The sequence below is a fragment of the Girardinichthys multiradiatus genome, chromosome 4, assembly GCF_021462225.1.
Source record: "Girardinichthys multiradiatus isolate DD_20200921_A chromosome 4, DD_fGirMul_XY1, whole genome shotgun sequence".
NCBI lineage: Eukaryota > Metazoa > Chordata > Actinopteri > Cyprinodontiformes > Goodeidae > Girardinichthys > Girardinichthys multiradiatus.
In genome coordinates, this window is record NC_061797.1 from 262,522 (window position 1) to 550,879 (window position 288,358).

The following is a 288,358-nucleotide window of genomic DNA, read 5'->3' on the forward strand; positions in this document are numbered from 1 at the left end:
GGTGTGTATGGAACCAACCAGCAGTTATGGCAAAAATGATAATATGACAAAGGGGTGTGGTGGTGAGTGGAAGTGGTGGTGTGGCTCAAACTGTAACTCAGTTATACTAAGTCATAAAACCTCCCCCAACTCTGCGCGGGCTGAGCACACAAAGAGTCATAAAACGTTTGGCGGCAAACTAATAAGCAGTGAGGTTGAAGACAAAGAAAATGGTGAATTTCACCATGAGGTTATTATAACAGTCCAGTTACACAGCGCACCTGCGCACAGGTGTTTGCACGGTAAAGACACACTTGCGAGACACGGCGGTCTCCAGAAGTACCAGCGAGTTTCAAAACAATGGCATGCACATACAATTCCGAGCACACATTAGACTCTAACTGCACTAAAAATCTGCTCTACCCTGCCCGGCTATTCCTAATAAAGAAATAAAATTAATAAAAGGATGTGTTTTACGTTGTTGAAGCCTTCTTTCTGAGCGGGGTTGAGAGAGAATGGGGTGGAAGTTGGAAGTTACTGTGCGTCCACAGTTAACTTCAGGAAAAGCGGTCAATCTTCGTCCTCTGGCCTCCTTGGCGAAAGGGAACATATGATCTGACCATCAAAGTCGACTAGGACAAAACACGGTGGCGATTCGTCTCCTTGAAACTCCGTGTTTTTTTTAAGTTACGTGTTAAGCTCATGTCTTCGATCGGCAAATTGAAATTTCTGGCCTTCTTATTCCAGAAACCTCAGTTATGAATTCTTTGTTGGCCAACGAGAGAGAATAAATGAGATCCACTCGGGACTCTTCTCCAGGTGATGCTTCAGATGTTGGGAACCGTGTCACTGTCACGGTCTCCAGCTGAAAAGCAAATGGTCAAAATGGGCGCCTTCCTATACAGCTTCCTGTGACGTTAGACTGCGGCGCCCCGTCATATCAGTCGCAATGTCCTGGATACAAAATGGCCGAAAACGCCAGGAGGCCTGGTGGCGTCCAGCAACGTGCAAATGGTCCAAATTCAGCAAACAAATGGTCCAACATTAATAAATATAACTGGTAAATGCATAGTAATATGCCATTGCATAGGGAGAGATTGTCATGGGTAAAAAGGATGTAATAATTTAAGGTAAAGGGTAAAAGGCAGCATACTGTTTGAGTTACAAATTATATTTTTGTTCTATATATTTCGTACACAGTAAAAAATGGGGTGTTAATATTTCAGTCAACCTATTTTAATCTAAATGGATTATTTACAATTTATAAAGAGGTTTGCTGTTTTTATAAGGATCTGTCTCTCAGAAAATACAGTTTATGAAGCGGTATGCTGTTTTGATAGGTGCCTGTCTCATATAAAACATAGTTTATGAAGGTGTTGATGAGGACCTGTCTCATATAAAATACAGTTTATAAAGAGGTATGCTGTTTTGATAAGGACTTGTCTATCAGGATCTGTCATTTTGGTTTCTGTGTTTGTTTACTTTTTCAGTTAGGTGTTTCTGTTCCTTTGGCTTAGTAGTTATGTTTATTTATTCCACCTGGTACTTCTTAGTTTTGTGACTGTTCTGTTTGTAATTCCGCCCCTTAGTTCTTGTGATTTGTTTTCCTTAATATTAGTTGTTCTCCCCAGCATTATTGTGTGAACGCCGTAAAGCATTCACAGGGCTAAATAAACACAGGGCTAAATGAACATATTGAATCGAGCAAGTTAATGTTACCCATCCTGCTAGTGTCAGCCCACATGCTAATGGTAGCATTTAAGCTAACATTACCATTTAGGTCAATTTTAACTGGTACCACTAAATTAACATTTGAATGGAGTAAGTTAATGTTACCCAGCATGCTAATGTTAGCCAACATGCTAATGCTGGCATTTAACCCAATGGTAGCATATCAGCTAAAATTCAGCTACCTTAAATTGATTCAGCTTTTTGATATCTCTTACGGTTTTTCTAAAATCACAATTAAGTTGTATGCAACTTTTCACAAGATTTCAATTTTACAATGTAATCCAATGACGTAATTCTCCAACTATCACAGTGCACACTAGCTTTCTCAGTTTTTGAAACTTGACTGAATTTTCACAAACAAATCACTTGTTCTCACAGATGTCACTCTACAGAAGTAATTTATGCATCAAAACATAGCTCTGCCTTTCTGCTTTCAGGCAATATAGGTGTCATTGCCATTAAAACACTCCCTGAGCACAGGCATGTCACACCTCCTGACCCATTGGAATCAATACAAAATCTAAGAAAAGGGAGGACTGCAAATTTCAATGAAAGGGGTCGTTTTCGAATTGCTCAATCTCCTAAATGGCAGTATTTAGAGACATGAGCCTTGTCAGTTTTTTGCTTCTATGGCTCCTCTCACTCAAAGTAAAGGAATTATTTTGATACCCTTTACCATTTTCCCGTGAGGTAGGTTAGTTTCAGAATAAAAAATCTGCCTTCACTTTGGTTAAAATGTTCAAAATGATCCACTTTTTTACAGGGTCGAACCTTCTACACAGATTTTTGAAGAAACTTAAAAAACGTCATGATTGTTCAGCAAAGCGTGCAGATTCATACAGTACATGAATCAAATCGATAGCCCTTATAGTTTCCAAGTTATTCAAAGCTGTTCGAGAGCATGTTCAGGCATTTTTGTCTTTTTCTCCATTTTTCCCTTTCTTTTCACCTAGTGTTGGGCCTTTAATAATATTTTGTCAACAAAAAAAGATTAACATTATCGTTCCCCTGTCCATTCTGATTAAAATGGTCAAAGAATGACATCGATAGCCCTTACGGTTTCCGAGATATTAGGAGTAGTTCAGGAGCATGCTACTCCATGTTTAAAAGGCCGGCCAGTTAGAGGATAGAGTGACGTCCTTCGTTAGAAAAACAGCAGGTGTTGAATTTCACTGACACTCGATGCTGATTGGCTAATACATTGCTGCCCTCTATCCTCTCCCCCCATACACACAGACACACATAACTATTTATATGGGAGTCGTTTGAGAGGAGATGCTGCAGCAGCTCACACTAACAATTACCAGGAACAAACTTCCATCAGAACCAAGTCCAAACTCTCCCAGAAGCTGCAACAAATCTCCATAAGAACCAGATCCAAACTCCATCAGAACTAGGAAGAAACCTCTATCAGAACCTGGTCCAAACTCCATCAGAACCTGGCAAAAAGCTCAATCAGTACCAGGAAAAAATCTCGATCAGAACCTTGTACAATTCTTCATCAGAACCAGGTACAAACCTGGACCATAACCAGGTACAAATCTGTATCAGAACCAGGTCCAAACTCCATCACAACCAGGAAGAAACCTCTATCAGAACCAGGTCCAAACTCCCTCAGAACCTGGCAAAAATCTCCATCAGAACCAGAAAACAAAATCTGTTTAAGAACCTTCTATCAGATCCAGATCCAAACACTTTCATAACCAGGAAGAAACATCCATCAGAACCTTGCATAAATCTTCATCAGAACCAGGAAGAAACCTTAATCAATACCAGGTCCCAACTCCACCAGAACCTGGGAAAAATCTCCATAAGAACCTTGAACAAATCAACACCAGAACCATGTACAAGCATCCATCAGAACCAGGTATAAATCTTCATCAGATCCAGGAGGAACCCTCTATCAGAGTCAGGAACACACCTCCATCAGAACCATGTCCAATCTCTTTTAGAACCAGAATGAAACCACTACTCTGTGACTTATGATGATAAGACCATCTTCATAGGTCCCAGTGGAGCAACAAAACAGCAACCATTTGATGTCAGGTGTTTAAACAGCTTCTACTGCTGTTCCACCACCTTAACCATGATTTAGCTCCATCATACATCAGAGATCTGATTGGTCCATATGTTCCTAACAGAGCACTTCGTTCTCAGACTGCAGGTTTACTGGTGGTTCCTAGAGTCTCTGGAAGTAGAATGGGAGGCAGATCCTTTAGTTATCAGGCTTCTCTCCTGTGGAACCAGCTCCAAGTTTTAGTCCGTGAGGCAGACACCCTGTCTACTTTTAAGGCTGGGCTTAAAACTTTCCTTTTTGATAAAGTTTATAGTTAGAGTGGCTTAGTTTATCATGAGCTATCTCTGTAGTTATGCTGCTATAGGCTTAGGCTGCTGGAGGACATAATGACCACTTTCACCCTCTTCGCTACATTCTCACACTACTTTCTAATTCTACAATATTTGCTGTTATTTCAGTTTTTTACTTCATGTTCTCTCTCTTTTCTCTTCCTAGAAGCTACACCTGGCCTGACTCTGTGTCTACCTGTGACACCTTTTTGGAGAGGGGCATCATCCGAGCTTCTGCTGGCAACAACTTAATGCTCACCTTCTACAGATGATCCACATAGCCCTGTCTTTTAGTGTTTAACCCTTTCTCTCTCCTAGACATGGCAATTGACTGAGCTTAACTGTAACAAACTCTATGTGCTCTCTTTCAGACTCTAACCTTGAAAACTGGCTCAGAGTTTATCTGTTCTTTCTTTCTAGATGAAACGACTAAAGGAGCTACATCCATTAACATTTACTTTTCCTTCCCATAGAAAGGACTCCTGGATCAGTGCTTCTTTGTTCTCGTTGTGTCTCTGCTCTGTTCCCTCTAACCCCCAGTTGGTCGTGACAGATGGCTGCTCACACTGAGCCTGATTCTGGTTCTGCTGGAGGTTTCTTCCTGTTAAAAGGTAGTTTTTCCTCTCCACTGTCACTACATGCATGCTCAGTATGAGGGATTGCTGTAAAGTCAACGCCAGTGACTGTCCACTGTCTCTACTTGCTCATCCAGGAGGAGTAAATACTACAAGTCCCTGACCGGATGCAATCTGCTGGGAATTGAATTGAATTCTGTTTTTTTGCGTTTTTTTTTTTTTGCTTGAATATAGTTATTGGTCACGCTATGTATATACAACGTAAAATGTTTTCCAGCTGGATGTACGATGCATTACGAAACGGTGCACCGGAACTTCCAGTACAGCCAGCCCGATCATGAAGAGAAGGCAGCAGCCATTAAGAAGTCTGCTCGGTGCCGGTCAAGAAGGAAGCGGGTAAGATTACTTGGATGATATTTCTGTCATAAAAACAATTTACGCGTCATTGCATAACAAGGTTTGATTACGTAGTTCCCACATCATCATACATCATGTACTCTATGGAGGCTCTCTCAATGTATTTCTAAAGAGAGCCATGTTAATTATTCTATTACAACTACTATTATTATTAATTATTATTACATTTTTATGTATTTGTAATGAACCTTTTCCATTTAACCTTTATTTATGCAGGTGATCTCAGTTTTTAAACTTGATAACAATAAAAGTAATTCAAGTTATTGTCCCAATTAAATAAGCTAATAAAGTATGAGCTAAAACATCTTTATAATTACATTATAACTTCTTAATAATTACAAAATGGCATTGGAACATTTATCTACCTATTTCATGGACTGCTCTGGCACATCCACAAACATAAATGTAATTTCCCTTTGGAATTAATAAAGTATTTTTGAATTGAATTGAATACATATATTTTATTGGAATTTTATGTGAAAGCCCAAAAGCAAGTAGAAAGACAATTATAGATGATTTAAAATTTTTTTACATAAACATGTGCTGCTACTTTTTACTTTTATTGTTACAACGGTCTTTTTTTATTTTTGTCTGCGTATTATGTGCATTCTAACCAAAGTGTGTCCAAAAAAAGTTAATTATGGCTTACAGTGACAAAGACTCGTTATTCTTTGATGCAAGGATAATGACTGCCTGTTCTGTTTTCAGCTGCTGGAGGCGAGGCAGAGTGTGTTTGAAACAGAGGAGCTTGCATTTTGGAAAGAGGTCACCATTGATCTCATGTAAGATGAGGAAGATGGCAGCTTCGAGGGGGCGTCTGGTTAGATTGTGCGGCCCCCAAGTTTCCGCAGCCAGGAGCTCAGTGACCTGTGTTTGAAGTTACAGAGGGGACTGGAGGCAGATCCAAAGTACAGTGTGACTCATCACAGGTGCCTGCATATTGCTGCAAGAACGCCACCTTCACATGGTCCAGAACTCGACAAGTTTTTTAACTCTTCTTTTTAATTTAAGGTTTAATTTGTTTCGTTTTTTAAATAAAAAAAGTGAGTAAAGCGTGTGCCTCATGTCCTTTTTTCAGGTATAGATCAGTGTGTATCTATATTACTTGACCCCTTGACACATGCAGGTGTCAAGGGGTCAGGAGACAAAATAATTTGTGAAAAAAATGAATGATGTTACTCTGTAAAAAAGCTAAAAAAAAAAAAAAAAAAGGCTTGCACAGCTCAGCCATTGTCAAGAGTTAGACACACTGATAAACTCAGAGAAGGTATGCAATGAAGTGACTTCCTTCTCTCAAAGGGGCTGCTCTCTGTACACAGCCTTTTATTGAAGAAAGAAGAAAAAACACTCATGTTACAGCATCGTGGGTATGATACAGTTTCTGCATAGCATCTACCTAAATGCAACTCTAAGACAAGATGACAGTTCTATTAATAGTTCATAAAACACTCAAGATAAATGTGAAAAAGTATTCAAACCACTTCTATCAAAGTTTTCCAAACTAAACAAATGAAAATGTATTTTAATGATAAATGATGAGGATAAAGACACTTCTCAAACTACGCAATGATAATTTATGTACAAATCTTCCAACAGCCATGTTGTGCTGTGTAAAAGTATGTTTTACACTTTGCAGATGTAATTTTATGTCATTGTGACCACAGTGGGTTAATTAAGAACCAAAAATGCTAAAAAAAAATTGATGATGATTGATGATTGATTGATGCTCAATAAAATTTCAACTGGTGAGAAAACAGTTTTTTAACAGTACAAGTAAAACTTGCATCTCAATAAAAATCCGGTCTTTACTGTATCACCAACAACTATAGATTAGCTCACCAAGTGCTGTCCAGGTATTTTGCAAGTTGAGGAGGTAATGTCATGTCAGTGCATGGTTCTAAAGTGTGTCCCAGGAAGGGTTGTCTTCAGACCGTCAAACTAATGCAAACACAAGTGTCCAAGGCCACTTCCAACGGTAGTCTGAAAAAACCATTCTCAATTAATTTTGAGATTATTCACACCTTACCAGGGCCTTTCTGTTATCTGACCTGGCTGAGAAATATTTGCTCCCTTAAAGCTGCTCTTATTGGTCTGAGAAGTGGCAGCTTTAAATGCCCTTCCTTCTTCTCTGCTGTCTCCAGCTTCAGTACTGTTCCCAAACACCAGCATAGAGCAAAAATAGATAAAACATGGCCTACTTTTCTCTGAATTTCAGATTTTGCACTGCAGCTTTGTAGAAAGAAAAAAAAAACACATCCACAAGCTAGCTATGGAAATTCCTGAATTAAAACCACTCAAAGTATTTACAGTTCAAAAGTAAACCTAAAGGTAAATGCGTTGAATTTAGTCCATCATGCTTTGTTCTGTTCAAGAGAAAGCCAGCTGTTGATTTACTTAAAGACAGGTGTGCTTCCTGCTAACACCAACAGCTTCATGTCCTTCTTGCATGGAGACGCTGTGTTTGTGTCTGTTGGTGCTTGTGTCAACAGTCCAAATGTAGGTGAGGGTGCTGATGTAACTGACAAACTAACTCTTCTTCAGTTGGTTCTTGGATCTGTTCTCTGAAAAAACAAACAAGCAGAGAGATGAATGATGATCTGTGCTATTGTATCTGGAGTGTATCAGGAATAGGATCACCAACAGGATGTCAGGGTTGACCTACTTGAACAGGAACTGGACAGAAGTTTCATATTGAATTCTCTCCACATCTGTAACAGAGCAGCTGTGACTGCGGTCCCACTTGTAGATGAAATTCTGTCAGATAAAACAGAATCAATAAATTTATATTTCTACAGATTCAGATTTAACATTAGTACTGCCCCACAAATAAGAATCAGTCATCTTTTCCCCTTTTGGAGACTATTCATGTATTTTAATCGGACAACGAACCTTATTTAACATCAGTATTTACACTCCACCATGTAAATAAAGATTTAGTCATAGAAGCTCATTTTGATCAGCAGTCCTTGGCAGCTTTATAATATAAAATAAAACTTAGCTGAGAAGTGTTGGGACCCCAGCCATGGGTTACAACATTAAAGGCCAGTACTTTTCTGGAACTTTCCAAATAAATTGCCTTAACCCTAGACTACTACTTCCTACTTCCAGGACAGCCAGGAACAGAAGGAGAGCGGACTTCCCTTGATGTCACTGTTGGAATAAAAATCCCGCGTTCCAACAAACAGACAACTTCCACACAGGTCCCCAGCGAAGCTGGAAGGAAAGACAGCGCACATGTCTCCTTGCTGGCATGTGCTCGCCCACTTTATGAGTCAGCTAAAGATCATTTACCCAGCCAGAAAGGTTGTTAGTTTCCAGTCTAGGAAGAAATATTTCCCTAAATATTATTTTACTAAACGTGATAACTAATTAAACACCATTAAGACCCATTTATCCAGAAAGGTTTGGTTCTTATTCAAAATATTTCCTTAAATATTATTTTAATATTTCCTTAATGTTTCTTTAAATGTTATTTTAATAAAGGCAGCTAATTAAACACCGTTGAGAATTAGACACCCAGAAGGTTGGTTTTATTCAGCAAATCATTCTTTAAAATGTTGTTTTTGTCAAAATAATGTTTTATCTGATCTTGCATTGTGAACGGTTGTTTAAAGGTTTATAAATTATTGCCTAAGTTAGTTCCAAGATTAACGTAACTTCATTTCCAGATTCTTGAAGATAATTCTTGGTGTTCAAGCATAAATAAGATTGCATGATAAAATTACATCACTCTTTGGTCATGATTTTAACCATCTTTAATCAACTTGTTTATATTGTACATAGTCCATTAGTCTTCCCTATTCTTTCATTCTGCTTGATAGTTTAGTTGGATTGTTTTAGCATAGTAAAGAGTTTGTTGATTGAAATATGTTTGACTTTGAGTTGACTTATTTTTGTTAATACATTCTTGTATTTTAAGAAATTGTGTGAATTCATTCCATATATGTGCAGAGTTTATGCTGTTCAATAATGTCAGAGCTTGGCTCATCCCTTTCAATTTTGTCCTAACACCACCGCCTTACTGGGCTGGTATTTACAGGACAACCCTTAACAGACCGAAAAAGTATTTAATAAAATATTAAAGTATTAATATGAAATAATATATTCATATTCATAATAACAACAGAAGCTATTTCTTAGCTCAAAGCTTAATCACTTTATATGATAACATTAATCTCTTTAACAGTTTCTATTTTAATAACAAAATTTTATAATTTGTTTTTTTTTGTAAAACTCCTTAGAATAACAACCCTCCATAAACAATATTTTAAAATTCTATGGTTTTATGACTTAAGATTTGATTTCTACTAGGTCTGAAAAGAGGTAAATACAAGCTCAGATAAATAAAACCCAACGTCCTATTATACAGACACAATTCTATTTAAAGTACATTACCCAAAAATTCAGACGTAGTGTATAAAAATGTATTTAAAAACTTTTCTTTCCTGCTTTTGTTTGAATGAAAAGGCTCAGTAGCAGCTGGCTGCTGGTGATCATATGCGCCACCTCTAAATAGCTTGAATCTTGAACCTTATTTATTTATTCTTTTTACAATGGATTGTCCAAGTGTGGGTTGTATTTATTATGGTTATATTAGTTATGTCACAAGTTATTTTATTCTCTTAAAAATAAGCAGTGACATCTGATGGTAAAACTCTGATGTTGCGGGTCCTATTTTTTCATTAATGATCAGTGACAGCTGACTTTAAGCCCATCACACAGTGCATCACTAATTTGTAGCTGTGGTTTATTTATTCTCATATATGTACAGTGCAATATGTTCAAAATATTGCCCGTTCAAGGAATGCCACTAATGCTGTAATTATTATTATGGTTATATTATTTAATATTTAATTAAATATTAATTCGGTCTGTTAAGTGTTAAGCTCTGGCATTACTGAAGAAACTTTACTATAATAGAATAATGCAACTAATATTACCTAGCAAAATGAAAGAATAAGGAAGATCAATGAAATACATACACTAGGAACAAGTATATGAAAAATGGTAAAAAATCATGAGCAAAAGAGTGATGCAACATTACCATTCAATGTTATTTATGTTTGAGAACCAAGGATGAGTCAATTGTGCTGAGGAAAAAGTGGCCTGTGGGCAACGAGTTGAGGAGTGAAGCTGTTCGGTCATCCATGTGTGGACGGCGGCTACTTCAGTGGCCACATTTGGCAGGGTAGCTCTTGCTATCTGGACGTGTACGCAGGAAGGCATGCAATGCTGCGGTCCCGTTGTCCTCTTTCAGGCTGGGGGAAACTGCTTCATGTCAAGACAACGTCTCTTGGGAGCTTCTGTAGCTTCTGTAGTCCTTAAAGAAAAGTCAAGCCATGCTTGTCCTATTATTTCCCTGTTATGAATGAATGCTGGGTACTCTAGCAGCAGATTATTACTTTATTACATGGCTGGGGTCCCAACAGTGTTAACACAATGCCAAGCAGGAAAAACATAAGCGATGATGTACACTTTCCGAAGTCCATCATGTTAGAGATAAAGATTGCTCCTTAGTAGAAAACCTTTAAGACAGATGCCAGTGTTCCAGGGAGGATACGTCCCAGTAAATTCATCCCAGGATCAAAGTGAGCAATGCACACAGAAATAAGAAAATAAATAAAAACGAAGAACTATATCTCAGACTCTACAGGCCTCAGATTACTTAGAAGGGTTGAAGGAAAAAGCCTCTTCGACACTAAAGAAACTATAGCAACACGGCCTAAGTTTGTACAGTTCACAATAAAAGTACAGGACCCTTGCATAACACCCTTTGGATTGATAAGACCAAATAGGAGAAGTCTGGTCATTATACAGAAAACCAGTTTTGAAGTAAACCAAACAAAGCATATCAGAAAATACAAGTCAAACCATGTGCCAAGCACACCAGGTATAGCCAAATTATTTTTAGCATCCTAAGCCTTTTTTTATTGAGACGCTGTAATGCCTCAAGTTTTTAGGCCCCTGTGGTGTTTTACTGCAGCTGCCTGGTAAACCGACCTCCAAGATGAGTGCCACAAACAAGTTCACCCACATCACAGAGGAGGTGAGCCACCAACACACAAAGTAAACCTTGGACCACCTGGGGAGACATAAAACATTATCTTCACCATTATCCTCATCAACCACATATCATTATCATCACCCTCACTGTAACCCTTCCAGTGAACAAAAACTGTGGTGTGTGTGTGTGAAAGGTTTCTTACTCTGATGTGTATCTGCTGTATGCTTCCATGAAGGCCTGCCAGTTGTTGACGATCATGACATCATAGAGCAAAATGATTGCGGCCTGAGCAGAAACAGTGTAGGGAGAATACTCTCACAACATGCTGACACCAGAAATCTTTAGGACAGAGACAAATTTAAAGCTAATATTGCTAAGACTTTAAAACAGCAACAACAATAAAAGCTATACTTTTTACTGAATACAGTAAAAATGTTAAAAGAAGGGTTAGATAGACAAATATTAAATCCATATAGGGGGCAAATCACAATGGCTAAACTTTGATTGTGTTGTTACTCACAGCAAAATCATCAAAGTTGTTCGGCCAGTAGCCGAGTTGTTCATATGTGCCACAAGCTGTGCTTAAGTTAGATGTGATGTTCTCCATGGTGAGCACACTGGGAGAGACACACAGTATCAGACATGTGTCAGTGAACAGTGTTGAACATTTCAGCTACCACAAGGAGAAAAGGCCTTCTAACAAAACAAGGGCCCAGATGGAGAAGGTTCTCTGGATGTTTATGAGACTGACAGTGCTACTGCTAAATATATTACTGGTTTCACACAGCACATATTGACACAAATATATTCTCAGCAGTTCAGTTATTCCCTACTTAACAGATTTGTTGGATATTAGAAATTATTTTTGGTTGTGCGCTCACTTGCCTCCTTCTACAGAACCTCCTAGCCCAGGTACTATTTGGTTTTCTCTCAGAAAAGGGCTGCGACTGAGCAGAACAGAGATGTCTTAGTGATCCTATCCTAATCTGCCCAGTGAAAATGGTTTGTGTTTTGTTTATTAGAGTCCCATTTCTAACTTCTGCGTGTGAAGCACCATCTGTTGCAATGTTCTAAAATTGTGAGGTTCATAGTCTTACTTTTAAAGAATGCAAAATGATTTTTACCATGGTTTAATCTGGGCACTTCATTAGACCTGGGCCACGTTTTATCAGCAGCTCCAGATCAAAATAAGAATATTATTTTTGTTAAATATGAACCCCAAATGTACACATTCGATCCCTGTTGTTTTAATTAATTATTTATATTATTTTTGTGTGCTTTATTTTCTAGACTTATGTTTTAGATTTATTCCGCCTTGCTGGACACACACAGATCTGCTCTCCATCAGAGACGTACATCCCCGACGTCCTGAACAGAGAGGAGTGGTCCTCAACATGGAGATGGAAGCTTCCATCCCGTGGTAATCTTAGACCTGCTGCAGTGGGTCAGTTCTCCGCACAGGAGAATGTGCAGTGCCAGCTGTGGTTCTCAATAAGCCCACAGGAGAATCCACAAAAATTAGGTGTGGATTCGCCTTCACTACCCAGTCATTGACTGACAGTCTCCTGACGTTGCGTTTTCAGTGCGACTCGGAGCATTTGGAACCACAAACAAGCAGGTCCTATAAATAGTGACAGTTCCACTTAACAGTTGCTAATTGAAAAAGCGAGTTAACCCATAGTGAACCGCTCTGAGTTGGTACTAATAGAAAACGTGCAACAGTGGGAAAAATGCATAAATACGGACTGTAAAGGGCAATTACAGAGGGATAATGAGAAAGGAGGGGTCTGGGCTAAAGCTCCCAATGTTTCAAGACACCAAAAATGCTGCTGGTTAAAACTATTTTATTGGTTTGAGAATTCCAGTGGTACAGAGGATCAGTTCTGCCTTCTGGGACACCCCTGCCCTATATTTGGGAAATTCAGGTGCACTGCTATTTTCTTTCTTCCCCTTTTCTTATCCTTTGTCGAAATTCCAACCAGCTACAATAACGTGCTTATTTCATGCATTCCGCATTTTGTACACAAGAATAACAATCTGAACCATGTTGCCTTGAATATAATTTATATAAATATACCTCACATATGACTGAATTTCCTCCTAAATGCTCCATAACATCTCATGTAAATTTGAATCAGTAAAAAGGGAAGCTATTTTATGGGCAGATCCTTCTTTGTGTAAAGTTTGAGAATTACAGGAAAGCACCATGTCTTTGTATACAATTTGCATTTCCTTTGCATTTTGTACAGTGTTATAAGCTGATTTTTGTCAACATACTGCTCTCTGTCAGATTTTCACATTATATAATAAGAAGTTCAGTTGTTGAGACACTGGGCTGGTTCTATATGAACTCTGCTTTATGAAACCAGATTCAGGATTAACTAAAAAGGAAATATCTTTCTTGTCTTTTCCTCGTGCAAAGATTAATTCTATAAACCTAAGTGTCAGTCAGTCAGTCATTTTCTACCGCTTATTCCATAGTGGGTCACGGGGGAGCTGGTGCCTATCTCCAGCAGTCTATGGGCGAGAGGCGGGGTACACCCTGGACAGGTCGCCAGTCCATCGCAGGGCTAAACCTAAGTGTGTCTGTGTGTATTTGTTTTTTATGGAAATTAATTTGATCTAAAGACATTGTTCTTGGATTATTCCAACATCCACAGAAGTGCTTCAGCACACTACAAGTTTATTGGCCATTATTTTTAAATTCTGTAGTTCATGTTTTCACTTCATTAGACTTCATACCTCATCCCTGTAGGTGGTTTAATGGCGCCCTCAAACAGCCAGATCCCAAACACAGCAAACACATAGTACACCACCTGCAAAGTCAGCATGATAACATGAACATGTTCCAATCAAGAGTATTTTAAAATAAATGAGACCAAGGAATATTCTTTCAACTGGGAAGAAACATGCAGCCATTGAATGCGTGAGAAAAGACCAAAATCTTTCAGATAAACAAAAACCCAGGCCACTCAAAGACAACACTTTGACTGTTTTATGTGTCTGTGTCTCACTGAGAGAAATAATAGGTCAGGTGGAGGAATAAAGGCAAAGATACTCACCACTAGGACCCCGGCAAACGCTCGAAGGTTTTTCACCAGATCTAACAGAGTACTAGCGACCAAAGCCATGAGCTGCAGAACAACCAGAAAAACATATGACAATGAGTTTTGGGATTTCAGACTGCAGGTCCAGTTACATGCTGTGTATTAGATCTAATAATGCTTTTATTACATCCCATTACTGCAGTGTTTTCACACAAACTCAGACAATGATAAAGCACCCATTAGCACATCCAGTTTTTAACCTACGTTTGGTAAAAATATTGAACCTATGCATATTTAATATTTTCTCCAGACTAAATGTTTTCTTGTACTCTCACATTCTGTAAGCTGTAATTTGGGAGCAGCACAGTGCCAACTTGACGATGTGAAACTGTCGGCATAAAGGTTTTAAGAAATCATATTTTTAGGCTTAGTTTGATCTGCTGTTGGATATTGTGTGGAGCACCTGGAATCATTTTGTTACTGAGTTGTAAACATTCAACAAAAACTTAGCAACTTAATAACAATAAAACCACAAAATTTTGACTAAAACACTATAAAATACTAGACAAAGACCAAATTTTTCTTAATATGTATATGTCCTGTGGGACTCCTGAGGCGGCTGACGGGTACCGTGAGGCCAAGCGGGCCGCGACCCGGGCTGTGGCAGAGGCAAAAACCCGGGCCTGGGAGGAGTTTGGTGAGGCGATGGAGAAGGACTACCAGTTGGCCTCGAAGCAACTCTGGCAAAGCATCTGGCGCCTCAGGAGGGGGAAGCAGTGCTTCGCCAACACTGCTTACAGTGGGCGTGGGGAGCTGCTGACCTCAACTGGGGACATTATCGGGTGGTGGAAGGAGTTCTTCAAAGATCTCCTCAATCCTGCCGTCACGCGTTCCCTGATGGAAGAAGAGGCTGGGGACGCGGGGTTGGACTCTTTCATCACCCAGGCTGAAGTCACCAGGGTGGTTAAAAAGCACCATGGTGGTAGGGCAGTGTGGTTTTCGTCCCGGCCCTGGAACACTGGACCAGCTGTATACCCTCTACAGGGTACTCGAGGGTTCATGGGAGTTTGCCCAACCGGTCCACATGCGTTTTGTGGACCTGGAGAAGGCATTCAACTGTGTTCCTCGTGGTGCCCTGTGGGGGGTGCTCCAGGAATACGGAGTCGGGGGCCCTTATTAGGGGCCATCCAGTCTCTGTACAAGCGGAGTTTGGTCTGCATTTCTTGCACTAAGTCGGACCTGTTCCCAGTGCAAGTTGGACTCTTTTGTCACCAGTCCTGTTCATAACTTTTATGGACAGAATTTCTAGGCACAACCAAGGGCCGGAGGGGGTCTGGTTTGGGGACCAGTGGATTTTGTCTCTTTTTTTTGCAGATGACGTGGTCCTGCTGGCCCCCTCCAGCCAAGACCTAAAGCATGCATCGGGGCGGTTCGCAGCCGAGTGTGAAGCTCCTCCAAGTCCGAGGCCATGGCTCTCAACCAGAAGAGGGTGGCTTGTCCTCTTCAGGTTGGAGGGGAGTTCCTGCCTCAAGTGGAGGAGTTTAAGTATCTTGGAGTCTTGTTCACGAGTGAGGGGAGAATGGAGCGGGAGATCGACAGACGGATCGGTGCGGCTGCCGCAGTAATGAGGACAGTGTGCTGGTCCGTTGTGGTGAAGATAGAGCTGAGCCCAATAGTGAAGCTTGGGCCCGAAGCTCTCGATTTACCACCTCCCAATTGGAATGTTGTAGGTTTAATTCCAGCTTCCTCTCCTGCCAATCTACCTACTTATAAGTGCATCGGTGTGGGAAAGTGCTTTGAGTGGCTGGTATGGCTAGAAAGGCACTATGTAAGATCAGTCCATTTACTCTTCAGTCAGCTGGTGTTTACCTTGATATCTGGGATGATGCGCAGGAAGCGGAACACAATTAGCATGTTGACCAAACGAACCATCTCCCACAAAGACATCACACCATGAAATGAAGGGTCCCTGTAGTCACACACAGAGATAAAAACAAAAGACAAAAATATTGAGACTTCAAAGGAAATCTTGAATGAATGTGAACATTGTTGGGCCATCGTCCATTCTGTGAGGTAAATGAACTGTTACAGCATCTCCCTGCATGCATTGCAGCTCTGAAGTCACCAGAGGTAAAAATTACAGCTGAAGCTAGCTGCTGTTCCAGTGTGGACCATCACTGGTCACACTTAAAGGGAGCAATCTCTGGAGAAGCAGAAGCTCGTGGGTGGGTTTATTTCCCTTCTCCACACTGGCCAATTCCATGACAGCTTGATAAAGCTGGAGATCTTGCTAGGATAAGAAGACCAGAAAATATAGAATTGTGATCGGAGGCCTGACTACAGAACTACCTAGGTCATATTAAAACCCACAGAGGTTTTTAACAAGATGAATTTCCTTCTTATGTTTTTTTTTCTTCAGTCGATTGCCAACGGTTTATCATATTTTTCCCCGTTTTCAGACAAAGGAGGTTAAATTCAGTTGTATTTATATAGCGCCAGTTCACAACACGTCGTCTCAAGAAACTTTACAAAGTCAATTTAATCAAATCAAGTTAAGTATAGACATTCCAACTGATCCTAAATATCAAACAGTGATATGGAACTTAACCCACTAAAGACTGTGGAGATGATGGTGGACCTTCGGAAAACACCACGCCCACACACACCCCTCACTATCCTCAACACTGTATCTACTGTGGACCTGTCATAATGCTGTTTTAGCCAGACCCTGGAGCAAGCAACAACTATGGATGCAAGAACCAATTTAAAATATTTGTTACACACAACAAAAATGCAGAGTGGTGAATACTGCCTGGTCAGGGAGCTTCAGGGAACTCTTCTGGTGAGAGAGACAGAAGTGTTAGTGAAGGGAGTGGTTTAGTTGGAATGTATGTACCTGACTTGGAATCTGTATGGAATCTGTATGATTCGATTGAATTGACTTTGTAAAGTGCTTTGAGATGACATGTGTTGTAAAGTGGCCTATATAAATGAAACTGATTTGAAATATATTATGCGCACGCACCCACCAGGCTCTGACTCTCCACTCGGATCTGCAGCTGCTCTAACATCACCCCTATTACTGTCTCCCCAATTGTAGCCTCGTTTAAGGTGCTCAGTGCAACTTTAGGGTAATAAACATGGCAGGCCAACGGCCCTGGACTTTTCTCTAGAATGAACATAGAAGAGAATGAGCAAAATTGGAGAGTAGTATGAGAATGTAGCAGACAGAGTAAAAGTGGTCATTATGTCCTCCAGCAGCCTAAGCCTATAGCAGCGTAACTACAAAGAAAGCTCAGGATAACCTAAGCCATTCTAACTAAAGGCTTTGTCAAAAAGGAAAGTTTTATGCCTAACCTTAATAGTAGACAGGCTGTCTGCCTCACTGACTAAAACTGGGAGCTGGTAAGTAAACCTGCAGTCTGAGAACGAAGTGCTCTGTTAGGAACATATGGAACAATCAGATCTCTGATGTATCAGAATCAGAATCAGAATCAGCTTTATTGCCAAGTTCGTGCATACAACAAGGAATTTGACTCTGGTACACTTTGCTCTTTTGTTCTGTTTTTGCATTACAGAATATACAAATTTACAATTTATAATGTACAATATACACAATATACACGTATGATGGAGCTAGATCATTAAGGGCTTTATATGTGCGAAGGACAATTTTAAATTCTATTCTGGATTTAACAGGGAGCCAATGAAGGGAAGCTAAAGTAGGAGAAATATGATCTCTCTTTTTAATTTTCATCAGAACTCTTGCTGCAGCATTTTGAATCAGCTGAAGGCTTTTAACTGCATTTTGTGGACATCCTGATAGTAAAGAATTACAATAGTCCAGCCTTGAAGTAACAAATGCATGGACTGTTTTTTCAGTGTCACTCTTAGTTAGGATATATATTGCCTAACTAGTCTACATGTGCTTTGTGGACTAGGAGAAGGTGTTCAACCGTGTCCCTCTGCAAATCTTGAGGGGGGTTCCCACCAGGCCCTTTGATATGGGCTGTTAGGTCCCTGTACGACCAGTGTCAGACCTCGGTCCGCATTGCCAGCAGTAAGTCCAACTCGTTTCCGGTGAGGGTTGGTCTCCACCAAGGTTGCCCTTTGTCACCAATTCTGTTCATAACTTTTATGGAAAGAATTTCTAGGCACAGCCAAGGTGTTGAGGGGATCCATTTTGGTGGCTGTAGGATTGCATCTCTGCTTTTTGCGGAAAATGTGGTTTTATTGGCTTCATCAGCTCGTGGTCTACAGCTCTCACTGGAGCAGTTCGCAGCCGAGTGTGAAGCGGCCAGGATGAGAATCAGTGGCTCCAAGTCCGAGGCCATGGTCTTGAGCCAGAAAAGGGTAGAGGGCCTTCTCCAAGTCGGTGGGGAGGTCCTGTCTCAAGTGGAGGAGTTCAAGTATCTTGGGGTCTTGCTCACGAATGAGGGAAAAATGGAGCGGGAGATCAACAGACGGATTGGTGCTGCGTCAGCAGTGATGCGGGCACTGTACCGGTCTGTCGTGGTAAAGAGAGAGCTGAGTCAAAAAGTTAAGCTCTCGATATGCCGTTCCCTCTACGTTCCTACCCTCATCTATGGTCATGAGTTTTGGGTCATGACCAAAAGAACGAGATCATGGATACAAGGGGCCAAAATGAGTTTCCTCCACAGGGTGTCTGGGTTCTCCGTTAGAGATAGGGTGAGACGCTCGGTCATCCGGGAGGGACGCAGAGTAGAGCCGCTGCTTCTACATGTCGAGAGGAGCCGGTTGAGATGGCTTGGGGATCTGGTTAGGATGCCTCCTGGACGCCTCCCTGGTGATGTGTTCCAGGCACGTCCCACCGGGAGGAAGCCCAGAGGACGACCCAGGACACGCTGGAGGGACTATGTTTCTCAACTGGCCGGGGAACGCCTTGGGATTCTCCCGGACGAGCTGGCCTAAGTGGCTGGGGAGAGGGAAGTCTGGGTCTCTCTGCTTGGGCTGCTACCCCGTGACCTGACCCCGGATAAGCGGAAGACAATGAATGGATGGATGGATTGATGGATGGATGGATGGATGGATGGATGGATGGAGGATGGATGGACGGAGGATGGATGGATGGAGGATGGATGGATGGATGGATGGATGGATCTTGATCAAACGAAAGGTTCTTAAGTGATGTTTTAAATACAGCTACCTTAAAGGCCTGTGGTACATATCCGTTTATCAAGGATAGATTAATCATAAGTAGGAACCCTCTAGGTGTGTAGAGTGCCATTTTCTCTCCAATTTTCTAACATTGTGCTTTAAAGTACGCAGCTCTGAATTAAACCAGTGAGACACCCTCGAAGAATAATTACCTTCTTTTTCAAGGGGGATACATTGTCTAATGCACCACACAATGAGGAAGTAACACTATGAACAAGAGAATCAATTTGTGAAGGGGAAGAAAGAAAATGCCCTCCACTGTGTTTTTCTGTGAGAATGAAGAAATTAAAAATGGAACAGATTCTTTAAAGGTTGTTTCAGCATTGTCTGATAATGATCTACTATAATGACAATTCATTTCAGGTGTGGAGTACTCGGTTACATTAAACTCAAAGATTATTAAAAAATGGTCAGACAGGCCAGGGTTATGAGGAAATATTGTTATTTCTTTACACTCAATGCCATATGTCAGCACAAGGTCCAGAGAATGAAGACAAAGGTGGATAGGTTTACTAATGTATTGAGCAAAGCCAATTGAGTCTAAGATAGCATTATAGGCTATATTTAGGCAATCATGTTCATTGTCATCATGCATTTTAAAATTCCCCACTATAATAACCTTATTTGTATTTAACACTAAATCAGATAAGAAGTCTGAGAACTGATCTAAAAATTGAAAATACGAGCCTGGTGGACGGTACAAAACAACAAATAGAAGTGGTTTTATTGCTTTGCAATTTGGATGAGGAAAACAAAGGATTAAATATTCAAGAGTTGTAGTTATTAATTGGTCTGGGACCAATCAATAAATCAGACTGAAAGATGGTCGCCACTTTTCCTCCTCGACCGGACTTTCTAGGAATGTGAAAATTTAAATAATTGGAAGGAGGTTACTCGTTTATAGTAACATAATTCTCCTGCTGCAGCCAGGTTTCTGTGAGACAGAATAAATCAATCTGATTGTCACAAATCAAGTCATTAACTAACAAAGTCTTTGAAAAGCGGTTTGCGGACGCTCTTTAAAGAAGGAAGCCCACTCACCTACACCTATTCCCACAGAAAAGCCGACATCAAATAAATTTGTAAATTTGTAATTCATAAATTCTTTTCATTTCATTAGATTTTTCTTTAGTCTGGGGAAGGTAAAGTGTAGGAAATTAAGGTGGTCTAGGATCACCACAGTTAATCCAATATGTTAACTTGCATGTGCATGGAAATTTTTATTGAACTGTTTTGATTGCTGCTCTAATACTGTTGGACTGTGAAGCGCAGCTGCACACAGCAAAGTTTGAATGTCATTGCGTTCACTGTGTTTTTGATCAACTGAGTTTTGAATCAGTTGGAGTTAGGATGAACTTTGAGGCAGACTGCGGCTGCGATCTGCGCCTCGTGCTGCAACTGCTAAACTATACCAGTGTCTCAGCATTTTACCTTCACCTTGTTCTTACACTGGTTCCCCTTTTGAGGTTTATGACCCTTTGTCTCAGATCAGTTCAGCAACAGCTGTACAAGTGGGCTCAGAACCAAACTGCTCTGTGTTGTATAGTATCTGAGTTGGCCTGGTTCTACCATTCTGTCAGTTGACGGCTGCTAGTCGAGACACATCACAGAACAAGAGAAAGCATCACCGTTGTTCATTAAAAACAGTACCATATTCTAAGTCAATCCAAAGCTTTGATCCGTTCCCACTCAGTCAATAAACTGCCGGTTTGATCTCCATCTATACTCAGTGCGAATACTTATTTTTGAATATTAATGTACCCCTTTTCTTCAGAATAGTGCATGCTTTAGTTAGGTGAAGAGTTTGTTGGACCTGAATAGTCTCTGTTAGATGGAACCACTTGTTTAAAAAAAATTCACATAATTAAAAAGACAGTGTTTGTGTTTGTTTTGTGTACGAGTTTATCTTTGTGTACGAGATTATCTGTCAACTTAGGTTAGTGTTCTACACTGTTCGGTAAACGGTTGATAACACTGACAATTAGCATGGTTTTGGTTAATAATATCAATTATTAATGCCAATTAACTAGTTATAATTATTAAGTACTGTTAGCCTTACAATCACGACCCCGATTTTTGGTTAGAACGTATTACATCCGAATTATGTTTTTTAATTATAATTTTGATAAATATTTATAGTCAATATTCATAAGTCCCACAACATTTAATCCAAATCAGTAAACCACAATTGAAAACTACCACAAATTAATGCAATCAAGGCACTTTCTGCCACAATGTTTACACACCATTTGCAATAACTGATTGGTACATTTGGAGACAAAAAGATCTCATAGTAGTTGCAGATTTGTACTGAATTACAAACAGATGCAGTCTTTTGTTAGGCAAGTTTGGGTAATTCTAATATAGGTTGTAAAACACATGCACACACGCACACACACACACACACACACACACACACACACACACACACAAAGGGTGTTACTTTGGGTCTAGCATTGTAGGTCTACCATTCATTTATTTATTGAATCATTTACTTTTGTGAGGGGAGTCAGGCTAATTTCCTGTATAAGAAATACATTGTAATGCGTTTACTTTCCTGTTTTCTTTGTATTTATTTTGCACCTTTCCTGTTTCACGTCAGTTTAACAATCAATTAAAGACTTAAATTTTCTCATCTATTTTCTGACACAGTAACAAATATTGTACATATTTAGAACACCTTCATATTTACAAGTGCTGCATCGTGGTGTTTCGGGGGACGTGGAACAAATGAATTGTATTTCAATTGGCAATGAGGCAAATGGATTCCACATATGAATATTTCCAGTTAAGAGCTCCGTAATGTAACATAATTAAATTATAAAGTACATGTACCACCAGGGGCATTTTTAGGGTCATTGGAGACTTTTGCTCAGGCCCTAAATAGTTTAATTGCCATAAGATTACGGCCCAGTTTATAAGTAATATATATATATATATAATGTGTGGTGTTGTAATTGTTGCTCTCATCTGTGGCCTCTTCGAGATCTCGCTCTCTCAGCAAAGTCCAAACTCAAACTAATTAAAACGTATCAATATTTTACTTTACTGTAGGCTGTCTGTATAAGGCAGAAATTAGAATCACTTGACAATGTAATATATCAATTGCTAAAGAACTGCCATGTATGAAACAATGATGAACCATTTTCTGATGCATAACTTTTCCTTTTCAGTTTCCGTCTTTTCTTTTGAACAAATAAGTTATTGTTCTCTGCTTTGTGTCATGGAGTGACATGTTGGATTTGTTGGTTTATTTTGTAATTTTGATTCTCCTTATGGCTCTTTGTTTATTTCTTAAGTTATTGTTTCTATGTTCTCCTCTAGTTTCTCTGTTTACTTTAGTTCATAGTAATTCGAATTAAACTAATAAAGGACATGGGTTTTTATTCAATGTAAAATATTGACAAACAAACAGAAAAGGTTTACAATCATTTTACTTGGTTTTATTTTTTTGCTAGAAGTTGAAGTGAAGTATAAAGAGAAACCGTTTATAAGTGATAAAAAAAAACACATTTTGTGATATTTCAATAAAACATTAATCTGAATTTCTGCTTGTTCCATCTGAAAAACGGCATTCTAGATGACCTTTTTAATGTGTTTAGTTACATTAGAATTAAATGCTTATATTTTGACTGACATAAAAAACCAGGTATTTTCACATCGTGATACAGATCCAGCTAGAAGCTCCCAGAATGGGATGCTAATGTTTTCTGTCATGACCAGGCCATTTAACTTCACCTGTAGCTCAGGTGAAAGTCCCTCTGCTCTGTCCTTATCATGACCCTGATGATTCTCTTTAGTGAATCTCCACCACAGATCTTGCTGGGCAAATAAGTGATTAGCTGTAGCTTACAATTAGCCCGTTATGAGCCAGCATTCAGGTTTTGCTGCTTACTTCAGCCTTGGTTTTACCGCTCTGCTTCCACGTGTTCTATCAGGCAACATGGGAAACATTTTCACTGTTATGCTGATGACACTCAGCTTTTTTTATCCATAAATCCTGATGAGCCCAACCAGTTAGATAGACTACAAGCATGTCTTAAAGACATAAAAACCTGGACGACTGTAAATGTTCTGCTTCTAAATTCAGACAAGACAGAGGTTTTCGTCTTTGGACCGGAGTCTTTGAAAAAGATACTGCTTAGTCAATCAATTAATGTTGACGGCATTAAACTGACCTCTGGTAATAAAGTAAAAAAACTTGGTGTTATTTTTGATCAGGATATGTCATTTAAATCACATATTAAACAAGTTTCTAGGATTTCCTTCTTTCACCTCCAGAATATTGCCCAAAATTAAAAATATCCTGTCTAACAAAATGCAGTTAAAAGCCTTCAGCTGATTCAAAATCCTGCAGCAAGAGAAGAGAGAAAATAGATATTTCTTTTATTTTAGCGTCCCTTCATTGGCTCTCAAACCCCCAGTCGGTTGTGGCAGATGGCTGCTCACACTGAGCCTGGTTCTGGTTCTGCTGGAGGTTTCTTCCTGTTAAAAGGGAGCTTTTCTTCTCCACTGTCGCTACATGCATGCTCAGTATGAGGGATTGCTGCAAAGTCAACGCCAGTGACTGTCCAGTGTCTCTACATGCTCATCCAGGAGGAGTGAATGCTACAATCTGCTGGGTTCCCTTGGATAAAAAACCTTTTTAACCAATTTGAATACTAAACTGAATCCAAGCGCACCGTTTGATAGTCAAAATTAATTGGAATGTATGAGCTTGACTTGGAATCTGTATGATTCGATTGAACTGACTTTGTAAAATGCCTTGAGACTATGTGTTGTGAATTGGCGCTATGTAAATAAAAGCGGATTGAATTGATTGTGCGCACATACCCACCAGGCTCCGAATCTCCACTTGGCTCTGCAGCTGCTCTAACATGACCCCTATTACCGTCTCCCCTGTTGTAGCCTCGTTCAAGGTGCTCAGTGCAACCTTTGGGTAATAAACGAGCTAGGCCGCTGGCCGTGGGCTTCTCCAGAATGGTCAAATTGCCAGTCCGTTGCTATCTTTGAGTGTAGTTGCAGCCGTGGTGTTGCGTGTGCGCATATAACTTCTTGTTTTCATTTTTTTGTCTTCTTTTTTTTGACTCATTGTCAGGTTAGGTGCAGTTGGCAGTGATTATATGGAATACAATAGAAACAAATCTGATTGTTTTTAGATTTAAAAAAATTGAAATTTAATGTCATTTTAGGGCTTAATGCATCTTTTTAACACTCTTCTAAAATATTATTTAATGAGATTCGGGCCTATTCAGAAAACACAAGCCCAGGTCTAATGATACCCCTGGGTACTTCTGTACCTGGGAGCTAGCCTTGACACATGCAACAGCATTCACAGTTTGTCTGCATGTACAGGTGTGTGTGAACGGCATTGAGTCAACAAATCGTCACCTAATTTAACAATACATATGTTTTCACCTCATTTAGATTTTTCCTCTTTTTACAAGAAGATGTCAACCATTAGTTGGAATTAGTTGCCTATCCAGATTTTTGGTGCTCTGTTCATGTTTTTAAAGTACAACCACTCAAACTACCGACTGCGTCAAAAGCAGTGTTGCCAGATCTTGCAAGAGAAACAAGCAACCAGCTCCATGAAACCAAGCCCAACGGGCAACCACCACACTGTGCAAAACAGAGGCCGTTTGTAAACAGTATAAATGTGTACAATTGTTGTGGCATTATACATAACAGCAAAATTATGCTAAACATGTTAACCATAAAAATGTTGAATAACTTAATTTCTTTAAATTACATACTTTTAAACTCTGATCAAAAGAAAAGTGCATTTTGCATACGTAACAACAAAATGACAGTAAACATAGTCAATAAAAAAGTTTCTTTAAACTCTGTTTAAAAGAGAAGCCACACATGATCATTGCTTTATTTTGGGGACACACACACAAACACATATTTCATTCACACAACAGACATTTCAACCTACCACTGGGAATGGGGAAAGTTGTAGGTGATGAATATAGCAATCTGTAGAACCTGAAAGAGATGATCCAAAAGCATGAGGTCAGTGGAGACTTTAAAGTGAGAAATCTATATTAAATGTTGCTGTGAATAAAAGAGAATCAAATGTAAAACACTGTACATGATCATGTAAAATCCATTTTAAATTCCACACGTCATAACTGTATAAGCTTTACTTTTCTGTCAGCAATTTAGCCTAAGGCCAGTGATACTCTCATGACCTCTGAGATCACTAACAGTCATATGAAAAATAACACACACATTTTGGTAAACATCTTAAGATTTTAGATCTTATTACGCAATGAAATACAGTCATGTGATCCTCACTAGGGTCATAGTCTGTTGGACTCTGGTTTTGAATACGGTCTTGGGTTTTAATTTTTTTGCCACCTTGTTTCAGTTTTATATTCACTGTGATTTTAGTGTGCTTTCAGATTTAACTTTACAATGCTATGGTAGCCATGACTGTCTTAGTGAAGGAGTCTGTGGCTGTAGAACAAGCCCAAGTCATTCAATGAATTTAATCGCACCAGTTCATATTTTAGGGAACAAGTCCTGCTCTATCCAGTTTCATAATGATGAATTCAATTCATTACATATTAATTTTATTGATTCCTAATCAGTCAAGTCCTATTACAACTAAGAGCTGTTCCATACTAACATGGGTATTTAGTACAATGGAGATTTTCTGCTGCCTTTGCATTACTGAATCACATCAGGTTTTGGGAAGAAAAACAGATTTTTAAAAATGTTTCCATAGTAGATTTTTAATACAACCCCGATTCCAACGAAATTGGTACATTGCGTAAAACGTAAATAAAAACAGAATGCAATGATTGCCAATCCTGTTCAACCTATATGCAACTGAATACAGTAAAAAAAACAGATGTTTAGTGTTCAATATGTTAAACTTTAGTGAGGTTTGTTTTTTTTGCAAATATTCACTCATTTTAAATGCTTGCAGCATGTTCCAAAAAGCTGGGACAGGGTCATGTTTACCTCTGTGTTACATCACTTTTCCTTTTAACAACACTCAATAAGTGTTTGGGAACCAAGGACACTAACTTTTAAAGCTTTATAGGTAAACCCTAACCCTTCTTTCCCATTCTTGCTTGAACAACTTCAGTTGCTCAACAGTCCGGGGTCTCTGTTGTCGTATTTTGCGCTTCATAATGCTCCACACATTTTAAATGAGAGACTGGTCTGTACTGCAGACAGGCCAGTCTAGTACCAGCTCTCTTTTACTACAAAGCCATGCTGTTGGAACACATGCAGAATGTGGCTTCGCATTGTCTTGCTGAAATAAGCAGGACATCCCTGAAGAAGACATTGCTTGGATGGCAGCATATGTTGCAACAAAACCTGTATGTACAGGGGTTGGACAATAAAACTGAAACACCTGTCATTTTAGTGTGGGAGGTTTCATGGCTAAATTGGACCAGCCTGGTAGCCAGTCTTCATTGATTGCACATTGCACCAGTAAGACCAGAGTGTGAAGGTTCAATTAGCAGGGTAAGAGCACAGTTTTGCTCAAAATATTGAAATGCACACAACATTATGGGTGACATACCAGAGTTCAAAAGAGGACAAATTGTTGGTGCACGTCTTGCTGGTGCATCTGTGACCAAGACAGCAAGTCTTTGTGATGTATCAAGAGCCACGGTATCCAGGGTCATGTCAGCATACCACCAAGTAGGACGAACCACATCCAATAGGATTAACTGTGGACGCAAGAGGAAGCTGTCTGAAAGCGATGTTCGGGTGCTAACCCGGATTGTATCCAAAAAACATAAAACCACGGCTGCCCAAATCACGGCAGAATTAATTGTGCACCTCAACTCTCCTGTTTCCACCAGAACTGTCCGTCGGGAGTTCCACAGGGTCAATATACACGGCCGGGCTGCTATAGCCAAACCTTTGGTCACTCATGCCAATGTATTGAACATGTATTGTTCTTTGATGAGTCCACCTTTACTGTTTTCCCCACATCCGGGAGAGTTACGGTGTGGAGAAACCCCAAAGAAGCGTACCACCCAGACTGTTGCATGCCCAGAGTGAAGCATGGGGGTGGATCAGTGATGGTTTGGGCTGCCATATCATGGCATTCCCTTGGCCCAATACTTGTGCTAGATGGTCGCGTCACTGCCAAGGACTACCGAACCATTCTAGAGGACCATGTGCATCCAATGGTTCAAACATTGTATCCTGAAGGCGGTGTCGTGTATCAGGATGACAATGCACCAATACACACAGCAAGACTGGTGAAAGATTAGTTTGATGAACATGAAAGTGAAGTTGAACATCTTCCATGGTCTGCACGGTCACCAGATCTAAATATTATTGAGCCACTTTGGGGTGTTTTGGAGGAGCGAGTCAGGAAATGTTTTCCTCCACCAGTATCACGTAGTGACCTGGCCACTATCCTGCAAGAAGGATGGCTTAAAATCCCTCTGACCACTGTGCAGGACTTGTATATGTCATTCCCAAGACGAATTGATGCTGTATTGGCCGCAAAAGGAGGCCCTACACCATATTAATAAATTACTGTGGTCTAAAACCAGGTGTTTCAATTTCATTGTCCAACCCCTGTACCTTTCAGAATTAACGGTGCCTTCACAGATTTGCACATTACCCATGTCATGGGCACTAACACAGTTAAAAACCTTCAGCTGATCCAAAATCCTGCTCCAAGAGTTTTGATGAAAATTAAAAAGAGACATCACATTCCCCTACTTTAGCTTCCATTCGTTGGCTCCCTGTTAAATCCAGAATATAATTTAAAATTCTCCTCCTCACATATAAAGCCCTTAATGATTTAGCTCCATCATACATCAGAGATCTGATTGGTCCATATGTTCCTAACAGAGCACTTCGTTCTCAGACTGCAGGTTTACTGGTGGTTCCTAGAGTCTCTAGAAGTAGAATGGGAGGCAGATCCTTTAGTTATCAGGTTCCTCTCCTCTGGAACCAGCTCCCAGTTTTAGTCCGTGAGGCAGACACCCTGTCTACTTTTAAGGCTAGGCTTAAAACTTTCCTTTTTGATAAAGCTTATAGTTAGAGTGGCTTAGGTTATCCTGAGCTATCTCTGTAGTTATGCTGCTATAGGCTTAGGCTGCTGGAGGACATAATGACCTCTTTCACCCTCTTTGCTACATTCTCACACTACTCTCCAATTTTGCATTATTTGCTGTTATTTCAGCTTTTAACTTTATGTTCTCTCTCTTTTCTCTTCCTAGAAGCTACACCTGGCCTGACTCTGTGTCTACCTGTGACACCATTCTGGAGAGGGGCATCATCCAAGCTTCTGCTGGCAACAACTTAATGCTCACCTTCTACCAATGATCCACATGGCCCTGTCTTTCAGTGTTTAACCCTTTCTCTCTCCTAGACATGGCAATTGACTGAGCTTCTACTGTGACTAACTCTATGTGCTCTCTTTCAGACTCTAACCTTGAAAACTGGCTCAGAGTTTATTTGTTCTTTCTTTCTAGGTGAAACGACTAAAGGAGCTACATCCATTAACATTTGCTTTTCCTTCCCATAGAAAGTACTCCTAGATCAGTGTTTCTTTGTTCTCTTTGTGTCTCTGCTCTGTTCCCTCTAACCCCCAGTTGGTCGTGACAGATGGCCGCTCACACTGAGCCTGGTTCTGGTTCTGCTGGAGGTTTCTTCCTGTTAAAAGGGGGTTTTTCCTCTCCACTGTCGCTACATGCATGCTCAGTATGAGGGATTGCTGCAAAGTCAACGCCAGTGACTGTCCACTGTCTCTACATGCTCATACAGGAGGAATGAATGCTGCAAGTCACTGACTGGATGCAATCTTCTGGGTTTCCTTAGATAGAAAAACGTTTTATTCAATTTGAATAAATAACTGAATCTGACTGCACTGTTCAATGGTTACGATTAATTGGAATGTATGTTCCTGACTGTTGTGAAGAGTCTTGAGACGACATGTGTTGTGAATTGGCGCTATATAAATAAACTGAATTGAACTGAATTGAATAGACTATTTGCTCATGCTGTTGTTCACCAAGTGCTGAACCTCGCCCTATCCTTGCTGGTGAACGACTGAGCCTTTCGGAGATGCTCCTTTTATACAAAATCATGACACTCACCTTTCCAATTAACCTGTTCACCTCATGCATGTTCCAAACAATTGTTTTTTGAGAATTCCACAACTTTTCCAGTCTTTTGTTGGCCCTGGCCAATCTTTTTGGAATGTGTTGCAAGTCTCAAATTGAATATTTGTGAATTTTAGCAGAAAAATAACAAAGTTTATCAGTTTCAAAATTAAATATCTTGTCTTTGTAGAGTATTAAATTGCACACAGGTTAAACAGGATTTGCAAGTTATTGTATTCTTTTTTTATTTACTCGTACTCGTCGTCTTCCGCTTATCCGGGACCGGGTCGCGGGGGCTGCAGACTCACCAGACGTCCCTCTCCCCAGACACCTCCTCCAGCTCCTCCAAGTGGAGCCCAAGGCGTTCCCAGGCCAGCCGAGAGACATAGTCCCTCCAGCGTTTCCTGGGCCGTCCCCTGGGCCTCCTCCCGGTGGGACGTGCCTGGAACACCTCCCGAGAAAGGGGTCCAGGAGGCATCCGGTATAGATGCCCGAGCCACCTCAACTGGCTCCTCTCGATGTGGAGGAGCAGCGGCTCTACTCCGAGCTCCTCCCGGATGGCCGAGCTCCTCGCCCTATATCTCTAAGGGAGTGCCCGGCCACCCTACGGAGGAAGCTCATTTCAGCCTCTTGTATCCAGGATCTCGTTCTTTCGGTCATGACCCAAAGTTCATGGCCATAGGTGAGGGTAGGAACGTAGACCGACCGGTAAATTGAGAGCTTTACTTTTCGGCTCAGCTCTCTCTTCACCACAACGGACCGGCACAATGCCCCCATTACTGAGGCAGCGACCGAGCCGTCTGTCGATCTCCCGCTCCATTTTTCCCCCACTTGTGAACAAGACCCCGAGATACTTAAACTCCTCCACTTGAGGCAGGAACTCCCCTCCAACCTGAAGAGGACAAGCCACCCTATTCCGGTCGAGTACCATGGCCTCGGACTTGGAGGAGCTGATCTTCATCCCAGCCGCTTCACACTCGGCTGCGAACCGCCACAGCGCATGCTGTAGGTCTTGGCTAGAGGGGGCCAGCAGGACCACGTCATCTGCAAAAAGAAGAGACGAAATCCACTGGTCCCTAAAACAGACCCCCTCCGGCCCTTGGCTGCGTCTAGAAATCCTGTCCATAAAAGTTATGAACAGGACCGGTGACAAAGGGCAGCCCTGCCGGAGTCCAACATGCACTGGGAACAGGTCCGACTTAGTGCTGGCAATGCGGACCAAACTCCTGCTCCGCTTATACAGAGACCGGATGTCCCCTAATAAAGGGCCCCCGATTCCATACTCCTGGAGCACCCCCCACAGGGCATCACGAGGGACACAGTCGAATGCCTTCTCCAGGTCCACAAAACACATGTGAATCGATTGGGCAAACTCCCATGAACCCTCGAACACCCTGCAGAGTGTTTAGAGCTGGTCCAGTGTTCCACGGCCGGGACGAAAACCACACTGCTCCTCCTGAAGCCGAGGATTTATTTATGTTTTAAATAATGTCCCAAGTTCATTGAAATTGGGGATTGTAACTGTTTTTGTGGTGCATACATGTGGACTGGACATGTGGCGATTAATTAAAGAGGGGCCCCACAACACACAATTTCACTTAACTTTCTGCACAAGAAACAGAACATTAATCCTTAGACTGGCACTGCTATAGCCAATGCTCAGGATTGTCTTCTTGGGAATTTTGATGTTGTTGTGCTGTCCTTATCAACACCTGCTGGTGTTTGACGGGCATTACAGTGATTTTGATCGGAATTCCATAAGCAAAAACACAGTAAAAAATATTCAAAGCAGTATGGATCAGGCCCAAAAATCCTTACCCCTCCACCACTGTGCTTGACAGGTGGTGTAAGGTGCAGGGACTGGTAGGTTATGCTTATTTTTACCAAACATGGCACCATATTTTTTAACAAGACATCTCTGGTTTTACCTCCTCTGTCATTTATCTGAAGGACACTGTTCAGAAGTCCCGTGGTTTACTTAGAAGCAACTTTGCAACCCAAAATCATGCTGTCATATACTATACGTGTACGGGAGTTGTTTTGTATCTAAATGTCTGCAGAACTAAGGGTTAGCATTTCTGTACCCGAGACCCCATTGTCACTTTCACCCCACACAACCAACTGGGCATTACTGGAATGACACTGTTACTTTTAATGAAGGTAAATAAAGGCATAAAATGCAATAGTACTTAGTTAGAAATGTGTCTAGTGTGTTGAGTAGTTTTTACCAGTAACATAATGGTGAGGAAGCCATCAAAGATGTTGCTCCTGTAGGACAGGTATCCCTTCCATCCAAAGGCAAATATCTTGACACTCATTTCAAAAAGGTAGAAGATGATGAAGCAGAGGTTGATAACCTGGCAGTGAATTAAAAGATGTCAGGCAAATAGGGTTTCCCAGCATATAGAAATTTCAGAGGGACATAGGTTAAAAAATATAATACATTAATATCACAGAACATCAGTACTGGGCTGAGAGGAAAATTAGAGATTCTGAATATGACAGGCAGAAAATTTACGTTAATTTGATGTTTAGCCCTTAAGGGTACCTTGACACAGTTTTGTATTTTTTTGTTGTTGATGCCCTAACATTAGGACAGGTTGTATTTTTGAGTGAATTTTCATTTTTTTAATGATTTTTGGTATTCAGATATTTCATATGCCTTTTGCACTAAATTGAGCAAAAACAGAGGCTGTCTTTCCCTCTCACTTGGCTTAAAAGCTGACGTGATGATTCTGTTCTTAAGCAGTTCTTCTCTAGGTGCATAACAGCTTGACTCTTAGGTGGTCTGCATGCTGTCAGTGTTTCTGGGACTGGCTGCTGCATGGGAGCGCTTAGAGAGGCTTGGTGATAATTGGCTTCTGCTATCCACCTTATAACTCTGAGGAGGAATGTCTCATTTCCTCTGTCCCGTGCACGCGCTCTCTTGTTATGTAGCATGCAAGGCTGCAGCATGCCGCTCAGGATGAGATATTATTTATTTTCAGCCCCGGTTCATGACCTGTGTTGGTTTTTTTTTCACTACCACTGAATGTAATACAGGTCCTTCTCAAAATATTAGCATATTGTGATAAAGTTCATTATTTTCCATAATGTCATGATGAAAATTTAACATTCATATATTTTAGATTCATTGCACACTAACTGAAATATTTCAGGTCTTTTATTGTCTTAATACGGATGATTTTGGCATACAGCTCATGAAAACCCAAAATTCCTATCTCACAGAATTAGCATATCATTAAAAGGGTCTCTAAACGAGCTATGAACCTAATCATCTGAATCAACGAGTTAACTCTAAACACCTGCAAAAGATTCCTGAGGCCTTTAAAACTCCCAGCCTGGTTCATCACTCAAAACCCCAATCATGGATAAGACTGCTGACCTAACTGCTGTCCAGAAGGCCACTATTGACACCCTCAAGCAAGAGGGTAAGACACAGAAAGAAATTTCTGAACGAATAGGCTGTTCCCAGAGTGCTGTATCAAGGCACCTCAGTGGGAAGTCTGTGGGAAGGAAAAAGTGTGGCAGAAAACGTTGCACAACGAGAAGAGTTGACCGGACCCTGAGGAAGATTGTGGAGAAGGGCCAATTCCAGATCTTGGGGGACCTGCGGAAGCAGTGGACTGAGTCTGGAGTAGAAACATCCAGAGCCACCATGCACAGGCGTGTGCAGGAAATGGGCTACAGGTTCCGCCTTCCCCAGGTCAAGCCACTTTTGAACCAGAAACAGCGGCAGAAGCGCCTGACCTGGGCTACAGAGAAGCAGCACTGGACTGTTGCTCAGTGGTCCAAAGTACTTTTTTCGGATGAAAGCAAATTCTGCATGTCATTCGGAAATCAAGATGCCAGAGTCTGGAGGAAGACTGGGGAGAAGGAAATGCCAGAAGTCCAGTGTCAAGTACCCACAGTCAGTGATGGTCTGGGGTGCCGTGTCAGCTGCTGGTGTTGGTCCACTGTGTTTTATCAAGGGCAGGGTCAATGCAGCTAGCTATCAGGAGATTTTGGAGCACTTCATGCTTCCATCTGCTGAAAAGCTTTATGGAGATGAAGATTTCATTTTTCAGCACGACCTGGCACCTGCTCACAGTGCCAAAACCACTGGTAAATGGTTTACTGACCATGGTATCACTGTGCTTAATTGGCCTGCCAACTCTTCTGACCTGAACCCCATAGAGAATCTGTGGGATATTGTGAAGAGAACGTTGAGAGACTCAAGACCCAACACTCTGGATGAGCCAAAGGCCGCTATCGAAGCATCCTGGGCCTCCATAAGACCTCAGCAGTGCCACAGGCTGATTGCCTCCATGCCACGCCGCAATGAAGCAATCATTTCTGCCAAAGGATTCCCGACCAAGTATTGAGTGCATAACTGTACATGATTATTTGAAGGTTGACGTTTTTTTTATTAAAAACACTTTTCTTTTATTGGTCGGATGAAATATGCTAATTTTGTGAGATAGGAATTTTGGGTTTTCATGAGCTGTATGCCACAATCATCCGTATTAAGACAATAAAACCCCTGAAATATTTCAGTTAGTGTGCAATGAATCTAAAATATATGAACGTTAAATTTTCATCATGACATTATGGAAAATAATGAACTTTATCACAATATGCTAATATTTTGAGAAGGACCTGTATAGCTTCCCTGGGGTTAGATGGTATTCTGCTGTGGTGCTTGAGGCACGCATGGGGTATTATGCAGCGTTATTACGCATGATCCAGCTGCTGATTTGTTTCCTTTTTATTTCTATGATCCTTCTGAGGAGTTTTTGACCTGCTCTGCTCATTGTTATACCGTTACAGTTTGTAACCTTCACCTTCATTGTTCACAGCAGCGGGTCTGTCATCTCAGCCTCTGCCCTGACCAGAGATTACTTCCTCTCTGTTGTTCAGTTGCACAGGGCGCAAGACTATATCCTGTTTCCTTCCTGCCTGCTCAGAAGCTTGTCTTCCCCGCTCCCTGCTTGCTTGCATTCTGTTACTCTTCGTTTACTCTTGCATTTCTTTTCTTTCATTGAAGGAGGATTTCATTCGTCTGCTGAATAGAGTTGGAGGTCTTAATATCAAGGTGTTCCTCAGCGGACCCTTTGCACCGATCCTTTGTGGAGATGAGTTTTTTTCGAGACTTCTGATGATTAATTCAATTCAATTCAGTTTTATTTATATAGCGCTAATTTACAACACATGTCATCTCAAGGTACTTCACAAAGGGTTTGGAATGGTGTGGAGTTGTTGGGGAGGTTAGATTAAACTACTGAGTGTTAGAATTTGATTAATAAATGGTTGAAAAAAGCATGTGCTACTATATCTGTGAACTTCATCAACAACACCTTTTCAAGCAAGATAGTTTCTGTTTGAACAAGCCTGGAGCCAGACGTCTCACATCTAATCTCTTCTATTCAATAAATAATCCACCAGCAGCCTCGACTAGCAGAGAACATGTAGAATCAACAACAATGATAATGCTGCCATCAACAGCTTCAGAAGAGACAGAGATAACCAGGCAGTTGACTGAGAGAGAGACTCAGTCAACCCCAAACCCTCTACCCAGACCGCACAGAACTCTGTCCTCTCTCCACTGAGCCCAGTATTTGCTTTACTGGATTTCATTAACAACATGAAGTTTTTAAGATTGGGACCCAAATGACTCTGGCAGCTTCTCCATTCAACACCCCCCATAGCCCAGACCCCGCTACTAAACCAACATCTTCCAAAAGCCACAGAGCTCCACCACCTCCTAATCTATCGCCTTCAAATCAGGACCTTCAAATCACTTCTCTGTGATACAGTCAGGGCCCCAGTGGTAACTCTAGGTAACTCTATCATAAATTATCATTTCCAGAAAGAACTTGAGCCCCTGATGGGAGATAGTTGTAAAATCTCTGTGCTTATACACAGGGGTGAAAGTAGTTTTAAATTTTTGCCGGTACTAAGGGGTGGAGCTAGAGGGGGGGCTGGGAGGCACTGGGGGTATATATATATATATATATATATATATATATATATATATATATATATATAATGTGTGGTGTTGTAATTGTTGCTCTCATCTGTGGCCTCTTCGAGATCTCGCTCTCTCAGCAAAGTCCAAACTCAAACTAATTAAAACGTATCAATATTTTACTTTACTGTAGGCTGTCTGTATAAGGCAGAAATTAGAATCACTTGACAATGTAATATATCAATTGTTAAAGAACTGCCATGTATGAAACAATGATGAACCATTTTCTGATGCATAACTTTTCCTTTTCAGTTTCCGTCTTTTCTTTTGAACAAATAAGTTATTGTTCTCTGCTTTGTGTCATGGAGTGACATTTTGGATTTGTTGGTTTATTTTGTAATTTTGATTCTCCTTATGGCTCTTTGTTTATTTCTTAAGTTATTGTTTCTATGTTCTCCTCTAGTTTCTCTGTTTACTTTAGTTCATAGTTATTCTAGTTCTTTATTTCCTCCTCTGATTTATTTCTCTTGCTTAGTTTGTGTTTTCTGTTTCAGTCCTTTCACCCATCCTCGGCCTTTGTATTTGTTTCACCTGTTCCCTGTTTCTTTGATTACCTGCCTTTTGTTCCCCTCTCTGTGCTCTGTGTATATTAGTTGTTCTGTTTGTTTAGTTCCTCGCTGGTTCCTTGTTTCTATGTCGGTGTTGTCTACGTTTCTATGTCTATGCTTCGTTTATGCTACGTGTACCATGACTATGTTTTGTTCATGCTTCGTTTTGCTACGTTTTGCCATACTACCTGGAGTGTGGAATAAATTATGATGCGGCTACCGAGCTCTTGTCTGCGCTTTGGTCCGACCCACAGTCCTTCCCCGACACTTTGTGTTCAAGTTTTGATTTCATTAAATTAAACATTTGACAGTTCAATTGTTTTCGTCATTTTATTTAAAAGTCTGTAGATGCTAAGTGATTTATTGTTCATCCTGTCCTAATGTAAGCGGAGGTTTTTTATGTCTGTGCACCACTTGTGTAAAATCTCCCAGTCCTTTAAATCGAACACACCTTGGCAACTGTTCTGTTTCGGATGTAAGTGCGCATGAGGTCTCGTGTATCGTATGTGAAATCTCTGCTCGTGTTTTCGAGCTGTACTGTGTTGCTATAATTCATCAAAATAACATGAAAAACAACCAGTTACTCTCCCTTTGCTTTTAACTGGGGTATTTAGCAGTGAGCAGACAGACATTAAACATAGCGGTGCTCGTTTTAAAGGTTGGCCGTTCACAAAAGCCTCGAGCTCCGAGGGGAGAGAAGCAAACCAAGAGCATTGAGACTCCAGCATAGCAGAACAGTTCAGACACTATTTGGAATGAGGGGGAAAAAGCTATATTTATAAACTGATTAAGTCTTGTTTTAGACTGCCAATTGGTAGCGGATCTGATCTTCTTTGTGTGCTTGTGAATTTTTGCAGCCGTAACTGGTTCTGGATGACGGCTTCATAGCAGACAGCCGTTCTTCCCTCTTCCAGTATTGGACAGTACCGGCTCACTTTCACCCCTGCTTATACGTGACAGAAAGAACAAAGCTAAAAGGATAAGAGACAGTAATAAACAATCAAACTTAAAAGCCATAAACTGTCAGGTACAACCAGACACAGAGTTAATATCAGCCACTAAGTCTTATAAACTGGCTTTATTGAACATTAGATCTCTGTCAGAAAAATTTATTTTTAATCAATGACTTCATTACTGATCATAATCTTGATGTTCTGTTTTTAACAGAAACATGATTACATGAATTTAATGAAGCTCCCATAGAGTCGACGCCTCCGAACTACAATTTTCTTTGTGAGAGCAAATAAACTTGCCTTGCCTAATGATAGCCAACCCGTTAAGCTTGTCGAGGTAGGAAAACTTTACTGGCCGTCCGTTAACTCTTACATTACTCCTCACCTCTCATTGACTCTTTTTATTTGGCACCCCAAAGGACAATCCTCAGTCAGAGATCAGTTGTACATTTCCACAAGTTTATTAAAACCGATCTGAATTCAGAGAGGAGACACACACTTACACGGGTACCTGGAAACGTCTGTGTGTTGTCTCCTTTGGAGGTGCGTCACAATATCTTTATATACACCTCGCTGCTATGCAGTACACATACACAATCATTCTGTCTGTGGATGTCTCCCAGCAACAATATAACTTGTTCCTCATGTCCAAATGAGTGCTTCTGGTTATTCTCTTCTAGCAAGCTTGTCCTCCCCTGGCTTTTTCACCCCCATCCGGTAATCCCTTGTCATTCACCAATTTATGACCTTGGACTTTCTATGCTTCGCTCCCTAAGCTTGACTCCCCTATATCTGCACACAGGTTACACACATAGATAGTTTATATTCTACAAGCCCTACAAAAATGTTAGCCCTACATGCCTGAAATAAGTCAAGCATAGCTCCACATTTATAAGATCTACATGCAAACTTTTGGTACCTGTGTAGTAAGACATAAAATAATTTTATTTTTAGTAGCACCACTATTGCAACTGTTGCTGTCAGGATCTGCCATTTTGGTTTTGTGTTTTACATTTTCCAGTCAGATCTTTCTCATGTGCTTTTGGTTTAGTAATTATGCTTATTTATTCCTTCTCTTATCCTGGTGTTTGGTTATATTCTGTCTGTACTTCTGCTCCTTTAGTTCTAGTGGTTCGTCCTTCCCTTGTCCTTAGTTTCCCTTTTGTTATGGTTTACTTAGTTGTTCTTCCCCAGCCTTGTTTTATAGTATAGTTCCCTCTCGGTTAGTTTTTATAGTATAGTTCTCTTCGTTAATCGCTCATGTTTTAGTTCCTGTCAGTCAGTTATATTTTGTTATTCAGTAATTCTGTTCATTTACGTAGTTCCTTCCACATCCTTAGATTTAGTTCCTTCTTGAGTTTCATGTTAGCTTATGTTTAGTTTTTTTTATCCCTGCTCCTCCCAGTTAGCTTCCCTTAGAATTGCCTCTAGTATAGTTTCTACTCTTGTCCCTGTGTTTCCCAGCTCCATTTCCATAGTAACCTAATTTCCTTCAGTTCCCTACACCTGGCCATCACACCTGTCATCACTCACTCTGATTAACCGCCTCTCTCCTTGCCATTGTTTCACCATTCACCTTCCCTGTATATTAGCTCACCGGTTTCATTTGTTCCCTGTCGCCTCGTCCTGTCAGATACCTGCTAATCACCTGACATGCTCATGCGTTGTTCCAAGAATCCCCGTCTATCTAGTTCCTGTTGTGCTCCTGTAAGTTCTGCACATCTTTTTTACTGCTTCCTGAACTACTGGCCGAGAATCCTGAACTGTTCAAACCTCCTAAATAAATATGGATCAAAACCTTACCTTATGGCTCCCGAGTATCTCCCTCCAAGCTGGTCCGACCCAAAAACACTCTCTGACAGTTACTAGATCTGATTTATTTGTGATTGAACAAAACAAAAATCAAACACATCACACACAGCTCAACCCGTCAGTGTACTGTGACCCCATATCATATAAGTATAGCCGCAGCCTTTTCAGCTCTGGACCTCACTGGTTCCCAAATGGCTGACGAAAAAAACCCTGTTTGGGAGCAGATTGTCCAATCTCAACATATTTCATACTCAGTGAGACCGGGCAGGGGGTCCACTCAGCAGGTGGGCATGGACTAGGGTGACCAGATGTTCCGATTTGTGAGCGACTGTGCTGCATTTTTGTCTTCTGCCCCGGTGTCCCTTACACAGGCACAATGTCCCGCATTTTACTGTGTCAAATTTTGATAAGTCAAAAAATTATTGAACAGGCACTTAAAGTCTGCGACTATAGTCAATTAAAACAGAACAATAAAAGGATTTTCTTGTATAGCCTACATCAGTAGACTATACAGAATATAATGGAAACTATGTGAAGGAAAAGAAAATGCAGCTAAATCAAAGACTGGGAAACAGTTTACAACTGGGTGAGGCCAGTGAACCGTGATTCCCTGACGGCTTTTTGTGAAGTTTTCCAAAGTTAATTTTCTACATTGTGAAGCGACAATGTAAATGTGAGCTGACAAAGCCACCTACTGATCTATGGACTTATTTTTACTCAAAGATGACTGCCAGACAGACAAGGTAACAGCAGCTGAGCTTACTAGTGTTAAACTTTAAAAGCTTGTAACGTTTTTTCTGATAAACTTAGAAAAACATTATAAAACTTTTCTAAACACTTTTTAAACAGTTTTGTTGAATGTAAAAATGCATGCATGCTTCCTGGTATGACTGTCTATGGGGCCATCCTGTCTTGGGGGACACCCTTTACCTGGACAGGGCAGTATTACACCGGGCATTTCCCAAGAAAGGTAATTTAGAAAGCTCTAAAAATGTGTGCTATGTTTTTTTTTTTTTTTGTTTGTTTTTTACCGTGTCCTGTCCGGCAGAGTATCGCTCAGAATTGTTGTCTGAGTGCCAAGAAATTGCCCAACAGATTTACTTTCACAAGCAGAACATCACAGCTAATGCTTTAAAGCTCTGCTTGATATTTATAAAAGAAACTTTATTATAAACTTCTTTGGGAATATTTCAATTGTTACGGACACGGAGACTGAAATGAGAAGGAAAAAAGAAGCTTGAAAAAGAGAGAGATGGGGCAAAAGGGAAAAAGGGGAGAAAAGAAGGAAAGAGTGGAGGAGAGAAAGAAGGATGAAGAGAATACAAGATTACACCCTGCTTGCTTATTCACCTGCAGCTGTTTTTTTTTTGTTTTCTTTAACAAAATAGCACACGGTATTTATGAATGTAAAATGTACTAATGAGATGTGCAGCCCAATATAGAACATCTGTGTCTGGGTCAACACCTGAAGCTTAACACCTGTGAGTATGAGTGTGGAAGCTCTAAAAATGTGTGCTATGTTTGACAACAAATGCATTCAGTCATGTCAGTCCAGCCTCCTTTCTACCAATATCCCCTTGATTATCTTTAATGCCTACTTTCCTTTTTTCTAAGGAATCCATCTGGGTAAATTCTAAATTGGACAATACCCTAATGAGACCAAGCCATCAGTCTTAGTCTCTTTCTTCCTTGCATTAAACCTGGGAATCCTAGAATGAAGCTCCATCTTCTGATCTGTCCTCTCTTATCATTAAACCAGTAAGATCGCATTGTTGTGGCATGGTGCTTGACAGTGAGTTTAAAGTCAATTTTAAGAAAACAGTCATCCTGTAAAGAAGAGGAACCAACATAAGAGGTTTGGATTTAAAATATCTACACCTCTAAGACGTAGTTGTCTCTTTCTGCAGTGGACTTTTCGGAGTTTAGCACCAGGATAGTCTGAAACAAAAAAATGTTGCATCACTGGTTTAGTTGCTTTGTTAGCATGTGCGTCGGTGTGTGTAAGGGTGTGTAGAACTTACGCATATGCACATGACATTGCCCAGTGCCACCAGGTTGCCTAGAACAGTAATGTAGTAGTGACTGAAGACCACCTGAAGTTTTTGTAGGGTTGCAGATGTGTACTGAGGTAAGGGAGGGTGCTGCAGCAAAAACACGCAAGATCCAAACACTCATGTTAACAAAACGTTCTGTTGGGACAAATCTTTATAATGAGAGCCTGTAGACCCAGTTCTACCTCTTTGATACAATCTTTATCCAGCTCATCAAAGATCCTTCTGAACTGCTGGTGATCCATGTAGTCCCGTTCTGTAAACTCCTGCACTGCCTGACATGTTTGATGTGTAGATGAGATCATTAGGAGGCAGATCAAAAAGAAAAGACATAGAACCTCATAAGGCAACATTCTTAGTCCAATACGTTGACATTTCTTCTGGTCAGTATGAGGCTTCTTGCATTAAATCTGAAACAAGACACTTCAAAAATATTTTGATTTAAATGAACTTTTTTATAAAATGAGTAAAGTTCTCTCAACAAAAGTCAATACACATGATTGTGCCAGACCATGTTCTCTATAGTAAATCCATGTTTCTGTCAGAATACAGTTCCTAAAGTGGCTTCAGAGGTCTGCTCCTGGTGTCAAGTGTTACATGTTCCATGTGCTTTATAAAGGCTGAAAGACAATACAGATTCAGAGATCCTAACACTGACCATGTCTTTAATTCTATGTGCATTAAGCTGTTCAGACCTGGACTAACGTGCTGCACAGTTCATTTGAAGACGAGTGCAAACATAGTCCATACTGAAGACACTTTCAGAGTAGGTCTGCATTCGAGGCCATGGTTCTTGACCAGAAAAGGGTGGCTTGTCCTCTTCAGGTTGGGGGGGAGTTCCTGCCTCAAGTGGACGAGTTCAAGTATCTCGGGGTCTTGTTCAGGAGTGAGAGAAGAATGGAGTGGGAGATCAACAGACGGATCGGTGCGGCTGACGCAGTAATGAGGACGCTGTGCCGGTCCGTTGTGGTGAAGAAAGAGCTGAGCCAAACAGCGAAGCTTTCGATTTACTGGTCGGTCTACATTCCTACCCTCACCTATGGCCATGAACTTTGGGTCATGACCGAAAGAACGAGATCCCGGAGACAAGCGGCTGAAATGAGCTTCTTCCGTAGGGTGGCTGGGCACTCCCTTACAGATAGGGTGAGGAACTCGGCCATCCGGGAGGGGCTCGGAGTAGAGCTGCTGCTCCTCCACATCGAGAGGAGCCAGTTGAGGTGGCTCGGGCATCTATACCGGATGCCTCCACCTCCTTCCTCGGGAGGTGTTCCAGGCACGTCTCACCGGGAGGAGGCCCAGGGGACGGCCCAGGACACGCTGGAGGGACTATGTCTCTCGGCTGGTCTGGGAAAGCCTTGGGCTCCCCCGGAGGAGCTGGTGGAGGTGTCTGGGGAGAGGGACGTCTGGGTGTCTTTACTGAGTCTGCTGCCCCTTCGACCCGGAAGACGACGAGTACGAGTACTTAGTTTTCAGATACATATGTCAGCAAGCCTGACTTCTACGTCACCGATCAGCCGTTATTAAATAATTATTCTATATACTACAATGCTATATTCTGTTGTCATATCGGCTCTTGCCTGGTGTATTTTAGCGCTCCTTGTCCATATGATTAGGCACAAAAATGTGTATTATATTTAGAAGATTTGGACAGTACAATTTGGCTGTTTATCTATTGAGCTGAGATTTATTTACTTCCCAAATACAGATGAGGCTGATTCGTCCCCAAACGTGGGGCAGCAGATCCTCAAACTGGGTCCTGGATAGACGGAAGTACCGCTGAAAGCAACCGTGATCCAGGCGCTTCTCCTGGAGTAGATGGTGGTGATACTCTCCGTAACATAACATATCAGCTGACCGAATTACATCTGTGTTTAATTTTCACCCATTTTGCAAAACCCAGCAGAAGTTTGAAAACGATATGCTGGAAGTCTGATGTTTTCTCCGAGGTTAGCCTGCCTCCACCACCTGGTTAGCTGCGGGCGATAAGGCTAACCAGGTGGACATCTTTGAACTCGTCAGAGCAGTTTTGCAATGAACTATCTTGATAAGCCGAGCATATACTTCAGCTATACACAGCTACATTCTTGCCCAAAAACATTGTAAAAATGTATTATGTTTCACAGAAAGTCTAATTTATGTAACTTTTTTCACTGCTTTTCTGTCTTCTCAACTATTGTTACTTCCGTTAAAATAATCCGCTTCATCCCGCAATGAATCATGTCATCGGCCTACAAATGCAGCCTGCGAAGGATGCAGCCCCTGAGTCTCCACAGTCCTCAACATGGCAGTGTTTGTATTTCCAGTGGGCGCATACCTACTGAGTCTGGAGCATGCAGCGCCCTCTGGATAACTTTGTATAGCTTCCTGCAACACCTCCCCCAACAATGTTTGTCAACAGAAGCTCCCAATGACTGCACTGTAATTGAAATCACTATTTTTCTATGTAAAGATAATTACAGCAATGCATCACAATATTTGTGTGTATTTAACAAACATCTTTCAACTGTCCAAACAACAACACCAAATGTAATGGTAACACACACACAAGAAAAACTAAGTAAAAACAAAAATTCAGAAATGTCAGCTGTTTAAGTTAGTTTTTTTTATTTCTGCATGTTATTTGTGTCTGCAAATTGCATCATGACTGCAACTTGGTCTGAAATTAACATGTTGAAACATTGTCATTCATGCTCTATTTAATTGATCTTTTTGTTTTTTAAAGGAACTTTTCAAGTGTTTTATGGGCCATTTTAAAATAAAAAGAAATCCAACCAGTCTTCCAGATTGCAGCAATAGATCACTCAATAGGTGGGACAATAAAACAGCAGTATGGGGGTTGGTGATGAATGTGGGTGTCTTATCAGATTGCAGGTATGAATAGAGCTATGGGCCAATAGTTTACAAATATTTCTCTTATTTTTTAATATTTGACTGGTCAGGTTTACTTGAACTTGTCTGCCTCACTGAAAATACATAATTTATTTCCAATATGATGCATCATAATATATATATTTTCAAAGTTGTCAAACTCACCCCATGAGAAATTGAAAGGTTACTGTAGACTTAAACTTCGGTGCCTCCGAAATAAGTTGTCCTGGCGTATTTTTTTTTGTTGGTGTCTTCTTGGTGGATGTTGTCTTCGCTGAAGTTTCTACTGTACGCCGGTTTGCTTCAACATGTCCGATGATTCTCTATCTATCCTGCCACTCCCTTTTTGCTGCAAAATAATCCTTCCATATGTTGTACATGAGCTCTGGAGAAAGTTTGTGGCTACAGGACTATGTCCCAAGTGAAGAATTCTCCTTTCTTCTCCCGTAGCATTTAAAGTCAGAGTTACAAATCTTCACCATGTCACTGTGTCTGTTTTCTTCAAATGTGATGGCAAAATCTTCTGATATCTTACGTTCTAGTTCCTCTGTCGCCAGTCCAAAGCTTTCTTCATCATCCTCGTCCTGGGTTAACGTCAGCTGGAAACTAGGAATGTTCTCCAAAGTTATGTAGTCACTATCATCAATTTATTCTGCTTCAACTTCCTTAGATTCAGAATCTGAAGAGAGTCCAGGATCGGCATCAGTCCTGAACTGATGAACATGGTGAACTGGTGAACATGTACTCCCACAGCAAAGCGCTGTAACAGAGCAGTTAGTTGTTGGGCCATGCGTTCAGCTTGGTCCATCTTTAAGAAACACATTCTTTCTCAAATAGCAGGTGCTTTAAGTAAAGTAAGAAGTATCTGTAGTGACTAACCTTCATTAAAGTCTGTAAAAGTTTCAAACTTTGTCTACACACAACAGAATAATTTCAGATAAACTTTTCAAAATACCATTGTAAGTCTTCATTATTGCTTAGCAACTAAACAGGAAGTGAATACAGCTTCCATCAGGAAAATCTGATTCCGGCCAGTACTCCGCCTGAGCAAAGGTAATGTCAAGGCTTGCTGATGGTACCGCCTAGTGGTGATGTGATGCACTGCTGCATAATTTGAAGACTTCTCACCCAAGCTGAACTAAGCCTGACTGAACAAAATAAAAAGGCTTGGTTATACTACCAAGTAGTTACGACATGCAAACTTGACTGGCAGGCTGGCTGGAGGCATTGAGGTGAGGTGGCGATGCAAGGTCGTGACACACAGAGCGGTGCTAACATGTGAGGGCCATTCAGTGCTGCTTACAGCTTCGATTGTAATTGATATCCTCATCACAATTCTCAGCAAGAACAATATCGCAACTTGTTTTCAATTATCCATATGTGCTTTGGAACTTGGAGCCATGATGGCCAGAAATCCGGTGGGACTGCCCGTGTCCAAAGGGTCTCTGATAAGATGGACATTCAGGACGTTCGAGCATCACAAAAAGGTGATGTCATTTATCCGTAACAAAGTCATATAAACAATTTCTGTTAAAAGCATATTACTTGTGAAGGTCAATATTATGTGTTTTCATGTTGAAGTAGGGGTTGAACTGCCATTTCTGTTTAAGAGTTTTCTCCTGGTTATGTTATATTAGGTAGGTAAGAATTTTGTATTTCTTTTGAGGTTCCTTTGGTAAGGTAAGGGGTATTCTTGAAGAATAGGCCTTGTTTTGTTTGTTATTTTGGCCTGAGTTCACCCTGAAGCTATGATACTCCTTTTAACCTTATGTAAACATTTTATAACTGTTTTGACAAGAGTCATTAGTATTGTGAGGGATATATGTGGAAGATGATGTTAATGTGAGAAAAAGGACTGTAAGGATGTGGTTTGGAAAAATACTGGTCAGTGTTTTCTATATGTCCAGGGATAAAACATCAGGAAGCTGCCATCCAAAGACTCTGGTGTTTCGGGGACCCCTCGTACGTTGGGTGTGAACTCAAAGACATATGGACAGCGCTTGGGGACCCTGAATCAGGACTAATGTGATGGCAGAACAATAAAGTTGCAAAAGACTGACCTAAGAGATGTGGAATTGCTCGGAGTACGGAGTCCACATGAGGACGCAGCAAAGGACTTAATGGATGTGTTGCTATGTTATTCTATGTCATCCTATGTTATAATTTCAATGTTCTAGGTAGTTAGATTTGCTGAAGGAATGTTCTGAATCATGTTAATCCATTTATACTTGCAAGTTGTGATATTCAGCTCTAGAGATTTGACATGACCAATGTTCTCCGTTACAAAGGTTTTGGTAATAGGAATGACAGAGTAGGACCTGATTGGCATTAATGGTCCTTTAAATAAGTGGTAACGACACTTATTAGATTCAAAAGAGAGATCTCTCGTTCAGATTGGCCGAGAATGGGATTTCTCTGAGGCCTCCAGACGTTTTTCCCCGCCTTTTAGGACGGGTGGGTTTTTCGGCTGGTGTGTCTTAAGCCGACCTGAAGGTCCCCTTCATCAATACGTAAGTTTGTGAGTTTGACAGACATGGATGTTTTCCATGGGTGAATTGATGAGATGTGTTCCTGAAGGAGACTTTTGGGAAGAGCTACAGAGTAGCCGAATTTGGGCTAATTAGTGAATAGGTTTAGTTTAGCATAGTCTAACACAGTTAAAATAATGTGCGCATAGGAGCTCTAAATAGGATCCTACTTAATTATTATGGAGTTAAATTTGTCTCAATATTATTCAATCAAACAAAAAACTCATCTCAATCAAAAAAAACCTTATCTCAATCAAAAAATATTAAGTTGTGATCAAAACTTTCAGAGTTGTAACAATTTTTTTTTTTAAATGGAATATTTTATTTTGGGGAGAAAAAAAAATTGTTTGATAAAACTTTTTTTGATTAAAATTACACATTTTTCTCACAAAGAGAAAAAAGTTATTTGCAAAACATAAACTTTTATTTGCGCATGTCAAAAATCTTTGGTTACGAGTCTCGCTTTTTTGGTTTTGACGCTCTCTGTTTTTGGTTGAACTCAACGAATTTTGAGTTTAGGAAACATGAACATCCTGGGCGGGGCCCAAAGACGAACGACGTAAGACGTTTCCCTTTTGGTTAGCGTTGACTAAAGCAGCAGACTCTGATCCCTTGCATCTCTGAACGTCTGCTCGAACTGCAGGGCTTGCAGCGTCGCTTCAGTGAGGAGACATCAACTGTACAGAAGAAAACTGCGGTCAAGTGAGCCGACAGTCAGAAATACGCGGTGACGTCAGCCGACACTAGCTCTCTCTTAAAGATTAGCGTCGCGCATACAAGGCGCATTACAGTAATGGAGCAGAAAGGATCCGATCCTGGCAACGGTTGAGAAAATAAGAGGAAAACAGAAAAGTAACCTACAGAACATTTATATTAATTACATTTTTACAACTTTCACATTCATGTTTTATGTAAAAGAATAAATATTTAATATTTTACTGTACAGTTTTGGAGAAATATCTTGTCAAAATACCTCAAAATGCTCAACCATTATATGCATTTGTCCCACCTTCAGGAATTTATTTCTCCAAAAACCATGAGAGGTGACAACACAATCTCTTCAGATTATATTAGAGGGTCATCTATATTATAACCAGAATTAGTATTTCATAATTTCACTGTAGGTTTCTGGAGAAATACACAACTACCCCAAGTGTAGTATAAAATAGAGTCCATGTCGGGCAGACGGCATCCCATAATCCTGTGTGTTGTCCTCACAACCCGTGATACTTCCTCTCCTGTGCAGTTCCCTCACCACACTGTCATGCTGAGACACAGAGTGCTTTCCACCGTGGCCCTGTAGATATCTGTAAGCAGCTGAGGAGATGAAGAAGAGCTGTTGTTGTACCTTCTTCAACAGGCGAGGGGCGTTTCCGGTCCAGGAGAGGTCAGAGGAGATCTGGATGCTCTTGAACTTTAACCTGTCCAGACCACTTCCCAGGATCTCATCGACCTCACCAAGAAGAAGCGTTTGTGGTACTTTGTTGGGGTAGTTGTGTATTTCTCCAAACCTTTACAGTAAAATTATGAAATACTAATTCTGGTTATAATATAGATAACCCTCTAATATAATCTGAAGAGATTGTGTTGTCACCTCTCATGGTTTTGGAGAAATAAATTCCTGAAGGTGGGACAAATGCATATAATGGTTGAGCATTTTGAGGTATTTTGACAAGATATTTCTCCAAAACTGTACGGTAAAATATTAAATATTTATTCTTTTACATAAAACATGAATGTGAAAGTTGTAAAAATGTAATTAATATAAATGTTCTGTAGGTTACTTTTCTGTTTTCCTCTTATTTTCTCAACCGTTGCCAGGATCGGATCCTTTCTGCTCCATTACCGTAATGCACCTTGGATGCCCGACGCTAATCTTTAAGAGAGAGCTGGTGTCGGCTGACGTCACCGCGTATTTCTGACTGTCGGCTCACTTGACCGCAGTTTTCTTCTGTACAGTTGATGTCTCCTCACTGAAGCGACGCTGCAAGCCCTGCAGTTCGAGCAGAAGTTCAGAGATGCGGGGGATCAGAGTCTGCTACTTTAGTCAGTGCTAACCAATAGGGAAACGTCTTACGTCGTTCGTCTTTGGGCCCCGCCCAGGATGTTCATGTTTCCTAAACTCAAAATTCGTTGAGTTCAACCAAAAACAGAGAGCGTCAAAACCAAAAAAGCGAGACTCGTAACCAAAGATTTTTGACATGCACAAATAAAAGTTTATGTTTTGCAAATAACTTTTTTTCTCTTTGTGAGAAAAATTTTGTCATTTTAATCAAAAAAAGTTTTATCAAACAATTCTTTTTTCTCCCCAAAATAAAATAATCCATAAAAATAAAAAAATCATTACAACTCTGAAAGTTTTGATCACAACTTAATATTTTTTGATTGAGATTAGTTTTTTTTGATTGAATATTATTTTTTTGATTGAGATTAGTTTTTTGTTTGATTGAATAATATTGAGACAAATTTAACTCCATAAATTAGTTGAACCCGAAATTTCAGACCTAAACAAGAACAATCATTTAGAGTTGCTTATTAATTTTGTACACAAAGTAATTTCACTACCTTTCATAATCGTTCACATTTTTCCTTTTATTCACTCATAAACATCACTTATACTCACAGGATATTTACAATATGAATATAAGATCTCAGCTGTTAATTAGATTGAAAACCTAATTAAAGGGGGGATATATGTGGAAGCGTAAAGCTCCGTTTAACTAGATCAAAAAAGTGTGATTATTGTCTTTACCATAATAAAATGAACTCTGTGATAAATTCACTCTGAGTGGAGACATGCAAGCTGTCTGTCTGGAAAAACAGATTATATTAGAGAAAGGTTCTTGGCGAGAGGAATAATTAATGGGCTTGTTATTGCAGGAAATCTTGTGATATGCTGGCCCGTGTCAGGTCAATTTGACCTGAGAGGTTGCATCCAGATAAGTGATGAAATTGTTAGTGTAAAACTGTCACATACGCCAATTTGATGTTTTCCAGATGTTTGGCTAAATATGTATTCCCGGAAAAAGTAGAGAAAAGCAATGTTGAAGGTGCCAAGAAGGTTTACGTAAATGAGTATGATGATGTCAATTGGTCAAGATGCAATACTATACACACCAATGCTTTGTATCTGTATAAAAACCGCCCCGTAAAGACTGAGGGGAGGGTGACTTCTGGAATTTTTGATGAAGATGATTCTGTGCGCTTTTTGAAGAATAAAGTCCCCTCTTGTGAGGATTGTTTCAAGGGAGAATATTTCTGAGTACTGTTTTAATTATTTTAGCTCAGTGATCAGACCGCCCGCTCCTAAACTTTCCTCACATTGGTCCACTGTTCTCCTGTCCCTGCATTTAACCTGGTCTATGTTCATTATTCTCTACTGGTTCCTCATGAAATGTCACGTCTCGAGCTCCTTGTGTTTCCCTGCATTGTGCTTAGCAGGTGTTGGACGACTTGTTTGCTGAATATTGGACCATTTGCACGTTGCTGGACACCACCAGGCCTTCCGACGTCATTGGCCATTTTGTATCCCAGTATAGTCTACTACTACAAATCCCAGCGGCCACCGTGGCTGATAGGACGGGGCGTCGCAGCTCTGATGCCACAGTCAACTATATAACAGAGTATGAGACGGCCCACCATTGCTTTCAGCTTGGGACCAAGACGCAGTTACCGGCATCTGAAGTAGCATTCTGGAGAAGAAGTCCCACGTGGATTTCATTCATTTCCCCCATTGGCCAATGTGAAAACTAAGCGAATTAAGCTTACAGGAATAAGAAGGCTTGTAAGTTTTCAACTTTACCGATCGAAGACGTGGGTTTAACACGTAACCAAAAAACCACGGAGTTTCAAGGAGACGCAATTTTTCCTCCTTGTTTTTTTGGTTCCAGTCGACTAGTGACGGTCCATCATATTTTTCACCTTTCTGCCAAGGAGGTCACAAAGGACGAAAAATGGACTGTTTTGCTGAGTATCGGCGGACGCGTGGAGCTCTTCCCCCCCTACTTCTCTCTCCTTCTGCTCAGAGGAGACAACATCAAGTAAAATCCATCCTTTTATTTTATTTATTTTATTTTATATTTATTTTTATTAGAAATAGCGTGCGCAGGATAGAGTAGGTTTTAGTGCGATTTAGAGTCACTACTTATAGTCTAATGTGTTCTGAATTGTATGTGCATGCAACCTTTATTTTTAAACTTCACTGCTGTTGAAATTCGGAGGCCGCCGAGTCTCGCAAGTTGTGTTTTTACTGTGCGAACAAGTTTATTACCCTTTGTCCTTTGGGTTTACAACTTTGCTTGGAGGAAGTTTATGACTGCCTGTGTCCCGCTGAGCTATACTTTGGGGAGTGGCCTCCTCGAGCTTCGCTCAGCGTTACATTATCACTTGTTTGCCATAACTGCTGGTTTGATTCCACTGCGGTTTGTTTTGTCTTGTTTAGTTAGATATTTTACCCTTGTTAGTAGAACTTTGCATGTTTGATTAGGTGAAGATTATTAAATCGGAAGACCGAATTGTATCAGGACTGTTGATTTAATAAATATTCACGTAGATAAAGAGAAGGCGTTTGTGTTTATTTTGTGCAAGAGTAATTTGTCAGTCAAAATAAGGTTAAAGTTCCCCACGTTTCGGCAGAAACGGTCGATTAAACAGTGACATCTAATAATAGTTACCAACTATTACCGAGAATTTAATAATTGTAATTATCAAAGGCTTTGAGCCACAATTAAAACACCAGAGGGAGGACATCTCTGGTTTCGATTCATAAATGAGGATTTTTGATTAAGAAATAAATTTTCTCAAATTATAATTTTTAATTATAGTTCTTGATAAATATTAATTAATCTATAATCATAATCCCAACACAGGGTATTTGTCTGTGATTCTCCAGTGACCTTGTAAGTGCTGAACTTCGAGCCTTTATTGAAGTAAATGTTACTTTACAATATGCCGTGTCCTAGTCCCTGTTTGCATTTTGGTCCAAAACCACCTCAGACTGTGAGAGAAGTGTGAAGTGAATTTATTTCATGTATGTATTTTCAGAGTTTGCTGTTCAGTAATGCTAGTGCTTGAACCAACTTTTCATCCATTGTCCTAATACCGCTGCCATATTGGGCTAGTACTCCAAGGACAAAACTGTCTAATTAAATATCAAAAAACATAGGCATCTTGATTGAACAACAGTTACATGTCATATATTTGATAAAAGGTAATGTAGTATTAGAATAATAATAGTAATAAATGTCTTAGAGTATGTGCATTTGGTATGTTTGATGGTGCTGACATAAAGTCTGAACTGTTGCTATAATAACAGCCTCCCTGTGGATCAATTAGAAATGTTGGTATGAAAATGAAACAGCTTTAGTATATAGCTGTAATATGTTTTTATGATTAACAATGTATTAGGGTTTATACATATCATACAATGCAAGTATACATGTGTGAAATAATGGTTATGTAACAATTAGGGTTAATGCTTCTATACAGGGAGTATCAGATATCTACAATGGAAATGGCTTGCACTTTACAATGTAGATATTTTTTTCTTTCCTTTTTGTTTGCCAAAGAGGGAAAAAAAATTCCAACATGGAAACAATCTAATGAAAAATACAATAGGATGGCAAAACAAAAACATACTTAAAAGGAAAAGGTTGGGGAAAAGAGGCAATTCATAATGTGTTACATGCTGAGCAATGTCATGCTCAAAGTGATGATCTCCTAATCAGGCTCTTTTATGTTGGATAAGTACTGCTCCCATTTCAAATTAAAGCTTTCAACTCTGTCCATGAAAAGGGCATGTCAAATCTTTATCATCTTTGTAATAATATAATAAGAATAATAATCATGAGAAACTCAAAGAACCCTTGTATTTTTTGACAGTTAAACAGCATCTGAATCAGGGTGCCTTCCTTGGTTTGGCATCTACAGCAGTCTTGAGTGCAGTTTTAATTTGACTCTATATACCTTAAATAAAAAAAAATAAAAAAATTAGACTTTATTGATCTCACAATGGAAAAATTCTCCTCTGCATTTTACCCATCCCTTAGGGAGCAGTGTGCTGCTTTGTGTGGCGCCCGGGGAAGAGAGAGGGTCTAATAGACTCTGTTCAGGGTCTTGTTTTGTAAGATCTTGCTCCACTCCTCTGTAAGTGAGACCTTGCGATCTCCTTCCCAGGTCAGTCTCAAACAAGTGTATGGTTGTAATCATGCCAGTGTGCAGAAAGTCCTTGCAGCAGAGGCAGCTAAACTGAACCTATTTTTAGTGAGTTCAATGATTCACAATCCGGTTTTCATGCCACGTTAAACCAACCTTTCCACAAAAAGCCATCAAGGCACTGTTACTGACTGGATGGGTGAGTTTTCATGTGTGTGTGTACTCATTTACAGTATTGTGCAAAAGTTTTAGGCAGGTGTGAAAAATGCTGTAAACAAAGAATGCTTTCAAAAATGGAAGTATTAATCATTTATTTTCATCAATCAACAAAATGCAGTGAATGAACAAATGAAAAATCTAAATCAAATCAATATTTGGTGTTTCCACCATTTGCCTTCAGAACAGCATCAGTTCTTCTAGGTACCCTTGCACGCAGTTTTTGAAGGAACTCGGCTGGTAGGTTGTTTCAAACATCTTGGGAAACTAACCACAGATCTCCTGCGGATGGAGGCTTTCCCACATCCTTCTGTCTCTCCATGTAATCCCAGACACACTCCATGATGTTGAGATCAGGCTCTTTGGGGCCAGACCATCACTTCCAGTAAGTCTTGTTCTTCTTTACTCTGAAGATAGTTCTTAATGACTTTAGCTTTATGTTTGAGTTCGTTCACTTAGCATAAACATAAACAGTCATCATTTATATTTCTGAAAGCATTCTTTCTTTACAGCATTTCTTCACAGCTGCCGAAACCTTTTGCACAGTGCAGGATGTTGCCGATAATTAGGACCTTTTCTGGTGTATTCACTTCTGATGACCAATGGGCCTTATCAAAGCCCTGGAGGTATGGTGTGAAAAAACCTTTGTTTAAGGTTAGTGTTATGAATATACTGGTAATGGTCAGCATTAGAAATAAATGGTTACTGAAATGACTAGAACTAAAATATAGTCCTGATATGGATATATATATACAAACTTGTGTGTGTGTGTGTTTGTGTAAAGGTGAACAGACAGAAGTTTGCTCTGACCACAGTGATGGCTGATTTATAGTAGCTCTTCATGTTGACTTCGGACATCACCTGAAGCACAGAGTCGACACTCACAAATTCCCTGACAAAGAAACACAAAAGGGTGTTGGTGAGAAAAAATATGTATTTTAATCTGTGGCAATGTACATTCATGAAAACATTGTGCGTGTCTTACTGTGCTTCTGCTTGGGCTCTGTCACAGCTAAGGACATGGAAAGCAGCTCGGATCCCTAGCCGTCTCCTAATGATGGAAGTCTGAACCGACATCTGGACAAAAACATAACAGTGTGTGCCATCATATTTAATTTGCAATACCAAGTTGTAAAAAGATGTAGTAGTTTATCTAAGACCTGTTTGTAAAAAAATGAAATACTTGTGAGCAAACTTTCTGTTTTTCAAATCTACCCTTTTAATCAAGATGACTTTTCTTCACAAATTTAATCCAAGATGACGCCGCTGATGGCTGCCTTGGAGCTTTGCTCTCTCATTTTCTGCATGTTTTTGTGGTGCTTTCTGCCACAATTCGGTCATCTCTTTCAGCAGAGAGGAACTTCTAAACATCAGACAGTCTTCTCTTGGCATTTTTCACCATCATTCTTTGACAAAAGGTTCACGGAGATCCTGGCCAGTGGAGCGATGACTCTCTATGGGCTATACCGTTGGAGACGGCAGAGAGGCAGGAGAGCCGGCATGCTCGTGAAGCTCCGACAGCCACGCCTCAAAATATGACTTCTCGCCATAAAACACAATTTATATAGCTCCTACAAGGAAAGTCACAGACAAATGAAACCTTCTGGGATTGATCTGCCTCTAGGCCTCAACAATATTCACTGATCAGATGCTGACAGCATCGAAGCCCCGCCCCCTGAGAACAGGAAGTAGCAAGTTTTCCTTTACAGAGTCAATGTTTGATGTTCTTCACCTAATCAATGTGAAACTGTCCCAAGTAACAGATAACATGATGCTCTTAGACAGTCGACAGTACTTACTGCTTTAGCTGGAGGGTGTGAATATGATTGCGTGGCGAATTCTGATGTCACGCCACGGCCATACGTTTGGCTCTAAATTACACATGCATGGTCCGATTCACTCCAAACTGAATATGCTTGATCTTTGTCATCCCCCAAACAGCTCTATTGGATTACATTTAAATTTGGATCAATAGCGCCCCCTAGGACACTTCAAGGGCTATATCTCCCTCACACATCATCGGATCCACTTGAAATGTAGTATACATGATCATGAGTTTATGATTGACATTTTGACACAGTCAATTGATGATGTCGTTTTAGCCCCACCCACAAACAAACAAGTGAGTGCAGCTTCCATCTGGAAGGTCAGATTTACTCGGAATTTTGAATGCTTTTTGCCAGACTGAAACTCTGCATGACCGAAGATTATATGATATGTTGCTCAAAGTGCCACCTACTGGCGACGTGTTGAAGTGACGCGGTGTCATCGTATGTAGGAGGCGATGCCAGGCTCCTGCGGTCGCTCAACAGCCCGAGTTGCGCTGAGGAGTGCGAGGGCTTTCAAAGCTGCTTGCAGGTTTCTAGTTCTTTTTGCTTTTGCTTGATATTTTGATGAAGCTCCATGTAATTAAGCACCTATAGGGTAATAATGAAACACTGCATTTACATTGCAAAATCCAGAAAAGTAGACACAGGCTTTTATTTTATTCGGTGTTGTGAAAACACAAAATAATTGATTTATTCTAGCACTGTTAAAGGCCACAGAAATCATAATTGCTCTGTGAATACAGTGATGAAGGAGGTACGTTTTTGGGGTTTGACCCACGAAAACACTATGCATATCACCCACAGAATGATCAGGCAGTGGAGTGAGAAAATGGGACTATAAAATTAAAATCAGCCAAGTGTTGTGAAGCCTCGGCCTATTGCTCTCACATGAGAATGAGACAAAAGAGCACAAGCAAACCTCACTCCTTTTGTAGTGCTGTTTTGCAGGCCTCCTAATTTGTCATGGTGATATTACCAAGATTATTGCCCTCCACATCTTCGTGGTAGATGGGATGTTGTCTTACTGTCCAAACCTTCCACAAAACTTCCACAAGAATAGAGTTCTTGTTTCTAAACATATTTATCAAGGTGGTTCCTCCAATAGCCCTGATGACTCTAACAGCTTCAATAACTCCCATAATGATGATGTCGGGTTCTGAGGTTTAGAGTGACCAAAAGCAGCTCGGCAGCTGCATGTTTAAAGTTCAAAAGGTTTTCCGAACGTAGCAAGAACGTAGCAAAAATCACTGCAGGTACAAAAACACAAGTCGAAACTCCAAAAACTTACAGTTGACTCTGCAGGAACATAGTAGTCAAAGCTTTAGACGAGGATAGGTGAACGAACCAAGGAACCAGCGAAGAACAAACAAAAACAGAGAGCTTATGAACAGAGGGAAGTGGAGTATAGACCAATGAGATACTGAGGCAGGTAATCAGATGAGAATTGAAATCAGGACCAGGCTATAGAGAACTGAGGGAATCTGGATGGTTGCTAAGGTGACTGAACTAGAATACAAAGGGAACATGAGGGAAGCTAGGCAATAACATAACCAAAGGAATCTGACTACAAAAACAAAACTATAAATAACAAAACTCAGGGAAACAGAACTAAGCAAAACTATAGATGAAGATAATAAACCAAAACAGACATAAGAACCTAGAATAATCATTAACTAAAGTAAACTGAGAAACTAGAGGGAATAGAAGAAACACCAAAACCTAATAATTAACAAAGGACCCATAAAGAAACCCTGACTGTAAATAAACTAAACCTAAACCACAGAAAGGGAACCAGGACGAGGAGGAACAGAGAAAATAAACTAGTAAACAAAGAGCCCAGGTGAGCAAATACCAAAACATAAATAAACACAGATATACTACATGGAAAACTAAACTAGAAACTACAAAGAAGACAAAGGAGCTAGAATAACAACGAATATAATAATAGTCATAAGAAAACCATAACAAGTAATAGAAAAGAAACAACTAAAGGAACTTAGACAAAACCCAAACTAAATGGAAGGTCGAAAACACAAGACCACAACAAAGACCAAAGATGTTGCTTCATGACAGATGATGATTTTTGAGGGTTTTAACACTGTTTAATCTCCATTTATTAAAATGATGATTTGATTTCCTTATTGTTTTATATATTATATTCATCATTTATTCATTTAATGTTTCCTGATTCTAATTATGCTTCTATAGATGAGTAATGGACACACACGGAATGTTAATGATTTGGGAATCATGTTTCTTTGTTTTATTTCTTATTCCATTTTTGTTTTTCATTTATTTCTGGTCATTCTTTTAAGATTTAGGTGACTGCTTTGACAGATGGTCGTGTGAGTATTTTCCTGCCTGATTATTGTTCCTGGACAAATGTGTATTCATTTTTATCAGAAAGGTTTTCCGCTTACACAGGGGATGATTACTATGTGATTTTTCTTTTATTATTGTATTATTCAACATCTTCATATGTGTTTCATTGTCACAATTGCTTGCCTGTTTTTTTTTAAATCAGTGTGGACTTTGAAAGTGCCTTTTGTGCCTTTGAGGTGACACTGTGTGGGATGACACAGGTTTAGGCTTCCCCTATGTTAATCATTCCTGTTGTGAAATACAAGCTAAAGGGTAACATTTGATGCAGAGGAGCGAAGATGTCTGGGTGAGAATTAATTAAATTAAGAACAGAACAGATTCGGCTTAGCTCAGTAGCACATGGCTGATGCTGGAAACTGTCTCCCTTATAAGGTTAAATTAATAAAGCTGATTGAGTGATGATCATCAATCTCCTTCTTTGGTAAATATAATTTTTTCCACAACAAAAGTCTCCCTGTTTCTGACTATTTGGAGCCAAGCCACCCATGATATCCTGGTGCTTCACTTCACACTATCAACATGCATCAGAATAAATATCATTTGTGTAACGCTAAGTGTAAATATTCCAGCATGGTTTCTGCAGACTATCAGAACAGAAATACTGATCAACAGATACATCAATACAGTCTGTAAGTGAGGCTCACCAGTAAATATCCCCTGAACTGGTTATAGATGATGGCAGTCAGTAAGTTCATCAGACAGTATGTTCCTGCCAGGAAGCAAAACAAATTCCTCCTTAAACATTGCACTGTTCAGCAACCACTATAGCTTCAAGCTGCTTGGCTGTCATGGTGACCGTCATAGCTTACCGATGACACTGAAGGTGATAAAGAAAATGGAGTAGCCTCTGTTGATGGAATAGGCGGGCATCATGACTGTGACAGAGAACATAAGTGTGAAAGCAGCAACAGTTACAGAACACGAGCATGGGTGGCTCAGTGTTTCACTGTACCATCAGGGTTGTTGGCTGTGGTAAGCAGCACTAGCAAAGAGGTCAGGGAAGTAGTCATGTCTCTGAAATGTAACTCCCACTCGCCATTCTTCTTTGGATCCTGGAACAGAGCAACACAGAGAGGATAGATGAACAGCTTGATTTATCAACCTTATGAAATTCTAATCTGTGGACTTGAAAGACTAAACAAGGTAAGGCAATGTTATGTATAAAGCATAAGGATTGTTAGTATTAATAATATAAATAAATACTGAAATACAATATGAAAATGTTGGTTTATCTTTTATCTAACATCCAGAGATGGTAAAATCAGCAGCTTTGAATTTGGTTTATTGTGTTAGAGGATGATAAAAACACAACCTGGACAATAATTTACATTTATACCACAATTTCCAACACAAATTACGCCATAATATAATCAGTCTCTGAAAGACCAAGTCCATCTATCTATTTTTTCCACAAGAATTAAAAGGCTCAGAAGCAACCAGACAATGCTAATCATCACTGGTGTGAGCACCTGAATGAAAGCAAAAGTTTTGAATGTTTGAAGTCTGGAGTATCCAGTTGTGTGTTAACATAACCAAGGAAGGAAGACAGCAGCAATGAGCTTAGAGAAGCCGTTGGTGCTAAAGGAAGTGCTGAATAGTTATACATTCATCAATTGATCAATATAAACAGGTCTAAATACTTTGAAAGAAGGATGAATGGATGAAAGACCACACATTTGATCCACCGGACCATGTGTGCACTTTTCTTTAAGAACCTGTTACTGCCAATCAATCTTGAAAGGGTAATAAGGTACAAAATTAAATCCGTTATTCTATTAGAGGTGGAAAACATTCTACCAGATCTACCAGTCTCTCAGAAGTGGATGTCCCAGCTAATTCACTCAAGAGCAATGTATTGAAAGCAACTTTATTTGTATAGTACCACTCATATACAAGTTAATTCAAAGTGTTTTATAGTAAAACAAAGGAACAGTGAAAAAACACATTAAAACACTAAATAAACTAATGGTCAAAGGTTTTAGAAGGCCTTTCTTATTTAATGTTATGTTTATTACAAGATGCCTTCAAGGACCACGCAATTGAGGCACGTCATGTCGCCAGGTACAGCAGAACTGGGGTCTCACCGTGGAGCCAGGCGCTCTTGTCAGACCCTAACCCTAACCCAAGCACGAATGAGAAACCTGAGGCCATCTCCCAGTGGGCCCATCACATGCAGGGGGAACCATGAGGATCGGGCAGCAGACGAAGGTTGAGACCTAGACGGGCCGATCTCCGAATGCTTAGGCTAGCTGTAGGGACGTGGAATGTCACCACACTGGGGGGGGAAGTAGCCTGAGCTTGTGCGGGATGTAGAGAGATATTGACTGGAAATAGTCATCTATGCATACAGTGGGCTCTGAGACCCAGCTCCTCAAGAGAGGCTGGACTCTCTTCTAGTCTGGAGTGGCCGGCAGAGAGAGGCGGCGAGCTGGGGTGGGTTTGCTTGTTGGCCCCCTGCTCAGCCGTTTCGTATTGGGGTTTATCCCAGTAGATGAGAGGGTTGTATCCCTGCTCCTTCGGGTTGGGGACAGGTCTCTGACTGTTGTTTCAGCCTACGGGCCAAGCGGTAGTGCAGAGTATCCGGCCTTCTTGGCGTCCCTGTCTGGGGGGCTGCATAGTGCCCCTCCCGGGGATTCCGTTATGCTGCTGGGGGAATTCAGCACCGGCACTGGAAATGACAGTGACACCTGGAGAGGCGTGATTGAGAAGAATGGCTTCCCCGATCTGAAGCCGAGTGGTGTTTCATTATTGGACTTCTGTGCTAGTCACGGATGGTCCTTAATGAACACCATGTCCTTCAAGCATAAGGGTGTTCATCAGTGCACTTAGCACCAGGACACCCTAGGCAGGTCGATGATCGATTTTGTTGTCGTGTCTTCAGACCTTCAGCCGCATGTTTTGGACACTCGGGTGAAGAGAGGGGCTGAGCTGTCCACTGATCACCACCTGGTGGTGAGTTGGATCCGCTGACAAAGGAGAAAGCCGGACAGACTTGGCAGGCCCAACAGCATAGTGAGGGTCAATTCAATTCAATTCAGTTTTATTTGTATAGCGCCAATTCACAACACATGTCGTCTCAAGGAACTTCACAACAGTCAGGTACATACATTCCAATTAATCCTAATCATTGAACAGTGCTGTCAGATTCAATTATTTATTCAAATTGGATAAAACGTTTTTCTATCTAAGGAAACCCAGCAGATTGCATCCAGTCAGTGACTTGCAGCATTCACTCCTCCTGGATGAGCATGTAGAGACGGTGGACAGTCACTGGCGTTGACTTTGCAGCAATCCCTCATACTGAGCATGCATGTAGTGACAGTGGAGAGGAAAAACTCCCTTTTAACAGGAAGAAACCTCCAGCAGAACCAGAACCAGGCTCAGTGTGAGCGGCCATCTGCCATGACCGACTGGAGGTTTGAGAGAACAGAGCAGAGACACAAAGAGAACAAAGAAGCACTGATCCAGGAGTACTTTCTATGGGAAGGAAAAGTAAATGTTAATGGATGTAGCTCCTTTAGTCGTTTCATCTAGAAAGAAAGAACAGATAAACTCTGAGCCAGTTTTCAAGGTTAGAGTCTGAAAGAGAGCACATATAATTAGTTACAGTAGAAGCTCAGTCAATTGCCATGTCTAGGAGAGAGAAAGGGTTAAACACTAAAAGACAGGGCCATGTGGATCATTGGTAGAAGGTGAGCATTAAGTAGTTGCCAGCAGAATCTTGGACGATGCCCCTCTCCAGAAAGGTGTCACAGGTAGACACAGAGTCAGGCCAGGTGTAGCTTCTAGGAAGAGAATAGAGAGAACATAAAGTTAAAAGCTGAAATAACAGCAAATAATGCAAAATTGGAGAGTAGTGTGAGAATGTAGCAAAGAGGGTGAAAGTGGTCTTATGTCCTCCAGCAGCCTAAGCCTCTAGCAGCATAACTACAGAGATAGTTTCAATTCAGATTATTTAATTAAACGGCTCTTATTTACAACAATGTCGTCTCAAGGAACCCCACATAGGGTCCCACTGATGGTCATTGTTATACTAAAAACCACAAGGATTGGGATACCTCTCTCTGTCAGACTGATTATATCCATTGGAAAAGAGAAGGGGTCATACATTGCTGTGTAAATGCTCACACATTTGATTAGCAACTATTTTCTCAAGAATTTTAGATAAGAACAGAAGATTGGATATAGGTCTGTAATTTTTCAAGTCATCTCAATCAATCAAAGGTTTCTTAAGTAAAGGTTTAATTACAGCTAACTTAAAAGCCTGTGGTTCTGATCTATTTACTAAAGATAGATTAATCATATCTAAAATGGGGCTGGTAATCAGAGGGAACACTTCCTTAAATAATTTGGTTGGGATTGGGTCTAACATACAAGTTGAAAGTTTAGATGAAGCTAATATTTCTGATAACTCAGGAAGCTCCACAGGATCAAAACAGTCCAAACACAGATCAGGTTCTGCAGTTATTTCCAATGTTGTCTCACTTGCTGAGGATGAAGTAATCATCTTAGGGAGTATGTCAAAGATTTTCTTTTTAATAGAATCAATTTTATTTAAGAAGAATCCCATGAAGTCATGACTGCTAAGAGCTAAGGGAATGGATGGCTCAACAGAGCTATGACTCTGTGTAAGTTTAGCAACTGTACTAAAGAGAAACCAAGGATTATTCTTGTTCTCTTTTATTAATGATGAGAAATAAGCTGTTCTAGCTTGCCCTCCACTGTGCTTTTCAGTGATAATGAGGAAACTAAAAGTGGAGCAGATTCTTTAAAGGTTGTTACAGCATTGTCTGATAATGATCTATTATATTGAAATTTTCTTTCAGGTGTGGAGTACTCGGTTCAATTAAACTCAAAGGTTATTAAGAAATGGTCAGACAGGAACATTCCCAACAAGGTCTGCTGGGAATGTCTGGTGGAGCCCTCTGCCAGGAATGTATTCAACTCCCACCTCCGGAAGAGCTTTGACCAGATTCTAGGGGAGGTCGGAGACATAGAGTCCGAGTGGACCATGTTCTCCACATCCATTGTCGATGCTGCCGCCCATAGCTGTGGCGGTAAGGTCTGCAGTGCCTGTCGAGGCGGCAATCCCCAAACCTGGTGCTGGACACTGGGAGTAAGGGATGCTGTCAAGCTGAAGAAGGGGTCCTATCAGATGTGGTTGGCTTGTGGGACTCCTGAGGTGGCTGACAGGTACTGTGAAGCCAAGCATGCCGTGGCCCGGGCTGTGGCAGAGACAAAAATGCGCGCCGGGGAGGAGTTCGGTGAGGCCATGGAGAAGGACCACCAATTGGCCCTGAAACGATTCTTGCAAACCGTCCAGCGCCTCAGGAGGGGGAAGCAGTGCTTCGCCAACACTGTTTACAGTGGGGGTGGGGAGCTGCTGACCTTGATTGGGGACATTATGGGGTGGTGGAAGGAGTACTTCGAGGATGTCCTCAATCCTGCCATCACGCATTTCCTGGTGGAAGCAGAGGCTGGGGACTCGGGGTTGGACTCGGTTATCACCCAGGCTCAAGTTACTGAGGTGATTAAAAAGTTCCACGTGGGCAGGGCTTCGGGGGTGGATTAGATCTGCCCTGAGTACCTCAAGTCTCTAGATGTTGTGGGGTTGACACGCCTCTTCAACATTGCGTGGCAGTTGAGGACAGTGCCTCTGGACTGGCAGAGTGGGCTGGTGGTCCTCCTTCATAAGAAGGGTGACTGGTGGATGTGTTCCAACTACAGAGGGATCACACTCCTCAGCCTCCCTGGTAAGGCCTATGCCAGGGTACTGGCTTCAAGAGGAGCAGTGTAGTTTTCGTCCTGGACGTAGAACACCGGACCAGCTCTACACCCTCTGCAGGGTACTCGAGGGTTCATGGGAGTTTGTCCAACCAGTCCACGTGTTTTCTAGACCTGGAGAAGGCATTTGACTGTGTCCCTTGTGGTGCTCTGTGGGGGCTGCTCCAGGAGAACGGAGTCGGGGGCACGTTATTAGTGGCCATCCGGTCTCTGTACAAGCAGAGCAGGAGTTTAGTCCGCATTGGCGGCACTAAGTCGGACCTGTTCCCGATGTATGTTGGACTCCGCCATGGCTGCCTTTTGTCACCTGTCCTGTTCATAACTTTTATAAACAGGGCCGGTGCAGCCAAGGGCCGGAGGAGTTCTGGTTTGGGGACCAGTGGATTTCGTCTCTTCTTTTTGCAGCCATGGATTTCAACATTAAAACTCCGAAGGGGGAAGGGGGGGGTAGCAGAGGACTTCCCCCGATGACACTGCCGCATATAAGCCCCCACCTTTCCACAAGTCTTTCTCTTCCACACCGATGACCATTGGGATAGGAGGGAACAAAGCGCACTGATGTCTTTTGCTGGCAAAATTCAACTGGATCCAAAGCCATACGATCATCGATCATATGCAAAGTTAAGTAGAATGAAATACTGTCTATTCTGTATTTTCATTCATGAACGGGGGAATTAAGGTGTAAGAGTTGCTTACCTTTCTCTCCGAAGTCCCGCAGAAGCAAAACTGTGTCGCAGAGAGATCCCCGGCAGAGAAGCTGTTTCTACAAGCCGAGTCTGAAGGAAGGACCACGGCTTGCACCACCGTGTTACGGTAACGAACAGCCGCCCAGCTAACCCTATTGTTCACAGAGCGAACACAGAGGTTCCGCTTGTTGACTGTGGACGTTTCGTCGAACTTCATCGCCCTTGGACAACATTCCCTCACCATGGTCAGAGGTTAGGTTCATAGCTGTCAAGTCTCCCGTTTTGGCCGGGAAACTACCGTATTTTACCCCTCTTTCCCGTCGTCCTCCCGTATTAGTATTCTCCCGTAAATCTCCCGTATTATGATATAATAATAAAAAAAAAACATTCCTCTGCTTCTTTCTCTGAATTCTGTCACTAGCCTCGCGAGAACTGCCACCTGCAGTAGCCAGGGTGGCAGTTGCTGCGAAATTAGTGCTGACGGCGGGAACAAACCTGGAACAACAGAGGAGAGAGGTGGATAGATGTGACGAAAGGGAAGGCATTCCTGCCAGAAAAAGAAAGACATCGTGCAAATATCTTGAAAAATGGGACAGTGAATTTTCTTTTCTAAAAAGGAGCAGGATGGGGCACAGTCACGCGTTTTGCAAGATTTGTAACTTTAGTGTCTCCCACGGAGGAAGGAACAACATCAGTCAGCAGCACAAGCGCTGGCTAGAGGCACAGAAACATGCCCAGGTGATGTCAACGTTTGTGTCTAGAAATACCACCGAGGCCTACCAGGTCATAAATGTGGAGGTTAAAATGGCAATGCTGTGTGCCAAAAACAAAGTTGCTTTCAACTTCTGTGATGACTTCAATAAACATGTAGCTGAAATGTTCCCAGACTCTGCTATCTCGGCAGGGAAAACCAAGGCTACCCAACTCATCAAAGGTAAGCTGAATCAAATTAAGTATGAGTATTGTTTATGCATATGCCTATTTAATAATGTCCTGTATGCATATTGTAGGGTAATGATTAGCTAATTTTAATTACTGGGCTCTCTCAACAGGTGCCATAGCAGCAGAGCTAGATGACAAATTGACCAAAACATCAGCCATTTTCAGTGATGTGCGACAAATCGAACAACAGAAAAGCAAATAAAGAATTTTTCATCCTAACTAGACTCTACAATGAGGCCCCTCTGCAGGTCGTTACAAGATTCATGGAGATGTCTATGCAACGTGGGAAATGCAGAAAATCTGTATGAAAACCAGAGTGAAGCACTAAGGTAAGGGAACTGCACTGTGTTGTTGACGTGTGTAATAGTTTGCATGTAATTATAATCATACGTTTTGTCTAAGTCGTTTTATGGCATTTTTTCTGTTATCAATAGAAAAAGAGGCATCCCATGGGAGAACCTGATAGCCTTTAACTCTGATAATGCGAGCGTCATGAAAGGCAGACACAACTCTGTTATCAGCAGACTGAAACAGAGCCAGCCCCACGTCCAGGACCTCGACTGCATCTGGCACAGCTGGCCACTGGCTGTGGCATCAGAGCAGCCCAGGTAACGGTGGAAGACATCCTGGTGGGGATATACACCCACTTTGATAAAAGGTAGATGCAAATTTATTAAATGGGACTTCTATTTTTTCTAGGTCTGCAGTTAATATTCTTATAAACATTTTTCTATTTTTCAGTGCAAAAAGATGTGAACTCTACAAAGGGTTTGTAGATTTCACTGATTTAACCTGAAGCTCCTCAGGTACTGCAGCACCAGATGGCTGAGTCTGCTAACCTGCATCCAGAGAGTGTTGAACCAGTGGGATGCACTACAGGTAGGGATGGTAACTCCAGAAGATATATACACAGTTAACTATGCTAGATTTCCATTTTAACCATGAATTGCCACCCTGTGTCCATATGTACTGTAGGCCTACTTTAACAGTCATGAGGAGGTGGAGAGGAGTGCCAAAGTGTGCGATTTGGCAAGCCCTCTGCGTGATCCAATCGTGAAGGCTTACTTCATGTTCCTGAGTGCTCCTAAGCCTTTATATGAATTTAATATTGTCTTCCTGGTGGGTGTCAATCATATTGGATGAATTAGTGAATAATAGTCCATTTAGAATTAAATATGATTGTGCTTATTGTGGTCTTCTTATTACACTGTGTGGCCAATTATATTTTCTACAGTCAGAGGGAGTCCAGATTCACAGACTTGAAGAGGAGATCTGCAGGCTGATCAAGAGGATCCTGGGGTTCCTCGTACCAGCCAGGGCCATCGTGGGTGTACCTCTCAAGGAGGTGGAGGTGGAGTATGGAGAAGGACATCAGTTGGCTGACGAAGAGCTCTTTATGGGAGCAGAAACAAAGGCATTCATGGCAAGGACAGAGCTCCCTGTGTCAGCTGAGAAGAAAATCTTTCAGTGAGTATATTACCCAGCAGTTATATAATTATATCATCTTTTCACAGTATGAGATTATAGGCTGTAGTGTTTTTGTTTACTCTTATGCTGTTGTAGATCTGTGAGAAGATTCTATGAAGCAGTGCTTCAGAAGATGTTCTCCTCCTTTCGTCTTCACCATCCTCTCCTGAAGGATATGAAAGTGCTGGACCCTGCTGCTCGCCTTGACATTACTCCAGGGACAGGTAGATGTTAGAGTCAGTTCCTCATTGATTAAATGAATAAATTAATATTGCATGGTTTAGATCTGCAATGTTCAGTCAAACACTTGTTTTACTTTACAGTGGCAAGGCTAGGGGCCCTTTTCCCTCAGTTGATCTTGAGTGAGGATAAGCTGAGAGAGGAACTCATTGACTATCAGGTGACAGATAGCAAATAAATGTGCTTGAATCCCCTTTTGTGTTTCATTTAGGCTCTGTTATAACATAGGAATGTCCACAACATTTCAGTGTCAACAAAGGTAGGCTTATTGTAGTCTGTAAGTAGTTGACAAGAGGTTATTTTAGATATCTTGTACACGTGTGCTAAAATGCAAGGGATACTGGAGCTTGGTCGGGGTCGTGGGATGGCTCACAGCGGTCCCCGGAAAATTTCCCTTATTTTCAAATCCAAAACTTGACAGGTATGGTTAGGTTTGGGAAGATTAACAGATAGGTTTAGGATGAAATGATCTAAACGTTTTCATGTTATGAAGTTTGTTTTGTGGAACCCGGCTATCTTTGTGCTAGCTTGCTATCTGTAGCACACAGGCCGGTTTGTGTTCTTTGGATGTTTTAAAGTTAAGATAAACTTTACTTGAAGGGTGATTTTAAACAGAAGATTGCTCATAACGCGTCGTCCGCGCTTATGCATTTTAACCCTTTTATTAACCCTGGTATTTTAAAGGTATGTGTTGATTCTGGTGCTAAGCTATTAGCTTCTTTGTTAGCTTAACTGCTAACGGTAAGAACACGTGTTTGCTAGCACTAAGACTAGTCAACAGAAAGGTTGTTGGTTTTCAAGCTAGTGAATAATAGTCCCTGAACATCATTTACTAGATTTGATAACTAAGTAAACACCATTAAACCCCATTTCTCCAGAAAGATTTGGCTCTTTTCCAAAATACTCAATAATATTTCTTCAAATATTATTTCAATAAATAAAGGCAGTTAATTAGACACCGTTGAGAAGTAGTCATCCAGGAGGTTGGTTTTATTCAGCAGATCATTATTTTAAACATTATTTTATTAAAATAATATTTTATCTGATCTTGCATTGTGAAGGGTTGTCTAGATGTTGCTGATTATTGCCTAAGTTAGTTCCAAGACTAACTTAACTTCATTTCCAGATTCTTCAAGATAATCCTTGGTTCTCAAACATAAACATTGCATGGTAATGTTGCATCACTCTTTTGGTCATGATTTCCAATCATCTTTAATCAACTTGTTTATATTGTACATAGTCCATTAGTCTTCATTATTCTTTAATTCTGCTTGGTAGTTTAGTTGGATTGTTTTAGCATAGTAAAGAGTTTGTTGATTGAAATATGTTTGACTTTGAGTTGACTTATTTTTGTTAATAAATTCTTGTATTTTAAGAAATTGTGTGAATTCATTCCATGTGTGTGCAGAGTTTATGCTGTTCAATAATGTCAGAGCTCGTCTCACACCTTTTTATTCTGTCCTAATACCATCGCCTTACTGGGCTGGTATTCAGAGGACAACCCTTAACAGACTGAAATATTATTTGATAAAATATTAAAATATTAATATTAATTATTAAATAATATTCTCAGATTCATATTTACAACAGTCCTGTTGGCCCACTCTACCCAAGACCTACAGCATGCACTGGGGTGGTTCGCATTCAAGTGTGAAGCGGCTGGGATGAAGATCAGCACCTCCAAGTCCGAGGCCATGGTTCTCGACTGGAAGGGGAGTCCTGCCTCAAGTGGAGCAGTTGAAGTATATTGTTCACGAGTGACGAGAGAATGGAGCGGGAGATCGACGGCAGATCGATGTGGCTGCCAAAGTAATGGGCACGCTGTGCCGGTCTGTTGTGGTAAGGAGAGAGCTGAGCCAAAAAGCGAAGCTCTTGATTTACCGGTCGCTCTACGTTTCTACCCTCACCTATGGCCATTCAATTTGGGTCATGACCAAATACAAGCGGCTGCAATTAGCTTCCCACGTAGGGTGGCAGGGCATTCCCTTAGAGATAGAGTGAGGAGCTCGGCCATCCGGGAGGAACTCGGAGTAGAGCCGCTGCTCCTCCACATCAAGAGGAGCCAGTTGGGGTGGTTCGGTGGTTGGGATGCCTCCTGGACGCCTCCCTCAGGAGGTGTTCCAGGCACGTCCCACCGGGAGGAGGCCCAGGACACGCTGGAGGAACTGCGTCTCTCGGCTGGCCTGGGAACGCTTTGTACTACACCCCTGGATGAGCTGGAGGAGAGAGACGTCTGGGTGTCTCTCCTGAGTCAGCTGCCCCCGTGACCCGGTCCCAGATGAAGTGGAAGATGACAAGTAAGAGTACAAGTACTATTTACATTGTGCTTAGATTCTCACTGAAGACATCAAAACATTGAATGGACACATAAGCAATTATGAAGCAAACAAAAAATTGTAAAATAACTTTAAATATGTTATATTTTAGAATCCTTAAAGTAGCCCCGTTTGCTGTAATGACTGAAATATTAACCTTTGGCCGTCTCTCAATGCACCACTGGAAAGTTCTTTCAAGACTCTTTGGAAAACCATTTCAAGTGACCACCTCATGAAGCTCAGGGAGAGAATGCCAACAGTGCAAGGCAGTAATCAATGTAAAAGGTGGCTATTTTGAAGAAAGTAAAATATAAAAATGTTTAGTTATTTCACACCTTTTGTTAACATAATTCCATGTGTGTTCATTCATAGCTTTGTTGCCTTTGGTGCGAATCTACAATTTAAATAGTCATATAAAAATATAGAGAAAAATTAACTAAGAAAGTTTATCTAAAGCTTTTGACCCATAGTAAGGTAAGGTAAGTTTATTTATATAGCGCTTTTCAGTAACGTGACACTCAAAGCGCTGTACATGCAATTACAATACAATCAAAAAGAAAATAAACACAGATACAGACACAGACACAGAAAAACAAATCAAATGATACTACAATCCTTCTAAGAAATCTAAAAATCTATTAATCCTTCTGGGATGTCTAATAGTCTCATCATTCCACTGAATGCTAACTAGGGAAGCTGAGTCACTGGTACAAAACATCTTTAATCCACATTTTCAAGTGCTAATGATATATTACTTTTACTGGTACTGAAGTTGAACTAAGTAATAACAGTCCATTGTAGTCTAATTAAGAAAGCTGGGAGTCTAATTAAGAAAGTTGTGTACATCAATAAGTAACTGTGAAATTTATTTAGCCCAAGACTACTTAGTTCTTTATAGACCGTCATTCTTTTTCAACAGGAAACCTGTAGCCTACAGTAATTTAAAGACTGATGTAGTGTGATCCATTTTCCAGTAGAATTTTGAATAGGCAGCAACTGCCTGGTTGTTTTTGTTTGTTATTTTATAGAGAGACTTGCTTAGATACCATTACAATAACCTACTCAATCAATCAACCTTTATTTATAGAGCGGTTTACACACCGAAGTGACCAAAGCGCCGTACAGGACCAAGAATAAAAAGAAAACAAAAACATAAAAATAACCAAAAGAAACAAACACCAACAATACCAAAAATAACCAGGAAGAAAATAACTGCCAAATACAATGAAAACTGTAAGAAAAATAAAAGACTAATAATTAAAAACACCAGCCTGATATTTCTGCTCAACTGGAATTAAAAGCCAAGTTAAAAAGATGGGGCTTTAAAAGGGACTTAAAATCATTTAAGGTAATATAACATACTGTATAAGCAATTTTTTGTGTTCTGTTTCGCTGAGAAATGCGGAGACAGGATGTGCTGACAGAAGACGAGATGTGCGTGCAAGAGTAAACACGAGCAACTTAAATATTAGAGATAATTGGTCAGGGATGAGGAAGATCACAGGCTCCTGTGTGTCTCAAGAAGTCAGATGAAGAGGCAGCTAAAGGGACTGAACCAAAATAAGGCTGCAGGTCCAGATGGTCTTAGCCCCAGAGTCCTGAAGGCCTGTGCTGTACAGCTCTGTGGGATTCTGCAGCACCTCTTCAACATTAGCCTGGCCCAGAAGAATGTTCGGGTGTTGTGGAAGACACCCTGCCTTCCAATGCCAAAGAAAATTCACTTATCAGTCCTCAATGACTATAGACCTGTTGCCCAGACATCCCACATACTGAGGGTCTTAGAGAGACTCCTGTTGGCCCACCTGAGTAAGCTAACAAGCAACATTCAGGACCACCTGCATTTCCAACTTCATCACTGTGGAGATGGAGTTGAAGATGCCATCCTACACTTTCTTCAAAAAACCCACTGTCATCTGTACAAAGCCAGCAGCACTGTGGGCATCATATTCTTTGATTTATCCAGTGCATTTAACACAATTCATCCTAGATACATAATTCAATGGACTACAAATGCCCTCATGTTTCTGGAAGCACAGGAAACCTAACTACGCTATCAGAGGTCTTATTCTATGAATTTTGTCATTGCACTGATCTACAAAGTCATTGCAGGAACTGTGAGTAAGTTTTCAGCAGGGAAAAGTGATGAGAGATTATTCTGTCTATCAACAATTGTAAATAAGCTTTAATAGTGTTTTTATTGCTAATCTAAGAAACATATAACTGCTTGGTTCTTCTCAACTGCAGATTATATGTGTGAAGATTCTTTATAAATGTCATAACAAACCTGGGGTTTCATTTTACTCCAGCTGCTGTTAGCTTGTCTCCACACTGTGTTCTCCAACTTCAACTATTTACAAGGTGATCAACAAAGACTGAGAGCAGATTGGTTGATGGTATACAAACTCAGGTGCATCATGTATTAGTGTCATCATTAAATGCGTTGTCTTCTGGTTACTCCTTGTCTACCTATGCTAGTGCTATAAGGGCTGTTCAGGACAGGAATAGGACAGTAATGATAAAACAGAGCACAACTACCAGTCGCCACAGAGACAGTTTCTTCCCCCAGGCTGTTTCTCTGATGAACATTCAATAGAGTACAAAACAACAGCATACAGATGTTGCAAATGCACCTTTTCATTATATATGTGTATATTTGTACATTGTAAATATGTTTATTCTGTAATACAAAAACAAAACCAAAGAGCAAAGTGTACCGGAGTCAAATTCCTTGTTTGTATGTACGAACTTGGCAATAAAGCTGATTCTGATTCTGAATTAAAAAGTTTCTGTGTTACTGTCTTGCATTGTAATGTCTTATTACATAATACTGCAACACCACGTTTCTTGAAGTCATTAAGCTAAAGTTAGGAAAAGCTGCTTTAGGTAGTACTGCTTTAAGTAGTACTGCTGCACTACCTAGTGATGGACACTGTTTCACTAATCTGCTAAAAGTTAATAGCCAAACTAATTTTTCGTTTGGTGGATAAGGGGTTTTGCTAACTTTAGGAACTGTTATCAGACCTTTTAGCTTCAGCTAAATTAGGTTTTCCCAAATTTGTGTCCGCTAACAGAATTCACAAGTTTGCTCATTGCTGTTGTGGGCAAGTCTAGAAGAGTCCTTTAGGCATTGGTTTACTACGTGACACGTGACAAGATGCAATTTGCGATGCAGCAGCAGCTGCCTAAAAGCAGTTTTGAATTGCAGGTACAAAAGTGTTCAGTTATTCAAGTTATGAAAGGTGAAAACTGAGTTTTTGTTCAACCTCAGATAAATGACATGTTGAGGAACTGTGGGTAAAGCAGAGTTCACTGAGAGCCTGTAGTCCATCAATCTATGGTGGAACGAAGGATTATAGACCTGCTATCATTGCATGTGGTGGACTCCCCCACCTTTGTCGCCCTGAATAAGACGCCGAAACCAAGCAAGACATCTGTTTAGCCTTAATGAGGCTAATATTTCAGTTAGCGGATAGTGAGAGGAAACCTTTTGGTTAGCTGTGCCTACCAATGACTGCACTGTTATCTCAACCATTGAACGTTTCAGTTAAAAACATAAAATCAAGGTTTTGCTTCAGAGTAAAATTATTGATTACAAAAGGATTTTCAGGCTAAAGATCTTAAATTAAGTAATACTATATATAGTGTGTTTTTGTTACATTTTTTTCATTTAGTCCTGCTAACATCCAATGGTATTCAGATTTGACATTAAACTATGTTTCAAAAAAATTATTTATATTGCCTATTAGGACCTGAATTGAGTAGTGACAGCTTTGAAGCATAGACCCGCAGAACATCAACATAAGTTCAGAGCCGCAGAATGTGCTGCTGAGACCTTATCTAGTGCAGACCAGAGATGATTCTGGCATCTGTGTGGTGAATTTGTGAATACTAGAGTGAATACTGAAGTTTAGGGGGTACTAGGTACTTGTTTTTTTCTTTTTTAATTCTTGAGGATTAATCTCTGGGGATATGGTTGGAGAACAGGAGGGTTGAACAGGGATCATTTGAGACCCAGCAGTAATCAATATCTTCATCTGGTCAGCATAGTCCAGTAGTGGAAAGGAGGGGGTTTTCACAGTGGGGGATGATTCAGAGGTGTGGGCACGGTTTGTGGCACACCGGTAGAGTACCCATGTACGGAGGCCTTAGTCCTCAATGTGGCTGTCCTGGGTTCGAGTCCTGTCCCAGTTACGTTGGCTGCATATCCATGTCCTCCCACTCTCTCCCAACCCATTTTCTGTCTGCCTACTTTAAAGAAAAGGAAAAATAAAGGCCTCCAGTGCCACAAAACAAAATAGTACGAGTGTTGATCCTTGCGGAAATGCTGTTGGAGTTTTGAAAACAGTGTGATTCTGCAGAAGTATTCACACCTTTTCAGCTGAACAGTGTCTCTTGCTTGGAGCTTGTTTTCTGATTGTTTGGGATCCTCTTGTCCCTTGTCTCTTTACAGACTGGACATGCAGGGAGAAAGCCAAAATTTGATGCACAAAGCTTAATTTCAAACTTATTTAGAGACCCCATGTCTTAAACACATGCCCACAGGTTCAAAGTGGTGAATGAATTGGGCAGAGTGAGTAAAGCTGCTTCCCCAGAGAGCAGTTATCATCATATCCAACAAGTCCTCAGAGTGTGCGATGCTCATAGAAATTGTAAAAATCACTTCTAAGACTTCTGTCTTAGAACTCATTTAACATGTTCAATATTAAAGTTTAGAACTAGAAATTCAGAAAAAGACTAACAGAGAGGTAGCTTGAGTTAACAGAGAAAGCCTATTTCTTCTCAAGCAAATATGACAGGACCTCTTAAGCTTGAAAGTTGTATTTGAAAACACAAGACAAATGGAACATATCCTTTAGAATGGACACGACCAAAGTGGATATGCTTGATATCTGACCATAATGCACAGATCCATGTATGAAGAAAATCAAATATAACTTATCAGCCCAAACATCTTATACCATTTGTCAAGCATTATGCCAGATCATAATTTGGGCTTTCTTGGCAGCTGTGTATGAAAGTGTACTGGGACCAAATTTGAGGCCATCTCCCCGGGACTTTGGCACAGATTGGGATACCAACAGGACAATGATCCCACACAACAACAAATCATTAACAAATTGGCTAAAAGAGAAAAGAATTAAGGCATGGCAATGGTCCAGACAAAGTCCATACCTCAACCTAGTTAAAGAGTTGTGTTGAGAGTGTCAACTAACTAAAGCAACACTGCAAAACAAAGTGGGCCAAAATTCCTCCACAATGTGAAATCTGATAAAATAATAAAGAAAATCATAAATTTGAGTTATTGCTCCTTGTGATGTCTATCCACTAGGTCCTAATATGTAAAAGCTTCAAATTTAAAAACGGTTGCCTACTCATTACTCTGAAAATACTAAGAGAAACATGGCCAGTATACTTGTTGAGACAAAACAGCTGAACCCTTGCAACGTGCTTTTATTCCGAGTAAGTTTGAGACTGAAGAACATTTTAAACAACACAGTAATTTCTCAACTGCCTAAAGCATAATTGATACCCAGGGTTTTGTCTATATAAGGTTACACTGTCACACAATTCTTAGAACATTCAAGTTATTTCTTTATAATCCAGGTTCTTATCTAGTTCTACAATGTAATTTTGTAGTTTTTGAGGATTTGTTTTTAAGTGAGTGGGGTGCGGTTTCAGTCTGTGACATGTCCACACATACACTGTTGTGACCATACAGATATGAACTCACTTCATTTTTCGCAAACAGCAGCATGCCGATCATGGTGAAGAGGCAGAGGTGCAGAGCCAGCAGCAGGATCACACTGCAAAGAGAGTAACAATTACAGTTTTGATAAAAAGGGATATTATGTAAATCCAATGACTTCACCAGAAGAAACAATGTAACAAGAAGGCTCCATCAACACTGTACAGGTCCTTCTCAAAAAATTAGCATATTGTGATAAAGTTCATTATTTTCCATAATGTCATGATGAAAATTTAACATTCATATATTTTAGATTCATTGCACACTAACTGAAATATTTCAGGTCTTTCATTGTCTTAATACGGATGATTTTGGCATACAGCTCATGAAAACCCAAAATTCCTATCTCACAAAATTAGCATATCATTAAAAGGCTCTCTAAACGAGCTATGACCTAATCATCTGAATCAACGAGTTAACTCTAAACACCTGCAAAAGATTCCTGAGGCCTTTAAAACTCCCAGCCTGGTTCATCATTCAAAACCCCAATCATGGGTAAGACTGCCGACCTGACTGCTGTCCAGAAGGCCACTATTGACACCCTCAAGCAAGAGGGTAAGACACAGAAAGAAATTTCTGAACAAATAGGCTGTTCCCAGAGTGCTGTATCAAGGCACCTCAGTGGGAAGTCTGTGGGAAGGAAAAAGTGTGGCAGAAAACGCTGCACAACGAGAAGAGGTGACCGGACCCTGAGGAAGATTGTGGAGAAGGGCCGATTCCAGACCTTGGGGGACCTGCGGAACCAGTGGACTGAGTCTGGAGTAGAAACATCCAGAGCCACCGTGCACAGGCGTGTGCAGGAAATGGGCTACAGGTGCCACATTCCCCAGTCCTGGGCTACAGAGAAGCAGCACTGGACTGTTGCTCAGTGGTCCAAAGTACTTTTTTCGGATGAAAGCAAATTCTGCATGTCATTCGGAAATCAAGGTGCCAGAGTCTGGAGGAAGACTGGGGAGAAGGAAATGCCCAAATGCCAGAAGTCCAGTGTCAAGTACCCACAGTCAGTGATGGTCTGGGGTGCCGTGTCAGCTGCTGGTGTTGGTCCACTGTGTTTTATCAAGGGCAGGGTCAATGCAGCTAGCTATCAGGAGATTTTGGAGCACTTCATGCTTCCATCTGCTGAAAAGCTTTATGGAGATGAAGATTTCATTTTTCATCACGACCTGGCACCTGCTCACAGTGCCAAAACCACTGGTAAATGGTTTACTGACCATGGTATCACTGTGCTCAATTGGCCTGCCAACTCTCCTGACTTGAACCCCATGGAGAATCTGTGGGATATTGTGAAGAGAACGTTGAGAGACTCAAGACCCAAGACTCTGGATGAGCTAAAGGCCGCTATCGAAGCATCCTGGGCCTCCATAAGACCTCAGCAGTGCCACAGGCTGATTGCCTCCATGCCACGCCGCATTGAAGCAGTCATTTCTGCCAAAGGATTCCCGACCAAGTATTGAGTGCATAACTGTACATGATTATTTGAAGGTTGACTATTTTTGTATTAAAAACACTTTTCTTTTATTGGTCGGATGAAATATGCTAATTTTGTGAGATAGGAATTTTGGGTTTTCATGAGCTGTATGCCAAAATCATCCGTATTAAGACAATAAAAGACCTGAAATATTTCAGTTAGTGTGCAATGAATCTAAAATATATGAATGTTAAATTTTCATCATGACATTATGGAAAATAATGAACTTTATCACAATATGCTAATATTTTGAGAAGGACCTGTACATTTGAACTTAGTCTGTAACTCCCACAAGATGCTGTACATACATCCAGTAATCCTTTTACCTTTGGACTGCTGAGTTTTCAAATATCCAGTTCTGATTTAGAACAAACTCAGTTCCTACCAACACAACCATCAGAGACACACCACTGATTTAACGGTCCTGTTACCTTATATTTAAACGGCTTGCTTCCTTAATCTTTTTTTGTCCAATTTAGATTTAGCATTTACAGGAAATAATGTTTTTTATGATCAAATTATATGGGTGCATGAGTGTGTGTGTGTTTGTTTGTCACTTGGGAAAGCAAATTTGTAACAATGGCGAGAAGTGCACAAAGCTTGCAGCAGGGGCATGAAGCCTCACCTCCCGGACGCTAAACCAGCATTAGGCAGATAGACACAAGCACCACCACAGAACCCATATACCCGATACGGAGACCAGCTGGCACCAAAGCATACACTCTAAAAAGTCATTCTGGGCCTTAGTATATATCACAATAATAAAAAAGTATATCTTCTTAATAAAATCTCTGAAGATCACAAAACTGATTATTTGAGTTGGACATATCAAAATAAATGCTTAAAAATCCAACAGATAATTTAGCCTTATATTTACAAAATTTATTTAAGTTTATTTCACAATAGAAATCAGTATTAAACAAACAAATTATAATTTTTAGATATTCGTAATATTTTCAGTAAATACCAGTCAAAACTGGGGCTGCACGGTGGTGCAGTTGGTAGCAGTGTTGCCTTGCAGCAAGAAGGTCCTGGGTTCGATTCCTGGCTGGGGGTCTTTCTTTGGAGTTTGCATGTTCTCCCCGTGCATGCGTGGGTTCTCACCGGGTACTCTAGCTTCCTCCCACAGTCCAAAGACATGCTTGTTAGGTTAATTGGTCTCTAAATTGCCCTTAGGTGTGTGAATGAGTGTGTGCATGGTTGTTTGTGTGTTGCCCTGCGATGGACTGGCAACCTGTCCAGGGTGTACCCCACCTCTCGCCCATAGACTGCTGGAGATAGGCACCAGCTCCCCTGCGACCCACTATGGAATAAGCGGTAGAAAATGACTGACTGACCAGTCAAAACTTTTGAGTATGGAAAAATTACACCAATCGGTTTCAAGGACTTTAATTATTACTCACTCAAACTCAATAGACTTCATCTACAACAACAACTAAAATTGACTAGTTTTTAACGTGACGTGCCGACATCCGCGCGCAAGAAGAGTGGAATTATGGGATTTTAACCCTGCTTTAAGCGACAACACCAGGCAAGCAACGGTCGAGGAGGCACCACGGTAAAAATCACCTGGAGGACTCCATACGCCAGTACTGTAAGTAGAGTGCTCAAAACATTTAGCAAAAATGTAATAAGTAACAATAAGAAAATGTAACAAAATAGTACAAAATGTCATGTGTGAGTGTCAATGCAGCTGTTGCTTTTGAGCTCACATAGCAGAAACGGTAAAGCTGACGACTTTAATAGTGATATAAATGCTATGTAGCGAATTTTACTACATTTTGATGATGAAATTGTGTGTTAGCATGAATTTTGTGGCCATGATAGATGATTCTGTTTTATTTTTTGACGGAGTATTTTTTTTTGGCTCCCGCTAACACTGATGTCATTTGAATGTTGATTTTACGTTTTCAAACATCAATTTGAAGTTTGTAGTAGTAGTTTAAAATGTAGTGGGTCTGAGAGATTTAAAGATTTACAATGCATTGTAATTGGGTAAAAATGTGGAAAAACTTTATGAATATAATATTTATATATATACATATGTGTGTGTTTATTCATATTGTGTGTGTGTATGTAAAATGTTAATAGTAGAGCTTATAAAAGTAAAAGCTGGAATGTAAGAATAACACCGGTAATAATAATTATTTGAATAACCCTCTGGTCATCCACAATAATTAATAAATAATAACCTTAAGAAATAATTTCACGTTTTAGTGCAAATTTTCCATTGTAGTTGTATAATTTACATAAAAAGAGTGTATCATTTTAATAGATGTGTAGGATAAAACATAGTGGTTCAAAAGCTATGTACATTAATAGAAATGGCATTAAATCAGTCTTTTTGCTCCATATTGACACTTTTTGTCATCTTTTTTTTTAAGGTGGCAGCTCATGCGCTGGCAATGTAAACTTTGCAAATTTGAGGATTCTTCAAAAGGCGAGCTGCTGAAGCATTATTGACTCAAGCACGGTACCTTTGGTCGTGGCTATTCAGTACCCTGTCTTTATTTAAGCTGTCCTTGCTCCTTTAAGACATGGGGTGGCTTGCGTACACACTTGTCTAGATCCCACAAAACTGAAGAGTGTGCAATCTTTCAGATGTAAAACTTGTGACTCATTTTATCCTAGAACAAAAGACTATTTCCAGCATATTAACTCCCACTTGAAAAGACATGAAACAATAGAATGTGTTTTTAACGGATGTGATTTCAAGACAAACATATACAACACACAAAAGTAGAAAACATAAGTCCCATTCATGGAAAGATTTAAAGATTGATGTGATCGCAAAACATCCTGTTGCTACAGAAAGTGAAACTGACTTATCTCTGTTGGAATCATATGGTCACGTGGATAGAGTTGGGATGTGAAAGGAATACTTCAGGTGAAATAGTAAAAGCTGTCGGTTCTCTCTTGCTAAAATTGGAAAGTATCTATAATGTCTCTTGCAAATGTGTTGATGACTTGGTGGAACAGCTTCAGTTCATCTGCACTTCATCCACTACAGTATAATACTTGTAGTTGTCCTGATTTTTAACAATGTAAACATGGGTGACCATAGGGTTGCTGCAGTACAGCAGCTTGTTTTTTCCATACCGCACACAAAGACGAGGCTGCTTTTCATGTAGCATAAAAAGCAGCTGCACATCAGCTGCTGTAAGAGTCACCCACATCATTTATAGATTGATACTGATTATTACTGTTTTATATCTGCCCTGCTTTAAATACATTGAATGTTATTTTCTGTGTCAATTTTATTTTTTAGAGAGAAATAAATTATGAAAGCATTAATTAGTTTTCTTGTGTTTTTAAAAAAAAAGACCATAGACAAATTTGGGACCACCACACTAGTATTGTTTAGTTTGTCCACTTTATGTCTTGCTATACTCTTATGTTAATAGGTGACATTTGTCTTGTGAAATGCAGGTTGAAAGTGAGCTTTAAATAGTTATCTTTATGTCTGCAGGATGCTGCTGATGGATCAGCCAGTGTTCAAGAGGAGTTATCAGAAGAGGTGATGAAGATTTACCTGCTGAGGAAACGAGACGGGTCAATCGATGTCGGGATTGAGGGCAACACTGTCCTCAGCAGTCTCGGGGATGTTAGCAGAGCCTGCTGCTATCTCTTGGGTCTGACCTATGCGTTGGATCTGCGATACCCCAAGAACCTCAAGTACAGTTTTGAGGTTTTCTAGAAAGTACCGCTGGAGCTAGATTCTGGAAAACCTTCCAACAAGATTCAGAGACTGAAGAATTACCTCAGTATGTAGTTGCTGGTTAGAGTTCAATAAGATACTCTCTTGGTCTCTTCAATGTTAACGGAATTTTTCATTGACAAGTCTAAAGTTTGCTGACATACTGTTGTCCTAATGTTTACATAAGAGTTGAGTTTTTTTTTCATAGTGAACATTTTGAACTGGTATTTTCTGTTGTAGAGCTTGAAGAAATTAGGTGAAATATCACTATTTTTGGTGCATTTCAGGAGGATTCAAAATGTTCTTGCATTTCAGCAATATGCTTGTGTTCATTTCAGCCTGATGCTCACATTGACATTGTCACATCATCACGATAATGGCAATAATTATACGTGAGGAAAGTTTTAATGCAAGCTGAGTTTTCCATTAATGCCAAGAGCCCGTTGTTCTTGGTGCATTTTAGCCAAGGTTATAGAGACCCCTTAGGGGTTCAGTTCAGCTGTTTTTACAGCATGGACATTTTTACATGTCATTTGCAAAGATAAGCTGTTTAAACTTGATATTTTATATTTGTCAAATCAGACAAATGTTTAATTAAAAATGTTGACATGTGTAGAACTGTTTTGTTTATTTAATTGTATTTGATATCAACCTGAAATACATCTAGATTAAAGAGTTAATACTTTCTAAAGAAATGAGTAAATATAACACATTTATTATGATATTTGATGGTCCAGTATGAAGTACATTATGTTAAAAACATTAAGTAAATGTAGCAGAAATTTTTGGTTAAACAATAATCTCATTTTCAGTTGCATCTAATTAACATTTGAATTATATCTACTAAATTTTATGAGTGGTTTGAACTTAGTGTTACTATTGCATAGACTTAAAATTCTAATTAAATCAACTAAATTGTATATTTCATGGTACTCAATGTAGTTGTTCAGATCTGCTTTTTAAAAAAAAGTACATTTACTTAATTCATAAGGTACATCTAAATGATTTCACAGCTTTCAAATGTACTCAATATTTTAAGTGTAAAAATGCTACACAGATAAAATTGAGTAGAGCATAGTTAAAGTTTTTAGAGTGTAGGAGCAGCAGCCCCCAGGCCAAAGAGGCATAGGGAAAGCCATATGACACCAAAAACTACCACCCAACCGCACTGCCATGTCCCCCAGTGCAGGCAAAGCCCAGAACCCAGTAAACCTGTGAAAGGCATCTGGACAAGGCCCCAGAACTGCCCAGAATCAAAGAAGTGGTAGCTTTGAAGCCTGAATCCACAGAGACCTTCACTGGTGGAGACAGGAGATGATTTTATGTTGGGGTGGGGAGTTAGTTAATACACCAAACAAGGAGAAAACAAACTCCCATCAAAAGACACTGTGCAGCTGAGGAGGTGTATAATGATGTCGAATACTTCTGCAGAACCAACATTGTTTTCAAAACACCAACAGTATTCCACAATCATTGACACTCTTCACCTGTTGTTACCAATCCCCGAATCATTCCTCACTGTGGGAACCCCCTCCTCTCCACCACTGGACTATGCTGACCAGATGAAGATATTTTTTACTGCTGCGACACAAATGACCATATGTTCAACTCTCCTGTTCTCTAACCATATTGCCTGAAATGAATCCTCAACAATGGAAGAAAAAAACATAAATTCCGGCACCTCCCTAAATTTCAGTATTCCAAAATTCCCCACACCTACAAAAAGTATCACCAGTCTCTACCAGATAAGGTCTCAGCAGCACCCTCTACTGCTTCAAACTTATGCTGATGCTCTGTGTCCAGGTTTTAAAGCCGGCAGATGTGAAGCAAAAAGCTTTCAATTCAGCACCAATTCACATAAACGTCATCTCAACACACGTTACAAAAAAAATTCTAATTGACTTCAAGTCATACACATTCCAAATTGATCCTAGTTACAATGCCGTCAAGTTTAGTTTATTATTATATTTAAATTGGATAAATAGTTTTCTATCTAAGGAAACCTAGTAGATTGCATTGACTCGGTGACTAGCAGCATTTTCTCCTCCTGGATGAGCAAGTAGCATGCTCAATGTTTACTTAGTTATAAATAGACATGTGTGGTATCCTCTAAAACGTCAGACTCTTGGCTAAAAGCTGATATAAACCATTTCTAAGAACACCAAACAGTTAAAACTACAAGCAGTTGAATCAGAAAGTAAACAAGTTCCACAAATTGCCCTCACAGCAAATCTCGGTCTCAGCTGCCCTTCCGGCAGCTTGTACACACACAAAGCATATCTGCAGACAGCATAGAGCTCACACATTCCGCAAATAAAAGTTTTGTCACAATTCACCCAGGATTTAGTAAACCAGCAACAAAAGAAGACGAGTATTATCACTCACAAATGAAAAACATAATCTCAAACCTATCTTACCTTCATCTTTTTCTTCTCCAAATCCTAAATCCATAGAAATAAACCACATTTTGTGGACAACTACATCTCCCAGAGTGCTTTGAAGTGGTGTAACACATTTCCTGCTTCCTGTATCTGAAAGGAACGTGTTGATTCCACGTATGTAAAAGTCACTCAATCTGCATTACAGGTCATTGTCTTTTTACAGCTGGTGATTGGTAGGACTGACATCAATGTGTTTGGCATAATCTGATTCTATTGGCTCTACGGATTAAAAGGAGGGGTCGTTTTTTGCAATTCGGAACAACCAAACAAGTTTTTGTGTACAGCTTCCAGTCAGTGAATGTGTAGCAGTTGGAAAAAAAGAGAGCATTTTCTCTGTTTTACTAAAAATGGAAAATAAATGTCCGTAACATAAATAAATAAACGAGCTGCTGTAATGTCTGCCAAAGTTGTTAACAACAGTTAAAACTTGGTACCCTGCCTCTCGCCCATAGACTGCTGGAGATAGGCACCAGCTCCCCCGCGACCCACTATGGAATAAGCGGTAGAAAATGACTGACTGACTGACGTATGGACCCTTTAGTGCGTACCAGCACTGATATACAACACAAAATAAGACATGGTGTCAGAGTGAAAGGACCGCTCAACTAAGGGCTGCAAAATGGACATAGCTGGAGTTCCCCTGTTTTCAGGTTTGCTGCAGAGGAAGAGTGAGGAGAGAAAGGGCAGCTATCTTCTCCTGTGGGTAGAAGAAAAACGTAGGCATTACAATTCATGGTCTTTGACTGAAGGTGAGGGAAAGCTGCTAAAAACATTACAACAAATACGAAGCTTAAATCATGCCAAAAGCAAATGTAATATTTGCTCATAACAAATTCAAGTAGAAAATACAAAAAGCAAATGAGTCATTTGAACAATCTATGATGACGCTAGGACTGTGTAAAAGACTGTGCTTGTGCCAACAGCATTGGGCCAGAAGTAATGTTAAACAAAGCTGTTGATATTTTCTGGTCGCACGAAGATGCAAGGGCTCAGTAACAAAAAAAACAGCAGGCAGCACAAGTTACCAGTGAGGGGAGAATGTGCATGCATCCTATTCTTCTATTCTATTCTTCTATTCCTACAGATATGTCCTGCAAGGATTTTCAGTACACACATACACACATTGTAGCCACATGCTGCATTGGGGAGGACACGCGCGTTAACATCTTGAACTCACTGGTCGAGTATCTGAGCCAAGGATTCTCAAAGAAGAGACAGGTGATCTTAAATTAAAAAGCTGTTTTTCAGATTTCCGGGGGACAGTCCGCGTTTAAGAAGACATGTGCCCAGCTAAAGCTGTCCCTGGAAATGTCCCCAATTTTAGTGTTTTGTGAATGGGAAAAAAATGTTGTGTGTAGACTGTTATTACGGTGACCGGGGGTAGAAAGTGAGCATGTTGCACGCAAGAACAGGTATTACGGTAGCTGGTTGCATTGCAGACATAGTAAAAGAAGAGCTGAGCGCTCTCCCTTGGACTGGGCTGATCTTGTCGTGATAAAACTTTGGCTCACAGTAGGAAACGCTGCTAGTGTTCTCAACCTTTGCTGTGCCCAGGTAAAAAAAAAAGCTTGAATGTGTTGTGTTTTACTAAAGGTGAGGACGAAAATGCTAAATAAGCCTTTTTATGAATGAACAGAACAACAAAGGCAAGACAAGAGCGCAGGTGTTAACTGCAGCTGAGGAGGGAAAGACAACCACCTGATTAAATGTGCATTTCTCCTGTGGTATAAGCCTGTTGCTCCAAGCAAAAATAGTTGTGTTTCCTTGCTAAATATGTCAATTTTGGCATTTCATCAGCTGAGGAAACTGGTCAAATAATTAAAGAAACATTAATATTTATAAGATTATATTAGTATTACCGTAATTTCTCATCTAAAAATAATCCCCTTCTAAAGGGTATCTGAAACAAAAATCTTCTTATACTTGTTAAATCAAAATTTTTTGTATGATGTATGTCTAATGTTTTTGAGAGGATTGTGATCATATGTCTGTTTTAGAATCATAAAATACTAACAGAACAGGAAAGAGGGGGAAAATAGAAAGACAGAAAAAGAGTGAAAGAGCAGAAGAAAATTGGAATAGTTAAAGAGAGAGGAAAATAGACTGATAGAAAGAAAAGTAAAGCTAAGATAAAAAGAATAAGTGTTATAAAAAGTAAAAGAGGGAAGAAGGCAGCCATTACTACTGCTATTACTTGATTCATTTTATTACTCTTAGAATATGCTACCAACAGTGTGAATAGACCTTTCCTGCTAATGAAACTGTAACTGTGCCAATGTTTTCATTATATCTTGATAATATTAAATTTTTTAATCTCCAAGCTGGAAATGTCCCTGGATTTGATTTCAGAAATCTGGTCACCTTAGCTAAAGCCATACTCACCATTAGTTCAGCTGTGTTTATTACACAGCTCAATCTGTTCGCAGTGCGATTGGCAGTAGCATGCTGCCATCTTGCTAGTCTATCACTACATTTAATTCGTCACCGTGATGACTATTTAGCACAACATTAATCAATTTTACAATTGATTTCTTATTCAGCAAAGGATTTTTGAAACATTATTTTATTAAAATAGCGTTTTATTTTCCCTTCCGCTTTGCTTCAACACCCAGCAACGGTTGTTAGCTTTCAGAGCTAATATGGCCTGGCCTCATTTCCAATTCCTCAAAACAAACCTTGGTTCTTAAACATTCATATTCTCACTGAACTGTGATATCAGTGCATTATTTTATTGGTTATAGCTCAGTTGTATTGTTACTTGTTCCTTTTTGCTATTTGTTTCGTAGTTTATTAGTTTAATCAACTTAGTAGTTTAACTAACTAATATCTTTCATGTAAAGAGTTTCTTGACTATATATGTTTAATTGGAAGTATTTTATTAATTAATTCTTGTATTTTGGGAAGAAATTTATTTGTGCAGTGACCGCTGTTTAAGAACACCAGTGTGCGAATTCACTCCTTCATCTACAACCCCAGTTTCAATGAAGTTGGGACATTGTGTAAAACGTAAATAAAAACAGAATACAATTATTTGCAAACGGTGTTCAACCTATATGCAATTGAATACACTACAAAGACAAGATATTTAATCTTTAAACTGATAAACTTTATTGTTATTTTGGAAATATTCAATCATTTTGAATTTGATGCTTGCAACACATTCCAAAAAAGCTGGGGCATGGGCAACAAAAGTCTGGGAAAGTGGAAGAAAGCTCCAGAAACACCTGTCTGGAACATTCCACAGGTGAACAGGTAAATTTTAAACAGGTAAGTGTCATTATTGGATATGAAAGGAGCATCTGTAAATGCCTCAGTCTTTCACAAGCAAGGATAAGGTGAGGTTTACCACCTTGTGAACAACTGCCTGAGCAAGTAGTCCAACAACTTGAGAACGTTTCTCAACTTACAGTTGCAAGGAATTTAAAATTTCATTATCTACATTCCATAAGATCATTGAAAGATTCAGAGAATCTGGAAAAATCTCTGCACGCAATCTGCAAAGCTGAAAACCAACATTTAATGACCCTGACCTTCGATCCCTCAAGAGGCACTGAGAGGGCACAGACCAACATCATTCAGTAATGGATATTGCCATGTGGGCTCAGGAACACTTCAGAAAACCATCCATCCATCCTTCCATCGTCTTCCGCTTATCTGGGGTCGGGTCGCCGGGGCCGCAGCCTAAGCACGGAGACCCAGACTGACTGGATGTAATCTGCTGGGTTTCCTTAGATAGAAATACTTTTTATCCAATTTGAATAAATAACAATCTGACTGTGCTGTTCAATGGTTAGTTATTAATGCATGTGCCTGATTTTAAATCTATATGATTCGATTAAATTGACATAGCCCATTTTAAAGTTACCCACCATTCACACAATGCAACAGGAAACAACACTCCAATTATTTTTACCTCCATCTTCCTCCCTCCCTGTTGGACGGAGTAATGGGGAGTCAGGTTTAGCCTAAACCGGCTCAGTTATGGTTGAGGTGCAAACACACCCTCCATTTCTGCTACCTGTTCGACCCCTTCTCTTTTCCAGTGGTTAAAATCAGTCTGACAGAGAGAGGTATCCCAATCCTTGTGGTTTTTAGTATAACAATGGCCACCAGTGGGCTCTACATGGACACTCTTTGTCAGTGTATTATTTTACTTAGTACTCCTACACAGAGCCCATTCTAAAATGGCCAAACTCTAACACTCAGTAGTTTATTCTAACCTCCCCAACAACCCTATACCATTCCAAACCCTTCGTGAAGTGCCTTGAGACGACATGTGTTGTGAATTGCCGCTATATAAATAAAAAACTGAATCCAGACTTCCCTCTCCGCAGCCACTTGGGCCAGCTCATCCGGGGGAATCCCAAGGCATTCCCAGGCCAGCCGATAAACATAGTCCCTCCAGCGTGTCCTGGGTCTTCCTCTGGGCCGGTGGGACATGCCCGGAACACCTCAACAGGGAGGTGTCCAGAAGGCATCCTAACCAGATGACCGAGCAGCCTGAACTGGCTCCTCTTGACATGGAGAAGCAGCGGCTCTACTCTGAGTCCCTGCCGGATGACCGAGCTTCTCACCCTATCTCTAAGGGAGAGCCCAGACACCCCGCGGAGGAAACTAATTTTGGCCGCTTGTATCCGTGGTCTCGTTCTTTCGGTCATGACCCAAAGCTCATGACCACAGATTAGGGTAGGAACGTAGAGCGACCGGTAAATCAAGAGCTTCGCTTTCTGACATGGCTCTCTCTTCACCACGACAGACCGGTTCAGCGCCCGCATCACTACTGACGCAGCACTGATCCGTCTATCGATCATCCGCTGCATTTTTCCCTCATTCATGAACAAGACCCCAAGATACTTGAACTCATACTTGAGGCAGGACCTCCCCCCCGATCCAGAGGAGGCACTCTACCCTTTTCCGGCTCAGTACCATGGCCTCGGACTTGGAGGCACTGATTCTCATCCCAGCTGCTTCACACTCGGCTGTGAACCGCTCCAGTGAGAGCTGTAGATCACAAGCTGATGAAGCCAATAGGACCACATCATCCGCAAATAGCAGAGATGCAATCCTACGGCCTCCAAGATGGATTGCCTCAACACCTTGGCTGCGCCTACAAATTCTGTCCATAAAAGTTATGTATTGGTGACAAAAGGCAACCTTGGCTGAGTCCAACCCTCTTTGTACTGGGTTAGGGTTATGTTACTGTTATGTAATATCTGTGTGTGTGTGAGTGTGTGTGTATGACAGAAAGAAAAAAGTAACGAGAAAGAGATCTGAAAAGAAGCAGTTAACCTCTTATCTAACCAGTGTTACATGTTTTTGACAAATTTCTTGTTGCTCTTAATAAAGTCAGGAAGTGATCACCTGGTCCCTGAACTGCCCATTAACAGACAGTTTATCTACAACCACTCAAACCCTGGTGCCTTAAGTGTTATTTCCTCCTGATTGGGAATAATCTACTTTGGACTTGCTCTTTTTGCTTATAGTGATGTGATGTTTTTACTCTGTCATTATAGAGTTTCAGTTGACATTGGAGAAATTCACAGACTGTGGATTCAGCATCCTCATCTGCCTGTTCTGGGATGCTGGAGAAGGCAAGGTTGTCTCGCATGTCCCGAGTTTAGTTCTTGGCTATGAGCAAAGGTAGTTGTTCTTGGCTGCTGGCTCACAATTTACCAGCTGCCCATTCTGTTGTTTCTCTGTCTCTCTCTGAGTCTGTCTCTCTCTGAGCTATCCCACAGATTATAAGGTCAGATAATGGAACTCATTTTGTAAATAGTGTAATAGAACTAAGTTCTAAAGCATTATTAGGGTTTCAGTTAAAGATTAAGGAAAACAATGGAAGAAACAGGGTGGCCATGGCCCAAATGCCAATCCCTGGTTAAATTATGGATGAGAATAACTCCAAATCAAACTGGTCTTACTCCATTTGCCACCTACTGTACATCATTGTATAACTCCACCCACTATATTCTGAGCCTGAAATCATGTGACACCAAGTCGCTGATGTAAATTTGTATTCTCAAAGAAATAGTACATGGCAGACCGTTTTCTCTGCCCTCTGACATGAATGAAATAGAGAAAGCACAACAGGAAACTTCATTAGCTGAATGGATGAATAAAATGTTACAAACAAAAGAAGTACAGTTGTCCAGTAGTCTGCCGATAATCTCTGCTCCTATCCCACAGAACGACCTGAGGCCTGGAGACCTGGTCCTGATTAAGACACTCCACAGGAAGGATTGGAGCACTCCTCGGTGGAAAGGGCCGTTTCAAGTACTGCTGACAACGCCCACAGCTCTGAAAACAGCAGAGAGGCCTTCCTGGATTCATAAAAGCCACTGTAAGCCAGTTTTGCCGTTACAGGAGCCAGATCAACCGACGGGGTAGCAGAAGGAAGTCCGGGTTCAAAGGAGTTGGAGGACCCATAGGGCCCAGCGTCTCAAACCGGTGAAGAAAACAGCTGATCTGCGCCCAATTATAAAATGGCTCTCTGTAACATGTGGACAGGACTGATAAGCCTGAGCATAATTCTGGTAGCAGGACTCTTTCTCTGTCTAAAGCAGGATCCACAGGAGGTGATACCGAACCAGAAGAGATGGACATCAGACGGGACCCATCTCAGATCACTGACGGAAGGACATGACGCACATCCATTCCTACAGAATTTCTGGTATCATTCACGGTGGCATATGCAACACTGAACTAGGTAGAAATGCACAAAAATGAAGAGGACGATTATGATGACATGTTGTAAATAAATCACATCAAAAGCCTGAGTGTACTCATACATTGTATTTCATAAAATGACCTTACAGCAGAAAATCGAAAGAAGTTGTTGCTTAAGTGAAATGAGAAAAAGTACAATGATGACATAAACAGGTCAGATTTTTAAATTATTTTATTTTTATGTTTTCAAGTATTATTCTTTTATTTTTAGGTTTTCAAGTATTATTCTTTTATTTTTATGATTTCAAGTATTAATCATCATTTAACTTTTAATGGTCGCCGAGGGCGGCGGGGCCGTATGAGTATTTCTCACAAAATATAATCCGTTTACCGTCCGTGGGTTTTCGCTCATACAGAGTATTTTTCTTATTTGTTTTTATATTAAATGTTTTTACTTGTGATAAAAGGAGGGACTGTTGGATGGGTGCGAGGACTTGTTATCACTCATGTAAAAACTTTGTGTTGCAAGGCACCTGCACTCCACTTTGTTTTCTGTTCTGGAATGCCTTCCTCCCTGTGTGTGTGAGATCATCGTTATCTCCGTGAGAACCAGCCTCCTTTCAGTCTCACACACACACACATATGTCTGAACTGTCTGTTGAACTGTGTATATAAATAAAGAGATAGGGTGTCAAAACTTTGTAGTTGCACTGCAAAGTGGGCTACCCTTGTCACAAGTAAAACTGACTCTGTATCGTTCTTACCTCTGAGTTGACTAAATAATACCTATCACTCTCCAAGAATTAAGCCTCCTTGCAGAGAAATAGCTATTTTGATATATTAAGCAGATAGATGAATGGGTGAATCTCTGTATGATGTATGAATGATGGTGTTTTGCATTTATGTGTGTTGTATGCGATGTCAGACTGAAATCTGTATGTTTTGATTTTGATGACCTTAAATGCTTTCTAAATTTCATTTGCTGTGTTAAAACAACAAATGAGCTTTTGTGGTCCGCACCAGAAGCTTTGCTTTGATTTGTTTTATGGTTCCTACAAGTATGGGTTAAGTGTTGAGTTATGCCCAAGTCAAATATAGGTATAGCTTTGTTACTGGTTAAAATTACTGCTTGAACCTTTTTCACTCTTGAGGGATAGACGTTAACTTATGCACTTTGATTAGAATGAACGCATACATTAAATAGAGAATGAGTTTCTGGTAGAAACTGACTGAAAGCTAGAAAAAAGGAAAAAGGCTCTCTGCAGGCTTAGAGAGATGGAATTTTCAGTTGCAAGATGTGTGTGCGCCTGCACACACGCCGTGTCTTGCTTTCCACCAGCGTATGACGAAAAGAGTGTGCTTGTGTGACACACAGCACCCACGCACGAACACGTACACATGCATAGCACACAAACACAGAACACATATACACGAACGCACACACAGAAACAAAGAACAGACACACACAAATGTGGGGAGCAAAATGCATATATGATGTAAAAAGTATGAATGTCAAATGCCGGCATTTGTCTGTCTAAATGTCTGTCCATGTGTCTGTGTTGAATGCGTCTGTCATACATGTGGGTTTATTTGTCACTAACATTTGTTTATCTAATTTTGTTTTCCTTTTATATTTATTTTTGACAATTTATTCACAAAAGAATGAGAGGTTTTTAGGAACTCCTTGGGTGTGGGCCTCTTAGTGCTCACAAAGTCCGGACTTATGATTGAATAATGTGGAGATATATTATGTGTGTAGATTATTATTACTATGTTCATAACCAGTGTGGGAAATAAAATGTGTAACATGTGTTAGTATAAGACATTGTGTATTGTGTGGCCTGCAGAAGTATTTCTCACAGGAGAGGTGAAGTGGAAAATTACTGAGAACTGCAGGAGTGTGTGAAAATTAGAGATAGTACAACTGACTGAGTTAGTCCCTGCTTATATCAGTAGATACGGGATGCAGCTGGTGGACAATACCTGTCTAAATATGGTCAGCCGGAAAAGTGTGTACGTGACTATGTGTAGAAAATATTGTAAACAAGGGCACTGCCCATTTTCGTGTGTGTTTTAATAAAAGACATGAGCCCAGTGAGAGAAGCAGAAGAAGTTTCGGTGTGTCCTGTCCACATGAGCTCTCTTCCCCTGGGCCCAGGTAATTGAACGACATACAGCTGTCTCCGTGTGATTTATTCTAATGTGTTGTGAATTCCTCTAGGTTACGGTGAATAAACGAACGCGCAGAAGGCCCCGTTAAAGGGAACTTCAACAATAACTAAATAGTTTAAATTTAAGTGAGCACGGAGTGGTCTGCAGTTACCTTGGAGTCTAAATTACTTACAAGAAAATGGATAGAATGTCCATAATTGAAGTGAAAATTCAGGTTTTATCAAAACAAAATTTATTTTCTAGTCGTAGTTTAAATGTTAACTGCCTGATGCAGGAAGACTCTTGTGTAAATACAAAGTACGGTGTTTATATTTTCTTAACCATCAAAGGATAACTGGTATGTTTAAGTCTTTATGGGGTTTAACTGAATTCAATTAAATTCAGTTTATTTATATAGCGCCAATTCACAACACATGTCGTCTCAAGGCACTTCACAACAGTCAGGTACATACCTTCCAATTAATCGTAACCATTGAACAGTGCAATCACATTCAGTTATTTATTCAAATTGGATAAAAAGTTTTTCTATCTAAGGAAACCCAGCAGATTGCATCCAGTCAGTGACTTGCAGCATTCACTCCTCCTGGATGAGCATGTAGAGACAGTGGACAGTCACTGGCGTTGACTTTGCAGCAATCCCTCTTACTGAGCATGCATGTAGCGACAATGGAGAGGAAAAACTCCCTTTTAACAGGAAGAAACCTCCAGCAGAACCAGAACCAGGCTCAGTGTGAGCGGCCATCTGCCACGACCGACTGGGGGTTTGAGAGAACAGAGCAGAGACACAAAGAGAACAAAGAAGCACTGATCCAGAAGTACTTTCTATGGGAAGGAAAAGTAAATGTTAATGGATGTAGCTCCTTTAGTCGTTTCCCCTAGAAAGAAAGAACAGATAAACTCTGAGCCAGTTTTCAAGGTTAGAGTCTGAAAGAGAGCACATAGAGTTAGTTACAGTAAAAGCTCAGTCAGTAGCCATGTCTAGGAGAGAGAAAGGGTTAAACACTAAAAGACAGGGCCATGTGGATCATCGGTAGAGGGTGAGCATTAAGTTGTTGCCAGCAGAAGCTCGGACGATGCCCCTCTCCAGAAAGGTGTCACAGGTAAACACAGAGTCAGGCCAGGTGTAGCTTCCAGGAAGAGAAAAGAGAGAACATAAAGTTAAAAGCTGAAATAACAGCAAATAATGCAAAATTGGAGAGTAGTAGGAGAATGTAGCGAAGAGGGTGAAAGTGGTCATTATGTCCTCCGGCAGCCTAAGCCTATAGCAGCATAACTACAGACATAGCTCAGGATAACCTAAGCCACTCTAACTATAAGCTTTATCAAAAAGGAAAGTTTTAAGCCTAGCCTTAAAAGTAGACAGGGTGTCTGCCTCACGGACTAAAGCTGGGAGCTGGTTCCACAGGAGAGGAGCCTGATAACTAAAGGATCTGCCTCCCATTCTACTTCTAGAGACTCTAGGAACCACCAGTAAACCTGCAGTCTGAGAACGAAGTGCTGAATGTTTAACTGAAGAACGCTTCAGAAATGGAGGAAAGTGTTGCACGTCTGTGAAAGTCGGTATGGGATTCAGCATGTAAGTGTGTTTGGGAGGAGGAGAGAAAAATGAGGAGCAGAGCAGAAGGGGGGCTCCCAGTTCCCCTCCACAAGGACGGTTCTCAAAGGGGGCCCGGTCCAGAGTTTCAACTCTCTAATTTTCATTGTAATGAATTTCATTAATGTTTTACCGATAAAATGGGTCACATGTCATTTTGGTTTGCCTTCTGTAAAGAATAATGAAAGTTTAATCATGCAATTTGTTACACATTTTGGAGAAATTTGATGGAAAGAAATTCTCTAACTATACAATCACGAAGATATATTCCTTTTTTTTTGTGCATATTTCGGGTTCTTAGATTTTAAAAACACCAGAGAAAGCATCAACTTAAAAAATATTTTAGTGGGTGGAACAAATTCCTGGATCAGGTTCAAACTATTTCATAAACCTTAATGGTGGGATAATACAACATGACAATCTATGCTTTAACCTTGCTTGGTTAGTATGTAAATGTGTTTTTAGTGTAATATAAGGCTTTGTTATTTTATTATGTCGAACAATGTAAAAGTCAGAAAGTCAGAGGGTTAGGGTTAGGGTTAGAAGCTGCCAGGTATTTTGTGACTTTCTGAATGATTCCTCAGTGAATTACAGCCTGTTAACACAGAGAACCAAACTGAACATCCACAGCAGATCCTGCGTGGACAACAGAGCACTGGCGCAAGGCCTGCTCAGACATCAGATGACAGAGAAGAATGCTGAGGCCGACAAAATAAAAGGCAGAGCAAAGGAATGGTTTCCACACACGTTAACGAGGCTTTGGACAGAGCAGCACAAAGCCTCACTGAACAGCCCAGTCAGATCAGACCAGAGGCTGTAGAGATAAATGCAAGATGTGCTAAAAAGATTCACTAAGATCAATTAAATTCATTTTTCTGTTTACAAAATATAGAAATAACCAAATATCTCTCAGTCATCCAAATAATAAAACAATCATGAGTTCTTTCCTTAGCAAAATAATTCATTGCCTTTTGAGCTCCAACGAGATGATGAATACGATTTCACTTTATAAAGGTTGATAAAATATTCAAGACGTTAAAATGGGACAAATTAAAAAGCTCAGACTAACCAGACATTTAAAAAAAAAATGTATACAGCTTTTGAGCAAATACTGTAATGGGAATTAGGAGTCTAACAAAGTCGAAATTTGCAAAATCGCTCACGCCCCGCTCACCAAGACATGTTCAAAGGGGGGCAGAGTAGAGCCAGAGAAGCTGTATATATATTATGTTAATAGACAGGTTAGGTTACTACTATGAAACACACTCCTTATTGAACAGAAATATTTCACTGTTGATGCTTTGACCTTAAAAAGCTGAAGAACTGATATTAGAACAGTCTCTATGAGTTCAGAAGCAGATTTAGTGATCAGACTATAAAATAATCAAATAAGTAACCATACAGGATCAGAAACAGATTACCTGTTGGTTGGAAATTTAATATAAATCTTTGCATTCAATTTCAAGCTACTACTTTCATTTTAATTTGAATCCGTTGTTGCTTGTTTATTTATTTATTTATTTATGGGAATCTTATTTTAATATAAAAAGAAAGGTGAATTTCTGCAAAGCTCTGTTGTTAGTTAATTTCTTGACTTTGTTCCGTTCTGCATAGAAATAGTTTCATGTCCGACGTTACCATAATCTTCTTTGAAACTGTCAATTATGAACTATGTGCAACGACACAGATGAACATTATGGGAACAGAGATGTTTCATGGTGGAACAGATTCAGTCTCACTATTAAGTGACACAAACAGGCCCAGGGTTTGATTGCATGAGTTGCATTTATAATCTGAATAACTAACTGTATTGCTTTAAGTTTCCTGTTTTCTTTTTTTTTTTCCAGAAGCTGCTAATCTTTCCCATTCTACCCACCTTGTTCCAATGGAAGACATACAAATGTTATCAAATGTTCTGTTACATAGGGGAAGGTAAGGTACAGAAACAACCGTAATGTTGCCTCATGATTTATCTAATTGAAACTGGAGATGGCCATAGGGATACCGGTGAGTCATTCCTACAATACAATCCATGTGTCGAGTACATTTAAACAGTAAAGTATTCACATAGTTAGAACAACAAGTAAATGAAGGGACATTTACAAACTCAAATTTTCAGTTGCTAAGCAGACTAGTTTGCTATGGCAAACTAGGCATGGATCACTTGAAATATTTGACTTATTGTGAGCTTACAGCAGTTACCTTTACATAAGGAAAGTATATAATAGGGTAAACATAAATTAAAACATCTTGGCATCACAAGAAAATAACCTTTAATGGGAGTACGTGACTTTGGACATAAATATTATTAGGTATGTATTCAATAATTTAAATGTTTTTCTTTTTCCTTCCATTATATGAAAATAAAATGGTTTCAAATACTATAGACCTACTTAACTTACACAATATGTTTGGGATAACACAAAAATAAGTTCATTACATATTTGTTGAGTTGCCAAATGGAAAAAGTCTTATAAAAGCTTTGAATTACACATGCATGGAAAAACCGGTGAGCAGTTTACTAAATTTCTCCAAAGAACTGTACTTTTGAATATTACTCCTTTTCTACCTTTTGAGTATTTGTGCTGAATATAAAATTGCTGAAAAACATCAGTGTTAGCTAACAGTAGTTTTCCTCAGGATTAGAGGCATCAAAAATATGTTGAGGAAGACAATTGTGGAACATTGAGAAACATTTCACAACTTCAAATAGACTGGAGGTGACTTGCTTAAATATACGCTTTTAGTGGATAAAATTCAACAGAATTTTTTTTTCAAACAACAGAACTGGCATTTCTGAGTCTTTGGCCGAAGGAGTATTTATTTATTTGTTTTGCTGAGGATTGCTAGAAAAGGTATTTGGCTTCTTTACCGTTGTCACAAATTAAAACCTTGAAATTTGATCTTCTTGAGACTGTTAAAGAGTATTTTCAGATGCAAAGCGAAAATAGATTTTACAATCCTTTACTTACAAACCACCACCTGGAAATGACTGCAAAAATCAAAATGATTAATTAACATGCAACTTATTTTGAGAAATGAACTGAAAAACAGCTGAACGAACGATGATTTATGCACAAAATCAAACAAACGGTTAGTGATTATAATACTTCTTCAAGGATAATGATAATAAAAGGTGTTAATTGAAAACAGAGATCCAATCATGGTGCTTTCTGAGATTATTATGCAGATTGATCCCTTTTATATCCTACCAACTACGGAGAGAGACAGTTAGAACTCTGAGGAATTATGAACATTCTTGTGATAAAAGTCGTCCTAAAACTACGGAGCCCGCGAGGAGACATGGGGGAATTTTTTTCTTTTGCGTACCCATGCAATACTTTTCCATTCCCACGCTATACATTTTGCGTTCTCACGCAATAGTCTTTGCGTTATCTTGCAATACTTTGTGGGAGACCCGTCTTTGAGATTTATTGAGTTTTATTTTGAAATCGGCCTTAAATAAAAGGATATTCAATCAGACAAAGACATTTATTATCCACATGCTGTAAAACTGCTGAACTCTGGACAATAATACTGCACGAAACCACATCTGTGACACTTTATTTGCTTATTGCTGCTGCATGATGTGTACTTTTCTTGCACAGCACTTTTGTTTTTATAGTGATTTGAATGGTTTGTCTTATCCTAAGCATTTAATCGCATTGTTGACTGCGTGTTAACCTGCATATGACAAATAAACCATATCAATGCCATATCAGTGCTGTTTGTTTTGTAAGCAGTTTGTCATCTGTGCTGCTGTTCCAAAATGCACAGCTTTCTCAAGATTATTAACAACTTTTGCGAGTGAACGCAAAAGTATTGCGTGGGGACACAAAAGAAAAACAATTCCCCCATGTCCCCTCGCGGGCTCCGTAAAAAACAACTGGAAGACAGCATTTGGCTCAATTTCATGTGTTGTAGGACAGTGTTAGGAATAACGTTTATTATTATGCTCATAGCTGGTTTTCCCATTTATACCATAGTAAAAAGTATAAGTTCTAATGTTTCCCTTTTGTTACAATAGGATAAGAATGCTCATCGACACACATTGTAAGGATAAATGACCCAAGGTTTGTCATAAATGACCTGAAGCTGGGGCACTGGGGTTGATAGTGGAGCAGCTGGTATAACTGGGTTGATTAGAAACCTACAGCACACTTAGATTAAGGATGGACACCTGCTACTACACAATCTAACAGATAGACACCACAATGGTGACACATAGTCTACTGATAATCACTGAGGGAGGGAACATCCATTGCATTAGAGTGCCAGATATAAAACTACCTGTGACCTTCTATCAGGGCTCTTCGTCATCCTCTAACAGACGGCGACGGTCCGAGACGGGACCCTCAGCACTGATCTCTGTAATCATTCCTCTGCCTTAATTTAGATTAAAAGAGCTAAAAGTTAGAAACTGGTTGATAGTCGTTCCATTAAGAGTCAGTGTGTGTGATCGCTTCTGGGGACCAAGTACCGGAGGAGCTCCGTTGCGTCTGACCGCCAACAGGGTGCGGTAGCTCGGACAACAGGAAGCATGAAATGTGTCAAGGTATTAGAACTCTTTAATACTGTTGCATAGGAAACAACCTTACTTTCTTCAAAATGACAACAGAACAATATTTCTAGAAATCTGGAAGTAGAACCATGAGCCACAAATATAACAAAACGACTGATAAGGGACAATAACTTGATCCTAATCCTCTTGCATGAATACATTTTAAATTAGTTAATAAAATTTAGGAGATTAGACTTTATACACTACATGTTAAGGACTAATGGATGAGAAAATAAAAGTATTTAGGGCTAGGAATACAAATGCACAACAAAGCTCAGACGAAATTAATATAACAATAATAATGGCGAATTATGACAGTGTTATGGAACTTTTTAGTGCCTTGCTTGATTTGCTCCTTGATACTCTACAGGAACTGACAAAAGTATTAAAACCCCTCAGTGTTGTTCCATTCTTCTCCTATTTAGTCTTAGAGTAATGGTTTCTCAGCCTTCTCCTTGCAGCTGTGTGAGATAATATGTATGCCACACTGTTAAAATTATGTCTAGGACAACAGGTTTCACCTCGTCTCTCTGGGTCTCATGAGAGTTACCTTGAAAACTGTTGTAGCTTATAAGGAGAACCTTTGCTTTGTCTAGGCAGAACGATTTGGCAGCACCACTGAGCGCATCTCCAATGCTGTAAAAAATCCTTCTCTCTTGCAAGATTATAATAAAGCTGATTCTGAGTGACAATCATCGGTCTCTGTCTTGGTAAAGACAAATTTTTCTACAAAAGTTTTAATGTTTTTAATGTGTTACCCTAGATCCCAAGAAAACTCTGTCAATGTTGAACTGATGCTTCAATTCTAAACTTTAGCAGATGTTTCCAGGAAACATTCTTCAGAAGGCGAGTAGGGTCAGGAAATGGTTTTTGGATTAGATCCCACAATAGAGAGAGAGATAAAAGCACATAAAGAACAAGGTTTTGACTTAGGAAAGTTGCTAAGAAATAAATCATCACCAGGAGAATATGAAACAATATTCAGAGGTGAGACTCATACAAAACAAACATCAATGGTGGATTTAATTGTATTGAATGTGCTTTAAATGTCAAAACTCGAATCAACAGAAAATTAGAACAGGAAGAGGACGGAAGTGCTTAGAGAATCTAAAACTGGAACTTGAATAAATTTACAATCCAGCAGGACTGAAAGGTTTTTACAGTATAGGATACTGGATTCTAAGTCTTCGCAAGTAAGTCTTTCACAGATAAATTATTGTTTGGGACGCACAATGGCAGTCTATATGTACATAATGAAATAGGTTTCTTGTTTTCTTTAAATAATAAATTTTAATAAATGTTTGTCACTGAAGGGAAGATATTAGGAAAAAGCAAGGTTCCCTTTAAGGCAAAATGTAGTTTTGACGTCTCTTTCGCAAATAGAGAAAGTACAATGTGATCTGGACGTCTTTTAATAGCTATATGGGGAACTTCTTGACTGTGTGTACAGACAATTATAAATTAACTTAATCTTTGTTAGTGAAAAACTGCAGCAGTGTTAGACGTGACTGTTTCAGACTATGCCGTTTATTTCATAGGAAGGAGGAATGAACTGCCTCCTTTGGAACTGTTTATCTTCTTTTTTGAGAAGTTCCAGGCATTGGAGAGACAACGCCAAACATCACATTCCTTGCACAAAGCACAAAATTGCAGAATCTATTAAATTTCGCACCCCGAATACAGACGAATAAGGGCTAAACACTTGGAATAGAAGTTAAAACTAATCTTTTAGATAAGAGAATGTGTGGAGGAACAAACCCTAACGGAGCCGTGATCTCTGGTACTGGATGCCAGCTTTTAACTGAATGAAAACTGACAATACAGGAAGGAGAGAAAAAGTATCATATAATTTGAATATTAGTTAAGAAGCAGTGGTTAAATTAAGTTAGTATCATGAAGATACAATATTATTCAAACATCCAATGGCACAAAATGTAAATAAAAAAGAAAACTTTGAATGCTGAAAGCTTGCAGAAACAAGATGAAGTTGACTATAGAATATCAGCTGAAATCTGATAAATTAACAAAATAGCAGAAACATTAGCAAAGGAAAATTGTCATCTGATCTGTTTAAAAGGGAAGACTATCAGTGGAAAATAGCTTAACTAGGTGAAGTTACCTAAAAATAACTTGTTGAAACAGTTATTGAAATGCAAGAATTGACAAAACCTAAAAAGACGACCAGCTGAGCTAGATGATACTGGAGCAAACTGAAGAAAATATAACCTAAAGAGGCTGAAGTCAATGCTAATATATATTAAAATTAAAATGGCATGAACTGCAAAGCAACAAGGAAGAATTAACAACTAAAAGCTGAAAAAAGACTAAAACAATCTAAAATTGTCTAAAGAACTAGAGAGGAGACAGACATGGAGTGAGATAGAGGTAGACTGGCTTGGGCCAACATTCTCTATCCTCTTGATTTATGTCGGCAGCCCCACAGTGGCAGTCTAGTGGCAGTTGAAAACTACAGATCTCCTTCTCCATTGAATAAACTGGGATGCATCATCTCAAACATGCATCTCTTATTTACAAAAACAGCATCTAATATCAAAAAAGAAACGTTATTTAACTGTGAGTGAGAGGACCATTTGAAGTACATAAGCGACAAGGTTCATGTCTTAAGTCGAATAAGATGAGAAACCTGAGCTTATCTGTGAAACCTGAATAACACATCTAAATGTTCTGATGTATCTTTCTGATCAAAGGGGGGTTAAGTCTATGAGATCAATTTAGGAATAAAATAACACACGAGGTGAGGTCACACAAGGTTTTATAAGATGACTAATTTCTGAATGATAATAAAATGCGCACTAGACATACTATTTTCAAACACCGGATCAAACTGAAGACTGTTGAACGTATTTTGACTTACTGTACAAGAACACAGTAGTTAGCAATGCCAATCTATCTCTTTTCAGGATAATGTCTGAGAAATCAATAGTTTAGAACAATATCTGTGCTGATAGGGCGAGGCAGAATGACATTAAACATGTTCCAAGGGAAAAGGTGATTGCTTAAACTATCATTGCTAACTTCTGTTTCTTTCTTTTGCATGAAAAGCCTGAGCAAATATAATTGATTACCACTGCTAAAAGGAGCAGTTCAGATCTCTCTATCAGTACAGGTGATGAGAGGGAACCAAATTGACCTACAGAACGTTACCCTTCGTTAATGTGGAGGCTGGACCTGGGTTCTCGTTAAGAGAGCTTTTAGAAGAATGTTCTTTCTGAATGGAAAATGGTTTGACCTTTTATTCTATTTCTTAAGAACCTTATGTATTGTATATTTAATGCAGCACAATTCTAATCTAGAAGATTTACATTGTTAAATGTAGTTTCAAAGTTTCATTTCTGCTCATAATTATTTTGTTTTCTGAGATTCCTATGTACTCGGGGCTGGAGTTTCAGCACTACTGTGAAAGTTGTCACACCCCTTTTCACGTCATCATTGCATTGGACTATGATAAAGGAGGACATTGAGAAAATACAGAAAAGGTGATGGAACGATACCCAATTTACATGTGATGCTTCTGTTACGACTATGATCTGAACAAGTTCCCTGACGTCTAATGCTTGGATAACATGTACGATGTAATAACTAAGAGGAGGTTAGTAAGGGTTTAACTGCCATTTTTGTTGAACGTTTTCTCCTGTTTCTGTTAATTTAGGAAAGAAAGATGAATGTATTTGGTTTCAATTTCTTTTATCAGGTAAGTTTTATCCATAAAAGGCAGATTTGTTTGGTTGTTATTTTGGCCTTGGGTTCACCCTGAAGTTATAACAATCTCCTTTTTGTACAACTTAAGCTTTGATACTAGATCAACTAGTTGATTTCATATTCTTTAATTGTTTAGAGTTTTGTATGGTTTAGAAGGGAATATGTGGAACAGTTAATCGGACGTGAAAGTGGACACGAACAGGAATCGGACTATGGAGACATGAAGAATACAATCATATACGGACGAAGGATGTTTAATTAGACATGTGGTACCTTGATGTCATGGGTTAGCAAGATACTGGTCAGTATTCTCTGTCTTCTCAGAATGACACCATTCCAGAGACTGGTTGTATAAGTAACCTTTTTGGGCGTTGGACTCAGAGACCTATGGACACATGAAGACTTTGTGGGACCCTGAACCAGGATAAATGCGATGGCAGAACAATAAAGTAGAAAAGAACCAATCTAAGAGACTACACAATGTTCCAGGAAGACCAAGGTGAGAGACTGAACTACACTGTTTTGCTACTGAGAATTTAACTATTTGTTTCAATTTTCGGTTACAACTTTAAGTTTGTCTTTATGTCGTTTTAATGTTCTGAATTGTTTCAAGCTGTTTATGCTCTCTGATAGAATGGGAGCATCCATTCTTGTGATATTCAACTCCAGAGTTTCAACATGGTCAATGTTTTCGGGTACATACCTTGTGGTGAATAGGAATGATGAACCAGGACCTGATTGGGATGAAAGGTCCTTAAAATAGATGATAATGATACGTATTAGATTCAAAACAGGGATCTCTCGTTCAGGTTGGCCGAGAATGAGATTTCTCTGTGGCCTCCAGATGTTTTCTCCCGCCTTTTAGGATGGGTGGGTTTTTCGACTGGTGTGCCCCAAGCTGACCTGAAGGTCCCCTTCATTGACACGTAGTTTGGGAGTTTGACTGACATGGATGTTTGTCCATGGGTACGTTGATGAGATGTGTTCCTGAAGGAGACTCTTGGGAAGAGCTACAGAGTAGCCGGATTTGGTCTAATTAGTGAATAGGTTTAGTTTAGCATAGTCTAACACAGTTAAAATAATGTGAGCATAGGAGCTCTAAATAGGATCTTGATGAATTAGTTGAACCCAAAATTTCAGACCTAAATAAGAGCAATTATTTTGGGTTGCTTAATTTTGTACATAATGTAATTTCACTATTTCCATAATCGTTCACATTTTTATTCATTTTACTCACTTAAATACATCACATATATTCACAGGATATTTACAATAAGACCTCTCTCAGCTGTTAATTAGCTTAAAAACCTAATTAAAGGGGGAACAATGTGGAAGCTTAAAGCTTTGTTTGTCAGATTAAAAGTGTTATTATTGTTTTTACCATATGTAAAATGAATTATGTGAAGAATTGTTCTGGGAATAAGGGAAGGGTCACTCTGAGCAGCATGCAAGCTGTCTGGAAACAGATTACATTAGGGAGAAGTTCTTGGCGTGAGGAATGACTGATGGGCTTGTTATTGTAGTTCAGCCAGGAAATCTCATAATACCCTGACTCCTGCCAGGTCACTTTGACATTAGTTCAGCAGTCCAGTTTAGCTCAGGAATGAGGAGTTGACCAAAATCCTGATTGTTATTGTGTAACTGTCACATAGGCCAATCTGATCCTTTGCAGATGTTTGCCTGGATTTATATTCTCGGAACTGTGATTGAGTCTTTCTGCATGGAGTTTCCATGTTCTCCCCGTGCATGCGTGGGTTCTCACCGGGTACTCCGGCTTCCTCCCACAGTCCAAAGACATGCCTGTTAGGTTAATTGGTCACTCTAAATTGCCCTTAGGTGTATGAATGTTTGTGTGTTGCCCTGCGATGGACTGGCGACTTGTCCAGGGTGTACCCTGCCTCTTGCCCATAGACTGCTGGAGATAGGCACCAGCTCCCCCGCGACCCACTATGGAATAAGCGGTAGAAAATGACTGACTGACTGACAGTTGTGGATGCCAAAAGTTTTACATAAATGAGTATGATGATTTCAATTGGTCAAGAGGACCCCATACACCAATGCTTTGTATCCGTATAAAAAAAAAACGCCATGTAGGAACTGAGGGCTGGGATTCTTTGAGATTTTGTATGAGGATGTATTCAGAGATGTGTTCTGAATAAAAGGTCCCCCGCGTCGGCTCTGAGAGGAAACCAGTTGTCTCTTTATCATTTTTAAATTAGTAAACTTTCTTCTCCCACAAAACCTGGCTGCAGCAAGATTATGTTGCTATAAATGAGTCAACTCCTTCTAATTATTTAAATTTTCACATACCTCAAAATATTTGGCGAGGAGGAGTAGCAACCATCTTTCAGTCCGATCTATCGATTAGTCCCAGACCAATTAATAGCTACAACGTTTTGAATATGTAATCCTTAGTTTTCGTCATCTAAATTACAAAGCACTAAAACCACTTTTGTTTCTTGTTTTGTACCGTCCACTCTCAGATTTTAGATCAGTTCTCAGACTTCCTATCTGATTTAGTGTTAAATACAGATAAGGTCATTATAGTAGGGAATTTTAATATTCATATTGTCACTGAAAGTGATAGCCTAAATATAGCCTTTAATGACTTGCTATAACTGGCTTTGCTCAAAATATTAGCAAACCTACCCACTTCTGTCTTCATTCTCTGGACCTTGTGCTGACATATGGCATTGAGGTAAAGTAATAACAATATTTCCTCATAACCCAGTCATGTCTGACCATTTTTTAAAAACATTTAAGTTTAATTTAACTGAGTTCTCTATACCTGAAAGAAAATTTCATTATAGTAGATCATTATCAGACAATGCTGTAAGAAACCTTTAAATTATCTGTGAAGGCAACATTTAAAATGCTTTTGTCCTTCTGAGGTGATGATCTGCCTGACCTAACACTGGCTTTCACATTCCTTCCTGCTCCCTTCTGCTGGTCATCCCCACTGCATTTACAAGCTAAAGGGTGAATGTTTATTACAGAGGAGCCAAGACATCTAGGAGGGAATTAATTAAATTTCTCACCTCTGCTCTCCCTAGAGGGGGGCTGCATTGGAATTTTACAATGCTGATATAAGGAGGTGTTTCCCCTTTGTCGGGTCAGAACAGATTCGGCTCAGCTCAGTAGCACGTCTGATGCTGGAAATCTGCCTCCCTTATAAGGCTAAATTAATAAACCTGATTGAGTGATGATCATTGATCTTCTTTGGTAAATATGATTTTTCCACTACATATCAATTTTTAATTTCCCCATTATCACAGAAAAACATAGAAAGGGGGAATAATGTTGCACTCAATTCTGGTGCACAGGACAATGTAGCCCTCCTGTAAAAGAAAGTAATTATTCATAGGAGGCTGGCTCCGTGCTTTAATTCAGAGCTCCATACTTTAAAGTACAATGTTTGACACACTCTACACACCTAGAGGACTCCCTCTTAATCTGGAAAAACAGGCTACAGTTATATAAAAAAAACATATTTGCCAAGCTGAAACAGCTTCTCATCATTAATAGAAGAGAATAAGAAAAATCTCAGGTTTCTTTTTAGTACGGTTGCTAAACGTACACAGAGTCATAGCTCTATTGAGCCATTCATTCCACCAGCTCTCAGCAGTAACGGCTTTATGGGATTCTTCTTAAATAAAACTGATTCTATTAAAGAGGGCTGCATGGTGGCGCAGTTGGTAGCACTGTTCAGCAAGAAGGTCCTGGGTTCGACTCCTGGCCAGGGGTCTTTCTGCATGGAGTTTGCATGTTCTCCCTGTGCATACGTGGATTCTCTCTGGGTACTCCAACTTCCGGGCGTGGCTTCCGGGCGTGGCTTCCGGGCGTGGACGGGGCCTGTGGGCTCATCGCTGCAGCTCCCTGGGGCTTCTGCACTGTCGCTGCTGGGTGGTTCCCCTGGGACTCTCCACTGCTCTTCTCTGGGGGGGTTGCGGTAATCCTGGCGGTGGTTCTCCTGGGGTTCCTGTGCTTTGGGGGGCTTTTGGATGTTTGTGGCTCGGATCTCCTCGGTGTCCGTCCAGGGACCATGGGGCAGGTCTGTGGGTACTCACACTCGCTACTGCATATTTTTGTGGAGAAACCTTGTATACAAGGTTCGATACCCGGCCGGGGATCTTTCTGCATGTTTTGCATGTTCTCCCCGTGCATGCGTGGGTTTTCACCGGGTACTCCGGCTTCCTCCCACAGTCCAAAGACATGCCTGTTAGGTTAACTGGTCTCTCTAAATTGCCCTTAGGTGTATGAATGAGTGTGTGCATGGTTGTTTGTGTGTTGCCCTGTGATGGACTGGCGACCTGTCCAGGGTGTACCCTGCCTCTCGCCCATAGACTGCTGGAGATAGCCACCAGCTTCCCCACGACCCACTATGGAATAAGCTGTAGAAAATGACTGACTGACTGACTGACCTTGTATACAAAACGCGCCCACACTCATACTCACAGGTGTTAAGCTTCAGGTTTTGACAGATACACAGATGTTCTATATTGGGCTGCACCTCTCACTAAGTACATTTTACATTCATAAGTACCGTGTACTATTTTGTTAAAAAAAAAAAAAAACAGCTGCAGGTGTATAAGCAAGCAGGGTGTAATCTTGTATTTTCTTCATCCTTCTTTCTCTCCTCCACTCTTTCCTCCTTTTCTCCCCTTTTTCTCTTTTCCCATCTCTCTCTTTTTCGAGCTTCTTTTTTTCTTTTCATTTCAGTCTCCGTGTCCGTAACAATTGAAATATTCCCAAAGAAGTTTATAATAAAGTTTCTTTTATAAATATCAAGCAGAGCTTTAACGCATTAGCTGTGATGCTCTGCTTGTGAAAGTAAATCTGTTGGGCAATTTCTTGGCATTCAGACAACAATTCTGAGCGATACTCTGCTGGACAGGACATGTTTAAAAAAATATAAATAAATAAATAAAATAAAATCATTGGCAAGTAACTGTAGAAACAGATTTGTGTTTTGGACTCTTTTGATCCAGTGGAGCTTCCTGAGCTATCCAAAATAATAGCTTCATCTAAATCTTCAACTTCTATATTAGACCCAATCTTAGCCAAATTATTTAAAAGGAAGTGTTCCCTTCCAGCCCCTATTTGGATATGAATAATCTATCCTTAGTAAATGGATATGTACCACAGGCTTTTAAGGTAGCCATAATTAAACCTTTACTTAAGAAACCTTTGCTTGATCAAGATAACTTAAATTACAGACCTATATTCAATCTTCTGTTCTTATCTCAAATTCTTGATAAAATAGTTGCCAATTAAGTGTATGAGCATTTACACAGTAATGATTTGTTTGAAGAGTTTCAGTCAGGTTTCAGGGCTCATTATAGTAAGGAAGAAGGTGGAGTGAGCATAATGTTACATGCAGCAAGTGAACGATTAGCTAAAGGTAGTTTACTTTGGAGGAAAACCAGAATAAACAACAATAATAAAAAAATAATAGCAAGAGATTCCATTAGTGACTCCATCCAGTTGGAAAGAATTCAGGTGTATTAAAAACCGACAATTTTTCTACTATATATCCTACTGGATAGACCACCAAGGAGGACCATTCCTGCCATAATTAAGAATATATACAGAAATAAATAATTGCTCACTAAATAAATAAATTAGCATATGATTAAATACACAAAAAATACAGTGAATAAATAAACGTAGGCAGTAATTAAATTATTAAATGAGACATAAATATTTATCGTGCTCGTAGTTGTCGTCGACTTTCGCTTCATCCGATACCACTTCATGGTCCCTCCAGCGTGTCCTGGCCCGTCCCCTGGGCGTCCTCCCGGTGGGACGTGCCTAGAACACCTACCAAGGAAGTCGTCAGGAGGCATCTGGTATAGATGCCCAAGCCATCTCCTCTTGATATGGAGGAGCAGCAGCTCTACTCCGAGCTCCTCCCAGATGGCAGGCAGAAACTCCCCTGTAACTTGAAGAGGAAGGGGCCATCCTTTTCCAGTCGAGAACCATGGCCTTGGACTTGGAGGAGCTGATCTTCATCCTAGCCACTTCACACTCGGCTGGGACGGACACTGAGGAGATCCGAGCCACAGACATCTAAAGCCCCCCCAAAGCACAGGAACCCCAGGACAACCACCGCTGTGACTACCGCAACCCCCCCAGAGAAGAGCAGTGGAGAGTCCCAGGGGAACCACCCAGCAGTGACAGTGCAGAAGCCCCAGGGAGCCGCCGGCAGCCGACCATGCCCGAGCAGATCCAGCCATGGACCCAGAGGCCCAAGACCTCAGGAGACACCACCCCCCAAGCAGAGGCCCGAAAGAGCCCAGGGGCCAGGCCCCGGCAAGCAGCCACTGGGAGTGAGCCAGCACACACAAAAGCACCCGGCCCCGGACACCGAGAACCACAAGTACACCAGCGGGCAGAGACTCCAACCACCGGCAGGCAGTGTGGTGGGGAGGAAGCTGATTCGGGAGAGGGAGCAGTCCAAGACCCTACCTGTCTCAAAAAAAACAAAAAAAAAACGGGCACACACAGTCACAATCACCCACTCCCACCCTCATGCATACACATAAAATCACTCACACCCAACGTAAGGATAAACAACAATGGACCTCATACACTCACTCACACTCCACATGCATACTCTATACTCCCAGGTCCAGGCTCCCGCCCCCCCGCCCCAAACCCAGTCCCCAACAACCCCCATTCACCTCCGGAGAGGGGGCTATGTACAAAAGAGGGGTCCACATGGCCCAAAGCAACCCGCCAACTGGAGCAGCCCCAAGACGGAGCAGTCCCGACCCCCCAACGAGCTCCGATCCCAACCCCTCCCACCCCCAGTGAACTCCAACAAGAACCTCCTCACAGGGCCACCCCCAACAAGGACACCGATATCGAACACATCCCCCCGAACCCAAATGGCACAAATCCCTACCCCCACAGGGGCACACCCCCACAGGTGAACTCCGTGGCCGAGAAGCCAATGAAGCCACACCCACACAGCGCAAGCTCCACACACAGCCCCCCTCTAAGAGCCCCCGCCGCACGCCGCTCCCCCACCAAACAGCGCGCCGCAACGGCAAGGCAAGGGCCCTGCGCAACGCCACCCCCGCCCATTGGTGCAACAGGGCAGACCCCACCCAGCACCGCACCCACAACCGGACCCCCGACCCCGCACCATGACGAGACAAACTCATCCACCAAGAGGTCCCCGGCCAGCGGCAGGCACCGAGGGCCAGTGACCCCCTCTCAGCAACAAAGAACACTTCATCACTGCCACTGCAACGACCGTCCAGGGAGAAACACTATCCAGCTCAGCTCCACCATCGCCGCCCAGCCGATCCAAACGCCAGTGACCCCACGCCCTAGAAGTGGACACAACTCCTCCACCCCACAGGCTGCAGCCCCTCCACGCCACCCCTAAATTTGCTGAATTTTTACATTCGGCCCTCCATGGTAATGTCACATGTAATATATCTTATAACTTAGTTTGTCGGTTTTTCTGTGTTTAAGGGTAGATAGGATGGGAAAGAATAAACTTGGAATTTTTACTTTTTAAGTTAGTAAAGGTAGATTATCTATGATATCGGGGTGGATTTATGGACGGACCCTTTACTTAGGACCCCTCAGAGCTGGGAGTGTTTAGAGGAAATATGAGGAAATTGTTTTTCATTATTTATGTGTTTACCTCCTTCCACAGGAAACAATGTGATAAAAGGTAGTTTTTCAATATGGTAAAGGGACAAATGGATGCTGCTTTAAAGATGTTCACAAATTTCTTTTTGTTAAATGGGGCTTATGTTTTCTAAGTCATAATTTACTTATTCACACAAGGAAAGTCCTTTGATCTGGACCAAAAGTGGACTTTGTTTTTTTTGTTTGGTGCGGTTTGCTTTCATATTGTACTTTTTACAAGTGAACTATCACTTGTAAACAAAGCCACGTGGGTGACAATCATTGCTCCCATTGGACAGAAATGACGGGTGCGGGACACAGCACAGACCCGGAAATTTAGAAAAAACAGCTGTAGACGTGCTGCGTGCAGGAACTCTGTTCTGCATATTTGTGCCTTTATTGCAGCTGCAATATTATTGTGGGAGTCAAGAGCAGCTCATTCTACATAGATTTGCAAAATTCCCACAACATGCCAGTAGCGTTGCTAAGCAACATACAGCTTATCAGGAATGATTTCAGTACATCGTACACCTTTGCTATCAGCTACGGTAGCTTGTTAAGTCCAAAGAGTCCAAAGACATATGTTTTCTGTAACTGGTTCAGATCGGGGCCCTTTCGTATTCAGACCATAAGCGACCTGCACCAGAGTCCATTTGGAAGCGGACCGGGACCACCTCAAAAAGTGGGTCTCAGTCCGGTTGTTTGGTCCGGACCAGGGTTCGCTTGAGTGTATTCACACCTGCACAAAAGCTCCGGACCAACAGGGAAAATGAACTTTGGTCCGTTTAAAGTAGACCAAAGGTGGCACGTGTGAATACACCCTAATCTACCCAGTAGTTGCATATAATTCCATTTGTTAGAAGACTAACTCTTTGCAGGTATATAAACCTGCCAGAGGATGTTTGGGGATGGATGTCAATCTGAGGGGAGCTAAGGTGGATGATGACAATCGACGGTTAGGGTCTACATTTATTGATTCATACGATGTTAGACAGAATTTCCAGCTGTGCTTCGAGGCTGTTGTCCTTTCTATTCTTTCTATCTGATCATGCACAAATAGCTTTGATGGGATTAGATTTATCTCCACTAGGTATATCAACCGTTGTTTAGACACCACTAGGAGCCTACTGGAGAGATGGCGTTCCGCCTTTGGGGGGAGGAGGAACCCAGTGACAGCTGGAAGGAGATTTCCTGTTCATATATAGGTTTAGTGTACACTCACAGGGTTGGGTGATTCTTTCGGGGGGAGGGTTACTCGGTTGCGGGCAATCCACCGTCTACCTAGTGCCTGGGGGGTTACCTGGTCTTAAGTGGTGAGGTGCCTTTAAATGACACCTCATCAAGGGGATTGTTAGGAATAACTTTGCTTACTATTACTTGTAGATGAGATTTCACACACACACCATAATGATAAAGTATAAATTCTAATGTTTTCACTTTTGTTAGGATAGGATAAGAATCCTCAAGGACAAATGACCTACGTTTGACATAAGACTTAGTACATTGAGTTTGATTATAGAACAGTCTGTAACTGGATTGATTAGAATGCTGCAGCAACACTTAGATTAAAGATTGGACACCTGCTACTATACACACTCTCAGATAAAAACCACAATGGTGAAACATAGTCTACTAATAAACACTGAGGTAGTGTATGTCCCTTGCACTGGAGTACCAGGTTTAAAACTACATGTGACCTTCTTTCGAGGCTGCTTTGTCACTTTAATCTCCGAGTGGATCCAGGAGCCTCAGTGCTGATCTCTGTAACCATTCCCCTCCCTTATTTAGATTAAAGGTGTTAAAAGTACAGTACAGTTTGAGAGTCATTTCTTTATGAGAAGGTGTTGTAAACAGTGGTGTTGCTTCTGAGGAACAAGGGCAAAAGGGACTCCTGCGACAGCAGGTGCATAGCAGCATGACAGGTAAGCACCACAGGTAGCGGGGTACTGATGTTAGGACAGGCGGCGGTGTGCTTTGATGCTCGTCAAAACCAATAATCAAAGGTTTATCCACTGCATTTTGGATTCGTGATAGACTCAGACAATCATAAACCAATAGTGGTGACACTTTCTAAATTTCAAGTAGCAATAACATGAAGAAGCACAGGAAAGACAGAAAAGGTGGACAGACACAATGTCATACACAATGGCACCATCTTGAATTTCTCCTTCGATCTAAGTAAGCAGAGCTGATTGCATCAATTCATTGACTCTGCCCAAATCTCTAGTCCTGAAGAAGCATGTGGCAATAGTGGAGAAGAAGAACCCTCTTTTAGCTGGATGAAACCTCCAACAGAACTGGAGGCAGGCTCAATATGGGCTGTCAACTACCGGGACTGACTGGGGGTAGAGAGAACAGAAAGGAAAAACACATAAACTGGTCCAGAAGTACAGGTTATGTCAAAGAAAAAGAGAGTGCACAGAGTTGAAAGCAACGATAGCTCCAGTAGTAGTTTTGTCATAAAGACAAACCGTTTTAAACACATTCTCTAATTATGTAAAGCTCTTTGAATTGTCTTGTTGCTGAAATGTGTCATACAAATAAACTTGCCTTAAACACTATGTTCCACTATCTTTTTAGACTTCTATCATTTAAAAGAGATAACAGATAATAACACTCAATAAATCACTACAGCCTAATCATATCATGAGAGTGTAGTCACATTTTAGGGAAGCGGTCACCGACTGGCAGAAGTGAGAAAGCTCTTGAGTCTCTGGTGGGTTTTTTATCTGATAAGTAGTGAAATAATATCAGAAATAACTCACCAGCTGTAGGTCACAAACCACTTTCATGTTATCTGCTAACACTGTCATAGCTGCTTTCACAGCTGCTGATGGATGGTGTATCAGTTTGTAGCATTAGATAACTGTGCTTGCAGTTATGTTCTGTACAGATGTATATCTGCCGAGTAAGATGTTCACCTACCTGGCAATCTCTGGCAGGGTTCTCTTGATGCACTTCAGTGTCTTTTTCATCAGAGAGGAGTTCTGTAGAAGGAAGAATGGCCGAACAAGCCGTCGTACTCTCAGTTTCTGAATAATCAAAAAAAAAAGATGATCAGTGTTTTCAAAATAAAAGCAAAGAAATGTCTTCATGTACATTTTATTCCAAGCATCAAGTTTCATGTCCAGTTATCTAACTAGATAAGTAACCCCTGTTATCCAAGGTGATAGCATATAAATCACTGAAAAACTGTTTTATTTCATGTGAATTTAATGACATTTCTGTGACAAAACTTAATCCAGCTGCACAGAAAAACAATCCTAACCCTATTACAGAACAGGTTGTTCTCACGTGACACAATCTAAAAATTGTGTAATGTCTGAGTTAAATAAATAACATTTAAATATTCACTAAACCTAAGAAAGCCTTTTTACATCCTGAGTGCTTCTGTCTTCTCTTAATTCAATTCAATTCAATTCAATTCAGTTTTATTTATATAGCGCCAATTCACAACACATGTCGTCTCAAGGTTCTTCACAAAAGTTGACTTTGCAGCAATCCCTCATACTGAGCATGCATGTAGCGACAGTGGAGAGGAAAAACTCCCTTTTAACAGGAAGAAACCTCCAGCAGAACCAGAACCAGGCTCAGTGTGAGCGGCCATCTGCCACGACCGACTGGAGGTTTGAGAGAACAGAGCAGAGACACAAAGAGAACAAAGAAGCACTGATCCAGAATTACTTTCTGTGTGAAAGCAAAGTAAATGATAATGGATGTAGCTCCTTTAGAGGCTTCATCTAGGAGAGAAAGATAGCTAAGTAGATGAACTCTGAGCCAGTTTTCAAGTCTAGAGGCTGAAAGAGAGCACATAGAGTTAGTTAGAGTAGAAGCTCAGCCAGTAGCCATGTCTAGGAGAGAAAGGATTAAACACTGAAAGACAGAGCCAAGTGGATCATCTGTAGAAGATGAGCATTAAGTTGTTGGCATCAGCAGCTTGGCCGATGCCCCCCTCCAGAAAGGTGCCACAGCTAAACACAGAGCTAGGCCAGGTGTAGCTTCTAGAAGGAGAAAAAACAGAGCGAGAACAAGTTAAAAGCTGAAATAACAGCAAATAACACAAAATTGGAGAGTAGTGTGAGAATGTAGCAGAGAGAGTAAAAGTGGTCATTATGTCCTCCAGCAGCATAAGCCTATAGCAGCATAACTACAGAGATAGCTCAGGATAACCTAAGCCACTCTAACTATAAGCTTTATCAAAAAGGAAAGTTTTAAGCCTAGCCTTAAAAGTAGACAGGGTGTCTGCCTCACGGACTAAAACTGGGAGCTGGTTCCACAGGAGAGGAGCCTGATAACTAAAGGATCTGCCTCCCATTCTACTTCTAGAGACTCTAGGAACCACCAGTAAACCTGCAGTCTGAGAACGAAGTGCTCTGTTAAGAACATATGGAACAATCAGATCTCTGATGTATGATGGAGCTAGATCATTAAGGGCTTTATATGTGAGGAGGAGAATTTTAAATTCTAATCTGGATTTAACAGGGAGCCAATGAAGGGACGCTAAAATAGGAGAAATATGATCTCTGTTTTTAATTTTCATCAGAATTCTTGCTGGAGCATTTTGAATCAGCTGAAGGCTTTTAACTGCATTTTGTGGACATCCTGATAGTATTTGAATGAAATGCCCTGATTAAAAATAACACAGAGGTTTTTTACTTTATTACCATAGGTCATTTTAATGCCCTCCACATTAATTGACTGACTGAGCAGTTTTTATGTTTAAGTTTTTATGTCTTCAAGACATGACTGTAGTCTGTCTAACTGGTTGGGCTCATCGGGATTTATGGATAAATGAAGCTGAGTATCATCAGAAAAACTAATTAACACAGTCAGAGGCTGTCAGCGGCCGCTTAAAAAGTGACAGCAGCTTTGTTCCTATAGAAGCTGGCAGCATGTTAAATAAATGAATAATAAAAAAAAAGATGGACAGCAGATATGTCAAAGCAATCCACAAACTAATAGTGACCCAAATGCCTTCTGTTTTATGTTGTATGCTACAGTAGACTTACTCTTCAACTTGACATTATCATATTACTGCTTGGAGGCTGTAAGAAAAGTACGAGCCTTACCTCATCACATGCCATGCTGAGGGATAGCACCCAGTCAATGACAGAAATGGAAATAACTATAGTGTAGCTGATCAGCCATTTGGTCTTCCTAAATTCCTCCCAGCCAATCAAGTAGCTCTGAGAAGAAGACAAACTGTTGTTGAACAAATAAACAGCAAAACAATCAAACAATGGCAAGGTGCCTGTCAAAGGCATTAGCTTCTCAAACAGTTGCTTAGATCTTATTTTTACTTTGACGGCAAGATCCAAGCAGAAGACGAAGAGGCAGAGCATCTCAACACACTCTGTTGCACCACAAGGAGGCTCCCATGAGACAGATCGGTGGTGGGGATCCGAAGAGATGGAGAGAGAGGAAGGACGTTCTACAAATGCCAGTAACAACACAACTGCAATGATGGTGCCTAAGATCCTGGGACAGGGAAAGATGGAAAAGTGTTTATTAATAATGTCATAATATCATGTTGCTTTATTTACCTTTTTATTTCTATATGTGTTACAGAATTGATTAGGATTAAGATGTTTAAATGAGTTAATTTTAGATTTCTGAGTGCAAGTGACTTTCATGCGTTATGATCTACAAGTTGCATCGCAAACCACCCCACACCAAATATTTGACCAGTAGCACAGGGTAAAATAGATGGTGAGAGTAGTACTGTTTGCAAACTGCATTTTTAAGAGTAAACTTTATAGAAAAACTTTGCTAAAAGTCCCAACATTTAGAATCCAAAGTCAGGGAATATCTGTGGTGAGGCATCCCGACTATCCACGATCACTAGGTAGCCCCTGGTAATTTGTCAAATAAAGTCAAGAAACAAGGCACTCAAGGCTCTGTACATAAGGAAAAACATTACAATGATACAGAAAATCAAACAACAGAAAAACAAATCAAAAAACATTAATAATCCTTGGGGGTTTACTGATAAGAATACAATCCTAAGAAATCTAAAAATCTATGAAGCCATATTTAGGTAAAAAGGATAAGGAAGACCACATTAGGTAAGAGGAGGGAAAAGATTAATATTTCACACTTTGTCCTTAGCAGGATACAGTTTGAGATATAAAACAAATCTCAGCACAAATAAGCAACACATATACGAGACAATATATAGCAGAGATACGGTGAAGGCTGTGTGTCAGGGTTGCGTATGTTTATATGAGCATGTGTGCATGTGTGTGTGTGCAAAGTAAGTCCATGAAGCACTGTCACAGAGACCATTGTCTTTGATGGTACGTTGGAATGTTCATCAACCGGCCACACAGTTCTGAGCAGGTCCACAGATGTCCTCAGGGAAGGGAGGGGGCAGATGGAGCAGAGCGTCATGTTTACATAACTTCCAGGAGAAGTTGAAGATAGCCAGCCATCAAGGCCGTGCAGGGGAGCCAGATTCAGAAAAATAACAATTATTTGGGTTAGGCTGACTCTTAATTTTCCGTCAGCCTTGAGAGTCTCGCTGGTGCTTCTCAATCCAAAAAGCCAAATTCCTGGTCTTTTGCCAGATCTGAGTATACCACTTCTCCAAGATTTATCCCATTTCACCTGAGTCCAGGAAACGCAGCCAGCCTGCGATCTTGTAGGATCACATCCAGTTTATGATTCTGCTCCTTTAACATTTCAGTGTGAGTGTTGAAAGTTCTGTATATTCCTTCACAAAAGCTGGACAGCCTTGCAATGGCCAAACTGCTGCTGACATTTTCCCAATTTCCCAATATGCCAGGTAACCACAAACTCCAAAAAGCAGAAATCCTGTTATAAGAAATCCAATTATGTACTCATCGTCCACATCCTCGACTGACATCATTGTCAGACACACAATCCTCCACTTCCGCCAGGAGCCCAGTGTGTATCCGGAGAAGAATGTCCCATCTGGACACGAGGGTTCCCCTTCACCCTGTCTTCTCATTGAGAAAATTTGATCAATTGCGTTGAGAGACCAGCTGACCAGATCCATAATTCACAATTTGGGAGATATGCAAAGAAAGGCTCCGAAAGACGACAAGACAAAAATCACACTCAATTTACTCACAATTAGTGCATTTTTGTTTGTTTACTTTATGCTTTGCTGGCGTTCTCCAGTTACTTCGGCCAGAGAAAAATTGCTAAACCTCAGGTAGGCCTCTGTATGCATTTTCTCTCCAGCTTTTACCGATCCAGAAAACCGGTATCCTGGTAAACGTTTGCTGGCTCTTTGTGGAATCTACTGGAATAACAGACATTATATGTGTTGAATTCTCACAAGAGTGGCAGGTAAGTATAGAACATGCACAAAAGGACAACAACTCTCCAGCTCAGGTTAAAAAAAAAGCCAAGAAAAACATGCCAAATGTTGAGAGAAATTTAAAATATTAACCCTTGTGTTCTTTTTCTCATCAATGGCAACCTGGACGATGAAAGTGTTCACAGTCTGCAGACCCACATTAATGAGTGGTAATGGGAAAATAACAGAAACCGGCGGTCACTTCAACCCCCAAGTGGACACCATCTAAATGCTCTGTCAGTACCACCACCTCACCAGAAAGGAGCTACACAGATATTTAAGACTATCAACCAGTTAGAACCCTGGTAGATGTTCTGCACAGGAATTCCAGGCCCTGAGGATATTGCTAGAATACAGGCAGGAACAGGTTGGACCTGAGAACAAGACGCTAAAGGAAAGTGTACAAAAACTTCCCAAAGGGACGACGCAGCTCCCCAGTGACAACAGAAAAATGAAGGTTATGTTCTGGATATCCAAGCAAGGAGCAACAATTGTGTCATATAGATGTCTGTCTTACGGCAGATCTGAAGAAGCCTCTTACTGAAGACACTCTGTTGTTATACAACGGTCTCATGAAGAGGATGCTCAAGGTTCTCCATAATGTTCTTCATTTTATGAAGAACCCTTCTTTGCACAATGATCTCCAGAGGTTCTAAAGAAGTCCCCGGAACAGAGCCACCCTTCTTTATTCTATTGTAGAGCTTATCTAAGTCCCTGGTTCTGATGCTGCTACCCCAGCAGATGGCCCAGTTGCATCTTCACTCCAGTCAGTTATCCAGGTGAACACCGAGGTATTTATACTCCTCCACCACCTCCACTTCTTCTCCCATGATGGAGATAGTGTTTGACCTATTCCTGTTTCTCTTAAAATCTACAATCATCTCCTTTATTTTATTCATGTTCAAGATGAGATGATTGTTTCCACACCATGCCACAAAGTGGTCCACCACCTTCCTGTACTCGGCTTCATGTCCATCTCTGATCCACCTCATAACTGCAGAATCATCTGAGTATTTCTGCAGATGACAGGAGTCTGTCTTGTACTGGAAGTCTGAGGTGTACAGAGTGAAGATGAATGGTGAGAGTACAGTCCCCTGTGGTGCTCCTGTGCTGCTGACTACCTGGTTAGACTCACAACCCTTCAGTCTCACAAACTGTGGTCTGTTTGTCAGGTAGTCTTTGATCCAGGAGATTGTTGAGGCCTCCACCTGAGTTTTCTGGAGTTTCTGACAAAGCAAATCAGGTTGGATTGTGTTAAATGCACTGGAGAAATCAAAGAACATGATCCTCACAGTGCTGCTGGCTTTGTCCAGATGACAGTGGGTTTGTTGAAGCAGGTCTATGATGGCATCATCAACTCCAACTCCACAGCAATAAGCAAACTGAAGGGGGTCCTGATGGTTTACTGTTTGCTTACTCAGGTGGGCCAAGAGGAGTTTCTCTAGGACCTTCATGATGTGGGATGTCAGGGCAACAGGTCTATAGTCATTGAGGACTGATGGGTGAGTTTTCTTTGGTACCGGAACAAGACAGGAGGTCTTCCACAACACCGGAACCTTCCTTTGGGCCAAGCTAATGTTGAAGAGGTGATGCAGATTCCCACAGAGCTGCTCTGCACAGGCCTTCAGGACTCTAGGGCTGACATGATCTGGACCTGCAGCCTTATTTTTGTTCAGTCTTTTCCATATCTATATGTATGTACGTACATACATACATACATACATACATACATATGTTTGTGTTTAGAGTTTCTTGTCTGTTTCTCTGCACTTCCCTGTCATTCATGTTGGATTAGATTCATGATTCATTCTTGCGTTTAGATTAATTTATAGGATTCCTCTGTGTTGGGTGTTTTGGTGTTTAAGTCCTTGTAGATCTGTTTCCTCCATGTCCATATTCTATAGTAAGTCCCATTGTTTACTTCTTGTTTTCCTGTACATTTAGAGTTAGATTCCATCCAGTCTTTCTCCAGATCCCTGCTTATCTATGTTAATTAGCTTAATTTCTTTAGTTGTCCTGCATATTTCCTCTCACCAGCTGCCCTGGATTTCTCCTAATTAGCTCCCATTGTTTATTGGTCTGTTCTCCAACCTACCTCTATATTTATACCCTCTGGTTTTTATTGTTCACCACCGGTTCCTCCTGGCTACCACCTGCTCCACGTCCTTGCCTAGATTTCAATTTTCAGCACTTACTCCTTGTTCGTATAACTGCCTGTGTTCCTTTGCCTTTTGTAAGTCACAAGCATTATTATAAGGCCCGAGTAGCAAGGCCTGCAAGGGCCTACTGTAATGGCTTGATTTCTTATTATTCCGTTAGGTGTTTGCAGGGCAATTTGGAGGCTTTGTCATGCCCCAAAATGCACACTACTTTACCCAAAGTTGTCCCCCAGCGAACATTTTTGTTCTTTAATGTCATCAGTAGGCGTGACCAAACATTTTAACCATGCCCCCAAACATGTAATAGGCCAAACTGTATGTCGTAGAGATCTGAAATCTGGCACACTGGTAGAACTCTTCAAACTAAGAAAAAAAGTATCTTGGGGGTATCCCTTAAAACACACAGGAAGTCAGCTATATTGGATCAAAAGGTAACTTTTGGTCATTTTTCACTTTTACTCACCTTGAACTTTAATGAACTCCTCCTAGGGATTTTGAGCTATCGACTTCATATTTTGTCAATATGCAGATAAGGCATGGGGGATTAAAAGCTATCAAAATCATGAGTTTTCAGCCATGTTTAGGGGGCATGGCCAGGGCATGAAAATGCCATTCACACCAAAGTGAACAAATGCAATAACTTTCCCAAAGAAATACCAAATCACATCAAAGTTGGTATGTATGGAAGCAAATTGTTACCATATTTCAAATGAAAAAGCATTTCTGAAAATGCTTTTTCATTTTAAGAATGTGGCTGCATTGTTTGACTCATAAATGAAATTAGTAATCAATAATCCTATTTGCATTTTAATTTTCTTCTTCAAGACTTAAGGACCATCTTGTTCGGTAGGGGGCGCTGTGCAAGTCCGCATTGCATTACATTGCAAACGTGCCGAGAAATTGATTGAATTGCAGCAGGGCCAAGCTCAATTTGTGGCAATGGCAGGCAAAACTGGTAGTTCTGGTGGCAGGCTGTGGCATCCTCGTGGCAGCCTCATGGCCTGGGACATCCAGCGTTTTTTAAGCATTTATTTATAATTTTCTGAGAGTGACAATTCAGAATAGCCGCTCGTGCTCTATAATAAACCGGCTGTTTGTGCAATAAATCTTCGTCTTCCTCTCAACACGTCACACATACACATAGTGTTACTTATTTTCCATGTCAAGTAAATACAATCACCTTATGTTATGTGTCTAAAGCTGTTTATTAAATAATAATCAATAATGAAATCATTATTTAAAGGTAACAGGCTATAACAGCAATGACATCTCGTTTGCCGATAATCAGCATTAGCTTCCACAAAAACAGCGGCAACCGCATTGGCAAGCTTTTACGGCCGGTCTGGCACCTTCTGGCATCCTCGCGGAATCCCCTGCCACCCTGCTGCAGGCTTTGGCAGTTCCGGTGGCAGTTCCGCCACAGCCTGCCACCGGAACTACCAGTTCTGCCTGCCACTGCCACAAATTGAGCTCGGCAATCAATTTCTCGGCACGTTTGCAATGTAATGCAATGCGGACTTGCACAGCGCCCCCTACTGAACAAGATGGTCCTTAAGTCTTGAAGAAGAAAATTAAAATGCTAATAGGATTATTGATTACTAATTTCATTTATGAGTCAAACAATGCAGCCACATTCTTAAAATGAAAAAGCATTTCTGAAAATGCTTTTTCATTTGAAATATGGTAACGATTTGCTTCCACAGGTATGAAGGAGGACTTTTGGGTTCCTGACGATCCTATGGGGATCATATGCTGACATCATCTAAGCCCCGCAAGATTGTCAGAACTCAGAACTTTGACCCACATTGGTTGAATTAGACCCTAGTTTGTGATGAAAACAATGCATGTGTGTGGTGGGGAAGTGCTGTGCATCCTGAAGACAACTCTCTGATTGATGTTATGAAACGAAATTTGGATAACTTGTCTCCGTTCGCTGATCCACTTACTTAAGATCCCCGGAGCAGGTATGTGACATTGACAGCTATCAAGACACATTGGAAATGGTGTTAAAACCTTTGCCAGACAAATACCAGTCTAAAGATCCCCAGTTGTGTGTGGGTGGGTCCAATATTTATATTGGGCCAAACGGGCTGCTGCTAAATTGCCTGATGAGCTACAGATTTTGTATCAACTAGATGCTGATATGCATCCAAATTTCACCTTAAAATTGCAAATGGTGAACAAGCAAACAATTTGGGTCTGATGATCAAAAAAGTTGTTGAAGCCACTGATTCGCAGACTGTGCAGGGTAGTGCTTTTATGCAGTACAGCCCGAAATGTGACACTTATAAACTCCTTTATAAGGGATCATTAAGCATTACTCTAGAAATGGAAAAAGAAACCGAACACACGGGAGAGAAAACACACATTCTGAAATCGCTCTGCAACTTCTGAAATCTGTTCCAGACACAGGGTGGTCCAGGGGACCAACACTGAAACTGCAGCTCCTTTACGAAAACTCATCACAGAGACAGGACATGGAAAACTGCAGGCACCCCTACTTTTGAATGCAGAGGCAGAGCAGGCTTTTATTATTGTCAAGCAGCATCCAAATGAAGCCTCAGAGTCTCTCCAGTTTTGTGGCAACCAGCCAGCATGGGCAGGAGAGTCTTGTGTTACTGCAGCACAAAGTTAAAACCAGTGGATAAGGCTCGTCCCACATGCACCAGGTCTCTGTGTGCTATTGCTAAAGCGTTGAAGGGAGCATCACATGTCACTTGTGGCCAGGATGTTAGGGTTCACACGAATCTTGCGGTTGTAAGTTACATTTCTAGCAGCAAATTTAATGGACGTCACATGACAGGAGACTCCTAAGCTCTCCTGATGTTACTTTGTGAGGACGCACATCACATGGGCCACCAGTGAAGTCACAAGCTTGTTGGTCTGATTGGTCAGAAATGGTGCACCCTCAGGTTTGTATATATTTTGTAAATACTTGTTCTATTTGTTCAAAGTATAATCTTAAAGTCACTTTGAAAACTGGTATGGGAGAAGTTCCTGTCCGTGGGGACTATGTGCATGTGTAACACGACTTACTATTATCCTTCCCACCAAGCTGGACCAAGGGGAAAGGTCCATGATCTAAATGGCATTTATGCAATAAATGGATTTAACTGGATGTGTGGAACTGCCATTTATTTGCAGTTGCCTCCAAGTTTGAGTGGTGTTTGTGCACCTGTTTATGTCACTGATCACACTTATGTCATTTCAGTTCAACCTTCCCTAAAGGGGAATAAGAGAGAACTGTGTGAAGCCACATGACAGTGTGTGGGGATCAGATATTCCTGAGGAATTCAAGCATAGATCAACAGGGAATAAGATTTTGCTAAGTTTATTCCCATGGTTGGGAGTAGGAAAGAACATGCTTAGATTGAAAACTATAGATTATCGACTGGGACTGTTTGTTAATGCAACCACAAAAGCTCTTACAGGACTGTCCACAGAAGTCACAGCTCTTCGAACCGTGGTGTTGCAGAACAGGATGGTGTTGGACCTGCTAACAGCTTCGGTTGGGGGAGTTTGCTGTTGACACTGCTTGCAAATGCAACATTTTGTGTTTGCAAGATGCATGGTTATCTAATTAAGACTTTATAAATCTTTCTTGATCAAAATAATGGAGTCTCTTGAAAATGAGAGAGGGTATCTAAGTAGATTGGCTTTTATCAAGGAATTTATTAGAAAATAGAAGTCATTACCATACAGTTGGTGGTGATTTTAACACTGATCTGTCTAAGAGAACAGTTTTTTAATCACTTAACCATTTAACAATTTATTCTATCAAGCAAAGTGTTTCAGTCTTGCCAGTAATTAAAGCTAGGGGTTATTGACCCAGAAGAGAATCTTCAGGTAACCAATTAGATTCTAGGATGAAGTCACATGGAAGTCAAAAGTTTAACAATATACATGCACACTCATTTGACTGGCGACCCTTGCCATTGAAATAATACCAAATAAACCCAAAATGGAAATGAACGCTGAAAAATCAAAGGTCAGACACATTTTATCAATTTATGTTATCTGTAAGTATATTTTTTTCCTGAAAAGCACCCTAGCTCCCCCTACATACCTGAGTACATAAACATTGATTGATTTCGACTAGATACATTGATCGATTGACGGACTGAATACATCCATCCATTTTCTATACCCGCTTCTTACATATTGGGTTGCAGGGGGGCTGGTGCCTATATCCAGCGGGAGAGAGGCAGGGTACACCCTGGACAGGTTGCCAGGCCACTGCAGGGCAACACAGAGACACACAATCATGCAAACACCCATTCACACCTAAGGGAAACTGAGAGAGAACAATTAACCAAACAGTCATGTTTTTGGACTGTGCCAGTACCTGGAGAGAAGCCAGGCCTGCACAGGGAAAACATCCAAACTCCATACAAAAAGACCCCAGGCATGAAGTTGAACCCAAGACCTTCTTGCTGCAAGGTAACATTGCTACCAACTGCAACATCGAGCAGCCCTCAGTTGAAATCAATTTCCCCTAACTTATTCCCTTAGTTTAAATAAAAGTACTTCTGACTGAGAACAAATGCCACATTAACATATGAACATAGATACTTCTTAAACGTCTGCAGAAAGTCTGGAATCTGAGCAGCTGGTGAAAAGGGTAAACTCACCACTGGCATATCCTTGAGTAGTACCATCGATACAGGTGAAGAGAGCTGGTATCCACCCGATGGTTGATAGAGCGGTACTGCAAACAAGCAGACTTTGTCAATACAGCAGTAAAACATTTTCAATAAAACATTGCGATAATGGAAAAAGATGCTGAGACCGATTAAAGAAAAAACAGAAACGCTTCTGATATGCACAAGTTGGGCTTTGCTCCACAACAGTATTTAACTAAATCATTATACTTTTAGCAAATGTAATACATGTGTGTAACTTTACACAAAAGCTCCTTATATAAGGGATGTGGATAAACAAGTGGTTGGAAGCATTGCTGGTGAAAGGCTGGAAGGTGGATAATGGGCAAGATAAAGCCGTATGTCACATACAAAATTAGCAAGGAAAAACTGAAAAGCGGTCCCTTCCCTTTGAACATGTGGGGATGCTTCTTTAATACTGTCTATCTTATGTTGTGCTCTATTACAAGTTGCACTTGAAGTATCAGCCTGCAGGATCATCGAGGGCCCAGCGGCTCTGCCCTGCTTGTTCCACCAGGTCCAAGTTACAGTCAGTACTGATTACAGATACTGACACTAATTATTGTAATGTTTTGGCTTAATAAAGAGTTTCACTGGTTGCATCTGTGTCTCCCCATGCTTTTGTTATGGCTAAAAGAGTGAAGCCGTTACAAACCGTTTCAGATTTACAAAAGAAACGCATTCATAAACAATCAGTGCACTCACATGGATGGCATCTTCAATGAAAACAACTGCCTGCTGGATGCGAAGAACCTCCTTATCTGGGAGAAAAAGAAACAGTTAATCTTTCAGAATTCAGCTGGAGAAGCAGAATTCACAAAGATCTCAGCAGAAAACATGCTTTCTGACGACATACAGAAAGTAAAGTCTGGCCAGGAGCTGCTGCTCGCTGGCAACTTGGTGAGTTGAATTTAAGAATTTGTTTTTGCCTTGATGCACACTGGAGTAGGCTGGGAAAAAAGAAATAGATAGTGGTGTAAATGTAGACAAAACAAACTTAATTCTGTAACTGAAGACATGTTGGAGGATAACTTGCAACATCTAAGATCTCAAATGAGACACAGCAATTGCTGCAACTCTGTGTACCATTTTTATCCTACAACAAGCCTAGAGCCTATCTGTTTAGCTGTCTTTGTCTCCAAAATGAAGCCATTACAAGAGTTACTGCTGGCGTTAACTCTTTAAAGTATCAGGGACCACACTTGTTGCAATACTGCTATTAATAATAGCTTTTAAAGAGGGTCCAACAGAAGTTAAATCTTCTTTTTAAAAAACAATGCAGGGATAGAGTCAGCAGGGCAACCTGAGGGTTTCATATGACCAACAACGTCCTCGAGAAATGAAAAAAGAAATTGGCTCAAACTGACTGAAGACTGAGCACTGGACGAAGACAGAAGGGTCAACTGTAGAATTAGGAATCGATTACCTGCTTGACTCAGCCTTTTCAACAAAATCATTGCAAGTATCCAAAGAGGCCTCCATGTTGGCTGACTGAGGCACGATTAAAATAGAGTTAATGGTGTTAAAAAGAACATGGGGATTGGGACAATTTGAGGCAATGATTTAACAATGGTTTGATAAGATTTTTAACATAAAAAAAAACCTTTTTGTTCCTTTTTTCATTTGTTCTCAGTTTTTGTGCCTGGCTACTCGGGCGGACTCATTTAACCGAAGCTGAAGTGAGTTTAGGGTACTTGCTCTTTAATGGGACCAAGGGATCCAGAGTTTAAGCACAAGACTCCTGATAATGAGAGCAGCTCATGTGTACAAAAGCACACAGAAGATTCAGAGTCAGCAACAGTATTATTGGTTAAGGCAGAGGAAAACAGAGCAGTACTGGAAGAGTTAACTATCCTACAACACCTGGCTGGAGCGGAGATTTGACATTTTACACAAATGAAACAGGTCTGTGACCAAAAAACTAAAACAGCATCCCCAATAAAAAGTCAAAAACAGAAAAACTATAAGACAAATATAAATCAAGTTTATGACCCTGTTGATGAATGGGACCCACAAACACCCTGAACAAAGTTAAAAGATTGTATAAGATTTAAAAACTCCTAAGCCAACGGATTTTCAGGACAACACACATAGATATCAAAATCCCTCACAATTAAAACCTGGTCATATTTGAGCAATATTCCAGCTAAAAAGTCAGAGAATTCAGTCAGAAAAGCTTTGTTGAATTTGGGTGGTCTGTAGATCAGAGCGAGCACAGCACCGTCAGGGAGAGACTCAGCTCAAATAGAAGCACTTCAAAGCATGGAGCTGTTTGCAGTTCAAATGTTTCTTAAAAACCGTTAATATTTCTTTGCCTCTACCAGATCTTCTTGAAGCGTTAAAAACAGCAATCTGACGGCAAAAGTTCTGAAAAGACATTGAACTCACCAGTGCACAGCAAAGTCTCGGTCACAAAGCGAAAGTCCAAAACGCTGGAATGTAGAAAGTCATCTTGTGCCCTGCTTATCTCTCGTCCTTGTCTCTCACAGTGATCCATTTCCCTGTGATAAAGGGACCTTGCTGGACCAGACATCTACTATTCACCTGTCTTGCAATAAAACATTTCTACTTTAATTCTTGTCTCCTGAGAGTTTACCTGCATGTGGGTCAGGAGGAAGCACAACACATAACACTGCTGTGCACTGCCACACTTCTATTGCAGCTAAGACTGGGAAATTCTGTTTGTTCAGAACACACTATTCACTGCGGATCCTTTTTATAGTATTTTCTCAGTCAGATGCTGATAATGTTTAGCACAGTTGGTATTACTGGTGCCTAGCAACAAGTAGGTCCCCGGTTTGAATCCCAGTCTGGGTTCCCTCTGCATGGACTTACTTGTTCTCCTTGTGCATGTGTAGGTTCTCTCCGGATACTTTGGCTTAATCCCACAGTTGAAAAAGATGACCGTTAGGCTAATCGATCTTCCTAAATTGCCCATAGGTGTAAGTGTGTGTACATTATTGTTTGCCCTGTATGTCTCTGTGTTCCCCTGTGATGGACTGGGGACCTGTCGAGGGTGTACCCGGCATTTGAAATGCACTTCCAGATCAGTTTGAATATGATCAGTTAATTAGTTCTACTGTTTAAATTGCTAACATTTAGGAGCCCTTAATTATTTTGGTTTTAGGTGATATATCATTCTCCTTCTTGAAGAAGAATAAAGCAACAACGCTTCCTGTCCAGTATAATTATGGGGTAATCCTTTCTTGGGATTATTAAAGTACTTCTATGCTAGACTGAGACTTGCCTTGTTGGTGGTATTGTTCAGTTGATCAGTCAATGATTAGCTAAAATGAGTAAAAACACTAAAAGCAGACTATATGTTACACTATGTTGCTTTTAGCCATTATATTATATTAATGTTATATTAATGTGTTTAAGCTGACCGAAAAAAAAAAGAAACTGAAAAAAGATACACATAATTTTTGTTGTCATCACAACAGTTGCTCACCCCCAAACCCCTACCTGCATCCCTGTTTTAGTGTCTTAGTTTCTACAAAGATTAATGAGCTCGTTAGTGTGTTATAGTCTTGATAAATATGGTAAATACTTTGATTTTGTCTAACTGAAAGCAGAACTCATTGGCTTATGTTATTACCCAAGAACTGCTTCCATTTGTGGCTAAGATAGCAAAAACAAATTTTCTAACTATTCCAGCCGCAACAAGTCTTTTTTGCCTATAAACATATTAAGATATACAGGAAGATTTCCATATTTTGTTCTCACATCAATCAAGACGTAAAGTCTGAATAAACTGAAGGCCAATACAGAGGAGTTTTACAAAGAAATCAACATTTTTGTCAAGAAAGACTTACTTTTCAAAAGTAAGAAAATCTTTTTTTGAATCATGCTATCGTGTGACAATTTGTTTCATAATAGCCTTGTAAATTAGAGCTGGGAGAAATACCTATTATATTATTAATCTATTAAGATATATGCTTTGCTACAAGTTGTCATACCTGCTTGTGTTTTTGTTGAATTACCTGGTCTGGTCCTTTGTTTTCAGTCTCTCTGCACCCCAAGCCCACACCTGTTCTGTGTTTTCCCCTGATTGTCTTGTCACCTTTGTCATTGGTTCCCCCTGCTGTTCAGTTTTTGTATTTAAGCCCATTTGTTTCCTTTGTTCCCCGCTGGTTCCTTATGTTATGTGTGTTTCCTGCTGCGTGCTTGCTACCCTGTCTGTGTCCTGCCATGGAAAATAAAGGCTCGTCTTACCTTCAAACCTGGAGCTTCAGGAGTCCTTCCCCGCATATTGGTCCATCAAAAAACCAAATTATGACACAAGTGCCATGTCTACAACAGCAACCATTGCCGGTCTGCAACTAATTAGCTTGGAGCTCAGTTTTTCTTAACATTTCTGAATGCATCACACACCCCTCTTCCCCATGACCATGCCAGAAATCCTGGAGCATACAGAATGGCTCAGCTCCTATGTGCGTCATTATACATGACCACTCTTAGTTTTTGTGTTTGGTAGATCATTCTATTGTCTGGTCATGTATTAGGATTTGTGTGGTTAGATTATTGGTTGAAGGGATTTATAGTTTTGATTGACAAGTCTTAACCCAACTTTTGCAGAAACACTATGATCTAAAGCTAACGAACAGCAACTCCACAACAGAATAACTGAAAAATGAAAGAATCATGGTGTTGCAATGGTCCATTCAAAATGAAGACTTGTACTTGATTTAAATGCTTAAGAAACTGTGCACAAATAAATTCCTGCAAGAAAATAAGAAAGTAAAGGAAAGACGAACACACTTCAACCCCTACGTGCACTTTTACAAAGTAAACAAAGGGACTTCTAGTTGTATTTGATCATGAGTTACACCTTGTTTTTGCAGCTGTGTTTATGTCTGATGTACATTTTTCAAACAGTCGCCAAACTGTAGCTTTGTTTTGGATCTGAAATGGCTGAAAATCTATTTTACTGTTGAATAATGTGAAAAAGGCAGCTGCAAAGTTAGCTGTTTTTCTTGTGTTATTAGGAGAAATGTTAAGAGTCTGATTCAATGTTTGCAACTGCATATAACTATTATAGATATGAAGAACGGATTTTAAATGTCTTTGTATAATTTGTGTTTTGCCATAAATAAAAACTAAATTAAAATTTATATTACCCAGTCCAGTAGAAAAAGTCATTTTCTGGGCTACTGTTGCTGTTGGAGAGTAACTGAATTATCTTTTATTACAACATTGTGCTATACAGTTATAAATAATGTGCATGTATTTGTATGCAATGGAAACATTTTGTCTGCAGGCTGCTTTGAGAACAGGGTACCCTGTTCCCCCTACCCAGGGGTTTCTAACTGTAATTAGTTGTATTCAGGTGGTTTATTCGATTTAATCTGGACCTTCGAGGGAGCTGGAACTGCTGTTTGAAACAGAAATAACAGTTAAAATCAATGTTGAACACACTTCAGTCATGCAATTGTTAAGTGACTTCAATTATTCCAGAGTTATATGATGAGTCACACACACACACACACCCATGTGCTTTGCTGACTCAGTGCATCACAGAATGGTGTGTCATGCTGGCAGTGGGTGCCTCTGAAGATAAAACACATCTATCAAACAAGGTTTGAGGATGTTCAATAATTTCCAACACCGTTTATTCTGTTTTGTTTGTGCTTCACAAAAAATATACAATTTCATTAAATGCTGTGCAGACTTGTTTGAGTTTTTCATTCAGCCTTGTTTTTTCCACAGTTGGAAAGTGACCTTTCTTTTAATGCGATAATTTACAGTGTAAAATATATTTATATTGAAAGTTCCTTCATAGAACTTTCAATATAAATACATATTATATTTTAGTGACCTACAATTCGCATGTCAACGTTAAACCTGACCAATTGTAATTCTTAGATATTTGCCATTACTTTACATATTCAAGCATCGCATAACATCCAAAGTTTTGAATTGTGCCTTTACAAAGTGTTATATTAAAAATATTATATATTATATTATAATATATATATATTATATAAAAAAAAAAAAAAAAAACAAAAATTCCAACAAAGTCTATTTATTAACTCAATGATAGGACACATTCCTGCTGCTTTAATTCACTTACCTATAGAGGGCATCATGGGAGGAATGGAGTTTTGATGAAAATTCAATCTGGAAGACCTCCTCAGCCAATCACCCTTTCAAGGCTTCGCTTTTAAGGACCTCCAACCATGGATCTCCGCGCTCTCCCGCCGAGCTTCGATTCTCCTTCTAAGCATCAACAAGATAGTCCTGCCTGCAGCCCGGCTCCCGCCGCTACATAACCCGGACGTCTCCGGCAGCAGCTTCTCTTCCGAGTGATCATCTGGCAACCCAGGCTTCTATGTCTTCTTCTACTTCGGTTGTCCCTCAATCCTCCCTGCTTCGTTCATTCTGTCCATGGATTCTCTCCAGTGCTCAATATCATCCATTACTCAGCTTCTCTGGGAGCTCTTCTCCAACTCTGCCACGTCAGCACTTCCTCTTCTCAGCTCTGCCGACACTCAACCCGCTCCTTGGCCCCTCCCACTGACATTCACCTTGCAACGCCCATCCTGGCTCTTTTCTAAGGGTGAGATATATCACTTCATGCTGTGTTTCCCACTCCTCTATTACATTCAGGTAGATCATATACTCCCATGCATTCACACACACACACACACACACACACACACACACACACACACACACTCTGCCGGTGGATGGAGGCCCTAATTAGCCATAAATCATATGTTTCAGTGTGTTTTTAATTCTGTCCATGTAACAAAACAGTCAACATAAAATGTCAGAAGAGAAGCAACTGAGCTGAATGATGAACAAACAAACTCAATGCATTTGAGTTACTAATTTGTCATGACAGTTTTTATAAAGTCACAAGACAACCACTGAAACAAAAGGAGGACTTTGGCCATGGAAGGTTGTCGGTTTCAGTATCTAGTAAACTGCAGCTCTACTCATTACATCTGCAGCTTACCTAGAAGTATAAACAGTATTCACTGTTTCTATGATCCAAATGAAAGTTATGCACTTCAATTTTCAAAGCTTAGGCCCAGAAATTGTCCCAATCATACTTAATATCAACAAAACTTTCCATATGCGTCAGATTGCAACCTAATTTATTTGTTGTACAGCATTTTTTTCTGTTACTTTATATATAAAGTCAGGCTCTGGTTAATTGTGTTTGTTCTGACTGCTAGATCTTGAAATCATTACTTCTTTTAACTTCAGTTATTTTGGCCTAAGAAGAGGAGATGAATAAAGACTGTCCAAGATACCCTCCTCAAAAACACTAAACCAGACTGAAACAGCGCCGGTGTGCCGCTCACGTGTATCTCACTCTCTGCTTATGGGGGGCACCAAAAAAATGAAGCTCTTGAAAAATCATAATTATAGTAATCATAATGAAGAGATATTTACAATAAAACATTATGTAAATTATGTGAAAATATGTGTAAAGAATATTATTAGGTGTAACCTATACAAAACAAAAATATCAAGAACGCTCAAGAAAGGGATAGACTATGGAGAGCAGTTTCATTTAAAGTTTAATAAATAAATAAATAAATACTGCTATTGATAAATTATTAATGAATATTCCATGAAATAAATAAATATCCCCATGTAATAAAACAAAATAATTAAGTGGAAATAATTTTTTATCTTATTTTATTTAATTCATTTCAAGATTTATTTAATTTACTTAAAGATTTATTTATGTATTTATTTCATAATGCAGTTTTATTTTGGTATTCTATATATATGTGATTGGTTTTGAAAGATAACATGCTTCACCAATAGAAGAAGCTTACATGAATACACGACGCGCATCTCAGAGGAGAAAATATGATCTTGACAGATTTGCACAGCATTTTAAGTCCGTGTTGGAGATTTCCTATGCTCTCAACATATATGTATATATACATATATATATATATATATATACACATATATATATATAACCAGGCTGCACGGTGGTGCAGTTGGTAGCACTGTTGCCTTGCAGCAAGAAGGTCATGGGTTTGATTCCCAGCCTGGGGTCTTTCTGCATGGAGTTTTCATGTTCTCCCCGTGCATGCGTGGGTTCTCACTGGGTACTCCAGCTTCCTCCCAAAGTCCAAAGACATGCCTGTTAGGTTAATTGGTCACTCTAAATTGCCCTTAGGTGTATGAATCAGTGTGTGTGTGGTTGTTTGTGTGTTGCCCTGCAATGGACTGGTGACCTGTCCAGGGTGTACCCTGCCTCCCGCCCATAGACTGCTGGAGATAGGCACAAGCTCCCTGTGACCCACTATGGAATAAGCAGTACAAAATGACTGACTATATATATATATATATACCTGACATGGGCTGCTTTCCCCGTATGCCAGTTTGCCCCTGGCTGAGTCACCAAATGAAGACAAAGCACGTTTTGATCAAAAATGCACCAGAAACCGAAACCCGAGTCCAGTCTATGGGAAAATAAGTCCAGGCTTAATTATGCAAGAATATTCGGAAAATACCAGCTCGTTTTGCATTTGGTTTCATTCCCGCCGCTTAGTCTGGCGGTTCTTTAGCTTGATGTTGAGAGCATGGGAAATCACCATCACGGACTTAAAATGCTGTGCAAATCTGTCAAGATCATATTTTCTCCTCTGAGATGCGCATCGTGTATTCACGTAAGCTGCTTCTATCGGTGAAGCATGTTATCTTTCAAAACCAATCACATATATATAGAATATCGATGATGTATTACAGATAATTCCAGTTCCCACGGTCCCTGAATGCAACAGCTGGGAATATGTTGTTCAGCTGCAGTGTTGAGCTGTCAGTAATGATTCCGCACCCCCGTGATCTGAGGCCCCGCCCCCCCCACGCCAAAACAGGGCCAGAAGTGTGAAGCCAGAAAAAAAAAATCTGCAAATTCGGAAAAAAAACTTGAATCTGAAAAGTAGTTTTGAACTTTTTTTTTCCAGTTCCACATCTGTTTTTTTTTTTTCAGTTGCAAAACTTTTTTTTTCAGCTTTCACATTTTTTTGAGGCAGGTTCAAAATAATTTCTCAGGTTCAAATATTTCTCTTTTGAACAAACTTATTTTTCAGGTTCAAGTTTTTTTCGGTCTTTGTGAGGACTTTGCATTGACTTCCATTCATTTTAATTCATTTGTATGGCCTAAACCTGACCCGACCCCTAACCCTTTGACCATCTTCATAGGAAGCAACTACATGGCGGCCATTTTGTGTTGAGTACTTAAACAGCATGTACTGCTGTTCCAACAGCTAGACAACAGTGATTACATTTAAAAAGCAATTTCATAGACTTTTGCATATAGGCTGTCAGTGCATCAGAACCTGGAACAAGTCTCTATCAGAACCAGACACAGACTCCATCAGAACAAAGAGGAAATCTCCATCAGAACCAGTTAGGGATTCTCCACCAGAACCAGGAAAAAATATCCTTCAGAACCAAGTCCAAACCAGTATCAGAACTAGGAACAGACCTGTATCAGAAACAGGTCCAAATTCCATCAGAAACAGGAATAAACCTCTATAAGAACCAGACCCAAACTCCATCAGAACCTGGTACAAATCTTCATCAGAACCATGTACAAACTTCCATCCCAACCAGGTCCAAAGTCTATCAGAACCAGGTCAAACCTATCAGAACTAGGAAGAAACATCCATCAGAACCTTGTACAAATCTTCATCAGAACCAGGAAGAAATCTTAATCAAAACCAGGTCCCAACTCCACCAGAACCTGGCAAAAATCTCAATAAGAACCTTGAACAAATCTACATCAGAACCATGTACAAGCATCCATCAGAAGCAAGCCCAAACTATCAGAATCAGGTACAAATCTTCACCAGATCCAGGAGGAACCTTCTGTCAGAATCAGGAACCAGCTTCCATCAGAACCAGTTCCAATCTCTATCAGAACCAGAATGAAACCACTACTCTGTGACTTATGATGATAAGACCATCATACTTTCAGCTAGAAACACCATTCAACTTATAAAATGTTCACAAGACATTAAGCTATCATCAAATGATTCAGCTTTTTGATATCTATTACAGTTCTTCTACAATCGCGATTCAGATTTTAGGCAAGATTTTTGACGTTTTTGATTTTATAATGTAATCTTATGGTGGAACTTGTCAGTTGGTAGAGTGTACGCTCTAGGTTTTTGAATAACTTGAGAAAGAACGAACAAACTCTCCTCACTCACTCAATTTTCACTCTACTGGCACAAATTATGTATCAAAACGTAGGATGCTCTTTCGCGATTCAGAACATTTCACCCTCATTGATGTGGGACTAACGGATTTCACGCAACATGCCAAGGACCAACGCAAAGTCAACACACCCTGAATGGAAAATCTATAGGAATTTCAGAAAAAATCAGAGCAAAAAATCCTTAAACTCACGTTTTCGAATCGCCGTCTCTCGTAAATCGTTCAAGTTAGAGACATGAGCTTTGCACCAATTCATCTTCAGACCTTGCTGGCGCTCACAGTGAAGGAATTTGTTTGATACATATTATCGTTTTGTCATAAAAAAGGTTTGTTTAGGAGTACCAAATCTGTCCTTCCCAAAATCTTGAAATGTTGAAATCAAAAAATTTCTAAATTATCAATTTTTCTACACTGTCACATCTCCTACACTGATTTATGTAGACACATGAAAATCTCCAGGATTGTTCACCGATCCCTGCTGATACCTACGGTCCAAAACCTTTTTGGACACCTTTTATCGTTTCCTTGTGAAGTAGGTTTGTTTGACAGTGAAAAATTCACCTTCACTCGGGTTAACAATTCTCAAAATGATCCACTTTTTCACAGGGTCACACCTCCCAGACAGATTTTTGTAGAAAATTGAGAAGCTCCTTGATTGTTCACCAGGGCCTGCTGATTCATACGGTGCATGAATCAAATTGATAGCCCTTATAGTTTCCGAGGTATTAGCATATTTAGGCATTTTTGTGTTTTTCTCAATTTTTCCCTTTCTTTTCACCTAGTGTTGTGCCATTAATATTATATTTTCAAGAAAAAAGTGTTAATATTCTCGTTCCCCTGTCCGTTCTGAGAAAAACGGTCCAAGAAAGACGTCGATAGCCCTTACGGTTTCCGAGTTATGGGCAGTAGTTCGGGAGCATGTGCCACCATGTTATAAAGCCAGGCCATGATGAGACACAAAGTGTGGTGCTGCGTGAGTGAGAAACTGCAGCTGTTGGGCGCTCATTAATTACCATAGCAACAGAACACAGCTGCCAGTGAACTGAAGTAACCTCTGACAGAGACTGGCTCTGAGGCTGAGCTAAGGCCAGAAGCTTCCATGAGTGTTCACAATAAGTCAGTCATAGCTGACAACCAAACTAGACTTTCAAAATAAGACCTACACATACTCTAGAAAATAAAAGCCTTTGTTTCACACTGAACATCAACTTTCCATATTTACAAATGATTTTTTAAAGCTGATGATAGCATAAACAATGATTTCAGCTGACCAAGCAGGTTCTACAGGTCCTTCTCAAAATATTAGCATATTGTGATAAAGTTCATTATTTTCCATAATGTAATGATGAAAATTTAACATTCATATATTTTAGATTCATTGCACACTAACTGAAATATTTCAGGTCTTTTATTGTCTTAATACGGATGATTTTGGCATACAGCTCATGAAAACCCAAAATTCCTATCTCACAAAATTAGCATATTTCATCCGACCAATAAAAGAAAAGTGTTTTTAATACAAAAAACGTCAACCTTCAAATAATCACATACAGTTATGCACTCAATACTTGGTCGGGAATCCTTTTGCAGAAATGACTGCTTCAATGCGGCGTGGCATGGAGGCAATCAGCCTGTGGCACTGCTGAGGTCTTATGGAGGCCCAGGATGCTTCGATAGCGGCCTTTAGCTCATCCAGAGTGTTGGGTCTTGAGTCTCTCAACGTTCTCTTCACAATATCCCACAGATTCTCTATGGGGATCAGGTCAGAAGAGTTGGCAGGCCAATTAAGCACAGTGATACCATGGTCAGTAAACCATTTGGTTTTGGCACTGTGAGCAGGTGCCAGGTCGTGCTGAAAAATGAAATCTTCATCTCCATAAAGCTTTTCAGCAGATGGAAGCATGAAGTGCTCCAAAATCTCCTGATAGCTAGCTGCATTGACCTTGCCCTTGATAAAACACTGTGGACCAACACCAGCAGCTGACACGGCACCCCAGACCATCACTGACTGTGGGTACTTGACACTGGACTTCTGGCGTTTTGGCATTTCCTTCTGCCCAGTCTTCCTCCAGACTCTGGCACCTTGATTTCCGAATGACATGCAGAATTTGCTTTCATCCGAAAAAAGTACTTTGGACCACTGAGCAACAGTCCAGTGCTGCTTCTCTGTAGCCCAGGTCAGGCGCTTCTGCTGCTGTTTCTGGTTCAAAAGTGGCTTGACCTGGGGAATGCGGCACCTGTAGCCCATTTCCTGCACACGCCTGTGCATGGTGTCTCTGGATGTTTCTACTCCAGACTCAGTCCACTGCTTCCGCAGGTCCCCCAAGGTCTGGAATCGGCCCTTCTCCACAATCTTCCTCAGGGTCCGGTCACCTCTTCTCATTGTGCAGCGTTTTCTGCCACACTTTTTCCTTCCCACAGACTTCCCACTGAGTTGCCTTGATACAGCACTCTGGGAACAGCCTATTCGTTCAGAAATTTCTTTCTGTGTCTTACCCTCTTGCTTGAGGGTGTCAATAGTGGCCTTCTGGACAGCAGTCAGGTCGGCAGTCTTACCCATGATTGGGGTTTGGAGTGATGAACCAGGCTGGGAGTTTTAAAGGCCTCAGGAATCTTTTGCAGGTGTTTAGAGTTAACTCGTTGATTCAGATGATTAGGTTCATAGCTCGTTTAGAGACCCTTTTAATGATATGCTAATTTTGTGAGAGGAATTTTGGGTTTTCATGAGCTGTATGCCAAAATCATCCGTATTAAGACAATGAAAGACCTGAAATATTTCAGTTAGTGTGCAATGAATCTAAAATGTATGAATGTTAAATTTTTATCATTACATTATGGAAAATAATGAACTTTATCACAATATGCTAATTTTTTGAGAAGGACCTGTATATGACTAATGGAAATAACCCAGACTTGAAAGGACAACCCAGCTAGATTTTCAAAATAAGACAAAACTTGCTCTTCAAAATAAAAGCCTTTACATTTTAAACTATTGAAAATTTACAGCACTGGGCTTCACACTAATGTTGGAACTCATCCAGTGTAGGAAATAGGATCAGGTCAGCCCTTTAAAATAAGGCTTACTGAAATTTTCAAAATAAAAGCCTCAACCTTCCATAGTTACTAATGATTTTTTTACACTGATAATAGCATAGACTATGATTTTAGAACAACTAATTGAACTAACCCAGACCTGAAAGGACAACCTTGCTGGACTTTCAAAATAAGACAAAACATGCTCTACAAAATAAAAGTCTTTACATTTTAAACTATATATCATTGCAGGACTGGGCATTACACTACTGTTGGAGTTCAACCATTGTTGTAAATGGAACTATGCTTGTCCTTTTAAATAAGGCTTACTGAAACTTTCAAAATAAAAGCCTCAGCGTTCCATAGTTTGTATTGATTTTTTAAGCTGATAATATCATACATAATGATTTTAGAATAGCAAGCAGGTTCTTTATATCTAGACCTAAAAGGACAACTATACTGGAGTTTCAAAACAACACCTAGACATACCCTACAAAATAAATGTCTTCATATTTCACACAGCGATGATTGCAGCATTGGTCTTAACACTATTGCTGGGACTCTGTGATGGAAATGGATCAACTTTATCCTTTCAAAATAAACTCACTGAAAACAAAATAAAAGTCTCAACATTCCTTAGTTGGGGCCTGCCACAGCAATGAAGGGAGAACAGTGAGTGGCCTGACTCCCATGCCATTGCCTGGTGGCACTTATTACTACACATGTTATGGTTTGCAAGATATTGGACCCCAGAATGCAGACGTGCAGGCAGCGTGATGGTAAGTGAAAAAAAAAGGTTTAATTACGAAAACTCACACTCAGCAGGAGGCAGGAACAAAACAAACGGGCATGCAAGACGGGCATGGCATGATCAAAAAGACAAGACTTGGTTTGCGAACAAGACATGAGCATGAGAAATGTTTCCGCGATGACTAACTTAACAGGTGTATATATATGGAGTTAAAACCAGGTGACTTGGACAGGTGAACCGAATAAACTTAATTGACAGACAGAACAAAACGTGGCTGCGGCAAAAACAGAGACTCTAATATACAAACAAAACATGAACAAGACTAAAACATGACCAGAAAAATAATAAACAAAAGCATGATTCAAAACTTGAGCAGTGAAAAACATATAAGGAAAAAACCTGAAACCAAAAAACTCCAAATCATAACAGAACCCCCTCCTTAAGGTCGGATACCAGACGCCCACAAGAGTCCAAAATCAACCCAAACAGGGTGGGCGGTGGTGGCCTCGGCAGGAGGGCCAGAAACAAAAAACAACCCACACAGGGTGGGCGGAGGGGGCCTCGGCTGGAGGGCCAGAAACAAGAACAGAGTTCAGGCGGGCGACCAGGAGGTCGTCCCCAGCAGGCACAGAGTTCAGGCGGGCGACCAGGAGGTCGTCCCCAGCAGGCACAGAGTTCAGGCGGGCGACCCGACCTGCACCAATGACGTGGAGGCCGACATAAGCGTAGAGACCGTGGCGGCCTGCGACGGGAAACTGCAGGTAGATCAGGAGGCCGACTGAGCAGAGTAGAGGACCTCCCAGAAACTCTGTGGAACTCCGGAGGCGTGGAGCCTGGCGAACCGTCAGAGGCTGAAGCAGAGCCTGGCGAACCCTCAGAGGCTGAAGCAGAGGCTGAGTGGTCGCCGAGACCCTCAGTGACGTGAGCAGGAGCTGAGGCGTCGGCAGGACCCTCAGTGACGTGAGCAGGAGCTGAGGCGTCGCCGAGACCCTCAGTGACGTGAGCAGGAGCTGAGGCGTCGGCAGGACCCTCAGTGACGTGAGTAGAGGCTGACTTAGGGTCAGGCGTCATGTCAGGCAGTGGTGTGTCAGGCAGTGGTGTGTCAGGCTGCTCTGCAGCAGCGCTTTGGAGACCTGACGTGGGCTGCTCTGCAGCAGCAATTTGGAGACCTGACGTGGGCTGCTCTGCAGCAGCAATTTGGAGACCTGACGTGGGCTGCTCTGCAGCAGCAGCAGCTCCCTGGAGTCCTGGCGTGGGCTGCTCTGCAGCAGCACTCATGTGGCTTGGTGTGGGTGAAGGAGGATGGCAGTAAAACAACCTTACTGCCGTTTCATAATCCATCTCAATCTGCCTTATCCTCTCCATCAGCTCAGGAGAGGAATACAGGAAACCAGTCGTTCTGAGGCTCTTTACTTAGCATGCATAGAACTTCAAGCGCCGCTCCAGCTCGTCGGGTATTGCCTCAGAACACCGGGCTGGAGCGCGCGCAGACGGCATGGGCGGAGGTGCAGCGAGCCTGGGAGACAGTGCTGTGGCAGGCGAAGATGCGGGCTTACTTGCCGCAGCCCTCACGTAGGTTGGCTGGGAAACCACCTCCTCACCAGCCGAACCACTGGAAGGTGCTCCACGCTGGCGTTTCTTGCGGCGGGAGGAGGGTGAGGGCTTCACTGCCGGGCCAAAATGCACAGCCAGGGGAGCATGCGGAGAACGGCGAGGAAGGGGACCTGTCCCCGGACATGGAATCGCCAACCTGGATCCATCATAAGCCGACTGCGGCACTGACAGCCCTGCAGAACGGCGTAGTGACTTCTCTGCCACCCGAGACAGGAAAGTAAAGAGGTCCATGGAGCTAGCCTGATGCTCATCCGCGAGGTCCATTGTTGGCGGAAACATTCTGTTACAGTTTACTAGATATTGGACCCCAGAATGCAGACGTGCAGGCAGCATGATGGTAAGTGAAAAAAAAAAGGTTTAATTACGAAACCTCACACTCAGCAGGAGGCAGGAACAAAACAAACGGGCATGCAAGACGGGCATGGCATGATCAAAAAGACAAGACTTGGTTTGCGAACAAGACAAGAGCGTGAGAAATGTTTCCGCGACGACTAACTGAACAGGTGTGTATATATGGAGTGAAAACCAGGTGGAGCAAGGAGACAGATTAACATGGACAGGTGAACCAAATAAACTTAATTGACAGACAGAACAAAACGTGGCTGCGGCAAAAACAGAGACTCTAATATACAAACAAAACTTGACAAAACATGAACAAGACTAAAACATGACCAGAAAAATAATAAACAAAAGCATGATTCAAAACTTGAGCAGTGAAAAACATATAAGGAAAAAACCTGAAACCAACAAACCCCAAATCATAACAACACATCTCTAAACAGGGCTCTTTATTTATTTGCGACTGCCAAAGCAATGCAAGGACGCATGATTACTGGTGAAACAAGAACAGGTCTAGATAGACATCTTAACCTTCTACCCTCAATCATGATGCACACCGTTCTGTTGCTTTGGTTCCGTACCTCAGCCCCCAACCGTTGGCTCTGGTCCGAAAAGCACGCACCAAGAGGCAGGCCCCATCTAAATTTCTTCAGAAATTTTCTAGTTTATTATTATTATTATTGTGTGAATGCTGAAGAGTGAATAATTTTAAACGGCAATTTCATAAACTTTTGAATATACGCTGTAGCTTAAGCATTAGCATTTTAGCTCATTTTAGCTTATACATTGGTTTTTGCATGGTATATGGGTTAAATTAATATCAGCCTTCATGCTAGTGATAGCCAATATGCTAATGTTAGCATTTTAGCTTATCTTTCTCCTCTCTTCTCTCTTAGCTGAAGAACACTTTTGCGTTTTTTAGGCAATTTCCTGTTTGTTTTTGTGTTTCTTCAGCGTTTTTGTTGTTAGTTCGTTTTTTCTGAAATTTCTCCTATTTGTATGTATTTTAGCACTGACTTCAACTTAGGCTATACTTTTGCTTCAGTCTATACTTTTTCAGCTCATCTATGGCAGCTCTTTCCTGCTTTTTTAAAGTTTTTGTCAGTTCTTGCATTTCAACAACTCTTTCAACAAGTAGTTTTGAGGTAACTTTAAATTGCTAAGCTGTTTTATAGCTAATAGTCTTCCTGCTTAAACAGATCAGATGACAGTTTTTCTTTGCTGTTTCTTCTACTAATTTATCAGATTTCAGCAGATTTTCTGCAGTCAATTTCAGCTTGTTTCTGCCAGCTTTCAGCTAAAAAAATTCAGCTTACAGCATTCACACTGCATTTTCGCAGGAAATGCAAATTTTTCTAGTTTAATTTTTGTTTCAGCTGTTTCTTAAAATGTCGGGGAGACAGCTCCACTCTGCCACCTCTTCTACTCGGTTATTCACTACTGATGCAACATTAAACGTCTTTACACAAATGAAACACGTGAAAAATTATAAATGCAAAAGCAACAAAGACATGAGAAATGATCCCATGTTAAGGAGTCCTAGTTCTGTATTAAAGTCCCCAAAAGCAGCACTGACTTCAGACCCACATCTGTGTAATAACATGTCAGGTTTTCAGCCAAAAGCCACACAAAAAGAAAAAAAGGCATATTTTCTGAAGCTAAGATCCAACTAGTCCACCTGAGAAAATGAAATCACAAGCAGGAAAGCCAAGATGGGAGTCATAAACGTCAGTGCTGTAAAAACATGAAAACACACAGCTTGTTCTTTCATTTCATTCCTGAAAACCAAAGAACGACCAATGGTACCAAACACTTTCAAGCCGCTGTAACCCTCCCAACTATAGTGATCTACTGTAATAACCTGCTGATATCAATACATAACCAGGGAGGTGAGTGGGTTCTCATCTTGTCACGTCTCACCTGCTATCCGGTCTCCTACACCGTACCCCCGCTGTCCTGTATCTCCGTCCAAACGGCACCAGTCCCCAGCAGCACAACATGACATCCGCCTGCTGCCCTGCGAATTTCCGCGACATCTGGCTGAGCCGGAGCCATCATCTCCGGGGCGTCCGTCCTCAGCCCGGGTCAGCAGACGATCCGATTCCATCCAGGAGGTCTAGAACGTATGCTGCAGCCGCTCATCAGCGGCCAGAGTAAAGCCTGCGGGTTCGGGTATGATAGAGTTCGGATCTTGCTGAGTCTGCTTCAGGACGCACAACATGCCCGATCAGAGGACAGGAACCTGTTTTTAGGAAGTGACTGCGCTGCTCCTCCCTGTCCTGCCCCCGTTCTAAAGTTCGATTTCACAACTACCGCCTTGATAGCTCATAGAACATAGGAATGACCAGTCTGTAGTATGGCTGGAGACTGAAGTCCCCACATAAACATACAGGTCCTTCTCAAAAAATTAGCATATTGTGATGAAGTTCATTATTTTCCATAATGTCATGATGAAAATTTAACATTCATATATTTTAGATTCATTGCACACTAACTGAAATATTTCAGGTCTTTTATTGTCTTAATATGGATGATTTTGGCATACAGCTCATGAAAACCCAAAATTCCTATCTCACAAAATTAGCATATCATTAAAAGGGTCTCTAAACGAGCTATGAACCTAATCATCTGAATCAACGAGTTAACTCTAAACACCTGCAAAAGATTCCTGAGGCCTTTAAAACTCCCAGCCTGGTTCATCACTCCAAACCCCAATCATGGGTAAGACTGCCGACCTGACTGCTGTCCAGAAGGCCACTATTGACACCTTCAAGCAAGAGGGTAAGACACAGAAAGAAATTTCTGAACGAATAGGCTGTTCCCAGAGTGCTGTATCAAGGCACCTCAGTGGGAAGTCTGTGGGAAGGAAAACGTGTGGCAGAAAACGCTGCACAATGAGAAGAGGTGACCGGACCCTGAGGAAGATTGTGGAGAAGGGCCGATTCCAGACCTTCGGGGACCTGCGGAAGCAGTGGACTGAGTCTGGAGTAGAAACATCCAGAGCCACCATGCACAGGTGTGTGCAGGAAATGGGCTACAGGTGCCGCATTCCCCAGACCTGGGCTACAGAGAAGCAGCACTGGACTGTTGCTCAGTGGTCCAAAGTACTTTTTTCAGATGAAAGCAAATTCTGCATGTCATTCGGAAATCAAGGTGCCAGAGTCTGGAGGAAGACTGGGGAGAAGGAAATGCCAAAATGCCAGAAGTCCAGTGTCAAGTACCCACAGTCAGTGATGGTCTGGGGTGCCGTGTCAGCTGCTGGTGTTGGTCCACTGTGTTTTATCAAGGGCAGGGTCAATGCAGCTAGCTATCAGGAGATTTTGGAGCACTTCATGCTTCCATCTGTTGAAAAGCTTTATGGAGATGAAGATTTCATTTTTCAGCATGACCTGGCACCTGCTCACAGTGCCAAAACCACTGGTAAATGGTTTACTGACCATGGTATCACTGTGCTCAATTAACCTGCCAACTCTCCTGACCTGAACCCCATAGAGAATCTGTGGGATATTGTGAAGAGAACGTTGAGAGACTCAAGACCCAACACTCTGGATGAGCTAAAGGCCGCTATCGAAGCATCCTGGGCCTCCATAAGACCTCAGTGCCACAGGCTGATTGCCTCCATGCCACGCCGCATTGAAGCAGTCATTTCTGCAAAAGGATTCCCGACCAAGTATTGAGTGCATAACTGTACATGATTATTTGAAGGTTGACGTTTTTTTGTATTAAAAACACTTTTCTTTTATTGGTCGGATGAAATATGCTAATTTTGTGAGATAGGAATTTTGGGTTTTCATGAGCTGTATGCCAAAATCATCCATATTAAGACAATAAAAGACCTGAAATATTTCAGTTAGTGTGCAATGAATCTAAAATATATGAATGTTAAATTTTCATCATTACATTATAGAAAATAATGAACTTTATCACAATATGCTAATTTTTTGAGAAGGACCTGTAAACTTCTTTTGAGCTGGTAAAATATTTGAGGTAAGTGAAGTACCTCACCAACCCCCCTGCCCATATTTTGTATCGGGGTTTCACTTGTTTGTCACACATTTCCATTTTGGTTTCATCTTTATTGAGTCAATAATGACATCGACAATGGAATGTACTTAAATAGCACTCTTTTATTAGTTACACCAGCCACACTCCAAGTTCCATTCACCCAGCTGCACCTGCCCATAGGTACACTGGTATGTGGTGAGAGGTGAAGCTGGAATCAAACCAACATCTTTCAGACAGCAAGACAAGGACTTTTCCCAATCCGCCAATTGTTAGGTTAGGTTTTGTAAACTTGGGGTCAGATTTACAAGAATTTAGAACCTTGTGAAGAACAGATCAGGCTAACATTTGAATGCTGAAACTGAAAGAGCATGCCATGTCTGTAGAGATCACAACTTTAGAAGCTTTCTGAGGTACAGCTGACAATCTGCTTTACAGAGTTCAGAAACTCTTATTTCAAGAATAATTTGGCCAATGGAGCTTTTGTGTTGTAAGATTTATTTCAGACACAGCTTAGTGTCAAGGCTGGAAACAGTTAAATTGTACAATTTGGTAGACATTCTTCAGAACATTTCAAATACAAAACAAGTTGAAATATTTTTAACACAAAACCCTTTTCCAGGAACCAGGGTCTTTTTACAGGGTTAAAGGAGGGGGGCTCACAAATACCACAATCCAAAAGGTCAAAACCAACCTGGTATGTTTGACACTATGCTAAACCTTTGGGTGGAGCTTTGCACTTAACCTTTCTGATAGGCTTAGTACTACCAGCTTTTTAATTTCACCCCTCTGTTACAGTCAGTTCAATTTAAATTCCTCTACAGCTGTTTTTGTTTTATGTGCTTAAAGGGAAATTATCACAGGATATCATTTTCAAGAACAATAGGAGCAATTCAAATGAAACCCTGAAATGTTTTCCCCCAGAACATTTATTTGCCTTGACCCTGTTTTTTTCTGAGTGTTTTACCTGTGAAGTTCAAAAGAGGGTCACTGATGCTGAGAGGTAGCTTCTCTCAGGCCGCACTCAGTGGCTGAGTGGAACAAATCTAACACTTCACTAAAATCTCCATGGTAATGTGTAAGTGTAATAAATATGAAATGAATTTCAGTAACACAAGTCAAGTTTATTTATATAGCGCAGTTCAGCAACAAGGCACTCAAAGCACAGACTTCCATGTTCCATTGGTTTTGAGGCAAGAGACGAGAAGAGAAGGCTAGTTGGGATAAAACACCACTAAAAACAATCTTGTAATCATTTCAAACAGTTTACACTGTGACTGAATCAATAAGCTTCTATTTCACAGACTGTGCTGCTGAAATTGTCCAAAATGCAATATTTCGAACTGTTGACCAAATATTTTAATAAACAGTTTATTTAGATGCATGTGAATACATGACAGTAATATGCTCTTTAGATTTGTTCTTATTCCAGTAGTTACACTCTAAGCTGAGATTATCTCAGTGATTGTCTCAGAACTTGAGTTAAACACTGCTCCAACTGTCCAGAAACTCCAGAAAGACAGTTCCTATTTATGTATGGTCTGGAATTCTGTCTCTCTTGGAAAGTACACAAGTGGTTTGAAACAAATAATAGAATCTATTTTTCCTAAGCAGGTATGGAAAAGCCCTCCTGCGTCTTCTGTTTGTTCTCAGTACTAAGTGTAAATTTCGTAGCAAGAGAGCTAGACTGATACTGAGACACAATGATGGATGAGCAGCACAGAACCACAACTCAACCTGATCAACCAGATCTGGATCCACTTTTATCGAAGTGGATCCAAACTTGGTTGACCAGGTTGAGTGGATCCAGCTGATTTCCTGAGGGCAAGCAGTGTCCGTGCCAACTGAAGGTACTTCACTTCCTCTGCTATGATTGAGGCTGTTTTCTGGCATCAGGACATCTCAAACCCTAAAGATCTTTAGTTAGGTTTTATGTTAATATGTCATGTTCTTGTTTCCTTATTAATCAGAGAAATATATTAATATGATTACTGGTAAGGTAACTATTTTAGTTACTAGATATAATAATAATTTATTCAATATCCAACTGGAGTGAAAACATGGAGATTGTTAATAATAAATAATAAAATGTATTTACGCAGCACAGCACTAGCTGTACCTCAGGCACAGGTCAAGGCATCAATCAGTGGAAAGGTGGAACTAAATGGATCGAACCAACACAGTTTGGTATTTAGCTGCTTGTGAGCAGCATAGGGTGCAACATGTTCAGGCACAATTCCAGAAGAATGTTTATCAGTAATACAGTTTGGTATTCTACGTAATGAAGCTCGCCAACAATGTTGTTGCTGAAACAACTTCACAAAACAAAGACTTAGACAAACCTCAGCCGTGTTAGCGACTGAATAATAACAGTTGAAATGAGGGTGGATGGAAATGCCAGGTCTGAGCAGGACCTTGGTATCAATAGTTTGCTACCTGGGTTTATTGCTTTGGTTCATCACAGCAGTTAGGAAGACACGCAACATGTCAGCAGACCTAGCTTATCCTGGCCTTAGGATTGTGGAGGAAAAAAACAGATCAGTGCTGGATTACTGTTGAAACTTTCAATCTAGACTCCTGGTAAAGTAAATCATCTATATAGAAAATATCACTTCAATTTGAACATGTATCATGCACCATTATATCAATGCTAAATAAATCTTTTCTGTAGTTTTAGTTAAACTTGTAATGAAAACATGTTTTATAAACACGCTATCCATATGTATTCAGATAAGTTAAGCTCCTGTACACAGACAGCTGTTATGTATTTGACCCACTGCACACATGCACAAACACACCCTCGGATCACAAAATTAGCAAAGAGTAGATTTATAAAACAAATGAAAACACAGTAAAAGAGACGACAGGGCTGTGTGGTTTGTTTCTCTCAAAAACCTTTCACACTGAGGTCCTCTGGTTGGCATTGGTTGGGCTTGTTGTTGGCATCTGGAAAACCTGCAGAAAGGTTGAGAAAAACACACTTGAAGATAATTATTCTGGACACAATTGTTTTCATCCAGCTTTACAGAAAACAGTGTACAGAGGTCTGGGACCAATCAAGCCAGACATTCTCATTAACAGTTTATCCCTGTATGTTTGTTGTGTACTCAAGGTAAATGAACTGAATTTATGTAGCACCTATCTAGACATAGAAACCACTCAAAGCACATGTGGCCCCCTGGGCTCTCTTAGAGTTCATCACTACCTTTCAATCAGAAGGTCATGCTTATGCATTACCTGGTTATCAATACACCTGAACTGCCATGTCCAACGTGTGTTGTAGAGGAAAGGCCGAAGGTCAAAACGGTTGTCATCAGGACTGTAGCTCTCAGCATGGTAAGAAGGAGTCACTGTGGTCATCTTGTGACGGTTCACTGAGTACATCCTAAAGAAGTGTTTTACCTTCTGAGCCACCTGAACAAAGATAACCATCAGTTTATGTCCCAGAGTACAGAACAAATCAAATATGCAGAAAATAAAAGATGAAAGGCTTTCCTGGAAAAAAAGACTTGTGCAGCAGTGGGCTGAAGTCAGCTAAAGGGAACTAAAAATGATTCATAATGTTTCAGAGACGGTAAACGGACTGAACTTATATAGCGCCTTTCCAGTCATACTGACACTCAAAGCGCTTTACACTAGAGCCACATTCACCCAGAACACGCACACATTCATACACCGATACGCAGATCAACGACCACTCTTCTCACTGAGCCACAGTCAGGTGTCCATCAAAGTAGATTTTCATGCACAGAATGACACAACAAAATTATTTATTCCATGACAAGTAACTTAGAAATGTTTTAAATTTAAAAAACATAAATGAAAGAAATAACTAAGAAAAATGTCAAAAACAGGAAGATTTCACAGAGTGGATGGACAAGGTTCATTTGTCCATAAATTTCTGAAATGTCCCATTTAATTTTAGATCGTGGGCCATGTGCTCCGAAAAATGGTTCTAACAGTGCCTCTGGTACTCATCTGACTACCCAGCTTCACATGTACTCTAATCTGCAAAGCTGTGGTTAAGATACTGTCACTTCTTACAGCTTATTAACGTGTAAACAACACACACACACTCGCTCGCTCGCTCACTCACTCGCTCACTCACTCACTCACTCATTCACTCACACTTAGTGTTTTTATATCCTTATACGGACCTTCCATTGACTTCCATTCATTGCTATGCTATACGCTTACCCTCAACCTAACCTAAACTCAATTCATACCTTAGTCCTAAACCTAACCATTAACCCAGATAATGTTGTCTGGACCAGGCAAAATGTCCACACAATGGTGGTGTTCCACGTGCACACACACTCTCACTTACACACACACATACAAGCACACACACACACATCTAAATTGATGTGTTTCATTCAAGTCAACAATCAGTTCATAATGATTGTGAATGCGCAAACATTAAAACACAGCACCCCATTCGGTTCTGCACAAGTCACAACATTAAATCCTCTGCACTACAAGTACAGCTCAAAATATTAGAATAAAATTTAGAATTAAATAATAATTCTTATAATAGAATTGAAATATTTAATATTTTCTGTCCCTCATTCCAGAAAGGCAAACTCATTATGTACTCATTACACATAGAGTGTAATATCTCGAGCCTTAATTTCTTGTGACTTTAATGATTATGGTTTACAAATGATAAAATCCCAAGATTTTGTGACACAGAAAATTTAAATATTGTGAAAAAGTTATAACATCTTAATAGAAAATTGAGTGGAAGGAAAAAGTGGAAAGAAAATGTGCACCAGCAACAGGGATCCCTTCAAGAATTTAGTGGAGCTTCAGAAGGAGTGGACTGAGGCTGAAGTCAGCGCATCAAGAGTCACTACACAAAGACTGATCCTACACATGGGCTACATATGTTGCATTCCTCACCACTCCTGAACCAGAGACAACATCAGAGGTCTACCTGGGCTAAAGGAAAACGAACTGTTCTGCTGCTTTGAGGTCTAAAGATCTCTATGCAGATAAAAGTAAAGTTTGCAATTCATTTGCAAAATAAGGTCCCACAGTATGGAGGAAGAGTGGAGAGGCACAGAATCCATGTTTCTTGTAAGTCAGTGATGGTTTGGAGTGCCATGTCATTTGTTAGTTCTGGTCCACTGGGGTTTCTTTCACAGAAAACATGGCCATTTACGAGGACATTTTAAAGAACTGCATGCTTCCTTCTGTTGACAAGCTTTATGGAGATGCTGATTTCATTTTCCAGCAGAACCTGGTAGCAGCCCACACTGCCACAGGTACCAAAAGCTGGTTCAGTGACAATGATGTTACTGTTCTTGATTGGTCAGCAAAGTGGCCTGACCTGAAGCCCGCAGAGAATCTATGGATTATTGTTAAGTGGAAGATGAGCGACACCAGACTTAACAACACAGATAACCTAAAGGCAGCTATCAAAGCAAACCAGACTTCCATAACACCTCAGCAGAACCACAGGCCAATTCCCTTCATGCCATTCCACAAAATTGCCGTAATTCATGCAATAGGAGCCCCAACCAAGTATTAAATACACAGAAATGAACGTAGTTTTCAGAAGCCTGATATTTCTGTTTAAAATATTTTTTTATTGATCTTATGTAATATTCACATTTTCTGAGACATTGGATTTAGGGTTCCATTACTTGTAAGCAATATTCATCAGAATGAAAACAAATAAAGGTTTCAAATACTCTATGTGTAATGATCTTTAAATTATGAGTTTGACTTACTGCTTGTATTTGTTCACTTTGCAGAATGTTTAAAAAAGTAGGGCTGCTGTTCTGATATTTTATGTAAGTGAGTCAGAAGTAGAATATAGCTTTTCACAGTGGTGAACTTAGGCAGAAATCAAATAAAAAACATTAAACAGGAATATAAACAGATTCATACTGCTTTAAGTTCTGAAGATGATCATTATCCACGTCACCACTTGTTTCAACCGCTGTTTCCACGTTAGCATCAATCAGGTCTTGTGGGTCATCAGACTCGTATTTTGGCTCAGACATATGAGGCTGAACAGCTTGCAGCTAGAGCAATCCCTCTGTCTCAACTGTATACGTTAGAGGAATGTCCGTCTGACTGGATAAAATTTTTCGAGACTTCTGATGATTAATAAATGGTTGAAAAAAGCATGTGCTACTACATCTGTGAACTTTATCGACAACTTTAAAAAGTTTTGGGAAAAAAGATCTTTTCAAGCAAGATAGTTTCTGTTTGAACAAGCCTGGAGCCAGAGGTCTCACATCTAATCTCTTCTATTCAATAAATAATCCACCAGCAGCTTCGACTAGCAGAGAACATGTAGAATCAACAACAATGATAATGCTGCCATCAACAGCTTCAGAAGAGACAGAGATAACCAGGCAGTTGACTGAGAGAGAGACTTCATCACAAAAGGTCTGCTCACTGAATTCCACAGGAGAAGTGAAAATGCATCTTTAAGGACGGTGCTGCTGAAATCTTTAACCAGATTTACTCTTCTACCTTCACTTTGCCCTGTAACACTGTAGATGAGCTGGTAGATAACTTTCATTCTAAAATCTCAGACATCATTGATTCAGTTGCTCCAATTAAAGTGAAAGTCGTTTCTGGGAAGAAAATGTCTCCATGGAGAAGTGCTCCACCAGTCAGATGTGAAAAAAGGAGTGTCGAAAAGCTGAATGCAGGTGGAGAAAGACTGGACCCCAGGTTCACTATATTATCTATAAAGAGAGACTATACAGATATAACCTACAACTGAAAAATGCAAGAGAATCTTTGTTTTCTGAGATCATCAGCAGAAACATTAACAATGCTCGTGCATTATTTGCCACGGTCGACAGGTTAACAAACCCTCCTGTAACTGTAGCATCTGAACTCCCCTCTACCAGGGCCTGCAATGAATTTGTTAACTTCTTCACTGAAAAAACCGAAAAGATCAGAGGGGCAGTCAGCACATCCACATCAACTCCAGTACCAATGTTGTCTCCAACTAGAACTGATTTTGACAAAATGTCCCAATTTCACCAAATAAACTACAAAATCTTAGAAGAAATCGTACAGCAACTACGTTCTTCTTCCTGCTGTCTCGATCTTTTACCCACAGCTTTCCTTAAGAAAGCTTTGCCTGTAATAACATCTGATTTAACACAAATAATAAACACGTCCCTTTTGTCAGGTGTTTTCCTCCAGGCCCTAAAAACAGCAATTATCAAACCTCAATTGAAAAAGAGCAACTTGGACAAGATGTCACTGCAGAACTACAGTTCTGCTTCCCGCTTCCAGTCAGGCTTCCTGCTCACCACAGTACAGAGACTGCTCTTGTCAAGGTGTTCAATGACATACGTATAAATGCAGACTGTGGAAGAACCACAGTGCTGGTATTATTGGACCTTAGTGCAGCATTCGACACTGTTGATCACTTCATTTAATTAGAGCGCCTGGAAAACTGGGTCGGCCTTTCTGGTACAGCACTCAACTGGTTTAAATCCTACTTGAAGGACAGGGACTTTTTTGTTTCAGTAGGTAACTTTATATCAGAGACCACAAAAATCACATTTGGCGTTCCCAAGGGTCCATCTTAGGGCCCCTCCTATTCAATATCTACATAATAAACAACAACGTAAGTTATCATAACTATGCAGACGACACACAGCTATATGTTACGATGTCACCAGATAACTATGAACCCATTCAAGCGCTGGGTAAATGCTTAGAAGAAATCAATGCATGGATGGGCCTAAATTTTCTTCAGCTGAATCAAAACAAAACTGAAGTAATAATCTTTGGACCAAAGGAAGAGCGTTTAAAAGTTAGCACACAGCTTCAGTTAATACAGCTAGAAACCACCAGTCAGGCTCCAAACCTGGGTGTAGTGATGGACTCAGACCTGAACCTTCAGAGGCACATAAAGACAGTAACAAGGTCGGCCTTCTATCACCTAAAGAACATCTCCAGGATTAAAGGACTAATGTCTCAGCAGGACCTTGAAAAACTAATTCATGCGTTCATCTTTAATAGAATTGATTACTGCAATGGTGTCTTCACAGGTCTGCCTAAAAAGTCGATCAGACAGCTGCAGTTGATCCAGAATGCTGCTGCCCGCGTCCTCACTAGAACTAAGAAAATGGAGAACATCACCCCTTTTCTAAAGTCCCTACACTGGCTCCCTGTAGCTCAGAGAATAGACTTTAAAATACTTCTGTCAGTCTATAAATCACTGAATGGCTTAGCACCAAACTACATTACAGACTTGTTGTCAGTGTATCAACCACCCAGACCTCTCAGGTCTTCTGGCTCAAATCTACTCTGTGTACCCAAAACCAGAACCAAACATGGAGAAGCAGCTTTTAGTTCTTATGCTCCACTAATCTGGAATAAATTCCCAGAAAACTGTAAAACCGCTAAAACCCTAAGTTGCTTTAAATCAAGATTTAAAAAATTGTTTGTTTAGAGTGGCCTTTGACTGGGCCATCTAAACATTATTAGTTTTCAGTCCAACTTTCCTTTCATTTTCTTATCGATTATTTTATCCTAAATTTTTTATTTTATTTTTATTATCTTTTCAATTATTCATTTTTATGCTCTTTAATTATTTAATTACCTTTATGCCACTGCAATGTACTTTTCTTATTATGTGTCTTTTTTTAATTTACACACTATGAATTGTCTTGCCACTGAAATGTGCTATATAAATAAACTTGCCTTGCCTTACAAATAAACACTAGCTAGATTTTAGCAGGTTTCTTTATTTAAACTTTACATTCTGATGAAGTCCAACATTAGAAATGTATCATTTTCGATGTCAGACTCCGTCATTTTCTCTGGTCCCCTCCCTGATCTGACCAGTGATAACATGTTTAGCTGCATGTTGCCATTCAACCGCTGGCTGTCTAGGTGGTGTCCTGAAAACTAAGTGGGCTATATTGATAATTGGCAAACATTTTGGGGGAAACCTGGTCTGATCCGGAGAGACGGCATCCATCCCACTTTGGATGGAGCTGCTCTTCTTTCAAGGAATATGGCTGAAACTGATAACCCAGGGTTCATACCAGAAAGCAGGGTCATAGTTTAACACTTCTCTCTGCAGCTTCTGGTCTGTTACCCACCCATTACACTTTTAAGACAGTATTTTTTCCCATAGCTAAATATTAATAGATTAAAAATAATCTAAAAAGAGGACACCATGAAAATCTCATAAAAATACACACAACTCAGACTAAAAAGAAAAATAAAACAATTAAATGTGGCTGATTGAACAAAGGATCTCTCTCTTCAAAGACTTTGTTAGTTAATGATTGATTTGCGACAATCAAGATTAATTTATTTTGTCTCTCAGAAACCTGGCCACAGCAAGAACATTATGATAGTATAAATGAGTCAACTCCTAATTATTTAAATTTTCACATACCTCCAAATACTCAATGAGGAGTAGCAACCATCTTTCAGTCCGATTTATCAATTAGTCCCAGACCAAATACCTACAACTCTTTTAAATATATATCCTTAGTCGTTCTCTTCCGAATTGCAAAGCACTAAACCAGCCTCTGTTTCTTGTTTCTTGTACTGTCCATCATGCCTGTTAGTTTGTTCTCAAACTTTTTATCTAATTTATTATCAAATATGGATAGGGTCATTATAGTTAGTGGGAGATTTTAAATTAACGATGGCCCTGAAATTGATGGCCTAAATATAGCTTTTAAAGCTATCTTAAACTCGACTGGCTTTGCTCAAAACATTAACAAACCTATCCACTTTTGTCTTCATTTTCTGGACTTGTGGAGATATATGGCATTGAGTGTAAAGAAATAATGGTTCCTCATAACCCTGTCCTGTCTGACAGTTATTTAATAACCTTTGAGTTTAATTTAACCGAGTACTCCACACCTAAAAGAAAATTTAATTATAGTAGATCATTATCAGACAATGCTGTAACAACCTTTAAAGAATCTGTTCCATGTTTAATTTCGTCATCATCACAGAAAAACACAGTGGAGGGCAATAATTTTGTCTCTTGATTCTCTCGTTCGTAATGTTACTTCCTTACTGCGTGGTGCATTAGACAATGTATCCTCCTTGAAAAAGAAGGTAATTATTCATGGGAGGCTGGTTCCCTGGTTTAATTCAGAGCTGTATACATTAAAGTACAATGTTAGAAAGCTGGAGATAAAATCACTCTCTACACACCTAGAGGACTTCTACTTATTATGGAAAAATAGTCAACTGTTGTACAAAAAGACACTTTGCCAAGCTAAAACAGTTTATTTCTCATTAATAGAAGAGAATAAGAATAATACTAGGTTGCTAATTTTACACAGTCATAGTTCTGTTTAGCCACCCATTTCCTTAGCTCTCAGCACTAATGACTTTATTCTTTTAAAATTAAATTAATTCTATTAAAAATCAAATCATTGGCATACTCCCAAACATGGTTACTTCATCCTCAGTAAGTGAGACAGCATTGGAGGTGGTTGTAAAACAGATCTGTGTTGAACTGTTTTGAGCCAGTGGAGCTTCCTGAGTTATCAAAAATATTAGCTTCATCTAAACCTTCAACTTGATCAAGATGACTTAATAAATTACAGACCTAAATCCATTTTTCCATCCTTTTCTAAAATACATGAGAAAATAGTTGCTAATCAAGTGTGTGAGCATTTACACAGTAATGATCTGTTTGAAGAGTTTCACGCAGGTAGGGATTAGGATGGTTTAAATCTTATTTGTCTGACAGATTCCAGTTTGTTTGTGTAAATGATAAATCATCTTCAAACTCCAGGGTTAATTGTGGAGTACCACAGGGTCCAATGCTTGGGCCAATTCTCTTTACTATATATGTGCTTCCAATAGGTCAAATTATCAGGCAGCATAGGATAAATTTTCACTGTCATGCTGATGAATCTTTATTTAAGCTTTATTTATCCACAAATCCTGATGAGCCTAACCAGCTGGTTAGACTACAGGCATGTCTAGAGGACATATAAACTTCAATGACTTCACATTTTCTGCTAAATTCAGACAACACACAAGCTGCCGTCTTAGGACTGGAGTCTTTGAAAAAGAAACTGCTTACTTAATCAATTAATGTGTACAGCATTAAATTGTCCTCCGGCAATACAGTAAAGAACCTCGGTGTTATTTTTGACCTGGACATGTATTTTAAATACTATCAGGATGTCCACAAAATGCAATTAAAAGCCTTCAGCTCACTTAAAATGCTACAGCAAGAGTTCTGATGAAAATTAAAAAGAGAGATCATATTTCTCCTATTTTAGCTTCCCTTCATTGGCTCCCTGTTAAGTCCAGAATATAATTTAAAATTCTCCTCCTCACATATAAAGCCCTTAATGATCTAACTCCATCATACATCAGAGATCTGATTGGTCCATATGTTCCTAACAGAGCACTTCGTTCTCAGACTGCAGGTTTACTGGTGGTTCCTAGAGTCTCTAGAAGTAGAATGGGAGGCAGATCCTTTAGTTATCAGGCTCCTCTCCTGTGGAACCAGCTCCCAGTTTTAGTCCGTGAAGCAGACACCCTGTCTACTTTTAAGGCTAGGCTTAAAACTTTCCTTTTTGATAAAGCTTAAAGTTAGAGTGGGTAAGCTTAGCAGTTTGTCTCTCCTAGATGAAGCCAATGAACAAGCTACTACTGTCTCAAATATTTTACTTTTCCTTCCCATAGAAAGTACTCCTGGATCAGTGCTTCTTTGTTCTCTTTGTGTCTCTGCTCTGTTCTCTCCAACCCCCAGTCGGTCGTGGCAGATGGCCGCTCACACTGAGCCTGGTTCTGGTTCTACTGGAGGTTTCTTCCTGTTAAAAGGGAGTTTTTCCTCTCCACTGTCGCTACATGCATGCTCAGTATGAGGGATTGCTGCAAAGTCAACGCCAGTGACTATCCACTGTCTCTACATGCTCATCCAGGAGGAGTGAATGCTGCAAGTCACTGACTGGATGCAATCTGCTGGGTTTCCTTAAAACGTTTTTAGCAATTTGAATAATAAACTAAACCTGACTGTATTGTTTAATAACTATGCTCAATTGGAATGGATGTACCTGACATGGAATCGGTATGATTGAATTGAAATGTCTTTATAAAGCGCCTTAAGACGACGTGTTGTGAACTGCAGCTATATAAATAAAACTGAATTGAATTATCATTTTTGTACCCTGCTGTTTATTTATCATAAATGTACAGGTGTTGAAATTAAGAAAATGGTACTTTGACAATTTAGTTTAAATTAAAAGAGGACATACCAAATTTACTGCAATACAAGAAACTGACCAAGACAATTTATACTGTTCAGGAATCTGTCAAGTAGCCAACTGACCTCAGCAGGTGAAAGGACATCCTTCCACATATGAATGAGCTTACAGAACATACTGAAGGGCCCACACTTTGAGATCTTCCGCAGTCTTCCAATCACTGATAACTCAGAATAAGTCATCCCCATGTCTGCCTGACAAAAAAGATGTGGCAATCAGAAAGAAAGCAACAAAAACATCATATCATACAGTTGTCATCTTTGGACCAGAGTCTTTGAAAAAGAAACTGCTTAGTCAATCACCAAGCTTCTGCTGGCAACAACTTAATGCTCACCTTCTACCGATGATCCACATAGCCCTGTCTTTCAGTGTTTAACCCTTTCTCTCTCCTAGACATGGCAATTGACTGAGCTTAACTGTAACAAACTCTACAATTTATATACAATATATACAATTTCTAACAATTTGAATAATAAACTGAACCTGACTGCACTATTTGATAACTAAGATCAAATCGGAGTGGATGTAATTAACTTTAAATATATCCATATGATTGAATTGAATTGACTTTTGTTTTGTAAAGTGGCTTGAGACAATATTTGTTGTAAATTGGTTATATAAAAATTGAAGACTAAACGCTATCAAACACCAGGCAGAGTAGCTTGCTGACCCTTGTTCAGAACAGAATGAGAAAAGTTTAGATTTTAATCATTGTATCTAAATCCTTTTAGATACTTTTGGTCAGAGATCAGACCATATTATTGTATTGCAAGTATGTCTTTAGTCTTTCCACCCAAGTCTCCAGTTAAGTCCAAAGCAAAGGCATGAAAATACCTAGTTGAGTCCAAAGTCAAGGCATGTAAGTCTCGAGTAGAGTCAAACATGCGACCATGGCCTGCGCTTTTCCTTTGTAACACACTTTCTGTGTTTTCAAGTCAAATGGTTCAAGTCCAGGTGAAGTCACGTGTCATTGGTGTGAAAGTCAAAGTCAAGTCTAAAGTCTAATATTTAATTAGTCTAAATTTAATTTTATCAAATTGAGTCTAAGGTCATTAAATTTATGAATCACGTCTGAATAGATTCTAAGTCATATAACTCGAGTCCACACCTCTGCTTTTGGGTGCCATTTGCTCCATTAGTCAAGTGAAATAATGTTGGATTTAGAAAATGAGGGAGCGGATTTAGTTTTTACCTCATCTGTCTGTGAAAGCTGTCCTTCTGTCAAAGGCTCCAGTTCAGCAGTGGGCGGAGCAGCCAGGATGCTGCATAGCACAAAAAACAGAGAAACTGAAACACACAAAGGCTGCTCTTGTCACGCATTTGTTTTTAATGGAAATGAACTTTGTTTTAAAGTAGTGTCCTAAGTTGATCTTACCCTCTCAGAGTGGTGAACTGGAACTTTTCTGCACAGTAAACAAGAAAGTTCTTTAGATCTGTCTTGCTGATTCCACCAATGGGGTTTATGTCTGAACTAGAGCAGTCATACTTGGTGAAATATCCTGTGAGGCTGAGCAGGAAAAATCATTTAAGTAGAAAAGAAGCTTGTGAAGTAGTTATTCTCAATGGCTTGAGAGGAAGAGGTTTTATACTAAACATTACATTAAGCAATTCATTCACACATTAACAACAACTTGCACATTTGTGCCAACATAAAGTTGACCATTCTGTATGTGTGTAAAGTATGTATATATATGGTGGTTATGAAAAAATAAATATTTGTACAAAATATGTCTGTTTTGATTTCTTTCATATCCACTACTAATTAGGAAAGATATCTTTAAATTTGGATTCTTTCATGTTCCCGTTCAGCAGGGTTATACATTTGCACAAGAATCATAGATTCTCTTCGAAATGCCATTGTTTCTGAAAAAGATTGACTGTGTCTGAAAAAGACTGCGAATTATACCTTATAATGCTTTACCAACAAAATTATTTACAACAAGTTAAAGACTTCTAAAAGCTACAGTCCTGTTCATGCCTTTTGTTACAAGGGATTCTTCAGAATCCAGAGATCGGTAAAAGTAAGGAAATTGACACCTTCAATTGGCCACTTTTGCTTTCACATAGATTTTTTAGACCGGTCCAGACCACTGTAGAAGAGCTTTAAACAGGGAATAAAAATCTGTCCATACAGGTTTGATTTTACCTTTTGGAACCTAGAAACTAAATCTAATGTATTTGCACCATATCAGATTTTTGTATAAGATACAGCAGCAGATTTGAGATTGAATTATTTTTGCTTCTGGCATTAGTAGGAGGTCATTGAGATCTGGCTTATTTGTATGAAGGCTCACTCTGCATGTCACAGTGCAAATGATGTGCAGTAAACCAAAGGCCTGTGAAATATCAACCATTGCTGTCATTGGTAATACTACCTCTCATCGACGTTAGCTGAGCCCAAAACCAGCAGTCCAACAGGCTTACCACGGGCCCACAGACTCAACTGGGCAAAAAGGTATGCCAGGACCATCCTGACCCGAGCCTGGTAACAGCACAAACACACCTTTGGTCAAAACCTCATGGGGAATGGCAGTTGACCTAAAGCTATTGCAGAAATCCTATACAAAATCCTGAAACGTTCAGATAATTTCTCCATTTTGCACATTTTAAGTTTTTGTCTCTCCATACTAGACTTTTTACAAGTACGAACAGGAGCCACCAACCAGTGGACTTTTTGAATACGTACCACGTCTATTCATGTGTCTTTGAGTCATTTTGTACCTCCTTTGAAACTGAAGATATGAAGGAATTTCTATTATCTACATATCTAATATAAAACATATAAAATATAAAAAATTAAAACGCAGTATCTCACAAAAGTGACTACCTCCATATTTTTATAGGATAACACTGATGACATGACACTTTGATACAATGTAGTCGGGTGTACATCTTATATAACAGAATACATTTGCTGCCATTAATGTCTAAACTGCTGGCAATAAAATTGGGTACACCACTATTTGAAAATGTCCAAATTGTGCCCGAAGTGTCAATATTTCTTGTGACCACCATTATTTCTAGCACTGCCTTAACTTTCCTGGACATACAACAACCGCAATTTTCAAACGTGCATTCAAGCGAGAGAAACATATGATGGAGCTCGGATAGTTATCCGGAAAAGTCACCCCTTGGAGCAACAACGAGGTGCAAGCTTTTCTGGCGATCACAGGAGACTGCAATATTCAGCGGCAGCTGGATGGGGCAACAAGGAATGAAAAGGTGTTTGCTGATGTAGCCCATCAAATGGCCAGCCAAGGTTTTTACAGCACATCGCAGCCGTGTTTCATTCGCGGTTATGCAGCACGACACATGATGCTTTAAACCCGCACCTCCAGGAGGTGTTCCCTTCAGCGGAGCAAAAGCGGATCTATGGAAATGCAACACACAACGTGCAGAACCGTGCGGAGCTTTTCCGGGCTGGCCAAATCGAGCCAGTCGAAAAGGAGCAATAGAGTACTTTACAGTTTGCCACTGGAATCCTCTTTCACTCCTCCATGAGGATGTGATGGAAATTCTTGCAGTAAGCATTTCACAGTGTATAACCTTTTTTACTCCTCAGAATATCTTCTTCTAGAGGAAGAAGCTGTAAAGCCATTATCAGAAGTTTGATGGTTCAGACCCATCTTTAGGACAATGTCAGTTAGGTCTGTTCCTAGTAGATAACCTTGTCACTGTTGAACTCAAGAAGGGTTGGGGTCATAGAACATGGACTCTTTGCAGTTGAGATAACACTGTCTTGTTCTGGTATAAATACTGTGTGTAAATGTTGATCGGGGCTCTGTTCAACTGACTTGCTTGGTGACAGAGTCATTCAAACGCTGAATGCCTTTGAATAAAACTTATAAAGACAAAGTCAGGATTTTCTCTTGTTATGAGTCATTTCTACCCACTTTGATAAGAAAATTCCACAACAAGGACATCACCGAGCTTGTGGATGTTAAAGACCTCATGCTTCTCAACCTTCCATTTGAGGATGGTCCACAGAGGCTCAACAGGGTTTAGGTCTAGAGACATGCTTGAACAGTCCAGCACCTTTAACTTCATTTTTTTAGCAAGGCAGTGGTTGTCTTGCAGGCTTTTTGGAGTCGTTATCATGTTGAAATACTGCCCTGCAGCCAAGTTTCCGAACAAAAGCGATTGTGCTCTGCTTCGGCGTGCTGGCATTCATAGTTCCCTTAGTGAACTGTAACTCCCCACAGCCAGCAGCACTCATGCAGCTCCAAACCATGACAGTGCCACCTCCACACTTGACAGTAGGCAAGACACACTTGCCTTTGTAATCCTTACCTGGTTGCTACCACATACACCTGACACCATATGAACCAAATAAGTTTATCTTGGTCCCATCAGACCATAGGACATTGTTCCAGTAAGCGATGTCTAAAGTCTGGTTCTCTTTGCAAGACTTTCTTTTGCATCATCTTTAAAAGAGGCTTCATTCAGAGACAACAGCCATGCAGACCAATTTGATGCAGTGTGGGGTGTATGGTCTGAGCACTGACAAGCTGACCGCCAGCCCTTCAGCCTCTGCAGTAATGCTGGCAACACTCATGCATTCATTTTTAAAAGACAACTGCTGGAAATGACTCAAATTCTTTAGTCGATCATGGCGAGCCCTGTTCTTAGCAGAACCTGTCCTGCTCAGTTGCTGTATGATCTTGACAACTGTGTGGCAGCTGAGTTTCAGGATGTTGGCAATCTTCTTAGAGCCTAGGACATCTTTATGTAAAGCAACAATTTTTTATCAGAGAGTTCTTTGCCATGAAGTGCCATGTTGAACTTCCAGTATGGCAGTATGAGAGTGAGAGAGCGATAACACACCTCCTCTCCCTTCCCACCTGAGACCTTGTAATACTAACGAGTCATATGACACCAGGAAAGGAAAATGGTTAATGGGGCACAATTTAGACATTTTCACTTAGGGGTTTAGTCACTGTTGTTGCCAGCGGTTTAGACATTAATGGCTGTGTGTTGACCTATTTTGAGGGAACAGCAAATTTACACTGTTACACAAGCTGTACACTGACTACTTTACAGAAAAATATTCCAGGCATTTGTTACTTCAACACTGGGCTTTTGTAAATTTCGATTAGGAAGCCCCCAAAAAAGCATATCAAAAGCCTTGACAAAAAGATAAATCTTTCCCAAATTGTTGCCTTTATGTAATTAAGATCCATCTTGAATTATAGATCTGATCGTTCCATATGTCCCAAATAGAATTTCTAAAAGTAGAAACTTTTTGTTGATGAGGCAAAATTGAATTTTTGATCAAGTGTATAGTTAGCCTGATCTAGGTTATCCTAAAACATCTCAGTGATATAATGTTATACATTCTGATTGCTGAATAGAGCCACTTTTCCTCACTATGCTACTTTCTCCTACCACTATTTCAATCCATTATGAAGTTATTGCTGCCATTTACTTCATGTTCTTTCTGTTTTACCATTGTTCTCATAACTTTAAACACAGATAATGATAATGCATAAAATGTCTTCTCTTATTCATGATTAAGGATTTGGAGAAGCCATTTATTATAAATAATTATTACAATTATACACAATTTTTATACTATAACATTTTGGTTTGTTTTTTAACTATAATGTCACCAAAAACCACCCAAATGACATAAGCTTATACAAACTAGCTCACAAGACAAGTATTGCCACATTTAACATCAATAACAGCTTAAGGTAAATAAATGATGCCTGAGATCTACCCATCATTTTCTTTTTCTTTTGGCTTTTCCCTTTCAAGAGGTCGCCACAGCGAGTCATGTGTCTCCATCTATCCCTTTCTTCTGTATCTTCTCTCAAAACTAGGCTGCAGCTATCGACTATTTTAGTAATCAATTAATCTAGCGATTATTTTTCGATTAATTAATTAATCTAACAAGAGATACTATTAGTAAAATATCATTCTTCAATGAACAAGTGTTTTGAACTTAAAAACATTTTAAGCACTTTATTGCGCATATTAAATGGCAAAAACTTAGAAAACTAAATTCAATGCCCAGAAAATGGCATTTTAATAATAAAGTAATAAAAAGCATTTTGTTGCATGCTGCAAGGTGAAATTGTACAAAACATTTGCAAAATCATAAACAATGCTCAGGTTAAGCTCAAGCTATGTCACTTGAGAAATTCTGTATGGACCATATTTACAGACAAAGAAGGATTTTCATCTAAAATGCAAAACATATATTTTTTGTAAAGTTTTGGCTTAATTACTGCTCTGAGTGGGGTGTTCTTTCAGCAGATAGCATGTTTCAGAGTCTGTATACTCCATTTAATGATTCAATTACTAAATTGGTTGACAATTATGTCAATAATCGATTAATCACGATTAATACGATTAATTGTTTCAGCCCTACTCACAACCTATAGCTTCATATCCTCTTTCACTCCATCCATAAATCTCCTCTTTGGTCTTCCTCTAGGCCTCCTGACTGACATTTCCAGCCTTAGCTGCCTTCTACCTATGCCTCCTCTTTATGTGTCCAAACCATCTCAGTCTGCCCTCTCTAGCTTTATCTCCAACACATCAAACATGAGCTGTCCAATCCATCCTCATCACTCCCAAAGAGAACCTTAACATCTTCATCACCCTCTACCGATGATCCACATGGTCCTGTCTTTCAGTGTTGAACCCTTTCTCTCTCCTAGATATAGCAATTGACTGAGCTTTTACTGTGACTAACTACAGGGGTTGGACAATGAAACTGAAACACCTGTCATTTTAGTGTGGGAGGTTTCATGGCTTAATTGGACCAGCCTGGTAGCCAGTCTTCATTGATTGCACATTGCACCAGTAAGAGCAGAGTGTGAAGGTTCAATTAGCAGGGTAAGAGCACAGTTTTGCTCAAAATATTGAAATGCACACAACATTATGGGTGACATACCAGAGTTCAAAAGAGGACAAATTGTTGGTGCACGTCTTGCTGGTGCATCTGTGACCAAGACAGCAAGTCTTTGTGATGTATCAAGAGCCACGGTATCCAGGGTAATGTCAGCATACCACCAAGAAGGACGAACCACATCCAACAGGATTAACTGTGGACGCAAGAGGAAGCTGTCTGAAAGGGATGTTCGGGTGCTAACCCAGATTGTATCCAAAAAACATAAAACCACGGCTGCTCAAATCACGGCAGAATTAAATGTGCACCTCAACTCTCCTGTTTCCACCAGAACTGTCCGTCGGGAGCTCCACAGGGTCAATATACACGGCCGGACTGCTATAGCCAAACCTTTGGTCACTCATGCCAATGCCAAACGTCGGTTTCAATGGTGCAAGGAGCGCAAATCTTGGGCTGTGGACAATGTGAAACATGTATTGTTCTCTGATGAGTCCACCGTTACAGTTTTCCCCACATCCGAGAGAGTTACGGTGTGGAGATGCCCCAAAGAAGCGTACCACCCAGACTGTTGCATGCCCAGAGTGAAGCATGGGGGTGGATCAGTGATGGTTTGGGCTGCCATATCATGGCATTCCCTTGGCCCAATACCTGTGCTAGATGGGCGCGTCACTGCCAAGGACTACCGAACAATTCTTGAGGACCATGTGCATCCAATGGTTCAAACATTGTACAAGGCGGTGCCGTGTATCAGGATGACAATGCACCAATACACACAGCAAGACTGGTGAAAGATTGGTTTGATGAACATGAAAGTGAAGTTGAACATCTTCCATGGCCTGCACAGTCACCAGATCTAAATATTATTGAGCCACTTTGGGGTGTTTTGGAGGAGCGAGTCAGGAAACGTTTTCCTCCACCAGTATCACGTAGTGACCTGGCCACTATCCTGCAAGAAGAATGGCTTAAAATCCTTCTGACCACTGTGCAGGACTTGTATATGTCATTCCCAAGACGAATTGATGCTGTATTGGCCGCAAAAGGAGGCCCTACACCATACTAATAAATTATTGTGGTCTAAAACCAGGTGTTTCAGTTTCATTGTCCAACCCCTGTAGGTTCTCTCTTTCAGACTCTAACCTTGAAAACTGGCTCAGAGTTTATCTGTTCTTTCTTTCTAGGGGAAACAACTAAAGGAGCTACATCCATTAACATTTACTTTTCCTTCACATAGAAAGGACTCCTGGATCAGTGCTTCTTTGTTCTCTTTGTGTCTCTGCTCTGTTCTCTCAAAGCCCCAGTCGGTCGTGGCAGATGGCCGCTCACACTGAGCCTGGTTCTGGTTCTGCTGGAGGTTTCTTCCAGTTAAAAGGGAGTTTTTCCTCTCCACTGTCGCTACATGCATGCTCAGTATGAGGGATTGCTGCAAAGTCAACGCCAGTGACTGTCCACTGTCTCTACATGCTCATCCAGGAGGAGGGAATGCTCCAATTTGAATAAATAACTGAATCTGACTGAACTGTTCAATGATTAGGATTAATTGGAAGGTATGAACCTGACCTTTGTGAAGTTCCTTTAGACGACATGTGTTGTGAATTGGTGCTATATAAATAAACTGAATTGAATTGAATCTCCAGCCTCCTCCAGCTCTGACTCCCGTCTCTTCCTCAGTGCTGCAGCAGCTAATGCTGTCTCTCTCTCATAGTAAAGGTTATTGAGAAGACTAACAACTGCTTGCCTACACATGTACATATCACAGCTTTGCAAACCATGTACAGAGTGATTTTTATTTTGCCAATGCAAAACACATCCACATTCCTTATGCATAGAGCTAACATATAACAAAGATAGCTCATTAGCAACAGGGAAGAGGTGTTGACTAATTACTTCAAAAAGAACTTGGGCAGATGTTACAATTATTTTTAGTATCAGTAAAGAATTTTCAATGCACCAAATCAAAAGGCTTAGAGTCAAGACATAGCTGTGTGTTGACCTAAATGCTAAAACATGCTAACATGCTAATGACAGAGCAAATCTTTTGCATAACATCAGCTAATTAAAGTAGTAGCGGGTTTTAAAAGGCCTTACGACAGTGATCAACAAATGTAAAAACAACAAACATGAAGTCAAAATATTGACATCACATATGGATTACTTTTTAGCTATACATCAAATCATAACATTGGAACACATCTACTGTAGGTTGCTCAGGTTCAAAATAAAAATCTGTTTAACCACCATTTGCCACAGGACATATATTACCAATAGGACATTGGTTGATATTAGTTGACCTTGAACTTGAGAAGTAGCACTTTTGACCTCAACGTTCTGACAAACAGGCATTGCAATCTCACAGCACTAAGAAACATAAAAACTGGGTTATTCTATGCCCAAACCTTTTAGTTAAATACTATAATAAGCTGTGATGGTATAACAATGTTTTGACCAGTTAGCCCAGCACATCTTTTCACACTATGGATTCTAAAACCTAAAATGTGTTTTCTTCACGAAGCTTTCTCACTTCATATCCACATGCACACATGAAAATCTATGTAAAAAGCACAATATCAGCCTCTGTGAAAGTCTAAGAACATTTGGACAGGTTTTACGGATCAGTTTGACAGAAAGCCAAGGAACTGTCTTTGTTAAGCTCATTGAAATTATTGTTTGTTTCTCAACACTCTTAAAGTACAATTAGGCCACAAAGATAAGAATATTCACATATTAAAAAACCTTAAATGAAAAAGGAACCTCTTTCCAGTTGGAACACAGGTAAAAAGAAAAAGTAAAAAGGTATGTAAGCTAGAAATTAACTTTTGTTAATTATAGCAGATGAGGTCCCATCTGCATCTGTCTAAAAGTCGCAGGTCCTCTGTGATACAGCACGAGTACAACCATCATAGAAACAATGTCTCCATTATTTGCTAGCAGAGTGGCGTGTGTTTTTCAGTTCTTTTACCCAACCCTTAGATTGTTCTTTTCTCTTGGCAGTTTGACATGCACTTTGTCAAATCTTGAAGGAAAGAAATTGAAAAATTAACAATATGTTGCCAACCTGGTCATGAAACATTTTTTATGCTTCAGAGAACATGGTGTGATCTACATCCACCTAGTAAGCTGGCTTACATCACTACAATGATTAAACCAGATATGCATTTAATTGGTGGCAGTGACAAAGGTCAACTGGTTATTAGTATGAATCTTAGTTGGGTGAATGGGGTTCACCTGTTTTCACTTTTATTAGAGTTTCAGCATGGTTGTCCTGGGCTGATGACTGAATAGAGAAAATAAAAAAATCGGACCTTTGTCTGATCAGTCAATGCACTAGACCTTTAGAAATAAAATGTCAAGGTAAAATCACTCTTTGCAGTGAAGTCACTGAGTTAACAATACTCAAAGTTAGCTATTTACGACTTTTAATCACAGAAGTGTTTTGACAAATGCCTGAGGAAGCACAGGGATGTACAAAATAATTTAAAAGGATGATATATTTTCTACATGTTTAGACTTGTCTGCAGTTCATTCCCATTTTTCTTCTAGTGTCTCCTTATTGTAGATCTTGAAACAGCTACACTTCTTATTTGTGAGTCCTGTATTTCAGCTGAGGTTATTTGTGGGTTTGTGTTTGCATCTTAAAAATTGCTCTAGCAGTTCTGGCTGAAAGTTTTGTGGGTCCACTTGACTGTGGCTTGGTTTTAACAGAAACCCTTGTTTTCCATTTCTAAGTAGTTCAAAATGTTGGATAAAAAGAGCATGTTAAAACCCATTTGTTTTTACACTTAGAATTCTATTAACCTTTAACAATATTCAAATCACCCTAACCAAATTCACATTCTACACCATACTCTGAAAGTGTTGAACAGCCTTTTGTCTTCTTTTACACCTCCACAGGAAATGAACAAACTAATTGTGAAACTACAGAATGGTGAACTGCAAGCATCAGAGTGCATACTGCGGTTAAACACTCAAAGCAGAAAATAATTGGACATCAAATAGTGGTAATGCATTCAATTTTGGTGTTGATTGAAACAGAGAGTGTCAGGAGGTGTCTCACCTGCACATTCTGCAGAGCCAGGTTTTCTCTGTTGCTTCCGCCATTTGCACGAAACTGGGGCCATCGTCCAGTCGCCAATGAGAAGATGCCCAGAATGCCTTTCACCGCAATATCTATGCTAACATTCATATGTGTGCTGTAAGAGACACATGAGAAAAAAAAAAAAACACTTTTACTCAAACATAACATTCCTCAGAAAATGAAGCTGCACTGTTTGGACAATCCCTCAAATCCCTCTCAAATAAGAGAGTTCATGTGGTACTCCATGTTAGAGTTTAAAATAGAGAAGAGAACAACATTACTATTATAACTTTTGTTACCTTCCAATCTGACAAGCAAGGTCCCTGGCCCTGCTGCATGTATCCTGTGAGGAATTTTCACTGGCCATATAGCAGGTGGTAAAGATGCGACCACACAGCTGTTTTGGGTTCTGTGGTGTGTATGAGTCATCTCCAACCACACTACGAACATCCTTCAGCACCTGGCTGTCTGATGGGTCAACAACATTTAAACAAGAAAGAAACAAAGATACAGAAAAGCTTTTAAAGAGACACGCCCTATTCTGTTAGCTGCTTTGTGAAAGCAATTACAAACACTGCATACAAATACAGAAATTCAATTCAAATTTAAAAATACAAATTTACACATACATACATTTAGTCAGTCAGTCATTTTCTACCGCTTCTTCCATAGTGGGTCGCATGGAAGCTGGTGCCTATCTCCAGCAGTCTATGGGCAAGAGACGGGGTAACCCTGGACAGGTTGCCAGTCCATCGCAGGGCAACACAGACACACAGAACAAACAACCAAGCACACACTCATTCACACCTAATGAATAGGTAGAGAAACCAATTAACCTAACGTGTTTTTGGACTGTGGGAGGAAGCCAGAGTACCCGGAAAGAACCCATGCATGCACAGAGAAAACATACACTCACCAGCCACTTTATTAGGCACACCTGTCCAACTGCTCAGTAATGCAAATTTCTAATGAGCCAATCACATGGCAGCAACTCAATGCATTTAGGCATGTAGACATCGTCAAGACAATCTGCTGCAGTTCAAACCGAGCATCAGAACGGGGAAGAAAGGTGATTTAAATGACTTTGAACGTGGCATGGTTGTTGGTACCAGACGTCCTGGTCTGAGTATGTCAGAAACCGCTGATCTACTGGGATTTCCACGCACTACCATCTCTAGGGTTTACAGAGAATGGTTCGAAAAAGATTAAATATCCAGCGAGCGGCAGTTCTGAGGGCCCAAATGCCTTGTTGATGCCAGAGGTCAGAGGAGAATGGCCAGACTGGTTGGAGCTGATAGAAAGGCAACAGTAACTCATATAACCACTCGTTACAACCAAGGCATGCAGTAGAGCATCTCTGAACACACAACACGTCGAACCTTGAGGTGGATGGGCTACAGCAGCAGAAGGCCACACCAGGTGCCACTCCTGTCAGCTAAGAACAGGAAACTGAAGCTACAATTTACACAGGCTCACCAAAATTAGACAATAGAAGATTGGAACGTTGCCTGGTCTGATGGGTCTTGATTTCTGCTGCGACATTCGGATGGTAGGGTCAGGATTTGGTGCTTCAGTTTGGGGAGAGGTCTCTGACTGTCGTTTCGGCCTACAGGGCGAGCAGTAGTGTGGAGTATCCGGCCTTCCTGTCAGGGGTGCTGCATAGTGCCCCTCCAAGGGACTCTGTTATTCTGCTGGGGGACTTCAACGCCCACGTTGGAAACAACAGTGACACCTGGAGAGACGTCATCGGGAGGAATGGCCTCACCAAACTAAATCTGAGTGGTGTTTCGTTATTGGACTTCTGCTCTAATCACGGATTGTCCATAATGAACACCATGTTCGCGCATAAGGGTGTTCAACAATGCACTTGGTGGTTAAAAAGCTCCACGGTGTCAGGGCTAAGGGGTAGATGAGATCTGCCCTGAGTACCACATGTTTCTGGATGTTGTGGGGCTGTCATGGTTGACACGCCTCTTCAACGTTGCATGGCAGTCAGGGACAGTGCCTCTGGACTGGCAGACTGGGGTGGTGGTCCCCCTTCATAAGAAGGGTGACCGGAGGTTGTGTTCCAACTATAGGGGGATCACACTCCTCAGCCTGGTATGGCCTATGCTAGGGTATTGGAGAGGAGAGTCTGGCTTCAGGAGGAGCAGTGTGGTTTTCGTCCCGGCTGTGGACCAGCTCTATACCCTCTACATGGTACTCGAGGGTTCATGGGAGTTTGCCCAACCGGTCAACATGTGTTTTGTGGACCTGGAGAAGACATTCGACTGTGTCCCTTGTGGTGCCTTGTGGGGGGTGCGTTCCAGGAGTATTGAGTCGGGGGCCCTTTATTAGGGGCCATCCGGTCTCTGTACAAGCTGAGCAGGAGTTGGTCCGCATTGCCGGCATTAAGTCGGACCTGTTCCCGGTGCATGTTGTTCCCGGGGCAGGGCTGCCCTTTGTCACCGGTCCTGTTCATAACTTTTATGGACAGGATTTCTAGATGCAGCCAAGGGCCGGTGGAGGTCTGGTTTGGGGACTAGTGGATTTTGTCTCTACTTTTTGCAGATGACGTGGCCCTGCTGGCCCCCTCTAGCCAAGACCTACAGCATGCGCTGTGGCGGTTCGCAGCCAAGTGTGAAGCGGCTGGGATGAAGATCAGCTCCTTCAAGTCCGAGGCCATGGTTCTCGGCCGGAAAAGGGGGGCTTGTCCTCTTCAGGTGTGAGGGGAGTTCCTGCCTCAAGTGTAGGAGTTTAAGTATCTCGGGGTCTTGTTCACGAGTGAGGGTAGAATGGAGCGGGAGATTGACAGACGGATCGGTGCGGCTGCCGCGGTAATGGGGACGCTGTGCCGTTCCGTTGTGTTGAAGAGAGAGCTGAGCCGGAAAGCAAAGCTCTCAATTTATCGGTCGGTCTACGTTCCTACCCTCACCTATGGCCATGAACTTTGGGTCATGACCGAAAGAAGGAGATCCCGGATACAAGCGGCTGAAATGAGCTTCCTCCGTAGGGTGGCCGGACACTCCCTTAGAGATAGGGTGAGGAGCTCGGAGTAGAGCCGCTGCTCCTCCACATTGAGAGGAGCCAGTTGAGGTGGCTCGGGCATCTATACCGGATGCCTCCTGGACGCCTTCCTCGGGAGGTGTTCCAGGCACGTCCCACCGGGAGGAGGCCCAGGACACGCTGGAGGGACTATGTCTCTCGGCTGGTCTGGGAACGCATTGGGCTCCCCCGGGAGGAGCTGGAGGTGGTGTCTGGGGAGAGGGACGTCTGGGTGTCTTTACTGAGTCTGCTGGCCTCACGACCCGGTCCTGGATGAAGCGGAAGACGACGAGTAAAAATAGCCCTTTGAGAAATTCATAGTTAAAGTCAAAAAAAGTTAATAGAATTAAAATTCATAGAGACGTCCAGACAATTTCGAGATCTATTAATTTCTCTGGTTAGCTAGCTCATTTAAACCATGTGAACTTTTTTGACCCTGCCTCCTAAAAGAATCAGAATCGAGAATCGGAACTGGGATCAAAACAAGGAATCGGAATCAGAACTGTTTTCAACCGAATTCAAACGATGCCAAACCCTAATCATCAGTAAGGGTCTAAACATTTCCAAGGTCTTTGTAAATAGTGTTGCCCTATCTGACAACTTTTCTATTATCTTTGAAAGCATCGTTTACACTGGCTCAATCAGCTAAAGAGATATAACATGTTTTTTAAGGACGGTTCAACCTTTAACCAAGTCTGCTTCTCCACTTCATCCTGTAACTCTGTAAATAAGCTGGTAAATAACATCCATTGTAAAATTTCAGACATTACTGATTCCATTGCTCCCGTTAAGGTGAAGGTTGTCTCTGGTAAAAATAAATATTTGTGGACTTCGCTGATATAATTAACAACTGATAAATGCAAGAAAATCTTTTTTCTTAAATCATCGAGAAAAACATGAATAATGCTTGTGCCTTATTTGCCACGGTTGACAGGTTAAGATAAAGTTGGCACCTTGGAGACATTTGGTAGGTCATGTCACTTCTGAGCCATCCAGTGCAAACTTGGTAAATTAATGAATTTAGAATAGATATGGGTATGTCCGGGTGGACAGTAGGGGCCTGGAGGCTGGGAACACCTGCCGGGGCCCACGTGGTGCCTTTGGTCCTGGCTGGCCTGGCAGATCTCTGGGTCCAGCACTGCCGGTGGTGGGCTTGCTTCTCTTGATATGGCCCGGGTTCTCCTGGACTGATTCTGCTGTGGGGGTGGCGGTGTGGCTGGGTCAGGAGGCTCAGTGCCCCGCGTCTCACTCTGTGCCTCTTTGACGTGGGGACTGCTGCTCCTGTGGCTTGCTGGCGTCCTACTTTGTGCTGCCCTTGTGGCTAAACTGGGGTGAAGCTTTATATCTGGCTGCCTAGGACTGCTGCTGATGTCTGCAGCCGGATCCACCTGTCCTTTGTTGCTCCTAGGTGCTATGGATTTGAAGTCTTCTACCTTTCTAGCCACACTTACAAATGTGAACTTCCAGGTGACAAACTCACTCACTACTCACACTAGTACCTTTGCCTGGTTAATCAAGGGAAGAAACAAAACATAAACAAACATGAAATTCAACTACAAGAGAAATTCTAAGAGGAACTGAGAATAAACGTTCTGAATATATTTAGATGAATAGAAAAGATTTAGCATTATAAAAACAGCTACAACTTTCTCCCTGTTTTCTACAAAGGGTAAAGTTTCTATTCACAATCTGCTTTAGGGAACCAGCAGGTGCTGATGTTTGAAAAAAATCTAAGGACAGGACAAGAGTACCTCCAGTTGGGTTAGATGCTGCTTACTTTCTTTAAACTAACTTTGTGTTTCTACTCCATGTGCTGTCAGCTCTGTGCTCTCTCTCCAGAAGGTCTCTTAAGATTCAGAATCAAATGTGAAGCCATTCCAAACACTGCTTTGGTGGGTTGCTAGCAATTACACAAAGTCAAACAACTATTTGATGGTTCTTGGTTCTGGTAATAAATCCCTTATTGTTGTCCGTTTGACTCTGTTCTCCATTTTCTTTCCACAGAGCATTTACCTGCTCATACAATGCAGAGAAATGTTTTCACACAGCAGTTTAGGACACGTTATCATTCCAAGGCCAAAAGAGAATTATTCTTTTAAATCTATTTATTTACTGCAGCAGATAGTCGTGTCGCATAATCTTATATACTGCCAGCTGGATAAAAATATTACTGTTATCGACATGCATCTCAATAAAAAAATTAACAGCTTCATAGTGATAAATATTATAGCTTGAGAAGCTCAACAGCACAGTTTCAGTGTGTGTCAAGATCTGATTCTGTGTTTCTTAATCCTATATTATTCTTACCATAAATACTGTTCATAACAATTATAATAAATCTCTTCTTTCTTTATGAGTGCAGCTTTTAACTCACAATGATGAGACCCTTTTGATTTTGATAAGCGGTTTGACAGGTGGGTTTATCGGTAATAAAGTCCTTAAAAGTAACCAATTAGTAAAAGTAACGAAAAGTTCCTACATTTCTTTAGCAAAGTCTGCAAAATCTGCATGACATTTTCAGCCGAACAAGGAATGTTTCAGCTAAATTTGCAATGGGTGTGTCAGTCTGTGGCACAAGGCAATATTATAAATTAGGCTTTTTATGCATAACATGTTATATGCAATTTCATTTACAATAAAAAAATTAAGAGACAAAATAGAGTTTCTGTCAACCAAAAAAGCATTAAAGAGAACAAAAATACCATTTATGTTATTAAAACTTTACAGCCTCAGTGCCTGTAAAATAAAACCGATACCTAAGTAACAAGGTAAAACATAAGAGGCTCTTCAATGTTCCAACTAAGAATGGCTGTATGTTTACTCACTGCCATCATTCACAGCTTGGCAGAGTAGCACACACATACAGTGGACTATACAGGCAGTAGAGGAGCTGTCCACGCCACCACTCAGAGGCAACAGAAATCCACCCTAGAACATAAATCAGCACCATCTTGTTTCACAAAGACTAATCATATGAATAATTTTACGGTTTTTGAAATGTTCCTCCTCACCTGGCCACTTCTCCTAAGGTAGTCCCACAGCCAACAGGCTGGTCCTAGACTGAACAACATCCCTGTTAACTACTGTAGTAAGTCCACACAGTGATCCTTCCATTTTCAACTGTCTATGAAGAATAATGACTGTATTTGCCAAGTAAAAGCACTTTGTACCTGATCTCTTCCTCTGGTGTGTGAAAGTGCCACTGTATTGGCTGGTGTGTGGGGAGGTAGATATCATTAGGGCTGGATAAAGAAAAGTCCACTTTGATCCTGTGACAAGACTTGTGTTCTCCTTCCTAGAACAGAAAAGCATGACACAACAGCAGAATCATTCATCAAGTCAAGTACCCAAAGACCGGCCACACAGGTGTTAACTTAAGAGCATGCATCAGCCAGCTGTAACACTGGGATTGACAGGCAAAGGCAAAAACACTAATTATATGGATGGCATATATCACAAAACCTTTTTAAAGTACCCCTGGACCAGTGTGTCTGTGTGGGCCTGCTCCATCTTCTTATTATGGCAGATGGTTGCTTACACTGGGCCGGGTTCTGCTGGTTGTCTCTTCCAGTTAAAACGGAGTTGTTCCTTTACGCTGTCACCACATGCTTGCACAGGAGGGAATCCTGCCTTGTCAATGACTCAGTGCAACTGAGTCCAATATTTCCATATGTGAATTGAATTGGTTTGTCTTGTAAAACATCTTGCAGCTTTCATTGTGAATTAGTTTATAAATAAACTGAATTAAATGACATTTATATTTAAGTTGTGAGCACAGTAAGCATGGCCAAAAAGGAATTTATAAAAGGAAATCAGATGAACCACTATGAGATGGTTGTGGACAGCCAAGAGTCATTGATATAAAAAGGAAGCAAAATATATTCCATGTTGCTGAATTCAATAAAGAAAAACTAGCAAAAAAGCTGAAAAATGTGGTGGAAGTTTTTGATCTTTCTTTGAAAACATTTGAGATTTCATCATTTATTATTTATATACATGTCAATTAAATATCTGCATGAGGACACGACAACACAAATATACTTTATTTGAAGTCATGTACAATTAAGCCCACATTTTGTCCTACTCCTGACGGATTTAGATTTGAATTAATTGTGTTAAAGAATTAAAAAAGTACATTTAAAAGGCATCTCTCAAAAGATAAAGCAATATAAAAGAAGGATCAATGTTGACAAAACTAATTTATCTGTTTTTATTGAAGTTTTATCCAAAACATTTAAGGTCAAAAGTATTTATATGCTTGACAATAATCAAGGAAAATGTGTTATTGGCATTACAGTCATTAAGCTCTTCTTCTAATTGTTTTCACTGGTATTTTATTATCTTGTGATGAATCCCAAGTCTATGAGATGAAAGGCCTCTTTGACATCCCCCTAATCTTTCGCTCCAACCACAGATTCAAGTTGAGACTCTGGCTGGGCCGCTCCTAATAATTAATATTACTTCCTGTCAGAAGAAACAAGTAGATAAAGTTAAAAGATTACTTTAAACATTATTATGGCAGGGTTAGAATGCTTTTAGCCTTATCCATATTTGGTTTGTCTTTAGTATTCAGATTAGTTCTGACTAACACCTTAAACCTGGTATGGTCAACAGAAACCCATAAGCTCCAGCTTAAATTTTCAGCTAAACTTCTGAACACTTTATTTGGTGTTGATATTGTAAAATAAGCTCAGCAGGCCCCTAAGGGTGGACAGCTGAACTGTTCAATAAGAATGGGCAGTGCACTGCACACAACTCCAGAATCTGAGCTGCATGGTTCAGGAGAACATCCAAAAATTGATAACCAGCACTAACTACATCTTTCTTCACTTGTCCACATTAAAGTGAAGAACAGGGAATGCTGGTTAATAATTGTTGGAAGCTTAACAATGCTGTTATCATGTGAACTTTCTTGGAAGCAGATGATAAGCAGCTTCTAGTTTGAGGTCCCAGGCCAAATTGATCTAACTTGTTAAAACCTAAACTTACAGTGATGCTATCAGAAAACAAACCTAAACAAAATGCATTTTCCTGCATTCAAATGTTGGGTGTTGATGTTTTCTAACCATATGTGGCTGGCATAGTTCTCCTCTGTAACTGCGGACATCTTCCAGATCCAGAGTGGCTGTAATCACTTCCTATAATCAAAGAAAACACTTCTCAGGTTATTATGGGATTCCTTTAGAATGCTGATGAAAATACTCATACTACAAAAAATGTCACAGCTATGACTTCATGGATGTAGCTACACAGAGATTTAATTTCAAGTTCGTCTTGAAGTGTGTTTTCATGCTTACCACATCATCAAGGGAAAACTGTGCTCCGTGAGCTACTACATCTCCATTGATAACCACCATGGCACAACCGTCATAGTACACACGGTCTCCATCACAGCCCCTCTGATTGGCATACAGGTAGATACCCCCACTCTGAAATCACACCCACAGATGATTTAACAACTAAACTACCAGTCAAAAGTTTTAGATATACTTTCTCACTTATTGGGTCTCATTTTCATGACTTTTTACATTGTAGATTCTCACCAAAGACAACAAAACTATTAATGAACACACATGGAAATACAGGTCCTTCTCAAAATATTAGCATATTGTGATAAAGTTCATTATTTTCCATAATGTAATGATGAAAATTTAATATTCATATATTTTAGATTCATTGCAGACTAACTGAAATATTTCAGGTCTTTTCTTGTCTTAATACGGATGATTTTGGCATACAGCTCATGAAAACCCAAAATTCCTATCTCACAAAATTAGCATATTTCATCCGACCAATAAAAGAAAAGTGTTTTTAATACAAAAAACGTCAACCTTCAAATAATCATGTACAGTTATGCACTCAATACTTGGTCGGGAATCCTTTTGCAGAAATGACTGCTTCAATGCGGCGTGGCATGGAGGCAATCAGCCTGTGGCACTGCTGAGGTCTTATGGAGGCCCAGGATGCTTCGATAGCGGCCTTTAGCTCATCCAGAGTGTTGGGTCTTGAGTCTCTCAACGTTCTCTTCACAATATCCCACAGATTCTCTATGGGGTTCAGGTCAGGAGAGTTGGCAGGCCAATTGAGCACAGTGATACCATGGTCAGTAAACCATTTACCAGTGGTTTTGACACTGTCAGCAGGTGCCAGGTCGTGCTGAAAAATGAAATCTTCATCTCCATAAAGCTTTTCAGCAGATGGAAGCATGAAGTGCTCCAAAATCTCCTGATAGCTAGCTGCATTGACCTTGCCCTTGATAAAACACAGTGGACCAACACCAGCAGCTGACACGGCACCCCAGACCATCACTGACTGTGGGTACTTGACACTGGACTTCTGGCATTTTGGCATTTCCTTCTCCCCAGTCTTCCTCCAGACTCTGGCACCTTGATTTCCGAATGACATGCAGAATTTGCTTTCATCCGAAAAAAGTACTTTGGACCACTGAGCAACAGTCCAGTGCTGCTTCTCTGTAGCCCAGGTCAGGCGCTTCTGCCGCTGTTTCTGGTTCAAAAGTGGCTTGACCTGGGGAATGCGGCACCTCTAGCCCATTTCCTGCACACGCCTGTGCACGGTGGCTCTGGATGTTTCTACTCCAGACTCAGTCCACTGCTTCCGCAGGTCCCCCAAGGTCTGGAATTGGCCCTTCCCCACAATCTTCCTCAGGGTTCGGTCACCTCTTCTCGTTGTGCAGCGTTTTCTGCCACACTTTTTCCTTCCCACAGACTTCCCACTGAGGTGCCTTGATACAGCACTCTGGGAACAGCCTATTCGTTCAGAAATGTCTTTCTGTGTCTTACCCTCTTGCTTGAGGGTGTCAATAGTGGCCTTCTGGACAGCAGTCAGGTCGGCAGTCTTACCCATGATTGGGGTTTTGAGTGATGAACCAGGCTGGGAGTTTTAAAGGCCTCAGGAATCTTTTGCAGGTGTTTAGAGTTAACTCGTTGATTCAGATGATTAGGTTCATAGCTCGTTTAGAGACCCTTTTAATGATATGCTAATTTTGTGAGATAGGAATTTTGGGTTTTCATGAGCTGTATGCCAAAATCATCCGTATTAAGACAATAAAAGACCTGAAATATTTCAGTTAGTGTGCAATGAATCTAAAATATATGAATGTTAAATTTTCATCATGACATTATGGAAAATAATGAACTTTATCACAATATGCTAATATTTTGAGAAGGACCTGTATGTATTAAACTAAGAGTGTGAAATAAAATATAAACAAATATACAAATCTAACATTTTTATATTTTAGATTCTTCCAAATAGCCTTCCTTTGTTCCGATTACTGCTTTGCTCTCTTGGCGTTCTCTCCATGAGCTTCATGAGGTGGTCACCCGGAATGGTTTTCCAAAGAGTCTTGAAAGAACGTCCATTGGTTCATTGAGAGGTGGCCAGAGGTCAATGTTTCAGTCATTACAGCAAAGGGCAGCTACTTTAAGGAATCTACAATATAAAACATGTTTAAAGTTTTTTTTTTTGAATTTTTTGTTTGCTACGTAATTCTGTATGTTTTTATTCCCAGTTTTCATTCCTTAAATGAGAATCTACAGTGTAAATACACATACTGTTTACATACAATGTAAATGGACACAAACATAAAGAAACCCATTAATTGAGAAAGTGGGTCTAAAACTTTTGACCAGTAGTGTACGTTATCACTGAACAGACAATATGCTGACATGTGTGTTAATCTTCTCTACTGTTGTGATACAGCACTGTCCTCTCGGTTTTCAATAGGAAAAATCAACTAAGGTTCAAGATTAAGTGTGTTGCTTAGATAATAAATCTAATGTGTATGTTTTTAGAGAAACTAGACTAAATCTATTACTTAATTTTCATATTTGTACGTAAATAGAGAAGTTGATGTTTCAGGTCTGCCAGTGAATCACTACCTTGGTGGTGGCTGACTTGATAAGGTTGACTCTTTGGTCAGCTTTACGGAGCTCATGGTGGCTAGCAGAAGAATTAGTGAAGATTTCAACACCATCCAGCCCCATCTGAATATGAGGGCTGAGAAAAAAAATGACAACTCCATGTCAGAGCTGTATCCAGTCAAAAGCCTAGTCAAATGTGTGTTTGGAGAATTAAGAGAAGCATCTGCTACGCTGACTTGGTATGCACAGACTCAGAAATATATTTGATTTATAGTCTGTAGTGACACAAAAGTAAAAATGTGTTTAATGTACATTTAAACTTCCAAAATTTTTCCATTGGTTCTCATTTGGGGCAGTGACCTGTGTAATTTTTATTGCGCTGAGCTGAGCTACCTGTTGGGGTTCCAGAGCTCTGCACAGATTTCCGTGCCAATGCAGGTGTCCTTAGTAGACAGCACACAGTCACCAAATGGCACTGTGTCCTGAGGAACACAAAGACAAACACTCTGGTTAGGACAACTGCTCTGAATGTCCATGGATTTCATAACATGGTTCAGCCAGTTGGCATATTAAAAAATATTCTTCAAAACTGGTCTAGAAATCTAAGGATGACATTATAAAATAGATTATACCATCAGTCAGTAATCAAAACAATAGCACCATTACACCGCTGGACGATTCTCTTGTTTACCTGGCCAGTTACCCCCTGGATCATTCTGGGCAGGAAATACTCTTCCACCTGCCTTAAGGAAACACAGAGACTTACTGTATGATATTTTGATATTTTTCAATATACTGATGGTGTATAAGTGCAACAATAGGGTGTGAAAAGTAGCACACAACACAGACTTTCTTTGAACTGGATGAAATTAAAAGCAGCTCTGAATTTTTTTTTAAACTATTAGCTCTCTTTACATGCCCACAACTGCATACATTAAAATATGACATCCTGTAGAAATACAGATATATGTGGGGTCCAACGGAAGCGCAGCATGCGACCCATGTAAGGAGGCCTTAGTCCTCAACGCAGCCGGTCATAGGTTTAAGTCCCTGCATGTCTTCCCCCTCTCTCTCCACCCCATTTCCTGTCAGCTCAATATTCTTTAGAACTTGGTGCTTGCTGTGCTCATGACCTAAAGACTTACAGGAGAATGTTGAACTGGGAGATGAGCTAGCATAGTTTTGCTAAACTTGGTGATACAAAGCCCCAGTAGTCAGCAGTGGGTATGTTATCTTAATTAGTGGACTCAGAATCAACACCGATTAACAGACAGAGCAAGAAATAAAACAGACCCATTCCTGAGTGCCTTTGCTTGTGTTCATCCTGAAAAGCATTTCAAGACTTTTTTTTTTTTACGTCCTGTCCGTGAGAGTAGCATTCAGAATTGTTGTCTGAGTGCTACATATTTACTTTCCAAAGTGGAAAGAAGAAGAAGAAATGCGTACAACCTGGGACACACCATCAAAACTGGATCCTTAACTGGGCTGAGATGTGGTAATCTTTTAGATCCGGAAGTCCTAGCAACCCAGTTTTTTACCACCTAAGTGTGTGTACTTGTTTTTTCCCTTGCCATATGTAACGAGAAATCAGTTAATGCCATTCATTAAATTGCTTATCATTAATCTCAATTGGAAGGGTCTAGAATAGATACAGAATCCTTGGGAGGATGTTCACTTTTATCGATTCGATACGAGCAAACTTAATATAGGAATAAGACTTCATCTCTGTATGTCTTCCTGTAAAACACATATCATGGTTTTAAATCATTCCTTTTCAACGACATAAGCAATGCTAAACTGTTTATGAAATAATAATATTAAAAACAAGCAGTACGGTTCTGTCTTCAAGGAGCTAAAAGCAGCACACATCACGAACATCAGCTGAAGGCACGATGCTACTGATATCAGAAGAATGGCCAGGATTTCACACCAACACGCAATAAATATGACAGAATATAAAGATATCTCCACAACACCTGGAGAGACTAAATTCAACTTTTCTGCATTCCTACAGAAGTAAACAACAAAATGTATTCAAAGTCATGATATGTTCCCTTCAATTCCTGGTTTAATAAATCAAACTTTATGTTGTATAATTTTGCTAAGTCTTTTGGAATGTTCACTCCTTTATATTTAATACAATTTCTGGCTCTAGTAACCCTATACCAGTAAAATTCTTATTCTGAGTGATCCCCTGACTTAATGATTCAATAAATAATGCAAACAACGAGCTCAGCAGGCAGCCCTATCTAGTTCCTCTTTCCAGACCAAAAGAGTTTGATACCGCTCCATTTATGCTCCCTTCTGGCTTTTGGCTTATTATATATAATGCTTTAACAGATTTAATAAACATCTGATGCTTTATTTACTGTTGAATGTGCTTTTGCTTTTTAATTTCTTAATCTGTAATCTCACAAATTAAAGACTTATTTTATTTCTCACTTACTTTGGGAAATATTATGTGGTCCAAACAAAAAGTCCAGTCATTGTGCCACCTGTTTTGGGTCAACTATATAGATTTATATATACCTTTTCAAAACTTTGTTAGACATCATTTACTTTTTTTCATATTATTGAATTTTCATCTTTCTTACAACATATAAACAACAAACCTTAACTACATATATCACCATTCCATGCACTATGCAGTGAGCAGTCTTTCCTATGATCTATCTAAATGACATAAATTGACCCCATAAATGGTTTGTCTTTACCTTACCAGTTAACAATTTAAATGAGGCAGTCTCTGTCATGAGTTTAATCCATTCCTTGATCTGAGGCCTGTAAATTAACATCTTTTAAACTTTAATGTACATAATTTGTTATAGGGTTCTTTGTATTTCTGTGTAAAATTTCCATAGCTTTTTATAAAATACCTTCTGATGAAATTTGAGGTAAAACAATATTATACAAATAAAATGAATTGAATATAATTTAATTAGCAGAGCCCAACCTTAACCGACTCCAAGGGGAGAACCAACGCATCTCTCTGTAGATGCCATGATTGGCCATCAGCATCTTAGGTCTGATCAGTAGAATTTTTCTACAGGAAGGGTGAAGAATACAGATTTATAGTTCCTGCTAAACAATAGAAAGATTTCTGTAGCTTATAAATGCGGTAAACATACTAAACTGTAGTTACTACAGAATAGGTGGTTATAAACCCAACAACTCACCTGTTAAGAAAGAGCACACGGCAGTTGTAGCGCACATTGTGATGCATGATGGGCCTGAGAGAAGCACAGGAAAAAGTCACAATCTGAACTTGACATACACAGAGGGCCTAGAAAGATATTCACAACCCTTAAACCTTTTTACTTTTTTTCACCTTTGAAGATATTGTGTTTCATTTGTATGGGATAGACTATCAAAAAAACATACACAAGTGTGAAATAGAAGGAAATGGAAGCCCCCAAGTCAATAATTTCTAGAAACAACAATTTACAGATGCAAATATTTTTAAATGTTTCTTCCAGCATTGCACATCTAGAGACTGAAATGTTTTCCCATTTTTCTTTGCAAAACAGCTCAGCTGAGACAGGTTGTTGCTGTCCTGCTAAGTGGTAAACACCTGCCTAAGCCTAAAGTATTATACAATTCAATTCAATTCAGTTTTATTTATATAGTGCCAATTCACAACACATGTCGTCTCAAGGTTCTTCACAAAAGTCAGGTTCATACATTCCAATTAATCGTAACCATTGAACAGTTCAGTCACATTCAGTTATTTATTCAAATTGGATAAAAAGTTTTTCTATCTAAGGAGACCCAGCAGATTGCATCCAGTCAGTGACTTGCAGCATTCACTCCTCCTGGATGAGCATGTAGAGACAGTGGACAGTCACTGGCGTTGACTTTGCAGCAATCCCTCATACTGAGCAAGCATGTAGCGACAGTGGAGAGGAAAAACTCCCTTTTAACAGGAAGAAACCTCCAGCAGAACCAGAACCAGGCTCAGTGTGAGCGGCCATCTGCCACGACCGACTGGAGGTTTGAGAGAACAGAGCACAGACACAAAGAGAACAAAGAAGCACTGATCCAGGAGTACTTTCTATGGGAAGGAAAAGTAAATGTTAATGGATGTAGCTCCTTTTGTCGTTTCATCTAGAAAGAAAGAACAGATAAACTCTGAGCCAGTTTTCAAGGTTAGAGTCTGAAAGAGAGCACATAGAGTTAGTCACAGTAGAAGCTCAGTCAGTAGCCATGTCTAGGAGAGAGAAAGGGTTAAACACTGAAAGACAGGGCCATGTGGATCATTGGTAGAGGGTGAGCATTAAGTTGTTGCCAGCAGAAGCTTGGACGATGCCCCTCTCCAGAAAGGTGTCACAGGTAGACACAGAGCCAGGCCAGCTGGAGCTTCTAGGAAGAGAAAAGAGAGAACATAAAGTTAAAAGCTGAAATAACAGCAAATAATGCAAAATAGGAGAGTAGTGTGAGAATGTAGCGAAGAGAGTGAAAGTGGTCATTATGTCCTCCAGCAGCCTAAGCCTATAGCAGCATAACTACAGAGATAACTCAGGATAAACTAAGCCACTCTAACAATAAGCTTTATCAAAAAGGAAAGTCTTAAGCCTAGCCTTAAAAGTAGACAGGGTGTCTGCCTCACGGACTAAAACTGGGAGCTGGTTCCACAGGAGAGGAGCCTGATAACTAAAGGATCTGCCTCCCATTCTACTTCTAGAGACTCTAGGAACCACCAGTAAACCTGCAGTCTGAGAACGAAGTGCTCTGTTAGGAACATATGGACCAATCAGATCTCTGATGTATGATGGAGCTAGATCATTAAGGGCTTTATATGTGAGGAGGAGAATTTTAAATTCTATTCTGGATTTAACAGGGAGCCAATGAAGGGAAGCTAAAATAGGAGAAATATGATCTCTCTTTTTAATTTTCATCAGAACTCTTGCTGCAGCATTTTGAATCAGCTGAAGGCTTTTAACTCAGCCTTCAACCATCAACCCAGAAATCCTCCAACAGAAGTTCACCCAGCTCACAGTGCCGGCCTCCACCTAGCAGTGGATCACCAGCTACGTTACGGCCGAGAAGCATCTTCTCCCTCTGAAGAACCATCAGCACCGGCGCCCCCCCAGGGGTGTGTTCTCGCCCCTCCCTTCTTCTCTCTGTACACTGATGACTGCAACTTGGCGGACCCGTCAGTGAAACTCCTGAAGTTTGCAGATGACTCCACTGTTATTGATCTGATCCAGTACGGTGAACTGTCTGTATACAGACAGGAGGTGGATCGTTGGTCCACTGGTTCACTCAGAGGCACTTGCAGCTAAACCCGCCAAAGACAGTGGAGATGACATGACTTCCAGAGAACACCCTCTACATCGCCTCCCCTCACCATCTTCAACAACACTGTGGATCACTTCAGGTTCTTAGGAACCACCCTTTCTCGATACCTGAGGTGGTCACACAAAGACACTGTTTGGAAGAATCCCCAGTAGAGACTGTACTTCCTACAGCAACTCAAGAAGTACAACCTTCCACGTGTGTTTAGGAGCCTAACCCTTCTTTAAACTTCGTTATAACTTTCTACCTGACCTGTCTTCTGTGCTCCTTGGTCTTCAAGATGTTTCACTAAAGTTCTTGCTGCATTTTTTACCAGGAATGGGCAAACCACGGACCCTGGGCCATATAAAGACTTTGGGCTTTTTTAACCCGGAATATTGGCACATCTCTCAAATTTTAAGTCACTGTGGACCCTGATCCAAAATGTTTGCCCATTGCTGATTTATACTAAGTTTCAATTACACACAGATGGACTCTGTTTACCAGCTATGTTACTGGTAAATGCAGTTGCTTGGACTGAATTTTGTTTAAGGGTATTAGAGTAAAGAGGCCTGAATACAAATGCACCAAACACTTCTCCAGCCATGTTTTTTATTCACAAAAAAGATCATTAAATACCATGCAATCTTTTTTGTCCTGTTTCTGTTGGCCTGTCCCTAAATCCCTTTAAAATACATTGAAGTTTGTGGCTGTAACATGAAGAAAACGTGGAAAGGTTCAGGCAGTATGAATATTATTAAAAGGAACTTGCTGTACATTTGTCATTAAACATTCAAGACTGACAACGAAGCTGCAGATGTTAGGACTGTTATGAGAGGTTCCAAAGGCAAAACCATCCAATGTTTTATTTCCTGCTGCTGCCAATGACTGAAAAAACTATACTTACTAAACTGACACATAAATGTACTGATGCACTGAGGTTTGTGCTCGGTCTCATGTAACAAGGCGGAGCCTAGAGAATATAATGATGTGTTCCTTTGCTCGGGGTTACACCTTCTTCCTCCACAAAAGGAGTGGGATTCGGCCCAGGACCGTGGTTGTACTTTTTTTTTGCTTTTCTACATTAACTCTCAAATTTTAAATCTCAAATTTAATTACAGAGTTGTAGTATTTCATTTATAGTTTAAAGGGCAAATGGATTCTCTATGCCTGGAAAAAAGGACTTGAGTAAGCAAAGCAGAATGGTTACAGTATTGTCATTTGTACTGAACTGGACTGGTTGGATCTGAAACTAATACTATAATTAGGCTGTACTGCAATGAACTGTGCTGATTTGTACTAAATTTGGACTAAACAGAATTGGGCATGATTGGATATGAATTCAACCCGTTTGCCTTGTAAAGTCCATGCAAACTGTATAAATAACCTGAACTGATTTTATGACTGATTTATTTCAGACTGATACTTACATTCCAACATCACAGATGATGTCTTGGGAAATGGGAGATTCCAGAAGAGTCTTGAGGACCTCAAAGCTGTGAAGCAGCGTGTCTGACTCATAGAAGTGATCTGCACAGCCATACCCACTGTTAGATACAGATAATAAGAGAAAAGAGATTTTAGCAAAGTGAAATAAAACCTAAGCAAAAATCAATCTAAGCCATCTAAAACATACTATTTTGAGTTTGGTTTAGTTTGTATTTGTGACATTAGGTACTCACCTGTATAAATAATGGCTATGAATGTGTTAGTATACAAAACAATCAGAATTTCTATGGGTTACATATGAGGAAAAAGTAATAAAGAAAAAGATTTTTAAGGGCTCTTCTTCTTAAATAAAATTGATTCTATTAAAAAGAAAATCGTTGACATACTCCCGAAGATGATTACTTCATCGTCAGTAAGCGAGACAACATTGGAAATAACTGTAGAACCTGATCTGTGTTTGGACTGTTTTGATCCTGTGGAGCTTCCTGAGTTATCAGAAATATTAGCTTCATCTAAACCTTCAACTTGTATGTTAGACCCAATCCCAACCCAATTATTTAAGGAAGTGTTCCCTCTGATTACCAGCCCCATTTTAGATATGATTAATCTATCTTTAGTAAATGGATCAGAACCACAGGCTTTTAAGGTAGCTGTAATTAAACCTTTACTTAAGAAACCTTCCCTTGATCGAGATGACTTGAAAAATTACAGACCTATATCCAATCTTCCATTCTTATCTAAAATTCTTGAGAAAATAGTTGCTAATCAAATGTGGAGCATTTATACAGCAATGACTTGTTTGAAGAGTTTCAGTCAGGTTTCAGAGCTCATCATAGCACTGAAACAGCTCTGCTGAAAGTCACTAATGATATTCTTATGGCCTCAGATAATGGACTTGTGTCTGTTCTGGTTCTGTTAGATCTCAGTGCTGCATTTGATCCAGTCGACCATAATATTCTCTTAGAAAGGCTGGAATATGCTGTAGGGATCAGGGGAACAGCGCTAGGCTGGTTTAAATATTATCTGTCTGACAGATTCCAGTTTGTTCATGTAAATGATAAATCATCTTTAAACTCCAGGGTTAATTGTGGAGTACCACAGGGTTCAGTACTTGGGCCAATTCTCTTTACTATATATATGCTTCCAATAGGTAGAATTATCAGGCAGCATGGGATACATTTTCACTGTTACGCTGATGATACTCAGCTTTACGTATCCATAAATCCTGATGAGCCCAACCAGTTAGATAGACTACAAGCATGTCTTGAAGATATAAAAACTTGGAGGACTTTAAATGTTCTGCTTCTAAATTCAGACAAGACAGAAGTTGTCGTCTTTGGACCGGAGTCTTTAAAAAAGAAACTGCTTAGTCAATCACTTAACCTGGATGGCATTAAATTGATCTCTGATAATAAAGTAAAAAACCTTGGTGTTATTTCTGACCAGGAGATGTCATTTAAATCCCATATTAAACAGGTTTCTAGGATTTCCTTCTTTCATCTCCGGAACATTGCCAAAACTAGAAATATCCTAGTGATGCTGAAAAACTAGTCCATGCATTTGTTACTTCAAGGCTGGATTATTGTAATTCTTTACTATCAGGATGTCCACAAAATGCAGTTAAAAGCCTTCAGCTGATTCAAAATGCTGCAGCAAGAATTCTGATGAAAATTAAAAAGAGAGATCATATTTCTCCTATTTTAGCTTCCCTTCATTGGCTCCCTGTTAAGTCCAGAATAGAATTTAAAATTCTCCTCCTCACATATAAAGCCCTTAATGATCTAGCTCCATCATACATCAGAGATCTGATTGGTCCATATGTTCCTAACAGAGCACTTCGTTCTCAGACTGCAGGTTTACTGGTGGTTCCTAGAGTCTCTAGAAGTAGAATGGGAGGCAGATCCTTTAGTTATCAGGCTCCTCTCCTGTGGAACCAGCTCCCAGTTTTAGTCCGTGAGGCAGACACCCTGTCTACTTTTAAGGCTAGGCTTAAAACTTTCCTTTTTGATAAAGCTTATAGTTAGAGTGGCTTAGGTTATCCTGAGCTATCTCTGTAGTTATGCTGCTATAGGCTTAGGCTGCTGGAGGACATAATGACCACTTTCACTCTCACACTACTCTCTAATTTTGCATTATTTGCTGTTATTTCAGCTTTTAACTTTATGTTCTCTCTCTTTTCTCTCTCTTCCTAGAAGCTACACCTGGCCTGACTCTGTGTCTACCTCTGACACCTTTCTGGAGAGGGGCATCGTCCAAGCTTCTGCTGGCAACAACTTAATGCTCACCTTCTACCAATGATCCACATGACCCTGTCTTTTAGTGTTTAACCCTTTCTCTCTCCTAGACATGGCTACTGACTGAGCTTCTACTGTGACTAACTATGTGCTCTCTTTCAGACTCTAACCTTGAAAACTGGCTCAGAGTTTATCTGTTCTTTCTTTCTAGGTGAAACGACTAAAAGAGCTACATCCATTAACATTTACTTTTCCTTCCCATAGAAAGGACTCCTGGATCAGTGCTTCTTTGTTCTCTTTGTGTCTCTGCTCTGTTCTCTCTAACCCACAGTCGGTCATGGCAGATGGCCGCTCAAACTGAGCCTGGTTCTGCTGGAGGTTTCTTCCAGTTAAAAGGGAGTTTTTCCTCTCCACTGTCGCTACATGCATGTTCAGTATGAGGGATTGCTGCAAAGTCAACCCCAGTGACTGTCCACTGTCTCTACATGCTCAACCAGGAGGAATGAATGCTGCAAGTCACTGACTGGATGCAATCTGCTGGGTTTCCTTAGACAGAAAAACTTTTTATCCAATTTGAATAAATAACTGAATCTGATTGAACTGTTCAATGGTTACGATTAATTGGAATGTATGAACCTGACTGTTGTGAAGAACCTTGAGACGACATGTGTTGTGAATTGGCGCTATATAAATAAAACTGAATTGAATTGAGTTAGGGCACCGCTTAGAGGCCTCCAGCAGCATTTTAACCAATGCATGACATTCTACAGAAAAGCTTATTTCTATCTGTGTGTAATAAAAGTGTTTTAGCTGTAAGTCTCGAAATCTCTATTTTACAACTTAAAATTTTTTAACTTTGTCAAAAGACTTAGAAACCTTTCCATTCATTATTAGGCCTATGGTGGTATTTTGTAGCTAAAGTTCAGAATCGCTGTTGATCATCTTGACATCTTTCACTGTTATCCTTTAATATAGTTTATTTTATATAACTTACATAAGCCCTGTGTAATATTAACTCCAAAGTATTTTCTAGATTCTAAATCCCATTTTAATTTGTGTTTCTGACCCATGTGATTGCTCAGCATGTAATTTACACAGAGGACATGTGTTTAGTGATATTAGTTTGTTAATGGTCCTAAAACCCTTTCAAAGATTAATGGACAGTAACATTTTGCTTCACAAAAGTCACTGCCGATGTCTTTGCTTCCTGATGCATTGCTGCATGTATGCACAAGAGCAGCAGTCTGATAAAACCTTTGCACCATGGATGAAAACCAGTTGATCAATGTATTTGTTAAGCTGCACCTGGCAGCTGCTTTTCCTCTCTGTTACAGAAGTACAGATGATATTAGTTGTACAAACACTGTGTTTGTACTGTGGCATTTTTGTTCAATAAAATGGTCTGATATGATATGTCACAGGTTGATTGTGTGAGGCTGTATAAACTATAGTATAGAGTATATTGTGCATAATTGAAGTTAAAACAAATATCAAATGAACAGTATTCCTGTTCCTTCTTACCATATCTCCAGCTCTGGACCCAGCCTATATTTGGCTCCATTTGCCTTAGCTATCTCAATACCTGCAGAAAAACACACACACAAAGCAGGATTTATTACCGCTCTTAGATGTGGGAAAACCAATGAGTGATCATACTGTGATAATACTGAACTGAAAACAAATGCATGCCACACTTTCAGATTTTAATGTGTGAAAATGACAAAACTGAATATTGAAAGCCATGTTTTCCATTTCCTTCCAATTCAAACTACACTGCTCAAAAAATAAAGGGAACACTTAAACAACACAATATAACTCCAAGTAAAATCAAACTTCTGTGAAATCAAACTGTCCACTTAGGAAGCAACACTGATTGACAATCAATTTTACAGCTGTTGTCCACATGGAATAGACAACAGGGGGAAATCTTTGGTGATTAGCAAGACACACTCAATAAAGGAGTGGTTCTGCAGGTGGGGACCACAGACCACTTCTCAGTACCTATGCTTTCTGGCTGATGTTTTGGTCACTTTTGAATGTTGGTGGTGCCGATTCGTCTCCCAACGCGGGACAGCAGATCTTCGAACTGGGTCCTGGATAGATGGAAGTACCGCTGAAATCGACCATCATCCAGACGCAGCTCCTGGAGTAAGTGGTGGTACTCTCCGAACTGTTCCCGTCCCTGAAGAATCTTGTGAACCCAGGGACGTTGGCGGCGTTTTTCGGCTCTCCACAGGTAAAACACCATAATTAGGTCCGTGAAATTCATGTCCGCCATGTTCAGTTGAAACCAGCAAGCAGCAGATGGAAGCTCCTCTTATTTGATGACGCGGCGAAGCGTTGCCGCTTGTTGCCATTTGGCAACGTGGAGTTCACGCGGAATATCAAGCGGGCAAAAGCACACATTGTATACGTATTTTTAAAAAACATATAAATAATGTTTATACGGTACGTTTTTGTCTTTGCTGAGGAACTTGCTTCTTCTTACAGTTTGCACGGAAAAGCCAACTATTGTCCAAGGTGAAGTTCGTGCCCTGGAACCTCAGTCAGTGGAAATGCTTCACCGGTTTTGGAACCGGAAGGGGCTCTGAACTGCGCTGGTGAAAAAGGTGTATGGGCAATGTTGTTTGTTCATGGGTTTTATTAGACAATATTTCCACGCATGACATTTTGCATCGACTATATTTTGTAAACGATTACATAGTGGAATCATTACAACCCTAATATATATATTAAAATCACCTAATAAAATCACATTAGGCTATTTGAAAAAAAATAGTCAAGGTATAAATTTCTAAAAAAAATACTGTTCTTGGCTGGAAAAAGAACAGCAGGTACAATAATGAGAAGAGAACAATGTATCTATAATGCAACACATTTAAACGAATCAAACTTGTGAAGAGTCATGGGAGATCCGTACAACTTCTTAATGTAAAGTATTCTGAAAACTCCGCCTCAGCCAGTAGAACAAGGTTGACAGATGTACACAAACCCTCAGGTGAAGCTGTTTCATTGAGTAGGGCAAAGTCATTAAGTTGTTGCCAAGTTTCAGTTAAACAGAAAAAGTCAAACTTATGCTACTTTAGTACAGGTCCTCTATTAGAAAATGATCAAGTGTTAAACGGTCCAAAAGAAAGACTGATGACAGATGATATAGAAGGGGTACATCTGATTGGTGAAAAGGTTTCACATACACAACAATGATATGACTTTGTATTTATATTTCCTGACTCTTGTCAGGGATTTGGGATTCTTTGGGATTTTGTATTATGAAGATGTATTCAGAGATGTGTTCTGAATAAAAGGCTTTGAGAGGAAACCAGTTGTCTCTTCATCTTTTTTAAACTGTCTTCTCCAACAATGACTGCATGCTACCAGAGCTAGCCAGGATAGCTAGTAATAATAGTAATGATACAAAGTTTGTCCCAGTGTCACTGCAGAAGGCGAGTGAGAAGACCAGAGGGACCGAATTGGCTTGCTGTCATCATAGGAAACGTTTCGCCATGACACTTGGTGAATCCATTTCCTTTGGTGATTACATGATTTTGTACAAATGAAGCCAGAGCACCGGTGGAAGTGCAGTAGCATGAACACGTAGTTGGAGTAGTTCTCCTGGCACGTACTACAGATTTGATGTCACTGGGTGGAATGTGAAGAATATGATGACCTACAGGTCCTTCTCAGAAAATTAGCATATTGTGATAAAGTTCATTATTTTCCATAATGTAATGATGAAAATTTAACATTCATATATTTTAGATTCATTGCACACTAACTGAAATATTTCAGGTCTTTTATTGTCTTAATACAGATGATTTTGGCATATAGCTCATGAAAACCCAAAATTCCTATCTCACAAAATTAGCATATTTTATCCGACCAATAAAAGAAAAGTGTTTTTAATACAAAAAACGTCAACCTTCAAATAATCATGTACAGTTATGCACTCAATACTTGGTCGGGAATCCTTTTGCAGAAATGACTGCTTCAATGCGGCGTGGCATGGAGGCAATCAGCCTGTGGCACTGCTGAGGTCTTATGGAGGCCCAGGATGCTTCGATAGCGGCCTTTAGCTCATCCAGAGTGTTGGGTCTTGAGTCTCTCAACGTTCTCTTCACAATATCCCACAGATTCTCTATGGGGTTCAGGTCAGGAGAGTTGGCAGGCCAATTGAGCACAGTGATACCATGGTCAGTAAACCATTTGGTTTTGGCACTGTGAGCAGGTGCCAGGTCGTGCTGAAAAATGAAATCTTAATCTCCATAAAGCTTTTCAGCAGATGGAAGCATGAAGTGCTCCAAAATCTCCTGATAGCTAGCTGCATTGACCCTGCCCTTGATAAAACACAGTGGACCAACACCAGCAGCTGACACGGCACCCCAGACCATCACTGACTGTGGGTACTTGACACTGGACTTCTGGAATTTTGGCATTTCCTTCTCCCCAGCCTTCCTCCAGACTCTGGCACCTTGATTTCCGAATGACATGCAGAATTTGCTTTCATCTGAAAAAAGTACTTTGGACCACTGAGCAACAGTCCAGTGCTGCTTCTCTGTAGCCCAGGTCTGGGGAATGCAGCACCTGTAGCCCATTTCCTGCACACGCCTGTGCACGATGGCTCTGGATGTTTCTACTCCAGACTCAGTCCACTGCTTCCGCAGGTCCCCCAAGGTCTGGAATCGGCCCTTCTCCATAATCTTCCTCAGGGTCCGGTCACCTTCTCGTTGTGCAGCGTTTTCTGCCACACTTTTTCCTTCCCACAGACTTCCCACTGAGGTGCCTTGATACAGCTCTCTGGGAACAGCCTATTCGTTCAGAAATTTCTTTCTGTGTCTTACCCTCTTGCTTGAGGGTGTCAATAGTGGCCTTCTGGACAGCAGTCAGGTCGGCAGTCTTACCCATGATTGGGGTTTTGAGTGATGAACCAGGCTGGGAGTTTTAAAGGCCTAAGGAATCTTTTGCAGGTGTTTAGAGTTAACTCGTTGATTCAGATGATTAGGTTCATAGCTCGTTTAGAGACCCTTTTAATGATATGCTAATTTTGTGAGATAGTAATTTTGGGTTTTCATGAGCTGTATGCCAAAATCATCCGTATTAAGACAATAAAAGACCTGAAATATTTCAGTTAGTGTGCAATGAATCTAAAATATATGAATGTTAAATTTTCATCATGACATTATGGAAAATAATGAACTTTATCACAATATGCAAATTTTTTGAGAAGGATCTGTATGATCATGTGAGCCAGAACGCAAACTTATTGATCTACATTACTGCTCAGAGACTCCAGTGCAAATCTGGAAAATCCCAAAACGGTTAACTGCCAGCTGGATCCCTGTGGCATTTGGCACCAAACTGGTGAGTTGACAGTCCAACAAACTAAACAAATCAGCTGTAGTAGTTCAATAGTAGGACTAGGGATACCTGGGAATCGATACAGGTACTCAACGGTACCGGTTTTAGGTACTTTTTTTTCTGTTTATGTGGTAATGAATGTTAATTCATTTAATAATACAATTTGAACATTTTTAAATTAACATATTTATTTCTCAATATACAGTACAGACCAAAAGTTTGGACACACCTTCTCATTCAAAGAGTTGTCTTTATTTTCATGACTATGAATATTGTAGCTTCACACTGAAGGCATCAAAACTATGAATTAACACATGTGGAATTATATACTGAACAAAAAAGTGTGAAACAACTAAAAATATGTCTTACATTCTAGGTTCTTCAAAGTAGACACCGTTTGCTTTGATTACTGCTCCACACACTCTTGGTATTCTGTTGATGAGCTTCAAGAAATCGTCACCTGAAATGGTTTTCCAACAGTCTTGAAGGAGTTCCCAGAGATGCTTAGCACTTGTTGGCCCTTTTGTCTTCACTCTCCGGTCCAGCTTACCCCAGACCATCTCAATTGGGTTCAGGTCCAGTGACTGTGGAGGCCAGGTCATCTGCCGCAGCAACCCATCACTCTCCTTCTTGGTCAAATAGCCCTTACACAGCCTGGAGGTGTGTTTGGGGTCATTGTCCTGTTGAAAAATAAATGATGGTCCAACTAAACGCAAACCGTATGGAATAGCATGCCACTGCAAGATGCTGTGGGAGCCATGCTGGTTCAGTATGCCTTCAATTTTGAATAAATCCCTAACAGTGTCACCAGCAAAGCACCCCCACACCATCACACCTCCTCCTCCATGCTTCATGGTGGGAACCAGGCATGTAGAGTCCATCTGTTCACCTCTTCTGCGCCGCACAAAGACACGGTGGTTGGAACCAAAGATCTCAAACTTGGACTCATCAGACCAAAGCACAGATTTCCACTGGTCTAATGTCCATTCCTGGTGTTCTTTAGCCCAAACAAGTCTCTTCTGCTTGTTGCCTGTCCTCAGCAGTGGTTTCCTAGTCGCTATTTTACCATGAAGGCCTGATTCACACAGTCTCCTCTTAACAGTTGTTCTAGAGATGTGTCTGCTGCTAGAACTCTGTGTGGTATTGACCTGTTCTCTAATCTGAGCTGCTGTTAACCTGCGATTTCTGAGGCTGGTGACTCGGATGAACTTATCGTCCGCAGCAGAGGTGACTCTTGGTCTTCCTTTCCTGGGGCGGTCCTCATGTGAGCCAGTTTCTTTGTAGCGCTTGATGGTTTTTGCGACTGCACTTGGGGACACTTTCAAAGTTTTCCCAATTGTTTGGACTGACTGACCTTCATTTCTTAAAGTAATGATGGCCACTTGTTTTTCTTTACTTAGAATTTGTATTATGGCAAGAAAAAAGCAGCATTCAGTAGGACTATCAGCTGTGTACTGTATCCACCTCCTGTACAACACAACTGATGGTCCCAACCCCGTTTATAAGGCTTGAAATCCCACTTATTAAACCTGACAGAGCACACCTGTGAAGTGAAAACCATTTCAGGTGACTACCTCTTGAAGCTCATCAACAGAATACCAAGAGTGTGTGGAGCAGTAATCAAAGTTCAATCAATCAATCAAAGAAAATATGTCTTATATTCTAGGTTCTTCAAAGTAGCCACCTTTTGGCTACTTTGAAGAACCTAGAATATAAGACATATTTTCAGTTGTTTCGCACTTTTTTGTTCAGTATATAATTCCACATGTGTTAATTCATAGTTTTGATGCCTTCAGTCTGAAGCTACAATATTTATAGTCATGAAAATAAAGACAACTCTTTGAATGAGAAGGTGTGTCCAAACTTTTGGTCTGTACTGTAATTTAATGAATATATCAAAACAACATCCAACTGTTTGTGTTTGTATTGTAACATCGTAGTTGTTTTAAACATTTCTTCTCCCATGTTGCTGGCTACAAACGAGTCGCTAACGGACGCAGGTGTGCTGACATTGCCGAATGCAGGAGTTGTAGGCGTAGATCGGATGCTGAAGAAAATTCTGCCCTCTTCAACGTTGAGAAAAATCTTGTGCTTAACCAGATGTTTCCTCAGATTAGAAGTATTCCCACCGCTGGCCTTGCACTTCGTATAACAAATATTGCAGCGAGTATAATCTGCATTGCATTTTGAAAAGTGGTGCCATTTTTTTTGAGAGCTTTCCATCAGCCATGCTTTGTTGACAGCACCAGCGGCTACTGACGTCACTATGTTCTTGTGCGTGCAATGCTGTGTTTATGTCCGGCATGGAAAATCGCTCACTCTTCCACTCCCTCAGTGTCAAAATGATCCGTTTAGGTACCGTAACATGGTTTTATTTTACTCTGTAGTATCGACGGAATTTGGTCGGTACCTATGAAAGTACCAAATTCGATAACCATCCCTAACTGACTGAAGCCTGAGTCGGGACTACATGTGCATGAACATACGGCTGTTGGCTGATTGGCCATGGGACATGGAGAAATGAGAAGGTTTTTGTTGAGACAGTGCAGGGAAAAGTTAATAAAACTCAAGAGCAGCTACAATAATGTTAAGGACCACAGTGGCCGGAGCAGGTCATACACGTAATTTTACCATTTACAGATCATAACCCATGCCTCAAGGTTGACAGAAAAGAAAAAGGACAAATCAGCTTTCTGAATTACAGCAGGCAGAGCCCTGTATTTAATAACATCCTAAACAACTGATTACACATAAAATCAGCTGTTCAGACGCACAAACATTTCCCCCAAAACAAAACCACCATGAAACAGTGTGTTTAGTTCAGACATTAATTGACAGTCCTTCAGAGAACCAGCATCTGCAGGAGGAGAGAGCAGGCAGAGAGCAGCTGCCCGTACGTAATCAGACTGTCTGCATCCGACCAAACGGGAGGACGAGCCATTGAAACTGCGGAGCACGAATATCTAATATCCAACCTAAACTTAACTTCAAAAGGTCAAAGGTTAACGGTTTTGCACCTTTAAGTCCTTGTCTTGGTTATTATTGCCATGGATAAGACAAAAACGTCTTATAAAGCCAAAAATTGTAACTTCTTCAGGCAAACTTTGGAGCGTCCCCATCCAGACAGCAGCGTCTCTCCTCTCTGCTTCTCCTACCAAACCCCTCACATCAGAACCCCTGAGCCTTATTCTATAAGTTCTGGCTGGGCTGTGGTCCAGATAATTATCCCAGTGGATCATTTTAGACATAAAAACATAAACAAAAAATTATTGCATATACATTTATACAAAGGTTATTAGTATTTAGTTTATTCATGTTTTTGTTTTCCATTTATTTTTTTATCATTTCACACAGACTACTTTAATGTTACAATGTAACACAGTAAAGTTAATAGCAGCACAGTGCTCTACACTCATGGCTGGAGGCGGGGCTTCAGCCACCATAGCTTCAGCCATTGGCGGGTCAGTGGAAACACAACTGATACCGTACCGAGTAGAGTGAAACCGGATGAAGTGGAGCCGCGCCAGCTAAAACAAGCCAGTGGAAAAGGGGCACAAGTTTTACCCTTAACCTGTAGACTAAAACAACCCAAAACACAGCTCTTGAAAAAAACGACAGTTGAAGGGCTCAACCTATTGTCGATGGTTGATAAATTCGTCCAAGCGCCCAGCCTTACTTCAAATAAAGTAAGTCTTTATTTGAATAAAACAAATATATAAACTAGCCAATCTTTTCAAAGGTCCTGACAGGGATGGAGGCAGGGTTTAAAAAAAAAAAAATCCAGCTCCCACTCCATCACTGACATGTTAAACAGATGTTCATCAGAAGAAAGTGAACAAATGAACTCAAACTGAATGTCAGACACTGTAAATACTGTCCTTTATTCTTTTTGCTGTGGTTCCTTATTCAGTTATAAAGTTAAACATTTGAGTAACAATTAAACCATAATAATTGTGCATATACTTTAGAATAATGTAATTAATGAGTATCTTATTTGTTTGAATTGTTTGCAAATTAAATGTTATTACACTTTTGTTCAAAGTAAGTCCCCAAAACAACTTTCGAATTCATTACTGAAATTTTCACATAACTGCAGTTAATCCTGATTAAGAACTTTTATAGTTGCTGAGCACTAATAGATATAGATGAAGACAGATAGATAAATAAAGCATGACAGATGGAGATGAACATGTAGGTGAGGTCAGGAGAGAAACAGAAAAATGTAAAGATTGTTATATATAAATACACATGGACATACAGTATTGTGCAAAAGTTTTAGGCAGGTGTGAAAAAATGTTGTAAACAAACAATGCTTTCAGAAATATAAATGATGACTGTTTATGTTTATGCTAAGTGAACGAACTCAAACATAAAGCTAAAGTCATTAAGAACTATCTTCAGAGTAAAGAAGAACAAGACTTACTGGAAGTGATGGTCTGGCCCCAAAGAGCCTGATCTCAACATCATGGAGTGTGTCTGGGATTACATGGAGAGACAGAAGGATGTGAGAAAGCCTCCATCCGCAGGAGATCTGTGGTTAGTTTCCCAAGATGTTTGAAACAACCTACCAGCCGAGTTCCTTCAAAAACTGCGTGCAAGGGTACCTAGAAGAACTGATGCTGTTCTGAAGGCAAATGGTGGAAACACCAAATATTGATTTGATTTAGATTTTTCTTTTGTTCATTCACTGCATTTTGTTGATTGATGAAAATAAATGATTAATACTTCCATTTTTGAAAGTATTCTTTGTTTACAGCATTTTTCACACCTGCCTAAAATCTTTGCACAGTACTGTATACATAAAGGAGCGTTTGTTCAATAACAGCACCAATATCCGAGAGGAAACACAGCTATCATTACGTTCCAGTATACTCTCCTTTTCAAATAGTGTTTGTTCATTTGAAATTTCTGTCTAGCTGCATGAGTGGTTCAACATCGCCCTCTGGAGTCACACTATCAAAATGTACTTTTTCAAGGTTGTGTGCAAAAACAGGTCATTTGAGTTTAGTTCCACGCTCTCAGCGTACAGACACTAAGTATACATAAAGAAACTTTAGAGGAAATAAAATAAAGGCTAAAAGGAAAACTATGCACATGTATTTAGAAGAACAAAGAAAGGCAGGTTATGGTTGAGCAAATATGCTTCTTTTGTTTCACATCAAATAGTCACAGCCGTCGGTGTAATTAAACTGAAAATGAGCAGAACTTTCTATTGCTATGTCGGTTAAGTCATGTCTTCAACTTCATGTATCTAAAAATAAGTACACAATAATGTGTGACCTAATTTAAGAAATAAACTACGTTTATTTAGAAAAACAAAGTATTTCTGTTAAATGCCAGACTGTTCTCTACTGCTGTTTTAATAGAGAAAGCATCATCATTTGCAGAAATGACACTGGTTTAAAGGACTGTTACAAGTCAAATAATTGATATCTATTCTAAACACCAAAAAAGAAAATAGAATACAATAGTCTAATGATTCTATGATATCTAAAGAAAGATATAATCTTTGAGACAAATATCATGTTTTGGGTCATTCCACTGAATTGGTGCCATTTGCTTGTTGAAGTCTCCTAAATTAAATGATTTTTAAATATATTTTTCAAAACTGCATGTGGTAACATGCATATGCAGCTCTTCAAAATTTGCATTGATCAATCTGAAGTTATTTTATTTAACCTTTTGTATGTTTTTAAGCCAAGGATGGTTCCATTATTTTCAGTCCGGTTACCAGAACTAATGTGACATCAAATAAGGCAAGTTTAAAAGCATATATGATCAAATAGTATTTGTGACCAAAATATCCCTCTCTATAGACCTAATAGTTTCATAGGCACATTTATCAATGCATGAAGAACCAAAACTCAAGTTCAATAAATGTATTATTACTGAAAAAGTAGTTTTACCTTTTTATTTAACAGGACTGAACAATGGCTAACAGGAACAGCTGCCACATGTGCATGTGTGTGTGCGCGTGTAATTAAACTTGCAGGGCTTTTTCAAAAAGACCCTATGTACTTTTCCAATTTCCATATAGTGAGCTGTAACTGTTGTCAGTGGTGGGAAAAAACATCATCAGAAACACCACAGCATTTTTAATGAAGTGGCCAGAGAAAACAGTGCATGCCACTGACCTCAACATGTGTTTCATTTGTTTCAGAGGTCACCACCATATCTCCCCACACACACACACACACACAACAACTTGAGGACTTTGCCACATAACGTCTGTGGCTGTCGGGGCTGTTTGTTGATGATGGATTGAGAAAGACTTTGCAGTGAAGCACTGACAAGTCAGAATTAGTTTAGTTGTCGACAAGCAGCTGACGTCCCTGTGTGTTAGTTATCCTTAGGCAAAGGTCTCAGCCTGATGTATCCTCATAGTGGATGGAATTGGTGCCCCATTCTGGGCATGTTCTCTGTTGCTTCCCTCATTGACAAAAACATCTTGATTACTGTTTCTGTCTTTTGCAACACAATGAACAGTTCCCCTGCGCCCACCCCATCCACTTCACCCATTCCGTAGGTTGAACTCAATAAAGTTTTATGTCCCAGCAGTGAATCTATGTTGCTGATGTAATGGGCCATCACTGTGAATATGGGTCATGGAGACTCCTGGATGTGTCCTCACACAATAGAGCTCTGGTGAAAAGTGCTGCCAGATTGCTTCTGGGCTCTCAAGTCTTGAGGGGGAACACTGTGCAATAGGACATTGGGTGGGAGGATGTAGTGACATAAAGCACACCTTTGTGCAGTGTTGCCTGCTGGTGTGATGCTCCAAAGTGGACTGTGTGCTTTTCTGTGCCATACATGCAGAGGTAATTTTCAAAGAAGTCAACATGAATTAAACATTAATGTGTTTTGCAGCTTAGTTTCAGTGTCCTGTAGTGGGTCAACTCATTTTTCATCTGTTATGTGTGTCTCTTAAACTTATGCAGCAGCAGGTTCCACCGTCTTTCTTCTACAGCCTAGAATTCATTATTGGTTGTGATTTGGGATTTTTTGCCACTGAGGTAATTCTTTGCCTGTTCTTCTGAACATAACAGGGCTGAGTTACCATAGAATTAGAAAATAGATGAAATGTAACCACATGCATCCTTGCTATTAGCATGAGGACAAAACATTGTATTTTTAAAACAACCACATGACAACTAAAATGTAATTTAGGTAACACAATAGCATGTTGAGACTGACCTTCTCACCTATACTAACAATTTGATGAAATATGGAGAAAAATAAATTAGAAAATATACTTTTGATCTTCCCATGACTTTTCAAAGATCAAACTGATGCTACTTCCTGTTGTGAATGTGACTTCTGGAATGTTCCAAATGAATGTGACAAGACTGAGTGAAAACCCAGGGAAACAACTAAAATATGCATTTTACCAAAAATATTATAGATTTCTTTTGAAATGAATATATGTTAAGTATTGAAGGGATTTGAAGGTACACAAGAATGCAAAAAATATAGAATTTCTTTAGGATTTTATGTGTTATATTTCATTGTGTGATGGTATAGAGTGATGACAGTTGACAATTGCTGTTTTTTTAGGGTTAATTTGGGTTTTTATTAATCCTGTATATCATATATATTAAATTTGCAATTATATGAACACGTAGGATACTTTGCATACTAACAAAAGACAGTATACAGGCAATCTTAATGCGAATTTATAAATTGCAGGGGACAGGAATGACACCCCTTCGGTGGAATGACTTTTTTAGGTCACAACCTTTCACGGGTTTCAGTAGAAATTAAGGGACATAAATCACCCCAAACATCCCCACTTTAAAATGTTCTGTCCTCATTTTTAACCAGCATACGTGGGTTAGGGTCTACCGAGGCTCTTTGTTTTGTTTTGATACAAAACTTCCGAAAATGCGCCGACCGGCCTACTTACTTACTACTAATAAACGTGTTAACTGCGTGCTTTTGGAAACGGATTTTAAGTAGGCCATACTGGTAGAGCTGTAGCCTGTAAGCAGCATCAAAAGTCGTTTTTGGATTGTAAATAAAGTCCCACTGAGTTTGTGCAATCACAAATGAAATAGATCCACTTACTCTTCAAGATCCTCGCCGTGTTGCCTTCAAAGTCCAGAGACCACTGATTTAATGAGCATGTTGACAAAGTCACTTTACGGCCCATCCTGTGCTCCTCGTGCTCACAAAACAACACGTCACACAACAAACAGTAATCTATGGTCTGTGTTCACAACTTGCTCGTATTTCTCACAAACCCTGGGTTGCTTCTACAGTGCGCTGAGTACACTGTCATCTACCGCCACCTCAGCTGGAAACTGACACTTCCTCGGCTGAAGTCTGTCAGTGTGTTGCTGCCCTCACCTGGACGAAGGACCACTTACAAGGCAACGCATGAAATTTTACATTTACAATAGCTGAGTCAGATATTTTTACTGCATCAGAGTACAGGTTCAAAACAGACAACGCCATTTTCATCACTTGTAACAGACGTCACACCATATTCTGTGCCACCGTATGTTGTGATCATAGGAGGCGCTGTTGCGTTTTTACACCGTATATTGGCCTCAAAGAAGAGTATTCAATTCAATTCAATTCAGTTTATTTTTATAGCACCAATTCACAACACATGTAGTCTCAAGGTTCTTCACAACAGTCAGGTTCATACATTCCAATTAATCGTAACCATTGAACAGTTCAATCAGATTCAGTTATTTATTCAAATTGGATAAAAAGTTTTTCTATCTAAGGAAACCCAGCAGATTGCATCCAGTCAGTGACTTGCAGCATTCACTCCTCCTGGATGAGCATGTAGAGACAGTGGACAGTCACTGGTGTTGACTTTGCAGCAATCCCTCATACTGAGCATGCATGTAGCAACAGTGGAGAGGAAAAACTCAATTTTAACAGGAAGAAACCTCCACCAGAACCAGGCTCAGTGTGAGCAGCCATCTGCCACGACCGACTGGGGGTTAGAGAGAACAGAGCAGAGACACAAAGAGAACAAAGAAGCACTGATCCAGGAGTCCTTTCTATGGGAAGGAAAAGTAAATGTTAATGGATGTAGCTCCTTTAGTCGTTTCATCTAGAAAGAAAGAACAGATAAACTCTGAGCCAGTTTTCAAGGTTAGAGTCTGAAAGAGAGCACATAGAGTTTGTTTCAGTTAAGCTCAGTCAATTGCCATGTCTAGGAAAGAGAAAGGGTTAAACACTAAAAGACAGGGTCATGTGGATCATTGGCAGAGGGTGAGCATTAAGTTGTTGCCAGCAGAAGCTCGGACGATGCCCCTCTCCAGAAAGGTGTCACAGGCAGACACAGAGTCAGGCCAGGTGTAGCTTCTAGGAAGAGAAAAGAGAGAACAAAGTTAAAAGCTGAAATAACAGCAAATAATGCAAAATTGGGGAGTAGTGTGAGAATGTAGCGAAGAGGGTGATAGTGGTCATTATGTCCTCCAGCAGCCTAAACCTATAGCAGCATAACTACAGAGATAGTTTCAGTTCAGATTATTTAGTTAAACGGCGCTTATTTACAACAATGTCGTCTCAAGGAACCCCACAAAGGGTCCCACCGATGCTCATTGTTATACTAAAAACCACAATGATTGGGATACCTCTCTCTGTCAGACTGATTATAACCATTGGAAAAGAGAAGGGGTCATACAGGTAGCAGAAATGGAGGGTGTGTTTGCACCTCAACCATAACTGAACCGGTTTAGACTAAACCTGACTCCCCCTTACTCCAACCAACTCGATTCATAAATGAGGATTTTGGTTAAGAAGTTGATTTTGTCAGATTATAATTTGTAATTATAATTATTAATCAAGATTAATCAATCAATAATTATAAACCCAACAAATGCCATCCAGGTTAAGTGATTGACTAAGCAGTTTCTTTTTTAAAGACTCCAGTCCAAAGACGACAACTTCTGTCTTGTCTGAATTTAGAAGGAGAACATTTAAAGTCATCCAAGTTTTTATGTCTTCAAGACATGCTTGTAGTCTATCTAACTGGTTGGGCTCATCAGGATTTATGGATAAGTAAAGCTGAGTATCATCAGCATAACAGTGAAAATTTATCCTATGCTGCCTGATAATTCTACCTATTGGAAGCATATATATAGTAAAGAGAATTGGCCCAAGTACTGAACCCTGTGGTACTCCACAATTAACCCTGGAGTTTAAAGATGATTTACCTGACTGAAACTCTTCAAACAGGTCATTGCTGTATAAATGTTCACACATTTGATTAGCAACTATTTTCTCAAGAATTTTAGATAAGAATGGAAGATTGGATATTGGTCTGTAATTTTTCAAGTCTTCTTGATCAAGTGAAGGTTTCTGAAGTAAAGGTTTAATCACAGCTAACTTAAAAGCCTGTGGTAAATATCCATTTGGATATGTACCAAGCTTACGCCAATTGCGTAAGCTTGGCCGAAGAAAGTGGGGTAAACAAACAAAAAGAAAAATCCAAGCAAGCTGTCGTTTTTTGAAAAGGTGACTTGCGTAGAAAATTCTAAATTCAACCCTCACACGATAAGAGAGCAACAGGACCACTGCCCATGGACATTAGGGTTATTATTGTTATTAAAACGTATTAGAGTAGTTGTTTTGACACGTTTGTTTTCTTTTGTTTATGTTAACATCATTAGGTAACATTAAAAATAGACGGTCAGATAACATGACGGATGATATCACAACTTGTAACCCTTGCTACTGTAACTTATAGTAAAAGACAAAATAATTAACCCAAACTGTTTCTGGTAACTCTTTATTATAAAAGGTCAAACGTGACAACAAACATCATGATTATTATTGAAATATACATGGTCACAGGATATGACAGATGTTATCATATATTGTGATCGTACTGTAAAATACAGTAAAAGACTAAATAATTGAACCAAACTGTTTCTGATGACTGTACTAACTATAATTAATAATAAAAAAAAGTTTGATCAATCCTATTACTGTGTTGAAAAAGTGCATTAGCAAGATGTGTAAATTATTTAAAGCTATTAAATAATGTGTGTGACCACATGACTTAGCAGAGAAGAACACAGGCAAAGGGTGTAGTATTCCTACCATGCCTCAGATAGTTGCATCTGCTGAGAAATCCTTTAATAAGTTGAAGCTTATAAAAACATACCTTCGTTCCAGTATGAGCAATGATTGCTTGACCCAGTTAGCAGTGATCTCTACTGAAACCAGGTCTATTTCATTTGATGCCTTTCTTGACAAATGGGTGAGTGCAAAAGGCACACCATGTAACAACTTAGTTGTAACATTCTTATACACAGTACAAGCTGTTGTTCAGATGTTATAATTTCATATTTCCACTACAGAGAATGTATTGATGCCGCTGCTGTTACATGTTATTACATTATTTTTTTTATTGAATGATAAAACCTGCTGTAATATGTATCAAAATAAAAGTCTGAGATAGTAGTCTTGTATATTTTAAGCCCACAAATAAGTAAGATTTATACACATAAACATAAAAAAATAAAAAGTCTGGCTTTGGGGTGGGGTGGGGATGGGGGTGCCTGTAATGTGTCCGCATACCCCTCACAAAGTAGGTAGTTGCGCCCCTGCCTAAAGGCATACTAACTGATCAAGGCAAAAAATTTGTCAACAGAGTGAGTAGTTTAATTGACTTTGAATTAAAACATTTTATTTGCAATGTGTTAAATAACATCTCTGTTTATATGCTGTCTGTCATTTTGAGCTAATATTGTATAATTACTCTGTACAGATCAACACAGAGGTCTGCAAAATATTTGATATTGAAAGAAATCTCTGTGCTCCCTATCACCCCCAAACAAATGTTCTTGTGGATAGGCTGAACGGCACTATTCAAAGTTGAGCAAAACCATATTACAGAAAATGGACTCCTGGTGGTTTCTTGTGAATGAACAGACTTGACTGTTATATGTATTAATATTAAAACAGTAGCAAGAAGTGAAATTGAAATGTGGACTGTAAGAATTTGTCTCACAGTATACAGGTCCTTCTCAAAATATTAGCATATTGTGATAAAGTTCATTATTTTCCATAATGTCATGATGAAAATTTAACACTCATATATTTTAGATTCATTGCACACTAACTGAAATATTTCAGGTCTTTTATTGTCTTAATACGGATGATTTTGGCATACAGCTCATGAAAACCCAAAATTCCTATCTCACAAAATTAGCATATCATTAAAAGAGTTTCTAAACGAGCTATGAACCTAATCATCTGAATCAATGAGTTAACTCTAAACACCTGCAAAAGATTCCTGAGGCCTTTAAAACTCCCAGCCTGGTTCATCACTCAAAACCCCAATCATGGGTAAGACTGCCGACCTGACTGCTGTCCAGAAGGCCACTATTGACACCCTCAAGCAAGAGGGTAAGACACAGAAAGAAATTTCTGAACGAATAGGCTGTTCCCAGAGTGCTGTATCAAGGCACCTCAGTGGGAAGTCTGTGGGAAGGAAAAAGTGTGGCAGAAAACGGGTGGTTGCGGGGGCGTGGAGGGGACGCCGGCCCGGAGTGCTTGCCACTGGCCGGGGACCTTTTGCCGGGTGAGTTTGTCCTGTCTTGGTGTGGGGTCGGGGGTTCCATTATGAGCTCGGTGTTCGACGGTGTCTGCTCTGTTGCACCTGTGGGCGGGGGCTGGGGTGGCGTTACGCGTGGCCCTTGCCTTGCTGTCGCTGTGCGCTGTGTGGTGGGGGCAGGACGCGGCGGGGGTGCTTGGAGCCGGGCTGTGTGTGGAAGTTGCGATGTGTGGGTGTTGCTTCACTGGCTTTTCAGTGATAAGCTCACGTGTGGGAATGTGCCCATATGCTGTGTGTGTGTGGGGGGGGGTGTTCAAGTGCATGTGTTCGATATCGGTTTCCTGGTTGGGGTTGGCCCAGTGGGGAGATTCATGTTGGTGTTCATTGGGGGTGGGGGGCTCCTGGGGTTGGGATCGGAATTCATTGAGGGTTGGGACTATTTTATTCTGCGATGGCTCTGGTTGGCGGGCTTGTTTGGACCATGTAGACCCCTCTTTTGTACATGGCTCCCTCTCCGGATGAAGATGGGGGTGGTTGGAGACTGGGGTCGGGGCTGGGGTCGCTCAGGTTCAGGCACGGGCCTGGGCTAGCCCAGACCAGGTTCAGGTGCTGGGGCGGTCTGCCTGTCTCGACCCCCGGAGAGAAGGGGACCACCTCCTGGGTCCATGGGCTGGTTGTCCCTAGGGGGTATTGGCACCTGGACCTGGGAGCATAGAGTTTGTATGGGGTGTGTGAGTGAGTGTACGACATCCATTGTTTGTCTTTACGTTGGGTTCGTGGGTGTGAGTGTTTTTATGTGTACGCATGAGGGTGGGAATGTGTGATTGTGACTGTGTGTGCCTGTTTTTTGTGCCAGGTTGGGTCTTTGGCTGCTCCCTCTCCTGGATCAGTTTAGGCCCTCCATCAAATGTGGGGCCTATTCTCTTCTCACCACACTACCTGCCGGTGGTTGGTGTCTCTGCCCGCCGGTGTACCGGTGGTTCTCGGTCTCCGGGGCTGGGTGATTTGGTGTGTGCTGGCTCACTCCCAGTGGCTGCTTGCTGGGGCCTGGACCCCTGGGCTCTGTCGGGCCTCTGCTTGGGGAGTGATATGTCCCAGGGCCTCAGGTCTCTGGGTCCATGGCTGGATCTGCTTGGTCGTAGACGGCTGCCGGCAGGGCCTGTGGGCTTGTCACTGCAGCTCCCTGGGGCTTCTGCACTGTGGCTGCTGGTTGGTTCACCTGGGACTCTCCCTGCTCTTCTCTGGGGGCCTGCGGTGGTTCTCCTGGGGTTCCTGTGCTCTGGGGGGCCTTTGGATGTCTGTGGCTCGGATCTCCTCTGTATGCATCCCGGGTCCAGGGGGAAGGGTTTGTGGCTCCTCACATGCACTATAGCATATATTTCTTTATTTTTTTAACCCTCCCACTGTCCTTACTCAGTGCTTGTACAGAGTCTTTTCCTCCCTGAAATGAAGACCTAATGTTAAGGCTTTGAGCAACGGGACCCCAGAATGGAGACGAGCAGGCAGCGTGATGGTAAGTGAAAAAGGATTTAATGACAAAAAAAAACAAAAATCTCACTCACAGCAGGAGGCAAGAACAAAACAACAAACGGGCAGGCGAGACAGGCATGACATGATCAGAAAACAAGAAATGAGCATGATCTGAGAATGTTTCCACGAGGAATAAACAGGACAGGTGTGTATATATGGAGTGTGACCAGGTGAAACAAGAAGACAGATTAACTAGGTGCAGGTGAACTGGATAACATTAATTGACCGAAGAACAAAACGTGGCTGGAGCAAAACAGAGACTCTTAAACACAATCTAACAGAAACTAGAAAAACATGAGCGGGGAGGGGTAAAGGAATAAAATAAAATGAAAAACATAACCGAGGGTCCAACCGACCCCTCTGAGACAGCGGGGAGAGGTAAAAAATAAAATAAAATGAAAAGCATAGCTGGGTTCCAACTTGACCCCCTCTGGGAAAGCAGGAGAAGTAAATAAATAAATATCTACACCACATACACTTCCAGGGTGTGACAGGTTATAATATACCTTAAGCGCGCGACCATATACAGAGGCTACAGTCCTCAAAGCGGCCGTCCCAGGTTCGAGTCCCGGACCCGGTGACATTTGCCGAATGTCTCCCCCTCTCTCTACCCCTCTTTCCTGTCTGCCTACTGTCAAAAAATAAATAAATAAAGGCCACTAGTGCCGAAAAAATATCTTTAAAAACAAATGCGAGGAAATGTAACAAAAACAAACAGTTGCAGTTTTCAAGGCATGCAAAGACCCAGGTGCAGGCCCATGTGTACAAAATGTAGTAAGTTATTTCCCCTGAGAGTGTAAAGTCCACAAACTCCCAACATCGACCATTGGTCAACTCGACCAAACGCTGGAAGACTTTGACCCTGTGGACAGGGGAGCCGCGGCAGCTGCTGATGATGGTGATTGCTAGTGTGCTCCTGGCAGTTTGGTTGAACTTCGAACCCAGGAAGGCATAAAGTATAGGGTTCAGGCAACACTGGAAGTAGGCCAGCGCCTGGAGATGGAGACCCATGTCTCCACCACCCGCTGCACCCCGCAGAGGATACGACGACATTCAGCATCATAAGGGTGTCCACGAAGATGCCGAGGCAGTAGGACAACCAGCAGGCTTCTTCTTCTTCAGCTCTTGGCCCTTGGCTCCTTGGGAGAGACTGGAGATGATGATACAGTAGCAGACGAGGATGACCACTCCGGGTAGGACGCAGCCCACCAGGATGTGCTGGAAGTGGAAAACCACCATCCACTTCAGACCGCTTTCTGCTGGGTAGATGTGCTGACAGATCGCTCTGGAACTTGCGCTGGAACCCGTGCTCTTCACGTTGTCCTCTGTGAAGAGGTAGCCGGAAGAGCTTACGTCCTGTACATCCCGGACTCGGGCAAACACCTGGTCAGGTACGGTCAGGATGGCAGCAGGCAGCAGGCAGCCACGCTGCCAGCACTCTGCTCGCCAACAGCTTTCTCATGGCCTGGCTGTCGGTGGCACGGACAACCGCCAAGTACCTGTCCAAGCTGACGAAAGCCAGGATCAGGACGCTACTGTTGGACAATGAAACTGAAACACCTGTCATTTTAGTGTGGGAGGTTTCATGGCTAAATTGGACCAGCCTGGTAGCCAGTCTTCATTGATTGCACATTGCACCAGTAAGAGCAGAGTGTGAAGGTTCAATTAGCAGGGTAAGAGCACAGTTTTGCTCAAAATATTGAAATGCACACAACATTATGGGTGACATACCAGAGTTCAAAAGAGGACAAATTGTTGGTGCACGTCTTGCTGGCGCATCTGTGACCAAGACAGCAAGTCTTTGTGATGTATCAAGAGCCACGGTATCCAGGGTAATGTCAGCATACCACCAAGAAGGACGAACCACATCCAACAGGATTAACTGTGGACGCAAAAGGAAGTTGTCTGAAAGGGATGTTCGGGTGCTAACCCGGATTGTATCAAAAAAACATAAAACCACGGCTGCCCAAATCACAGCAGAATTAAATGTGCACCTCAACTCTCCTGTTTCCACCACAACTGTCAGTCGGGAGCTCCACAGGGTCAATATACATGGCCGGGCTGCCATAGCCAAACCTTTGGTCACTCACGCCAATGACAAACGTCAGTTTCAATGATGCAAGGAGCGCAAATCTTGGGCTGTGGACAATGTGAAACATGTATTGTTCTCTGAGGAGTCCGCCTTTACTGTTTTCCCCACATCTGGGAGAGTTACGGTGTTGGAGAAGCCCCAAAGAAGCGTACCACCCAGACTGTTGCATGCCCAGAGTGAAGCATGGGGGTGGATCAGTGATGGTTTGGGCTGCCATATCATGGCCTTGGCCCAATACTTGTGCTAGATGGGCGCATCACTGCCAAGGACTACCGAACCATTCTTGAGGACCATGTGCATCCAATGGTTCAAACATTGTATCCTGAAGGCGGTGCCGTGTATCAGGATGACAATGCACCAATACACACAGCAAGACTGGTGAAAGATTGGTTTGATGAACATGAAAGGGAAGTTGAACATCTCCCATGGCCTGCACAGTCACCCTATCTAAATATTATTGAGCCACTTTGGGGTGTTTTGGAGGAGCAAGTCAGGAAACGTTTTCCTCCACCAGTATCATGTAGTGACCTGGCCACTATCCTGCAAGAAGAATGGCTTAAAATCCCTCTGACCACTGTGCAGGACTTGTATATATCATTCCCAAGATGAACTGATGCTGTATTGGCCGCAAAAGGAGGCCCTACACCATACTAATAAATTATTGTGGTCTAAAACCAGGTGTTTCAGTTTCATTGTCCAACCCATGTAGGTTCACTGTGTAGATCACGTGCACCGACACGCAGTGAAAGCCTCCAAAGTGCCACATTTCAACAGCATCCCCTGGCCAAAAGGGCAGAGTAAGGACAAACAGGAGGTTGACGACGAAGAGATGGAGCTGGTACTTATCCGTTGTAGTTTTGACCGTCTTCTGGTAACCCACAACGAGAATGACCAGTCCGTTGCCGATGATGCCCAGGGTGAATATTAAGCCGTAAACCGTCGGGAGGAAGATCTTGTTGAAGTTACCACTGAGTGCTCGGGCACACGGCTCTTGGCTGTTTAGGTCTACAGATCCATCGGAGGTGTTGGTGCTGGCAGTGCTGTTGTCAAAAAACAGCTCATATGCAGTGTCCTCCTACATAGAAAAGAGAGGGTTTTGGTTTTTTTTAGTTTTTAGTTTACAAAAAAAAGTTTTAAACTTCTTAAAAGCCAGAAAACAATTAGTTTAGTTTCTAACCACAACACCGGTCCTAATTTTAACTGCTCTCAAGAATAACAGTTTAAAAAACTTTAAAGAGCTGTACATCACATGTTTGTTGATATAGGAAAACACCATGAATAACTACGTGAACTTCGCTTCAGTTAAGAAAAAACAACAACAATAATTAAAGCTGCAAGCAGCCTTGAAGGCCCTCGCACCTCAGCGCAACTCGGCCTGTGCAGCGACCGCGGGAGCCTGGCATCGCTGGCTGCACACCACCAACAAGGCCGCCGTTTAATTCCAAATGTCGCCACTAAGGGGGACTGTGAGCGACATGTCATATGATCTTCGGTCATGCAGAGTTCTGGTCTGGCAAGAAGCATTCAAAATTTGGAGTAAATCGGACCTTCCAGACAGAAGCTGCACTCACTTGTTTGTTTGTGGGCGGGGCTAAAATGATGTCATCAGTTGACTGTGTCAACATGTCCATCATTAAGTCATGATCATGTATAGTACATTTCAAGTGGATCCGATGATGTATGAGGGAAATATACCCTTGAAGTGTCCTAGGCGGCGCTGTTCATCCAAATTCCAATATAATCCAATAGAGCTGTTTGGGGGTTGTCAAAGATCAACCATATTTAATTTGGAGTGAATCGGCCCATGCATGTGTAATTTAGAGCCAAACGTATGGCCGTGGCGTGACATCAGAATTCGCCACGCCATGATAGCCACACCCTCCAGCTAAAGCAGTCAGTACTGGCGATGGTCTAAGACCATCATATTATCTGTTACTTGGGACAGCTTCACATTGATTAGGTGAAGAACATCAAAAATTGACTTTCTAAAGGAAAACATGACACTTCCTGTTCTGAGGGGGCGGGGCTTCGATGATGTCAATATCTGATCAGTGAATATTGTTCAGGGCCAGAGGCAGATCAATCTCAGTATGTTTCAGGTCTCTGTGACTTTCCTTGTAGGAGCTATATCAATTTCGTCCTTTATGACGAGAAGTCAGATTTTTAGGCTTAGCCACGCCCACATACTTTCATGTAGCAAAAAGCTTTTGATGACCTTTGATCCCCAGTGACTTAAGAGTATACTGAGTGATTTTCAAGTCTCCAAGTCAAAACCTGTAGGAGGAGTTCGCTCAGATATGCGGGCTAGAAACAGCCAAAACAGGGTCAAAATGGCAAGTTCAATCCAAAATGGCCGACTTCCTGTTGGGTTTGGACCAATGCTCCTAGAGATTTTTTTGTAGGTCCTGACAAGTTTTATATGTGTACCAAATTTCAGATTCCTCGGTCAAAGCATGGCTTGGGGCTGATTTTTTAAAATTTTCTAGGGGGCGCTGTGGACGAATTAGGCAACGCCCACCAATTATGTCATCAGATCTCAGTTGGGGACTGGACAAGGATGAATCACATTGAATTTGGTACAGATCAGATGATGTATGTGGAAATTAAAGCCAAACGTATGGCCATGGCGAGACGTCCAACTTTGCCGCGCCACCACGGCCACGCCCTTTTACAAAAAGTCAATGTGCTTCAAACAAAGTTAGACCCACTAGTTATGTGTCTTCTGACACACTTTCAAGTTGATTGGGTCAAGAGGGGCAGAGAGGCACCTTTCCATGTGAAAAAAGTGACTTCCTGTTCTCAGGGGGCGTGGCTTTGATGATGTCAGCATATGACTCCATCAGATCGTCGGGAACCCGAAGGTCCTCCTTCATGCCAACGTTGGTGAGATTTGGCATTTCTTTGGGAAAGTTATTACAACTTTTCACTTTGAGCGTGCCAAGTTTGTGCCCCGGCCACGTCCCCCCATACATCGCCAAAAACTTGAACTTGATAACTTTTAATCCCCCATGCCTTATCAGCATATTGACTAAATATGAAGACGATAGCTCAAAATGTCCAGGAGGAGTTTGTTAAAGTTCGAGGTGAGTAAAAGTGAAAAAAGTTCAAAAATCGGCCTTTGACTTCCTGTGCGTTTTAGGGCATAACCCCCAAAAAACTTTCTTGGTTTGAGGAGCTTTACCAGTGTGCCGAATTTCAGATCTGTACAATTTATGGTTCAGCCTATCTCACGTTTGGGGGCGTGGCTAAGTGGTTTGGCCACGCCCACTGACGACAACATTAAAGAACAAAAATTTCACGCAGGGGACAATTTTGGGTAAAAGCGTGTGCATCTAGGGGCTTGGCAAAGTCCCCATATTGCCCCGCCAAAAGTCCCTGGCACAATAATAATAAAGAAAGAAGAATTCTTGCGATTACAATAGGCAGGATTCCTGCTCGGGCCTAATAAAAATGAGCCAAAGCAACTTATATTAAAAACACTCAAACACACAAAATAAAATTGGAAACATTGACCACCACGAGGGCCAGCACGCGCGGGGTCGGTCCCCTCCTGTGAGATCCCAACACGAGGGGATCGGGAGCCTGGTTGAATTGAGGTGCGACAGCAGAGCTCCAAGAAGTCGGAGCTGCACCACCGCCACAATCATAACCTCTATCACCGTTCTCATGATCATCCTCCTCGTCCTCTCGCCCGTCCACGTGCTCCCTTCATTCTTCTCCTTGTCCTTCACCTTCGTAGTCCCTCACCCTTTCGCTTCGTCCTCCTCCGTTTTCGTCGAGCTTCATGTTGTCATCCGCCACGTTTGAGAAAGCGTCACGGTCCGGGTACACGCATGCTGCGGAAGGTGGATGGGGAAGATAAACGGGAGGATACAGATGAACAGAACGAGAGAGAAGAAAAAGTGTTGAAGACGGAGGAGGAGGAGGAGGAGAAGACAGAGGACAAGGAGGATGAGGATGCTGAGGACGCCAGGAGCGCGACGAGGACAACCGGAACGACGAAGTCATATACAAGGGGCTGAAGGAGAAGGACGAAGACGAGTGCGAGGACGACCGGGAGGATGCCGACGATGAACAAGAGTGTGAGAAGAAGTCATAGGAGGAGCAGGTGAAGGATGAGGATGAGTGCGAGGACGACCGGGGGTACGGCAACCAACAGGGGTACCGGGAGATGGAAGAGGAGAAAATGGAGAGGGAGGAGGAGGAAGACGATGAGGCGGTGGAGGAGGTGGAGAATGAGACTGGAGCTTGTTCATCTTGCACTAGAGCTAGTGCTCCTTAGTTCTCCTTTGTTCCTTAGTTCTCTTTCACCGCCCCCACCACCACACCGCTCTCCTCTTAGTTCTCTTTAACCCGTTAGATCTCTTTTGCCACGTCATCCTGCTTTCCTCTTTCACCGAAAATGTGGATGGGTTACAAGTGTATACGGGTTCCAAGAGGTTCGAGGCCTTACAGGCTGTAGGATGCACGCACGCACGCATGTACGTAAGGCGGTGAAGGAATACGAAAAATAAAACGATAATAAGAGAGAAAAGGAGAGGACAGGAGGTCCGTACATAAACACAAGAAAAGCACACCCCTTTTGGGGTAATGTTGGAAATGTGATGCGGAGGGCTCGCTGCAGTCCCGCGTGTGGGAAAGAGACCACGAAAGAGACAGGAGGGAACAACAAACAAAAAACAACAAAAACTCGAGCGGGCCTGCATACGTGCGACTCCTCTAGGACTGTGAGAGGGTTAATATTTTTTTATACAGTACTAGAGGCCTTTAATTTTCATTTTTCGACAGTAGGTAGACAGGAAAGAGCCTCTGCACATGGTCACGTGCCTAAACCCCCACCACCAGCGCAGCGCCCCACCCACTATTGCATATTTTTATGGAGAAACCTTGTATACACAAGCGCGCTCACACTCAGATCCACAGATGTTTAGATTCAGGTGTTAACAGATACATAAATGTTCTATATTGAGCTCCATTTACCACTAAATACATCTTGCAATGATAGTTACTGTGCACTTTCGGTAAAAAAGCTGGTAATATGAACGTTTCTGCAGGTTTAGAAGCAAGCAGGGTGTTATGTTGTATTCTCTTCATTTTTCTTTCTTTCCTCCATTCTATTCTCCTTCTCTCCCCTTTTCCTTTTTGCCCACCCCTTTCTATCTTTAGTGGTTCTTTTTTTTTTTCTTTTCATTTCCGTCTCCGTGTCCTTAACAATTGAAATTATCTGAAAGCAGTTTCTAATAAAGTTTATTTTATAACTATCAAGCAGAGCTTTAAAGTGTTAGCTGTAATGCTCCACTTGTGAAAGTAAATCTGTTGGGCTTTTTCTTGGCACTCAGACAACAATTCTGAGTGCTACTCTGCCGGACAGGACACGGTAAAAAAAATATAAATAAATAAAATTGGTTAAAAGGTTTTACTATCTAAGGAAACCCAGAAGATTGCTTTCAGTCAGTGACTTGCAGCATTCATCTCTCCTGGATAAGCATGTAGAGACAGTGGAGAGGCAAACTCCCTTTTACAGGAAGAAACCTCCAGCAGGACCAGAACCAGGCTTAGTGTGAGCGGCCATCTGCCACGACTGACTGGGGGTTTGAGAGAACAGAGCAGAGACACAAAAAGAACACAGAAGCACTGGAATACTTTCTATGGGAGAGAAAAGTGAAACAAAAAAACATTAATGGTTGTAGCTCCTTTAGTGGCTTCATCTAAGAGAAAAAGATAGCTAAATGGACTGAACATATAGCACTTTTCCAGTCATACAGACAGCTCAAAGCACTTTACACTAGCACCACATTCACCCAAGCGCACTCACTAACACATTCATACACCAATACACAGATCGGTAGGCAACTTGAGGTTGGGTGCCTTGCCCAGGGGCACATTGACATATGGCAGGAGGAAGCTAGAATCGAACCCACAACCTTCTGATTGCAAGACAACCACTCTTCCTACTGAGCCACAGTCACCTAAGCAGATGAACTCTGAGCCAGTTTTCAAGTCTCAAGGATGAAAGAGAGCACATGCAGTTAGTCACAGTAAAAGCTCAGTCAGTAGCTATGTCTAGGAGAGACAGGGTTAAATACTGAAAGACAGGGCCAAGTGGATCATCTGTATTAGTACCCTTAATAACACACCCCTATACCATCACAGATGCTGACTTTTGATTTTTGCTCTGACAACAGCCCCGATAATTCTTTTCCTCTTTGGACTGATTTGATTTCCCAAAAACGATCTGAAATGTGAATTTGTCAGACCACAGAACACTTTTCCACTTTGCGTCAGTCCATCTCAGATGAACTCGGGCCTAGAGAAGCCGGCAGCCGGTGTTGTTGATATATGGCTTTCGCTTTGCATGGTAGTTTTAATGTGAACTTGCAGATCTGTGTTAACTGAAAATGGTTTTCTGAAGTGTTCCTGAGCCCACATGGTAATATCTGTTACAGAATGATGTCGTTTTTTTAAGCAATGCCTCCCGATGGGTCGAAGGTCACGCATTCAATGTTGGTTTTCGACCTTGACGCTTACATGAAGAGATTTTTCCAGATTCTCTAAATCTTTTGATTATACAATTGACTGTAGATGATGATGTCCCTAACATCTCTAAATTCCTTGCAGTTGCACATTGAGAAATGGTTGATTTGTTAACAAAGAATGTTCCAAACCAGTGTTTTTTTTTTTACGTTCCTTAACCTTCCCAGTCTTCTGCTGCCCCTGTCCCTGCTTTTCTGGAACATTTTGCAAGCATCAGATTCAAAATGAGTGACTATTTACAGATAAACAAAATGTTTATCAATTTAAACATTTAATATCTTATCTTTGTAGTGTATTCAACTGCCCATAGGTTGAACAGGATTTGCAAATCATTTTATTATGTAAATGTATATATATATTTTTTAAAGAATTTTTTCAGCACTAGAGGCCTTTATTTTTGATAGAAGGCAGACAGGAAAGAGGGGCAAAGATAGGGGGAGACATTCGGCAAAGGTCGCTGGGTCCGGAAATTGAACCGCTTTGAGGACTATAGCCTCTATATGTGGTCGCGCGCTAACCCCTACTCCACCAGAGCCGCACCTTATTATGTAAATATTAACATTTTTGTTTCACACAACATTCCAACTTCATTGGAATTGGACTTGTACTAAACTACAGTAAATTGTCTTAAGATGCAATTAAACATATTCAACAACATTACTTAAATTACCTGTAGACATATGTCAAGTATGTTCTATGTGCATTTACTGCTACATTGGCTCTAAGAAAAAACTGTTCCTGAAGCTGAAATTGTGATGGGAGGAGCTAAAACTGGCAGTATCCTGGCTGTTTAGAGTCCTTTAAAATTAGCTCTGCTCAGTGTTGAGAAGGCTGGACAGAGATCTAGGACTTATTCTGCAGTGTGAATCACATGATGCAGCGATTTTTGTCTGCTGCTGTGCAGAATATGTACAGTATGTATTTGTAATTGTACATGGGGCAAGTACGCAGGCAAGGGACATCTACTCACTTTGAAGCTTTCAAATAATCTGGCAACATTGAACTGTTGAAGCTCAGTAGATAAGGGCAGAAGAACACGTGTAGAGGATTGGCTTGATTGAGCTGCTGGCAGAGGAGCGCAGGTACAGCAGATGATCCTGATTACTGAGTGCAGCAGCAGAAACACAGACAGCCAGGCCAGAGCATGACAATTGTGCATTTGATAACAGTATAAACAAGAACACGTTTGAACAACCTTCTGGGTAAGATGATTGCTATTAAGGCAACAGTTTAATAAGCACAAAACTTGCATCATGTATTCATATTTTGTTCACTGACTGTAACTAATGTGTAATGTGACATTATTATTGAGAGTAAATGCAATTATTGCATTTACTCTCACAGATCCAGTGTGATGTATGCCATATATTTCATTGTTAATTTTTATTGTGTTGTTTCTTGAAAAATATTATAATTGTAGTTATGAGGAATTACTTTACAATTTTTATTTGGAAGAGTGGATGTGCAGTTACATAAGAAAGAGATACTCATTTTGTTTTTGATCTTTTGAGGACGTTTAGCGAAACCTTTCACGAATTAGACTGTACATTTGAAGCTATTTTCAGCAAGAGTTTTGAAGTCAGTTATTAAAAATATTTTTTGTGCTTTGTAGGACATAAAAAGTCACCAGAAATAATTTTTCAATTACTTAGTCTTTTACCATTTGTTACAGTATGGTTACAAGTTGTGATATCAGCTGCCATATTATTTGACCGTCTATATTTAATGTTACCTAATTATGCCAGTGTAAACAAAAGCAAACGAGCGTGTCAACACAAAACAACTACTCTAATAAGTTTTAATAATACTAAAGTGCATGTGCACTGGTCCTGTCTCATAATAGGTTTTTACCAGACTCTGAATGACAACCACAAGTGAACCGAGGCAACGTTTTTTAACAGTTTATTAGGTTTTACATGAGCAAATGTGATCTGGAACCAGGACTGGATCAGCAACAGGATTGGGGTCTCACTGAGGGGAAAAAAGAGAGGGTTAGAGAGGTCCTGGATAAGATGGCAAAATATTAAACAGTTTCTTTTGGTTTTGGACTTATGAAGGCAGGACTCTCAGAAAAACCCATGGAAGAATAATTCTGTTCTACGATGGTTGAAGTTGGCAGATAGGTGCAGTAGAAGGGGAAAGTATCTCCAGGCTTTTCAGGCTCAGTGTTTTTGTTTCTTGATCCTTTTCCATAAAGGGGTATTTCCGTGGGACAGTGGACAGGCAGGTGATTCTCAGAAGCAGGTTTATGCTGCTCTAGAAAACCTGGGTCTGGGAAGGAGGCAGAGTGGAGGTTCACAGCTGAGACAATCGAGGCTTCAATTACCTTGATCCTCAGAACATGACAAGAATTAACCGGAGGCACAGAAAAATCCACAGAATCTCCGGCAGAAACCGTCTTCCTAAGAGGCAGAAGAGAAAGCACAAAAGGTCAGTGATCGGTGAGAGAGCAGCAGAGGTCTGGTTCTCCACTCCTCTTAAGCCCAGGTTGATTTCTCCCTGATGAGCAACAGCTGCGCAGGAGCACCTGCCAGTCACACCCTGAGAGGAAGGAGAGAAACACAGCCCAAAAAACACAGACTGCACCCAGCCTGCACACAACCATCGTGGATATGACATCCTGTTGCTCTCTTATCATGTGAGAGTTGAGTTTAAGTAAAATCTTCTTTGTCTAAGTCACCTTTTCAAAAAACGACAGGGCTTGCTCAGATTTTTCTTTTTTTTTATTTGCGTTTGCTTGCCCCACTCTCTTTGACTCTTTGTTGGACACTATTTCTTCTGTGAATAGAACAAGGAGAGGTCAGAAATGTATTGTTTAAAAAAAAAAAAACATATGAGGCCCATTATTATTTCTAATTTGCATTCTCTTGATGCCCAAAAACACAAACATTTTATTATTTTAACTGTTAATTTGTGTTGACTTGTTAAGAGTGAACAGAATGGGGGTCTAGGAAAAGATCTCGCAGAGCTTTACACCTGTCTTATCTGTTGTTATCTTACATATATTTCACAAATTAATCACATTGTTTGTCACATTCTTATTGTTAACAGAATAGCGTCCAAAACTTTGGACGGAATAGTAAAGAACATAAATGTTTTTGCCACCATTTAATAATTATTCAGAAAATGTAGGACTGTGAATTTATTTCTGGTGAAGAACAAAGCTGCTCTAATGCCCCTTTTCCACCGGCTCTTTTTAGACAGCACAGCTCCACTCAACTCAGTTTTGCTCCATTCAGCACAAGCATGGGAGTTACCAGCCACGTCACACACAGTGCCACACACGTGTCTGCTGTCATGACACATGACGAAAACAAACAGTGAGCACTGAGCATGCATTCTGTATACTCATAGCAACCCCCTTCCTGTTTCCGTACTTACTTGCCTAAGTAATAAATATATAATTTAAAATCAAATTAAAACAAAAAAGTAATGAGTACAGTGCATGCAAAGCATTCTAAACAAGTCAAGTAGTAAAAAACAAAGAACAGCTCTCACTGACAGACTTTAGCCCGCTCATTCAAGGTAAAGAGCCACTAAATAGAACCGGATCATTCAATAATCTCATATCTCTACTCGTCACAGAACTGCTTGTGTTTCAGGAGAGAGAGACACTGATAAAGCTCCAAAGTTTGCCTGTTAGAGACTTCCTCCTGTTCGATTGGATGCAGACAGAATGATATTGGGGCAGCTGCTCTCTGCCTGCTCCCTCCTGCAGACGCTGGTTCTCTTAAGTACCGTCAATAAATGTCAGAACCAAACCTGCCGTTTCATGGTGCTGTTGTTCTGTGTGTTTTGGGGGAAATGTTTGTGTGTCTGAACAGCTGATTTTGTGTGAGATCAGCTGGTTTACGATGTTATTAAATACAGCGCCTCCTACCTGCGTAATTCAGAAAGCTGATGTGTCCTTTTTTTTCTTTTCTTTCAGCCATCAGGCTGATTTATGATTTATAAATAGTTCAATTATATTTGGATTTGACCAGCTCTGGCCATTGTGGTACTTAATCTTGTTGAAGTCACTCTTGAGATTTATTACCTTCTCCCTGCACTATCTCTTAGAAAATCTAATTTCTCCTGGTCCTATGGCCACTCAGTGAACAAAGGTCTGGTTCATGTCACAAGTAGTACTGACTTAGCCCCGGTCGGACCAGTTCAAGAGCTGGGACCAAAAAACTAGGTACCAGTACAGAAAAAACAGTAATGGGAATGCTCTCCGGTGGGCAGAGTGGAGCGCAGCCGGGCTAAATAGAGCCAGTATCATTCCACGGAGCTGAGCACAGCTTTGTGTTGTGAAAGTTTTTCTCTCTCACCTCTTCCTACAGGGGGCGACAGGCAGGTGCTTCCACACAGCGGAGACGCATTTGATCCAATCAAGCAAACAGCTCTAAAGTGGCAGGAAATGTGTTTGGCGATATTAGACGGAAGGCGACTTGCTGTGTGTCTGGAGCGAAAAACAAACATTTTTGGATTTGGAAAACTCTGTTTGAATTTAGACAGAATTTTGAGAACAGTACCAAGCAGATAGATGCTAAGAGATTATTTGTTTTTGGAAGTTGCGGTAAGACGCATAAACTGGTATGTGAATGGTTCAGAATGGACACACAGGAGGACAATATGGACTTTAATGAATGGATGCCAGTAACTTGTGGAAGAGGACGGGGAAGAGGTAAAGCAGAAGAAGGAAAGATATTAGCCAGAGGAGTAAAAGAGAGCTGGAAGAAAACAGTTCTGAAGAAGAGAGTAGTTAGAAGGACAAAAGGGAAGAAAGTAAAATAATATTAAAACTAAGAAATGGCGAAGAAAAACAGAACCTGAGCCCCATTACATTATCTAGAGAAATTAAAAAAAGAAAGGAGATGTTGAAAAGGTGACGGTACTGAGAGACGGAAATTGTAAAATCGAAAAACAAAAAAGGAAGGCTTTACTAGTTGAAAATAATTGCAAGAAAACAGTGACAGAGAGGAAGATTATAGAAGATAAAATCATTCGGGGGTGATTTAAGGCATTCCTTTGGAGGGAGATTCAATTCAATTCAATTCAATTCAAAAATACTTTATTAATCCCAAAGGGAAATTAAATGTTGTTATAGCTCATATTATGAAGGTTTCCTCAAAGAACCGTTGTAGATGCTGATGGCTGTGGGCAGGAAGGATCTCCTGTAGAGCTCCGTCTTACAGCAGATCTGAAGAAGCCTCTGACTGAAGACACTGTTGTTGTAGGACAGTCTCATGAAGAGGATGCTCAGGGTTCTCCATAATGTTCTTCATTTTATGAAGAATCCTTCTTTCCACAATGATCTCCAGAGGTTCCAGAGGAGTCCCCAGAACAGAATCAGCCTTTTTTATCAGCTTGTTGAGCTTTTTTAAGTCCCTGGTTCTGATGCTGCTTCCCCAGCAGATGATGGCAGAAGAGATCACACTCTCCACAACAGACTTATAGAAGATATGCAGCATCTTGCTGCAAACACCAAAGGACCTAAGCTTCCTCAAGAAGTACAGTCTGCTCTGTCCCTTCTTGTAGATGGCATCACAGTTGCATTTCCACTCTAGTCTGTTGTCCAGGTGAACACCGAGGTATTTATACTCCTCCACCACCTCCACCTCTTCTCACATGATAGAAATAGTGTTTGACTTATTCCTGTTTCTCTTAAAATCTACAATCATCTCCTTTGTTTTAGTCACGTTCAACATGAGATGATTGTTTCCACACCATGCCACAAAACGGTCCACCACCATCCTGTACTCATCTTCTTGTCCATCTCTGATCCACCCCACGACTGCAGAATCATCTGAGTATTTCTGCAGATGACAGGAGTCTGTCTTGTACTGGAAGTCTGAGGTGTACAGAGTGAAAAGGAATGGTGAGAGTACCGTCCCCTGTGGTGCTCCTGTGCTGCTGACTACCTGGTTAGACACACAACCCTTCAGTCTCACAAACTGTGGTCTGTTTGTCAGGTAGTCTTTGATCCAGGATATTGTTGAGGCCTCCACCTGAGTCTTCTGGAGTTTCTGACAAAGCAAATCAGGTTGGATTGTGTTAAATGTTCTGGAGAAATCAAAGAACATGATCCTCACAGTGCTGCTGGCTTTGTCCAGATGACAGTGGGTTTGTTGAAGCAGGTGTATGATGGCATCTTCAACTCCAACTCCACAGCGATAAGCAAACTGAAGGGGGTCCTGATGGTTTACTGTTTGCTTACTCAGGTGGGCCAACAGGAGTCTCTCTAGGACCTTCATGATGTGAGATGTCAGGGCAACAGGTCTATAGTCATTGAGGACTGATGGGTGAGTTTTCTTTGGTACCGGAACAAGACAGGAGGTCTTCCACAACACCGGAACCTTCTTCTGGGCCAGGCTAAGGTTGAAGAGGTGCTGCAGAATCCCACAGAGCTGCTCTGCACAGGCCTTCAGGACTCTAGGGCTGACATGATCTGGACCTGCAGCCTTATTCCTATTCAGTCTCTCCAGTTGTCTCTTCACCTGACTTCTTGAGACACACAGGTGGAAGGGGGAAGCAAAGGAAGCATCAGCATCTTCTGATATGGTTGATGGCAAACATGTAGAAGGGTCTAGGGGCTGAGGTGGAAGATAAACAATGTGAGGTGTTACTGGACAGCTGTGGGTCCTGTGGGTCAAAGGAGGGTGGGATGTCTGTTTGGCTGTGAGCAGGAGAGGAAGATGCTGAGCTGCTTTCTGAACTAAACCTATTGAAGAATGTGTTCAGTTCATTGGCTCTGTCCAGACGTCCATCGGTCTGATCATCCTTCTGCTTGAAGTCTGTGATCTTCTTCATCCCTGTCCACACATCTCTGATATTGTTTTGCTGGAGCTTGCTCTCCAGCTTCTTCGTGTACACCTCCTTGCTGTCTCTTATCTTGACTTTAAGTTGCTTCTGTATACTCCTCAATAATTCTCTGTCTCCCTCTCTGAAGGCTCGTTTTTTCTTGTTAAGCAGGTCCTTCAGGTCACTGGTGATCCAAGATTTGTTATTGGGGAAGCATCTCACGGTTCTGGTGGGGATGATGTTATCCACACAGAAGTTTATTTAGTCGGTTACACACTCAGTCATGGCATTGATGTCCTCTCCATGTGGCTGGCACAGTGCGTCCCAGTCTGTAGCCTCAAAGCAACCTTGCAGAGCTTCTTCAGCTTCTTGTGACCATTTTCTCACAGTCCTCTTTTTAACAGGTTGCCTCTGAACAAGGGGCTTATATTTCGAGCAGAGAAAAACAAGATTGTGATCTGATTTGCCTAGCGGAGGTCTTGCTGTAGAGATGTATGAGTCCTTGACATTTGCATAAAACAAATCCAATGTTTTGTTTTCTCTGGTAGAGCAGCTGACAAACTGTTGAAACGTTGGAAGTGTAGCAGAGAGTGAAGCATGGTTAAAATCACCAGAAATTGCCACAAAAGCATTGGGGTTTTGTGTCTGTAGCTTAGCAACAACTGAGCTGATGGCATCACATGCAGTGTCGGCAACAGCGGAAGGTGGAACGTAAACTATTGCCAAAATAACACTGGTGAACTCTCTGGGTAAATAATATGGATGAAAACTTACTGCCAACAGTTCAATATCTGGACTGCAGAGTTGACACTTCACAGTAACATGTCCTGGATGACACCATCTGTTGTTCACAAATACTGCCAGTCCACCTCCTTTACATTTGCCGCTCCTCTTTAAGTCTCTGTCTGCTCGTATGGTTAAAAAGCAGATATAGACAAACTAAATAAAGCATTATTGGTGCACAGGTAAAAAATCTCAAGAGATTGACAAATAATGTAAACGGAGGAAGAGTAGGAAGCCAGGAATTGACTTTGAAGAAACAGTATCTGAGTTTTCCTGTGAGGTCTTTCATCCCTCTGCTGAGATGTTATAAATGTCAGAGATATGGTCATATAGCAGCTGTGTGCAAAGGTAAACAAAGATGTCCAAAGTGTGGAGAAGATCACAGAATTGAAGACTAGTGATGTCAAAATGAGGCTTTTTGAAGCATAGAATCATTTTGAACCATTGAGTCATAAAGTGGTTCACTACCCGAAGCTTCATTCAATTCCCTTGGGTGACATCTGATTGTTGCACCAACTGAAGTCCTGCGAATGTGATGCACCTCTTGTGTAAATAATAGCACTGTACATATGTGTTTTTAGTAACTCATTAAAGATTCTGAGTAACTAACTCATGAAAAAATAATAATTTACAAACAATGTGAACTGTAGGAGATTACAGATGAAAAATAACCATTAGGCTAATCCTGGCTACTTTAACTTGAATTGTCATATGTTTTATGAAATTCCACAGCTCCATTTTAAATAAATAAAAAAATTTAAATGAAGTTAAAATGTTTGATTTGTCATTCATATTTTCTTTGGGAGAGTGCTTGGTGTGCTGTGTTTTTGGACATTGTGCTTGGTGTCATAAAGATGGTGCTTAAGGTGTTTTTATTCAAGAAAAGTAATTTCTTCACAGTAAAAGGGGTCAAACGGTTTCTTTTATTTTTGAGACAATTTCTCCTGCTTTGGAAAATACTCTTTCACAGGGAAAAGAGGAGGCTGGTGTGACAAGGAACTGTTTGGCTGGGTGGTATAGGTTTGGATACAGAGTTTTTTGCTGTGCCTAGTATTTCAGTGGATCCTGTGCTCGGTCCAGAGGAGGAGCAGATAAGTATTGCTGCACCTCCACTATAGCATCTGCTGTTGCGTTTTTCCATTTTCTTGCATCCTCTGCGTCATTGTCCAGAAGTTACCACAAGTTAATACCGGGGTGGGGTGGGGGAGAACCCAATCTTACAAGCTGTAGAAAAGTCAATAAAGAAAGGAAGAAGACAGAACGATAAAAAAATTGTGCCATGGTGGACAAAAGAATGTAGTGAAGTAATAAAACTACGAAATAAAGCATTTAAAGTACTAAAAAGTAACCCAGTTTCATCAGAATATAATTGAGTACAAAAGAAAGCAAGCAAAGGTGAGAAAGATCATTAAGAATGCAAAAAGAGAATATTGAAGAAATTTTTGTAATACCGTAAGAAACTGTTAGAGTTAGAAAGCTGATAAATACAGACAAGTGTAAAATAAGACACAAGTGAACCAAGTAAGTTTGACTTGCAAGGATGAGACAGTCCTCTTCCAAACAGCGACTTCCTTCTCACAAAGAGTAAATCCTTGGACCAGCCTTTTATTTACAACTCACATTCCAACAAGCAAAAAGCGGGAATCGGTTCAGCCAATTCTTACAAAGATTAAAACATAAAAAGCAGTCATTCCCATATATGGTATGAGCATGTCATGTCCAGAGAGTGATCCACTCCGGACCACATTCCTTAACTTTCCACTCCCTTTGTCTACACTAAAACCAATCACAGGAATCATCTTCACTATAGTAGAAAGTCAAACATAAACCTTGTTTAAACTAAACAATGATAATTGTTATGAATTTTTCCAACAATTCCCTCCTGTTTATTATTGATTAGTTTAATAACACATCCATGTATACACTTCCAAAAAGCTTTATGCATACACTTGATTAAACATTAAACTATTGTTAAGTTTAGTGACTTCTCCTCCAAAGTGTCATCATAGTTCTGGTTCTTGTTCAGAAGTTGGTAATCCTGGGACAACATTGTATCACAAATTCCTTCAACCATCCTTAATATCAATGCTCTGATACAGGGAACAACACACAGAGTAAAAAGGCAGAACAACAATAACACAGCGATGACAGGGGTCATGATTTTTAAAAGCAGTTGCCACTACGGTCCAGAAGTAAGCCACGAAGAATGGCTTCCTCGGCCAGGATGGACATCCTACTGCATACCCCTTTTAATTTCATTTAATTGGCATATAGCATCACTCACTGTGTGTCCATCTTCGCCGTTGGTCTCATCAGGGATGTAGGTGCAGCAGGTCTCGTTCACGAGAGCGCAAACTCCCCCAACCGAAGCTGTTAGCAGGTCCAACACCATCCTGTTCTGTAACACCACGGTTCGAAAAGCTGTGACTTCTGTGGACAGTCCTGTAAGAGCTTTTGTGGTTGCATTAACAAACAGTCCCAGTTGATAATCTATAGTTTCTAATCTAAGCATGTTCTTTACTAAACTTAGCAAAATCTTATTTCCTGTTGATCTATGCCTGAATTCCTCATGTGGCTTCACACGGATGAGTTCCCTCTTTAGGGAAGGTTGAACTGAAATGACATAAGTGTGATCAGTGACATAAACAGGTGCGCATACATCACTCAAACTTAGAGGCAACTGCAAATAAATGGCAGTTCCACACATCCAATGAAATCCAGCTATTGCATAAGTGCCCTTTAGATAATGGACCTTTCCCCCTGGTCCAGCTTGGTGGGAAGGATAATAGTAAGTCGTGTTACACATGCACATTGTCCCCACTGGGATGGAACCGGTGCCCACGACACAATGAGGAAAATGGGAACCTGCAAGAAGCTCCACATAGTTGGACACAGGGGTTGTAACATAAAACTGTTTAAACTCTGTAACATCACGGTTGTAAAATATTACATTACCCATTACCACACAGAAACTGGTACTGACACCAGAAATGCTGTTTCTGATAAACACTCATCTCTTGGCACTGGTACTGGTCTAGCTGTCAACCTGGGCTGGTTGGAAGAGATAGGAAGTTCAGTACATACATAACAACCAGAAATGTTTCTGGACTTGGTTACAATTTTTCATATTGGTACCAGCTGTTTGTCTCAAGCAAGTAATTTATATCTTGTATAAACATTCCATGAAAATCTTCATGTATCCACCTCTTTAATTTCTGGAGATTATGAAATTGTGGAAATGTCTGGCATATTATTAACACAATCAGGACACACATGAAAAACAAAACTAAATGTTTCAACATCTTTCTTTTAGATTTACCTGTTAGTCTTTCTGTCACCCCTAAAAGGCTAGGAAAGATCGTTGGTTTCTTCACTGACAATGAGACGAAACCTCCTCTAGATGGTGACAACCCCTTTGTAGTCAGGCTTTTACATTTCCTAGTCTGTGGATGGAAAGACTGACAGGCTCACCTGTTTGCAGTGTGTGTTTATAAGTAGCCCCCTCTTGGATTTTCACAGCAGTAGGAGTTGTCAATAACACTTAGAATGGACTCTCCCACTTTGAATCAGACCACGTTTTCTTCTTAATGGTCTTAATCAGCACCCAGTCACCTTCTTTCACGTCACCAGGAACCTGTAGGGCTTCAGAAACATCATTTGGCAGATTATTAGCATTTTGTATGTCTCTAAACCGTAATATTTTCATCCTGTAATCTGCTAACGTTGCCTCTTGTTGTGGATCTTTTAGGTCCATTTGTAGATCAGGGATATAATAAGGTCTGCCAAGGATTATTTCAAAAGGTGTTAATCCACCCTGAGCTGATGGGTTATCCTCATATTAAGTTTAATATATCTAAACATTCAACCCAGTTTCTTTTTGTTTCTTCCATTGTCTTCCTAAGCTTCCTTTTAACTGTCCCATTTGTTCTTTCTACCAACCCTGCACTTTGGGGGTGATAACTACAATGTATTTTCAGGTCAATCTTGAAACATTTACCAAGTTCTTGTATGACTTTGTTAACAAAATGTTTTCCATTATCACTATAAATCCTTCTTGGAATTCCAAATGTAGGTAGTCCTTTTTGCCACTATTATAGCATCTGGTCCTTTGCAAGGAAAGATTTCCTTGGGGGTACATATCAAACAAGATGCTCAAAAAAATTTTTTTTAGTAAGTATTAATTATTAAATCCATATGTAGTAAACTACCACCCTCCTGTTGAGACATGGCTCTGCACATGGCTCACAGTTCATTGAAACATTGATTTAAGTAATATATGCTTTCGTTCAGGGCATCTAGTAATCCCTTCACATTTACACTCAACTAATTTAGCTGGTAACAGCACAGCATTTAATAATTTCAGTAATAACTCTGCATTTTCCCATTGTGCTACCAATTATGCCTTTATTTATATTTCTTTCCATACATAATATGTGCTGTCCAAGATGTTAATAAGCCCTGTATGGTGTCATGATAGACAAAGTTAAATAATATTTAATTTGATCTTTCCTGCAAATGTTTCTGTTTGGCCATGATAACGTTGCTCTCTTTTAATCATCTTGTTCCAATAACACATTTTTTATTCATCAACAAGATTATAACTGCTCTGAATAATCTATTCTAATTTAGTTTTACTTAGATGCATCTATTCTAATCTATTTTGTTATGTAATAAATCCTCATTATATTTAAAAATGAGGTCTCTGTTTTTGTTAGTTGCTATTATTTTAATAATGCTTGGTTTACTTTAGGTTTCATTAGTTCTGAAAAAAACTCACTCCTCATCAGTTTAGAAGGCTTAATAAAATTGATGAACACAAAAATAAAGAGCATGTTATGTCTTATAATCTTAGTTTGTCTTACCCAGTTTTATAAACACACCGTACAGTTTCAGTCATCTATAGTTCTTCCCTTTTTAATTACATTTTGTGTTTATTTCAAATAACTAAAGTTTATTTCGATTTCAGTCCAGTGCAGTAATTCTGTCTTATGTTAATTGTTTTATCTAATTTGATAATTCTGAACCTGACTGGAAAAAGTCCAAACATCTGTTAAAATCCTTTTTGTTTTACCATATAGAACTAACCTAATATTATTATGGTACTGTTGAAGATCAGACTTGCACTTATAGGCTTTAATTATTATCGTGTACATATACCCTAATTTTTACATAACATAAAACAAATATTTAACAAAAACAGAACAAATTGACAGACATTGGCCACTTAAAAATGTAATTACTCTGTTTGTAAAATAATTTCTACAAAATTAAAGACAGGTCTATGAGCTTTCTTATGTTTATCAGTATTTCAATTCAGGTAGAACCGTTGCTATCTTTCTATAATTTTCTTCTGGAAACCTTATAGAGGTAAAAGTTTGGCAATGATCATCAGAACATCAGACCTTTATTAGCGCTTTTAAAATCCCTCAAAGACGCTCTTTAATGAAATCAGTCATTCCCATTCACACACATTCACACACTGACAACTTTTCCCCATGACTGTCATGAATATCCGCTTGAGGGTTTTTAGGATTTTGCATTTTTATAATGTAAAGCATTTTGAATTGCCCTGCTTGCAATGTGCTGTACAAATAAATGTACTTACTTACTTCTCTATCAGACCAATTTCATTTGCAAAAAATGCAATATAACTTTCTTTTTATATTTTTTAAATGCAAATTTTTTCTTATAACCCCTTTTGTTTCCACTAGGTCTGTTTTAAATGCTTCAATTCTTTTTTTTATCCACCAAGGATCAATAAGGTGGTGTTAGTGGGGTCCACCTTGAAGGTGTTGTTTGTCCAGTCTGTCCAGTGTGGGGAAGTGTCAGGTTATCATTGTCAGGTCAGTGAGGTTCATAAATCAGTCAGAACCTTGGTCATTTGGTCTTGGGTCGTTAGGTCATTTGGTGTGTGCACATAATGTTTCATAGATCCAGCCTATGATCAGTCAACAAAACGTCCACACAGTGTGATGTTATTTCTCCAGCTTCCACCTGTTGTAGAAAAATGTATTGTTAATAAATGAACTGCATTTCCCAGGAAAACTGCATTCCTCCTGGATGATCATCACCTGTTGAAAAACTTCATTATTATATTAGTCAGTTTGTTTCACATACATTTTTCCAACAGTCTCCAACACATAATAATGCCCAATGACATGTTCAACTTTTGAAAATAAATATCTAAATCAAAAATAACCTTCTGATATCTTCAAATCTCACTTAATAGTACAAGGAAACATTAAAGATTTACTAAATTAGTGATTGGTTTTATATCGTGATATATATCGATATCGACTGATTAACCAGATTAATCACTGTTTTTGGCAGAAATCTAATTACCACATGACAAATAATTTACTTGTAGGTGTAGTAGAGTCATAGAAAACCCATAGAACTAACATTCATTATATGCATTCTCCCAAGTCTGTGTAAATGAATATTTGATTGAAAGAGGTCCATTCAAACTAATGGCAGTGTGGAGCTAATTGCTGAGGTCATTCATTCTGTGAAGAGACAGGTGTCAGTCAGGTGGCTCCTATTTAAGGATGAAGAGAGCACACGTTGTGCATGTATTTCTCTCTGTCAAAAATGAGTCATTCAGAAGAACAGCAAGACTTTATTCAGAGTGGTAACCACATAAAGAAGAACATGCAGAAAATGATAGGCTGCTTGCCTCAAATGATCTGCAGGGCTTTAAAATAGAAAGCAAAACCAGAGAGATGTGGAAGAAAATGAAACACTATCTATTTATTTTTTATTTTTAGGGGGGTTACTGTTCGATCCATTCATATGGATCAAACAATAGCCAGAATAGCCCTCGCATAGACCCACAGTTCAAAAAACAGACATGCTGAAGAGGATACAATTTGCCAAGTGGCCTAAAGTGTCCTGCTTTGTCAGGTGTTCTAGTTTCTTCATGATCTCAATTTCTTCCCTGATGTTAATGTTCTCTTATTGCTGCAATTTTTATTAATTCATTGTAGATTAGATTGTCTGGCTCAGTTATCATATTCATCTCTGGTTCAGTCATTATCACCACCATCAGCATCTCCTGTTCAGCCTACTTCTACTTCACTCTAGCCTCATGTTCCTAATCCCGAATTCTCCGAGGGGTTTGAGGACAAACTGCCTCCCGTTTCTGCTCCTGGGTCCTCCAATGTGGGCATCCAAGTGGATCTGCCTGTTCTTCCTGTTTCAGTGTTCCACTGTCAATCTCCAAGGTTCCTCAAAGGGTTCCACCAGTTTCGATGCCATTCCTCAAGGCCCCTCCAAGGGTTGCTGTGTCCAGTTGACTGGCTTTTAGAGCTCACCTGTGGGTTCCGTTCCCCAGAGCTCCTCCCTGGGTTCAAGTTTCCAGAAGTCCTTAATGGGTTCCCATCTCAAGTGCTACTTCGTGAGTTCCGTTCTCCAGGGCTCTATGGTGGTCTCACGTTTGGAGAACTCCACGTCTTAAGCCTCCAGCTCAACCTACTGACCAGGTTCCTTGTGGGTTCTCCATGCCATGTAAGTGGCCTGCACTTATATAGTGTTTGTTTTTTCTGAAGACTCCAAAGCACTTTTCACAACAATCAATAATCCACCCATTCGCACAGACAGTGGTAAGGTACATTGTAGCCACAGCTGCCCTGGGGCAGACTGACAGAAGTGGGGCTGCTATACAATCAGCGCCACCTCTGACCACCTCAGCACTCAAGGCGGGTGAAGTGTCTTGGCCAAGGACACAATGACTTAGACGGACAGAGCTGGGGTTTGAATTGGCACTTTTATATAGTCTTTTTTTCTCTGTTCTTTGTTGAGATATTCTGTTAAACTTCTTCCTGCCAGTTCCATGTTATGTACATTTTTTGGATTTCATTATTTCTACTCTACTCACAATGCAATGCTCCCAAGTTCCTGTCTGCTTTTTGGTCCAGTTCCAACCTCACCATCCTAGAAAAAAAAAAAAGATTTGAAGACACATTTTGTGGACTGTTAATAGTAAGATTGTTCTTTTTGGGTGCCTTATGCTGAAGAGAAAATTCCCTTGAAATTGGTGTTTCAACAAGGCAACAACCCCAAACATACCGGTAATACATCTTGATTCCAGACAACATAATTCAAGTTATGGAGTGGCCAGGCCAATCCCGGGACTTTAATCTAATTGAAAGCTTGTGGGATGACATCAAAAAGGCTGTTTCTGAAGCAAAGCCAATAAATGCAGAGGAATTGTGGAATGCCATCAAATCATCCTGGGCTGGAATTCCTGTTCATAAGTGCCAGAAGTTGGTCAACTACATGCAATACAGATGTGAAGTAGTTCTCAGAAACAGTCTTTATACAATTGAATATAAGTTAAGTGATTCACAGGAATGATAAATCCTAAAGATTTTTCAGTTTGAACAGTAAATATTTGAGTTTCTAAAGAAAAATACAGTCACCGCTGTTTTATTGAACAGCCTTTGTATTTATTTATTTGTATTTATTTCAAATAACTAAAGTTTATTTCGATTTCAGTCCAGTGCAGTAATTCTGTCTTATGTTAATTGTTTTATCTAATTTGATAATTCTGAACCTGACTGGAAAAAGTCCAAACATCTGTTAAAATCCTTTTTGTTTTACCATATAGAACTAACCTAATATTATTATGGTACTGTTGAAGATCAGACTTGCACTTATAGGCTTTAATTATTATCGTGTACATATACCCTAATTTTTACATAACATAAAACAAACATTTCACAAAAACAGAAAAAATTGACAGACATTGGCCACACCTTGAAGGTGTTGTTTGTCCAGTCTGTCCAGTGTGGGGAAGTGTCAGGTTATCATTGTCAGGTCAGTGAGGTTCATAAATCAGTCAGAACCTTGGTCATTTGGTCTTGGGTCGTTAGGTCATTTGGTGTGTGCACATAATGTTTCATAGATCCAACCAATGATTAGTCAACAAAACTTCCACACAGTGTGATGTTATTTCTCCAGCTTCCACCTGTTGTAGAAAAATTTATTGTTAATAAATGAACTGCATTTCCCAGGAACACAGCATTCCTCCTGGATGATCATCACCTGTTGAAAAACTTCATTATTATATTAGTCAGTTTGTTTCACATATTCAACCAGATCATTAAACATTCCAGTAGGTGAAGTTATTAGTATATCATGTAGACTGACATATACTGTTGCACTTGGAGAGGATCTCAGCTTATCCATGTATGCTGCTGCAATGTCTATCATCTTGTTCTCATCAACTTCCCCTTTTCCTTCTTTAACAACATTCTGTTCTCCCTTATGCAGTCATTGTTGACTGGGTTGTCCAGTTGGACAGTTTTTAGCCCAATGTCCATGTTGTCCACAGGACCAACATGTGTCATTATCACCTTCTTTTCCTCTGATTCTACCTCTCCCCCTACTTACTGGTCATAAAATATCTCATCTTCAGCATAGAAGGTATCAGTAGGGGGTTGTTTTCTCTTTCCACTGACCACCTTTTCAGCATGCATTGCCCAGTTCTGCCAACTGCTAACCAAGCAGGTGGGTAGATCAATATTATGTTTTGTGACCCAGTTACGAATCTTAGGCAAAGCATTTGCCTGGAGGGCATTTTTGAACTGCTGTTGATAGGGACTGTCATCAGCATTACCATGTTGCAGTCCACTATTCCTTTTAAACACTTCTTCCATTCTTATTCTGTACTCAATGATTGGCTCCCCTATTTTCTATTTAGTCTGGTTAATGATGGCATAATCTACTCTTTGCCTAAAGTCTCCTTTTAACATTTCCCTCAACACTGCAAATCATGGATTATCATGTTGGGTTTATGATTATTGATTGATTAATCTTGATCAATAATTATAATTACAAATCATAACCTGACAAAATCAACTTCTTAACCAAAATCCTCATTTATGAATCGAGACCAGAGATGTTTCTGGTGTTGTAATTGTGGCTCAACGCCTTTGACAATTACAACTGTTAACTATAAACCTGCAAGCAGCTTTGAAGGCCCTCGCACCCCTCAGCGCAACTCGGGTTGTCGAGCGACCGTGGGAGCCTGGTATCGCCTCCTACACGCCACATACGATGACACTGCTTCACTTCAACACGTTGTCACTAAGTGGTACTGTGAGCAACATGTCATATGATCTTTGGTCATGCAGAGTTTTGGTCTGGCAAAAAGCATTCAAAATTTCGAGTAAATCGGACCTTCGAAAAGGACGCTGCAGTCGCTTGTTTGTTTGTGGGTGGGGCAAAAACGACATCATCAATTGACTCATGATCATGTATACTACATTTCAGTGGATCCGATGATGTGTGAGGGAGATATAGCCCTTGAAGTGTCCTAGGGGGCGCTATTGATCCAAATTTAAATGTAATCCAATAGAGCTGTTTGGGGGATGACAAAGATCAAGCATATTCAGTTTGGAGTGAATCGGACCATGCATGTGTAATTTAGAGCCAAACGTATGGCCGTGGCGTGACATCATAATACGCCACGCCATCATATTCACACCCTCCAGCTAAAGCAGTAAGTACTGTCGACTGTCTAAGAGCATCATGTTATCTGTTACTTGGGACAGTTTCACATTGATTAGGTGAAGAACATCAAACATTGACTCTGTAAAGGAAAACGTGCTACTTCCTGTTCTCAGGGGGCGGGGCTTCAATGATGTCAGCATCTGATCAGTGAATATTTTTGAGGCCTAGAGGCAGATCAATCCCAGAAGGTTTCATTTGTCTGTGACTTTCCTTGTAGGAGCTATATCAATGTAGTGTTTTATGGCAAGAAGTCATATTTTGAGGCGTGGCCACGCCAACACGCTTTCATGTATCAAAAAGCTTTTGATAACTTTTGATCCCCAATGCCTTAAGAGTATACTGAGCGATTTTCAAGTCTCTAAGTCAAAAGCTGTAGGAGGAGTTCGCTCAGATATGCGGGTTAGAAACGGCCAAAACAGGGTGAAAATGGCAACTTCAATCCAAAATGGCCGACTTCCTGTTGGGTTTGGACCAATGCTCCAAGAGACTTTTTTGTAGGTCCTAAGAAGTGACATATGTGTACTGCATTTCACAATCCTCGGTCAAAGCATGTCTTGGGGCTGATTTTTTGAAATATTCTAGGGGGCGCTGTGGACGAATTAGGCCACGCCCACGAATATGTCATCAGATCTTTGTGGGGGACTGGACAAGGATCAATCACATCGAATTTGGTGTAGATCAGATGATCTATGTGGAAATTAGAGGCAAACGTATGAACATGGTGTGACGTCTGAATTCGCGGCGCCGCCACGGCCACGCCCTTTTATGAAAAGACACTGTGCCTCAAACAAAGTTAGACCCAGTAGTTATCTGTCTTCTGACACACTTTCAAGTTGATTGGGTCAAGAGGGTCAGAGAGGCAACTTTCCAAGTGAAAAAAGTGACTTCCTGTTCTGAGGGGGCGTGGCTTTGATGAGGTCAGCATATGACCCCATAGGATTGTCGGGAACCCGAAGGTCCTCCTTGCTGCCAACTTTGGTGTGATTTGGAATTTGTTTGGGAAAGTTATTGCAATTTTTCACTTTCGGCGCGAACGCCAAGTTGGTTGGAGCGCAGCTCCGACTGTCCTTTATGATCTTCTGATCATAAAACTTCCCCCTAACTCCTGAGCACAAAGGATTCTTACTTTTGGTGGCAATCTAGCACAGTGAGGTTGAAGACAAAAGGGAAATGGAGAATTTTACCATGAGGTCGTTTAACAGTCCAGTCTTACAACGCACCCGCGTTGACTCTCAGATAGTAAAACACAAGCAGCTCTAGGACCGAGGCGGATCCCGATATCAAAATAACACATCAAAGTTTCAATAAGCAAGGTTACATGCACATATCATTCAGAACACATGAGATCCTAACCAGCGATTCTGATCGCTTCTACAACCTCTGACCCTGCCCAGGCCTTCTAGTAAAGAAATAAAAGATTAAATAAAAGATGGGTTTTACTTGTTGAAGCTTCCTTCGGGGCAGCGAGTGGGAGGAAAAAAAAGGGGGGGGGCTGAGTGTTGTTGCGCGTCCGCAGTTACATCAAGAGAGCGGTCAGTCCTGTCCTTTGGTCTCTTTTTGGCGAAAAGGAAAAATAGGATCTAACCATCAGCAGTCGACTAGGGATGAAACACGATGGCGGTTCGTTTCCTCGAACTCCGTGTTTTAGTTACGTGTTAACTCACATCTTCGATCGGCAAAGTGAAATTCCTGGCCTTCTTAGTCCAAAAACCTCAGTTATGAATTGTTCGTTGGCCAACGAGAGAGAGAAATAACTGGAAACTCCACGTGGGATTTCTGTTACTTTCAAGGACGCTCCAGTTGCGTGGCGACCCCGTCAAGATTGCCAGCTGGAAAGCAAGTTTTAAAATGCCCGCCTTCCTATATAGCGTCTTGTGACGTCAGACTTGAGACGCCCCGTCATAACAGTCGTGATGCTTGACGGGATATGGAGGCGCGCACTGTCCGGGATACAAAATGGCCGCAAGTATCAGGAGATCTGGTGTCTGTGCAAGTAGTCCAATATTCAGCAACAAGTGGTCCAACAATCTGTTCCACTGGCGCTGAGGGTTCAGGGGAGTCGCAGCTGCAGCAGCACCCTGGGGTTGTGGATGCCTGCCCCTCCCTCTTTGTACACAAGCTTCATTAACTTCTTCTCTGACTTCTGCTATATAAACCTCCTTGCAATTGTTTTTTTTTTTTAAGTCTGACTTTCTGTTTTAGTCTCTGTACCAAATGGGTACAAGCAGGAACCGAAAAACCTCCTTTAAAATTATAATCTTTATCTTTACCTCTACCATTTAGCGAGGTTTTTTACTGTATCTGGATCTTTTTGAGTGCATAAACTTTGCATCTCCTTCTAACAGGGGCTGCTTCTGGACGCAGTTTCCCATTTTAAGAGTTGTTTTTTGTTATCTATTAAAAACTATTGTTAAGAACTGAGTTCTACTGCTATTAATTTACATTAGCACTATTTATTTTATTCTATGTGCTTTATTATATATACTTTTATCCTATTTACTCTAGTTTATTATTATTATTCAGACTCTGCTCTTTTTTTTTATATAACAGGGGTATAGTTATTATATATTTTTGTAGCCTTCCATCAAAACAGAATTCCTCAACGGGCCCCGAACATCTCCCAGAAAACAGGCTTCTAGATCAAACACCTAGTTTTGATCCGGTTTCCCGCTTTGAGTTCTACTCTCGGAGATTGCCGGGGTTTTAGACTGAGATTTGATGGCACCTAATATCCAAATCAGAATTCCCCACGACACACCTCAGCAGTCAACAACTTTATGTTAACACCAGCAAGGTTTCAGGTTGTCTCACTGAGTGAATCATATGATTCTGCAGAAACACACACATGCGCCAACACATAATCACTTATAGGCCTAAATCATCTAGACTATTTTGTGCAACACTTCTTTCTAGAGTAAGGATTTTCTTTGGAGTTGGCTGCTTTTGAATCTCTTAAGGGAAATTTCGAGGACTATCTAAACTCAAGACCCCTATTTCTTATTAGACCTCTTTAAAAACTGCAGTATTGTTAAACGCCAAGCTTACCGGCTAGCGTATTACGTTTTATATACTCAGTTGGTTCTGTCTTACCTGTGCGTTCGTTCACACTGTCTGTCGGAACGTGTTGATCCACCTCCCGGTGCCCCTCGGTCAATTCGGCAGTTACCAACACAGAATTTACTGTGCAGAATTTTCGTTCTCCAGACGTTGTGAAGGCTGCGCAGACTGAAACCCCACACGCACCGCAGGGCCCCGGGCGGCAGATTTCTAGCGATACGGCTCGAAGAACCAAAGAAATGTTAGAGTTAGAAAGCTGATAAATACAGATAAGTGTATAATAAGACACAAGTGAACCAAGTAACTTTGACTTGCAAGGATGAGACAGTCCTCTTTCAAACAGCGACTTCCTTCTCACAAAGGAAGAAATCCTTGCACCAGCCTTTTATTTACAACTCACATTCCTACAAGCACAAAGCGGGAATTGGTTCAGCCAATTCTTACAGAGATTTCAACCTAAAAGAGTAGTAATTTCCATATATGGAATAAGCTTGTCATGTCCAGGGAGTGATCCACTCCAGAACGCATTCCTTAACCTTCCACAAACATTTTTCACACTAAAACCAATCACAGGAATCATCTTAGCTAGAGTAGAAAGTCAAACATAAACCTTTTTTAAACTAAACAATGATAATTTTTATACATTTTTCCAACAGAAACAAAAATTAAAATAATTTGGATAACAGTGAAAAGAATGAATGGTATTAAAAAAGAATATGGATATCCTATATTAAAAAAAGATATTACAACAATAATAGAAGATTAGGAAAAAGCTGAAATATTAGCTAAGACATTTAGTAAAATTCATAGTTCAAGTAATATTAGTGATGAGGGAAGGAAGGGTAGAGAAGTCACAAAACTGAAATATAAAGACTTAATGCAAAATAATTTAGATACAAATAATTTAATAAATGAGCCATTTAAAGGAGAGTTGAACTTTGTAACCAGTAAAACAAAAAATACATCAGCTGGAAAAGATCAAATTTACTATACAATGATTGAACATGGGCTGCACGGTGGTGCAGTTGGTAGCACTGTTGCCTTGCAGCAAGAAGGTCCTGGGTTCAATTCCCAGCCTGGTGTCTTTCTGCATGGAGTTTTCATGTTCTCCCTGTGCATGCGTGGGTTCTCACCAGGTACTCCAGCTTCCTCCCACAGTCCAAAGACATGCCTGTTAGGTTAATATGTCACTCTAAATTGACCTTAGGTGTATTGAATGAGTGTGTGCATGGTTGTTTGTGTGTTGCCCTGCGATGGACTGGCGACCTGTCCAGGGTGTACCCTGCCTCTCGCCCATAGACAGCTGGAGATAGGCACCAGCTTCCCCACGACCCACTATGGAATAAGCGGTAGAAAATGACTGACTGATTGAACATCTCAATGACAAAATATTAGAATTATACAATAAAGTCTGGGAGGAGGGAGAGCTGCCACAGAGCTGGAAGGAAGCAATAATCATTCCAGCAGTTAAACCAGGAAAAGATAGACCAATACCATTAACATCACACATATGATTAATAATAGATTAAAATATTATTTAATTATTAATGGGTATATATCTAGGTTTAAAAATGGTTTTCATAAAGGGAGAAGCACTAATGACTCGGCATTATGTTTAGAACATGAAATAAAGAGCGCACAAATAAAGAAAATGTAGTTGCTGTATTTTTTTTATATAGAAAAAGCTTATGACATGATGTGGGTTGAAGGATTATTAATTAAGTAAAATGGTTATTACTGGAAAAATGTTTAAATGGATTAAAAACATTTGATCAAATGGAACAATACAAGTAAGAATTGGTCAAGAAATGTCAAGTAAATATATCGTAGATAATGGTACTCCTCAAGGAAGTATTATAAATCGATTTTTGTTTTCTATAATGATAAATGATGTATTTAAAAATATTAGTAAAGAAGTTGGTTGCTCATTATTTGCAGATGATGGAAAATGGGTCGTAATATCAAACTTATTGTAAAGAAAATACAGAATGAGATTATTGGAATAGAACAATGGGCAAATCAATGGGGATTTCAATTCTCAGTGGAAAAAACTAAAGTTATAGTGTTTACACAGAAAAGAAAAAGAGAAAATATAAAACTAAAATTATAAAATTAACTAAAATTAAGTTTTAGAACAAGTCAAAAGTATAAAGTTTTAAGGTCTATGGTTTGCTGAGAAAATAATATGGAAAGTCATAGATAAATGCAGAAAAATATTAAACATTATGAGCTGGCATTTTGGCTGGTATTGAATGGGGAGCAGATCGAATAGCATTAAAAAGAATTTATATAGGATTAAATATTCAAATATTGATTATGGAAGTTTAATTTTTGGATCAGCAGCAAATGCACATCTTATAAAATTAGACAATAAACAACATCAAGCTTTAAGAATTAGTACAGGAGCAATCAGAACCAGTCCAATAACAGAACTTCAGGTGTAGATGGAAGAGATGCCATTAGATCTACGAAGGAAACAGATAGTAATAAATTACTGGATAAACTTACAAAGCAATAATCCAGATTATCCCACACGTGATATTTTAAAACCATGCTGGGAAAAAGAAAAAAACAAACTTAAGGTTTTGGTTGGATTATCACTAAAATAGCAGAAGAATTTCAAGTACATAATATAGAAATAGGTTTAATATTACCTTTACCAGTAGTCCCACCATGGCTATTACCAGAAGCAATAGTAGATATAACATTAATGGAAAAGAAAAAGGATCCAAAATGTATTCTAGATTCAAGCATAATACAAGAATATATAAACAATTATCAATATGTCCAGATTTACACAGACACATCAAAAACAGATGAAAAATATGAGTAGCTTTTATAATACCAGATTTTAAAATAAAAGTAGGAAAAAGAATTACAAATGGATTATCAGTATATTCAGGAGAAGTATTAGCAATATTGTTAGCATTGCAGTGGGTGGAGGATATAAAACCATTAAAAACGATTTCTTCAGACTCAAGCTCAGTATTATTAAGTTTAAAACATAATCATTCAGATTGTAGGCCATACATTTTGTTGGAAATATTGCATACTTTATTCAGAATACAAAGGATGGAATTAACATTAGTATTTTCATGGGTACCAGCATATGTAGGAGTTGGAGGGAATGAGATGGCAGACAGGATAGCAAAAAAGGCGACACAGAACCACATTAGCTTTATAATTAATATTAGTAGGTCCAAAGCAGAAATATCATTAAATAGAAAACCAAGAGAGTGTGGCAAAAAAGATAGGATCAAGAAAGGAAAGGCAGATGGATTTATAGAATCAAAAAGATAGTGGAGGTAAGAACTGGAAGAAGGAGCAGAAAAGAGGAAAGGTTAATTACAAGATTAAGATTCAGTCATACAGTACAGGACTTAATTCTACATTGTTCAAGATACAGAAACATAATACAGGAAAATGTGACTATTGAGGAGAGGAGGAAACAATAGAACATGTTATATTGAAGTGTCAGAAATATGAACAAGAAAGGAAACTTATGAGGAGAGAATTTATAGGTATTAAATAAAATTTTAATTTGATAGATACATTGCAAAGCACTTTAGGGAGCAGACATATACAAATCATAGTTATATTTTTTTAAGAAAACTAAATTGATACATAGAATTTGATTTTTGTAATAGTAAAGAAGTAAATTTAAAACCATGAAGGACCACACTCATTATTTTCATGCAGTTTTTAAAAATGTTTTCTGGTCCATATTAAATAAAACCATTTTCTGTGGGTCCAGGCTGGAAAGCAGAGGTCCATTTTGCTCCATGAAGCCAGGATCCAGGTTAAGGCCAGGAAATTAGGATAACTTTTTCCCTCGCAGTAAGCTCAAAGGAGACTCCTCTCCTTGGCCGATAGCTTTCCCACCAAGAGGTCTAGGAAGCACCGCACCAGCCTGGCAGACTCTACCCCCATCACAGAACCTGCGGCCTCGACGTTGGAAAGGGACGGTCCTGCAGTCTCCACCAGTTGTCTCACAGTTGGATCTGAGCAGCGCCTCCGACAGTCCTGGTCCTGTACTGCCACACACGTCCAGCCTCAACCCACAGATTAACGGCTCTTGTAAAAACCAGTGCAGAGAGTTAGATATTTGGGATGGTCTTAGCTTAAACAGGGCACATGACTTAAAAACAACCTGATAAAACTTAGGTATCCCGCTTAACTTTAAAAGATTAACATCTGTTAAAAACAGAGCAGCATCCAGCCCCAGGTTGTTTACACGTCTAAAATACAGCTTTCACACTAAATCAGGAGGACCTGCCAAGTATTTCTGAACAAAGCGCAATCTAAAAGCAGCTGTCCTGCCGGCCAGGTGGACAAGGCCTTGGCCCCCTTCTTCCCTGGATAAAAATAACAGACTGTGGCACCCAATGAAACCTATTCCAAAATAAATTGACTGTTTTTGCTTGTATGGTTGCCAGAAAACCAGATGGTGTTATGATTTAGGGTTTTTTGGTTTCAGGTTTTTTCCTTATATGTTTTTCACTGCTCAAGTTTTGAATCATGCTTTTGTTTATTATTTTTCTGGTCATGTTTTAGTCTTGTTCATGTTTTGTCAAGTTTTGTTTGCATATTAGAGTCTCTGTTTTTGCCGCAGCCACGTTTTGTTCTGTCTGTCAATTAAGTTTATTTGGTTCACCTGTCCATGTTAATCTGTCTCCTTGCTCCACCTGGTTTTCACTCCATATATACACACCTGTTCAGTTAGTCGTCGCAGAAACATTTCTCATGCTCTTGTCTTGTTCGCAAACCAAGTCTTGTCTTTTTGATCATGCCATGCCCGTCTTGCATGCCCATTTGTTTTGTTCCTGCCTCCTGCTGAGTGTGAGTTTTTGTAATTAAACCTTTTTTCACTTACCATCACGATAACTGCTCATCTGCATTCTGGGGTCCTATATCTCGCAAACCCTAACAGATGGTGGGTCCAGACTGGTTTGTGCCACAGCTGTGATGCTACAAGGTTATTTAAAATTGAGACACTTCCTCTATAAGACATCTCGGAGTGTAACCAACTCCAGCTTGCTTTCAACTTTTTTTCTATGTTTTCCCAGTTCTTTTTTTCTGTGTTTTCATCCCCTAAAAACAGACCGAGATATTTAAAACCATTTCTTTTCCATAACAAGCCTTGAGGGAGAACCAGGAGCCCTCCACACCATTCGCCCACAGCTAGGGCTTCACTTTTTCCCCAGTTCACCCTTGCAGCACATAAAACAGAGAACTTGTTGGTTATCTCGGTCAATTTGTTCACATTCTGCTGATTTCTGGTAAAAACAACATCATCAGCATAGGCAGATAAAAGCACTTTGCTATTAAAACCAGGTAAAACCTGACCATGAACATTGGAACATGTCTTCTGAAGCAGGGGTTCCAGGGAGAGCGCGTAGAGCATCCCGGACAGCGCACAGCCTTGTCAAACACCTCTACGCACCCAAAAAGGAGCCCACAGACCACCGTTAATCTTTAGCACACTCTCAATGCCACTGTACATCACCTGAATCTTAGCAATCAGACCAACGCCGAACCTGAACCTCTCCATTGTTCTCCAGAGGAAGCCGTGTTCAACACGGTCAAATGCCTTTCCTTGATCTAGTGCGATCAAGCCCGTTTTAGACCCAATGAACCAGAGAGCTCCAAAACATCCTGAATCCATGGTAGATATTGTCTACCATGGACCTACCAGGGACACAATAAGTCTGGTCTCGGTGGATGACCTGCTCTATAGCTTCCCTCAGCCAAGTTGCCAGGGCTTTGGAGAGGATCTTGTAATCGTTGCAGAGGAGAGACACAGGGCGCCAGTTCTTAATGTCCTGCAGGTTTCCTTTTTTGGGCAAGAGGGTGATAACCGCCCTGCTGCATGAAAGCGGGACTGAACCAGTGGCCAGACTTTCATTGTAGACATCCAGCAGATCTTCTGCTAAGATGTCCCAGTAAGCTTTGTAAAATTCCACACTGAGTCCATCGATGCCAGGAGCCTTCTGGCCCTGCATGCGGAGGGCTGTGTGGAGCTCATGTACCCCCAAGGGATGCTCTAGCTGTGTGTTGGTCTCCTCAGAGACCTGGGGTAGCCCGTTACAGAACTCCCCAAGCAGCTCCTCGTTCTCACTGTTCTCACTGTACTCACTGTACTCACTCTCAAACAGAGAGGAGTAAAACTCCCCAGCCCTCCGCCTAATCTATACTGGTTCACTCAGCTCCTGCCCTTTGTCAGACAGTAGAGAGTGGATCACCTTCCTCTGCCCGTGTTTCCTTTCCAAGGTAAAAAAGAAACTAGAGGGAGCATCCATCTCTGTGATGTTCTGAACCCGAGACCTGACTAACACACCTTGGACTTTAGATTCCAATAGGTTGGCTAAAACTAGCCTTCTGGATTTGAGAGCTTCAATGTGCTCTCGATTTCCTGTGGACTTACTTAGATGTTCTAGTTCGACTATGTTCATCTCTAGACCTCTAATAGAGCTGGTGATGTCATGAGTGCCATTAAGGGTGTGCTGCTGACACAGCAGTTTTATTTGAACTTTTCCATGGTCCCACCACTGCCTTAGACAAGTAAAATCATGTTTTCTTTGTGTAAAAACAACCTAAAACGAACTTAAAGCCTCTCTAAAACTGTGATCATGGGTTAAAGCCAGATTAAAATGCCAGTATTCCCTTTTGGGTAAAATGCTTCTGATAAAAACACTACCCAAAAGCAATGAGTGGTTTGTAAAAGCTACTGGTAAAATCTGGCATGTTTTAAACACATTAAAATTGTGTTAAAACAACAAAACTGATCAAGGCGAGCTTCAGAGATGTGGCTCTCTTTAATATGGGACCATGTGTGTACTGTCTGGAGCCGGTGTGCATCCTCCTCCATACATCCACCAGGCCGTGGGATAAAATCAACTGCTGCAAGGCTTGCTGGGAGCCTGGATAAGGCTCTGCATGATTGCAGTCTAAAAACAAATTTTCCATACTGTTGTGATTATGAATCTGAGAATATTATTTAATGTTTAATATTAATATTTTAATATTTTATCCAATAATATTTCTGTCTGTTAAGGATTGTCCTGTGAATACCAGCCTAATAAGGCGGTGGTATTAGGACAAAATCAAAAGGGTGAGCCAAGCTCTGACATTATTGAACAGCAAAACTCTGCACACACATGGAGTGAAATCACACAATTTCTTAAAATACAAGAATTTATTAACAAAAATAAGTCAACTCAAAGTCAAACATATTTCAATCAACAAACTCTTTACTATGCCAAAACAATCCAACTAAACTACCAAGCAGAATTAAAGAATAACAAAGACTAATGGGCTATGTACAATATAAACAAGTTGAATAAAGATGATTGAAATCATGACCAAAAGAGTGATGCAACATTACCATGCAATGTTTATGTTTGAGAACCAAGGATTATCTTGAAGAATCTGGAAATGAAGTTAAGTTAGTCTTGGAACTAACTTCGGCAATAATTGGCATACCTTTAGACAACCATTTGTAACCCTTATTTCTTGTCGCGGGTTACAGTAGAATTAAGACGGATGAATATTTGGATAGTTTTCCTAGCTAATATAATCACAACGCAGGACGGGCTTGACTCTCCTTTTATTTAACTTCTTTCAGCCTTAACACATCATCCCTATGTTTCCGGGTGCATCACCTAATTAGGTACACCGGAAACAACAACTTATGGAACACGAAATACTTATGGTGAAAGAATGTATGAATAAAATAATTACTAAATATAATAAATAATAATTACTGAAATAATATTAACATAGGCCAAATTAAAGGTTACAGTCTTCCCATGCCACCAGATGAAAAGTCCCCATTCCAAAACATTCATTGCAGAAAAATGCATGGAACATCAAAATAAACAACACAAACCGTGCACCATATGGTAAACACAACTCCCATAGGAATGTCTGCAAGTCACACAACATCAATAAACCCAAAATGCAGGAAACAGGATTATGCACCACATAACAACAAGCACACAATACCCAAAAATTATACACCAAAACCTCATTAAGTGACAAAGTCTTTGTACTTCAGCGGTTGACGGATTATGCTTCCAGAACGGGACACAACAGGTTGGGCCACTGGGGAAGGCGATGCGGGCACTGAACCCTCAGGTGATGTAGGCGGGTCATAGAAACTAGGAGGGGAAAAGGCACCCTGAGGAGTAGTCTCCACTGCAGAAGCCGTAAAAGGAGGCTGCACAATCCCGCTAGGCGCACGTGGGGAATCAGGAGACCTAATAGGCAAAGCCCCTGACAAAGCAGTAAGGGAATGGGATGGAAAAGGGGTATCATCAAATCCAGGTAAGAGTGTCTGTCCATTGCTCTCCAAAGTCCCTTTGTAAGGTTTGAGCCTATTATGGTGGACAATCCATAACCGTGAGTGTGGTTTCCTAGGATCTGCGATCTCATAGGTCACACCCAGATGTCCAGCTTTTGACCCACGATTCACAATGACAAATGGCTCTTTCCATCTTAGAGCCAGTTTATTCCTTTTCTGAGCTGGGTCGTCCAGTAGAACAAGATCTCCTGGCACATGAGGATGGAACAAAAAATTCTTATCATATTGGGACTTTTGATGCAACTTACTAACTGCAGAATTCTGAGCTGCATCTCTGAAGGCACGTATCAAACGTGAAGTAAGGTGAGCAGCATAAGCTGCAGGTGTACCTGGGATAGGCGAGGTTACCGCAGGACTACAGTTTAATATGACATCCACTGGCAAGTTCGGTTCCCTGCCATACACCAGAAAAAAAGGGGAAAATCCTGTGCTTGAATGTACGCTGGAGTTATATGCTAGTTCAACTTGCAGCGCGAACTGATCCCATTCACCACTCATTTGTGCTATGTACCTCGCAAGTTGATCTTTTAAAGTTCTGTTCAGTCTTTCCACCATGCCATCTGATTGAGCGTAGTAGGGAGATGTGCATGTTTTGGTTATACCCAGTGACCTGCACAGATGTTTTACAAGGTCTGACTCAAATTGTCTACCCTGGTCAGTGTGAATGGACTCTGGCAACCCATGCAATCTGATATAGTTCTCAAGAATGCATTTTGCTACAGTAATGGCACACTGGTCTCAAAGAGGAAAAAGGTTGACATAGCGTGTAAAGTAGTCCATAATCACTAACACATATATGTAACCCTGCGAGGTAACAGGTAACTCAGTAATGTCAGCAGCAACTTTCTGAAAAGGTCTGTCTGCTTGGATTGACTGTAGCGGGGCACGTTCCTGTGGAATGGGTGAACCTCATTTTTGACAACGTACGCATTCAGTACAAAAGGTATGTACAGCACGGGACATGTAAGGCCAACAGCAGAGACGCCTAGCTCTCTGAAGTGTACGTTCTGCATTTAAATGTCCATTAAACTGATTCCCATGTAAAGCCGCTAAAGCTGTGGGTATGAGAGCTGTGGGCAGGACGACTTGAAAAACTATAGATGAACGAGGGCTGTGTTTGGACTTCCTACAGAGAATCCCATGTCTAATAGTTAGGTTGGGATATTCATGCCACAGTTTCCTCAGTGAGGGAGAGCAGTGTCTCAGTCTACCAACAGGCGGCCAACCTGCACTGTTTTTTAACCATGAAACGACCATATTGAGGCATTCATCATCCTGTTGCTGTTGTTCTAATAATCCAATGTCAATAGAGAGTGTGTTACCAATGTCAGGATTAAACGGACCTTCATTTCGGTCTGTGTCAACACTAGCTACAGTCATACACTGTACGGCCATGTCCTGAGTGGCTGTGCTAGGATGCCTGGAGAGGGCATCAGCATTGGTATGTTGTTTACCCTGCCTGTGGGTGATGGTATAGTCATAAACATCCAGCTCTAGAACCCATCTACTCCATCTACCCGTTAGGGTCATTGTCCACTGGAGTTTTCTTTATGCTCAGCAGGGGCTTATGGTCTGTGATTACTACAAAAGAACTGCCTGACAGAAAATGTTTAAAATGTCTCACAGACCAAACGACTGCAAAAAGTTCCCGATCAAATGTAGACCACTTCCTTTCAGAGGGGCTAAAAGTGTGACTGGCATAGGCGATGACACGTTCTTTATGATCCTGACACTGAGCTAACACTGAACCAATGCCCTCTACTGATGCATCAGTGTATAGAAGGTAAGGCTGGGAGAAAATGGGATGAGATACAACTGGTGGGTTAGTGAGAGCATGTTTGAGTGAGTGGAATGCATCCTCACATTCAACCGTCCATCTGAAAACAGCACCCTTGTGGGTCAGTAAGTGAAGTGGGGCAGAAATAATGGAAAGGTTTTTGACAAACCTTTGGTAATAAGAGCATAGTCCAATAAATGCTCTTACTTCTGTGGCGGTCCTGGGTGTAGCACCTTATCCAAATTCTCTGCATCCGGCTGAAGTCCACAGCTGGAGACTACATGGCCAAGAAAAGTTACTTCAGTTTGAGCCAGATGGCATTTCTTGGCTTTTAGTTTAAGACATGCTGACCAAAACCGGTCAAAAACTTCACCAAGACTCTGCAAGTGATCAGGGAAGGTTCGGCTGAAAACTAATACATCGTCTAAGTATATTAAACAGTCTTTCCAGTGTTACCCATGAAGAATTAACTCCATCAGCCTTTGGAACGTAGGGGGAGCGTTTGTCAATCCCATGGGCATAACCTTGAACTAATAAAATCCACTGCCACTGTTAAATGCTGTTTTCTCCCTGTCCTGTCCTGTTCAAGTTCCACCTGCCAATATCCACTGGATAAGTCCATTGAACTGAACCAACATGAACCGGACAGACTGTCAAGAGCCTCTGCTGGACGTGGTAGAGGGTATGAATCTTTGATGGTGGCGGCATTAAGCTCCCTGTAATCTATACAGAATCTGTGGATGCCGTCCTTTTTACGTACCAAAACCACAGGAGATGACCAGGGACTGCAGCTCTCCTCGATGATGTCTTGCTCCAAAAGCTGCTGAACTTGTCTGTTGATCTCCGCCCTGACGTTGGCGATGTCCTGTAGGCTCTTTGCTTGATTGGAAGGGTGTCAACAGTCCTGATGCTGTGCCTCACCAAGTCCATACGTCCATAGTCCTGGCCATGGGCACTAAAGATGTCAGAGTAGGATACTAGTAAGGTCTGAAGCTGTTGTCGCTGTTCAGTGGTAAGGACTGAGTCATCAATATGAACATCTGGTAGTCCCTGCTGTGTAGGTGACTCTACTAGTGCTGTAACTGCATCTACATGTGTGTCAACTATGCAGTAGTCATCGTCAGGGTCTGTGCTTACGGAATATAGATCGTCCAGTTTAGTGTCACTTGGTACGTGCAAGTCAGAGGTCGTAGGGTTCATGACTCTAACATAAGTCATCCCTGCCTGAACTGAAGCTACAGTGCGTTCTGCCAATAGACCGTGGCAATTATATAGTCTTGGCTCAATCACACCTGTATAATTAGCTTCAAAGTCAGGTACTCCAATAGTGAGCTGTACCATAGCTAGAACAGTCATCTGTGACATTGCTGGTACTATGAGGGGTGTAACAGTGACAGCATTGCAACTTATAGGGGTAGCCTCTGTAGCACTCAAAAACGGAACACTAGCACAGTTTCCTCCTCTAAGGACGCCATCTTTCAAATCCAAGACAGCAAAGTGTGCGAGTAGGAAATCCCAGCCAAGGATCTCAGGCTGTGTAACATTCCTGACTACCTGTACAGTGTGTGTGAACATCTCACTGCCTAATCTCATGTTAATAGAGATGGTACCCAAGTTGTCAAGATAGTCACCCGTCACAGCTCTAGGAACCACGTGAGGTCGCTGCAACATTTTGGTCCTCAAATAGGGAATGGACATTCTAAAAACTTCACTAATGAGTGATATGTCTGAACCAGAATCTACATACACTTTAGTGGCCACATTTTCGATAATGGCAAGTACACTATGTGTAAGTCAATTACGTGTGGGTTGTTGTACTAGTTTAGTGTGGACCTCATCAACAGAAGCAGACACTTGGCACTCAGTGCCTGTTACCAACCGTTTCCCTGACTATGGTGGCTGTCATTGAATGTGACATGCTGGTCCCGGTCATGTCTGGGTCAGTCTCTGACTGATCGTACTGAGGGTGACCCGTGTCTACCTGAGTCATGGAAAGAGTCACGGTCACAGTTGCGGTAATAGTCATCATAGAGAGAAGACCTGGCGCCATGGCGATGAGGTGACTGCTATCTGCCTGGGCTACGGTAGCGTCTCTTGAAGCTGAAGGAGCGGTCATGGCAATAAGATGGAGACGATGGAGGTATAGGTGAAATATCGACGTTCACGATGGTCCGGCGGATGTCTGGTGTAGTTGTACTCACTCTGTGATCGGCTGGGCCGAGGATAGGTAGTTGTAGAGGAGCGAGCCTCTCTGGTAGGAGACATTGATGGAGTGCAGCGGTATCTGTCTCTGCCTCTTCCTTCTCTGGTGTAATCAGAATGTTCAAAGTCGCGTCTGGAGGAATGACGTGAACTGACATATCTGTTATCATGTTCTTGAAGGGCAACATGTAGTTTAAGGGTCCGCACATCTTTGGTGAGCTGTCTAATAGCATCAATAAGCTCATGTGATCTGTCTGTCTTATCATGTTTGGTTGACACCATGGCAGACAATGGCTTGTCTGTAGTTGGGGAAGGAGTTGAATAGGTTGTGGTGCCTGGCTAAAAGGGAGGAGGTAGGAGTTTTAAAGCCTCTTGTGCACATTCCCACTTACATTCAACTGCTATAGCGTCTTCCAGTGTAGCTGCACCGTACTCGTGACATTTTGACTGAAGAATGGGATCCAGTCCGGCAATAAATCTTCGAAAGCACTCCATAGTAGTGGCAGAGTCGCCGTAATTGGGAAAAGCCTCCAGGACTAACCTTGTGATTTCAGCAGCATAAACTTCAAGTGGCTCTTTAGGCAGGCGTGGTCTGGCATTAACAAAGGTTTGAAAATGAAGCAAAATTGTTTTCCTGCCGAAAACATCATTCAGTTTAGCAGCACACTGTTCATAGTTCTTTTGCAGCGCTGGCGGTAAAGATAGCCAGTAAGCTAACGCATCTCTACTAAGACGGGTTGGAAGTATTGTTGCAATCTCTAACTGTTGTCCATCTGCACAAGCTTTAACTGCAAGCTCCAGTCTGGTTTTCCACAAAGCAAAACTTTCTTTGTTCTTACCATCACCGTGAAAATATGGTGGTAAATCCACTCGATAATGAACCACTGTCTTTGAAATGTCCTGTCGAGCCTGTGCCTCGACAGCACGGACAGCTGCGCCACAAATCAGGGAATCGTTGTCCTCAACGTCGGAACCTGACGGCTGGGGCTGCTGCTGCTGTTCCTCCGACATAGTTCAACTAAACAACCAGAGAAGCTACAGGACCACACCAAAAGTATCAGCTGATAGTACTGCACACTCGTCCCGGCAAGCTCTACCGACGTAGCTAGCTGACTGCCGTGGCTAAGTAGCTGAGCACTAAAACCAGCCAAAAACACTGCTGCCACAAATCTGTAACCCTTATTTCTTGTCGCTCACCAATTCAGAAGACTGGGGTTAGGCGGGTAACAGTAGAATTAAGACGGATTAATATTTGGATAGTTTTCCTAGCTAATATAACCACAACGCTTGACTCTCCTTTTATTTAACTTCTTTCAGCCAAAACAAATTCCTTTATTTATTAAAATAATATTTAAAGAAATATTATTAAGGGAATATTTTGGAAAAGAGCCAAATCTTTCTGGAGAAATAGGGCTTAATGGTGTTTACTAAGTTATCAGATTTAGTAAAATAAAGTTTAGGGATTATTATTTACTAGCTTGAAAACTAACAACCTTTCTGTTAAATGTTCCCTAGCAGGCAAGCACGTGTTCTTAGCTTGTTAGTAGTGAAAGCTAACAAAGAAGCGGATAGCTTAGCACCAGAATCAAACACACACCTTTAAAATACCGTTAATAAAAGGGTTAAAATGCATAAGCGCGGGCGGCGCGTTACGATCAATCTTCTGTGTTTAAAATCACCCTTTAAATAAAGTTTGTCTTAACTTTAAAAACACACAAACACAGAACACAAAATTGAGCACGTGTGCTGCAGATAATCTGCTAGCACCAAGATAGCCGAGTTTCACACAAACAAAACCAAACTTCATAAAATGAAAAACGTTTAGATCATTTCAATCTAAATCTTTCTCTCTGCCCAAAATCTAACCTCATGAACTGTGCTAATGAGTTGTCTGGGCAACGACGAAGTTTGAAGAAAGCTCTGTGAACAAAGGGTTAGCTTCCAGCTAATCTCTGCAGTGGCTGGGCGGCCCGTTCTGTCCGCTGACCACACTGCACCATACCACGGTGATGCGGTCCTCCTTCCGATTGGGAACACAGTTTGCTTCTGCAGGCCTCAGAGAGAAAGTCAAGCCAGGCTTGTGGCTTAATTCCCGTTCATGAATGAATCTACCGGATACACATTCGCTGTTACCCCCAATTCTTAAGTTGTGTCGGAAGTAGGTTAATGCAATTTTTTTTGAAAGTTCTAGGAAAGTCTGTACTGGCCTTTCACATTGTAACCCATGGCTGTGCGTCCCAACAATACAATTAAAATCCCCACCTAAAAGTACATAATCCTCCGATCCGCAATCTCCCAACCTTTCCCTAATTTTCTCTAAAAAACGTTTCCTCTCCGCACCTACATTAGGAGCATAGATATTAATAAAAACCATAAAATGCTTTAACTAAAAGACACCTTCCTTGGATAATATGTTGTACTTTGAAAGAGTTTGGGGTAAAAGCCTTAGGAAAAGAGGAGGCTCACCAAAGAACTCTGGAAGGTGCCGTGACTAAAAATGGCTGCCCCTTCCATTCTTGGCACCAGTCCATTTCATTATTAAAATCACTATGGGTTTCTTGTAAAAATAACACATTGATTCTTTTATGCAGTGCCATTTGATATATAATGGTGCGTTTTACAGCCTCCTTGTAAACAACTGTCAAAATAAGGTGAGATCTTTCCATGTAATCCATGCAACATTTAGTAACTGCTCAAAGTTAACTCCATAAAAGTTACAATAAATATCCTTATATCCTTATGTGTAATCCATGCAATAATTATTAAAACACACAGTTGAAGCAGTGGGGAGTGAAACAAGCATATTCTTATATTCTGGAGCTGAGAGACTGGAGAGGCCTGTGTGGAGCGACATATTATCTGCCACATGTTATCTGTCTTATCTTTTGCAAAAATATAAACAAGTATATCCAAAGAAATGATGTATGACGATTTCACACTCTTTCACATGTATTAAATAAAATTAGTAACCTTTGATTAACAAGTTAAAAGATGTATGATTGAAATGTGGTTAAGAACTGAGAATTAGAGGAAAAACATTAAGGTTTGACATTCTCAATCAGCTATATATGAAAGAAATATAACATTAATCATTTGTAAAGCATGAATAAAAATAATGAAGTGATGGTTTTGCAATGGTGTTTTAAAGTAAATGCTGAAAGCTGAAGAATGGAATGTGTAATGCTGTGTTAAGTTTAAAACTGAGTAGATTAGGGAAAGAACTGTAGGATGATAAGGAGTGACGAGAGCCAGCTGTATGCTGACAACGACGGGAGGATGCGACTACAGACCAGCGTGGCTATTATGGGCATCTCCAAGGCTGACACAGAATCAGTAGGTCACAGTGACCATGACTAAAGTATTGAGCAATAATCAAGAAGCTGAGCTGAATAGGTTGCACAATAGAGACTAAAATACACCCTTCAATCAAACGTTTTGACAGGTGACCTTTGACCTTAAGGGGGGTTATGGGTAACGGGGGCGGGGAGGTCATGGGGTCAACAGGGGTGTGTCCGAGGGCATAACCGTGGATGCTGATTGGTTGTCGTCATTAGGGGCGATACCTTAAATGAGCCAATAACAATACAGGGGGTGTGTTTAAGGGGTGTTACGGGGAAGTCCTTAAATTAACCAATGAAAACACAGGGGTGTGTATGTTATTAATAGAACAAGACAAATATGGTATTATCAGAAACTGTATGGCATCAGCACCAATTAAAAATAGAGGGGTGTGTTTGTAAGCCTCGTTAAACCTTGAATAACCCAATGAAAACAATGGGGCGTGCTTTAGTGTTTACTTTAAATACAGGGATAAAACTCTGCACTTTACATGCAGCATTCGTTGGAAAAGAACACCCGTTCAGCAATGGCTAGAGTTAAGAGAGTTAATCATCAAGCGGAGGAGAAACGCAACGCGTGCCAAGATGATGATGAACAAGCAACTGCATCATCTATATCATCTACTTCCTCGTCTGAGATACCTATCGGAATTCCCGTCATAACATACTCTACCGATGATGAGGATCCAACATCAACTTCAACAACCACGGTTGAAAATCAGACCTCGGGTCGGCCAAGAGGTATGTCAGTTCTGTGCGAAACCCCAGTGACCGTCTACCAGTATTCATCCCGTGAATTGAATGCTCCTAAGAAATCAACATACTACATCTGCAGGGTACAAAGACCCCTGTTCAACACTCTGCAGAAAGAATGGTATTTGGAGCCATATGGCCTGATTGGTAGATGGGGTTATATTTTCATGTATGAAATAGGAAAGCTTTGCCTGTATCAATTGGATCAAGACGAGGTAATTAATGGATCACTGGCTCTGTGTACTCTCACCCACAGCGACTGGACTGTGTTAAGGCATGCAATCCCGCACCTTAATGATAGACCTGAAACAGTCTCAATGCAGGAGAGGGAGGAAGAAGAAGAACTGTCTCCTCGACTTGCAAAACGGGTGAGAATTTTTCATATGCCATCTGATGTTGAAATAGCTGAGAGAGAATCTCTCTTTAGCGCAGTGTGGGGGTCAAAAACCACAGCAAATGGACGCTGGTCTTTTCGGGCAAGCAGACGCAGGAACAACCGGACGAACCCCTCAGATCTGTTTGTGTTGGAGGCTTTCAATTAGGACTGCGGCATATTCAAGACAATGCTGGCTCTGCCGTTTGAAGCTTGGGCAGAAAAGATGAGTGAAATTGGACAGCGTCTTTCCGACCTTTTCCACAACTCACGCAGTTGGATCGATGTCATGTCAGTGAAAAAATCGTTGACGTTTCCTGTTTTATGTCTAGAACAAACCCTCTTCTGAGGACCCGCCCCCTTCCTATGATATATATACGGGGGGATAACAGCAAGCTCACAGACACTGAGAATCGTATCCTGAGAATGAGTGAGCCAACACCATACAGGGATCTCTACAACCACCGAGCAGAGATCCACTTCTCTCCTGAGCACAATGAAAGCTTCAACAATGGACCATATCATCCGCCTTCCCCTGACCTCTTCTCACCATCCACCTCAACGTCCTCATTGTCAGAGACCCACTTCAGTCCTGCATCACCTACAGGATACAACATGAAAATGTATCAACCGCTTTCTCCAGACCTCTACTCACCATCGCCGCTATTCATGGTCGAGTCTGTAGACGCCAATGTCCTGCCTGAAGACATGAAGGTGATCGTGGAGGATGAGGTAGCTACCAGCTACTCACCCTCTACCGAAGCCCCTACACAAATCCTGGAACCGATGGAGGACCCTCAGCCTTCAGCGGAGGATGAGAGTAACCAGGGGGACAAAATTGACGGTTGGTTCTCAACCGCCCTCATCAATACGGTGAAAAACAGCGATACTTCATTTATTCAACATAACCTCTTTGAACTATCTCAGAGAAACCTGCTACGGGTGCATAACGAACCACCCAAGCCAGCGTCAGCACCAATGCCTGGAGGTATTGGGGGAGGATTATTACCAAGTCAACTTTCAACGCATCGTACGACGACTCGTAACCCCCAAACTCGTTCCTGCTATTCAGAATCTTCTGGTACTTCGACGCATACAAGCGGATGACTTCAGAGTGAAGACGATTGCCAAGACGGTTTTATATGAACTGAAATCGGTACAAGGCATCCACACTGCAATAGCGCACGTTTATGATCGCATGGTCAAAGAGAAACACCTCAAACAACTTAACTCTGTTTCAGAGTGCTACGGACTAACAAACTGATCTCACATGTTTGATGACTTGTTGTATAATTTTTTTTTTTAGTATTCCAGTAATTTAATTAATCTGCATTATATGATTTTTCTTCTTTTTTCTTTTTACTATTAAATACAATTAAAGTAGGAACATAGTTGTCAGGTTTAAACAACCTAACAATATTTATAACAACACAAAAAGAAGAGAGAGAGACAAAATGTTAGTTATTTTACTCGTACGAGGAGAACGATCAGAAACATGTTCAGTTACAAGTCCCCAATCATTCTGAACAGCATCTGTCCGCCTCCTCTTTTTATTGTCTTTCGGGGGTCCCTAGTTTACATAAAACATTGTTCTCTAAAGGATGGGGGAAAACAACAACTGCATCGTAAACAGGTCATAAACAGCTTTATACATTAACAACACATTTCCCACAGTCTCCTACAACTGGTAGGGTCAGTTGTGACTTTTTGTTGAGTGTAATCAGCCTTCATCTTTATGACCTCCTTCATCTTTATGACCTCCTCAACTGGGCCGCTTCCTTCTCTGCTAATTCAGCTCCATTTATGATCTTTGCCTGCAGACAAACTCACACATCCTTTCTCACACATACATCATGAAAGGTTATATAATCAAATAGTTAAGTTAAAGAATAGGAGAAAATATAAGATAAATCTATATTCAATTATTCCAACATTTCCCCCCTGTTTGTCTTATATCTGCTCATATTCTCATATCACTTAACAGCCACGTCTGTCAAATTTTGTAACTGTAAGTTTATCTTCATGAGTACAAAGACAAAAGGCACTTACTGACATTTAAATCACAGAATCATATAGAAATGGATCTGCATACAGGTCAGAAAATTGGTCAGTCCCATCCTCATCATCTTCATCATCCTGAGGTTTAAGTAAAGGATAGAGTTGTGTAACTCTGCTTTCCATAGGAGAAAATAGCTGTGGTGATAAGACGGTTAAGCAGAGTACAAAAGCAGGGCATTCAACAACATCCACACAATGTCAAAATTGCAGCAAACACTGCAAAGGAAATTATTACTCATGATACTAAAATTTTATACTTCCCAAACATATCCAGCCAGGAGTCCCACATCGAGGCGTCTACTCCATAATGCTCTTTCATTTTGCCATTTAGAGATCTCAAACCTTCTATGGCTTTTGTTAGGCTGCCATCAGCCAGCAGCAGTGTTGTTAGGTGTGAATGTGCAACATTTTTCTCCGAAAATAGCACAAACTTCTCCTTTTTCAGCTAACAACATGTCCAAAGCAATTCTATTCTGGAATGCTATCAGGGAAGTTGAAGCCAATTAGTCATGGACAGTTCAAACCCGCTTTGTGTCCAATTTCCTAGTTTTTGTACATTGTAGTGAATATAGTTGATCCTGTCTACGTTTTTGTTCAACGTACACCACCAACAGATACTTGATTCAAATCCTGCGGCTACTTGATCAACCAATTTATACGCATCTGGTACCCCACGGGGTACACCTATAGCATCAATGTAAGTAGAGTCCCCCTCAGTCTGCCAAGCTGCAGCTCTGCGCTTTCTATTATTCCAATCATGTGGGGTTACACTAGATAGTCCACGTGTTACTTCATCTACTAACATAGGATATAACCATAAAGTAATTAAGCACAGAGTCCTGTTACTTTTGAAGGTGATCAATCAAACAACCACCACCAAATATCTCCTCTAGAGACTAGTTTAAAATACTTATTTACTTTTACAATTGTAATACACCATACTTCAATGAGATTTCCCAATTTATTACCTCCCTCTGTCATATTTATACATGTATAGTTTCCAGTGGTGACTCGTTTATGGAAAACTGATTTATCCTTATTTGCTGTGGTTACAGGAAAAACAGAATCCCAGTGTTGACACATTTCATTAGGATTAGTTTGATTCATTACTTCCATCACACAGGGTTGTGGTATCACAGCTGGAATTATTTATAATAAAAGCCTTGAACCCATACACACAACACAATCTCTTTTAGTCATGTTAGCCCTTGCTCTACCATCAATAATCAGTTATTATTTGTTCCTGATACTCCTGTAATAACCTGGAACTTAGTCATCTATGGTTAACTTTTCTAACATAATTTTCACTCTCTTCGCTTTGTTACCTGGATTACATTATCAGCTTTATGGAACTTAAACAACTTCTTTTAATAACTAGCATAAGCAGTGGTGCCCCACTCTGGTGTCCAATTGTTTCTTTCATCAGCTACCATCATGGACCATGAGGTGTCTCTTCTATCATTAGTTAAGTACCATTTTTAACTTCTATAATCCTGTCCTTTCCTTCCTCATTTGGTCAAGCTAATGAGTGGGATCAGTACCACAGCTATGGTTTTATATTTCACGCACACTTGAATACCATAAGTATAAGAAGTTTGTTTAGTACACATAGTTAGGTTATCTTTCCTACCTTTATTTAGCACTCCTTGTTTCATATAATTCATAACAGATGTTGTTACATTCTAATTCATCTTGACTGGTTTCCAGAAGTACCAGAAAAACAAAAAAATCAATATAAAAAAAAATATAAACGCACAGCATCGGAAAGCATTGTTCATCCATCTAGAAATCATTTTGGCTGAAATTTTCACTCCTCTAAATGGTTCCAGTGTCTTAATTTTCTTCACTGACTTTCGGATCTCTCCAGCCTCTAAATGTCTGGGTCCACCCTATTATCAGTCTATAAATCACTTCCCCTGACGGAGCTTTCAACCGAAATTATCTTTTTACAATGTGTAAGGTGAATCCAGGTTGATCTCTCAGCTATTTTACTGCCCTGGCAGTGGTTAATAATAACTAATATGGATCCTCCCACTTAGGTGAAATACCAATGTTTCTTCTTTACACTCCTTATTAACACCCAGTCTCCTGGTTTCACTAGTTGGTTTTCCTGCTGGAAAATAGAACATTCCTCATAGCTTAAATATATTTCTGTTGCTTTCTAACATACTCCTTATATAATCAACTAGGTTAGCTTCTTCATCTAACTCCCACTGATTTTTGAACTGTGGTAATCTGTATGGTCTTCTAAATAACATTTCATAGGGTGTTAACCCTGAGGTACTTGTAATGTTTAGTTGGAAATAGTTCTATCCGTTTAGAAAATGCATCTATAATGACTAAACAGAACTTTTTCCCTTCACTATGGTTTAACTCAATAAAATCCATATGAATCGTTTGAAAAGGGTATCTTAGTTTTGCAAATTGTCCCCTTTGTTGTCTTAAATTCCCTTGTGGATAATGTTTTACACATGCTAAACATGTTTTACAAAATATTTTTTTAATAAGAATTTTAGAATTTAATCAATATGTTATATAATATTAATATATCTGTCCTACTATTCCCCCCTGTTGAGACATTATGAAAACACGATGGCTCAAATATTGCTTCCATTTATAGGTTCTTTGGTAGGACAGGTTTATTATCTGGTCAAATATAGTTTTCATCTTTTAATTCAGCTCCATGTTTTTTCCACATTTCTATCTCCTGTAGTGGGCTTTGTTGTTGCATCTTTTCTAACACTATATCCATTGTCACCAATACATATCCTGTTTGTGTCTTCTCCCTCTCATCTTTTTAGATAAATAATTCACATAAACTATTTTGTGATCCTGCAAATCACTTCTAATTCTTTTCTTTTTTTTTTTTCTAATTCTGCAGTATTAATGCTGAAACTGCATGGGAAACTCTCAAGGTTAAAAGGTGAAACAACACTATTGCAGTACTGCAACTGTCATTTTAGGCAGCAATCACAGCTCTCACATAATATGGTTGCACACATACAACACTGTCTAAATTTGAAAAGAAATAGGCTATTGTTTTCATTTTATCTCCATGTTGTTGAACCAGAACTGAAGTCATAAATGCTAAAGCAGTACTGGAAAACTAGAACTTGTTTTATGTTGGTAAATGCTTCTTCAGCTTCTACACTTCATTTCAGTTCAGACGTCATTTTCAGCTCTTCCTCATACATTAATTTGTTTAACGGAGCTACTATTTCTGCATAATTTGGCACCCAGTTTCTACAATAATTAGTTAGTCCAAGGAAGGACATCATTTGCTTTTTTGTTACTGGTTTTAGAACTTGTAATATTGCAGTCTTTCTTTCTTCTACAATTGTGCGTCCCTCTGCGCTAAAATTATGACCTAAGTATTTAACCTCATTTTTACACAATTGAAGTTTCTTTTTACTAACTTTGTCCTTCTTCTGCTAAATGTTTTAATAATGCTATTGTATCATTTTTACAAGTCTCCTCATCAGGAGAGGCTAATAGCACATCATCAACATATAGTCAACCCTGACTACCTCCTGGAGGGTCAAACTTGCCCATACTTGCACTCATTTCCTGAAAGTATATAGTTGGACTTTCACAGTAACCTTGAGGTAGTCTGGTATAAGTATATCTTTGTCCCTCAAAGGTAAATGCAAACCAGAACTGCCTATCTTTCCTGTTGATGGAGCTTGTTTTTTAACTGGAAAAATGGGGGTGTTACATGATGAAGCCTCGCATTTTATTATCACCCCTGCAGTTATTAAATCCTTTATTACTGGTTTTATTCCTTCACGAGCATCATATTTCAAAGGGTATTATTTATTCTGGGCCTGTATTCTGTTTTTGCTCTAATTTGGACAGGTAATGCTCCTTTACTAAACCCACATCAGTTGGGTCTGTTGACCATAACTTATCAGCGACTTCATTCAAAAACTGTTCCTCCTGTTCAGTAAGGAATATTTCTCATTGTTGTTTTGTATGCAAATGTATCCCTTCCTGCACTGTCACTGTCCATAATAATAATTTTCTAATTAATCCTGTGGATGCACTAGTTTCTGTATTCATTATTGTTACAAACCAGTCTGTGACATCTTTTACCCTCTGCACTATTCTTCCCATATCATGCTACTTGAGTTCTTTATCCTTAAATAAAGATATGTGTGGAGGTGACCACATGTTGCAGAGCTTCCTAGTGTCTTCCTCTAACACTACTTCAGCAACTGAGGTACTCTTCCTTTCTGTATAAACATAAGTTACCATGACTTTTATAGGGGTTACTTTATTTAATACTTCTTCATAAATTTTATCTTGTCCAGGAGTATTTTTATACCACATGGTAATATGTAGATCATCTGGTGTCATCTGATCTTGTAGTTGAGCAATGACATTTCTTCCTTCTGTTAGTAAAGCTGTCCCTACGTCTAGGGGTGGCTTATTCAGAACATCCAGTTAATAGTGGTAATAAGGTGGTCCTACTCCTTTTTTTTTTTTTTACATTAACACCCTGATGTGTATTGTCTGTAATCTCCTCTGCTCACTCCTCTCTGACCCCTGCGGTTTTTGTCCTCTGCCTCTAAATTTTTTCTCTACCTCTGTTGTTTTAATAAATCTGCTCTTCTTCTTCTTCTTGCTGAAAAACATTTTTGCCTATTTATTTATTTATTTATTTATGTATATTTCTTTCTTTCTTTATTTTTTTTTAATCTCCTTCATAACTTTTTCTGCATGGAGGGCATGATTAACATAGTCTTCTAGATTTGCTGTGGGGAACCCTATAAAATATCTCCTTACCCAGGTATTAATTGCATCCCTGGAACCAGCATGTAGTGCATTTTTTTAACTGCTGTTAATAAACTCCTTGCTTATTGTAGACCACTATGTATTTTAAACACTTTTGTCAGTCTAATCCTATATTCTTCAAAAGGTTATTCCTCTTTTTGTTTCACTCTGGCTATTAAAAAGAGTAAAATATTTTCTAAGGTTACACAGAAAAAAACCCATGTCATGCCATGAACCTCCGTGACACGCTGTATCAACAGCCTTCAGCATCTCAAAACAATAATAATAAAAAATAAACACAAATAAAACATACATGAGGTACAGCCATGGTGGAGATGGATTTATTCACCAAAGGGACTCATTTTAGCCCATCCAATCCTGTCAAACCTCATCAGATCTTTGGTACAAAACAAAAACTTTCCACCTGCTCTTTTACTCCCCTTCTTCTGTCCTGCTATTCCACTTTGCAAGTCTATCAAAAATTACTTCTTAGCCCTCTGACCTTTTCTGCTTTCCACAAAAACGTCCATTCTTGTCTCCTGCATCACATTTCTCTCTTTTTAGTTATTTTTAAGCAATAATCTACATCCTCATCTACATTACTGCTTTGTCCATTTTTCTTAAATCACGTTTACTTTAATGTACTTTTAATTATTGCATCCTATAGATTAACAAATTTTTTAGAGTTTAAACGACCATCATAATGATATGTGGTTATCCATTTATTTAAATATTTTCATTTTAATATTTTAATTTGATCCTGTGCTTCCATAAATTTCCAATCTTTACATTATTATTCATTTTAGTGTATTTAAATCACCCTTTTCCCATTTCTTTTATTTAAATTAGGTCCAGCATATAAATACCTAGGGTATTCTAAATACTGGATTATTCTGCTCAGTAGGGTGACAGAAAAATCTCCTTTTGTGGTAATTCTCACTTCAACTCTTTCGAGTGGAGAATTCTTGCCTTTGCTTCCACAAAAGTTAGTCACTTACAATCCCACTGTTTTTGGTATGAGGTAAAACCTAGTGGTTTAAATCCTCCATTTCTCACATACACACATTTAAACGCAGATTTTACTTAGTATTTTTTTTTTGTTTAAAATACTTAAATGCAGATTTTACTTAGTATTTTTTGTTGTTTAAAATACTTAAACACAGACTCCGCCGTTCTGGAAACACGGAATTTTAGTATTACTTTCTTAATACTTAAGAGGACTCTGTCGTCCCCTATAACCTCGGAATTTTCAGTATTTTCACTAATACTTCAAGCAGAACTCCGGCGCACTGCTGATAACCTCGGAATTTTCAGTATTTTTACTAATACTTCAAGCAGAACTCCGGCGCACTGCTGTTAACCTCGGAATTTTCAGTATTTTTACTAATACTTTAAGCAGAACTCCGGCGCACTGCTGATAACCTCGGAATTTTCAGTATTTTCACTAATACTTTAAGCAGAACTCCGGCGCACTGCTGATAACCTCGGAATTTTCAGTATTTTCACTAATACTTTAAGCAGAACTCCGGCGCACTGCTGTTACCTGTCAGTGCCTAGGTTCACAGGGTTTCACTTCACGCAATGACCCCCAGTCATTCGTCACACTTTTGTTTTAAATCCAGATTCAACTCACCACTTTGTCCTCTCTTCTCTCTCTCAGAGTTCCGTCAGCCGTCAGACTCCAACGGGCGGGCCGAAATCCAGTCCCGGAAAGGGTCTGTGTGTCTTCCTGATGAAAACAGCCGTGCACACGGTCTTTTCCTGGAGTCTACCGACCCGCTGGAACCATCAGGCGTAGTTGGAATCCGGCTCGAAGGACCAAATTAATGTCAGGTTTAAACAACCTAACAATACAGGTCCTTCTCAAAAAATTAGCATATTGTGATAAAGTTCATTATTTTCCATAATGTCATGATGAAAATTTAACATTCATATATTTTAGATTCATTGCACACTAACTGAAATATTTCAGGTCTTTTATTGTCTTAATACGGATTATTTTGGCATACAGCTCATGAAAACCCAAAATTCCTATCTCACAAAATTAGCATATCATTAAAAGGGTCTCTAAACGAGCTATGAACCTAATCATCTGAATCAACGAGTTAACTCTAAACACCTGCAAAAGATTCCTGAGGCCTTTAAAACTCCCAGCCTGGTTCATCACTCAAAACCCCAATCATGGGTAAGACTGCCGACCTGACTGCTGTCCAGAAGGCCACTATTGACACCCTCAAGCAAGAGGGTAAGACACAGAAAGAAATTTCTGAACGAATAGGCTGTTCCCAGAGTGCTGTATCAAGGCACCTCAGTGGGAAGTCTGTGGGAAGGAAAAAGTGTGGCAGAAAACGCTGCACAACGAGAAGAGGTGACCGGACCCTGAGGAAGATTGTGGAGAAGGGCCGATTCCAGACCTTGGGGGACCTGTGGAAGCAGTGGACTGAGTCTGGAGTAGAAACATCCAGAGCCACCGTGCACAGGTGTGTGCAGGAAATGGGCTACAGGTGCCGCATTCCCCAGGTCAAGCCACTTTTGAACCAGAAACAGCGGCAGAAGCACCTGACCTGGGCTACAGAGAAGCAGCACTGGACTGTTGCTCAGTGGTCCAAAGTACTTTTTTCGGATGAAAGCAAATTCTGCATGTCATTCGGAAATCAAGGTGCCAGAGTCTGGAGGAAGACTGGGGAGAAGGAAATGCCAAAATGCCAGAAGTCCAGTGTCAAGTACCCACAGTCAGTGATGGTCTGGGGTGCCGTGTCAGCTGCTGGTGTTGGTCCACTGTGTTTTATCAAGGGCAGGGTCAATGCAGCTAGCTATCAGGAGATTTTGGAGCACTTCATGCTTCCATCTGCTGAAAAGCTTTATGGAGATGAAGATTTCATTTTTCAGCACGACCTGGCACCTGCTCACAGTGCCAAAACCACTGGTAAATGGTTTACTGACCATGGTATCACTGTGCTCAATTGGCCTGCCAACTCTCCTGACCTGAACCCCATAGAGAATCTGTGGGATATTGTGAAGAGAACGTTGAGAGACTCAAGACCCAACACTCTGGATGAGCTAAAGGCCGCTATCGAAGCATCCTGGGCCTCCATAAGACCTCAGCAGTGCCACAGGCTGATTGCCTCCATGCCACGCCGCATTGAAGCAGTCATTTCTGCAAAAGGATTCCCGACCAAGTATTGAGTGCATAACTGTACATGATTATTTGAAGGTTGACGTTTTTTGTATTAAAAACACTTTTCTTTTATTGTTCGGATGAAATATGCTAATTTTGTGAGATAGGAATTTTGGGTTTTCATGAGCTGTATGCCACAAACATCCATATTAAGACAATAAAAGACCTGAAATATTTCAGTTAGTGTGCAATGAATCTAAAATATATGAATGTTAAATTTTCATCATTACATTATAGAAAATAATGAACTTTATCACAATATGCTAATTTTTTGAGAAGGACCTGTATTTATAACAACACAAAAAGAAGAGAGAGAGACAAAATGTTAGTTATTTTACTCGTACGAGGAGAACGATCAGAAACATGTTCAGTTACAAGTCCCCAATCATTCTGAACAGCATCTGTCCGCCTCCTCTTTTTATTGTCTTTCGGGGGTCCCTAGTTTACATAAAACATTGTTCTCTAAAGGATGGGGGAAAACAACAACTGCATCGTAAACAGGTCATAAACAGCTTTATACATTAACAACACATTTCCCACAGTCTCCTACAACTGGTAGGGTCAGTTGTGACTTTTTGTTGAGTGTAATCAGCCTTCATCTTTATGACCTCCTTCATCTTTATGACCTCCTCAACTGGGCTGCTTCCTTCTCTGCTAATTCAGCTCCATTTATGATCTTTGCCTGCAGACAAACTCACACATCCTTTCTCACACATACATCATGAAAGGTTATATAATCAAATAGTTAAGTTAAAGAATAGGAGAAAATATAAGATAAATCTATATTCAATTATTCCAACAATAGTAACCTTTCCCAAAAGTGTTGTTTAAAAGCTAGTAGTGTTTGAATTCATCTGCATTAATCTGCATTTTATCTGATTTTTTCTTTTTTTTTTTTTTTTTATATTAAATACAAAAATAAATAAAAAAATAAGGATAAATCTACCCTCCTGTGTGTTTTTTCTCATTATTTAACAAGTAATCGGCAGAGTGAGCATAAGGCAGAGATGGCGGGAATACGGCTGATGAAGAAAGTATATTATAGCCCTTCAAATCCGGGAAGTTTTGGGGGTGTAGATAGGCTGAGGAGGGTTATGCAAGATGAAACGGGAAAGAAGGTTGCGGTTGAAAAAGTTAAATATTTTTTATCAGGAGAAGATACCTATACTCTACATAAACCTGCAAGAATAAAGTTCCCGAGAAACAGAGTTTTTGTCACCAGACCATTGAAGCAGTTCCAGGCTGATCTCTGTGACATGCAAGCTCTGGCTAAGGAAAATGATGGTTATAATTATTTATTAACCGTCATTGACATCTTTTCAAAAAGGGCGTATGTACGAGTTTTGAAGAGGAAAACAGCCGCTGAGGTGGTAAAGGCATTTGAATCAGTTTTTAAAGAAATTCAGATCCCCAAAAAACTTCAGACTGATGCCGGTAAAGAATTTTTTAACAAGAAATTTAAGGTTTTAATGGAGAAACACGGCATTGAACATTTTGCCACAGCGAGTGAAGCAAAAGCTTCAGTGGTCGAGAGATTTAACCGCACATTTAAAACAAGGATGTGGATATATTTTACAGCTAACAACACCCGGCGGTACGTCAATGTCCTGCAAAACCTAGCTAGAAGCTACAACTATTCCTACCACTCCAGCATTAAAATGAGTCCTATTGAAGTGACCTCAGAAAATGCCTTTCAAGTGTTTCAGAATCTGTATGATGTCAAGTCCAAAAAATATTGCAGGGACTCAGTGACAACGTTTAAACAAGGGGATCTTGTCAGAATATCCAAGGTCCGTGAAGTGTTTGACAAAAAATACAAACAGAGTTTTACGGATGAAGTGTTTACAGTGTATGAGCGGATACCCCGATCTCCTCCTGTATACAAACTCAAAGATTTGGATGGAGAACCCATCGAGGGTTCCTTTTACGCTGAGGAACTTCAAAAAGTAAAAATATTTAACGACAAGATGTATCAAGTGGAAAAAATATTAAAACGACGTACGGTCAAGGGAGTCAAACAGGTTTTTGTAAGCTGGAAAAACTGGCCTGAGAAATTCAACAGTTGGATCAAGTTTGATGAACTTCGAAACGTATAAAAAAGGTTCGCACTAAACCTCACAGTTGACACAGCATCATGAACCGTCAGGTAGAGGATGATGGCTTTTACGTTACTCTTCCATCTAATGCTAGCATGGAAGTGTTTAAAAATAATACCAGTTCAAGTTTCCGTGTAAATTTAGCTCAACATATTGATTTAGAAGGCCAATGGATGGTTGCATTAGCAGAGATTTCATACCCTCACACATGGCATAATTTACTGGATTATGATGCCTACTTTGAATGGAGGAAGGTTGGCGATGTGGAGATCAATACGCAAAGGATCAGAAGTGGCTACTATAACAGCGTTATTCAACTCAAGACAGAGATGGAAATGTTTTTCAAAAGAATTAACTCGGGTATCCGCATTAAATTCAGCAAAGTTCAAAAGAGATTTGTATTTCAAGCAAGCAGTCCGTATGAAATACGCTTCTTCAGCACTCTAGTTTATATGCTGGGCGTGAAACCAGGGGAATGGATTCATGTATCTGAACCAAAACTGGCTCCTTTTCCGGCGGATTTAAAGGCTGGTTTCTATCACCTATACTGTTACAGAGACGTGGTCAGCCCTCAAATAGTAGGCGACATTTTTGCACCTTTACTGCGGACCGTCAAAGTACAAGGCGACTTCAGTAATATGGTTACTCTGACGTTTAACCCCGCCCACTACTTTCCAGTTTCCAGAAGACATATTGAAAATATCAATATAGAAATTAAATCGGACCAAAACGTTCCTGTAAATTTCACAACGTAGCCTGAGATAAATTTTATTTGTATAAACTATTCCAGAGATATGTATATAACCTCTAAGACTGATTGGTTATCATTCATATTACTCTGGTCCTTCAACACTGCATCAAGGAGGCAAGAGAGAACATGGCACAGCTAAGTCTGAGACGTGATCCAAATCGCTTTGTAAATTACTATGTAAGTCAATCAGGCGGTAATCTGCCAGGGTTTTATGGGGCCCCGGTCATGTCCGGACGCGGAATTGGATCATTATTTTCAAAATTATTCCGCTTCGTATCCCCTCTGGTTAAAAAGGATTTGCAATTGCAAAACCCCATCTTAAAACGGCTGCATCAAATATCGCTTCGGATGTCATCGGTAGAGCCGTGAGTAAAATGAGTGGTTCTACACACACCGAAGGTCAAGAAGGTTCAGGAATTATGGTTTTATCCAAAAGACCCAGAACAAGACCCCCTGGTGATTGTTTAAGGACGGTTAAAAAACGACAAACACGAAAAAGGAGATCAGCTGGAGCTGACAAACGAAGAGGACGGAAGTCATCCGCATGTTTTGATTTATTTAAATAATGGCTCTTTTACATAACAAATCATCAGAGTGCACGCTGGCAGAGCTGGACTTATTTTCTGCCCCGATGACGCAGCTATCAATTGAAGATAAAATTTACACCGAGATCCAGCCTTTATCAGCAATCACTGATGGAGGCCCGATCGAGTTTTTCATTCCGGGAGACGAAGAAAAGTATCTGGATCTCAACGATACGCTGTTGCATCTCAGAGTGAAAATTACTAACGAGGATGGAACAAACCTGCCAGATGATGCACCTGTAGGGCTCATCAACTACCCGTTAAACACCATCTTCAGTCAGTGTGATGTCACTCTCGGAGATCGAATGATTTCACAATCCAGCGCTACACATCCATATAGAGCCATGATTGAGACATTGTTAAACTTTTCTAAGGATTCTTTAAAAAGCCAGTTTAGCTCTGGTCTTTTTTATAAAGACACTGCAGGTGCTCTGAACTCTATTGTTACAACTAACGGCCCTAACCAAGGTCTTAACAGCAGAGCAGGCTTTACGGAAAATTCCAGGGAGGTACATCTTCTAGGACCTTTGCATGCAGACATATTTTTCTGCGAGAGACTTCTTTTAAACTCTGTTGACCTCAAAATTAAACTTACAAGAGCCAACGATTATTTTTGTCTCATGGCCGCAAGAGACTCCACTTACAAACTCAGGATATTAGGAGCCTCTCTTTTCATCAAAAAAGTTACTGTCTCTCCAGCTGTACGACTGGGTCACACTACAGCTTTAATGAAAGTAAATGCTCTCTATCCACTTTCACGTGTGAATGTAAAAACATATTCCATCCCTGAAAATTCAAGGGTATGCAACCAAGAGAATCTTTTCTTAGGTATCTTTCCCAAGTATGTGGTGATTGCGTTACTGGATCATGACGCTTTTACAGGAACACGCGATCTCAATCCGTTTGACTTTAATCATTTTGATATGGAATATTTAGCTTTCTGTAAGGATGGCAGACAAATTCCAGCTAAGGCCTTCCAGCCCAATTTTAACCAAGTTAATTCAGTGAGAAAGTATTACAACTTGTTTACGGCTACAGGACGATATCTAAAAGATCTTCCGCTGAGTATAACACATCAGGAATTTGATCAAGGATACTCTCTATTCACATTTAATCTTAACCCGGGTGAGGACACAGATGCTCTATCTCCAGTTTCCAGTGGGAATTTAAGATTGGAAATGTGCTTCAGAAACCCATTGCCTCATACCACGCTGATCATCTACGCTTGTTATGACTCTATTTTAGAGATTGATTCAAAGAGGCGTGTGCTGGTGGATTATTATTAATCTAATCAGACATGAATAATCATAAAATTGAGAGCCTGATGCATCATCTGCTGGGAGATTTGTTTTGTGGTGTATGGCCTTGCTACCAGCTGCCGCTGCTAGCTGACACATTCCCAGGGCCGGCCTACTTTATTGTGAACACACATCCTTCACATGCCTGGAGAACACTGGTTAGCTCTGACTTTGGATGAGAATGGTCAATCCAGCTTTTTTGACTCTTATGGATTCTCTCAGGATTTCGAGTTCTACCCGTCAAGCATCGTAACATTTTTAGAAGACAGATTCTCAAAAATATTGTATCATAATAATCAGCTTCAAAACACTCTGTCCACTGTGTGCGGTCACCATTGCATTTTTTATCTATGTCATAGAGCGTGCGGATTATCACTGCAGCAAGTGTTGTCAAAATACACCGGAGATGTGATTAAGAATGATTTAATGGTATCTAACTTTGTGAAAAAATATCAGAAATGTGTCATTAATCAAAGTTGTACATTTTATACTCACGGAACATGCTCTTTGGAGATGTTTCTGGATGTTTCTGGAATTTAAATTGTCCTTTTTTTTCATTGTTTGTTTTTTCTTATGATTTAATATTTGTGTAATGACATCATATGTTAGTGTGCAGAACGAAGCTAGACTTGAAAATATAATCAATAAATATTTTATTGAATAAAAGAAATAGGCTACATGTTTCATTTTCTTATAACGGTTTATGGTAAAAATGTAATCCATCGGGGTATACAAATTCACCTCGCGTAGTCCAACTCTCACTTATTTCGGATAATTTCTTCAAAATGTACTCAGCATTCCAGAGGAGTTTCACCACTTTTTGTCACATAAATCAAACTGTCCGTGTCAATATAAATCAATCTGTCCTGCAATTGCTCCATGCTGCTGAGAAGTTTTAAACGTGCATAAGCGGTGGTGAATGCTGCAATAAACACATTGTTTACCTTGCTTGGAGGAGAGATGACACGTTTGCTGTAGTTCCACTGCACTACACACATTTCAGGGTTAAAGAAATGGAAGTAGTTAACCCTGTATTTACTCGAGAACATGAAGCTGAAAAACTCATCAGGGTTAGTGATGACTGTGGTCTGAGACAGATCACTTCGCTGCGCAAACTTTCCCCAAAAGCTGTTTAAGCACAGTTTTGCTACCTGTCTTTTGGCAGGGTTCACCTCGATTTTGCCTGCGTCTAATTGGATACCATGGCGGAGTTTGTAGTCTGCTACATACTTTGACCTGCTCTCCTCATCCATCGCTTCAGAAGGGTAGCCTGAAGCCTCCTGCTTACCCTTTAAAAAGCAATGAAGTTAACCTTTAAAGATTGTGTCACTGGTCTTCTCAAAATGCCAAACTTCAGTGATTTTGGCGAGGCAATAACCACACTGCAGCGCTTTACAAAACTCTACACTCACCCACACACCTGTCAGAGCTCTGTCCTCATTATTATGCCCGCAGGGACCTGACTGGTTATTTATTTCAGCACATGTGCGGCAGAGAGTAAACACCAGTTTACCTTGGGATGTTCTGTAAGGCAAAACAGGGAAAAAGAGCCCTCGTGGGGGGTAGACCACAGCTCTGACGAGGCCAAAGTAGCTGCTGGGGTCATCAAAATCTTTGTAAATGATGGTGGGGTGCCTGAGGGGAAAGACACAGCTAGCATTTACATAAGGGTACAGAGATGTGTAATCCACATAGTGTACAGTTTCACCTGGCCCCGCTGTGTACCTCAACCTCATAGGGCAGGTGCGTCCACCATACAGAGCATCTCGGGGTGATAGCGGTTCGGGTGCATTAACTTTTTCAAGAAAGCTGATCACCCCCGGGTCTGATTTTTTCATTTCAGTCCACTCATGCTCCCAGATGACCTCGAGACGAAGACCGTACACAGTTTGGAGCACCTTGCTTCTCTCAACAGTGGCTGCATAAAACTGTTCAAATGCAACCCCTCTCAACGGACACTTGTCATGAGGCATGTAACACTTTTTACAGCCATGGAAAAAACAGCCGTAAAATTCAAACGCAACTTTGACACCGTTAATCTCTGCATATCCATCCACAGAATATGGACCAATTGGTATGAGTGACAAACCGGGTAATAGCCTTCACAATGGTGTGTGTCTGGCTTTTTATAGCTCCCGTAACAATATGCACAGATGTATCTCGATCCTATAAAACCCTTGAGATTTTTTATCCCATAGTAGTGACCTTGAAATAACAGCAGAAAGAGAGGGTTTGATCGATCAGGGAAACTGGTCTCAAATTTACACAGAGCTGCAGAGTCTGTAACGGTTCTGTGAAACACTATAATTTTTCTATTTAGAATGTTTTCAAATTTACCAATGTTGCTGAAAGTTACTGCTGTCTGATCATCTAAACCAGCCCTGTGTTGCCACTCCCTCCCCAGCTCTAAAGCCTGATTATCAGTAAGGTTAGAGTCAGAGACGTGTGCAAGACTGATGGCAAAGCATAACTGATTACCGGTATTATCTACAATATACAGGTGACGCTTTTTCTTATTAATCAGTTCACAGTCTAACGTTCCTTTAACCTTACGTTTTGACCCTCCCTGGCCTATGCTTATCGTGCAGATCTTAATGAACTTGTTTTGATTTTAGGAGCTGATGTTTCTGGAAGAGACCTACAGGGATTGTTTCAAATTCAGTTTGTGGATAAGCCTAAACCTCCTGATGAAAGTCTAGATATTTCTGGTGTTAGCACTTCTCCTAGCCCAACCACACCTCTCAAGCATTGGTCACTTATTTAAATGTCTCATCACCTGAAGTAATGTTACAAGTTGAAACTGGATTTTCTGAAAAAAACATCTGGTTAGAATGGATTACATTTACTGCTAAAAGCAATAACATGACAGAGTTATTGCCTGTTCTTCAGCCAGACCACAACTTTTCCCACCTGCTAACAACCACACCTTCCCTCCTGTTTTCAATCAAACAACAGGAAATGACACATGCCTTACCAGGAGGAATTACAGCTTTGTGGGTCACATGTCTAAGTCTTGGTGTTCAGATCTCATAAATGTTACAACCTGGGATAAGCTGCGTGAAGCTGACACCCCACCCACTTGAAAAATTCCAGCAAATAGACAGAATGGTTAGTGCTTCGTTTGTGCAGGTTTGTGCCGTTAAAATTTTTGTTTGTGCTGTTTTGGTTTCTGAGATATTAAAGATTATTTTTTAGGTCATCCAGAGGTCACCATCCCCCCATTTTACTCCGAATTGAACCGGAGTGGGCTCATTTTTTAGTGCTTCGTTTGTGCAGGTTTGTGCCGTTAAAATTTTCGTTTGTGCTGTTTTATTTTCTGAGATATTATAAGGTTTAATTTCGGCCGATGACGTCACCATCCCCCCATTTTACGCCGAATTGAACCGGAGTGGGCTCATTTTTTAGTGCTTCGTTTATGCAGGTTTGTGCCGTTAAAATTTTCGTTTGTGCTGTTTTATTTTCTGAGATATTATAAGGTTTAATTTCGGCCGATGACGTCACCATCCCCCCATTTTACGCCGAATTGAACCGGAGTGGGCTCATTTTTTAGTGCTTCGTTTGTGCAGGTTTGTGCCGTTAAAATTTTCGTTTGTGCTGTTTTAATATCTGAGATATTATAAGTTTTAATTTCGGCCGATGACGTCACCATCCCCCCATTTTACGCCGAATTGAACCGGAGTGGGCTCATTTTTTAGTGCTTCGTTTGTGCAGGTTTGTGCCGTTAAAATTTTCGTTTGTGCTGTTTTAATATCTGAGATATTATAAGGTTTAATTTCGGCCGATGACGTCACCATCCCCCCATTTTACGCCGAATTGAACCGGAGTGGGCTCATTTTTTAGTGCTTCGTTTGTGCAGGTTTGTGCCGTTAAAATTTTCGTTTGTGCTGTTTTATTTTCTGAGATATTATAAGGTTTAATTTCGGCCGATGACGTCACCATCCCCCCATTTTACTCCGAATTGAACCGGAGTGGGCTCATTTTTTAGTGCTTCGTTTGTGCAGGTTTGTGCCGTTAAAATTTTCGTTTGGGCTGTTTTGGTTTATGAGATATTAAATAATATATTTTTTTAGGTCATCCAGAGGTCACCATCCCCCCATTTTGCTCCAAATTGAACCGGAGTGGTCTACCTTTTTAATGCTGTTTGTGCCGCTTTTATGTACAAGCTATATAATTTTCTTTCAGGCGATCACTGACGACTTAAATCGATGACGTCTATGGCCTGCGCTGAACATCATCACCACCATGAGGTGGGCACATGACCAATATATTCATAGTTGGACAGTATTTCCCATCCCATACATGAAGCTAGTAAAGACATGGAGAGGTACTTTAGCCTAAGTGAAGCTTTACCTTAAGTGGACAAAAGTACTTTTTTTGCAGATCAGAGCTGCTGTTAGACTTTATAGACTAACCATCACTGCTTCCAACAAACAATAGGTTTTCTACTTTCATGCCAATATTGAAGTTTTTATCTGATCAAGTTTTTATCTGATCAAGTGTTTACATAAATGCTGTCACCACTGTCACCTGATTGTTCTGCACGCCTAATTTAATATATATAACCTATACCTTACTGATAACTGCACAGTATTGTATTTTTCCTCTCTTTTATTGTAAATCCCTTTCAGCCTTTTTGTGATTGTTTTTTGCACTTTGTTTCTTATAGCTTTTAGTTTGGGTAAGTTTTCTACTTTTTTAGATAAATATGAACTTGTGTACTTTCATTGCCTTATGGTTTGGTGCTGACACACTCAAATGTTCCTGTTGTGGAACAATAAAGGTTTTCTATTCTAATTAATTGAGAGAGGTAACCATGACTTCTGAGATCACGCATAACCAAGTTACTGTTTGAAAATGTAATCTACATTATACTTTCAAAGAAGAATAAATACTTCTGATTTGGAAAATTAACTTTATGTTATAAATCACCACAGGCAAAATATGGCATACTTAACCATCTAAGAACTTGTAACAAAGAACATTAAAATAGAACCTATTTCTGGTCAGGAATATCAAACCATGGCAAAATGTATTTGCCTTTTGATCTGGGCTTCTCAGAAATTTTCCCCCAAAATGTGTTGATTCACAGCATTCAGTCTCCTGTGTATAACACTGCATGTGGTTGTATTGTCTTCTTTTCAGACACAGTCTTCACTATATTTGCCAGGTCATCATAAAGCTCCCACACACATGGAGCTCTTCGGCAGTATGCAGTGTAATGTCCCAGACCATCTTTAGTCAAGCTTCCCTTGAAAGCGATGACTCCTCTCAAAGAGAATGTCTTTCCTTGGAGAGCAACAGTGGGGGGAAATTCACTCAAAGGAAACTAAGTTGTGTTTGCAAGGTCAGTGTCAATCCATGTTATTTCTCCAATGCTGTAGCTGTGAGTAACAGTTCCAGCACAGAGCATTTTTTCTGAGGTGCTGGCTCCTGTTTTGAATTCAAGTGGACATTCTGATTCCTTCGGTAGTGGGCGAAGGCAGGGAGACTCCGGAAGGAAGAGTCCATTTTCCACTGAAATGTCAAGCTGAGCCATGCCACAGTCCATCAGCACAGAAATGTCAGCAGAAACAAATGGTACTTCCCTTGTTGTTCCTTTGTTTAGCTGGCAGAACTGTGAAGAGCAGTGTTTTGAGATGTAAACGCTGGATATATTTCTCATTGTTTTTCCAATGACCGTGGAGATATTGCACTGGGCATCGATTTGATGGGCACCAGACCTCAACTGGATTTTTTCAAACATTGCACTAAGCAGCTCTGCCCTCTGTGAATAGATCTTTGGGGTCACACCATCTGTTGCAATGGCTTTTACCAGCAGCAAGATGGGGTTGTCACTGTTGTTCCTGACAACATTTTGAAATGCTGAGCTGTCACAGAAAGCACAGCATAAGCACTGACAAAACGCATCAAATGCACATGTGTTCAGAACAGAGATTGTTGATTTCCCAACTCTAATCGGTTGATGCAGGTTTCCATTTTTTAATAGTCCCACTTTCACTGTTTTTGCCCCAAAAGATGGATCTGCATGGAGCCATTCAGTGCAGGAAGTGAGATAAGAAGTTCTCTTCCTTTTTTTGGGTGGAAGAATTAGTCCCCTCCAGTTTTCAACCACGTCTTCATCTGTTGGAGGAATGTTTGTGGTTTCATCGGATTCTACAGAATGGTGAGAATCCATTCTTCTCTTGGCTTCAGCACTGTGGGTAGTCATGGATACAGAGTTTGTTTCGGAAACTTTTGCTAATCCAGATGTTTCCTCATCATTTTTCGCTTTTGCAGAACAAATCCGCATATTTCCTTCTATAAAGGAAAGATGACGAGAAATAAAACGATGAACTCGAATGGGTAAGTTCTCGTGTTTAAAAAGGCCATGCTTTACATTTTTAAATTCTGCTTCAACAGTGGCTGAGCTTGCTGTGAGGTTGGTGCTTTTGAAGAGGGGGACCATTACTCCTGTCCAAAGTGGTAAGTAACTTGCTAGTCTTATTATGTGTGGAACAATATCAGGGAGGAAATGGATGTTGTCCCTATCCCCATTGGCTGCAGCAAGTGACCTGCTCTCCTCGCATATGTTTGATACCCAGCCGCGTAGGTCAGTCTGGATCTCGTCAAAAGAATCCACTTGATGCATTTCATTTGGATCTTCAGCTGGAATGATGATGGAGTCTTCTGTGATCTGGGTTTTTAGATATTTGTTGCACATCTCTGATTCGAGAGGGACTCCAGAACTATCATCACCCTCTGCCTCACTGAGGGCCACAACAGTGATGGCATGTATTAGGTGTTTTGCATGGTCCAAGCACTGTGATTGAAGAAGCTTTGCTATTGCCCTGACAAAGAAATCTTTGACACGGTGTGACTTGTTTTTCAGGCAGTCCCACTGACAGATCATCTTTATGCAGTGTGCCACATCAACCCTGATAAAACAAGGAGGAAGTTTTGCAGACTGGTTCCCAAGTAGCAAACGGAAGCATTTGTTAATGTATGTCTTCAGATCGGGGTAAGGAGTGAAGGCCTTCACCAGAGCACCAAGAATAGCCAGAGAAAAGTCACTCACGGCTTCCTTTGGTATAGCAGCACCTGTACGAAGCCATTCTGTCAGCCATGTTGCAATTGCATTAATGTCGTGTCTCTCTGACAGCATTTGCACAACTGGGACTGAGCAGTTGTCCCCTGTCAGAACACCTTGATATAAGAAGATGTGGCCAGATGTACCATTTGGTCTCACCAGTCTTCTCACAACTGAGCCAGTTGCGTCAAAGCAAACTACTGAGGGGCATTTTTTGGACAATGCCTTATACACATGTTTGACTCCAATAGTGGCAGAAGAACTTGTCTAGACCAATGTCTCTTATACTACCACTGTGAGGTGTGCTATATTTTAATAACTGCAAAGACAAAATGGGATCTTTGTCACCTAATTCCAAATCTCTTCTCTCCTGCTTAGCTTTTCGTAGGGTGGCCAAATTTGGAAGGTGACTTGGCTCAGCATCTCCAATATCCATCAAATCTGATGCCTTCGCTGACCTCCACACAGCCGGCTCCATCCTGCCCTCACACAGCTCTTTTGAAATCTGTGCACGAAGATTTCCAGACATGAACCTCTTGGATTGCCCAGTGTGCAGGGAGATATCAATGTCTTCGATGGAGCACTGAAGCAGCATTTGGCTGTTTACCTTTGGCTCTCTAGCACAAGTCATTTTAATATGGCCTTGACACTCTTTACAGAAGCCTTTGATATCTATATATTTGTTTGTGACAGTTGGATAAACCTTTGCTCTCTGGAACACAAATGTACATGTGCTTTTGATCTTTTTCCAAATCAGGTGGTTAATTACATGACTCCAAGTGCCAGGCTTCAAAATCATGTATTCCCTTTTGCCAGATGATGAAAACTTGTCATTATATTCCACTTTCTCAGGTACAAATTTGATCCATTCCTCAAAAGGAACTTCAAGCTGAAAACCTGAGAAGTCGTCTTGTCCAGGAGAAATGGAGCCAGAGTCAAACTCTGTGTCCACACTGCTCTCACGATCACTTTCCTGCTCACTGATCTCCAAACATGACCAGATGTTGTGTCTGTTAGATTTTACAAAAGTGTACAGGGCTTTTGGGGACATCTTGTTTTCCAGCTGCTGACTTAATACTGTCCAAATAGTGGCAGCTGGAGTGGCTATTTTGCCATTTAGAAGGATATCCTCTTTTGAACTGCAGAGAACTGCAATAAGGGAATCCCTGTCTATTGATGGCTGTCGAGGCATCTAGTTAAAGAACGAAAAGGCTTTGATTAGCATTAATCAAAATATTATTCTGGCCTATATAATCTCCCAAAGCCACAAAACATTGATATTTCAGCATTCTATCACAACTCAAAAACTCAGTTTAAATTGTTCTCTCAAATCTGTATGCCATTTATGCTGTGTTGTAATTATAGTATGTTTTTATTTTATTTTAAATGTTGAATTTTTTACTACTACTTGTCTTGTGAATTTTCAATTGAAGTATCTGTTCAACTTTAAAAATGTGTCTTAGTTCTGTGGAGTCTACTGATGTGCCTAAACATCAATGACTAAAAATGAATGGAATAGCTGCAAAATGAAGCCTTGCCGAATCTTTGTTTCAACATTTTTTAAAAGTCTGGACTTTTAAAAAACAGTGTTTTATCTAAAACCTAAACATTATTAGCTTACTTACCTTGTACAAGTAGTAAAACGTTTAAATTACGGCCAAAACAAGGTAAGTGGTGGGGGTCAGTACGTGGGTGGAGCCAATCCCTATGACATTGCGTGAGAACTTAGTATATCAAAGTTGCCAAGCGCTTTTAAAAATTCTTACATTTAATGTCAGAAATTAGAAATTAATGCTTGATGCATTTTAAAATTTTATTTGAACAAAAAGTAAATTACTTGGTTATGAACTTTGAGCCAATGACCTACTCGCACTTCCGCTTTTGTCCAGCATACACGAGCTGAATTAGATTATTAAAACCACAACAGTAACACAGAACAGTTATTGAAATTATAAACATTACATCATAGTGGTCGCAGACCATGTCAGGTTTTGGGCAAGGAATGTGTAGCTGCAGCTGGTGGATTTTTCCCCATTTGTGAGAGGACAATATTGAATTACTGTGTAGAAAGATAAATGTATTGGTGACTTAGTAGACATATTTAAAGCAAATTTCTTTGAGACCAAAAAAGTTTCATAATCTTTATTAAGGAATAAAGTGCAAAACACTATAACAAGGCATACATTTTACAACATCGGATAAAAACACAATTTAACTTGCATGATGAAAGAAAAACACGAAATTAATAACTGCTTGCTTGGTGGTGATGATGTTCAGCGCAGGCCATAGACGTCATCGATTTAAGTCGTCAGTGATCGCCTGAAAGAAAATTATATAGCTTGTACATAAAAGCGGCACAAACAGCATTAAAAAGGTAGACCACTCCGGTTCAATTTGGAGCAAAATGGGGGGATGGTGACCTCTGGATGACCTAAAAAAATATATTATTTGATATCTCATAAACCAAAACAGCCCAAACGTAAATTTTAACGGCACAAACCTGCACAAACGAAGCACTAAAAAATGAGCCCACTCCGGTTCAATTCGGCGTAAAATGGGGGGATGGTGACGTCATCGGCCGAAATTAAACCTTATAATATCTCAGAAAATAAAACAGCACAAACGAAAATTTTAACGGCACAAACCTGCACAAACGAAGCACTAAAAAATGAGCCCACTCCGGTTCAATTCGGCGTAAAATGGGGGGATGGTGACGTCATCGGCCAAAATTAAAACTTATAATATCTCAGATATTAAAACAGCACAAACGAAAATTTTAACGGCACAAACCTGCACAAACGAAGCACTAAAAAATGAGCCCACTCCGGTTCAATTCGGAGTAAAATGGGAGGATGGTGACGTCATCGGCCGAAATTAAAACTTATAATATCTCAGAAAATAAAACAGCACAAACGAAAATTTTAACGGCACAAACCTGCACAAACGAAGCACTGAAAAATGAGCCCACTCCGGTTCAATTCGGAGTAAAATGGGGGGATGGTGACCTCTGGATGACCTAAAAAATAATCTTTAATATCTCAGAAACCAAAACAGCACAAACAAAAATTTTAACGGCACAAACCTGCACAAACGAAGCACTAACCATTCTGTCTATTTGCTGGAATTTTTCAAGTGGGTGGGGTGTCAGCTTCACGCAGCTCCTGGGATAATGCTAGTTCACTCTTTCATGCATGTGCTGACCTCTTCTGGCATTGTGGTGGGAAGACACTGTTTAATTATTTGCCTTCTTCTTGGTCAGGAACATGTACTTTAGTTAGATTAGCTCTACCAGTGGCTTTTCTTGGACATCTGCCAACTTCTTCATCCTCGATCATTTGTCATAAACGTGCAGTGGATTTTTCTTTCAGACATAACAATCCCACTTATTTCGATGTTATTGGGGTTCCACATGGTGTTCCAGATGAGTATAAGTTTGCCAATCCTATAGTCAATGGGTTTAAATCAATATTTCTTTGGATTACTGTCAGGTTTAAACAACCTAAAATACTTATAACATCACAAAATGAAGAGAAAGACAAATAATTAGTTATTGTGTTCAGTTACAAATCTCTCTACCGCTCTGAAAACCATCTGTCCGACCCTCTCTTTTTATTATCTTTTCAGGGGTACCTAGTTACAAAGATCGTTACTCTCTTAGGATGGGAAAAACAGCTGCATCGTAAACAGGTCATAAACACCATTATCTTTTAACAACACACTTCCACAGTCTCCCCCCATCCTAAGATCAGTGTGTTGTCCCTTCAGCACAATCAGCCTTCATCTTTTATGACCTCCTCAACTGCGGACTGCTTCCTCCTCAGCTCCACTTTTGATGTTTGCCTGCAGACGAACTCATCACATCCTTTACTCACACAAACATCATGAAAGGTTATAAAAATCAAATAGTCAAGTTAAAGAATAGGAGAAAATATAAGATAAATCTATATTAAATTATTCCAACAATTACTCCTAACAAAAATGTTGATTGCATTAATTATGTCCACTACAATATGCAGCGCTTAGCAAACATTACCAGAGATGTAATGGTCGGCGTAACTGACCAATTATCCCCCAGTTCTCTTATGTCTTGGCAAAACAGAATGGCCTTAGACGTGTTGTTAGCTGAAAAGGAAATTTACCAATATTCAATTAGCATCTATTCAAATAATCCTCCTAATTCTAATGATGTAGATGTGTACCGAACACGCACAGGGTAGATAACTCATGATTTAATTTTTCTCTACTATATTTTCTTCATTTAATTTTTTTGAGTGTTTGAATTCTTTATATTATTTGTGTATTCATTTTATATGATCATTCCTTAAAAGGTTGTTGATTGAAGAGATGTTTTGTTTCCATCAGAATGACAAATTGTTTCCAACAAAGAGGATGACAGTAATAATCGATTTGCGGTAATTTTTAGCTTTGTAATAATGTTTCATTATTCATTTTACAATATTTAGTAAATTTTTATTACTAGTTTCATATAATCAATTTTTGATTCGTTTTTATTATTCATTGTATTACTAATCAATTCACATTTTTGAAATTAATTTTCTTGTACTTTCCTTCATTGTCATTCAGTGAAAATTTTCTTGGGTGTTCGATAACATATGAAACTTGTTTCATCATGATCAAAGACGGTGGATTGTTATAGAAATTTTTAGTGCCTTGCTTGATTTGCTCCTTGATACTCTACAGGAACTGACAAAAGTATTAGAACCCCTCAGTGTTGTTCCATTCTTCTCCTATTTAGTCTTAGAGTAATGGTTTCTCAGCCTTCTCCTTGCAGCTGTGTGAGATAATATGTATGCCACACTGTTAAAATTATGTCTAGGACAACAGGTTTCACCTCATCTCTCTGGGTCTCATGAGAGTTACCTTGAAAACTGTTGTAGCTTATAAGGAGAACCTTTGCTTTGTCTAGGCAGAACGATTTGGCAGCACATCTCCAATGCTGTAAAAAATCCTCTCTTGCAAGATTAAAATAAAGCTGAATCTGAGTGACAATCATCAGTCTCTGGATACACATTTTTCTACAACATAAGTTAGGTAATAAAAGAATTAAAAAGAGATATAAACCATAACCGTTTTTGCATTCTTTAAACCTTATATGGATAAAAAATCTAAAAAAGATTTTCTGTGAGATATAAACCATAACCGTTTTTGCATTTCTTTAAATCTTATATGGATAATAAATCTAAAAAAGATTTTCTGTGTTTTTACAGACCATCATCCAAAAACATCTAAAGCAGCAAAACTAAAAAAGGAAGTTGTATTTTGTCCCATCACCCTTTTACGTGTGATGATAAATCATAACTTCAATATTGATAAATTATTTATCAACTTAGGATAAGTCCTGTAATATCCATTCATCCATCCATTTTCTATATCTGCTTCTTCACGAGGTCACGGGGGAGCTGGTGCTCATCGTCCTGTAATATTTCAGAAAAAAAATGTTTCACACCCCTTATTGACTGATTTACTTTAGTGTCCAAGTTTTAGAATCCGGAAAGAGAAAAGTGTAAAAGAAAATAACAGATGTGATAAAGCAGTGGCAGATCAACGACACAAAGCTTTCAGTACTGAGTAGATAGGTAAGACTTTATTTTTCTCCAAAATGTATCTAACATGGACAGTGTAATTGGGTCAAAACAACAGATTTTCATCAGTCACAAAACTACAGCGAGGTCAGAGTCTGGAGGGAGATGATGATGTGAAAACAGTACGATCACAAACACATGCTTAAACTATGTGCTTTTAGTAATTTTCCATTCTGCTTTTCAGTATCTTAGCTCAGTGACCTCTTTAAATCAGCATGCAAATGCATCTTCTATGTCCAGCAGACTGTTTTATAAAGCAGCATTAGCAGTCTTTATATTTATGCTTATTTCAAGCTTATTTCAACATATTTCTTCCATACTTCTCCATTTGTTTGGCTCAGAATAAAGACCATACAGAGAGTTGTTTCCTATGGGTCTGGCTACTATTATACTAAAAAAGAATAAATACTGCCCAGTTCTTGATCACTGGCCAAAAGTACTGTAATATTAGAATAACCTAATAAGGACATTAATAGTTAGCTGAAACACAAAGGTTCTTAATTAGACCTGTAGTTCACGTTCAAAACTGTACTTTAATAAGTAGTAAAACAAGGCAGCCTGAGGGTGCATTAACAACGTTGTTGTACCTCTCCATACCAATTACTATTATTAAATGTTCATTTTCGACTTGCCAAAGACAGATAAGTTTACTGCCAAACTCTTTTGATCATTGTCATATGTAGGATTAAAACTTCTCTGGAATCCGACTACCTGGCAGATTTGAAACACACACACAAGAGATGTGAGAATTTCAAGCAATAAATTCACTCTATTGTTTCAGAGAATATTCTTGTAATCACAGAAAAGCGCCCGTCTCTAGAAAACCTTATTATACACTGTGGAGCCATGGATGACGTGGCTAAGAAAAAATCAAAAGGATTGAAGGAGGATTTCACTTGTCTTCTGAATATTGTTGGAGGTTGCAATATCAAGGTGTTTCTCAGCAGACCCTGTGCACCGATTTTCTGTGGAGATGAGATTTTTTCCAGACATCTGATGATTAATAAGTGGTTGAAAAAAACATGTGTCACCACACCTGTGAACTTCATTGACAACTTTAATATTTTTTGGGAAAAAAGACAACTCTTCAAGCAACATGGTTTCTGTTTGAACAAAACAGGAGCCAGACTTCTCACATCTAATCTATTCTATTCAGTAAATAATCCGCCAGCAGCTTCGACCTTCAGCAGAGAACATGGAGCATCAACAACAATGATAATGCTGCCTCCATCAGCTCCAGCAGAGACAATCAGCCAGTTGGCTGAGAAAGAGAGGTCATCACAAAAGGTCTCCCCGTCAAAATCCACAGGAGAAGTGGACCCCCCCATTATACCCCCATCCCCCCAGACCCAGACCGTCACCCCCGGTAAACCCCCCTCACTCCAGACCCAGACCGCACAGAACTCTCCCGTCTCCCCACTGAGCCCGCTTTTTGCTTTACTGGATTCTGATAACATGAAAGGACCTCTTAAAATCGGGACCCAAATGACTCTGACATCTTCTCTGTTCAACACCCCCCGGGGCCGAGGCCCTGCTACTAAACCAACATCTTCCAAATGCTGCAGACCTCCACCACCTCCTAATCTATCTCCTCCTAATCAGGACCTTCAAATCACTTCTCTGTGATACAGTCTGGGCCCCAGTGGTAACTCTATCAGAAATGAGCATGTCCAGGAAAAACTTGGGCCCCTAATAGGAGATAGTTGTAAAATCTCTGTGCTTATACGAGACAGAAAGAACAAAGCTAAAAGGATAAGAGACAGTAATAAACAATCGAAAAAAGCCATAAAGTGTCAGGTACAACCAGACACAGAGTTAATATCAGCAACTAAGTCATATAAACTGGCTTTATTGAACATTAGATCTCTGTCAGGAAAATCATTGTTAATCAATGACTTCATTACTGACCACGATCTTGATGTTCTGTTTTTAACAGAAACATGGTTACATTAATTTAATGAAGCTCCCATTCTGATAGAGGCGACGCCTCCGAACTACAATTTTCTTTGTGAGAGCAGACAGCAAAGAAAAGGTGAAGGGGTGGGGGGGTGGGGGGGGGGGGGGGGGGGGCACTTTGTTTAAAGATTTATTAGAGTGTATAAAAGTATTTCTGGCCAAATTTGACTCTTTTGAATATTTGGCTCTCCAGGTCAAGAGCCCGGTCCGAACCATGTTCTTGAATATTTACAGGCCTCCTAAGTCCAAAACAAACTTTATCAGTGATTTTAATGAGCTTTTATTTGTGATTTGTGTTTATTATGACTGTTTAATTATTGTGGGAGACTTCAACATTCACATGGACAATCCTGAAGACAGAAGTGCAATAGATCTATGTGACACTCTTAGAAATGTTGGTTTGACTCAACATGTTAAACAGCAAACGCACAAACAGGGACATATTTTGGACTTGATCATCACTAAGGGTCTAAACAGGTGTCTGTAACTGATGTTGCTCTATCTGACCGCTTTTCTGTTATTTTTGAAAGCATCATCTGCAATGACTCAGTTTGCCAAAGAGACATTATAAGAAAATGCATCTTTAAGGACGGTGCTGCTGAAACCTTTAACCAGATTTACTCTTCTACCTCCACTTTGCCCTGTAACACTGTAGATGAGCTGGTAGATAACTTTCATTCTAAAATCTCGGACATCATTGATTCAATTGCTCCAATTAAAGTGAAAGTCGTTTCTGGTAAGAAAATGTCTTCATGGAGAAGTGCTCCACCAGTCAGATGTGAAAAAAATGAGTGTCGAAAAGCTGAACGCAGGTGGAGAAAGACTGGACTCCAGGTTCACTATATGATCTATAAAGAGAGACTATACAGGTCCTTCTCAAAATATTAGCATATTGTGATAAAGTTCATTATTTTCCATAATGTCATGATGAAAATTTTACATTCATATATTTTAGATTCATTGCACACTAACTGAAATATTTCAGGTCTTTTATTGTCTTAATACAGATGATTTTGGCATACAGCTCATGAAAACCCAAAATTCCTATCTCACAAAATTAGCATATTTCATCCGACCAATAAAAGAAAAGTGTTTTTAATACAAAAAATGTCAACCTTCAATTAATCATGTACAGTTATGCACTCAATACTTGGTCAGGAATCCTTTTGCAGAAGTGACTGCTTCAATGCGGCGTGGCATGGAGGCAATCAGCCTGTGGCACTGCTGAGGTCTTATGGAGGCCCAGGATGCTTCGATAGCGGCCTTTAGCTCATCCAGAGTGTTGGGTCTTGAGTCTCTCAACGTTCTCTTCACAATATCCCAGATTCTCTATGGGGTTCAGGTCAGAAGAGTTGGCAGGCCAATTGAGCACAGTGATACCATGGTCAGTAAACCATTTACCAGTGGTTTTGGCACTGTGAGCAGGTGCCAGGTCGTGTTGAAAAATGAAATCTTCATCTCCATAAAGCTTTTCAGCAGATGGAAGCATGAAGTGCTCCAAAATCTCCTGATAGCTAGCTGCATTGATCCTGCCCTTGATAAAGCACAGTGGACCAACACCAGCAGCTGACACGGCACCCCAGACCATCACTGACTGTGGGTACTTGACACTGGACTTCTGGCATTCTGGCATTTCCTTCTCCCCAGTCTTCCTCCAGACTCTGGCACCTTGATTTCCGAATGACATGCAGAATTTGCTTTCATCCGAAAAAAGTACTTTGGACCACTGAGCAACAGTCCAGTGCTGCTTCTCTGTAGCCCAGGTCAGGGGAATGCGGCACCTGTAGCCCATTTCCTGCACACGCCTGTGCACGGTGGCTCTGGATGTTTCTACTCCAGACTCAGTCCACTGCTTCCGCAGGTCCCCCAAGGTCTGGAATCGGCCCTTCTCCACAATCTTCCTCAGGGTCCGGTCACCTCTTCTCGTTGTGCAGCGTTTTCTGCCACACTTTTTCCTTCCCACAGACTTCCCACTGAGGTGCCTTGATACAGCACTCTGGGAACAGCCTATTCGTTCAAAAATTTCTTTCTGTGTCTTACCCTCTTGCTTGAGGGTGTCAATAGTGGCCTTCTGGACAGCAGTCAGGTTGGCAGTCTTACCCATGATTGGGGTTTTGAGTGATGAACCAGGCTGGGAGTTTTAAAGGCCTCAGGAATCTTTTGCAGGTGTTTAGAGTTAACTCGTTGATTCAGATGATTAGGTTCATAGCTCGTTTAGAGACCCTTTTAATGATATGCTAATTTTGTGAGATAGGAATTTTGGGTTGTCATGAGCTGTATGCCAAAATCATCCGTATTAAGACAATAAAAGACCTGAAATATTTCAGTTAGTGTGCAATGAATCTAAAATATATGAATGTTAAATTTTCATCATGACATTATGGAAAATAATTAACTTTATCACAATATGCTAATATTTTGAGAAGGACCTGTACAGATATAACCTACAACTGAAAAATGCAAGGGAATCTTTCTTTTCTGAGATCATCAGCAAAAACATTAACAATGCTCGTGCATTATTTGCCACGGTCAACAGGTTAACAAACCCTCCTGTAACTGTAGCATCTGATCAGATGCTACAGTTACAGGAGGGTTTAACCCTAACCCAAAAAAGTCAGGTGAAAGTGATGCTCAGGCCCACATTAGCAAACAGTCAACAATTACAGCATCCTTTGCCAGTGTAACTCCATATGACATGAGCAGTAAAAGACACCGGGAGATAAGGACTGCCATAACGTACTACATTACCAAGGACATGGTGCCTATTCACACGGTCACCAAACGTGGATTTAAAAACCTTCTCCACAAGCTAGTCAAGAGCTAGATAACGTTAGGTAGCTAGCAGAAAATTCAAATGAAGCTGGACTGATATGAATAACAGCTGTCAGCTAGCTAGCTATTTGCTATTATTATTTTAGCAACCGTTAGCTAGCTAGTTAGCAAATGAAGCAGGCCTCGCGTGATTATTGGACAATTCCCGCTTCATTTGAACTTTTAGCTAGCTAGCTAACAGCCATTAGTCACATAGTGTCACTTCATATTAATTTTTAATTGGCAGTGAAACATTAATTAAAGACCTAAATTGACAAATGTCAGCTAGGATTTGTGTGAATAAGAATACTAAACTGTTTCACCTCAACAGAAAAAGAGTCTATACTTAAGATTGCTGAGCAGAAACTTGCAAGAGAACCTACCAATGAGCAAGAAGAGAAAGAGGGTACTCAACAAACTCTTCATTGACACACCTAAGGAAACTGTTGAACAAGTTGCAAAAAAGGTAATGGGGTTCTTTTCATTACAGGTGTTTTGATCATATATATATATATATATATATAGTTGATTTGAATATTTTTACCCAACAGAAAAACTACAAATTCATTGCTGCAAGACAGAGTTCATGGGGAATGTCAAGCGGGCAAAAGCACACAAACGAGGCGAAATATTCGCAGATTCCGCGTTTGGTGTGAACGCACCATTAGACTTAAAGACACCAAAAAATGAGTGGAGGTGTATTTTGTTCTTCAGATCTTAAGCACTTACAACTTGTTTGGATTCCTGTTGTAGTAAATTATGTGGGCCATATTTTCCAGACATTCCATCACTATTAGTGGCTGTGAAGACCCTCGTTTCGGATAAGATCACAGAGAGCTCAAGGTGAAAGTAAATATGAGACCAGTGTTGCTCAACCATCACCTGCTCAACTCGCATCTCCCAAACCAGCATCAGTAAGTGCATTTTTGTAACGATCAGTTAAAAACATAAAACATTCATTCACTGGTTGTTGTTTTTTTTTTTTTTTTTTGTATTCCTGTTTGTCTTTCTTACAATTAATAAGGTGCAACTAGGGAATGATGACTCCACCAGAGTGTCTGCCCATTGTTGGGAGACTGCAAAAGCACAACCCACAGCGAAAGGAATGGCCCGCACCCTTTTGCTGGGCCTGTTCAGCGTTGATGTCCTGCTGAAGTCCAACCTGACGGGAGGGGTCAACAAGGTCAATCCATCTGCAGAGCGACGTCAGCCTCTGGACCCCAAAAAGCTTAAAGCTTTACTCGGTAAGAATAAATATTTAATAGAATAATATATTTAGCAGTTATTGTAAATGGGAACACAAATAATAGCGAAACTAATGGATGAATAGAAAGCTTTAACAGTTTTGATATTGTTTTAGATATAAAGTGATTTTTATATCTTGTTACAATACATTAAACATTTTATCAGCATTAAAATAGATCCCTTGTTGTAGCATTAAAATCCCACCACCAATTCACCTCCTATAGGCAGATGCCAGGCTAGGGCAAAGTACATTTGCTCTCACTGACCACAATGCTTCCTGGAAAACAAAGTAGATACATTTATAAAACCTCCTCACTATAAAAGCCAATTGGAGAATCTAAGTCCTTCCTGAGTTCCTTTAGAAGGTAGTTATGATTTCAGGCTTTAGTAATTTTAGGTAACCCACTGAGGAGCAAGTACTAGGCATACAACAAAAATATTACCTTGTCTTTGCTCTTGCAACAATGTCTTTGTTTCATTATCTTTTACAGAGGCAGTTGTTCAGCAACACCCAGGGGCGAAGATTCCGGATATACGAACGGCCATAAACAAAAGGATCTGTGAGTTAAGACACCAGGAGAAGAAAAAGACCATGGACAGCTGAAGGACTGACCAAGGCTGCAGAGCGAGCCTTGATAACTTAACATGTTAGAACCAAAACAATGTGTATTGTTGTTCTGTTCTTTCCAGTGAGTGATTGCTCTGTTTTCTGTTGCATTAAATAATTTTTTTTATTACAATGACAGTTGTCCTATTGGAAATGTTTTGTTTTTTTAAAAGTATTTTTGTTCATTTATAGTTGTTTTTTCCACGTATTGAATCACATAAAATATAACATCTGTAAAAGAAAATATGTTTTAGCTTGGAACTGCTGATGTTGACATGGTACATCCCTACCTGCAAACAGTTTGCCATTTGCTAAGCACATTATGCACAACCATGGAGACATGCCTTTCGTTTTGTTTGTTGGTCAATGTCCCTTCAGCTGCTGCTTTTAAAATAAACTCATTTAGTTTATGTGAACTATATTCATGTATTGTTCAATATGTTATATTTGACAATATATGACAGTGTACATCAGATTATTTCATATTTACCATGCATACAATATATAATTATATGAAATATATTATTTAATTTAAATCAACATATTTTTCAACATAGGTAAGACATATCTTCCCATATATATGTGAATGCATTATCTTGTATGTTGAGGTACATTGTCTCATATAATTTTACATACATTTACAATACATCTTCCAATATATAATCTCATACAATTTAGGATATATTTAAAATATATCCAACAATATATTAAATAATATAGGAATATATTTACTCAATATATGAAAACGGCAATAATTGCAGTATTTTCCCATATATGGCAATATATCACTTCATACATATAGTATATTATTATTTAATATATCCTGATATATCACTATGTACATTTCACAATACATGAACACACATGAAATATATTGTAACATAATATATTGAGAAATATATTTTTGTTGCGTGAGGGGAACTCCACTCTACCAGGACCTGCAATGAATTTGCTAAATTCTTTACTGAAAAAAACCAAAAGATCAGAGAGGCAGTCAGCACATCCACATCAACTCCAGTACCAATGTTGTCTCCAACTAGAACTGATTTTGACAAAATTTCCCAATTTCACCAAATAAACTGCAAAATCTTAGAAGAAATCGTACAGCAACTAAGCTCTTCTTCCTGCAGTCTTGATGTTTTACCCACAGCTTTCCTTCAGAAAGCTTTGCCTGTAATAACATCTGATTTAACACAAATAATAAACACGTCCCTTTTGTCAGGTGTTTTCCTCCAGGCCCTAAAAACAGCAATTATCAAACCTCAATTGAAAAAGAGCAACTTGGACAAGCTGCTACTACAGAACTACAGGCCTATATCAAACCTCCCCTTCATCAGTAAGATTATTGAAAAAGCTGTGTTTCAACAGTTAAACAACTTCCTAACAACGACCAACCGCTTCGATGTCTTCCAGTCAGGCTTCCTGCTCACCACAGTACAGAGACTGCTCTTGTCAAGGTGTTCAATGACATACGTATAAATGCAGACCGTGGAAGAACCACAGTGCTGGTATTATTGGACCTTAGTGCAGCATTTGACACTGTTGATCACTCCATTTTATTAGAGCACCTGGAAAACTGGGTCGGCCTTTCTGGTACAGCACTCAACTGGTTTAAATCCTACTTGAAGGACAGGGACTTTTTTGTGTCAGTAGGTAACTTTACATCAGAGAGCACAAAGATCACATGTGGTGTTCCCCAAGGGTCCATCTTAGGGTCCCTCCCATTCAATATCTACATAATAAACAACAACGTAAGTTATCATAACTATGCAGATGACATTTAGCTATATGTTACGATGTCACCAGATAACTATGAACCCATTCAAGCGCTGGGTAAATGCTTAGAAGAAATCAGTGCTTAGATGTGCCAAAATTTTCTTCAGCTGAATCAAAACAAAACTGAAGTAATAATCTTTGGACCAAAGGAAGAGTGTTTAAAAGTTAGCACACAGCTTCAGTTAATACAGCTAGAAACCACCAGTCAGGCTCCAAACCTGGGTGTAGTGATGGACTCAGACCTGAACCTTCAGAGGAACATACAGACAGTAACAAGGTCGGCCTTCTATCACCTAAAGAACATCTCCAGGATTAAAGGACTAATGTCTCAGCAGGACCTTGAAAAACTAATTCATGCGTTCATCTTTAGTAGAATTGATTACTGCAACGGTGTCTTCACAGGTCTGCCTAAAAAGTGGATCAGACAGCTGCAGTTGATCCAGAACGCTGCTGCCCGCGTTCTCACTAGAACTAAGAAAGTGGAGCACATCGGCCCGGTTCCAAAGTCCTTACACTGGCTCCCTGTAGCTCAGAGAATAGACTTTAAAATACTTCTGTTAGTCTATAAATCATTGAATGGCTTAGCACCAAAATACATTACAGACTTGTTGTCAGTGTATCAACCACCCAGACGTCTCAGGTCTTCTGGCTCAAATCTACTCTGCAGAACCAGAACCAGAACCAAACATGGAGAAGCAGCTTTTAGTTCTTATGCTCCACTAATCTGGAATAAACTGCCAGAAAAATGTAAAAGCGCCGAAACCCTAAGTTGCTTTAAGTCAAGATTAAAAACTTATTTCTTTAGAGTGGGCTTTGACTGTGCCATCTAGGCATGATTAGTTGCGTTTTCAGTCCAATTTTCCTTTCATTTTCTTGTCCGTCATTCTATTCTCTTTATTTTATTTTACCTTTTTACATTACCTCTGTTGTTTGATTTTATCATTTGATTTGTTTTTCTGTGTCTGTATCTGTGTTTATTTGCTTTGTGATTGTATTGTAATTGTATGTACAGCGTTTTGAGTGTCTCGTTGCTGAAAGGCACTATATAAATAAACTTACCTTACCTTAACTTATTCTAGTATTTTTGTAAAGGTTGCTCATTATATAAAATGCTCTTTTGCTCTGCTTTACATTTCTTTGTCACCGTATTCATAACCATTAAACTTTTTGCATTGTCACTTTACAAACAAAATCTGAGGATTTTATGTGAAACTAACACAAAGTGGTGCATAATTGTAAAGTAGGAGGAAAAAAATGAATGGTTTTGAAAGTGTTTTACTAACAAAAAATAGTTGTGATGTGCATTTGTATTCAGACAGCTTCCGAGGTAGAGGCGACCGTGGCTCAGTAGGAAGAGAAGTCGTCTTGCGGGTTCTATTTCAGCTTCCTCCTGTCATATGTTAATGTGTCCCTGGGCAAGGCACTTAACCTCCAGTATGAATGTGTTAGTGAGTGTGATTGAGTGAATGTGGCTCTAGTGTAAAGTGCTTTGAGCGGTCTGTATGACTGGAAAAACGTTATATAAGTTCAGTCCATTTACCATTAGAGAACAAACACTATCGTGAAGACTAAGGAACAAAGCAGACAGGTCAGGG

At 40.4% G+C, this 288,358-nt stretch overlaps 2 protein-coding genes, 1 long non-coding RNA gene and 1 pseudogene across 4 annotated transcripts; 1 reads left to right on the top strand and 3 right to left on the bottom strand.

Moving 5' to 3' along the window:
• Positions 1 to 6,316: 6,316 nt before the first annotated feature.
• Positions 6,317 to 140,234, bottom strand: tpcn2 (two pore segment channel 2). Its single transcript, XM_047363241.1, has 25 exons — positions 139,866 to 140,234; positions 122,717 to 122,772; positions 121,982 to 122,058; positions 113,168 to 113,345; positions 112,937 to 113,053; positions 110,793 to 110,899; positions 73,887 to 73,959; positions 57,674 to 57,773; positions 57,531 to 57,596; positions 57,366 to 57,430; positions 53,496 to 53,587; positions 53,321 to 53,402; positions 40,931 to 41,020; positions 40,716 to 40,835; positions 40,573 to 40,632; positions 31,603 to 31,731; positions 25,219 to 25,268; positions 15,969 to 16,068; positions 14,115 to 14,186; positions 13,795 to 13,868; positions 11,573 to 11,669; positions 11,255 to 11,337; positions 11,049 to 11,130; positions 7,711 to 7,802; positions 6,317 to 7,609 (listed from the first exon to the last, which is right to left on the bottom strand). Exons 1-25 carry the CDS (start codon positions 140,050 to 140,052, stop codon positions 7,531 to 7,533), a joined length of 2,328 nt encoding a protein of 775 aa, XP_047219197.1. The 5' UTR covers positions 140,053 to 140,234; the 3' UTR covers positions 6,317 to 7,530.
• Positions 140,235 to 142,424: 2,190 nt separating this feature from the next.
• On the bottom strand, positions 142,425 to 198,793 carry nadsyn1 (NAD synthetase 1). 2 transcript variants are annotated; one of them, XM_047362945.1, is made up of 21 exons: positions 198,404 to 198,782; positions 186,506 to 186,566; positions 182,732 to 182,848; positions 179,204 to 179,257; positions 178,981 to 179,070; positions 176,719 to 176,770; positions 176,421 to 176,509; positions 176,046 to 176,163; positions 173,442 to 173,573; positions 173,211 to 173,282; positions 171,315 to 171,439; positions 171,156 to 171,204; positions 170,970 to 171,072; positions 165,420 to 165,588; positions 165,100 to 165,235; positions 156,568 to 156,674; positions 155,568 to 155,699; positions 155,385 to 155,454; positions 154,258 to 154,386; positions 145,185 to 145,361; positions 142,425 to 144,902 (listed from the first exon to the last, which is right to left on the bottom strand). In XM_047362945.1, exons 1-21 carry the CDS (start codon positions 198,486 to 198,488, stop codon positions 144,846 to 144,848), a joined length of 2,124 nt encoding a protein of 707 aa, XP_047218901.1. In that variant the 5' UTR covers positions 198,489 to 198,782; the 3' UTR covers positions 142,425 to 144,845. The 2 variants fall into 2 exon arrangements, 1 of the variants encoding a protein (XP_047218901.1); XR_007037948.1 differs by lacking the exon at positions 142,425 to 144,902 and having other exon boundaries at positions 145,338 to 145,361; positions 154,258 to 154,382; positions 198,404 to 198,793.
• Positions 198,794 to 204,584: 5,791 nt separating this feature from the next.
• Positions 204,585 to 210,270, bottom strand: LOC124867107 (annotated as a pseudogene).
• A 59,571-nt stretch (positions 210,271 to 269,841) lies between these two features.
• On the top strand, positions 269,842 to 271,683 carry LOC124867436. The gene is made up of 3 exons (XR_007038055.1): positions 269,842 to 270,023; positions 270,842 to 271,043; positions 271,170 to 271,683. It is a non-coding gene; the product is annotated as an uncharacterized LOC124867436 (long non-coding RNA).
• Positions 271,684 to 288,358: the final 16,675 nt, after the last annotated feature.

Coding starts and splice junctions, on each gene's coding strand:
- tpcn2 (XM_047363241.1), bottom strand. CDS start 140,052: ATGGAATCGGATCGTCTGCTGACCCGGGCTGAGGACGGACGCCCCGGA. Junction 110,900..112,936: donor TCAGCATGGCATGTGATGAG/GTAAGGCTCGTA, acceptor TTGATTATTCAG/AAACTGAGAGTACGACGGCT. Junction 13,869..14,114: donor CGTTTGCCGGGGTCCTAGTG/GTGAGTATCTTT, acceptor CTGACTTTGCAG/GTGGTGTACTATGTGTTTGC.
- nadsyn1 (XM_047362945.1), bottom strand. CDS start 198,488: ATGGGCCGTAAAGTGACTTTGTCAACATGCTCATTAAATCAGTGGTCT. Junction 165,236..165,419: donor CTTGCTTGTCAGATTGGAAG/GTAACAAAAGTT, acceptor TGTCTCTTACAG/CACACATATGAATGTTAGCA. Junction 154,387..155,384: donor AGCTTTCACAGACAGATGAG/GTAAAAACTAAA, acceptor CTTTTTTGTCAG/GCAGACATGGGGATGACTTA.